General features: G+C 41.1%; 1 protein-coding gene across 3 annotated transcripts; it reads right to left on the bottom strand.

Moving 5' to 3' along the window:
- Nucleotides 1-45,338: 45,338 nt before the first annotated feature.
- Nucleotides 45,339-287,923, bottom strand: LOC126259264 (protein FAM193A-like). 3 transcript variants are annotated; one of them, XM_049955899.1, is made up of 20 exons: nucleotides 287,469-287,923; nucleotides 277,861-277,958; nucleotides 268,219-268,377; nucleotides 266,600-266,742; nucleotides 266,334-266,521; nucleotides 266,114-266,244; nucleotides 253,111-253,221; nucleotides 237,135-237,338; nucleotides 206,096-206,291; nucleotides 183,601-183,790; nucleotides 174,146-174,255; nucleotides 172,686-173,151; nucleotides 161,116-161,277; nucleotides 148,329-148,474; nucleotides 138,659-139,366; nucleotides 125,316-125,697; nucleotides 100,232-101,125; nucleotides 90,955-91,938; nucleotides 70,907-71,029; nucleotides 46,324-46,462 (listed from the first exon to the last, which is right to left on the bottom strand). In XM_049955899.1, the coding sequence occupies exons 1-19, from the start codon at nucleotides 287,694-287,696 to the stop codon at nucleotides 70,947-70,949; spliced, it is 5,583 nt and encodes a 1,860-aa protein (XP_049811856.1). In that variant the 5' UTR covers nucleotides 287,697-287,923; the 3' UTR covers nucleotides 46,324-46,462; nucleotides 70,907-70,946. The 3 variants fall into 3 exon arrangements, with proteins under 3 accessions (XP_049811854.1, XP_049811855.1, XP_049811856.1); XM_049955897.1 differs by lacking the exon at nucleotides 70,907-71,029 and having other exon boundaries at nucleotides 45,339-46,462; nucleotides 287,469-287,919; XM_049955898.1 differs by lacking the exon at nucleotides 70,907-71,029 and having other exon boundaries at nucleotides 45,339-46,462; nucleotides 125,325-125,697; nucleotides 287,469-287,919.
- Nucleotides 287,924-288,358: the final 435 nt, after the last annotated feature.

Here is a 288,358-nt window from a genome sequence, read left to right as displayed (position 1 = left end):
TTTGGTGGATAAATTTAAACATTCCAGCCAGCAGCAGTAAACAAAAAAATGGCTCTGAGCACTATGGGACTTAACATCTGTGGTCATCAGTCCCCTAGAACTTAGAACTACTTAAACCTAACTAACCTAAGGACATCACACACATCCATGCCCGAGGCAGGATTCGAACCTGCGACCGTAGCAGTCGCGCGGTTCCGGACTGAGCGCCTAGAACCGCTAGACCACCGCGGCCGGCAGCAGTAAACAAATCTCGGTGCGACAGAAGGGAGATGGAGCTAATAGAACAAAGGTTTTGTAAGCCACTACACCAGAAGAGAGTGGCCTTATTCGACTCATCCTGCTGATTCTCTTATTTTAATGTGTACAAAAATATTGTGTTGTTGGGTATGAAACTAATTCTTGACCTAGAGATTTGTCTGGATCAACGGCATTGCGCTCGTCAATCTCGTGACTGAACTTCAAAGAAACTTCATACCTCTGTTGCGCACTCCCCACTCAATAATGGAAGGATGGGAACAATGTACCGTGCGACACCCTACAATGAAGTTGGCAGGTCTTCATTATTGCTGTGCAGCTGCTTAAAACTGACGGACATTTCCTGCACGCATCTAATTCCAATGCAGGGGGAACGCGGGAATAGTGAGACGATAGGTTTATGTCTCAAAATTTGGCTTCAGCTGCTGGTACCTATCGTGGGTGTGCCAACAAGGATCATTTACCTTCTGGATTTCAATGTTTCGTCCTCTATATTGTTCTTGTGTTTCCTTTGTCAGTATACTGGGAGGAGGACGTAAGAGGAGTTAATTTTTACTATATTTAAGTTGCTAGTTTCCGTGTAGATTTAAAAGACTTTTTCTAGTGCAGACAAAAGTACTATGTTATTACAACACATAAACCGCGTTTGTTGAAATGTTGGCGTAGGCTATAATTACTCGGAGCCATTTTGAAAAAATGTCTGCAATGGAGACATGAATGATAAGTGTACAGTGAGATATTTTGCACTGTTCCCAGTGCTTTTTCTTTGTTTCTGACAATATATACTTGCTTTATAAAACAGTGAATTTAGTATTTTTAGTTTGCAAAATCTGGCTTACACAATGCGCAGGAGAAAGAAGACTTTATACAATGCTCAGGAGAAAGAAGACTAATAAGGAAACAGAGATTTCCAGAATCTTCAATGAAGGAAGCTGTCATGCTGGCCATTGAAATTAAAATGAGCATTGGTAGTGCATCTTATGCTTTCACGCTTTGAATGGAAATATCAAGAAATATTATGAGGATAATGCTTCAAAAATATGTCCAAATAAGTCAGTGAATTGCGTTTTTCGTCCAGAATTAGAACTTAATTTGTGGAAGCATTTAATTGTATGCTGTAATATGTTTCAGGAATTTAGTATGAAAGACTGCAGTACCATAGTTCACGAATTAGGAGTTAAAATGTCATTGTTAACACCAAAACTTGGACTGAAAATCGGAAAGAAAATCCATTGACTGGATGAATAATTTCTGAAGGAGATTTTCCCAATTGTCTATTCAACTACTAGAAGCATGCAGAAGGAGGAGGACTAGGAGATTAGTGTTCAACGTCCCATCAACAACGAGGTCATTAGAGATGGGGCACAAGCTCGGACTATGGAAGGATGGGGAAGGAGAGGGGCTGTTCCCTTTCAAAGGAACCATCCCGGCATTTGCCTTATGCGATATAGGGGAATCACGGAAAACATACATCAGGATGGCTGGATGCAGACTTGAACCATTGTCCTCCAGAACGTGAGTCCAACGTGCTAACCACTGCGCTAGGCAACTCGGTAGAAAAATGCAGCTGTTCTGCAGCTATACAGGTTGTTACAAAAAGGTACGGCCAAACTTTCAGGAAACATTCCTCACCCACAAATAAAGAAAAGATGTTATGTGGACATGTGTCCGGAAACGCTTACTTTCCATGTTAGAGCTCATTTTAGTTTCGTCAGTATGTACTGTACTTCCTCGATTCACCGCCAGTTGGCCCAATTGAAGGAAGGTAATGTTGACTTCGGTGCTTGTGTGGACATGCGACTCGTTGCTCTACAGTACTAGCATCAAGCACATCAGTACGTAGCATCAACAGGTTAGTGTTCATCACGAACGTGGTTTTGCAGTCAGTGCAATGTTTACAAATGCGGAGTTGGCAGATGCCCATTTGATGTATGGATTAGCACGGGGCAATAGCCGTCGCGCGGTACGTTTGTATCGAGATAGATTTCCAGAACGAAGGTGTCCCGACAGGAAGACGCTCGAAGCAACTGATCGGCGTCTTAGGGAGCACGGAACATTCTAGCCTATGACTCGCGACTGGGGAAGACCTAGAACGACGAGGACACCTGCAATGGACGAGGCAATTCTTCGTGCAGTTGACGATAACCCTAACGTAAGCGTCAGAGAAGTTGCTGCTGTACAAGGTAACGTTGACCACATCACTGTATGGAGAGTGCTACGGGAGAACCAGTTGTTTCCGTACCGTGTACAGCGTGTGCAGGCACTATCAGCAGCTGATTAGCCTCCACGGGTACACTTCTGCGAATGGTTCATCCAACAATGTGTCAATCTTCATTTCAGTGCAAATGTTCTCTTTACGGATGAGGCTTCATTCCAACGTGATCAAATTGTAAATTTTCACAATCAACATGTGTGGGCTGACTAGAAACCGCACGCAGTAGTGCAATCGCGTCATCAACACAGATTTTCTCTGAACGTTTGGGCAGGCATTGCTGGGGATGTCTTGATTGGACCCCATGTTCTTCCACCTACGCTCAATGGAGCACGTTATAATGATTTCATACGGGATACTCTACCTGTGCTGCTAGAACATGTGCATTTACAAGTACGACACAACATGTGGTTCATGCACGATGGAGCTCCTGCACATTTCAGTCGAAGTGTTCATACGCTTCTCACCAACAGATTCGGTGACCGACGGATTGGTAGAGACGGACCAATTCCGTGGCCTCCACGCTCTCCTGACCTCAACCCCTTTCATTTATGGGGGCATTTGAAAGCTCTTGTCTACGCAACCCCGGTACCAAATGTAGAGACTCTTCGTCCTCGTATTGTGGACGGCTGTGATACAATACGCCATTCTCCAGGGCTGCATCAGCGCATCAGGGATTCCATGCGATGGAGGGTGGATGCATATATCCTCGCTAACAGAGGACATTTTGAACATTTCCTGTAACAAAGTGTTTGAAGTCACGCTGGTACGTTCTGTTGCTGCGTGTTTCCATTCCATGATTAATGTGATTTGAAGAAAAGTAATAAAAAGAGCTCTAACATGGAAAGTAAGCGTTTCCGGACACATGCCCACATAACATATTTTCTTTCTTTGTGTGTGAAGAATGTTTCCTGAAAGTTTGGCTGTACCTTTTTGTAACACCCTGTATATTGCAATAATGTCACTATACCCATTTTCTTTGATAAGCTAGAAAAAGTTACTGATGGATTATGCATTTTCAATCTAGATGAAAATGGAACAAAGAAAGTCCAAAAGTTGTAGCAGATTTTGGTCTTAAGCGGTGTGTAGTAAGTTAACAAAGCTACCAGCACACAATGTGGAACATTGGTTAAGACATGTGGTATCGCAAATGCTCTTGGTAATGGCTTATCCTCCGTGAGTATATTTTCACATATGAATTTAAAGAGCATATGACAGGTGGCCCTGCTGGCGCATAGGTCTTGCCACTAAAAGAGGATGGCTGAGCTTTCACTATTTTTTAAGGTTATTCAGCATTTCATCAGATTTTCTCCAGTTCAACAGAAAATACAGGGTTATTACAAATGATTGAAGCGATTTCACAGCTCTACAATAACTTTATTATTTGAGATATTTTCACAATGCTTTGCACACACATACAAAAACTCAAAAAGTTTTTTTAGGCATTCACAAATGTTCGATATGTGCCCCTTTAGTGATTCGACAGACATCAAGCCGATAATCAAGTTCCTCCCATACTCAGCGCAGCATGTCCCCATCAATGAGTTCGAAAGCATCGTTGATGCGAGCTCGCAGTTCTGGCACGTTTCTTGGTAGAGGAGGTTTAAACACTGAATCTTTCACATAACCCCACCGAAAGAAATCGCATGGGGTTAAGTTGGGAGAGCGTGGAGGCCATGACATGAATTGCTGATCATGATCTCCACCACGACCGATCCATCGGTTTTCCAATCTCCTGTTTAACAAATGCCGAACATCATGATGGAAGTGCGGTGGAGCACCATCCTGTTGAAAGATGAAGTCGGCGCTGTCGGTCTCCAGTTGTGGCATGAGCCAATTTTCCAGCATGTCCAGATACACGTGTCCTGTAACGTTTTTTTCGCAGAAGAAAAAGCGGCCGTAAACTTTAAACCGTGAGATTGCACAAAACACGTTAACTTTTGGTGAATTGCGAATTTGCTGCACGAATGCGTGAGGATTCTATACTGCCCAGATTCGCACATTGTGTCTGTTCACTTCACCATTAAGAAAAAATGTTGCTTCATCACTGAAAACAAGTTTCGCACTGAACGCATCCTCTTCCATGAGCTGTTACAACCGCGCCGAAACTTCAAAGCGTTTGACTTTGTCATCGGGTGTCAGGGCTTGTAGCAATTGTAAACGGTAAGGCTTCTGCTTTAGCCTTTTCCGTAAGATTTTCCAAACCGTCGGCTGTGGTACGTTTAGCTCTCTGTTTGCTTTATTCGTCGACTTCCGCGGGCTACGCGTGAAACTTGCCCGCACGCGTTCAACAGTTTCTTCGCTCACTGCAGGCCGACCCGTTGATTTCCCCTTACAGAGGCATCCAGAAGCTTTAAACTGCGCATACCATCGCCGAATGGAGTTAGCAGTTGGTGGATCTTTGTTGCACTTGGTCCTGAAGTGTCGTTGCACTGTTATGACTGAGTGATGTGAGGGCATTTCAAGCACGACATACGTTTTGTCGGCTCCTGTCGCCATTTTGTCTCACTGCGCTCTCGAGCGCTCTGGCGGCAGAAACCTGAAGTGCGGCTTGAGCCGAACAGAACTTGCTGAGTTTTTCTACGTATCTGTAGTGTGTCGTGACCATATGTCAATGAATGGAGCTACAGTGAATTTGTGAAATCGCTGCAATCATTTGTAATAGCCCTGTACATTTTTATAACTCATGGATAATCTTGAGGGCCACCTCTCAATAGAGGCCACAGATCAGTGCAAGGAGAACAGGATAATAATTTTGACGACACCACCTCAGTACACCAATAAACTGCAGCCTCCTGACATCGGCGTCGCGAAACAATTTCACTGTTTTACGGCGCTGCAGTAGATATGGGGATGATGTCACATCCTGGTGAAACATTTTCAATTTATAACGTTGCTTGCCGGGCGGTGTGGCCGTGCGGTTCTAGGCGTGTCAGTCTAGAACCGCGTGACCACTACGGTCGCAGGTTCGAATCCTGCCTCGGGCATGGATGTGTGTGATGTCCTTAGGTTAGTTAGGTTTAAGTAGTTCTCAGTTATAGGGGACTGATGACCTCAGAAGTTAAGTCCCATAGCGCTCAGAGCCATTTTATAAAGTTGCTAATTGGGTGGGAACCGTATATCCCTTAGGAATGACTCCAGTAAATATCGTTGGTGGATTTAAGAAGGGAGGCATTTTTCCATTTGATTACTGTGTGTTTAATGAAGTTGGTTTTCTCCCATCCTCGGTTACTGATAGACCTCTATATGAAAGACTGGAAACAGAGAGAAAAACTGACAGTTGAGTGCTAACACACTTCTCTCTCGTTATTCATTGCGTATGTGTGTAATTTCACAAATACTTACGAACTTTCTTCTTTTCAACAGCGCAACAGCCATCCGATGTGGCGGTAGCTGATACGTTGGAGCAGGACATACAACTGTTCGCTGCACCATCGCTCATCGAACTGCAGCAAGCAGATGCTTTACCGGATATTTCAGAGCCGGACACACAACCAATTCCTGCACCACCACTCACTGAGCCACAGGTAAGTGGTCCAAAACGTACTACTATTCACGACTACCATAATTTGACTGCCAGGGATAGAAATGAGCAAATACAGGTATACAAGCAGACAGTGAAATCATATAGTAATGGAAACCGAGAATGCTAAACACAGAGAACAACCCATCTCATACTCCTATCAACATCCATCTCTTTGGCATTACGGTTTCCATCACTGAGATGTACAGACACACAACACCCATTGTAACAAACATCTAGAGACTCCTCCATTTATTTATACACTACTGACCATTAAAATTGCTACACCACGAAGATGATGTGCTACAGACGCGAAATTTAACCGACAGGAAGAAGATGCAGTGATATGCAAATGATTAGATTTTCAGAGCATTCACACAAGGTTGGCGCCGGTGTTGACACCTACAACGTGCTGACATGAGGAAACTTTCCAACCGATTTCTCATACACAAACAGCAGTTGACCGGCGTTGCCTGATGAAACGTTGTTGTGATGCCTCGTGTAAGGAGGAGAAATACGTACCATCACGTTTCCGACTTTGATAAAAGTCGGATTGTAGCCTATCGCGATTGGGGTTTATCGTATCGCGACATTGCTGCTCGCGTTGCACGAGATCCAATGACTGTTAGCAGAACATGCAATTGGTGGATTCAGGAGGGTAATACGGAAGGCCGTGCTGGATCCCAACGGCCTCGTATCACTAGCAGTCGAGATGACAGCCATCTTATCCGCACGGCTGTAACGGATCGTGCAGCCACGTCTCGATCCCTGAGTCAACAGATGGGGACGTTTGCAAGACAACAATCATCTGCACGAACAGTTGGACGACGTTTGCAGCAGCATAGACTATCAGCTCGGAGACCATGGCTGCGGTTACCCTTGACGCTGCATCACAGATAGGAGCGCCCGCGATGCTGTACTCAACGACGAACCTGGGTGCACGAATGGCAAAACGACATTTTTTCGGATGAATCCAGGTTCTGTTTACAGCATCATGATGGTCGCATCCGTGTTTGGCGTCATCGTGGTGAACGCACATTGGAAGCGTGTACTCGTCATCGCCATACCGGCGTATCACCCGGTGTGATGGTATGGGGTGCCATTGGTTACAGGTCTCGGTCACCTCTTGTTCGCATTGAAGGCATTTTGAACAGTGGACGTTACATTTCAGATGTGTTACGATCCGTGGCTCTACCCTTCATTCCATCCCAGCGAAGCCCTACTTTTCGATACGGTAATGCACGACAGCATGTTGCAGGTCCTGTACGTGCCTTTCTAGATAAAGAAAATGTTCAACTGCTGCCTTGGCCAGCACATTCTCCAGATCTCTCACCAACTGAAAACGTCTGGCCAATGGTGGCCGAGCAACTGGCTCGTCACAATACCCCAGTCACTACTCTCGGTGGACTGTGGTATCGTGTTGAAGCTGCATGGGCAGCTGTACCTGTACACGCCATCCAAGTTCTGTTTGACTCAATGCCCAGGCGTATCAAGGCCATTATTATGGCCAGAGGTGATTGTTCTGGGTACTGATTTCTCAGTATCTATGCACCCAAATTGCGTGAATGTGTAATCACATGTCAGTTCTAGTATAATATATTTGTCCAATGAATACCTGTTTATCATCTGCATTTCTTCTTGGTGTAGCAATTTTAATGGCCAGTAGTGTATCATTTGAGTATTATGGCCTCATCAGGGGCACCGCCTTAACGTAGCAGGCGAGGAGGTTTGCGTGCTCTGGATCCGGAGGGCCATGCCGGCGGTAGCGTCGCTACTGGCAGGGCCTCCAGCGCCGTTCAGCAACAGTGGAGGAGCCAGACGAAGTGTGTCCCACAGCGGCCTATCGCTCCCCTTTCCTATCCCAAACCTGTCCTCACCATTTCCTTTTCCTGTCATTCCCTGGTATATGCGCAAAAGGTCAGAAAGACCCCTATAGGCGTGGAGAAGCCAATCTTTCTACGGGAGAAAACAGGTTGGGGGTTGGCGACGGGCTAGGAACCCGTCCTGCAAAAATTAATCACCGGTACTAGCATCACAGAAGAGCCTCGGATAGGACTGATCTCTGTAAAACGGCCTAAGCAAGAACAAGGACTTCGGAAGGAAATACAACTAGGGACCTGGAATGTCACAAGCCTACACCAGCCTGGGGCAGGAAAATGCGTACTAAAGGAAGCAGTTAAGTATCAAATAAATCTACTGGCTCTGCAAGAGACAAGGTGGACAGAAACCGGAGCTACAGAAATGGAAAACTGTCATATTCCATTGAGCCTCAAAAGCAGACCACTCACTAGGAACTGGTTTTGCTGTGAAGAAATCACTCTGTACCACCCTCTTAGGTTTTAAATCAATCAACCCCAGAATCTCACTCCTAACCACAGACACGTATATACTCTACTGGCCATTAAAATTGCTACACCACGAAGATGATGTGCTACAGACGCGAAATTTAACCGACAGGAAGAAGATGCCATATACAAATGATTAGCTTTTCAGAGCATTCACACAAGGTTGGCACCGGTGGCGACACCTACAACGTGCTGACATGAGAAAAGTTTCCAACCGATTTCTCATACACAAACAGCAGCTGACCGGCGTTGCCTGGTGAAACGTTGTTGTGATGCCTCGTGTAAGGAGGAGAAATGCGTACCATCACGTTTCCGACTTTGATAAAGGTCGGATTGTAGCCTATCGCGATTGCGGTTTATCGTATCGCGACACTGCTGCTCGCGTTGGTCGAGATCCAATGACTGTTAGCAGAATATGGAATCTGTGGGTTCGGGAAGTTAATACGGAACGCTGGATCCCAACGGCGTCATATCACTAGCAGTCGGGATGACAGGCGTCTTATCCGCATGGCTGTAACGGATCGTACAGCCACGTCTCGATCCCTGAGTCAACAGATGCGGATGTTTGCAAGACAACAACCATTTTCAGGAGCAGTAGCATGGACTATCAGCTCGAAGACCATGGCTGCGTTTACCCTTGACGCTGCATCACAGACAGGAGCGCATGCGATGCTGTACTCAACGACGAACCTGGGTGCACGAATGGCAAAACGACATTTTTTCGGATGAATCCAGGTTCTGTTTACAGCATCATGATGGTCGCATCCGTGTTTGGCGTCATCGTGGTGAACGCACATTGGAAGCGTGTATTCGTCATCGCCATACCGGCGTATCACCCGGTGTGATGGTATGGGGTCCCATTGGTTACAGGTCTCGGTCACCTCTTGTTCGCATTGAAGGTATTTTGAACAGTGGACGTTACATTTCAGATGTGTTACGATCCGTGGCTCTACCCTTCATTCCATCCCAGCGAAGCCCTACTTTTCGATAGGGTAATGCACGACAGCATGTTGCAGGTCCTGTACGTGCCTTTCTAGATAAAGAAAATGTTCAACTGCTGCCTTGGCCAGCACATTCTCCAGATCTCTCACCAACTAAAAACGTCTGGCCAATGGTGGCCGAGCAACTGGCTCGTCACAATACCCCAGTCACTACTCTCGGTGGACTGTGGTATCGTGTTGAAGCTGCATAGGCAGCTGTACCTGTACACGCCATCCAAGTTCTGTTTGACTCAATGCCCAGGCGTATCAAGGCCGTTATTACGGCCAGAGGTGGTTGTTCTGGGTACTGATTTCTCAGGATGTATGCACTCAAATTGCGTGAAAGTGTAACCACATGTCAGTTCTAGTATAATATATTTGTCCAATGAATACCCGTTTATCATCGGCATTTCTTCTTGGTGTAGCAGTTTTAATGGCCAGTAGTGTAAATTGTCATGCCCCAACCGAAAAAAGCGATGGCATCAAAAAAGATATTTTCTACGAGTAATTAGAAACGGTTGTAGACAATGTACCAAGTGAATATTACAAAATTATCCTTGGAAATTTTAATGCGAAAATAGGGACAGAAGAATCCTTCATGGGGACCATCGGAAAGCACAGTTCACGCGATGTGAGCGGTCATAATGGCTCTAGGCTGGTTAGCTTTGCGACTGCAAAAGAATATATATAAAGGAACCTGGGTGTCTTCGGACGGGAAGACAGTGAACCAAATTGACCACGTAATTCTAGAGACGAGAATAAGGAAGTGGATACAAAATGTCAAAACTGCAAGACGTGTAGAATGTAGATCAGACCACTTCCTTGTCAGGGGAAGGATGAAAACAATATGGAAAGCCAGGAAGTACAAAAGACTGCAAAGAGTCAACCGATATGTCCAGGAGAGTCTGATTAAAGATAATATAAGAAGAGCTTTCAAGATAGCACTGACAAACCGTTTCGAGGCTTTGAATGAAGAGGAAGGAGAAACTGTGGTAGATCAGAACTGGAAGGCGATTGCAGAGACCATTAAAGAAACAGCCCAAGAAGTAATCACAAAGCGAACTAAGGGAAAAAGGGTGTGGTTCGATGAGGAGTGTGAGGAAGCTATCAGGGAGAGACAATGGGCCAAACTACTGCGGATACAAAGTAACAGGCAGGAAGAAGAAAAATCAAAGTTCGAAGAAATACGACGGCAGACACAAGCCACATTGAGGAAAACGAAGATAAAATATGGAGGAAGCTCAACAAGACTTTCGTGGAAATATGTATAAAGAACTTTAAAGAAAAGTGAAAAGTTTGAAAGGAGGGACATACCACCGACATAAATTCATAAAAGATGTCAATGGAAGAACGTTAACAGAAGATCAAAAAATTGGGAGGAGATGGGTGGAGTACGTCACAGAACTACTAAACTCTGATGAACCATCGGAATTGCTCGAGTTTGATGACCCAGGAACAGTTGACCCAGAATAGTCTCCACCCACCATTGAAGAAATAAGGAACCAAATAAAAAACCTTAAGAATGGTAAAAGTCTATGACGGGACGGAATTCCCGCTGAACTTCTCAAGGCTGGAGACGAAATCCTTTGTTTCAAAATCTTCAAACTAATCGAGTAAATTTGGGCAATACATGAAATACCAGAGGAATGGAAGGTAGTTGTGATATGCCCCATATATAAAAAGAAAAGACAAATCAGTATGTGACAAATGTAGGGGCATAGCGCTACTCAACATCCGTTATAAGATTTTCTCCAACTGACTTTTAGAACGAATAAAACCTCTAGCAACAGACATAATTGGAGAATACTAAGGAGGTCTTCAAGCTGGACGCTCAATCACAGACCAGATATTTGTCCTAAAACAGGTCTGTGAAATAATGTACGAATATGGCCGAGAGATACATCTCCTGTTTGTAGACTTCAAGAAGGTTTACGACAGTATACATAGACCCAGCCTGATTTCAACTATGACAGAATTTGGTATACCAAAGAAATTGGCCAAACTGGTAGAGGTATGTCTAAACGACACAAAACTTAAGGTTAAGGTAGGCCATAAAATGACAGAAAGCTTCCCAGTTGTAACAGGATTACGCCAAGGAGATGAGCTATCACATGTCCTCTTCAAGCTGGCACTTGAGAAGGTAATCCAGGATTTCAACAAAGAAAACTTACAGGGCATTCAAATTGACAATGAACACGTTACATAGCTGACCTATGCAGACGACATTGCACTATTAGCATGCACACAAGAAGATCTGAAAAGAAAAATCCCCCGGCGGGGTCAGGGATTTTCTCTGCCTCGTGATGGCTGGGTGTTGTGTGCTGTCCTTAGGTTAGTTAGGTTTAATTAGTTCTAAGTTCTAGGGGACTGATGACCATCGATGTTAAGTCCCATAGTGCTCAGAGCCATTTGAACCATTTTTGAAGAAGAATCCAGACCTTGGAGTTATTGGCAGCTAGGACCAGTCTACAAATTAGCTCTGAAAAGAATATGACCATAGGAAGAAAGATCCAAAACTGTCAAGATCTAATTGTGAACCACACCAGCTATAAAAAGAAAGAGTTCAAATATCTTAGACCAGTTTTTACAGAAGTAACATCAACTGAAGCAGAGATAATAGCACGACTGCAGGCGGCAAACAGATGCTACCACTCTCTAGGCCCTATATTAAAATGTAGAAGCGTCTCTCAACAACTAAAGATACGGTTGCATAAGACATTAATAATGCCAGTAGTACTTAATGGTTCTCAAACCTGGAGCACTCGAAAACAAGACCTTAAACGACTGCTTACATTTGAAAGGAAGGTCATCAGGAAAATATCTGGACGAGTACGAGATCAGACTACTGGAGAATGGAGAAGACGCCATAACACAGAATTGGAAGAGCTGTACAAGGAGCCTAACATCTTGGGAGTGATGAGAAGCAAAAGACTGCAATGGGCTGGACATGTTGTTAGAATGGGGGCAACAAGGTGGCCCAAAATTGCAATGGACTAGATCCCATCAGGCAGCAGACCAGTGAGAAGACCTAGAAAGAGGTGGGTCGATGGAGTGAGAAAGACTTGTTGCAGCTGGCAGTCACGGGAAACTGAAGACAGATAGCAGAAGACAGAGACGGATTGAGAGCTCTAACCTGTGGGCGCGCGCGCTCCACTGGGCCTGACCGCGTGAGTGAATGAAAAATATGAGTGTTATGAACTTGTGTGATCTACGAGTATAGGATGCATTATGGATTTCTACAGACAGGTTGCGTCACAGGCAACTGTGTGTCAAAGCCGAATTCAATGACCTTTTTAGTAAACTATATGTGCAGCCATGTTGTGCATCTGAACGACAGAGCACTGAATACCTTCATGTGTTCACACTGTGTCTAGAGTCAGCTACAGTCGACAGCACAAGCATTAAATCCATACAAAAAGTTACAGGCGGAATAGCCAGGTTTGTTGCTGTTCCCATGTGTTTGACTGTGATACAGAGTGAATTAGAAACATAAACATATAATAAACTGTTATTGGGGAAATACTGCACTGTGATCAGGAGAGAGGGAGGGAGAGAGAGAGAGAGAGAGAGAAAAATAGAATAACATTTTATGACGAGTGTGAATAACAGTATATGATAATACTTTCTTACAAAACTATCTTACTTTTTCCTAATCCCCTTCTGTCATTCAATGTAATTTAAGACTTTGTAAAGATCTACAGCTACTGCAGCTCAGTAAGGCGTTTGATTCTTAAACAGAGGTTTATACAAAAACTAGCTCATCATCTGCTGCTTCGCTCGTGTGGATTGTATGGCCTGCACAGTTCTTTTTTTTTATCAAATTTTTATGTTGCTCGCATATTACAACACCTAAACTTTTCACACTGATTAGACCATATCAGCGTGGTCTTTTCCGACTGTACTTCTGATCATAAAGCAATTCTGGTAGCTGGAGTCCAAGGGTTTCGTTAATAATTCCTTTTGCGTTCTTGCAGAGATGATTCCATAGAAACTTTAAAATCCTGACACAAAGTTCTTTATATCTAACCGAGAAGTGAAATACCAGTTTTCATACATTTAGCTTATTTTTTTTAATACATCGAATTACTTTCTTAAAAATTTCATCCCTTATTGGGTAATTTCCAAGAATGATTCCTATCGAAGTCGAGGGGTCCAAACGATAAATATCGAGCGTGCGATCGTAAATCGATCATGCGAATCTGGTGGCGGGCGTTATGAGTATGTTTATGTTTGTCAATACGTTAACGACAAAAAATAATCGTTACAAAAATACTTGTCACTGCAAAGGAGACGACTTACCTTACTCGTCGTCGGTGTTGTCGCCATGTGAAAGTCAATTACGGTGGTCTGGATGGATAATTTGGATGAGTCGAACCATGTATTCTTCCTGAAACGCGTTCGTTTGCCGCACTGTCCGCAATGAAAGTGTAACGGTATTTCAGCATCGAAACTGTTCTTACGAAGTTTTACACACTTCGCACCACCACCGTCTACACAATCCCTTCTTTCCTTGTCTGGTAGTAGTCCATATCTGCGACAAAAAGTCGAACAATTTTCTACGGTGGATAAACATGGAATTAGAGACTTCCATGTGAGAGAATCCGCCGAAGAAACGTCAAGTACACCAGACATCCAACTCACTAACAAAATTAATCGTCTTGGTTTCCCTAGCAACTCACGAATAATTCGCGGAGGCATGAAATTTAGAACAACTGAGGGAACGATGCAAAACAGATAAAAATTACGATCACAAATAACAGATCAGAACGCCTGCCAGCGGAGTCACATGATCGTTTTACGATCGCACGCTCGGTATGTATCGTTCGGACCCCTCGACTTCGATAGGCAATCATTCTTGGAAATTACCCCTTATTTTACCCATTTAGATTTGAAACTGCTTTCATAATGAAATAATACCATAAATTTTTTCGTTGCCTATTTCACTCCCTCAGGTGATTGAATGTCCAATAGCACGGAAACACGATTGTTTTAGTTTCCAAGTGACAATTCAAATACCAGTTTTTAAAGATATAGCTTTACAAATGCTGTAGTATGTCTTTAATAATGATTTATTTCCAAAAAAAACTTTCACCCACTGTTATACCCTTTTAGTGACTGAATTTCCAAAAATGCTGAAAATTTATTTTTTTATTCCTGATTGAGGTATCAAACGCTATTTTTTGTTGTTCTTGCTTCAAAATTGTCTTCGTAACGACATATTTTCAAAAAGCCATCCATGGAACAGCTGTGGGCACCTGCATGGCATCCCCCTAAAACAATCTGTTTGTGGGCCATCTAGAGGAGACCTTCCCAGTCCCCCAAAACGCCAAACTCCTAATCTGGTTCATGATCTGGATTTATGGCCAAGACATCCTGTTTTCATTCCTTCACAACCTCGGCACCTTCTTTCCCATCCGATTCACCTGATCCTCCTCAACCCAGCATGCCACCTTCCTGGACATTGAGCTCCTCCTCTCTGATGGCTACGTCTGCACCTCTGTCCACGTTAAACCCACCAACCACCAACAATACCTGCATTTCGACAGCTGTCATCCCTTTCACACCAAAGAATCCCTCCCATACAGCCTGGCCACCTGGAGACAGCGTATCTGCACTGAAAAGAACTCCAGTATGTTGAGGATCTCACAAAGGCCTTCACAGAGAGACACTATCCCCCACACCTAGTCTGCAAACTGATCTCCCGTGCCATTTCGCCTCATACCCCCAATCCTCTCACCACCCTCAAGAACCAGCCACAAAGGAGTGCCCCCTTTGTCACCCTATGCCACCCCTGACTGGAACAACTGAACCACATCCTTCATCAGGGCTTTGATTGCCAATCATCGCACCCTGAAATGAGGGACATCCTAACCAACTTCCTACCTATCCCTGACAAAGTTGTGTTCTGTCACCCATCCAACCTCCATAACATCCTAGTCCATTCCTATGCCACTCCAGATCCCAACCACTTGGCACAAGGATCATATCCCTGTGAAAGACCCAGGGCCAAGACCTGACCAATCGATCAACCCAGCACTTCCTACTCCAGTCCTGTCACAGGTTTATCTTACCCTAAAAGTTACCAGGCCACCTGTGAAAGCAGCCATGTCATATACCAGTTCTGTTGCAATTATTACACAGCTTTTTATTTTGGTATGACTACCAACCAGCTGTCCATCAGGATGAACAGCCACTGCAAAACTGTGGCCAAGAGGAAAGTAGACTACCCTCTGGCACAACATGCAGGTTCACTAGCCAAGCCATTTGGATCCTCCATTCCACCACCAGCTTTTCTGAACTGCACAGGTGGGAGTTATCCTTACTACATATTCACCACTCTCGTAGTTATCCCAGCCTCAACCTATGGTAACATTCTGTCTCCACTCCCTCCACCCAGCAGTTTGCACCCCTCTGTCCTGTCACCTCCTTCTCATATTCGTTTCCCACGTTTGCTGACCTTCGGCAACGCTCCCACCCATCTTTCCCTCGTTCTCTCCTTTTTCCCCATCTCCCTGACGCTGCACATGTTGGCAGTCTAGTCATTGCACACTCTGCCAGACAGCGCTCATCTACGCCCCCCCCCCCCCTTCCACCTGTACACTTCTTCCCTGCGGTTCTAGGCGCTTCAGTCCGGAACCGCGAGACTGCTACGGTCGCAGGTTCGGATCCTGCCTCGGGCATGGATGTGTGTGATGTCCTTAGGTTAGTTAGGTTTAAGTAGTTCTCAGTTCTAGGGGACTGATGACCTCAGATGTTAAGTCCCCATTTGAACTTCTTCCCGCCCTTCCCACAGCAGACTGCTACTGCCATTCCACGTCATAGTTGCATCCTGGTCCGAGCTGCCAGACTTGGCGGTCATATATGTGTGAGGTGTGCTTGCTTGTGAGAGTGAATGATGTGTATTTCTCTTTCTTTTTCTGACAAAGGCTGTGGCCCAAAGCTTATGTGTACGTGGCTTTTATTTGTGCCTGTCTGCAGTATAATGTGTCATCTCTATGGTAAGTAGCAATCTATCTTCTCCTAGAGTGTTGATATTGCAACCAGGAGTTTCTGCTGTTTGATTACGAATATTTCAGTCATTTAACTTACTATGGAAAAGGGCAGGAAAAAGTTGACCACGAAACTCGTACTGAATGGCTTTTTAGTCAAATCATTGGTTCCTTTCACAACACCATAAAATACGACCACTTTTAGAGCCGTTCATGTTTTGATTAAAAATATTTTGGAGAAAGGTCTCTTGTACTTATCTTGCGGGTATAAGAAGTATGAGATCATTATAATGACAGTTTTTGAATTAACTGTAATCTCTCTTCTTGGAGAACCATCTCATGCACTATCTTTCCTGCTCGAATGTGATCCATAATGTAAGAAGGATTGCAAGAGCCGTATAGGTATTGAAGAAGATTACGCACTGTTGCACCATGATGAAGTTGAATTACGACCACAAGAAGAGCCTGCACTTTCTTCTATTTCTGTTTTCCCTATCAGTATGCAAGTCGAAGCACGATCTTGTGCCACTTCAAAAGTTGAAGCACTATATTTGGATTTCAAAATTGTTTCAACACTTTTCATATATACACACATCAAAAAAAGTTTTGCATCACCCCGGTTCCCAGAACTCCTCAAGATAGACGTTGACTGTGAATATTTATCACAGACACAAACCCTTCAGCTGTTCAGAGATGTCACTAAACCCGCCCAAAGATGTAAACAACCATACATGATAAGCGCCTATTAGACGGAGAGGGTCCGACAGCCGATCAGTTCCAGTCATTCCACCAGGAAGGAGGCACACGGCTCGTGTTGTCTGTAGTTCAACCATGCCTAGACGATCAATGCCGCGGTTCGATCGCGTTCGCGTTGTTACTTTGTGCCAAGAAGGACTCACAACAAGGCAAGTGTCCAGGCATCTCGGAGTGAACCAAAGCAATGTTGTTCGGACATGGAAGAGATACAGCGAGACAGGAACTGTCGATGACAAGCCCCCCTCAGGCCGCCCAAGGGCTACTACTGCAGTGGATGACCGCTACCTACGGATTATGGCTCGGAGGAACCCTGACAGCAACGCCACCATGTTGAATAATGCTTTTCGTGCAGCCACAGGACGTCGAGTTGCGACTCAAACTGTGCACAATAGGCTGCATGATGCGCAACTTCACTCCCGACGTCCATGGCGAGATCCATCATTGCAACCACGACACCATGCAGTGCGGTACAGATGGGCTCAACAACATGCCGAATGGACCACTCAGGGTTGGCATCAAGTTCTCTTCACCGATGAGTATCGTATGTGCCTTCAACTAGACAATCGTCGGAGACATGTTTGGAGGCAACCCTGCCAGGCTGAACGCCTTAGACACACTGTCCAGCGAGTGCAGCAAGGTGGAGGTTTCCTGCTGTTTTGGGGTGCCATCATGTAGGGCCGACGTACGCCGCTGCTGGTCATGGAAGGTGCCGTAACGGCTGTACGATACGTGAATGCCATCCTCCGACCGATAGTGCAACCACATCGGCTGCATATTCGCGAGGCATTCGTCTTCATGGACGACAGTTCGCGTCCCCATCGTGCACATATTGTGAATGACTTCCTTTAGGATAACGACATCGCTCGACTAGAGTGGCTAGCATGTTCTCCAGACATGAACATACCTGGGATAGATTGAAAAGGCTGTTTATGGACGACGTGGCCCACCAAACACTCTGAGGGATCTACGACGAATCTCCGTTTAGGAGTGGAACAATCTGGACCAACAGTGCCTTGATGAACTTGTGGATAGCATGCCACGACGAATGCAGGTATGCATCAGTGCAAGAGGACGTGCTACTGGGTATTAGAGATACCGATGTGTACAGCAATCTGAACCACCACGTCTCGCCGTATGGTGGTACAACATGCAGTGTGTGATTTTCATGAGCAATAAAAAGGGCGGAAATGATGTTTATGTTGATCTCTGTTCCAAGTTTCTGTACAGGTTCCGTAACTCTCGGAACCGAGGTGATGCAAATTTTTTTTGATGTGTGTTAAACCAAATGAAAATATATAAGGATTCAAGTACAAATTGATCAAATTCCAAAAGTTACAATCTCCTTAAGACAGATTCTTCACAGTGAATATGCCGTCAGCACTCTCATCTAGTTACCAAACTAAAGGTTCTAAATTATCTGGTTCAGATAGATGTCAAGCTCATGGAACACTGCAATAAATATTTTTTTTAAAAATGGAATAAAAGCTGTACATATTTCAGGTTGTGTCCTGAGTATTCCCACAGAGTTCCAGCGCAAAAAGAGACTTCATTGAAGAAAAAGTATGCTTAAAATAAAATGTTAAATTCTTATTACATTTATTTGCGTCGTATGATAAGTAAATAATAGGTTTATAAATTGTATTATTAAAGTTAATGTTGCAATGTGGTATTCATAATTAAGTTGAAATTAAAAAATATTTCGTTAAAAAGCTACTTCTGAGCAATATTTTTTGAGGTAAAAAGTGGATAGCATGCGACGACGAATACAGGCATGGAGAGGCACTGAGCTGAAATCGTGCACAACTATTTTTTGGGCAAAGAAATCAAGCATAGTGGGATACCACAAAGAAAGACCAAACTTGAAAAATAAGAGCCTTCCTGAGTGTCATGTTTTATTTGTGGAAGGAATGCGAAAATCGACAAGATTTATGTAAATGTTCGCTATTACCTAAACTTTCTTCTGCAAACGCAATTTTATCTGTGCTCGGCTGCATTATTTATATCCGTTATTTTAGGAATATTATTGCCTAGTGGTGGGAACAGAGAGGGGAGGTAAATGGAAGTTGCATTTACATCAGACCGATCACACGGTATCGATTGTCTGAGCGTGTTCGTGTGTTTCTTAGGCTTAGCGGAGTCTAGGATGTGTGCTAAGTCACCAAACGTTATGTGTGTGGTGAGTTTAGGACTAAGTCTCAAAGACATCCCATTTCACCAAGTAGAAGAGAAAGTGTGATGACTACCGGCTCGTTAACACAGCATAGGAGAGGTGGCGTGCCCGCAAACTACGAGCAGCACTATCGCTTGAGACCCGACTTGTGAGTTTACCGTATCGGGAAGTGTGTGTTGGCATTTTTTGTGCTTATTTTCCAAGTTTGTTTAAAGTGTTGTGAGTGAACGTTGCAGAGTTGGAGGCTGCGGCGATAAAGTAGTGTTAAGACTTGTAGTTACTCGTTTTTAAAGAAAAAAAAGAACAAAAAATGCCTACGTACTTTGTTCCAGTGTGCAGATCTGGCAACAGAAAAAGGAAGGGTAAACATTTTTCAGAACTCCAAAAAACGAAGCAGAGTTTTCCAAACGGGTGAGAGCAATACTTCGGAAAGACAGAGATCTGACTCTCAGTTGTTTTATGTGTGATTCACATGGCTGCGAGGAAATATGGTAAACAAGTTAAAATTCCAAGACAAAGTTGTCTCTAAAACCAGGAGCCGTTCCTCATTTATTTCCCAATTTACCGAAATCTCTATTGAAAGCATTGCACAACAGAAAGTCGCCAGTAAAATGCCCACAAGAAAGAAGCCGTAGCAAAGGAAATGTTGAACGAGAAGATACGATGTCTCTCCGTGTTCCTTCTATGAAGGAAATTTTGCGGAACAGAATGGTGCCGGACGCAGCAGTAATTTCATTGAAAAGTACAACAAAGTGTAAGAAACTGAAAGTTGTGCGATTACGTAATAAATTAAGCACAGCGAATGGCGAAATGAACCTTCTGCGAAAGCAGCTCTCAGACGAAAAGACGAAAACGGTTCAGTCGCATCTCCTAGATCATTCTAAATTACATAAGAAACAGAAAATCGTGGTAGACACTATGATAACTGGGAAAAGATTGGGAAATGCGCTATGATAACGAGTTTCTTCTGGATAGCGTGCTCTTAAACATAAAGTCGCCCAAAGGACACAGACATTGTTTGAAGCATAGAATGTTGCCACTTGCTTCCGAAACAAATCTACGAAATTGGCGCCCCCTCCCATCCCTCCTCGAGCGTTTGACTTAGGACGTAAAAAATTTTAAAAAATTTATTTTTCAAAAATATGTTCGTTTTGTAACACACATCTTTCTGGAGAGTATGATACATAAAACACATATGTTCGAGGAAATAGGAAATGTAAGACATGTTATTTGGTCTTAAGTGTGCCAAAGTGCAGTGCCACTCCTCGTCTTCTAACGCACGTCACTGTATTTCGCTCTGCCAAATTCGCACGTGTACATTTTGTAATGGAAGCCATCAAACTTGCACTCAGGACAGCGTAAATTAAAATGTCCTGTGGCCTCTCCTGCTCCCAGTCGGACGGTCTGACATCCTGCCACTCTTTAAAAAAAACTCACACTTAATACTGAATAGTATTATTTGTAACAAAGAGAATAAGAACTCTTTAGAAAATTTGCACTCTGTATTAATATTGCCCATTAGCTAATAACTTCCTCTTTTGTGTAACATAAAATTAAATATAGGAAACATAAAACCAGTAAACACAAGAGACAAGAAAGACAGGGCGCATTTCTTTAATCTTTAGGTCCCAGCACTTTTTCCCTCTAATCGTGCTACAGCTTTACACGGCGTGCTTTCCTTTCTGCGAAAGAATCTATTACCTCATTAAAATTCGTCAAACGTTTTGCTACATGAAAACTCAAAATGTCGCTGTCTAAACTGAAAAAGCTGTTAATACGAATAGTACCCAAGGCTGGTGTGGTTTCTCGATTTGATTACGTCTATTTTGTCACTGTCTGCTAGATAAAACGAAATAGGCTTTTCTAATACTGCACAGTTGGAACACACGCCAAATAAACGAGACTGTTTTGGCACAAATGGTCATTTTTATCTACCTTATTTACATAAATGACACGACAGAATATAATACACGAAGGACCAATATCAAATTCCTTTTAGGCCTGTTACAAGCAAAAGGTTTTATGTTGGGAAATAGTTTCACATTTCATTCATACGCTCTGGTTTCTCAAGTATGCGATCGAAAAGCAGTAGTAGGAAATTTTTATGTAAATTTGGAATCGTCATATTCTTCCATATAATTTGCGTGATGTCCCCATTTCTTCTCCGTCCTCGTTCTAACAAACAATCTTGCCATTACCAATTGTGCAACTATTCCTGCCATTGTTCTCCAGTTAGCTTCAGTAACCCTGCCATAATCACCAGTTTAGCTATCCCGCGTTTATTCTCCGGTTAGAGATTATTACGTGTTCATACAACAGGTTTTCCGCGCTGCTTCCAGAATAGAACTTGAGTGGCTGCTAACCTAGAAGTGCACAAGTGGCCTTTAGTAGTGTAGCGATCAGGCAAAAATTTTCTGTCTAGATTTCATTTTCTTGGATACACCCAGAAGATTACTATGTAAACTTTCTTACCTGTTATTCCTGTTAGTCGTTTATTTCCAGTCTGGTAGTCTGAATCTACGGAATTCGCTAATAATTATAACAACACTGATCATTCGCACACTCAGTCAACTACATAAACGAAGAGCGATTGGCATTCACCCGTTTGGGTTTATTCGGCTCAGCTCTCATAGCCCCGTCCCCTTTTGTTTGCAGGAAAGTTTATTTCTAGATGCGACGGGGATTCCCCTGGCAGAGACAACACATACACTATGCAGGCATTCGAAAATGAACTTATGATTCATTCAGAAATCAACTTAGAATTTGTTCAAAAATATTCAAAAACCAACAGGGATGCGGTTCAAAAGCATATAATAATCGATACATCAGCGTGCACTGGATGGTAGGCACTTTTTGAAACAATGTTTTTTTTCTTCAAGGATATGAATTTGGCGCCCCCCCCTGAAATTGTCACCCGGGGCAGATCGCCGGTTTGCCCCCCCCCCCCCCCCCCCCCCCCCACACCAGATCCAGGCAAGATTTCAACAGCAGTTCCTTCAAAGTTGATGGGTTCGTCAATTTGAGGGAAGATACTTCAGAAGACGTAAGAATAAAGTTGCAAATCATGCTTTGGTGTTTGTGCTTGTCTCGCTACGCATAACTGGATCCAGCCTGTTGCTGTGAATGCCAGTCGCAATGCAACTCCTAGTGACGTCGTCTCGCAGATATTGATTGAGGTAATTATCCAACTAGAGCAAGCAGGAACACGGGTTGCTGCATTTACGTCTGATGGCAGTCCACCGAGTAAAGAGGTCTGGAATTGTCTACGAATTAGTAGCATAAAAAATAAAGTTACCAGCTCTGTATCAATTCCAGTTGACGAAGCAAGAACAATTTGGGCACTTATTTACAGGTGCTGTTCATATAATAAAATGCGTAAGGAATAATTTTTGTGATAAATCGGAGGTACTTTTCAACGATGAGATCATCAACTACAATTTTTATCGACGAGTTTATGAACAAGATAATTCCCAGAATTGGCCGGATTAAAAGTTTGCCATAAGATAAATCCCACCCACTTGGATTGGTCGTCATTTCAACGAAAGAATGTAAGATTAGCCCTGCATTTATTCAGTAAGTCAGTAGCCAAAGAAATAAAATTATTCAGGGAAATTGAAGCGGCAGGCTTCGAAGGCAGTGAATCAACGAAATCATTCGATAGATATATGAACAACTTAATGGACGCGCTGAACTCTTCGCTTCCTGAGGATGCTTTGTACAAAAGCTCGGAGGCTCACAAAACATTAATGAAAGGTAAAAGCATTCTCAGCATTCTCGCCGATAGAAGTAACAGTTTTACTTCTGAAAGATCTCTCCAGTCTCTAAAAGTAACTACTGAAAGTACGTTAGGAATATTTGAATACTTACGGAAATGAAGTTTCAGCTACGTCCTGACAGCAAAATTTAATCAGGATCCACTGGAACGTCATTTCGGTATAGTAAAGTCTCTGAGTTGTACTGATCATCCGTCAGTAGTAGACTTCCTCGGCTTGCACATGTTAGAGTGTGTTTACATTCCTGCCAAACTTTCATAACCTTCCGGTGGAAACTGTGAACATAAATGTGAATTTTCTTTGACGCTATACGTAAGCCAGGTGCGGACGTTAGCTAGAGATTTGCAGCAAAAGCACAGAGACAGAGTTCTCGAACTGGAAGACATAATTAAAAATACGCCGTGTGTCTATGGTGACCAGATGCAATTGTTTAAAAAGGAGGACAAAGAGCTTCAAAAAGGAGGACAAAGGAAGAAAAAAAGAGGACACATCAAACGGGCCAACTGCAGATGGGGATACCACCCGTCAGCTTTGGACAAGTCACGTGACTGCCGGGAGGAGGAGGAGGAGATTAGTGTTTAACGTCCCGTCGACAACGAGGTCATTAGAGACGGAGCGCAAGCTCGGGTTAGGGAAGGATGGGGAAGGAAATCGGCCGTGCCCTTTGAAAGGAACCATCCCGGCATTTGCCTGAAAGGATTTAGGGAAATCACGGAAAACCTAAATCAGGATGGTCGGAGACGGGATTGAACCGTCGTCCTCCCGAATGCGAGTCCAGGTGACTGCCGGGAATTACCGGTAAAACCAGTAGTTCATTGTTACTGATGGTCAGGTGGTGGTTAACTGAGCAATATAAAAACAAATTATAAACATTTTGGCGTCAATTGTTTTGTTATGTCAACAACACGGAATTATTTACAAAGCGAAAAACCTAAGACCATTCACCTCCCTTCATTCGACGCACCGCTACCAACATCTACAATTCAAGCAGCAGCTGATGACATGTAAACTGCACTCCGAATATAAATAAATTGAATGACTATGAAACAATAAAATAAAACCATGACAGTTAATCTGTCGAGTTATTTCTTACCTTTATTGACCACTGAGACGTATGTTCCTGCTCCACATATCTTAAATTCCGCTTCAAATTCATTTCTCCCATTCTTAAAGCCGGATATTTGCAGGAAAGGACATCAGAAAGTGTACACTTTCGTTTAGGCATAGACAAACACTTTACGTAATTCACAAATCACACGTGCACTACAAGAAGCCAAGCTAATACAAAGCGAAGATACGAAACGAAAATTTTAAATAATCGATATTTGCATTCGCTTATAGGTAGATCAACGATAACATCGATGATCCTGGTGCCACTTACTAACACCGCCTTCCTGCGTGTTTATCACGAAGGCTGTGCCAATAGTTGAAGTATTTAAGAAAAGAGCAATAGAACGGGACGAATTGTAAATTTAACTGTATTGCGCTCAACTTTGCGAAAAAGCCGGACACTGTAAAAATCCGCCCGGAACCCGGACAAAGAGCTAAAAAGGAGGACATGTCCGGATTAATCCGGACGCCTGGTCACCCTATGTGTGTCTCATGTATCTTGACAGAGGCTCAACACGATCCACATCATATGCCGGAGAGTCTTGAAAGCTCCTCAGCAAAAGAATGTTTAGTTTATCATCTGGAAGAGAATGCGATGTATCGAGCAAGAAGATTCGCAAAATGCCTGAAGTGTGTGTGCCTTCTAAATGGGAATTCGTGTGACATGCCACTCTCTTTACTGGCGTCTTACTGAAGGAGATCAGACGCACTGTGACCAAGCTGTCGTCAGATGTTATCGGACGGCCAATGACGGCGGCATCTGACGATCGTTGTCAGTGGCACCGTGAACGCAGCCTTAAAGGTTATGGCTCTTCTGCTGGAAGGACATTGCTTACGTACCCATCGAAAGGCGTTTTCAATGTTCTTATCCAGATGTCGTGGTAAAACATTGTGAGGATAGTTTTGGGGCGTAACTTTTTATGTCTGTTTAAACAGTTTGGATCACATTAGCGTTGAAATATCGAACGTTGGATGCTGCGAAGATCATGTGATGGGCATTCGCTAAGCTGATTCTTCATTATATGAAATGCCGGTTTCTCACGGGCATGAAGCAAACTCAGAAGGAGCAAGTCTTCAAAAACTTCGAAGATTACTTGGAAGCTGTCTAAACTACCGAACAACTGATGTCTGCTGAGGTAGGTTAACTGTACCTTTCATTTCATTACACCAATTTCTTGGTTCGTGTGCAGCTATTGCCTTACAAAGGAAACTCTCCATCGCACCACCCTCAGATTTATTGGTGAGATGGCCCAGTGGACAGCCCATCAAAATCTGAACACAGATCAAGCACGGAAACAGGACGAAGGTCTACTGAACTGCGAAAAAAGAAGCAAAATAGAAACAGTGAATGGTCCAGCAAAGGGAACTGCAATATACACGTACCTACCTGAACAAGTGGTCGCGGTGCAAAGCGGACAAGTCGCGTCCAAAACTCATTCGTGCCATTTTTTTTATTTATTTTTTTTCAACATTATGAACTATCCGTCCAGTCATTGAAATGTTTGTTCTCTTTCTGTTTCCTTGGCAGCTGTCATACTACACATTGGTTTTAGAATATGAGTCATGTAGTAAGAATACGTTGTTGTTGTAGTCTTCAGTCCAGAGACTGGACTGATGCAGCTCTCCATGCTACTGTATCCTGTGCAAGCTCCTTAATCTTCGAGTAACTGCTGCAACCTACATCCTTCTGAATCTGCTTGGTGTATTCATCTTTTGGTCTCCCTCTACGATTTTTACCCTCCACGCTTCTCCCAAATACTAAATTGCTGTTCCCTTGATGCCTCAGAATGTGTCCTACCAACCGATCCCTTCCTTTACTCAAGTTGTGCCACAGATTCCTTTTCTCCCCAAATCTGTTCAGCACCTCCTCATTAGTTACGTGATCTACCCATCTAATCTTCAACATTCTCCTGTAGCACCGCATTTCAAAAGCTTCTATTCTGTTCTTGTCTAAACTGTTTATCGTCCATGTTTCACTGCCATACGTGGCTACACTCCATACAAATATTTTCACAAAAGGCTTCCTGACACTCAAATCTATACTCTGTAACGCCGGAAATGCATATCCTTCAATTTCCATCTATTGCACTGCAAATTTTTTTCCTTATTTTGTTACCTGAAGATATAACATTTCTGTGTCTTTGTATATTGTAATTGTTTTACTATTTGTATATATATTTATGCATTTATGTCGTTGTATAATTGGTTGTTTTGTAAATATTATTTGTATTTATACGCTGGGTCTGACCTGGGGAAAACTATGCTATCGAACGAATACATCGATAGGTCGTGTGGAGAACAAAAGTGTTTAGGATCTTTGGTAGAGTTCACTCTGTCGCGTGGAGCGCGGGCAGAGCAGAGAGTCTGGAGTTGCCGCGCTTTCGGGGTTTGGCAGCATGTAATTGCGCTCGACTTGCTATGATAGTTTCTGACACGGTGCCACGGACGGGAAGCATTAGCTGGCGCACATCAAGAGCCCGTTTCGCCTGGTGACCGTGTCGAGGAGGCGCGCCAACATCCAGCTTCTGCAACAGCGACGGCCGACAATTAGTGACTGTCGCCACCTCCTCGATCGACGGCTTCAAACCTTCAATCAACCAACAAGGAAGACTGGAAGCACGTAATGCTTTAGAACTGTATGGCAGACCTCAGCTTTTAAAACTGTTCAAATCACAAAATTACAGCAACGTAGCATGAACCTTTGTTGCTCATTGTCCCAATTGCATTACCGAGCAGGGTCCCTTCCCTTTCCGGAATGAACCCGAGTGTCGTTGAAATTCAAACGCCAGCATTAAAGCAATATTATTCTTTTTCACTGCTTTAATTTCAAAGTTCAGTTAAAGTATTCATAGCTGGCTACAATATTTAGATTACACAAGCACAAATTATGAGTGCGAGTTTTGTTACCATATTTTAGCTTACCTGTGACTGCAGCTCAGCTTGGTACGTACTAAATTTTACTATTGTTAATTATTCAGAATCATTTAATTCAAGTTCAAAGTTAAATCTCTTATTTCTAAATTGCGTAGATTCAAGTAGCTTTTGAAATGATTGTTGAGGTAGTCCAAGACTAACCGTATTTTACTGAATTTCGATGTGCTTCAGAAAGAAAGCTCACTATTAACTTCAGTCACTAAATTAACTTTCGATTTTCCGGTTTTATTAATTCTTTTGCTAAATTAAGTCAGAGTGTAGCGAAATTTATTACTTCTGACAAACTTTCAGTTTTCACACTACACATGTCAACGTTCAGTTGCCACGCTTCTAGTGCTAATTATATGTGTAATAACCTTTCTTTTTCAGTTACTATAGTGATTGTCCTTAGGACTGGCGACCGTAATTTCCCCCAAATCTCAAATATCTAATAATCGCTGGTTAATTGTTAACATAACGGCCGCACATTTACTTTCTCTATTAACTTTACCCCTTTTCAAAATTAATTTCCACCAGTTTCATTTGGATTTTTCCTTTCATTTAGATGTAGCGCTTCCCTCCCTCTTTACCGACAGATTAACTTCGGTGACGATTGCTTTTTCCCAAATTTCCATTAGGTACACGCGGTTTAATTTTTCACTGTCATTAAGGTCGATAAGTGAGGGGGAGGTTACAACTCGATGTTAACAAATTTCTCTTCTTCAGAAACGCTTTTCTTGTCATTGCCAGACTACATTTTGTATTCTCTCTACTTCGAACACCATCAGTTATTTTGCTGTCAAAACAGCAAAATACACCTATTATTTTAAGTATCTCATTTCCTAAGCTAATTCCTTCAGCATCACCTAATTTAATTAGACTACATTCCATTATGCTGGTTTTGCTTGTGTTGATGTTCATCCTGTATCATCCTTCCAAGACACTGTCCACTCCGTTCAACTGCTCTTCCAGGTCCTTTGCTGTCTCTGACAGAATTACAATGTCATCAGCAAAGCTCAAAGTTTTTATTTCTTTTCCATGGATTTTAATTCCTACTCCAAATTTATATTTTATTTCCTTTACGGCTTGCTCAACATAAAGATTGAATAACATTGGGGACAGGGTACAACCCTGTTCACTCCTTTTCGTGCCCCTCAACTCTTATGCCATCTGGTTTCAGTACAAATTGTATACGGGGCATTCAAATGAAACCCAGTCACTAGTGTACAGTAACGGTAACGATTTTATTAACTCATAAATGTAGTTACATACAGTACACATACTCAAAAATTGTCGCCAAAACTGTTGGCGCTTTTATCCCATTGCGACACTAGCCGATCGATTCCATCCTTGAAGAAGCTAATAGGCTGCTGTCGAATCCAGCCCTGGTCCCAGTCACGCACTTCGTCGTCCGTTGTGAATCGATGTCCGTGAATAGCTTGTTTAAAGGTCCAAACCCACGAAAGTTACACGGTAAAAGGTCGGGATTGTACGGTGGATGTTCCAGCGTTTTCCACCGAAACTGCTACAATGTCGTCTTCACCGCATTGGCCGTGTGTGGGCAGGCATTATCATGCAGGAGGATAACGCCTTTGGACAACGTGCCTCGGCGTTTCAACTTGATGGCTCGTCTAAGGTTCTGTAAAGTGGCTTGATAACGCTGGGCATTGATGGTGATTGCCCGTTCCAGGAACTCGACAAATAGTGGGCCCTTGTGTGACCTTACCAGAACTGGTGTGCACGGCCTTTGATTTCTTTGGAGGTGGCGAAGTCACATCTTTCCACTGCTTGCTCTGACGCTTGCTTTCCGGTTCACAATGGTGACACCTTGTTTCGTCACCTGTGACAAAAAAACGACAGAAAGCCGTCTTCCTCCTCATAATAACGTTGCAGATGACTCAAGGTCAGCGCCATTCGAGTATCGAGCTGTTCGCCGGTCAATTGGTGGGGAACCCACTGCGCATTGATTTTGCGAAAGTTCAAGTGTTGATGCATTATCGTGTGGGCGGTGCCCATGCTAATACCCAGTAACCGATGGATCTCTTCCACGGTAATTCTGCGGTTGTCCAAAACTAAAGCATTCACTTCCGCAACCATTTCCGGTGTGATGACACGATGAGCCCGTCCAAAACGAGCAGCGTTTTTCAGTGACTCGCGCCCCTCAAGGAATCATTTGCTCCATTCCACAACACTTGAACGTCTCAGACTGTACTCGCCGTACACAGCCTTCATCTGGCGGTACATATCACGGCCTCCAACTCCCTCCGCGGCCAAACACAAATCACTCCTCGTTGCTCCTGCTTACTCGCCTGCATTTTCGGTAGTGGAAGATAAACTTGTGTGACCACCTTCTCTTCGGCTTGTAACCACACTGGCGCTATGCAATATGCGAACGGTGCGCACGTGTCAGTCTCTCTATCGACAGATGGCGCCACCATACGCGCAGTTGCGTGGTGCCACCTTTCGTGTAAGGCAAAGGCAGACACACTGACCAAGTTTCATATGAATGAACTTCACAAATAGCCTTTCGGTCCCTGTATTTTATCCCTGCCAACTTCAGAATTTTAAAGAGAGTATTCCAGTCAACATTGTCAAAAGCTTTTATTTATTTATTTATTTATTTATCTCTCGTTCCGGTGATCCATGCTGTGACAGTATCACAGGATATGGAACGTGTCAATTTTACAAGCTTTTGGCCAGAATTTATGGTAATACATAAAACAAAACAAAAACAGTAAACAGTAACTTAGGTCCCACTACAAAAATACATTTTAGGGAGAGATAAAGATTACAAAATAATAAGTGTTACAGAGAAATAAATATTGCAAAATATATGTTTACAATAAAAATATTCGGTATTACAAATACAAATTTGGGCATACATTTGCAATTTACAATACAAGAGATGTTAAGCACTGTAGTTCAGGAACTCTTCTAATGTATAAAATGATCCTTGCAATAGGAACTGCCTTAAGGTTTTTTTCAACAGGAGATCATCATCTACCAAGCACTTAATTCTTGAAGGGAGGGCATTAAAAATCTTACAGCCACTGAAATGGACTCCTTTCTGCACCATACTTAGATTTGGCTGTTCATAGTGGATATCATGTTTCCTTCTAGTATTGTGACTGTGATATGCATTATTCAGTTTAAAGATGGATTTTTCTTTTCTTATGAAGCACATCAATGAGAATATATATTGCGCAGTGGATGTAAGTATTTCAAGCTTCTTAAAAAGATTCCTGCATATGGCTCTAGGATGGACTCCACACATGATCCTTATGGCTCTTTTTTGTACACACAGTACTTTTTTAGCCAGTGGCTGATTTCCCCAAAATATAATTCCAAATGCCACAATTGCATGAAAGTAACCATAATACGCTGACTTCATGGTTTCCATATTTCTATAAGAAGAAACAATGCGCAATGCATATGTTGCTGAACTTAGTCTTTTGCAAAGATCCACGATGCGGTTGGACCAATTCAGTTTGCTATCAATATGCAAGCCTAGGTATTTTGAGGAATCTACCCTGGTTATTGTCTGCTCACCTACCTTTACAAATATTTCCTCATCTTTGGATGTTTTGTGGAACTGAATGTAGTTTGTTTTACAGTAATTTAAAATAAGACCATTAATGTTGAACCAGTTCACCGTTTCATTTAAAACCTTATTTGCCGTTACCTCAAGCTTATCTTCCGAATTATCAATAAGTAGTGTAGTGTCATCCGCGAAAATGGTGAATCTACAATATTCCGTAGAGAGAGGAAGATCATTTATAAATATAATAAAAAGTAGCGGGCCCAGAACTAAGTCTACAAAGGCCAGAAATGTAGGTTTGTCTTTCCTTACTCTATCTTCTAAGTCGTGGGGCACTAGTATTGCCTCGCGTGTTCCAACATTTCTACGGAATCCAAACTGATCTTACCCGCGTTCGGCTTCAACCATTTTTTCAGTATGCGTTACCGTCGCAAATAAACGTGATAAGTAATGACAGCAGGCGAGATACAACAAAGACGTTTCACAGAAATGAAAATAAATAAACGGTGTGAACTGTATTACAACAAGAGAATAAAAGAGTCAGAACTTCCAAATCGGAACGCAACTTCAAAAACGTTAAAAACATATGTTTTGACAGAGCACAAAGAACAGTGTGATTGTGAAACTTATGTTCATTTGTTGCAACTTATACGAGAAACTATTACGTTTTCATCTTTTCCTTGGGAGTGATCACGTTCAAATTCATACGAATACCTAAATCTGGGAAGGAAGCATATGTCACTCAGTTTACCATGCGTACAAATTGGTGCATCGGTAAGAGATTCCTATCAACATACGACACAAGTGCTGTCACTAATGCCGCGTATGACACACACCAGAGGTGTTTTCCGACGGATTCAGTTGACTTGTCGCCTTGACATCAAACGTTTGCGCTTCCCATTCGAAAACCGTTTCCTTTCGGCTGCTGATTATATATTATAGGTCCCTACCTTACACCTCGCTGTTGCTAACGGCACGGAGACAAATTTGAATACAACGAACAGGGGGGGGGGGGGTTGCCGATTGTCAAAAAGGCATACGAGTTGTAGACGAAGGCAAGCGTTGTGCACCACAGAACTGTTGCTCCCACCGTTTAAGAGGCTTGTTGCATGGAACCCACCAATCTCTGTCATTTGTCGTACCACATTTATGGATGTAATCTGGAGACCACATTGCGGATTGCTACTTTCATTTAACGAAAGTAAACGGAATCTCAAATCAAAACACACAGTTTCTTAACCAAACCTGTAATCTGCAATTCACCCAGTTCCGCATCTCCCAGTTCCAAATCCAATAAACACACGAAAATGAAACAGAAGGAAACCTTCGATACCTGCGGCCCATTCCATTCAGTTTTAAAGGAAACCTGAGAGAACATGAGGCTACTCCTGAAGTATACTGGTTATGCGAATCACCACAGATTTTCCATTTGTGATCTCAAAACTCTGGGACTAATACTGTGAATGCACACTGGTTACACGAAGTATTGCTCTTCCTTGTGTCATTGGGATAATAGGGCAAGGAAAGTCAAAGAGTGGCCTTTGAGAGAAATTTTAAATCCTGGTGAAAAATGCATGTAGGTATAAGAAGGGGAGATGCCATGACGTCACAAACTTGAAGCCGACAGAAACCGAGCTCCGCCATTGCAGTTTGGTCAGAAGACTCGTTTCCGATTGTGCTACTGTCTAGAGCTGCTGAAGGTTTTTTCATTTTAAAATGCCGGTTTGCGTTGTTTACGGGTGTACTAACCGTTGGAATAGTGCTACCAAGTTGAAAGGAATCACGTTCCATGCGTAAGTGGCCCCGTTCGTAAAATATTGTCGTTTATATTCGTGAGATGTGCGGCCTTGTTTACGTTTTGTGAAACTGTTTTCTTCTTATTTTATTTCAGATTTCCGATCAATGAAGCTCGTAGGGCTATGTGGGTTCATATGCTTATTTTTCTTGACAAAGCACAAACGATGTTTGTATTTACAAATGAAATTTGGTATAAGTGTGTAAACGAGTAAGAAATATCATCCGGTATGTAAACTAGCATAGCTTTCGGGTTCTGCTTTCAGTTTACATCGACACAAATACAGTAAAAGGTGATTTGAGTTTGAAAAGAGCTTTGTACACTGTTATTTTTCATAATTCGAAGTTCGTATCCAAAAGAAACACTTAAGTTAACGAGACCAAATCAGTTGTATTGTTGGGGCAAAAACGCATTAAAAACAAAACGAAAACACCTGAAAAAGCTATTCTGACGTTGTGTTATGCATGTAAACATTGTAACACTCATCATCTGAAATTATTTCGCAGACATAACGTTAAATATGAAGAACACGCAATTCTAACAAGAGCTCTGTCACTGTTTTGACCAATCAAACATGGCGGCCCACCGGCTTCAAACAGACGTACAGCAGACGGCCATAGTGCCATCTCCCCTCCTTATACCTCCATGGAAAAATGTGTTGCATGAACCTCTTGTTGACAAAGATAGTGTGCTGTTACCACTACTCCATCTGAAATTGGGCTGCATAAAGAATTTTGTGGAAGCAATGGACACTCATGGCCAGAGTATTCAATTTTTACTATCTAAATTTGCTGTGATTAGTAATGCAAAAATTAAAGAAGGGATTTTCATTGGGCCTCAGATCTGTGACTTGATGAAAGGTTTTACTTTTGAACATTTGCTGACAAGATACTGAGAAGTCAGCTTGGCCTGCTTTTAAAGATGTATGCTACAGCTTCTTGGAAAATGTAATGTCTGAGAAGTACAGAGAACTGCTAGAACATATGCTGAACCATTACAAGGCCATGGAGTGCAACATGCGTCTGAAACTACATTTCCTTCATTCCCATTTGGATTTCTTCCCACCTAACCTTAGAGATGTGAGTGATGAACACGGTGCCATTACTGCGGGACACTTCTACAAGAAGTTTTACCACCCACTCATAAACGGAATGTTGCCAGGAAACTTTTCTAACTTGTATGTTTCAAGCTTTATTCAGCTTTCTTGTACTATTTTCATTTTATTTTATGTTTTGTAATACAAACAATTTGTTTTGTAATATGATCTGTATATTAATCATCTGCAGATTCCTGCTGTATTGCTACTGAACCATTTCAAAGTTTCTCAAAAGTGGTGTATATAGCGCAGCTTTTCTAGAAAAATTGGTATGCGATTGAAAGTTTCTGATTTCATTTTCGTAATCAGCATATGTGATTTAGTAAAGAACACATACCTTCATCTTGTGGCAAGGCGCAAAGCTAAAATTTGTTGCACTATGTAATTATTAAAATTTATCTTAAAAGCTAGACCTTAAATACAGCAGATGAAACCTAATCTACAAATAAAACAATTCCTATTTATTTAATTGATCAAACAAAACAAAAAACAACTTTTCTTGTGCAAAGAGATAAGCGGAAATCTATTCCTGTTGCCTGAAATTTTTTTATGTATTATACGTAACTTAATTTTTGTATGAATATAAAAAAGTTGAACTGAAACAAGTGACTCCACAGATATAAATGAAACCGGCTGGGTGAGACTGAGGCAGGAACGAGGAACAGAGGAACTTGAACAACCAAAGTGAACTGTGAACAACTGTTCTGAGAATGAAACCGACCACAACCGAAGTGAATGATAAAGAGCTGACTGCAACTCTCTCTCTGTGTGTGTGTGTGAGATTGTGTGTGTTTTTAGTACTATATACATGTTCAAGTTCGATTTTAGAGGTAAGTCACACAAGTGCCTCAGAATGTACTGTTTCCCACAGGTTAAACCACAGAAAAATTACATTCATCAATGACCTAAAGGAAGAACAATGACTGCGGCACATAACAGAAAGGAACGAACTACAAATTAAATGACAACCAAAAGCATTAAGAGACCTACACCAAAATAAGTATTATTTCTAGATGATGATAGTGATTCTGATGAAAGTGAATTAATTATGCGAGATTCTTCTCAGAACGCGAACTGATTTGTCACAGCTGTTTACAGTGCCACAACTTTGAAGATTTAGAGCACTCCTCCAACTCAGATGTAGTGTTTCAGTAAAGTTCGAGACAAAAATGGAAATACATTTTGTAGGAAAAATCCTTATAGTGGTAAAACGGTCAGCAGAGTATGAAGTGACATTTCTCAGGAGAAGTTTGAAAGTAAACTAATTTGTGACACCTCTACTTCACAATATTTCGTACACTGACAAAGAATATGTACAAAAGTTACTACCAAACCTTACCACAAAACATGGCAAGACAAAACTGCAACAATATGCTCTTTCATTTGAGATAAATTTTGATTCTTATTTTCTATACAATTTAAGGCACTCTCAGTCTCACTGTTTCCACCAATAAAATTCATGGGTACATTGAGACATTTTGACTTTTTTTAATGAAAGAAGATGCTATAAAAAATAACTGTACCACTTCACTTCACACGTCATGCATTGTTAGCGTAACATGACAATTTTTTATTTGATTCTTTTTTTGTGTTTCACATTGAGTACTACATCAATTGCAATTGCTCTCGCTCAGTTTCTGCGAGCCTCTGACAGGCACTGCACATCTTTGATGAAATATTTAGTACTCATTTCCATTCTTAAAGCAAGTGCTAGTCACAGTTCCTAAGCAAGCTGACGGTCAGCTAAGACTCCTATAAACTAAATCATGTTTGGAAATCATTTGCTATTGCCATATGTGCCTGATGCCTTTTTTTCCATGTTAAATGATGTTCTTATCTGTAACTGAGATCAGTGTTAATTCAGTACTATTCTTGCACACAGCTTGGTTACATTTCAGCACAGAAATGAACATTCTAATTTTTTTTTCAGAAACGTATGCTACTGTTTTGAAAAGCTCAAAAATTTGTGATCTGTGGCTCCTAAAACATGATATCGTCTGAGAGTAAAGTTCAAAAAGTGGAGTTCATTGAGAATTTTAAAGTACCATCCCGAACTTGCAATGTACTTGTGATTAATACTATGGTGTCAGGCGCACTTGAAGGCCCTGGTGCTAGCATCGATTTCAGAATAATCTACCTGTATGGAGATGAGTTTGTTAGCGACTACAGCAAGCCGAGGTTTTTGACCTTTGCTTAATGATTTTGTTTCATTTTCAGCTTTCGTATTTTATACTACCAGATTCACTGACAGTGGCAACTGATGCCAGATACTTTCAGCAGGCCACACGTTCATGATTTTTTTTCCAGGTTTTGATACACATTTTTTGTTCCCAAAAACATTAACACTCCATATTACAAAAAGAAACAATATTATGTACATGCAAAACCAACTGATAACAAAAGCAAGTCAACTCGTAAACAAATCCACACTAAATGTAACTAAACAGCAGTTGCAACCAAAAATATTAACAATCAGCCCTTTGACTAAATTAAACATTGGAACAAGTGCTACACGCCTGCCTGGCCTACCCTGGAGAGGACATGGAGGGTCTTTGAACAGGTTTTCAAGGTAGTAGGTAGTGGACACAGTAAATCAGACTACGGGTCTGATCCGCCTCTCACAGGTTGCCTAGCCATTGGTGTGACCGAGTGCTGACACTTATCGCAGGCTGGATTAGAAATGTTGTCTTACCACGACACGGAGCTAACCTACTCTCCATTCTGTCCATGTCCACATCATTACAGCTTAATGAGTAGCAACACCCTTCCTGGTATCCAGGATGTTTCCTGTCAGGCATATGCTAATACAAAGTGCACAAAATAAAACTGGCTCAAGTAGAGCATTTTATCAGATGAAAATACACTCATCAGTACAATGGTGGGTTCTTTACATTGTTGTCAGGAGACCAAGTAGCTACTATAACACATAAAATATCAGTTCATTTTACTATAAATAGATATGAAGAAATATTTATATTTCTACTATCCATTTCCACAGGCCAACTGTCTGTGACATTAACATATCACTTTATCACTTTCTTTTTTTTGGTACATAAAAAAAAAGAAAGAAAGTGGTATGTACCCCCCCCCCCCCCAAGAACCATGGACCTTGCCATGCCTCAACGATACAGATACCCGTACCGTAGGTGCAACCACAACGGAGGGGTATCTGCTGAGAGGCCAGACAAACATGAAGTTCCTGAAGAGGGGCAGCAGCCTTTTCAGTAGTTGCAGGGGCAACAGTCTGGATGATTGACTGATCTGGCCTTGTAACACTAACCAAAACAGCCTTTCTGTGCTGGTACTGCGAACGGCTGAAAGCAAGGGGAAACTACGGCCGTAATTTCTCCCGAGGGCATGCAGCTTTAGTGTATGATTAAATGATGATGGCGTCCTCTTGGGTAAAATATTCCAGAGCTAAAATAGTCCCCATTCGGATCTCTGGGCGGGGACTACTCACGAGGACGTCGTTATCAGAAGAAAGAAAACTGACGTTCTACGGATCGGAGCGTGGAATGTCAGATCCCTTAATCGGGCAGGTAGGTTAGAAAATTTAAAAAGGGAAATGGATAGGTTAAAGTTATATATAGTTGGAATTAGTGAAGTTCAGTGGCAGGAGGAACAAGACTTCTGGTCAGGTGACAACAGAGTTATAAACACAAAATCAAATAGGGTTAATGCAGGAGTAGGTTTAATAATGAATAAAAAAATAGGAGTGTGGGTAAGCTACTACAAACAGCATAGTGAACGCATTATTGTGGCCAAGATAGATACGAAGCCCACGCCTTCTACAGTAGTACAAGTTTATATGCCAACTAGCTCAGCAGATGGCGAAGAAATTGAAGAAATGTATGATGAAATAAAAGAAATTATTCAGATAGTGAAGGGAGACGAAAATTTAATAGTCATGGGTGACTGGAATTCGTCAGTAGGAAAAGGGAGAGAAGGAAACATAGTAGGTGAATACGGATTGGGGCTAAGAAATGAAAGAAGAAGCTGCCTGAAAGAATTTTGCACAGAGCACAACTTAATCACAGCTAACACCTGGTTCAAGAATCGTAAAAGAAGGTTGTATACATGGAAGAAGCCTGGAGATGCTGACAGGTTTCAGATATATTACATAATGGTAAGACAGATTTAGGAACCGCGTTTTAAATTGTAAGACATTTTCAGGGGCAGATGTGGACTCTGATCACAATCTATTGGTTATGAACTGTAGTTTAAAACTGAAGAAACTGCAAAAAGGTGGGAATTTAAGGAGATGGGACCTGGATACACTGACTAAACCAGAGGTTGTACAGAGTTTCAGGGAGAGCATAAGGGAACAATTGACAGGAATGGAGGAAAGAAATACAGTAGAAGAAGAATGGGTAGCTTTGAGAGATGAAGTAGTGAAGGCAGCAGAGGATCAAGTAGGTAAAAAGACGAGGGCTAGTAGAAATCTTTGAGTAACAGAAGAAACACTGAATTTAATTGATGAAAGGAGAAAATACAAAAATGCTGTAAGTGAAACAGGCAAAAAGGAATACAAACGTCTCAAAAACGAGATCGACAGGAAGTGCAAAATGGCTAATCAGGGATGGCTAGAGGACAAATGTAAGGATGTAGAGGGTTATCTCACTAGGGATAGGATAGATACTGCCTACAGGAAAATTAATGAGACCTTTGGAGAAAAGAGAACCACTTGTATGAATATCAAGAGCTCAGATGGAAACCCAGTCCTAACCAAAGCAGGGAAAGCAGAAAGGTGGAAGGAGTATATAGAGGGTCTATACAGGAGCGATGTACTTGAGGACAATATTATGGAAATGGAAGCTGTGTAGATGAAGATGAAATGGGAGATACTATAATGCGTGAAGAGTTTGACAGAGCACGGAAAGACCTGAGTCGAAACAAGGCCCCGGGAGTAGGCAACATTCCATTGGAACTACTGACGGCCTTAGGAGAGGCAGTCCTGACAAAACTCTACCATATGGTGAGCAAGATGTATGAGACAGGCGAAATACCCTCAGACTTCAAGAAGAATATAATAATTCCGATCCCAAAGAAAGCAGATGCTGACAGATGTGAAAATTACCGAACAATGAGTTTAATAAGTCACGGATGCAAAATACTAACGCGTGTTCTCTACAGACAAATGGAAAAACTGGTAGAAGCTGACCTCGGGGAAGATCAGTTTGGATTCCGTAGAAATATTGGAACACGTGAGGCAATACTGACCCTACGACTTATCTTAGAAGCTAGATTAAGGAAAGGCAAACCTACGTTTCTAGCATTTGTAGACTTAGAGAAAGCTTTTGACAATGTTGACTGGAATACTCTCTTTCAAATTCTGAAGGTGGCAGGGGTAAAATGCAGGGAGCGAAAGGCTATTTACAATTTGTACAGAAACCAGATGGCAGTTCTAAGAGTCGAGGGGCACGAAAGGGAAGCAGTGGTTGGGAAGGGAGTGAGACAGGGTTGTAGCCTCTCCCCGATGTTATTCAAACTGTATATTGAGCAAGCAGTGAAGGAAACAAAAGAAAAATTCGGAGCAGGTATTAAAATCCATGGAGAAGAAATAAAAACTTTGAGGTTCGCCGATGACATTGTAATTCTGTCAGAGACAGCAAAGGAGTTGGAAGAGCAGTTGAACGGAATGGACAGTGTCATGAAAGGAGGGTGTAAGATGAACATCAACAAAAGCAAAACGAGGATAATGGAATGTAGTCGAATTCAGTCGGGTGATGCTGAGGGAATTAGATTAGGAAATGAGACACTTAAAGTAGTAAAAGAGTTTTGCTATTTGGGGAGCAAAATAGCTGAGGATGGTCGGAGTAGAGGAGATATAAAATGTAGACTGGCAATGGCAAGGAAAGTGTTTCTGAAGAAGAGAAATTTGTTAAAATCGAGTATTGATTTAAGTTTCAGGAAGTCGATACATTGGTCACACAGCCAGCCCACTAGAAGACAATGCTGTCATCTTAGTTGATGACTGCGGACTGGACTAAGCAGTGCTGTGTTCGGCCTTAAGTAGAAAAGCGGTTGCAGAGGTATAGTGAAACATTTCTGGGTGTGGCTACGCCGGTGTCACTCATTCATCAATGCGGCTTACAGTGACAATCTTCGTTTTCAGCATGTTATGACAAGGCAATATAAACACCGTATAGATCAGTAGAAAAGTATCCAAAATCAGTTCACAGCTCAAGTCAAATGGGGCCTGCAGAAAAGACCTATAAAAGGTAATTATCTTTGTATCTCTACTGGCTGTGCAAGCGGGAATTAAAAGATCGTCATGTTCAGTGTTACATATTCTACGGACACATGGGAAGCACTGCTTACCTGGCATAAACTGGAAACAATGGCGAAACTAAAGCAAACGTAACAGTTTAAAAGCTTTCCTTGGGTTGATAAGTGCAATAATATACAATATTTGTGGATTAGAACTGTGACTTTTCTTGATTCTCACCAAAATTCATAAGCCTGCTTGACTGTGAGTTATAATTCAGACAGAGACTGAACTGGCTGCTGCTGGAGCTCCGAGACGTTACATGTCACCCCAACCATAAGGTCCCACAGTAAACTGGCTGTGGACCTAGGTGTGTGGTTATAACAAGTAAAAGTTGTAATTTCTTTGCAGGTGCTATGGAAATCATACCCAGGGTTTGGCAAATGACTAAGTACATATGAGGTATACAATTTTATGTTATGTTTGTAACACAAGAGCTCTAAGGCTCTATTAATTTATTTTGCCTTTTTGTTTTATTTAACATTCTGTAGTTTAACTGTTGTATTGACTGTTTTGGCTGTATTAATACTGTAAGAGTGGTTTTTTTTTCCTTTGTCAAAACTTTGATGTCATGGTTTGATCCTATGTAAAGTAGTATCTCTTTCAGTTAAAAGTCTTTGCCTCATTTGGAGGGGGACAAAAAAACTTACTGTATGTAATTGTAATTTTTGTGTGAATAATTTTTTGTAGAAATGTCAAAATGTGTAATTGATGTGTTTTGTTGAAAATGTCTTGTTGCTACTTTGTATATACTGATCCTCACTTAGGGTTCTTAGTTCTTTATATGGATGGAAGGTGTTGTGGCTCCCCTCGGGAACAGAATCATGCAGCATGCGCAAAATGTGGTCGGCATGAAGAAAGACGTGAGGCAACGAGTTAGTCGGAGACGAGCTACCGAACCACCAACAGCTTATGTTCTAAGTGAGTTGTGCTGGTGCTGAGAGAGGGTTTTTGTGCTGGTTTCCACTGTGCCAAAACCTCAGATAGATGGATAAATAGCTGGCTCTATTCTGGAAATGATACATATTAATCTGAAGATCATCGCTACCAAGAAAGGTCAGAGATCAGTATTACGAAGAAATGTCAGAGCTCAGCATTACCAACTACAAATCCACCTGCCAAGACATACTTGCCACCACAATGCGCAATAACTGCAACAGAATGAAGGAATCGTATAAATGTGCAGTGAAGGATCAGCTTGTGTGGATGTGTTATTTGTTTCCAATAATAAGGTAAATTAAAATCTAATTTTGAAAACTTACCTTGATTATCCCCAGTCACGTAACCACTTAGGGTCCTTCCCATGCTAAATATGCTTACCGAGCGTCCATGTTGTGAAAATAGGAAAGCCCAATTATTAATTTAATAATGCCACTTGAATATAGTAAGAAGAAACTAATCAAAGTTAAAGTTAATGTGGCAAAAGTGTGTGATATAGTAAATGATGTTTACTGAAAATAATTTTGCAATTAAAACAGCTTGTTAAAAATTTGTGGGCTTTCAAAAACCTAATGTGAATAATTGAATTTAAAGTAATAAAGTAGTACAAACAGGCATTAAAACAGTTTGCCGTCAACTTCAAAACTTTAGCTTATAGAGTTTTGTATATTAAATGATCATAGTGTAGCCTGTTGAAAATTGGAGAAAGGTGAGTCATTGTCTTATAACTATGTCAATGTGTCTCACTGCAGTAAAAGTTAAAAACTATCACTGTTGAAAGTTATATACTTATACTTGCTAAATTCTTGATCCTTGTATTTGTTGAAAGTGCATATTACCAGTGCAACAGAGTCCATAGTTTGTCTATTGTGCTCACTGATAGAAAATTATTAACAAAAAGATCATTTTCTATTAAAATAGTAATTTCTATTATTCAGAGGATAGTGATCAATTTTCATGTCAAATAGAAAAGCAACTGTTAAAGTAAGACTAAGCCTATGCCCAAATTTACAATTCAGCAGTGAATATCGACAGTAATGTTATTAAAACTAGTTTGACTAATCCTTGAATACTAAAAGTGTGTCAGTATCTGCTGTGTCTATGCAGATAGGTTTGTTCTGTTATGACTGTCAGTACTTTCTTTAACGTTATCATATGCGTGTGACTGGGTTCATTGCACTCTGCAACGAGAAAGTGTAGGCAGTGCCTTTCCACTGAAGTTACTTATATGTATTTCTTGAACAGGAATGTTAAATATTTCTGTGCCTAATTAGGCTGGCGACTGTTTTTCTTTATTAGTTGAACAGTTTAAATAGGTAAAACATTATCTACTACTTGTTGAATAGGCAACCTCCTTTAGGCACACCACGGTCGAAACAACAAAATTCCTTTCAGGGGGTAACATTGCACTGCTTTTTTATACCATATTTGGTTAACAAAATAATGTCATTGTGTAAATAAGAGACAGCACGGGTGTTATACGTAGTTATGTTTTATGGAACAGTACTGCATGTAAGTTGTGTTGTAAAGAGCAGTAAACGTAAAAAGTTAATGATACCGCATTTGGTAATACATACTGCCTCCAGTCTTTGAAGTTATGCTATAACAATAGCAGTGTTAGTGTTATACATTCACCATAAATGGCCTTAACTGTTTATAACTATTGCGTATGTATGCTGAATTGCCAGGAAAGCAAGCAACCGAGTGTGCTGTGTATCATACCACTAAACGGCTAAACCATCCAATCAGAGCAACGCCATTGCGAAAGTGGGCACCTACTGCACAACTTTGCTGCGCATAGTTTTCAAGAGGGGAAGAACACAATAGAACTGGGCAGACATACAACAAATCATGCATCATAACTAGAAACCTTGCATATGGGGTTCCAGTATGCAACTTTACAACAGCCACGAGTGGCTCGCAGGATGCCCTAAAATGCAAAATCTGAATTTAAAAAATTAAATTCAACTTTTACATCTTCCCAGTGAATATGATGGAAAGCTGAAATATGATTTAGTTTGGAAACACGCTCATGAATCAAATAAAGGAAAAAAATGGATCCATTTTTTTCTGTTGTTCTGGATGAAATAACTGAAGTGTGTCCTCAGTACTTCACTATGTAAAAGCCTTTAGTCAAGTCCTCAAAAGGTTTTGAAAATTCATGCATATGTTCAGAGTTACAATGGAGCTGCTGTTGCTTGGTCATTTGAATGGGCTCAGCCTAGAGAAATAAACATGTTTTCTACTGTCATGTTCATTTCCTATTTTATTCATCCACTGAATTCAGTGCTATAGCTAGCTGTTTTTTCCCCTTCACTTCAAACTGTCTGGCTACTTTTTGCCCCAGGGGAAAAAAACTGCTTAAAGTGTCTGCTACACAGTAGAGTTCTGCGTCTCGTTTGATGAAAACCTTATATTGCAGTCAACTGGTTTAACTTTTCAAAAAGATCCTCATACATGGATTTGAACTCACATTGTAAGGTGTCAGTTTCAGTTTTGTTCCACATGCTTTTGCAGATATTCTCCCCTATCTCGCTGTCTCCTTAGTTAATATATTGCAAACCAGAGCTTATGACATTGGCTAGTGAGTAATAAAAATTAATGAATTTGGAAATATGGTGAAAACCAAATGTGACAGATTTGAAATGATACAGGAAACAAACATCCATGGACAACATACTGATGAACCATTAACTAAATATCCTAGGAGTAATACTTTAGTTATTTGGAAGTAAGCTCTGAAGAATCTACTATAAAATTTTGTACACAGTGATGTGATGGTTACAATATAGATTTAGTAACTTCAACTCTTCTTTTTTGGAACATTTAAATGCATATAATTTTGTTCAACATTAACAATACTGAACTTGAATTACAGTCACTAAAAGATAATAGCTTTTTCCCCTTTTTACTCCACAGTCAGTGGTGCCATATATTTCCGCATAAATCCATCAGAAAAGTGTTTGTTATATTTTGGAATTTTTTATCAAATGTGTTCCAGACTGCATACTGTGAAATTCTAAAACTATTTTACATTATTTTGACTATTTCTGCATCTGAGAGAAGTTTTTCAGCCATAAAAAGACCCTTGTAATTTTCTGTCTGGTCAAAAGGAGGCACCGATTCAAAAAGTTTGCTACAACACCAGTAATGTCTCAGGCAAGATTGAAGGAATCTTCACTTTATAACACTGTCAGAATAAATGAAATTTGCAACTGTCACAATTTCAAATACTACTAACATAAGCAGCCACCATTAACGTTTATGAGTGATTAGATTTACATTACTGCTTCTTGTTACATTTATATACGTTTGCAGTTTTGTTCCCTGGCTACTAATGAGGAGAAATGACTTTATGTATTAGACATTTTATGTTTAGTGCATATATTGTGAGGCCAACATTTCCAAAGTAGTAAACATATGTTATTCTGTAAACCCTCTTTCTATTTTGCCACATATGCATACTTGTAGCTCATATATATGTGAGAAACTCTTCTGCTTCCACATGCAAGTACTGATGACATATTCTAGATGAAGATTTATCCGACATGATTTCATCAGATTATTATGATAGATTTTGGTTTAGAAACATGAGTAGTCATTAAGAATTGAAAGGAACATGTTTAAATCCTTGGGATATAAGTAAGAAGGTAGAAGATGTAAAGTTACTACAAAACCAATGGTACCAATATGGAAATGGAAAGTTGGGTGGAAGGCATATGCAAGGATTTATGCATAGGGTGACACACGCACAAATGATGAACAAATGATCCTGGAAGTAATTACAAAGTTATCTACCAAACTGCTGTTGTGCCTTCTGACGAGCTATCAAAGACTGTCAGCTTCGAAAGGAGCCATCTTTCATAGTCACATGGGTATAGAAAGGAAACAAATTTTGTCAGAAGTGAGGCACACCTGGTTTTAAAAATTGAATGTCAAAATTGCAATCATTGTGATGATATTTGTCTTTGTTGTTGGGGAACAGTACCAGTACCAGTACAATTACTACTACTACTACTACTACTACTACTACTGCAGTTCAGTTAGAATGTTTTGATCAAAAACTTTTATTACTCAAATACTTATTGCCCTACATATCAAGAATTTAAAAAAACTAAATGAATAAATACACAATACAAAAAGAGAGCAAGTCAAACTTTAGCTGGTAAAAAGTTCTTTGAACAACATATGTAAGAGTCTGGTGATTATTTCAGGAACTTACATAGTAACACAGCCAAACCTCAGACTTCTTGTTTGCATATGTACAATGTAACGTGCAGAAAGCTAAAAGAATAAATTTAATTTTCAGACAAGCCGCACAGCCTGTGGTTATTTGGGTTGGTTTCCCATGGGCATTAGGCAAAGGACAGATTGTGCAGGCTAAATTTCATGACAACTGAGATTTTTGTCATTTATAAATATATAGCAATCAATTACTTCAAGGTATTCTGGCTTATTGTGATTATCTGCATTACACTCATAGTTGTCACTTGCACCTTTTCCAGTAGGATACTCTTGCCCTTGGTTTGGCTTCTCACTACATGTGCTACGTAAAAAAATGAGGAAATTTGTTACAAACATATTTTCATATAGCAATAATTGACAAATGGGATAAATGTGGAATAAGGAAATAGTTTTTGGTTTCAGTTCATACTGGGAAGAAAACAAAGAAAAAATGCACTTCACTTCTATATTTCAGTAATTCTTTTCAGGCTTCAAGTTTTAAAGCTCCAATATCATGCATAGCATGATCTTACAGTTCTATATCTCGAAGTTCTTATAAATATTTGCAGTGAATGAACACATCTCTTATTGCATTTCAAGCATTTCATTCTCAGAAAGTCTTTGTCATAGAGTTACAAAATGTTCATCTATATAGTCAAGCATTCGGCATATATCCAAAAATGGACACATAAATACAAGATCATGGCAGTTTTAAAAAATTACAGAATCTTAGTCACTTATAATTCAAAAGTTAACCTATTGGTGTTTTCAGCTCTTCCGTCGACAAATAAGATGTAGGCAGTGGAGAGAGCTACAACACAGCACCTTTTTTTTTTTTTTTATATATATATAAGACTTGTCAGTTTCAAAACTGACAGCATATGTCCATGACTGAAGTGTAACATATCACTAATCAATGTGGCAAATTTGAACTGTGAAAAATGCAAATTAAACTTTTATCATGGAAGCACCACTGTATAGCACAAATTATCTGCTTCTGTTTCACATTACTAAGTTCAAAGTCAGCTATTTGATGGAAAAAAAAACCAAAAACAAAAAATACTTCAACATGTCACAGAGCCAAATGTAGCAATTTTAAGTACACATTGCATGATTAAATGCTGTCTTAAATAGTTACAGATGGCCGTTACTAAGCAAAACTGCTAGACTGAAAATAAATTATTTCTAATAGTTCTAGTTTCATTAAATACTGTTCAAAAATGATCCTACAATACCTCATGGCAGTATATGTATACATTCAGAATTGTTCATGAACACATTACTATCATTAGCAAAATTACTTTTCAAACAAAATTTGGATACCATTTATTGGTGACGTCACAACAAAAAACATTCAATTTTTAGTTTCACTATTTCACAATACGAGACAGTCAACTACAGCCAATAGCTGATGACTTTTTCTTCAAAACTATGTCCTTTATATTTAGATGGACTTTCTCCTTACGCTTTGGTGGAACAGAATTGAAACAGAACCGTTTGAAAGCTTCCAGTTCTCTCTCATCGTCATCAATGTCACCATTTTCAAGGTCAATATCCTTCGGTGCAAAAACACTCTCTGAAACAAATCACAAATTGTCAAATAGGACTTGATTTAGTGTCTTAGATCAGGTCATAAGTTTCACCTATCTGCACTGTTTTTGGTTCTAAATACAAGAATAGGGGCCCAATTAATAAATACCAATTACACAAGTCACTTGCAAGTCATGCTCCACATGAACAACTATAATTGCAATAAAATTTAATTTCACTACATATTTCATTTAGATTACATGACTCACCTGTTTATTTTCAGTATACCTTTACTAGTAATATTCTGAAGATTAGCACACATTTACCCATAGTTTATTTCAAACATCAACAGTAAGAGACAGACTTAATGACATCATGATATGTGGTAGCAAAATAAACATATAATTTCCGTAGTATCTCCATCAAAATATACATTATTTATGACAGTATTATGAGAAGGACAGATTGCTACCACCATACAGAGGAGACATTCACTCCCAGACAGCCACAATAAAAAGACTGCTACACATTTGGGCTTTCGGCCTGAAGTCCTCCTCCTAAAGTAGAAACACACACACAGCGGTAATGTGTGTGCAAGTTGTGCTTGTGTGAATATGTGTGTGCTTTTCTACTTTAGAAGAATGCCTTTGGCCGAAAGCTCCAATATATAACAGTCTCTGTTGCCTGTCTGCGACTCAACGTCTCCTCTATATGGCGAGTAGTAATCTATCCTTTTCATAGGGTTTAGGAGGAGGTCATTATTTCAGTCTGGACTTTTCACTGTTATATATTATGTCTGTCATACACTTGGCCATCCTACATTACAAGCACAGTTCATCTTTCCAATACAGTACTTTGGCAAGCTTATTAATAGACAAGAAGAGACAGTCATATACTTAACATATATACTATATACACTAAAATTGCTACTAAAGTTATAGGGATGACTCAAATATGATAACAGTTACATTTTCTTTTATAATGAAGCAACATGATGACACACTGAAGAATGAAGGTGATGCCTTCACTACCTTCCCATTTATGTATCACCTGAAAAAACCAACTGTTTACATTCAACTAATGTGGCAGACCAAAGTACACTTATACACTCAATTTCACAATGAGTAAGAGTAGCCAAGAGGGGAGTAGTGGGGGGAAAACATAAATACTGTATTACTGAATTGTCTGAAAAGCAATTCAGCAACACAAATTTGTTGAGAATTTTTCTTCTCTTGACCCGTACAATTCTTTACTTGATTAGAGTGAGACATGGATTACAGAATTTGTACTATATTTAAATAGCTATATAACAATGAATAAAGGTGTTTCTACTTGAAGCTACACCACTGCCACATAAGATAATGTGAAATTATATTTCAGATTTAAATCCAACCATTTCAGGGCAGCAACCAAAATGGACATGGGCTGGTCAGAAATAACACTACATTGTGGGGATTTTAACAACAACAACAACAAAAGCAGTAAGAACTGGAAAGGAAAATGGGTGATCATTCAAAGCCACAGCAGTTTCCCAGGTCATAAATATCATTACACTAAATTACTGGGAACCAGATGTACTAAATCTAGCAACCCTTTCCCAGTAATGTGGGGAAGTGGAAACAGGACTGTCATAGAGATACGGAGGGAGAAGTGATAAAGTAGAGAGTGGGAGGGGGAGGAGAGAAAATTCGAGGGGGTCTGAGAAGAGAGGTAGGTACAGGGGGAAGTGGGGGCCAAATAAAGGAACAGATATTTGAGGCAAATACAGGTGGAGAAATTTGAAGTAAATGGGATGAGCAGAAAGGATACTCAGATGGAGGGAGAGAAGTGGAGAAGGGAAAGGTAGATCAGGTGCATGTGTGACAGACATAAATTGAGGAATATGGTATATCGACAGGTAAGATACATCAAGGGGATCAAAGGGCAAGTTACTTACGTCAAGGGGATTGAAGGCAAGTTACTTCAAGGTGGTAGTTTCATTGAGGGTGATCGTAGAAGACCTCAGGGGCAGGAGTTGACCTTGGAGGTAGAGGGGGGAGGATAGACATTGGGTGTAGGGTAGCCCGAGGGGGGGGGGGGCAGAGTGGACTGAATGGAGGACAGACCTAGGAGATGATCTGAATGGGATAGGGTAATATGAGGGGGGGGGGGGGGGATGATCAGATCAAGGGTGTGGAGGGAGGGGTGACAAGTAGACTGCAGGGGGTAGGGTTGACTGAGGGGGGCAGGGGAGACTGATGTCATTGTGGCAATGATGGTTAAGTTAAAAAATCTCTCAAGAAAGCTGAGAGTGTATTTATGATGATAAGCAGTTGTTACCATCCTACATAGACAATGAATGGACATCAGTTTATCCCAATATAATGGATGTGGAGGAATTACAGACAAAAATAGATTGTAAATCACATTCTCGAGAAGCATATTCTGAGAAAGTGCATTAAGGACACTAAAGATTCACTGCAGTTTAATAATAATACTCAGAAAATTCTGAGGAAGCAGCAAGGAATGTTGCACTTTCAATTCAAAAAACAATATGGAAACGTTGACAGGCAAAATTTATTAGAAATTCATGTGTCTATAAAGAGTGATCAACACGCAAGGCAAACAACTTTTACAGTCACACTTTAGTGAAAGATCTTGCTATGAACCGAGAAGATTCTTGTTCTACATAAAATGACTAAACAAGTCAAAGAATTCACTCTAGCTGCTCCTCAACAGGTCTGTCACTGCAATAGAATACAACCTAAGGAAAGCTGAAGTTCTAAATTTTGCATTTAAGAAACTCATGCAGGAGGGTCATACGAATATGCCATCGCACAGACTCCTGTATGGAGGACATAGTTACTGGCATACCTGACAAAGAGACGCAACTGAAAGAGAGTGAAAAACAGCAAGTCGCCAGATCCAGATGGAATCCCAATCTGGTTTTACAGAGCCCTTGGCCCTTTACTTAGCTTGCCTTTACTACAAATCTCTTGCCCAGTGCAATGTCCCAAGCAACTGGAAAAATGTGTAGGCAACTCCTGTATGATAAGAAGGGTAAAAGAATGGATCCACAAAATTACAGATCAATAGCCCGAACATTGGTTTTCTTGAGGATATTCTCAGTTTGAATATACTACACTTCCTTTCACACTAATGCGAAACTCAGCTTGACATTTACACTCACGATATACTGCAAACCATTGATGAAGGGCAACAGGTAGACTCCATATTCCTACATTTCTAGAAAGAGTTTGACATGGAGCTCCACTGTAAACTTAACAAAGGTATGAGCATGCGGAATAAGTTTCTCAATCTGTGGGTGGATTGAAGACATTTTAAGTAATACAATCCAGTACATTGGTCACGATGGCAAGTGGTCGTCAGAGATAAGGGTATTGTCAGGAGTGTCCCTATGACTTTGCAATGTATCAGAAAGTATCACTGACTGACTACAGTAAAATACAGGATGACTTAGACCAAATTTCTGATTGGTGTGATGAATGGCAGCTTGCTCTCAAAGTATAAAAATGTAAGTTAATGCAAATGAGTAGAAAAAACAATCCTGTAGTGTTCACATACAGTATCAGTGGTGTGCAGCTCGACGCAGTCAAATCTATTACGTATCTCCGAGGCGGAATGCCTTGATATGCCCCAAAGTGATACGAAATGTAATGAGCACATAAAAATTGTGGTAGGGAAGGTGAATGGTCAACTTTGGTTTCCTGGAAGAATTTTAGGAAACTGTAGCTCATCTATAAAGGAGACCATATAGAGAACACAAGTGCTACCCATCCTTGAGTATTACTTGAATGTTTGAAATTCCCATCAGGTCAGATTAAAAGAAGGCATTGAAGCAATTCACAGGTGTGCCACTAGATTTGTAAGATAAATATAATCACCAAGGAGTATTATGGAGATACTTCATGAATGCAAAGTAGAATTCCTGGAGGAAAGACGACTGAGCCGTGGCAGCTAGGCTACTTGCATCGCTGATATCGATATTCGGCTGTCTCGCTATCTTTGACTGCTGCCCTCCGACGGTTTTCCGGGTGAACGTGTGACGGGAGACTCTCCGGTTGGCGTTCAACGAGCCAACTTGTGTTGAAAAAAAGGCTGCGTCCCTAACCGTGGTGCACGGGCCTCGCCGTGCTCACTGCCCATGTCTTTTGTCGCGCCGGATGTACTGTGCCGATCATTGGGCGCCTTGACGTGCAAAATTGTGGTGGGTTCGTCACCTCACGCTGAACGGCTTCCCAGCTCGTAATTTGCAAGCATGGGGGGCACCATGAATTTGTAAGTCATTTTCAGCCAGGTATCCAGAAACCTTTGATCACATAGTGTATCTACTGTGCATTTTAAGAGCTAACAAGTCCAGTGGAGTGCTACATGTGTGAATATGCCAATTTTCACATGTTGCTTTTTATCTGTACATGGTTTCTTTCAGGATATCCAATTCCTGCCATAAACGAATGTCAGTTACCAAAATATGGTGAAGAAAAATGGAACCACTAAATGGGAAGAACATCTACAAATCTATCTTTAATTTATCATGTTGCTGAAAATATGCAACTATCAATATGCATTTTCAAATACTCTTTCTTACATTAATATTTCATAGAATAAACTCCCACACAAAACACACTTTTATCCATTCTAGTAACAACAATGTTCCACATCTGAAAAAACTGCGATCAATAAGATAAGTGGAAAATGATACTTCTATTTGATGATCAACTAAGTTCACAAATTTGCCAACATAAACTGTCCTAAGCTCTAAAAGAATATTGCAGAGCTCCTTTTGTAAAAGACATTTTGTATAATTTTTGACAGTGTCCTGGGGTAATTTGATGATATCCTTTATAAAAAGTTAGAGCATGGTCCTAGTTTTTATTAAAGATTACAGTAACATATCTTTTAACAAATAATTACAAGCTCCGGAGCACCTAGCATAAAAGACACTTTATAAAAGATTTGTCAAAGGTGTTTGAGGTGTAATATGGGCCTTACAGCCACACATTTTACCTTTATATTTTAATCTCATTTGTATAATTCACTGTTCCAATTCTTGTGTTTCCAATAACAGACTGCTCTCTCATATTCACAAGGGATTCCACACAAACATCCCTGCCACTGATCTGCTCAATTATAGACTGCAAATTTTGTTAATGTTTTAGATACAGAAGGGCATATAACAACAACAACAACAACAACAACAACAACAACAAAAGAAACTCAAATTTATATGCAGCTCATTATAATATGATGCTTAGGACCCAATCCCTCTATGAGACATTATAATCTTTCTGCACCTACATAAATACTTCGCAAAACATCACGCAAGCCCAAGTTGACACTCGGTACAGTGGCACGCGAACAACCATAAAGGCATTTCCGTTTTACAGTCACTCCCATCAGCCACTGCACTGTTAACTTTATTTGTGCAAACACAACCACTACTGTCATTGCTTTTCCTGGGTGGTTGGTTGGTTGACTGACAGAATGGTTTGGGGGAGGGGACCAAACAGCGAGATCATCAGTCCCATTGGGTTGGGGAAGTATGGGAAGTAAGTCGGTCATGCCCTTTCATCCTGGTATTTGCCTGAAGAGATTCAGGGAAATCATGGAAAACCTAAATCACAATGACCAGATGTGGGTCTGAACCGTTGTCGTCCTGCATGAGAGTCCAGTGTGCTAACCACTGCGCCACCCTGCTCGGAGCTTTTCCTGTTCCACTTGAAAATGGAGCAGCAAACGTATGTTGGGATACTAGTCCCTTTTCGATTTTGAGATAGGCAACACCTAATGAGAGTCTTTTAGCAGCAATGTATTGGTTGGATAGGGCCATTTTCAATTTCGGGCGAGGCAATAACTAACATGAATCTTTCAAGAGCAAAGTATTGCTTAGTGATGTACTGGTTGGTTAGGGCCATTTTCAATTTCGCGTGAGACAACACCTAACATGAGTCTTTCAAGAGCAACATATAGGTTGAAGAAGGCCATAGGTTGAAGAAGGCCAATACCTTGACCTACCCATTTCTCCTAATCTTAACTCTGTGAATTTTTTGCTCTGGGGACACATGAAAATTATAGGGTATGTGGTCTCCATAAATACTGTGGATACACAACACATGTTCAATGACTGTGGTGCAATCCAGCAACAACCAGAAGTGTCACAACGAGTGTGATTCCACGAGACGTAGGGTAGAAGGCTGCATTGCAATGGATGGCGGTCTCATTAAGCACATGTTGTGAAGAGTAATGCAAAGACATGGTGATCATTACAGTAGTTGTAGCAGACTGTAACTCTGAAGATATGGGGTTCACAAGAAATGTTATTTTCTTCCTTTTTGCCTACTACATCCTCTGTAAATAAGGGAACCTTTTTTCCAAACAACCTGTAAGAGTATGGTGCATGCTATCCATGAATGACCATTTTTTTGCCAGAGGAGGAATCTTTCCATCATCAATGGAGTGTGGCAACGATGGCACTTCAGGTAAATTTGGCTTTTTTAAACTCCACCTTACGCAAAAGTCAGTGTTTTTCTTTTTTATTTACCCAGACAAGTTTAGACACATTGTGGCATCTTCTGAGAGTCATGATTTATTTCCATACAATATCACACAAAGTTCATAATAATATTTCTGTTTAAAGCCTAAAAACTGTAGCATGCACATTTAGTTTAATTTGTTCCAACTGATCACCTGGAATTACAATGCTTGAGGAAACTGATTTTTACTGGTCACCTTTTGTGTGACTTATGATTTTGACAGCATGTCATAGACAATTTAGTCATGAAGAAAACTGCTTATTTTTTAATACTTTTTCGTGAGCAGGTATTGTGTATGTCACTGTACTTTCATTTTCTGTCCAGATGTGCATCTCTAGTGGGTTTCTCTTTCTATTACATCTGTGTACACTGTATCCCACATCTTTTATTATATCTTACTCTTACCCTTTTTTCTTCACACATATTTTTCACAAAGGAGTATTTGCTCAAACACATACATCTCCGTATTTATAGACAGGCGCTGTGTGTTGTCATTGCCAACTTGTTCACGTTTATCTTCTGTTCAGTGTGGTGCTAATTTTGATTATTTTAGTGAGAATTGTTGTGGTGTACCTGCTGGGGGAGGACTTATGCGATGTGATGTGGTGTGTGTGTGTGTGTGTGTGTGTGTGTGTGTGTGTGAGAGAGAGAGAGAGAGAGAGAGAGAGAGAGAGAGAGAGAGAGAGAGAGAGAGAGGGGGGGGGGGGGGGTGTCTACCGTATCTTCCTTCGCCGTCGGCACATTTTCATCATCAATACTGACATATTTTACCATTAGATTCATACACAACTGATTTGGAATTACTCGGCCCTTTCTCAGGGTGGCTGTCAAAACATTACCACTGGAATTAAATATACATTCACCTTTCTCTAAATTAATGATTGCACCAGTCTCACATAAAAAATCCAAGCCCCAGATACATGGTACTGTCATTTTAGGAACAACCAGGAATGTACTTTGTATTTGAGCCCCCCGTATTGTAACGTCGACACGTACCTGTTTCACAACTTTTTGCATTTTTGCGCTGAACGCGCCAGACACGGTACATCCTGTGATAGGAAAAGTGGGCATTTTTACCCCTCGGCTTATCTGTTTTAAACAGTCCAGCGTCATGACACTAATAGTTGCTCCAGTATCAATTAATATTTCAACATCAACATTAGTTATACTTGTTGGAATTATTGCCTGTAAAATTTGTCCACATTTATTAGAAACTTCAGGTTTTTCTTCAATTAATTCATTCCTTATATCCTGATCATTATTGTACCTTAATACTCTCAGTTCAAATTGATGCCTGCCTTCCTTCTCCTTTCCAGTCATCCTAGGAAGGCATTTGGTGACTGGTATTAGTTTAATCTATCTCGTTGAGTCATCGGTGGGGGTTCATGAACTTCCACAATCCGTACAGTATGATCCGAGTTATGGTATTCACCCCGTCGCACATTGCAGGCTCCTTCGCCCATTGGTATAACTCCTTGTGCGGGATGAGGACTCGAGGCATTTGTTCCATCCTGCCGATGAACATTATGCTTCGAATTATCTTCCCAAGGTCGAATACAATTGGTTTCATCACTTGGGTCTCTGTTACTCTTATTAATATCACTACTATGCACATTCGCGTCACCATATCGAGGTTTACCTCTAGCACAGTAAGTATCTCTTCTATATTTATTATAATCATTGTTTTTATTGCAACCATAGGATGAAGATTGTCCACGCTCCTGTGATGCGGGTTTGACCAGGTTTTCGGTATTATTATTATCATACATTAACTTATTATTATAATTATTCGTATTACTATGAGTGTGAGTCGACATTTGATTACTACTCATTTGTCTTGGGTCTTCCATAATCATATCTATAGAGTCAATCACCGACAAGAACTGTTCTACATTGTGGTCAGGAACATTTATTAACTTTTCACGTATATTTATGGGCAACCTTCCCTTCAAAATTCTGATCACTTCCTTGTGAGAAATTGGATCACTCCAATAACGTGTCTTATTTATGTACTTTTCAAAATATTGCCTTAAAGTACTCCTTTTACTGTTAAAATACTCAGCTTGGTAAACCTCTTTTCTTAATTTCTCTTGTTTACTCGACGACCAGTATTTAGCCAAAAAAAGCTGTTCAAACTCAGCGCAAGTATGGCAACTTTCACTTACTTCGGCGGCCCATAATGCGGCTTCTCCGGTAATTTTGGATACTATAAATTGAAGTCGGTCGTGTTCTGACCAGCTACGTGGAAATATTCTTTTGAAATTATTGATAAAGATTTTCGGATGCAGGTTGTTCTTTTCAGTGGAGAATGTTGGGAATTGTCTACTTTTAAAAATGCTGTTCTCCACCTTTAAAGAAGACAAATATCCTCGCTGACCAAAAGAATCATCATCATTACCAACCGAATCATCAACTTCCCAATGCAAATTGTCACCACAATTGTACTTCGTATTATCACATGTTTGGTTGTTTTTCGACCTATTCTCCGAACGTTCGTCCTCGGTCAACAAATTTTGTGATGACTTTCGTTCTAACTCCGCCAATTTATGATTGGTTTCCTTTTGCCATTTAGGTAACTCATCAACTATTTTCTCTTTTATTTTCTGAATTTCGCTAGTGAAGAGCTTAAGTAATTCATCATTTCTACTTAGATGCTCATTGATATTTTCATTTGGCTGGGATCCAATAGTAGTCTTAACCTTGTCTACAATTTCATTTCCTTTTATTTCTATCCATTCAGATAGATCTTCATCAAGTCTTTTAGTTTGATCTACTAAATACTTGTCAATCCCCTTACGAGCATCGGACTCAAACTCGACTATTTGTTTCGAAAGCTCTTCTATCTGTGCGCTAGCATTGAAACAGCTGCTTTCACACTTAACCATCCTATTGGACAGGCCATCATAACTCTTCGAAACTACCTCATATTTCTTTTCTACGTCATGAAGTTTTCCCATTAAATTATTATATTGCCTTTCTAAGGTGTTAGAAAACTCTACATCTATTTCTCCAAATTTCGCATTTAATTGAGTCTCCCAGTCCGCCTTTAATTCTTTCTTAGTATTTTCCAGTTTATAATCAAAGGTGTTCAGTTTGCTTTCCAAAGAATCCATTTTAACTTCTAATGAACCAAATTTGGCCTCAAATTTTTCATTTAACTTTTGATTGTCCTCTTTTATTGCTTATTATCTTTTTCTAGTGAACCAAGTCTTCCATTCATTACACCCATTTGAGTATTTATTGATACCAGCATATCAAACATTTTTTGATTAATATTTCCATTTTGAGGATCAACTTGCTGATCTACTTCCGAAACCTCAAGATCTTTATGTTCTCCCACGCTGCTTTTTGCATGTGGTTGTTATCCTCTGTTGTGAGTTTTTGATAGAGACTATCGCTTTCTCTGAGGATCTTGAGATCAGTCTCAGTGTTGTTTGGTAGATGGATTACTTGTAAGAGATGATCTGCAAAAGTGGAGCGTGTACTATATTTTTAGTGTTTATTTTATGCCTGGAACACTATCATCACAGAATTTGAACAAATCACGTGATGTCAATATTTGGTTATCTAAGGGCCTCTGCAGACTAGCACAGGCTGCTAATCTTTTTGCTGTTCCCCCAATGCCATCACAAGGCGATTTACCGTAGCTTGTTCTAAAAAAAAAAACCATTCAGTAGTGATGCCAAAATCCTTTTCGTGCAGACATAACTTGATGAAATTTTTGAAATTCTTATATTGAGAAGCTGACCCATCGCTAAGGTAATAAATGTTCTTAATGTTTTTAATCTTTGTCTTTAAATATGCTATTAACATTATTTGAAAGACATGGACAGCAATGGTATCATGAGAAAGACAGTTGCTGATAATACAAATGCTAATACTTTGACATTCTTTGTCACAAAAATAGACAGCAAATGGATGTAACGTGGCTTGACAAGTCTTACAACGAAATCCTTGCACAGCATCTTGATCAACAACTGAATAACTCTCAGCAAAATCCATCAATATAATTAATTCCTTTTCTGCAAGCTTGCTCTTTAGCTGTTTAAGGTATAAACCTTGGTGTTTTGACACAAAGTGATAGCGTCTTAAGCTGATAATTTTCAAAATCAATGCCTCCATGAAACCTTCAACAGTTCTCCAACATGTCTCCGATGTGTGTCTGTCATTATGGACCCACTGCTTGTATTCCATTGTTTCTTCAGGGTCATTGTCTCTAAAAGCATCTTCCAAAAAAGCATCTAGTTGCATTCTTCTTGGACCTTCCTGACAATGTTGCAGCATGCAATCTTTTGATTCCAAAGTGTATAGAGGTTTTTTCATCAGATCCTTGTTGTCATCTTGGATGGTTGTTGCTGAAGCAAACATATGACATTAATGAATTGCACATACACATAATGAATGTGATCCAGAAGCACCAACTGTAGTACACCATTTCGGGCTGAGCACAAAAATGTTTTGAGAACCTCAGTTGGTCTTCATATTGCTTATAATATGCAATTAACATTCCTTTCAGGTTACAAAGGATCAGGTGTTTATGCTTGAGAATCTTTTCCCCATTTATTCTTACTGCAACACATTCCTTTTCGCTGGGGAATAAACATGAAAACTCATAATCTGCACACAAAAAAAGGGGGTGAGAACATTTTGTTTTATTTCATCATTGAGCTTTTCTCCTTTTTGGTTAGCAGGTGTTGCCAAAATCCAATGTTTATCTTCAGTTTCCTTGCCTTCTTCACCATTTTAGTTGAAACAGCAAACTCTTTACCTGTTTTTTCAATAGTTCAGCTATTTAGGGCAAGCATCAAAATTTGAACTTTACAGCAATTGCTTGAAGTCTGAAGCTTAGTCTTACATTCTTGAATTAAGATGTCCATATCTTTACATTTTTGGTACTCATCCATATTTATTTGAGCAACAGCTACTTGGTAATGAAGTATTAGCAGTAAAGCAAGCATCAACAACATCCGTGTCTTCAGTGGATGGTGATTCTTGGTTATCTGGTGGGATGATTCTTTTTGGACCACTTCATGTTCAAATTTGGTACAAATTTTCTGATCATGTTAAAAACTTCATTGGTTAGTAACTTCAACCTATCAGATGCTGACATGTTTCCTGGCACTAAAGCCTTCTTCGTTAAGTGTTTTTCTTAACTAAATGAGTTGCAGCAAGTTTTCTGAGGAATTGAAATTTTGTCAACAACAAGGCGTTAAAGTATGAACAAATTTGGGCATCAAAATCAAGCCAAGACCTATGTCGCAGAAGCTCACTGTCCATTGGTGACATTTCCTTAACTGATTGCAGCTGACTTTTGCCATAATAGAGTGGTGATGACTTAAGGCAATCAGCTCCATCTGATCCATCAAAGTAACACAATGCAAGGGTCTCTTGGTTCATTTTATACAATAGTTTGTTAACCTATAACAAGCAATTTTGAAAGCTCATGAATATCCTGATTTGAGGCATCAAACAATGGAAAACCCTAGATGAAATGTAACAATATTATGAAAAGGAAAGTTGCTACTCACCATATAGAGGAGATGCTGAGTCACAGATAGGCACAACAAAAAGACTGTCACAAATAAAGCTTTCGGCCAGTAAGGCCTCCATCAAAAATAGACGACAGATAAACACACACGCAAACGCAACTCTCACACACGACTGTAGTCTCAGGCCTCAGCTGCCTGACTACAGTCGTGTGTGTGAGTTGTGTTTGCTTTTGCGCGCGCGCAAAAAATTGGGCGCGTGTGTGTGTGTGATCTATTTTTGACTAAGGCCTTACTGGCCGAAAGCTTTATTTGTTGTGCCTATCTGTGACTCAGCATCTCTGGTTTGAAGCACAGCAGATTCAGCCTCATTTTAGGGCTTGCCTTCAGCTACAACATTGATTAATGAGTATTCAAACACTTAGTACTCAACAGTAAGATCGCACAATGTCAACACCAAGGATTATACAGCACATAAGACTGACACTGTCAAAATTGCCAATAATGAAAGCAACAATTGAGAGTGCTGATTCAGCAATGTATCAATACTGCGAGGATAGAGGCTTAAAAAACTTTTGCTGCTTTATAATGCCAATGGAAACTGAGTGACAATGCATATATGCATCACCATGCATTGTAGGGTTAACACATTCTAAAGCAACATAGCTTTCCATTACGATCGTCTAGATTTTATAATCTTAAGAGCATATTCTGTACTGTAAAATAATGTAAAAACGCTTCTCATTAGCAAAGTTACTTTCCCTAAACCACAGGCAAATCTCATACTATTAAAAGACACTACAATTACACATTTTTTGAATGGGCGCATAATTTCATTGAATATTTTGTTTTCAGTATGGTTGAGAAATAAGTCTGCACATAAGCTTTGTTTTTAAACAGAATTCCTTATGAGTGAAACAGAATACATCAGTATAAGAGCAGAATTCATAGAATAGAACATTATTCACCATGATATTAAAAAGAAATATACAGAAACTTCTAAAAACCCTCAAAATTATCATCACAAAATTTCAATCAAAACATATGACCCAAAAGAATACCTTGCATCCAACCTAAATACTATACCAAAAAAATACACAAACGTAACTGTCCAATTAGACCTGTAAATTAACATAAAAAATACACTATCTTACCACCTAGCTACACACACAGTCTTTGGAATGAAATACATCACTGATTCTGCATATCAGGGTTCCGACAGTTTGCTGATAGGTTTGGCATTAAATGTCTATGCACACGTCATGTAATTCATGTAAGTAGCAGGCCGCTGATTTGTGTACATGGTGATGGCACCTGATATGGAATCCACCTGGGTCACTAAGATTTACGTCATGCAAATGTGGTCACTGAGACATCAATGTGAGTTCACGACAATGCTCCTCTAACCAATGTAGCATGGTTCTTGCTCTGAGTCACAGACAATTATACTGCTGAAAGATGATATCGCCATGGGGGAAGATATCAAGCATGAAGACATGCCAAACGGTTTGCAGTTTGTCTCCCATAGCATAACACTGTTCCCACCAGCCTGCGACTGTGGAACGAAGAACTTTTCGAGCTGCCGTTCACCTCAATGACAGTGTTTGTGGAGACACTATTGACCTAGTGTGTAGCAAAAAATGATTCACCCAAAGAGCCGACATATTTCCACTGATCGATGGTTAAATCCTGATAGTTCCATGCCCACTGCAATCACAACTGACAATGTTGTTGGGCCAACATATGAATACATAGGGGTGGTCTGCTGCGGTGCTCCATGTTCAATGGTGTAGGATGATTGGCATACTCTGAAACACTTGAAGATGCACCAGCATAGTGTTCTTTTGGCACAGATGCCACAAATCACCATCTATCTTACTTTACAGAGTAGACAAGCCTCCGAACCCTGCGTTCTGTGAAGATTTGTGGACATTCAACCATTTAGCATCTAGTGGTAGTTTCACTGTTGTTCTACCTCTTTTCTGTAGATGCTCACGACAGCAGCACATGAATGTTCAAACAATGCTGTCGTTTTCAAGATACTTGTTCACAGGGTTCTACATAATAATAATCTGTCCTTTGTCAAAGTCATGTATCTCAACGGATTTCCCCATTTTCAGCCCATATCTTTGCTAATATGTTACCCCATCCATGTCTGCTCTGCTTACATACTTTAGTAACCATGTCAAGTGCAAGCAAAGCCACCAGACAGCATCCAACATCGCAGTGGCAGTGGTCATAACATTTTGTTATCATTGTATAGATTACTACAGAACTGTACACTTTCAGATAATACAAATCTATAAAACACCAATGAACTGATAGGAAATATAAGGGTGTAAATATACCATCAACATCAAATTTTATATCTTATGAAATCACACTGGTGTAAATAAATATGCCCACAGGAAAAAAAAAAAATAGCATTAAAGAACATCTGCAGAAACAAAGGAAAACAACGAATGCACACACAGATGAAATTCAAGCCACCTTATAGATTACAACACAACAGAACAACTGCACTTTCCACAAGGAGTTATATTTACAAAAAGAAGGTCTACCAATGTGCTCAACCAACAATGGTCAGTGTGCAAACCTATCTGTGAGCCACAATGAAAACAAAAATATTCAATGAAATTATACATCCAAAACAATAGAAGATTATACATTGATAACATCATGTGGACATCGTTTATTTGACAAATGAAACAGATACCTGGATAAAACAACTATACAGTGACAAACATGGTTTAACCTAAAATAAAATTCACCAATGAGACTGTAGTAGACATGAAACTTAAATTTTCTAGACATCACCATACTCAGTCAATGACGAACATAATTTTGGAATATGCATGGAACCAGCACCCCCACATACAATCATTCCAATTACCGGTGGTGGTGGATATGGTGTTATGGGCGCTCAACAGTGTAGTCTTTAGCGCCCGAACGGAAACAACAACGGGTGAGAGTCACTAAAATGCAGCAAGTGCAAAAATAGGATTAAAATTATAGGTGAAAGTCTACAGAGGCAGTTTGCACGTCAACAGTAGCAAAGAGGAAAGCAGCACATAAAGAGGAGAACTGCAAGAGAACGGAGGGGAAGGGGTTAAAATGAAACACACAGCACATGGTTGGAACTGGCCTATTACAAGAATAAAAAGGAGTGGTAAGCCACTCGGCAACACACTAAAAATTCCAACCTAAAATTTTTGGCTGAAGCCCAGAAACATCACAGTACCTTAAAACTTTCTTGACACTCGCCTCGTCATTGGCTAAAATCGAGGGCAGATCCCCACTAATATTAACTTCCGCCCTGACAAAACGATATAAATCACACTCGACTAAAATGTGGCGTACAGTGATTCGTACGCTACAGGCATCACACAGAGGGGGTTCCTCTCGCCGTAGTAAGAAGGCATGCGTAAGAGGACAGTGCCCTATGCGAAGACGTGTAAGGGTCACTTCGTCACGCCTAGGTGACCGGCAGGAGGAACACCACGGCTGGATGGTGGGTTTCACCAACCACAGCTTATTTTCCCTCACCGCCAGCCATTCCTCCTCCCACAATTGCATATACTTCCGTCGCAGCACAGAAACGACACCTTGCAAAGGAATAGAACATTGTGTCACCTCCGGTAACCTGCAGGCGTCCTTGGCAGCTCTGTCAGCCTGTTCATTTCCCCGTATGCCCACATGCCCTGGCACCCAGCAAAAGGACACTCGCTTGCCCTGTCGTTGGAGGATGTACAGTTGGTCGTAAATCAGCTGTTCCAACTTCTCCGCTGGGTACAGGTTCTGCAGTGACTGTAATGCGCTCAGTGAGTCAGAGCAAATTAGGAAGTGTTTGCCCCGAGTAAACCATATCTGCTCCAATGCCTTCAGGATTGCGTGAAGTTCTGCGGAAAAAAACAGTGTATTCCTGGGGAAGGCGAATCCTGATGACACGGTCGGGGAACACGACTGAGCAGCCAAGAAAATCCCCCTGTTGGGATCCATCAGTGTAGACTACTGTAAAATCATGATGCCTGTCTAAAATGTTAAAAAACAAAGATTTGAAAGTAAAATCTGATGTACTGTCTTTCTTAAAATTTGCCAAATCTAAAATCAGTGTGGGTCTCTGGAGGAGCCAAGGTGGATATCTGCTCCAACCTCGACGTGAAACATTAAAACCGGCCACACCCATCTCTAAAATGCAATCCTTTGCACGAATCCCATAGGGCCTTGTTGCTCGTTGCCGGTTGCGAAAAAGCCTTTCCAGTGGAGGCCGAGCAACAGTGTGGATAATGTTTGATAGGCCTGGTGCACCATTAGTAGACGCCGCCGGAGGTGAAGTGGCGGTTCACCTGCCTCTGCACAGAGGCTCGGTATGGGGCTGGTTCTGAACGCCCCAGTGGCCAACCGAATCCCTTCATGGTGCACCACATCCAACAGCTTCAAATAAGTGGGTCTTGCAGACCCATACACCGTGCATCCATAATCAAGCCGGGACCACACGAAGGCTCTGTAAAACCAGAGCAGACAAGTCCTGTCTGCTCCCCATGTGTGGTGACTAAGACATTTTAAAATAGACAGCGCCTTAAGAGACCGTTTTTTCAGTTCCTTAATGTGTGGCAGCCACGTAAGCTTAGAATCAAAAGTGAGGCCCAGAAACTTCACCATGTCTTTAAAATTCAGAACGGTGTCCCTCATCCTCAACTCAGGCAAGTCAAAAATGGAACGAGAACGGTTAAAAAGAACACACACCGACTTATCAGTTGAAAACTTAAAACCACTCTTCTGTGCCCATTCATCCAAACGTCGCAGAGTGAGTTGCAACTGACGAGTCGTCGTTGCAAGGCTCGAAGAAGAGCAAGATACAGAGAAATCGTCCACAAACAAGGAACACTGCATAGGACTTTTCACACCAGATGTAATACTGTTAATAGCAATAGCAAAGACCGTCACACTTAAAACACTACCTTGAGGGACACCGTTCTCTTGTTCAAAGCGACTAGACAGTACGTCTCCGACTCGGTACCGAAAATAACGTGGCGACAGGAAGGACCGAATAAAATTGGGAAGACATCCATGAAAACCCCATTCGTGGAGCTGCCTAATGATAAGATGCCTCCAAGTAGTGTCGTATGCCTTTTCAATGTCCAATTACCCACAAAGTTTCTAAAATTTAGATGAACACTACATAGGCTTAACTGAACTCCTTGGGACAAACTCAGTTATACATAGGAACTAAACACAGTACACTACGTAGCTGGAGAAAATGGGTACAGCACACAAATAATATACACAAACCAAACAACAAATTTAAAAAAAAGCAAATTAAAAAAAACTATGAATATATTACCAACCAGGAATACTAGTGCATGAGAAACACAGGGAACAAGAAACACCTTAAAAAACAGAACTTGGCACATATTAACATACAGAAACAAAAATGTCCAGTCAGAAACATTCTGGAGAAGCAAGCATCACAAATATCATTCTGCACAAACAACACAGGGTAGAAAATTTTTAATGTTAAGATCATCTCCACAGACAACTCTCCCAAAGCTGGAACATATCAGTCAACCTCTAGTTCATACCAACCTCTGGTTCATACCAATACAGATCAAATGGGAGGAAATTTTAAAACTAGATATTATGAAAATCTCAAAACCTTAAAATGTGATAGTACAACGCTACACATTTGCAGATCATCTCTTACAAGAAATCCACCTTCCAGATCATCTCTTACAAGAAATCCACCTTCCAAACAAGATTGAGACTGATCTCAAGATCCTCAGAGAAAGCAATAGTTCTATCAAAAATTCACAACTGAGGATAACTACCATATGCAAAAAGCAGTGATAGAAGGAAAGAAAGTCTCGAATAACAACACATCACTGCGAAACAAAACACTGTTTGCAGCATTCAATAAATTATACACAGACATTTCCCCATATAAAACATAATAATCAAGCACCCTCAAGTATCCAAAAACATTCATTCCTCAATCCCTCCCCTCTCTCTCTCTCTCCCTCCCCCCCTCCACACACACACACACACACACACACACACACACACACACACACACACACACACACACACATATACCACGTAAGTTCTCACCAAAACAATCACAATTAGCATCACACTGCACAGAAGATAACAATAACAGAGAGCTACTCTATGAGTATGGAGACATAAGTGTTCGCTCAAATACTCTTTGTGAAAAATACATGTGAAGAAAAAAGGGAAAGAGTTAAACATAAGAAAAGATGTGGGATTCAAGGCATACACTAACAAAAGAAAGAGAAATCTGCCAGAGATGCACAACTGGACAGAAAATGTCAGTGCAGTGATGTACACAACACCTACTCACGAAAAAGTATTAAAAAATAAACAAATTTCTACATGACTATGATGCCGATGACATGCTGTCACAATGAAAAAAATGTCACAAAGAAGCTGGCCTATAAAAATCAATTTACTGAATCGCTGTAATTCCAGGTGAGCAATTGAAACAAATTAAACGCAATTCACATGTTACATATTTCAGGCTTTAAATAGAAATATAGTGATGAACTTTGTATGATATTTTAGAGAAATAAATCGTGGCTCTGTGTTTCATATAAGGTAAAAAAAAAAAAAATAGTTTGCAAAAACAACAAAATGTCAACAGCAGCTTCCAACTTCAACTTCATCAAGATAATTCACTTCAGAAAAGTTATGTATTTGTGTCATACGTGGATGGAAGAAGTTTACACACCTCTGAAGGCTACAGATGAGTGAACTTACTGTCTGTTACAGCTAAATGCTGAGAGATGGCACATTATGCCTGTTTGTGCCCCATAGACTCATTCATTACATCATCAGCTACCATGTTCCCCTTGGTTCCTACATGGACAGTACCTAACAGAATGCACAATTTCCTTACTACAGTAACTGTTAAGGATTCCCTGATGTCTTGACCAATTACGTTGCCTGACAGCAGTGGTACGCCCTAATTAAACATGTTTGTATGCATATCTTTAAAATCGGTGCTTGTTTAAAATCTAAAAATCTCGGAACTATCAGTAGACTAGAGATCTACTACAATCCCAAGATTGATCTTAATGTCCACTTCCACCAAATTCAAAATGCTCTCATGGACTATGTCTCCTGTGCATGCATCCACAAGCAGATTTGCCACTGACTTAGAAAGGTGACTGCAAAAAGGATTGTTATTTGTATCCTTGTCGCAGCCCAAGTCACTGCTATCGTCTTCTGGTGTGAAAATGGTACACACTCATAAATTCTGAGATCATTACCCAAGATGCAAATTAACAAATCTTTAGTAATATTGCAGTAAGCTTGTTTATTTGGTTTTGGTTTTAACATTCTCTGGCTGTCTATTCTAAGAAATGAGAATTTTGAAAGGTTTAACACTGGGTTTTATGTAGTTCCCACACACAGTATGGGATATGAAAGTTGATTCAGGGTTAGCTCAGCAAATCTGAGCCAGTCTGATACAGAAGGTCTGCTTTAAGGGACCCCAGAGGTTGCCTGCTAACTCCTGTTTTGCCATAACAGCTATCCAGTGGCAGTTAAAACATGACCAGAACTTATGGTAATAGCTGAAAGGCAGCACTGATCAGCCCCAAACACAGTAGAAACCATATTCACCAAACCCGAACATGGCAAACATCACCATCTGTACAATCCAGTCACATTAGTGTTACCACCACTATGTCCGACACAAACATGCAATGACCACTCACAGGCAACAGGTGGAAGCACTAGCAGCAGAAGATATATAAAGTGTGTTGAAGGGTATGCAGAAAACAATGCAGTCCTCTTCAGAAAGCAGAAACGAAGCTACTTACCTGATCCAAAAGGGCACAATCAGTGGCTTTCAGGCCAAGCAGGGAAGCATTTCCAAAACAGCTAAGTCTGTAAACTGCTCACATGCTGCTGTGGTTATAGTATACTGCAAATGGCAAAATGGTCTATCCAAAACTGATGCTGAGGCAACTGTTGTGCACCACAGACCACAGATGACAGGGGTGAAAAATGGCTGCAGAGATACGTACAGGCGAAACAACTGATCATTGAGATGAATGAATGGGCTACCAACAGTGCCTCCTCAACACCCATCCAGCAAACATTGTTACGTATGGGTTCTGCAGCAGATACCTGGTTCACGCACCAAAGCTGACTGCCGTTCATTGGCAACAGAGGCTGGAATTTGCATGGCAATACTGCAACTGGACGTCCAATGAGCAGCAAGAGGTGGCCTTTTCAGATGAATCACGTTTTACACTCCATCGGACAGACGGCCTTTCTCGTGTACAACCTTGTAATGATTGTTGGAAGGGTCCATGCTGAAGGAGGAAGCACTACGATATAGGGAATGCTTTTGTGGCATTCCTTGTGTGGATCCTTTCTGGGAGGCACACGGATCAACACAAGAATGCTTCTGCAGTACTCAGTACGATGGCATCTACCAGCAGTACAATGCAACGTGTCACACAGCTCACAGTGTACGTGCATGGTTCAAAAAGAATCAGGATGCATTTACCATATCCCTGGCCACCAAACCCACTTTATTTAAACCCAATTGAGAATCTGTGGGGGTATCTCTATCACCCTGTTCGTCCCATGGATCTTCCACAGTGAAACTTAGTGCTGTCGGCTACAGCACTGGAGTTGGCATGACTCCACATCTCTCACAGTATCATCCACAACTTCACTGACACTCTTCCTGCACACCCACCCCATGAAAGGTGGTTATTCAGTTCTGACAGGAGGTCATATTAATGTGACTGGACCGTGTCATTATTTCAGCTTACCACCTATGCACTACCATTGTAAGAAATGCTACAGTCACAAGAAGCAGAAAAGGTGGGGTAACAAGTAAGAATGAAATTAAATTAAAATTCACTTATATGGAGCTTTAGCTCAAATTACCCAAGGATAAGGATGGGACTGACAGTGAACTTGTTGAAGGTATAAAACAAACATTTACTTGGAATGGAAGAATAAAATTCTGCCAATTCTCAAATCATTTCAATTCACTGTGCATTACACACATTCCATGAAATATAAAGGGTGTTTCACAATTCATGTTACATGCTTCTTGAGGTTGGAGGGGGGACTTAGTAGATCAAATTTTTAATAGGAAACCATGGCTGGAAACATCATCCAAAGAGCTACAGAAGGGCAAAGTGCCTGTAAATATATGGATATATGTCATGATTTTGTGACGATGTTACAAACTAAGGATAAATGTATTAACCTGAGGTAATGGTCCCTGGTTCAGAAATGAACGAGTCTTAAGTTATAAGCAATTACCATTCTGATAGCCTTGACATGCTTGTCTTCACCCATAATTCCACCTCTGAAAGTGGTCTATCCTACAATCTTAGCAACAACAGTACCAGTATGTGTATTCCACTGTCAGAGGTATCAGAATGGTTTTCGATTGTAACTTTTGACTCTGTTTCTGAACTGGGGATCCTGACCTCAAACTGAGACATTTATCCGTCTCCACCATCCTTGAAAGTTTGTCACATCATCACAGAACCACCGTATATATACATACATTTACAGATGCCAGCACCTATAACTCCGACACTCAGTAGCATCACTGGATGACGTTTCTGGACATGAGATCTTATGTAAAACTTTAGACTAAGTCCCCTCTGCAACCTCTAGAAGTGTGTAACATGAATTGTGAAACACCCTGTAGTTTCCTGCTTTACCACATGGCAAAGCCCCCAACTTCTGTGACACATCTAGCTAAACGCATCAGCAGTGTTTCTGTCTGCAACTATCAGTTAGCAAAATGACAGATCAGAGGTACAGGAGCAACTCTCTCTCTTCTGCTTCTGGCAAACAGACATAAAATAGACCCAGTGAAAAGTGGGAAGATGGGGACATAGCTGGTAGCATTGTTTTAGGACTTGACGTAAATATGAGGACAAGTGATGTCTTTGTTTACTGAAGATCCTAGTGTGAGATGATATGAATATTATTGCACCATTCTGCACATATCATTAAAACTCTTAAAATTATTTGAAGATGGTACACTTTGTGTGAGGGGAATTAATGCAAGATGACTGCTGGCACTGCAGTGGGTTCTCCAATTTCACCATCCATCAAAAACTTCTTTATGGGAAATTTCAAGGAGCAAGCTTCAAATCCTATATTCATTTAAAACTATTTTAAATATGAGAAAGAGAAAGGAGAAAAAACAGGGATCTATTCCCTTTTCTGTCACTCAACAATCTCCATGGTAGTACAAGTATTAAAGAAAGCAGGAAACCCTGGGTTCAAATCCCGGTCCGGCATAAAATCCTTCTGCAGAAAGTCCTGAAGCAATTGACATCAACAGTCCCTTCCCTTCATGTTCTCCCGCCTCCACCTTCAATACACACAATATTGAAGAAAAAGTATCAAAGCAGTTGATCACAACAATAATCAAACTGCTATGAACTACAAAATAATTTAGGCATACCTTGTTTTCATGGAACAAGCTATGTATGCCAAATGATATTACACAGCCCTAATGATATGAACAGCTGCTGTATCACAAATTTTTTGCTTGTGAGATGACCACATATGTTATGTGAAATGTCCATGATTAAAACATCTGCTACAGTCGTGCAGTCATTCATTGGATGAAGTCTTTATGGCAAGTCTTTACACAGACAGGGTTTAGGGACTCTGCCCCATCTTCAGGTGTATCTCTGAGTTAAAATAAAACAATATCCCTAAACTGCAAGATCAAAACAGAGGTAGTGATACACCTGAAGATGAGATAGAGTTCCTGAAACCTGGTAGTGTAAAGAGTTCAATCAGTTAGTAACTGTAGAACTGTAGTGGATGTTTTAATCATGAACAGCTGCTGTATGTTTTACTGAATGCTCCTACCACATAAAATAAAAGAAAATAAAGAGTCTATGTCCAAAGACCACAGTTTCATCAATAACCAAAATCTGTATGTGTGGAAGAGCTCGAAAAATTCATTTACATATATATTAGGACTGCCGTAATCAAGAAATCTGTTGAAATATCAATGTGTCCTAAAACTTTTGAAATATGAATGTGTCCTAAAAATATCCATGATGGAAATAGTTTTGTGCTGGAAAATCCCTCCAAGGTCCAAATAATCAGATGCACGCTAGTGAGAACAGCTAACAGATAGGGACTGTGATACCATAAGCAACCCCTCCTGCCCGGTACATTGGCCTAGAACAGGACAGGTCTTGGCTTGAGGAATCACCAATCAATTACTTTGGTCCTAGAGGGAAGAACTGGAATTTAGACTTGAGGAGGTGAAACAGCATGGCTCAGAGTAAGTGGGTAAGTGCTAGCCTATAAATCTAAAGATTCCGGATTCATTCTTAGTTGAGGATTCTTTCTGTCACTTATCAGTTCTTCCACCTCTGGCAATGGAAAGCTGCATCATGGCTTTAGTCCAGGTTAAACTTTAGGCCTCCTATACTGGTTGCATAAGAAGATTTGTTGGGGGATAGCAAAGGCGTACAACTTTCAACAGAACCTGCCTAGTAAAACACTGCAATGTTACAAATGACATTTCAGTTGAACATAACTTTATCTTACCTTCGGATAGAACAGCAACTACAAATGGTAGTAATGCTAATACAAGGTTATTAAGATGTGTCATAGCAGTTATAAGATTTTGCACATGTGTCATCAGGGACAGGTAAAGCTCCCGTTAAGATCAAGATTTTACAGTGAATTGTTCAGACTGAAAACATCATCATTCACTAACAATTCATGTGACCTGACACAAAAAGACAGTAAATCAAAATCAATATAGATGGATGAAGATATGGACTGTTCTCTTCGTTAATGTGAGTCCCCTACATTGACCATCATACTACCCCTCATTTGGTAAGTACAACTTATGGGTGTATGTTGTAATTCCTCCTACATAAACGTGAAAATGCTACATACTCTAGACAAATCTCTGGGATAAATATGTCATGTGTCTCAGAGTATGGGCTCCATCGTAAGGTATAAACAATTATGTAAGTAAAAATTCTGAAACTGATTTGCTGAAGTTCAATTATCACAAATGACATGTCACAACAATGATGAAAGAAAAATAAAAGCATGGACAGGGGCACGTAGAAAATAATTTTTCAGGTGTGTATTTTAACCAAAAATAAGAAAATGAGCACAGAAACAAACTACTCTGTTTTGCATTTATATATGTAAACCAATTAAAAATGTAAAATGTGAATGTGCCAGTTTGCATGAATCAAGAGATGTATAATATCTAAACGTGATCTATTGATCCATGTCTTTAAAGTATACAAAAGCATGCATACCGACACACCACTGAATTAGCCACAATGTCCACATTTGATTGACACAAAAATTTCAAATCATGAATCAGAACAATGAATGTAAAGAACATTGTTATTCTGATTTCAAACTGTACTTTAAGAGAAGAGCACTATTTATCCTTCCATTACTCACTTTCAGCTACAAGCTCTGCAGTCCTGCAATTACATTAACTCTAGCACTCCATGACTGTCAATCCGGTGTACCGGAGAGGATCCACAGCATCTTCGCACCATCCTTTCCATTCCAGACAATTCCCTAATAGCATAAGGGAAGATGTGAAGGGGCTGGTCCAAAACATGATTCTATTTACTTTATGCAGGTAGTCATTGAGACTTAAAATTGTAAATAGACAAGAAATTCTTTTTTGCCACTATATAATTTCTTGCCCAACACTTCTAACATTTACTTTATCTTTCGGTTTTTAATTTCATACCTTCTTTATCATTTACATTAGTATCTTTCATGGATTTTTACGGCTTTTTATGGCCAACATTGAATTTATTGGTATGTATACTATAGCTTTAAGTATCAACAGTACTAATAAAACTATCATGTGATGGCACTGATTGACCGGAACAGATTTCACATTAGGTAACTTAAGTGACAGAAATATCTGCATTTCTAACTGTTTCTTTATGCAAGTTTGCAACATTGGAAAAAGGAATGTTTCATAATTCCTCTTCAAGTAATTATCAAGAATAATAGCACCGACTTTATGTAGAACTATAGAATACATTTTGAGCTTGAAATGATAACATTTCCAAGCGGTAAACAACAAATGTTTTCAAATTAGCTTTTATGTAACTTGCTGTATTTGAGAATGACATTTACGAAGCTGAATATACCTTATGTCGGCTCCAAGATTTACCAAGAAAATTTGGACTTTGAATATTTCTTGATAAGAGCATGGCCAAGAACTCCATTGATTTTTTTTAAAAAGAGGATAGCTCCAGCATGCTTGCAAAACCCACAAAACCCACTGAGACTTTTGCATGATGAGGCACAGCTATAATCTCTTACAGAAATAAAAGAAGAACAAACACTCGTACCAAGTGAAAGACTGAATTCTGGATTCCAGCTTCCACTCAAGTACAACTTTTTTGTCTGATAGACTGAAGCTATGACACATGCCTAAGTGTGCTTAGATGGCTCAATGGCAGAGCTCCCTGCAAAAGGTGGATATTTTAGCTAGAGATAACACACATTACTAGTTTTAATCTGTCAGGATACACACATTACACTGCAGACTGGAGGTTTGATCCAGAATGGAATCTTATGTTTAGTATAAAGCATTCTCCAGATCTCATTCTCTTAGCAGTGTCTATTCCATAGCACCATGAGAGATGAGAGCCTAGCTGTATTTTGAACTGGATGAGAGAAGAATTGATAGATGGGAGCTCTAAAATATTCTAGAATTGCTCAGTAGACCACCACATTAGGAAACTTAAGACCTGTGCAATTGTAGCACAGTCAACAAGATCAACATCTGCAAAGTATTAGTTCCATGAGTGGAAATCTGAACACAGAATTCAGCACATGTCTTTGGTAGCTCAATAACATCATTGTGGTTAACACTACAGTTTGTAAAATGATGTTATCCCAGAACAATAACAAGTAGGAAGACTTGCAGAAAAAATCATTAGAGCTCACTCTAAAGGTTTAATTAAATCTGTTAATGGAAAATTCTTGATGAAATATGTGTGGTGTCACCGCCAGACACCACACTTGCTAGGTGGTAGCTTTAAATTGGCCGCGGTCCATTAGTACATGTCGGACCCGTGTGGCGCCACTGACAGTGATCGCAGACCAAGCGCCACCACACGGCAGGTCTCGAGAGACTTACTAGCACTCGCCCCAGTTGTACGGACGACGTAGCTAGCGATGCACACTGACGAAGCCTCGCTCATTTGCAGAGCAGATAGTTAGAATAGCCTTCATCTAAGTCAATGGCTACGACCTAGCAAGGCGCCATTAGCATTACATAGCTTGTATCTAAAGAGTCTCACTTGTCTCATCAAGAGCGATGTACCACAAGGATGGATTAAAGTTAAGCATTCCAGCAGCTACGTACTTTTCTTTATAGCATTCATAACGTATCCTGTTTCAGACCTATCTCTAGCCTGCGTGAGTTAACGCGTGCCTTTCGGCTACTTCCAAGTGGCGTGGTTGTCTTACTACGCCACAACAATATGAATAACTGAAGGAGTGGAATAGGTGAAGCAATAAGACAAGGCTACTGTGCACAATGACAGGAATCCTTGAGAAACTGGGGGAGGGAGGGGGGGAAGATCTGTAAAGGAGAGAAGCGGGGAATGGGAACGACTAGTGTGTGCATTGGCAGACAGCAGAGCACAAAGAAGCTGACTGGATGTGAAGTGGGAAAAGATGGTAGGACAGTGGGGGGGGGGGGGGGGGGGGGGGCAGAAACTGTTGGGTGGAGGGTGTCAGGATAGTAGGTTACCATAGGTTGGGGTCAGGATGATTATGGGAGCAGAGAATATGTTGTACAGATAACACCCATCTGCGCAGTTCAGAAAAGTTGGTAGTGGAGGAGAGGATCCAGATGGTCCATGCTATGAAGCAGCCACTGAAATCAAACATGTTATATTCAGCTGCACATTGTGCCACAGTGATTCACTTCACTCTTGTCTACAGTTTAGCAGTGGCTGCTCTTCCTTGTTGACACCTGGCTGGTAGTCATAACAATATAAAAAAAGTCCTGCAATGGTTGCAGGACAGCTGGTATATCACATGGCTGCTTTCACAGGTGGCCCGGCCTCTAATCGGGTAGGATAAGCATGTCATAGGACTGGAATAGGAAGTACTGTGATGTGGGTTCATTTGTTCCAATCCAGGGCAGTAATAAGTGTCGAAAGGGGTGCTCCTTAGTAGCTGGTTCTTTGGGACGGTGGGAGGACTGGGTGTGTTTGGATAAAGCACGAGAAATCTGTTGGCAGACTAGGTCCAGGAGATAGTACCTGCCTGTGAAGGCTTTTGTGAGACCTTCAGTATACTGGGCAAGGGAGTTCTTGTCAATGCAGACACACTGTCCCTGGATGGCCAGGTTGTACACGAGGGATTTTTTTATGTGGAAGGGATAGCAGTTTTCAAAATGCAGATACTGTTGGTGGTTGATGGGTTTAACGTGGACAGAAACGCAGATGGAGCCATAAGAGAGGAGAAGGTCAACATCCAGGAGAGTGTCACATTGGGTTCAGGAGGACCAGGTAAAGCAGATGGGAGAGAATGTGTGAAGGTGTTGAGGTTATGAAGTAATGAGGATAGGGTGTCTTGGCCCTGAAGTCCAGATCACGAAGATGTCATCAATGAACCTGAACCAGACCAGGGATTTGGGTTTCGGGGAGGCTGGAGGTTTCCTTTAGGTGGCCTATAAATGGGTTGGCACTGAAGGGGGGCCATTCTGGGGTCCTTGGCTGCACCATGGATTTTATATACACCTCCCCTTCAAAGGAGAAGGATGTGTGTGTTAGGATAATGTTAGCACAGTGTATGAGGAAAGAGACAGTGGGTTTGTAGTCTGAAGGATGTTGGGAGAGGTAGTGTTCGACAGCAGCACGACCACGGGAATGAGGGATGCTGGTGCTTGAGGAAGTGGTGTCGACAGTGACAAGTATGTGGGAAACTGGTTAGAGGTGTCTGTCAATGAGGGCCAGTGGGGGTAAAATAACCAGCTACAATGGAGCATCCAGGATTGTTGGATTTGTAGATTTTGGGGAGAATGTAGAATGGTGGTATGTGGGGTGTCATAGAGGTGAGGAGGGAAATGAATTCAAGGGTGAGTTTCTGGGAAAGGTCTAAGGCTTTAAGGAAGAATTGTAGGTTATCTTGGACTTGTGGGATGGGCTCACTACGGCAGAGTCTATAGGTGAAGGAGTCAGACAATTGGCAGGGGCCTTCCAAAATGCAGTCACTGCAATACAAAATGACAGTGTTGGAACATTCATTTGCAGATGGGATAATTAGGTTAGGATCTGTTTTGAGGCTGTGTATGATTGTCCTTTCTTCTGCTGAAAGGTTGGTGTTCTTAGGAAGTGACACTGAAAAGGATAGTAGGCCAAGTTGGGGGTAAGAAACTCCTGTGAGGTGACCAGGGTTTTTTTTATGTGGGATCGGGGAGGGGGTGGGAGTATCATGGTTGGCTGGTGGCATGAACTGGCAAAGGCAGAATTCAATGGTGGAATTAGGTTGCCTTTGTTTGGGCAGATTGGTGGTGAAGAACCGTGTCTCCATTGCAGGGATTGGGAGAAGGAGTGTAGATCTTAACAAGTAGCAACATGATTAAATTTGGATGTAGGGCTCAAGGTGAGACCTAAGGATACTACTGAAACTTCACTGGGCCCGAGGAATTTGGTAGAGAGGTTAACAACAGTGTTATGGGATTATTTCAGCTCTGGATTTGGTGGAGTGTTTGCAGGGAGGATTGGGGGGGTTGTGGCAAGTGGAAGAGGCAGGACCATCAGGTCTACTACACCCAAATTTAACCATGTTGAACTTACCAAAGAGCTACTCTCTTTCTCCTGATCCCTGCAATGGATCCAATCAAAGCCAACTAATCCAAACATTCAACCCTGCTTCTACCAGGTCATGCCACCATACCAATGCGATCTTCCCCCTCCCACCTATACAGCCCCCGGTCACCTTCCAGGGATTACTTACCACCACCATGACCTCACCATCTTTCCCTGGACCCTTCCTAAGAATACCAACCTTTCAGCAGAAGGACAGCTGTATATAGTCTCAAAACAGACACTGACCTAATCATCTTACCTGCAGACAAATATTCCACCACACTCACTATGAACCACAGTGACAACTTGGTGGAAGGCCTCTGCCAATTGCCTTGACTCCTTCACCTATGAAATCTGCAATAGTCACCCCATTCTACCTCCAATTCTCACTTAAATACTTACGCCCTTTCCAGAACCTTTCCGCCTCACCCCTATGACATTCCCTTTCTCCCACCTTCTACACACTCCTCAAAATTAAGGAGTCCAACAATCCTGGGCACCACATAGTAGCTGTTTACTGTGCTTCCTTTGAAAGTATTTCAGCCCTCAGTGACCTGCACCTCCAACCAGCCTCCCAAAATCTAGCCTCCCAGGTCAAAGTTACCAACCACTTCTTTCATCAACTCTGCGCCATACCCATTCCTTTACCTCCTGGGTCTCTTATCATCACTGTCGACGCCACTTGTCTATACACAAACATCTCTCATGCCCATGGACTTGCTGCTATTGAGCACTATCTCTCACAACATCCTTCAGACTGCAAACCCACTACTTATTTCCTCATACACTACGATCTTTATCCTACCACACAAATACTTCTTCTTTGAAGGAAAGGTATACATAAAATTTGTAGCTCAGCCATGGTCACCCGTATGGCATTCTGCCCTGCCAACCTGTTTATGGGCCATTCAGAGGAAACTTTCCTAGTCTCCAAAAACCCAGACCTTTGGTCTTGTTCAGGTTCACAGATGATATCTTCATGATCTGGACTCAGGGCCAAGGCACTCATTTCTCCACAACCTCAACACCTCTCCCATCTACTTCACCTGGTCCTCCTCATCTTCCTGGATATAGGCCGCCAACCTGTCTGATGGCTCCATCCACACATCTGTCTACATTAAATCCACTACCCACCACCTGAATTTTGACAGCTGCAATTACTTCCACGCCTAAAAATCGCTCCCTTGCATCCTTGCCGTGCAGGGATAGAAGTCCTTTGCCCAGTATGTTGATGGTCTCAGAAAAGATCTTCACATTCCACAAACAGACTTTCCTTGCCTTATCCCCATACCCACCCCAACCCACCTACCACACCCAAGAATCAGCTACAAAGTAACACCTTGTTCATCATCATTACCACCCCCAGACTGGAAGAACTGGACTATGTTCTTCATCAGCGCTTCGACTATCTATCATCATAGCCCGATAAGAGAGACATCCTACCCAAGATCATTCTCACTTCTCCTAAAGTGGCATTCAATCGCCCACCCAACCTCCACCACATCTTAATCCATTCCTATGCCAGTTCTAACCCCTTGGAAACACAGATCATATAACTGTGGAAGAGACAAGTGCAGAACCTGCCCAAGCCACCCACCCAGCATTTCCTATTCCAGTCCCGTCAAAGGCTTATGCTACCCACCAGAGGCTGCAACCACTGTTGCAATAATTGCACAGCTTTTTTATAATGGTATGACTACCAATCAGTTGTCCACTGTGATGAATGGCCACCACCGAACTACGGCCAAGAGTAATGTGAACCACTCAGTGACACAACATGCAGCTGAATATAACATGTCTGATTTCAATGGCTGTTTCTCAACATGGAATATCTCTGTGCATGTTTTCTTTTCTAAAGAAGGCTTTGGCTGAAATCTCAATGTGTACCAGTCTTTTTACTGTGCCTGTTTGCAATTCAACTTGTCAAGAAATAGATCGATAGGAAACATTCAGAGGCATCAAGGAGTGAGTAGCAATCCATCCTTTTCAAAATATTTTTGATGTTCCAACCTGGACTTTCCATTGTTTTGAAATTGTCCTCCTCCAGGGTTAATGAACACACAACTGCACATACACAACTACATTCTCCAGTCCATCAGGCTGCAGTGCTGAGACAATGTAGCTGCACACGTGTATGGTGTGTTTTTATAAAGCCATTCAGCTCTGAGGAAGAATATTTTCCGACAGCTTAGAAACGATTTCTGTCTAGTTCATGGGTCCATCATCTACTCAGTACCTCAATTATACAAAGATGGATGAATTTCTGCTTGTTTATGGACCTGCCACCTGCTCAACACCTGAATTATACAGCGATTGTTACCTTTACTCCTTCCATTACCTGTAATTACAGTATCCTGTGCACACTCAACTGAAATGTGTCTGAACTTACTTATCGATTCTTTTCAAAAAAAATTAGTCTCGGTAACTGTTGAGATGTGGACACTATGATATATGAGACTGAAACATAAGGCAAAGAAACAACCCTCAAATCCAGTCACACATGCACACTTTCATCCACAGTAAAACAATGAAAGGGTGATGTGGGGAGTGGGAGTGGCACAGGAGCGGTGGTGGGGCTCCAAAAACTCAAATTGTGAGAATTAACACTTTGTCGCAGCCCACACAGAAACCAACAACCCTACACATTGTATCATAAGAAATAGTTACTATTGATCCACTGCTTGAAGTGTACTGTCTTTACCTTCACCAGAAAACAGAGTTGGTGGTGATCATACAATAGTTCCTTTGGTATGGAATGATTTTAGTGTAACAGTATAAATATTATCAATACTGATTATCCAAACTAAATGTCGTATCCAGAAAGAAAAAGGAGAATTAGATAAATACTGTCCATGTGATGCAAGCTGAGAGTCATTCTTCCATTATTAATTATTTTAAATATGTAACATGAGTAAGTAAAAGCAGAGCAGTCGTGTAACTGTTTAACGCACCACCTCCAATCACTGTCAAGCTGCATTCCCTTTCCTCATGAATTCACAACTACATCTACATCTACATCTACATTTATACTCCGCAAGCCACCCAACGGTGTGTGGCGGAGGGCACTTTACGTGCCACTGTCATTACCTCCCTTTTCTGTTTCAGTCGCGTATGGCTCGCGGGAAGAACGACTGTCTGAAAGCCTCCGTGCGCGCTCGAATCTCTCTAATTTTACATTCGTTATCTCCTCGGGAGGTATAAGTAGGGGGAAGCAATATATTCGATACCTCATCCAGAAACGCACCCTCTCAAATCCTGGCGAGCAAGCTACACCGCGATGCAGAGCGCCTCTCTTGCAGAGTCTGCCACTTGAGTTTGCTAAACATCTCCGTAACGCTATCACGGTTACCAAATAACCCTGTGACAAAACGCGCCACTCTTCTTTGGATCTTCTCTATCTCCTCCGTCAACCCGATCTGGTACGGATCCCACACTGATGAGCAATACTCAAGTATAGGTCGAACGAGTGTTTTGTAAGCCACCTCCTTTGTTGATGGACTACATTTTCTAAGGACTCTCCCAATGAATCTCAACCTGGTACCCGCCTTACCAACAATTAATTTTATATGATCATTCCACTTCAAATCGTTCCGCACGCATACTCCCAGACATTTTACAGAAGCAACTGCTACCAGTGTTTGTTCCGCTATCATATAATCATACAATACAGGATTCTTCTTTCTATGTATTCGCAATACATTACATTTGTCTATGTTAAGGGTCAGTTGCCACTCCCTGCACCAAGTGCCTATCCGCTGCAGATCTTCCTGCATTTCGCTACAATTTTCTAATGCTGCAATTTCTCTGTATACTACAGCATCATCCGCGAAAAGCCGCACGGAACTTCCGACACTATCTACTAGGTCATTTATATATATTGTGAAAAGCAATGGTCCCATAACACTCCCCTGTGGCACGCCAGAGGTTACTTTAACGTCTGTAGACGCCTCTCCATTGATAACAACATGCTGTGTTCTGTTTGCTAAAAACTGTTCAATCCAGCCACACAGCTGGACTGATATTCCGTAGGCTCTTACTTTGTTCATCAGGCGACAGTGTGGAACTGTATCGAACGCCTTTCGGAAGTCAAGGAAAATAGCATCTACCTGGGAGCCTGTATCTAATATTTTCTGGGTCTCATGAACAAATAAAGCGAGTTGGGTCTCACACGATCGCTGTTTCTGGAATCCATGTTGATTCCTACAGAGTAGATTCTGGGTTTCCAAAAACGACATGATACTCGAGCAAAAAACATGTTCTAAAATTCTACAACAGATCGACATCAGAAATATAGGTCTATAGTTTTGCGCATCTGTTCGACGACCCTTCTTGAAGACTGGGACTACCTGTGCTCTTTTCCAATCATTTGGAACCTTCCGTTCCTCTAGAGACTTGCGGTACACGGCTGTCAGAAGGGGATATAAATTTTAGGAATGTGCCTGGAAGGGAGGAAAATAATCCGTATACACATCCTATTTTTTTACAGTGTGCTAATGAATACTGTATTTATAAACAAATTGCTGCAGGAAATGCAGTGCACAACATTTCTGAAAGTTCTTGTCTCAGGAATACAATTTAATATGGGTGTAGGTTTACAATTTATTATGGGTGTAGTTCTGTCTGCAGGCTAAAGGATTTATGCTGAAGTGTTTCAATTTACAAGGAGGTAAAATAGGTGGCCAATATATCGTCAGAAACTAAAATTTCAAGTACCTGCTGATAAAAACATAAAACAGAAAAAAATTTATCCAGGTTTTAGTAATTTCATGTTTCTTCCTCAGGAAGGAAAGAGAAATAGGTTAGAAAGGTTGGAAAAAAAGAACAGGTCACTCAGACTCCAAGTCAAAAGGGACCCATCTGTCGTGAGGACAATAGCAGACAAAGATGATGGGAAAGCAGACCAAAAAGTAGGTCACAAATATTAATGTAAAAATTCATGTTTCCAGACTAACATGTTCATACACTATACCGGCTTCAGTCAAGAGCACTAGTTAAAAAGAGTGATAACGTTTTATATATATACAGGGTGTTACAAAACGGTACGGCCAAACTTTCAGGAAATATTCCTCACACACAAAGAAAGAAAATATGTTATGTGGACATGTGTCCGGAAACGCTTACTCTCTATGTTAGAGCTCATTTTATTACTTCTCTTCAAATCACATTAATCATGGAATGGAAAGACACAGCAACAGAACGTACCAGCGTGACTTCAAACACTTTGTTACAAGAAATGTTCAAAATGTCCTCCGTTAGTGAAGATACATGCATCCACCCGCCGTCGCATGGAATCCCTGATGCACTGATGCAGTCCTGGAGAATGGCGTATTGTATCACAGCCGTCCACAATACGAGCACGAAGAGTCTCTACATTTGGTACCGGGGTTGCGTAGACAAGAGCTTTCAAATGCCCCCATAAATGAAAGTCAAGAGGGTTGAGGTCAGGAGAGCATGGAGGCCATGGAATTGGTACGCCTCTACCAATCCATCGGTCACCGAATCTGTTGTTGAGAAGCGTACGAACACTTCGACTGAAATGTGCAGGAGCTCCATCGTGCATGAACCACATGTTGTGTCGTACTTGTAAATGCACATGTTCTAGCAGCACAGGTAGAGTATCCCGTATGAAATCATGATAACGTGCTCCATTGAGCGTAGGTGGAAGAGCATGGGGCCCAATCAAGACATCACCAACAATGCCTGCCCAAACGTTCACAGAAAATCTGTGTTGATGACGTGATTGCACAATTGCGTGCGGATTCTCGTCAGCCGACACATCTTGATTGTGAGAATTCACAATTTGGTCACGTTGGAATGAAGCCTCATCCGTAAAGAGAACATTTGCACTGAAATGAGGATTGACACGTTGTTGGATGAACCATTCGCAGAAGTGTACCCGTGGAGGCCAATCAGTTGCTGATAGTGCCTGCACACGCTGTACATGGCACGGAAACAACTGGTTCTCCCGTAGCACTCTTCATACAGTGACGTGGTCAACGTTACCTTGTACAGCAGCAACTTCTCTGATGCTAACATTAGGGTTATTGTCAACTGCACGAAGAATTGCCTTGTCCATTGCAGGTGTCCTCGTCGTTCTAGGTCTTCCCCAGTTGCGAGTCATAGGCTGGAATGTTCCATGCTCCCTAAGACGCCGATCAATTGCTTCGAACGTCTTCCTGTCAGGACACCTTCGTTCTGGAAATCTGTCTCGATACAAACGTACCACGCCACGGCTATTGCCCCGTGCTAATCCATACATCAAATGGGCATCTGCCAACTCCGCATTTGTAAACATTGCACTGACTGCAAAACCACGTTCGTGATGAACACTAACCTGTTGATGCTACGTACTGATGTGCTTGATGCTAGTACTGTAGAGCAATGAGTCACATGTCAACACAAGCACCGAAGTCAACATTACATTCCTTCAACTGGGCCAACTGGCGGTGAATCGAGGAAGTACAATACATACTGACGAAACTAAAATGAGCTCTAACATGGAAATTAAGTGTTTCCGGACACATGTACACATAACATATTTTCTTTATTTGTGTGTGAGGAATGTTTCCTGGGATATATACATATTAAAAAACGATGCTGTGACTTACCAAACGGGAAAGTGCTGGTAGATAGACACAATAAAAAACACACAAACACACACACAAATATCAAGCATTTGCAACCCATGGTTGCTTCACCACGAAAGAGGGAAGGAGAGGGAAAGACGAAAGGATGTGGGTTTTAAGGGAGAGGGTAAGGAGTCATTCCAATCCCGGGAGCGGAAAGACTTACCTTAGGGGGAAAAAGGACAGGTATACACTCGCGTGCGTGCACACACACACACACACACACACACACACACACACACACACACACCCATCCGCACATATACAGACACAAGCAGACATATGTAAATGCAAAGAGGTTGGGCAGAGATGTCAGTCGAGGCGGAAGTACAGAGGAAAAGATGTTGTTGAATGACAGGTGAGGAACGAGGGGCGGCAACTTGAAATTAGCAGAGGTTGAGGCCTGGTGGGTAACGGGAAGAGAGAATATATTGAAGGGCAAGTTCCCATCTCCGGAGTTCTGATAGGTTGGTGTCAGTGGGAAGTATCCAGATAACCCAGACAGTGTAACACTGTGCCAAGATGTGCTGGCCGTGCACCAAGGCATGTTTAGCCACAGGGTGATCCTCATTACCAACAAACATGCCTTGGTGCACGGCCAGCACATCTTGGCACAGTGTTACACTGTCCGGGTTATCTGGATACTTCCCACTGACACCAACCTGTCAGAACTCCGGAGATGGGAACTTGCCCTTCAATATATTCTCTCTTCCCGTTACCCAACAGGCCTCAACCTCTGCTAATTTCAAGTTGCCGCGCCTCATACCTCACCTGTCATTCAACAACATCTTTTCCTCTGTACTTCCACCTCGACTGACATCTCTGCCCAACCTCTTTGCATTTACATATGTCTGCCTGTGTCTGTATATGTGCGGATGGAGGTGTGTGTGTGTGTGTGTGTGTGTGTGTGTGTGTGTGTGTGTGCGCGCGCGCGCGTGTATACCTGTCCTTTTTTCTCCCCTAAAGTAAGTCTTTCCGCTCCCGGAATTGGAATGACTCCTTACCCTCTCCCTTAAAGCCCACATCCTTTCATCTTTCCCTCTCCTTCCCTCTTTCCTGGTGAAGCAACCATGGGTTGCGAAAGCTTGAAAATTTGTGTGTGTGTTTTTTAATCTCTCAACATACCAGCACTTTCTTGTTTGGTAAGTTGAAGCATCTTTGTTTTTGGATATATTTTTCCCACGTGGAATGTTTAACATTCCACGCAGGAAAAATACATCTAAAAACAAAGATGATGTGACTTACCATACGAAAGCGCTGGCAGGTCGATAGACACACAAACAAACACAATCATACACACAAAATTCAAGCTTTCGCAACCAACGGTTGCTTCTTCAGGAAAGAGGGAAGGAGAGGGAAAGATGAAAGGATGTGGGCGACCCCATTAAGTTTTATTTACATTCCCTCCGCAAACATGCCTTCGCCCTAGCCAGATTATGCTCCCGTATTTTATTTTCTCAGGCTTGTCTGACATTTGGCATTACCCCCAAAGGCCTCACACTTAAAGTTCCCATCTCTGGCTGCAACCCTTCTTTCCATCAGTCCATATACCAGTTCCAAACTGAACAGTCCATTGCCCTCACCCACCTAATCCTTCACCTACACATCAACTCAGCCAATGAACACACCCGTCAACTCCTATCCTTAATAAAAGTCCTCAATCTTTCCTCTCCCACATCCACACTGGCTGTTCAGAACATCCTCCTACAGACCAAGCGCATATTAGAACAGCATGCCACCCTCCACTTCAAAAAACTATCCAATCTCCTGGTTTCCCACCTCTGGAAAGGCAACTCACTCACCCTTCACAACCTTTCCAGCAAACCTCAACCTCCTCTCATTGCACACAAACCCAGTCTCTCCCATCTACTCAATCTCCCACTTCCAGCTCCACTCCCTCCAAAACCTCAAAATTCCAATCAACACAATCTGGAACCACAACACCCTAATTCAGTAGTTAACCTTTCCACCAAACCTCTCTCCCAATCTGAAACCTCTGTCCTATCCAAAGGCCTCACCTTCAGCCCCACTCCCAGATTCAACCAAACAGCCCTCGTACTCTCTGCTGGAAATATCACTTTGCCACGAAGAAAAATGATCCTAATCCTACTCCTAATGATCCAACTCCCCAAGACACTATCCAAATTGAACCCTGCCTGGAACAGTTCCGTCCTCCGTCACAGCGGGACCCACCTCCTCTTCCTCAAAATCAACCTCTCCAAACCTTCCAGGAATTTCTGACTTCCAGCCTTGCTTCTCAATCCTTCTTAAAAAACCTTAATCCTATTCCCAACATCACCATTGCTGAAGCCCAAGCTATCCGTGATCTGAAGGCTGACCGATCCATCGTCATTCTTCCGGCGGACAAGGGTTCCACGAACGTGGTACATGATCGTCGGGAGTATGTGGCTGAGGGACTGCGTCGGCTTTCAGACAACACCACATACAAAGTTTGCCAAGGTAATCCCATTCCTGATCTCCAGGCGGAGCTTCAAGGAATCCTCAGAACCTTAGGCCCCCTACAAAACCTTTCACCTGACTCCATCAACCTCCTGACCCCACCGACACCCCGCACCCCTACCTTTTACCTTCTTCCTAAAATTCAAAAACCCAATCATCCCAGCCGCCCCATTGTAGCTGGTTACCAAACCCCCACAGAACGTATCTCTGCCTACATAGATCAACACCTTCAACCTATTACATGCAGTCTCCCATCCTTCATCAAAGACACCAACCACTTTCTCGAAAGCCTGGAATCCTTACCCAATCTGTTACCCCTGGACACCATCCTTGTAACCATTGATGCCACTTCCTTATACACAAATATTCCGCACGTCCAACGCCTCGCTGCGATAGAGCACTTCCTTTCACGCCGATCACCTGCCACCCTACCTAAAACCTCTTTCCTCATTACCTTAGCCAGCGTCATCCTGACCCACAACTTCTTCACTTTTGAAGGCCAGACATACCAACAATTAAAGGGAACAGCCATGGGTACCAGGATGGCCCACTCGTACACCAACCTATTCATGGGTCGCTTAGAGGAAGCCTTCTTGGTTACCCAGGCCTGCCAACCCAAAGTTTGGTACAGATTTATTGATGACATCTTCATGATATGGACTCACAGTGAAGAAGAACTCCAGAATTTCCTCTCCAACCTCAACTCCTTTGGTTCCATCAGATTCACCTGGTCCTACTCCAAATCCCATGCCACTTTCCTTGACGTTGACCTCCATCTGTCCAATGGCCAGCTTCACACGTTCGTCCACATCAAACCCACCAACAAGCAACAGTACCTCCATTATGACAGGTGCCACCCATTCCACATCAAACAGTCCCTTCCCTACAGCCAAGGTCTTCATGGCAAACGAATCTGCTCCAGTCCGGAATCCCTGAACCATTACACCAACAACTTGAAAACAGCTTTCGCATCCCGCAACTACCCTCCCGACCTGGTACAGAAGCAAATAACCAGAGCCACTTCCTCATCCCCTCAAACCCAGAACATCCCACAGAAGAACCACAAAAGTGCCCCCCTTGTGACAGGATACTTTCCGGGACTGGATCAGACACTGAATGTGGCTCTCCAGCAGGGATACGACTTCCTCAAATCCTGCCCTGAAATGAGATCCATCCTTCATGAAATCCTCCCCACTCCACCAAGAGTGTCGTAACCTCTTAGTTCATCCCTACGAAATCCCCAAACCACCTTCCCTACCCTCTGGCTCCTACCCTTGTAACCGCCCCCGGTGTAAAACCTGTCCCATGCATCCTCCCACCACCACCTACTCCAGTCCTGTAACCCGGAATGTGTACACGATCAAAGGCAGAGCCACGTGTGAAAGCACCCACGTGATTTACCAACTGACCTGTCTACACTGTGAAGCCTTCTATGTGGGAATGACCAGCAACAAACTGTCCATTCGCATGAATGGACATAGGCAGACAGTGTTTGTTGGTAATGAGGATCACCCTGTGACTAAACATGCCTTGGTGCACGGACAGCACATCTTGGCACAGTGTTACACCGTCCGGGTTATCTGGACACTTCCCACTAACACCAACCTGTGAGAACTCTGTCTATGGGAACCTGCCCTTCAGTATATCCTCTCTTCTCGTTATCCGCCAGGCCTCAACTTCTGCTAAATTTCAAGTTGCCGCCGCTCGTGCCTCACCTGTCTTTCAACAGCATCTTTGCCTCTGTACTTCTGCCTCGACTGGCATCTCTGCCGAATCTCTTTGCCTTTGCAAGTGTCTGCTTGTGTCTGTGTATGTGTGGTTGGATGTGGGTGTGTGTGCGGGTGTATACCTGTCCTTTTTTCCCCTTAAGGTGGGTCTTTCTGATGGACAAGTGGACCAAATATCAGCCATGGCTTTGCTGAATCGTTTTAACATTGATTTTTGAGAGAAACAGTAACATAAAGCAACAGTGAAATTCAGATTATATGTCCAGAAGACAAAATGAACTAGCCAGATATAAATCCAGTTTTCAACAGTGTACAAAATTATATTGCATACAAATTCTAGATTAAACAGGTATGCAAATTGCTGACGAAATTCTATTGAGGAGGTTGAAATTTGAACCAGTTGGTGGGTTGACTACAAACTGACAAATCTGACTGCTAGTAGAGTGATGAATGTCTTCCTGGACTTGTGTTAACAGCATGATACAACTTGTGACCTAAAAATTTCAAAACTTCCTAAGGTAACTCAGAGAACTTATTAAATTCTGATGTCTACTTCATCATCAAAGTAGTCCCCTAGATGATGTTCACAATGATAGTACAAATTTCCTTTAATGCATGAACTACCAGAAATCCACTCTCTGCAATGTGTTCATTAACCAAAAAAATTCCACTCAAGTCTCGGAATAAAAACACTGCCTTTTCACTAGGATTTCATTTTTGGTTAGAGAGACTGTAACAGTCTCGATAAGGCCAATAGTGGTGATAGGTTCAAAGCAATACCCGTGTTGTCTGGAAGAAGTTTCCCAACATTCCTCAGAGCTTCTACTCCAATTACGCACTCTGAAAGCCATAAAAACATAGCACTGAGACAATTATATGACTTGGAATAAATCCCTTGTGGACAAACATCAAAGGTCTTTTAGAGTTAGCTGTAAGCCTTAAGATGGAACGCATTTTGGTACCGACTTCTCTCTTACCATCTGGGAAATCTCCCCTGACCCGTGGTTCTGGGTGACTTTTCCGAACTCTCCCCATTTCCTAACCTCAGCAGTCCTTTTCCTTCAACCCTCTTCCTGCCCCTTCAACCCTTCTGCCAGGAGGAGGAGCCACTGGCTCCAAAAGCTTGAACATTTACTTAACCTTTACATGTGTTTTCTCCTGCTGCCACTTGGTGAGCAGATTTTTTATCCATCCAATTAAATTACAGGTGAAACAGAATGACTTTTCAAAAAGAAAGTTCTTTTCATAGCTTTTCAGCATTGCTAAAGCTGTAAGCTATTGCTTGTAAGGCCCCTAGAATAGCCAGGTTTTGTGCTGAATGGAGGTGTTGGTATTGATCTACGTACTTACCAATAAAACAAAAGCTGTATAGTAACAGCTCCAAAGACTTCAAACTGAATGAACATGTCGATTAGGAACATCACACTACAATCTCACCTCCAGCTCTTCTCTCTTATGTATTCATATGTGAAAGAGTCATTTACTTTATGACACCATTATGAAGGTTTACAGGAACGTCAATTAAGGGTCTTTTGCTTACAGTCTTCCATAAAAATATTCATAGCCAGAGGTGAGAGAAGTGAGCGCATAGAGAAAGCATCTATTTATTCATAAGTCTCCACACCTCCTCCCACGATACGAAATAACTGCACTGCACACAGCAGATAATGCAAATAATCTCTCTCTCAATACTACTCTCCACTTTCTACAAATCTGAATTTTCCCACTAGTACTTCACTCCTTGTTTGCCACAGATAATATCTTGGATGAAGAATAATTTTAAAGATCAATATTAGTTTGTGGTCTTTTCCTGATGACTTTTAAGCCCTCTCATTCTCTTACACCCCCTTTCCTATTTCTTTCTGCTGCAAATGTCTTTAACTGTTGTCTACTTATAAATCTTTTGGCACTAATATTCTGTCAGATGATCTACATCTTCACTACCTTTTACATTATAGTACAATGACCTCTAAAGCTAAGCTGTTAAGTGAATATGTTGTGACCTCTGTAGGAAATACAATGTTGTATACGTAAGAAAAATGTGATATGCAGAAGACAATCCTTTAAGTAGGACTGTTATTTCATGAAGTATATACACTGATCAGCCAGAACATTACGATCACCGACCTACTATCGATATAAACCAGTCCATCCATTGCAGCATCACCTGGCAAGGAATGACTGCTTGCCACACACACACACGGTGTGTGCAGTGTTAGTGAGTGTGCTGTCTGTCTGTAAAATGTGAAAGGCCCGTGATCTATCAGAGTTTGACAGAGGTCAGATTGTGATGGCCCAGAGGCTCGGCACGAGCATTTCAGGAACTCCACAGCTTGTCGCGTGTTCGAAGAGTGCTGTGGTGAGTGTCTTCAACACGTGGTGAAACCAAGGTGAAACCACGCCCAGACATCGTGGGGTTGGGCGACCCCCTCATTACAGATGTCGGATGTCATAGGCTGGGCAAACTGGTAAAACAGGACACGTCTCGAACTGTGGCAGAACTAACATCAGACTCCAATGTTGGGCAGAACAAAAGTGTGTCTGAACAGACAGTGCACTGAACACTCCTAATTAGGGGCCTCCACAGCCGATGAACCACGCACGTGTTAATGTTAATGTCATGACATCGGCAACTACGACTGAAATGGGCACGTGACCATCAGCACTGGACGTTGGTGTAGTGGTAGAGCATTGCATAGTCTGACAAATCGCAATACCTTCATCATCATGGTGATCGCAGGGGGGCAAATGTGTTGCTTTCCAGGGGAACAGCTCCTTGACACCTGTACTGCAGGATAGAGACAAGCTGGCAGTGGCTATATTATGTCTGGGGCACATTCACGTTGGCACCCATGGGTCCAATGGAGCTCATGCAAGGCACCATGATGGCAAAGGAGTACCATATACCAGTTGCACACCATGTAACGCATTTGTGACAATCATGTTTCCCAAAGGCAATGGCATTTTTCAACAAGATAATACACCATGTCACAAGGCCAGGAGTCCGAGGGCGCAGTTCGAGGAACAGAGCGGCGAGTTATATAATTGATGGGCTGGCCCCACAATTCACCCAATCTGACCGCGACTGAACACATTGGGATGTGACTGAATGTGGCATCGGAGCTCATCGCCGCCCCTCCCCAGAATTAGGTGACGTGTGTGTGTGTGTGTGTGTGTGTGTGTGTGTGTGTGTGTGTGTGTGTGTGTGGGCGCGCGCGCTCAGACAAAGGCTCCACCATTGGCGTAATGAATCACCGTGACTATCTCACTGAAGGCTTCAGTCAACTGTCTGCCTCCTCCATTAACATCCCACCCCATTAGTCCAATGTAATCTCCTACTCATATTCTTAGTCCCATTCCAGAACCTCTCCCCTGAATTCATCTCCCTTCTCATGCCAGTGACCCCACGAACACCTCTCGCATCCACTTCACCTCATTCTCCTTCTTGGATACTGAGCTCCACCACTCTGATGGATCCATCCACACTTCTATCCACGTTAAATCCACTAGCCACTAACAGTAGCTGCTGATACTGAATTTAGGTTGTTCATTAAATTACTGCAAAGCCTAAACCACACCAAATATAAAACAAACAAAAAACTGTTTGCATAATGGCATTATGGTTACCGTGAAACAGAACACCCACTAAGATTTACAAATTTCAACAGGATTAAGTTGCTGGTGACCATAATAATTCAAATAATCCCACATCCTTTATACAGTGACCAGCCAAAACATTATGGCTACCAACCTACTATTGGTACAAACCTGTCCAGCTGATAGCAATGTCACCTGGTGAGGAATGACTGCTAATCAGACACACGCACAGTGCTTGTGGTATCAGTGAACATGCTGTCTGTCTGTCTGTCTGTCTGTCGATTGGGGAAGGTGTGCAATCAATCTGAGTTTGACCGAGGGCAGAATGTGATGGCCCGGAAGTTAGGCAAAAGCATTTCAGAAACTGCACGATTTGTCGGGTGTTTTAGGAGTGCGGTGGTGAGTGTCCTCAATAAATGGCAAAACCAAGATGAAACCAGTCCAGATGTCGTGAGGTTGGGTGGTCACCCCTCATAACAGATGTCTGATGTCATAGGCTGGGCAGACTGGTAAAACGGGACAGGCAGCAAAGTGTGGCGAAACTAAAATCAGAGTTTAATGCTAGGCAGAATGCAAGTGAGTCTAAACACACAGTGCACCAAACACTTCTAATGTTGGATTTGCTTCCATGCCACGATGTGCCACCACTGTTAATCCCTGCCAAAGGTGGACATACCGGCTATTACGTAGGTGGTCGTGATGTTTTGGCTGATCAGTGTCATTAGTTTTATGAAAGACAGCCACTGACAAATAAGTGGAATATCCTCTCCTCCTTCCTACAACAAATCTTCATTCAAAAAAAGGAAAGTTGCAAGCTACCTCCATTGATTATGTCTACATTTCTCACTGCCTTAATGTGCTGTAGTAGTTCCTTCTTCATGAAGAGTTTAATACTCATTGTTCATCTTAGTGTCACACAGTCTTCAACACTCCCTCCCCACACACAAAACATAATAGACTGAAGCTGACTGCAGTAAAACTGTGCCTTTTATGGTAGGCATTCCAGTGTTTTGTGTCATATCATTGAAAGGTCGTCACCAGTGACACAGGCACATTGTAGTAATTGTAATACATTACTTAGTCTTTTGTACGGCAAGAGTACAGCATAAACCACATAGAAGTACCAAAGCTGTAGACAACAGTGTAGTAATGAAGTACATGCTGTAAATGAATTAGTACTGCATAATAAACATAAAGAGACAACTTCATGTGCAACACATATGTTACACGAGTGAACTCACCGACTAGATTCCAATCATCAGCTTGTCCTTGACCTAATGTCCCTTTCTTCTTCTTCTTTTTTCTCTTTGGATCATTTGATATACTTGTTGCTGGTGAGTCCTGGAATCCTGATATTACAGGGGATACTTGCTGGAGAAAATGTTCTTGCTGTCCATTTGCAAGAGATATCTGAGGCACTCCTTTTCCCGACTGGTCGGTTAACCCCGATAACACAGACGATTTCATCTGTGCCTGCTGCTGCTTAGGTGGTGGTGGTGGTGGTTGCTGCTGTTGCTGCTGCTGCTGCTGCGGCCGTGGCTTGAAACTCGATGCACTAGTTCCTACTCCTACAGCACTTTCCTGGAGTCCATTTTGCTGCACAACATGTCGATTATTTGAATCATTTCGGATGGCTATTCGATGCTGGGGAATGCTGTCACAATTTATTGCTCTGCATGATGCTGGCACATTTTCTTTCCCTCTTAATATGCCTCCAATTTGTCCATTGGCAACTGGCCCAGATGCCTTCTTACCACTAACATGCTTCACAATTCCATTTTTCGAGGTTACATCCACACCAATGTTGTCAGGAAGGTATTCTTGATGATTAGTTTGTGGCACAGGTTGTGGAAATCTGTTTCCTGCTGCAATAGCTTGCTGGAGGGCAGGACTTCTAATTGTAACTGTTGACCCACTTACTTTGATAATTGCTGACTGAGATGTACGACTTGATGATGCCATATCAGGCTGAACAGTTGCAGATTGTTGCTGCTGCTGCAGGCGTAGCAATTTCTGACCACTTGTCGTAACCTGAGTTTGATTCCTTGTAACTGTGGTCAACTGTTGAGACAATGTTGAATTACATGTCTGTACTAACTTGTCTCTATTCTCACTGTTACTCAGATTGGAAAAACCATTGATTACATTAAGACTGCCATCTTGATTGCCATTCTTGTTCTTTTTCTTATTTTTCTTCTTCCCTTCCGTAATAACTCCAATATTTTCTGAAAATAAACAGAACAACAACAATAATAATCCCATGGAAAAATAAAATCATTAAATTTTAATATCTTGTGGTTGAAACTGAAGTAAAGTTTTTGAAATACTGAATGATACATCAAACAATGGCAGTGTCTTAAGCCAGAAATCGTTACTGCAAAAATATTTTATGTCAGAAAGCTTTTTTGTTGAATATTGCAGTCGACAATGTAGTGCATCTGAATTATTTAACTGATGTGACCTACTAGGAAACAACAGAAGACACTTTGATGAAGAACCAGTAGATGCTACACACTGAGATATGACTCTTTCCACACTTTACAAAAACAAGGAAAAATTTTTTGGACCACAACAAATGCAAAGTTTGAGCAAAAGTAACTGCAACATACACACCCCCTCCCCCCCCCCCCCCCACAGGCATCAGCCCTGCTGAAAAATGCAGCATATACAGATGGAAAGACGAGTTGGGAACTATAAGTGTGGACACTGAAAAACAAGCGAACATTGTGCCTCACATATTTATTACGGCAGTGTACAGGGGAATATTGCGTTTCAGGGTGCAATATGATTACAGAACAGCACACAAACAGTTGACATAACAGAAATGTATCTAAAGGGCCTCAAAGAAATCCCCTGCAACATTCACACACGCTACCAACAATGTGGGAGCACTGAATACCACCTGCATCACCATTTGCCACACCATGTCTGAATAGGGTCACCTGTTGCCACACAGCATTAGTAATAACATCTCATGTCGCACACTGCCTACCATGTAGTGGTTCCTTTAGCTTTTGTATGAGATTATAGTCACAGAGGGTAAGGTCAGGAGAGTACAGCAGGTGCTCCAATTCCCCCATCCCCAGGGTCGTAGTTGCCACTGTGTATACACTGCTTTATGGGGTTTTGAATTGTCATGCAGTATGATTCCACTGTCCACAAGATCTGGATGTTTCTCCCAAACACCATGTTGTTCCCATTGCATCAGGGAGCCCTCTAGTACTCAGTGCTCACAGTTCTGCCACATGGAACGAAGTGGCACAAAGTGATACCCCTGAAGTCACATGTGAAGATTACTGCCAGTTTCTCAGGGGAAAGATTCTGATGGAACTTCTGCTGCCTTGGTGATCCGGCACATCACCACTTTGCAGACTGACATTTAGAATTTATTGATGGCGATTATTTGTGACAGGATATGGTCACTGTCCTGCTGTTAGCATGCTAGGTGGTGAGAATATTTTGCATATCACATCCACCATTGAACTTCCGTCAGTACATGCGGTACCCACAGTGATGATATTTTGTGCAGTTGCTGCTCTGTCCACAATATCCCATGGGTGGAGGGTTTCTAGATACCAATTGCCCTCTCCAACCCCTGTAGCAAACCATCATCTGCCTTCCTCCAGTAGCTGCCTGATGAGGGCACGTGCCATGTCAGTCCGCATACTGACAGGTCTTCCCGAGCTTTGCTGACCACTGGTAGCCAGAAGCCCTTGCTGAAACTTCCCTATTCACACTGTGACATTCTCTCACATTTCTCCCTTGGAGAACGGCTATTTTGACTAACTGCAATAAAATATAAAATACACATACAAAACTGAATGTTCGCGCGTGCCCCCCCCCCCCCCCCCCCACACACACACACACATCCTATATCCAACGGAAATGGCAAACGAATCTGCTCAAGTCCTGAATCCCTGAACCATTACACCAACAACCTGAAAACAGCTTTCGCATACCGCAACTACCCTCCCGACCTGGTACAGAAGCAAATAACCGGAGCCACTTCCTCATCCTCTCAAACCCAGAACCTCCCACAGAAGAACCACAGAAGAACCCCAAAAGTGCCCCACTTGTGACAGGATAATTTCCGAGACTGGATCAGACACTGAATGTGGCTCTCCAGCAGGGATACGACTTCCTCAAATCCTGCCCTGAAATGAGATCCATCCTTCATGAAATCCTCCCCACTCCACCAAGAGTGTCTTTCCGCCGTCCACCTAACCTTCGTAACCTCTTGGTTCATCCCTATGAAATCCCCAAACCACCTACCCTACCCTCTGGCTCCTACCCTTGTACCTGCCCCCGGTGTAAAACCTGTCCCATGCACCCTCCCAAAACCACCTACTCCAGTCCTGTAACCCAGAAGGTGTACACGATCAAAGGCAGAGCCACGTGTGAAAGCACCCACGTGATTTACCAACTGACCTGCCTACACTGTGAAGCTTTCTATGTGGGAATGACCAGCAACAAACTGTCCATTCGCATGAATGGACACAGGTAGACAGTGTTTGTTGGTAATGAGGATCACCCTGTGGCTAAACATGCCTTGGTGCACGGCCAGCACATCTTGGCACAGTGTTACACCGTCCAGGTTATCTGGATACTTCCCACTAACACCAAACTATCAGAACTCCGGAGATGGGGACTTGCCCTTCAATACATCCTCTCTTCCCGTTACCCACCAGGCCTCAACCTCCGCTAATTTCAAGTTGCCGCCGTTCATACCTCACCTGTCATTCAACAACATCTCTGCCTCTGTACTTCCGCCTCGACTGACATCTCTGCCCAAACTCTTTGCCTTTACATATGTCTGCTTGTGTCTGTATATGTGCATATGGATGTGTGTGTGTGCGCGCGAGTGTATACCTGTCCTTTTTTTCCCCTAAGGTAAGTCTTTCCACTACCGGGATTGGAATGACCCCTTACCCTCTCCCTTAAAACCCACATCCTTTCGTCTTTCCCTCTCCTTCCCTCTTTCCTGATGAAGCAACCGTGGGTTGCGAAAGCTTGAATTTTGTGTGTGTGTTTGTTTTTGTGTCTATCAACATACCAACACTTACGTTTGGTAAGTTACATAATCTTTGTTTTTAGATATATTTTTCCCATGTGGAATGTTTCCCTCTATTATATATATGAAATAGGTATCCCATGTCCATCCAAATGTACATTACAGTATCGTGTAAACATCTGAATTAAAACGGTCAAGAGCTTTTCAAGATTCTTGCTAACAAACTTTTTTCCCCCTTTGTGTATCATAATATTAAAAAACATGTAGCATACGTCATCTAAGCATTTACTATACCTCACTTGTTCACTAACTCACAAAAACTTACCCAGAAATTGCAATAATCTTCTTTTGTTTTTTTTTATTACGTCTAACTCTTTTCATTTCACTAAAAAAGGTTTCTTAGGAACATTGTTGGACCAAGTGCATTAATCTACAAGGAGACTACATTTAAAAATAAAAAAAGTTTTAATGATGTAAGTACTTTTTTTCTATTCTGTTCCGATAACTTTTCATAGCACCCTCGTGCTTCAACTTTGGAGTACTTTTCCAGTTGGCACCCCATTTCACTGTGATTCAACTGTTATCTGTTCCGAGGCAAAACTGTCTCTGCAAGAAACACAGAACTTGTACACTCTTCTAACATTTTGACAATGTCCTACTCTTGTAGTGCAATGCTCTTAGAGTAGGACAACGCATGCAAGTTATTCCATTAAAGGGAGGGCCACGGGTGAAAGCAAGCCATATCATACATCAATTTTGCAGTAACCACTTCATAACTGCAATCTGTGTGTAACCAACAGCAAGACATACATTTACTGAAAGGCCACTGCCAAACTATGGAAGAAGGCAACTTTGAATAGATGTCTGAATTTCAGTAGCTGCTTCACAGTTGTAGCCCTCTTGATATTTCTGATCAACCATGGCTTCTCTGTATCATATGGTCCCACAATCCTTGTGACCTTGCTAACAGTCCTATCCTCAATCTACTTCTTAACTCCTTGGCCCCCTATTCCTGTTCCAACTACGGACAGGTCACAGGTATGTGCTCCCTATTTCAAATTATTTTCTGATGTTACATTACATTATATTATACTACATTACTTTATTACATTATACATTATATTACATATTACTTAATATTGTCAAAAATTGATTGTTTTCTCTGTTAAACTATATTGTGAGTGGGCTGCTGCTACCGTTTTAACGTCCTATCCTCACCCCAACCCTTGCCTGCATGTAATCCTGTAAGTAAATGTCAGCATATTTTGTCCCATATGAGCAACCAATATTTGTCAAGTGTTCCCACTGTCTCCCCCCCCCCCCCCCCACTCCATATCATATCACCTGTGTCTTGCCCATCAATTGATCATTTTACACGCTCTTGCGGTAAGTGATTATCTTTTCCAATACCACTGTTTCTGCTTCACTAATGCATTTCTATCCTAGTATGCTTTAGAACACAAAAAGCAGACAAACAGTATAGATAAAAGAATTTCACATTTTATTTCAAGTCAAAGCATTTCTTTTTACTGAGTTAAATGTTCTTACAAGGGGAGGTCACAATATGTTGTCGAGCGAATTATATTCTTGCGTAGCTCAGTTAACAGAGCAGCAAAATATATGTACACCATAAAAATTATAGCTGGTATGGACTAATAAAACAGAAGGCATCAGTCAAAGTTATGATGAAGATAATGTAAGTGCAAATGAGTTATTATACAATGGTTTATTTGAGATAAATAGTCAATAATGTGATATGAAACACACTCTTACAGAGTTTATTTACTTGAGTACATCATTAAAGACAAAAAATACACTAGTCAACAATAACAGCATGGTCAGTACATAGACAGTTCTCGCCGTGTGCACATTTGGTGAGAGCGTGTTGGTCGCAGTTCTCATGGAAACACTCTTTCGTTACTCCTTCTTCAAAGGAGTACTCCAAGGGTGTTTGAAATACACCTGGAAAGTATTTGGTGTAGCGCATCGAAAAAATGCAAATTTGATTAAGTTGCAGAATCGTGCTACCGAAAACTGGAAATACACAAATGACTGAAGGCATAAGGAGTGTTCTCTATGTCACATGTTAATGTCATTGTCAAAATATACCATAATTGTATCTGGGATAAATTTCGCAAAATTTTTGTATGCACAGAAGAAGAAAACATCAGCAGGAGGTACAGTGCCTGTGCACTTTGCTAGAATGAATTTCTTGATGAGTTCAATGACTTTAGGAACTGTAGAGTTGTATAGTTCATCATCTCTACTGGCTGTCCAGGAGTCAACTACGAGAAAGGCTTCAGTTTTTCCTTTTATATCTGGCCACATTACTTGTTCTAGAAAAACTTTTAAAATCCATCTTCATCTTATTAGCGTATTCAGTACATTTATATTTGCAGGAAAATGGCCAGTCAACTCCGATACAAGGACATACAATTGAGATAGCAGCACCCCATCCATCACAATCCCAGGTATTATCATATAAGTGTGTTTGCCGCTATGGATCCAACTGCAACACAGACATGCTTACTTCCGTTCACTGCGAGAGTCCATCCAGATTGTAACTCTTCATCAAATATCCATTGGTAAGCATTAATTACTTGAGCTGGTCACAGACTTTTTCCTTAATGAGAGACTTGATTTCTCTCCAAACTGATAAGCTTTTTGTTGAATATCTGTACGCCTTCAACCAACCGATTGTAACTTTGTGGGTTGTTTTGTGACAGATAATTTTATTCCTACATTTAAATTTATTTACCCCTGAGTTGGTAGCTTTGAACTGCAGTGAATTGGGAGGGTCACTTCCTGTCTTTATTTTCAGTATGCACAGTCCCACTGTGTGGTCATGTATTATTGTGTCTTCCTGTCTCTATGCTATAAAATGATCATAAATCACAATATATCACATCCTGGAGAATTTTTGGGTTTGACGAATGATGTTTCAGTCTGTTTTCAAAGTTTTGTAACACAGTTTTGCTCTTTATTTTCCTTTTCTGTGCCAACACTGTTGTAATTTTCAGCACAGTGTCACATCATGCTAATCCAAGATGACACATATGGGTAGGATCAACATTTCCAGCTTTTCCTTTGGTTGTTTTGTCCATATCTTGTATGCATCAGCCAGATATCCTTCTGGAAACTTGATTCATTTCCTCATTCCTTGGAAATCCACAGGTGACCCTGGAAATCCACCACTGGTGACATTGCTTTGTCCCTCACTGCCATGACACTTAATTTTCTTCATCTGCTGTCTCTTCCATCTCGTACCACTTCATGTGAAAATGTAGTAACCTCTGCTGTTAGAGCATCCTCTTCTGTCAATTGTTGCTTTATTTGTTCATAAATAACATGCTCTTTTCCTGCAAGTATATCAGCTACAATACCTAAGTACTCCACCAACAGTTTCACGGCAACTACCTGCCTCATTGTTCGGGATGAAACACTTGCTAACTCTGCAACACACTTCCACACCACAAAAATAATCTGATCTACTCTAAAAGTAAACACAAATCCATACGACCTATTGTGACCACTGCACTGTTCACAGAGTGAGACGTACACGAAGGGCTTTAGTAGACGGGGGTACCGTATTTACTCGAATCTAAGCCGCACTCGAATTTAAGCCGCACCTGAAAAATGAGACTCGAAATCAAGGAAAAAAAATTTTCCCGAATCTGAGCCGCACCTGAAATTTGAGACTCGAAATTCAAGGGGAGAAAAAGTTTTAGGTTGCACCTCCAAATCGAAACAAAGTTCGTCTAATTGTAACATGAGACACAATTTAGGTCGAATGAATGACGATACAGCTGCAGTAGTTTGGTTCGAGTCGTAAGCTTAGCAGTTACGGTTTACCAGGTAGCCATTGCTACGCGTCACGCGCTCCATCCGTATTTATACGGATATCCTTCCTTTTTAACGTGCTTCGTCTGGTTTGAATTGATTGCTTATTTTTCTTTGATCTGATAAGTGCCGTTCTCTTTGTTATAGGTGTTTACGTCACTCTAAGCTGAAAATGCATTACTGTACTGTGTCATGCATTGTTTGTCGCATTCTGATAGTGCGTGTTTACGGCCTGTCGCCGCTCGCGGCGTGGCTTGCTTTTGTGCGCGCTACCGCCGCTTACAAATAAAAAATAGAGAGGAATCGTTTCATTAGCGAAACATTTGTTGTTACTTACACTACTGCTTTCTTTGATAATGATCAACAAGAACCAAATAATAGACTGTGTATGATAGATGATGTTCTGAACGAAATTTTAGCGAAAATTTTTCTCCGTTTGAAAATCTTTGCAGGTGCCTCTTTAGTTCATTACATTCTGCACAGAAATTAGTCATCTTAGATTTACAAATCTAGTCAGTTGCCGTGCTTCATTTCTGACTGTATCACTATCAGGCATAAGAATAATACGAATATAAACATGACATGATATGTATATTCTTCCGCGTTTGCTGTTGTCTCACTCTAGTTTCGTAGTTTATTAGGCAGACAGGATTTAAATGAGATAGTAGCAAACACGAAACAATACATGGCAAAATGTTTATATTCGTATTAATCTTATGGCGAAGAGAATACTACATGTGATTCACAATTCATAAAAGCTCCTATTAGCAACCATCTCTTCTCACAGGTAGGAAAAAATTCAGAACGTAGAGTTGGCCATATGGACAAACTTCCCAAACAGTCTTGCCAGTCGGATTTTCGTAGTACATTGAAATGCTGCTACATTCGAAGATCAACAATACAGAATTTGTATTTACTTCGTTGGATAATGTACCAAAATGCCGTGGTCAAAACTCTGGGCGGAGGAAAAAGGCTCGTCTTCCACTTTTTTTTTTTTTTTAATTTATTTACTGACGCAGAGATTTTGGTGCCAGTATTTATCTTTGTGCCTACAAAGCATGCCTGTGTGGCGCTACATATATTCGACGGCAGAAGTTAGTTGTGGCGGCACCCACCAACATTTTTCAGAACTCCCGCTTGCTTTGCACTCGATTCTAAGCCGCAGGCGGTTTTTTGGATTACAAAAACCGGAAAAAAAGTGCGGCTTAGATTCGAGTAAATACGGTAACCTATTCCCACCCACTCATTCCTCCCTCTCCTGTCAACACTGTTGCAGCATAGCTTTACAGAGTTTTTCTTTCTAGTCAATAACAAAACAAAAATAGTTTTGTTCTATTCTTTGCCACAACTACTGTGACCTATTGTTAGTTTTAACTATTTCTTGCAGATATAAATTAAGAAAAATTTCCTCAATTAATATCACACAAGCAGTCCAACATTACTGGGAGCCAGCAATTTATATAACAACAGTGTCTTTTGACTTCCCCAATCTTTTTTCATTCACAGTGGGACCCACAAAAAAATACCTGAAAGTTCAGTTAGTTAGTGAAAGTGAAAACAAAGAGCACAGTATCTGTTTACATTTGACCGCAGTCTTAAATTATAGCAGAAGTGATTACATATAAAGTATTGGCTGCAACTAGACTTAAAATGTTTGTGGTTCATACCTTTTGATGATGTGCTGCCAACAATGGTGGTGCTGACTTCCATATCATCTTTCATACGGCCTGTATCAACAACAATAACATTGGAGCCTGTGACTCCTTGACCGTAAGTGCCGAGACGGTTATGGCCGACAGCTCCATTTCCTGATAATGGAGCTGCAACTATTGTAGAGGTCGCTGGTGGTGAATGTCCAGCCACAGAGTTGGGAACATTTTCACTCATCTTCTGGCCAGTCTTTCGTTGAACAGCAATAACTGGTCCATCGACCTTAGTGATAGTAATGCCAGGTGGCAGCTTAAGGTTTTCAAGACTGAAGGACTGTGATCCATTGTCACCGTTAGTTGCTGAATTTGAAACAGTCTGGTCTGACCTCACAGTCTTACTTGCAGTGCGAGAAATGTTCACAGTTGGTGAAGTATCCACAGAACAATTATCCCAAGAAAATCTATCAGAACAACTATTATCACCAGCAATAAGTGCGACAGAAGATGCAATATTTTTAGATGTGTTTTTACATGTGTTTTCAGATGAACTTCCAGATGTTTTGTCTGGAACATTTTTAGAAACTGTATCTGCACCCCGATTACTAGAAGTGTTGTTTCGACTTGTGCCATTCGAGTTACCGTTTCCTTTGTTTTTCTTCTTCTTTCCACTTGAGCTAGTACTGTTGCTGTTACTGTTGCCACTGTTACTGCTCATTTTGCTATTGCTGTTCTGGCCTGTGCTATTTTTACTGTTCAAGCTGTTGTTTGCTGAATTTTTATTAACATTATTGTTAGTACCACCTGTTTTATTGTTACTGGAAGTAGCCTTGCCATTAACATTGGACTTATTTTTAGAGCTCTGTGCAAGATTTTCTTGGTTTGTCTGCCGTGTAGTCTCCTGCGACTGGCAAACTGAAACACACAAAAAACATTTAATTAGATACTCAAAAAAAGATGACACCTCACACACTTTTTATGTCATATATCAGCTTTTAATATGAAATCTGGTAGAGATGTGAAAACTGAATGGACATTACAAATCTGGCATTCACTGCCACATCTGTACACCCAAGTTAAACATGAATATTTCAGAGCTCACCGTGGCTCACTTAGCTACTATCTCTCCTACACTTTTGGGAAGACTGGTGGTCCCCAGCCTGCCACCTAAACAGTGGACAACTTGCACAGAAAGTATGAATAATTCTGAGCCACAATGTTCTTAGGTCTCAAACTGGACAAAAATTTTAACCAGAATCAAAGACAACTGAGCAAAAAATATTTGTAGCCTAACTTTGCAACAGAAACATCAAACAAAGCTAGAGTGACATTAAATCAATTGCCAAGTGTAAAATATTTTGAGCAAATATAAGAGATACGTGAAGAGAAGTGGTTAACCTCACGAAGTTTCATGTTATTCACTGTTTAGAAATTTACAGCACAATATTATACAGGTCTGAAAATCTGATTTTATCACACAATCGAACTGAGAATCCCTAAATTCCCGGCACAAGCAAAATTTTATAGTTTCCTCCTTTTTAATCATTTATGCCCAGACAGTGTAGTATTAATCCTAAATTAGAAAAAAAAACAAGTGAATAAACATAGAACTCAATTCTGTAATGATGCCTCTTTGGTGGAAAAGTGTAATCAGTGTGTGCAATATGTAGCAAACAACAATGACAATGCTTGCAGGAGATAGCTTTGCATTTAATTACTGATTGTATTTGCTATTAACATACTGCACTGGTTATAGGTCAATGTTTACAAAATATTTGTATTTCAATGTGAGTTATTAATTTAAGAATTTTATCTTACTAAGCAATTAGTCATGTTGCATATCATCAGATTTGTGAATCAGCCCCCGACCCCTAAAAAAGGATCAACAAACTGATTTATACAATGGTGTAATAGAATGTATTAAGAGAAAACAAAACAATATCTAACAGAGGATGTAAAAGTAGGAGGATGAGGATAGGAGGAGGACACGAAAAAAGAAGTATTATTACAGTAAAGATTACATAAGTTTCCACAGATTTTTGCAGAGTAAATGACTATCTGTTCTATTATTTGCTAGCCAATATTAGTCTCTTATAACACAATATTAGTCTCTTATAACCCATGAACCACGGACCTTGCCGTTGGTGGGGAGGCTTGCGTACCTCAACGATACAGATAGCCGTACCGTAGGTGCAACCACAACGGAGGGGTATCTGTTGAGAGGCCAGACAAACATGTGGTTCCTGAAGAGGGGCAGCAGCTTTTTCAGTAGTTGCAGGGGCAACAGTCTGGATGATTGACTGATCTGGCCTTGTAACATTAACCAAAACGGCCTTGCTGTTGTGGTACTGCGAACGGCTGAAAGCAAGGGGAAACTACAGCCGTAATTTTTTCCCAAGGGCATGCAGCTTTACTGTATGGTTAAATGATGATGGCGTCCTCTTGAGTAAAATATTCCGGAGGTAAAATAGTCCCCCATTTGGATCTCCGGGCGGGACCACTCAAGAGGACGTCGTTATCAGGAGAAAGAAAACTGGCATTCTACGGATCGGAGCGTGGAACGTCAGATCCCTTAATCGGGCAGGTAGGTTAGAAAATTTAAATAGGGGAATGGATAGGTTAAAGTTAGATATAGTCGGAATTACTTAAGTTCAGTGGCAGGAGGAACAAGACTTCTGGTCAGGTGAATACAGGGTTATAAATACAAAATCAAATAGGGGTAATGCAGGAGTAGGTTTAATAATGAATAAAAAAATAGGAGTACGGGTAAGCTACTACAAACAGCATAGTGAACGTATTATAGTGGCCAAAATAGACACGAAGCCCATGCCTACTACAGTAGTACAAGTTTATATGCCAACTAGCTCTGCAGATGATGAAGAAATTGATGAAATGTATGATGAGATAAAAGAAATTATTCAGATAGTGAAGGGAGATGAAAATTTAAGTCACGGGTGACTGCAATTCGACACTGGGGAAAGGGAGAGAAGGAAACATAGTAGGTGAATATGGATTGGGGCAAGAAATGAAAGAGGAAGCTGTCTGTTAGAATTTTGCACAGAGCATAAGTTAATCATAGCTAACATCTGGTTCAAGAATCATAAAAGAAGATTGTATACATGGAAGAATCCTGGAGATACTAAAAGGTATCAGATAAATTATATAATGGTAAGACAGAGATTTAGGAACCAGGTTTTAAATTGTAAGACATTTCCAGATTATATAATGGCAAGACAGAGATTTAGGAACCAGGTTTTAAATTGTAAGACATTTCCAGGGGCAGATGTGGACTATGACCACAATCTATTGGTTATGAACTGTCGATTAAAACTGAAGAAATTGCAAAAAGGTGGGAATTTAAGGAGATGGGACCTGGATAAACTGACTAAACCAGAGGTTGTACAGAGTTTCAGGGACAGCATAAGGGAACAGTTGACAGGAATGGGGGAAAGAAATACAGTAGAAGACTAATGGGTAGATCTGAGGGATGGATTAGTGAAGGCAGCAGAGGATCAAGTAGGTAAAAAGACGAGGGCTAGTAGAAATCCTTGGGTAAAAGAAGAAATATTGAATTTAATTGATGAAAGGAGAAAATATAAAAATGCAGTAAATGAAGCAGGCAAAAAGGAATACAAACGTCTCAAAAATGAGATCGACAGGAAGTGCAAAATGGCTAAGCAGGGATGGCTAGAGGACAAATGTAAGGATGTAGAGGCTTATCTCACTAGGGGTAAGATAGATACTGCCTACAGGAAAATTAAAGAGACCTTTGGAGAAAAGAGAACCACTTGTATCAATATCAAAGGCTCAGATGGAAACCCAGTTCTAAGCAAAGAGGGGAAAGCAGAAAGATGGAAGGAGTATATAGAGGGTCTACACAAGGGCGATGTACTTGAGGAGAATAGTATGGAAATGGAAGAGGATGTAGATGAAGATGAAATGGGAGATACGATACTGTGTGAAGAGTTTGACAGAGCACGGAAAGACCTGAGTCGAAACAAGGCCCCGGGAGTAGACAACATTCCATTAGAACTACTTACGGCCTTGGGAGAGCCAGTCCTGACAAAACTCTACCATCTGGTGAGCAAGATGTACGAGACAGGCGAAATACCCTCAGACTTCAAGAAGAATATAATAATTCCAATCCCAAAGAAAGCAGGTGTTGACAGATGTGAAAATTACCGAACTATCAGTTTAATAAGTCACAGCTGCAAAATACTAACACGAATTATTTACAGACGAATGGAAAAACTGGTAGAAGCAGACTTCGGGGAAGATCAGTTTGGATTCCGTAGAAATGTTGGAACATGTGAGGCAATACTGACCTTACGCCTTATCTTAGAAGAAAGATTAAGGAAAGGCAAACCTACGTTTCTAGCATCTGTAGACTTAGAGAAAGCTTTTGACAATGTTGATTGGAATACTCTCTTTAAAATACTAAAGGTGGCAGGGGTAAAATACAGGGAGCGAAAGGCTATTTACAATTTGTATAGAAACCAGATGGCAGTTATAAGAGTCGAGGGACATGAAAGGGAAGCAGCGGTTGGGAAGGGAGTGAGACAGGGTTGTAGCCTCTCCCCGATGTTATTCAATCTGTATATTGAGCAAGCAGTGAAGGAAACAAAAGAAAAATTCAGAGTAGTAATTAAAATCCATGGAGAAGAAATAAAAACTTTGAGGTTCGCCAATGACATTGTAATTCTGTCAGAGACAGCAAAGGAGTTGGAAGAGCAGTTGAACGGAATTGACAGTGTCATGAAAGGAGGATATAAGACAAACACCAACAAAAGCAAAATGAGGATAATGGAATGTAGTCGAATTAAGTCGGGTGATGCTGAGGGAATTAGATTAGGAAATGAGACACTTAAAGTAGTAAAGGAGTTTTGCTATTTGGGCAGCAAAATAACTGATGACGGTCGAAGTAGAGAGGATATAAAATGTAGACTGGCAATGGCAAGGAAAGCATTTCTGAAGAAGAGAAATTTGATAACATCGAGAATTGATTTAAGTGTCAGGAAGTCGTTTCTGAAAGTATTTGTATAGAGTGTAGCCTTGTATGGAAGTGAAACATGGACGATAAATAGTTTGGACAAGAAGAGAATAGAAGCTTTCGAAATGTGGTGCTACAGAAGAATGTTGAAGATTAGGTGGGTAGATCACATAACTAATGAGGAGGTATTGAATAGGATTGGGGAGAAGTGAAGTCTGTGGCACAACTTGACTAGAAGAAGGGATCGGTTGGTAGGACATGTCCTGAGGCATCAAGGGATCACAAATTTAGTATTGGAGGGCAGCATGGAGGGTAAAAATCGTAGAGGGAGACCAAGAGATGAATACATTAAGCAGATTCAGAAGGATGTAGGTTGCAGTAGGTACTGGGAGATGAAGGAGCTTGCACAGGATAGATTAGCATGGAGAGCTGCATCAAACCAGTCTCAGGACTGAAGACCACAACAACAACAACAACAACAACAACATAACACAGCCCTTGTGCAACCAACATGGTTTATCTTAACTCGCAAACAAAAGTCAGTTGCCTTGTTCTAAGAACATGAACAAAACACAGGAAGAAACAGGATAAGAGAAGAATGAAAGAGGAGGAGAAGACAAAAGACGGGGAGGAGGAGGAGGAGGAGGAGGAGGAGGAAAAGCTGGGGGTGGGGTGAGAAGGGAACATATGGCAAAAGGAAGCAGCTGAGGGTAGGTATTGCAAGACAAAGGGCAAGGGTAATGGTAAGGAGGAGAAGAAGCACAAATTGGGTAGGGTAGTGTAATATATATTCGGAAGGCTAGGGAGGAGAAAATGTGGTGGTCATGAGTTATGATTTTAACATCACATCAAAAGTTTAAAATTGCAAACAGTGGAAAAGGCTGAAACATTAATAACACACTAAATGATCACTAACTAGAAATTTAAAAAAAAAGAGATGTATAATGGTGAAGACAATGAATTAACAAAATGTGAAAGATTAATTTGACATAATGGCATACAAAGTTAATGGAAGTTTAATGACTACATAAACAATAGCAGGGACTGTGAAACATAAAAGCCACAATTATCCCTAAACTATTAATAAAAATACTTCAGTAAATCACTAATAGTCTAAAACAAGGCAGCAAACAGGTCCAAATACATAATACTTCTAATAACTACACTGAAAACAATCAGCAAGCAGAGGAAAAGATGTATATAAATGTTTAAAGAAGTATTTTGTATTCAAGGTGCTTTGTGGCCTTCATATGATTGTTAAATGACATTTTTATTTGTCTATATAGACAAGGCTGCTTGTTTTAAAGTTATGGATACACAGACAGACATTCATCCATGCAGCCTCCAAACATCAACATTAAAATTTTAATTAATTTTAAACTGGCTCCAGTACAGTGTAATAAAACTTGTGTAACTAGTGTCAACCAGCACATACCTTTAAGCAGTAAAATGAAATATTGTTGTGGTCTTCAGTCTGAAGAGTGGTTTGAGGCAGCTCTCTATGCTCATCTATCCAGTGCAAGCCTCTTCATCTCTGCATAACTACTGCAACCCACATTTGTTTGAACCCACTTCCTGTATTCAAGCCTCAGTCTCCCTCTGCAATTTTTGCTCACCACACTTCCCACCTATACCAAAACAACAATACCTTGATGCCTCAGAAGGTTTCCTATCAATCTATCCCTTCTTAAAGAGGGCACATTGAGTTGCGGGCAGATGCAGATACAATAAAAAAGACTGTTCCACATAGGGTTTTTGGCCAAAACAAAAAACACACACACATATATATTCACACAAGTAGGCATACCTCACATACACATGACCACTATCTCTGGCCACTGCACCCAGAATGCAACTCTTGCATTGAACAAAAGCAGCAAACCAGAGTGGAGCGGTGAAGGGGGAGAGATAGCAGGGTACAGGTGGGGAGAGAGAAGAGTGCTGTATAGCGGAGTGGGTAGGGACCAGACGGCAGCAAGACAAGACAGCCACACACAATGTATGGAGGCTGTGGGAGAGGGGGAAGTAGAGGAACAAGAAAGGGGAAAATATCAGTGAGTCTGCTGGGAGGGAGTGACACACAATGAGGGTGAGGGACACAAACAAATTGGGAGGAGGTGATAGGACAGAGGAGCAGAAACTATTGGGTGAAGGGTGTGGGGACAATAGGTCATTGTAGGTTGAAGCCAGGATAATTTTGGGAGCAGAGAATGTCTTATAAGGGTGATTCCTATCTGCACAGTTAAGAAAAGCTGGGAAATCAAGCATATTATGTTCAGCTGCAAATTGTGCCACGGGTGGTCCATTTGCTCTTGGCCACAGTTTGGCAATGGCCTTTCTTCCTCGTGGACAACTGGTTGGTAGTCATACCAATATAAGTAGTTGTACAATTATTGCAGCAGAGCTCATGTATGACATGGCTGCTTTCACATATTCACTGGCGTCTGATGGGGTAGGATACACTTGTGACAGGCTAGCTGCGAAAGAATAGATCACCCCAAATTTCATTGTATACCAAAGCAAACAAACATGCATTTTTGAGAACTTTCGTAAGTTACCACTGTCCTGTGCATATGTGATTTGTAGTAAACTGGTGTTTATGATTTAGTTACTGTAGCAGATATTGTAATTAACATACTGTGTTACATCTAACTTACCCTTAAAGAGGAGTATACCCTACACTCATCATAAATTAACTCTATTTTCAAGTTTCCTAACAACTATAATTAACCCCAAAAAGTTTTAGGGAACTAGTAATTTTCAGCACAAGTTTCTTTGTTGCCTTAACAGAAATCTTATTTTGTGTATTTACTTCAATTCCTATACAGAATTAGTAATTTTTAACTCAACAGATTAAATGATAATCAGTAGGTTTAGTTTAAATGATTTGTTCACTGTTCTGTAATACACTGCACCAGCCAAAATGCAGCCCCACTGTGAATGCTGTTCGGAATCAGCTATGAATCGCCGTGAGTACTGTCATACGATTTGCAGCTGCTGTGAGTCGGTGTGTTGGAAGAGCTCTCAAGAGCCTTGTACCTGTGATACCTGTACCAAAGGTACCTCAAGTACTAACTCCTCCTGTGGATCCTGTCTCCTATGCAAGAAGTACAGGATCTGTCATTACTCATCCACTTGACTGCGAGTGGCGTATCAATGGTAGATGCAGACATCCTGTACAGGATGGATAGGGATTAGGGAGGACTCAGGATGTGCTGTCTTTCAGGGGGTGCTGTCTTTCAGGGGGTGCTGTCTTTCAGGGGGTGCTGTCTTCCACTGAAACTGAGCCAGTGGGACTCACTTCACCTGTTTTGGGGAAACCTGTTTTGTCTGGTGTCAGGACGACACAAATGCGAAAGGGCAGTGGTCCATTAATCATCGGCAGTTCAAACATATGGCAAATGATGGTAACACATAGAGAAATGGCAGCTGGGGACATGAAAGGACACCAGGTACACTCATTGTGTATGTCTGGGGCTTCATTCAACATGTTGAAGATGCTATTCCAGCAGCTACTGAGGGAACAACAACCAACTGCAGATCGCGGCGCATGTCAGAACAAATTGTGCCTGTCGTCTGCGCTCCGATGTCATTCTTGGGTCATTTCAGCGACTTGCAAGAAGGTTGAGAAAACCAGCCTTGAGCATGGAGTTTCCACAAAGTACACAATCTGCAGCATTGTTCCCAACACTGATCGTGGCCCTTTGGTTCCGAGTCAAGCTGAGGAACTGAACCAGAGACTTCGAAAGTTCTGTCACAAGCTGGGCAGTAACTTCCTCGACTTGCGCCATAGGGCTAAGAAGTGTACACGTATCTGACTGTGTGGGGTGCACACACTTTTTTTTTTTTAGATTATGTGACTCTCCATCCAGTCCAGATAATGATAGCTGTAAGAAACCCAGAAGTATCAGTGTAAGATAGAAAGAAATGCCTTCCACAGGTGAAAAGATTAAAATTCTAGTGGTTATCTGCTAAAGCATTCACAACAAAGTGCCAGAGTTTGAAGTGCTCTTGAAAAGCACTGAAGCTCACAAAATACCATGTACAGAAAGCTCAATGAAACCTGAAATTGATAGCATTGAGATTTTGGGGGAAAATTTAATAGTACATAGGAAAATTGGAAATGAAGAAGGTGTATTTGTCACAGTTGACAAGAAAATAAAATCCACTGAGAGATAAATTGAAGTTGCATGTGAGACTGCTTGGGAAAGACTCAGTAACAGTAGTGGTCATAAAATGGTGACTGTGTCCTTCCATCATCCACCAAACTTATCTCCTAATATAACCAGAAACTGCAGAGAAAACCTCAGTTCACTCAGTTCCATAATCATATTGTAATCATTGGTGGAGACTTTAATAATCCAACAATTAATTGGGAGAACTGCAGTGTTGTTAGTGGTAGGCATGGTAAGCATCTGTGAAACATTACTAAATGTCTTCTCTGAAAACTACCTAGAATAGATGGTTAGGAACCCCACTCATGATGGAAATCTATTGAATCTAATGGCAACAAACAGACCTGACCTCTGTGAGGATGTCCACATCGAAACTGGTCTCAGTGATGATGATGCTGTGCAAATAATGATTACCAAAGTACAAACAACAACTAAAGCAAGCAGAAAGTTCAGTAAAGTAAATCAAAAATTAGCAGTGCGGTATCTCAATCAGGAACATGACTAGTAAGTGGTACAATGGCATATATCCTCCGCAGCTCATTTCAGAGTGGTTTGCAAGGACTAGATGTAGATGTGCAGGGCATCATAGGGGTGAGGAGGAAATTGATTCAGGGGACAGGTTCTGGGAAGTATCTAAGGCTTTAAGCAAGAATTGGAGGGTGTATTGCTGTTCTGGGATCAGATCACTAAGGCAGAGTTTATAGGTGGAGTCAGACAATCGCAGAGGCTTTTGTCAGGTAGTCACTTTGATTCATAATGACAGTGGTGGAACCTTTGTCTGCAGGTAAGACAATTTGGTCAGGACCTGTTTTGAGGCTGTGTATGGCTGTCCTTTCTTCTGCTGAAAGGAAGGTGTTCTTAGGAAGGGAGCTGTGGAAAGGACAGTGAGAGCGAGTTGGAAGTAAGGAATTCCCCATCCCCACAACCTCCCAATGCTGTGCCTGGCAGCCTTCTCCTGCTACCATCTACTTCTCACACTACCAGAAAATGCTCTTCTCTCCTCCAACCTGTACCCTGCTATCCTTTGCCCTTCCACCGTACCATTTCTTTTGAGACTGCTGCTTATATTCAGAGATAGCCATCGTGTGTGTGTGTGTGTGTGTGTGTGTGTGTGTGTGTCTGCAACTCAATTTGTCATCTTTACAGCAAGTAGCAATCTATGCTTTTCATAATATTGCTAATATTCCAACCTGAGCTTTCGGTTAGTTAATCTATGCCTTTTTTTAGTCCATTGCCATGGCATGTGGGCCATAAATTTCTTTTCTCCCCAATTTGTTTCAGTAGGTCCTCAGTGGTTATGGAACCTACTGATCTCATCTAATCTACAGTGTTTTTCTACAGTACACTTTTCAAAAGCTTCTATTCTCTTCTTGTCTGAACTGCTTATTGCCCACATTTCACTTCCATGTACAATTACGCTGTAAATGAATGTGTACTTTCTACAGATGAAGAAAATTATGAAATCAACAATTTTATTATTAGGAAACAGAGCTCTGCCATTAATAATTCTTTTACAATCCCATTAAAGTACTGTAGTTACAGGTAATACACTTAGATACTACTACAAAAAGTTAGCTGTGATGCATGGTTGCCAGGAAAAAGAGTATCAGTCTTACAACTTAGTTGATAGGGCATAAGAGCAGTACTTCTTGCTAGACTTTTTACATCTGGGAGAAAAAAAAGAAAGAGCGCAATTGTGTTACATTAAGTCCGGACATGTATGTGCAAGAAATTAACAAATGAAGCATGCAAGCTGCACAAAATATAAAATCTGTTAATGAGGATTACCAGACTCCAGTCCTCACCAAATTTGGAAGACCTACCAACATTCACTTTCCTATATGTAGCTCTTCTTCATGGTGGAGCTGAACACTTGGAGTTTTTTTTTCTGTTAGAAGTTGGCTTTCATTTTCCTGGAATAATCCCTAACCATTCTCAGTAAACTACAAATTTGGTATAATTTATGAACAATGAAGCTTCTCACAGCTAGGTTTGTTAAGTGTTCGCTGCTGGATCTATGGTACTCAAAAAGTTGTCACTAAATTAATGCAAAATAAATGTGATTAAAATGAGAAACTGAAAACTATGCAGAACAATCTTAAGCTACAACCTGAATCATTCCCCCTCATATTTACTCACATTCACTCACACAATCATAGCTATTATAAATAAAGTAAAACCACAAAATAGTCTGTTGTAAAACCTTGACAGAAATACAAAGAGAAAAAAATCTCGGCAAAGTGTGGCTGGCTAACCAGTTACAAAAAGCTTGCATATGCCTGCTATTCTGACAACACACAAAAGTCTATTGACATATAATTTCAGAAACAGTTTTCACGTTTCACACAATCTTAAGGGTTGTGCCGCATTTGTTTAATCATCTGTAAAAACTGGAGCTGGTTAGATAGTAAATTAAACCTCTAACCTGCTGCTTGAATGTAAAATAGCATCTGTTAAAGTGCAATGTGATGAAATGTGTCGCAATGCAAGCACAGCCAGCTGACGGAGCCTGTTGCTGAACCCAGAAGCCAAATATCTCTACTGAGTGCCCTGTATATGCTCAAGAGAGAATGACTCCATTTTCCCTGAATGAACCTGACCTGTCCAAGTAGTTGCCATTACCTGATGCACCTTTTGATACTTCATTCACAGTCACTTTTGTTTCTACTGATACAATCATGACCACTGTACTACAACAGTGCTGTGATAGCATGTTCGCAGAAAGCAAATAGAACTGTGGAATTTTTTGAACACTTTCCTGGTGACTGCACATGTCAACATGCCTACTATCAAGGGCCCACATTCATGTTTCTTACACGAGATGGCAGCAAGCAGCACTACAGCCACATTACACGCAGTAAACCAGTTGAGCATTAATAAATTAATATTATCGATTCATGCCAATAACTGAGTACTATACTAAGAAATGCCCTAAAATGTTATATTTCTCACTTGGCAGCAAGTATTTATGGTTCTTGCCACTAAAGATAACCTTATTGTACCCATGTTCTATACAATTGATAGAAGGAGGGTATCTAGTCTTGTATCATTATTTATGGCATTTGAAAATGAATCTTAATAGAAAGGTTGGGACTGAATTTAACACCTCGGACAGTGACCAAGACTGTGATATTACATTATCGGATAGCAAAACTGACTACAGTTCATGAGACGATTGTCATGTACTACCTAGTTGAATGAAATAGAAACATCTACTCTACTACCAACAGCTCCTCCCAGATTTCCATTCTCAGCACAACAGGAAAACACCATAACAAAAATGTAACATCTATCAAATGAGCATGTATGCATATGCACCACTGGGAATGCTTTCTAAACAAATCAAGACACAGTACCATTAAAATTCATCTTTAAATAAATTTTAAGAACACACATGTAAATGGTCAAATGAGTATCTACATTACCAAGAGACTATGCCGGAACCCGGTACCAGATGCAGTTGCCTATCTAATGGCTTCCAGAGGCAACAAAAATTTGATTTTCAATATTTAAAAGCTGTCATAATCTACTCATTAAGAGGTATAACCTTATGCTAAAAGTTTAATGCAACAAGACAACTACATGATTAGGAACTGTGTGTTTGTCTTGACTCAGCATATCTAACAGTGCACAAACACCTAGACTTTATTCGTACATTATTTGAGAATGAGAGCACTTTGCAATCGCCAACAAACTTTACACATTTCAAACAATTATTTTTTCAAGCTGCCCCCAAACTCCTTCCCACACCCCAAAACACAAAATGATGAAAGGAAAAAAGTTTATCACTTACTATATTTTTGCTGTACATACAGTCACATTTCAGCATCACAGATGATGTTTTAATTTATTACTTCTTTACTATTCACTCTATTCGCAACACAGTTTACAGACAGTATCCACATATACCAGTGAATGTGCTTGCAAAATGACATTATTGTACAACACAGTTCACGAGGTATGACATCATAGACAACTGTACGCATGAAACACTAGCTTCTGCTTGAAAAAGGTGTGCATTGAAACTTCAACATCAGGCATGACATTTTAATTTACTACTTCACTATTACTAACTCTACTCACAACACACTTTGCACACAGTATCTACACATATCACTGAATGAACCTACAAAATTATGTCATTGTACAACACACAGCAACAACGCAGGGACAGTATGTGGGACTGGGATCTGGCTAGGGATAAGGATATTTTTCTGTACTGACGCAGATCGAAGGAGCAAGGATCCATGGTGGTGCAAAAATGCGAAAAAATACATAAAAAAGTAGAATTACATCCGAATAATTACGCAAAAATACAATCAAATACGTGCGAAAAGTACAAAATGGATGCACAAGGGAAAAAAGAAATGAAACCTGAGGAAGATGACAATAGTGGAAGGCCAAAACTCACTAAAATTGGCGAGAAGTCACAAAGGTCAAAGTAGAGAATAACTAATCAATAATAAATATATGTATATTACTGTGGGTACCAGGTTTGAGGGCGGATAAGCGTAGAGAAGGGGGACGGCAGATGTGACTGGATGAGGTGAATTTAGTGGGTGCGAACAGGGATAGAACGGAGGAAGTGTGGGGAGTGAGGAGGGGTTCGTAGTTAGAGATGTAAGATCGTGTGGCACCGGAAAAGTGCGGGAGATAACACGCAAAAATATGCGAACTGATACAGGGAGTTTTATCAGTTTGAAGGTACAGGCTTAATTATATCGGCAGGAGTAATGTGGGACATAAGATGCTGCACCAACGATCAGCATTGCCTTGAGGCCATCTGTTGCGCGCGGCCGAGCCCGCTGATACAGAGTGGCTCGTAAGTAGAGTGTGCACTGCGGTTCGTAAGGCAACAAGAGAAACACAGGAAAGAAAAGAAAGAAGGATGGACATTGAGTATAGGGATGCAAAAGAAAGTAGTTACAAAGGAAAACAGCACAGGGTTAGGATCGAAGAAAAGCTGTCAGGCAAATATCAAACAATAGAAAATCCAGGACGGAATGTAACAAGACGAGAGAAGGAAAGTTGCTACTCACCATATAGTGGAAATGCTGAGTCGCGATAGGCACAATAAAAAGATTCACATGATCATAGCTTTCAGCCATTAAGGCCTTTGTCAGCAGTAGACACACACACACACACACACACACACACACACACACACACGCGCGCGCGCGCGCGCGCGCTCAAGTGCAACTTGCACACACATCTGCAGTCTCAGGGAGCTGAAACTACACTGCAAGCAGCAGCACCTGTGCATGATGGGAGTGGCGAGTGGGTGCTGGTAAGGAGAAGGCTGGGGCGGGGAGGGGGAGGGATAGTATGGTGGGAGTGGTGAACAGTGGGAGTGGGGGGAGGGGATAAGTAGCGGAAAGGAGAGAATTCTCTACTTTGACCTTTGTGACTTCTCGCCAATTTTAGTGAGTTTTCGTCTTCCACTATCGTCGCCTTCCTCAGATTTCATTTCTTTTTCCCCCTTGTGCATCCATTTCGTACTCTTCACATGTATTTGGGTGTATCTCTGCGTAATTATTTGGACGTAATTCTACTTTCTTATGTATTTTTTCTCATTTTTGCACCTCCATGGATCCTTACTCCTTCCATCTTCGTCAATACAGAAAAGTTTCCTTATCCCTAGCCAGATTCCAGTCCCACATACTGTCCCTGCGTTGTTGCTTGGCTCATGAAATCCCCCCTAATGGATTACCATCAAATTACCCATCTCTGGTAGCCACCCCTCCGTCCACAATGACCTCCACCTGTTCAGATTCTGCCAATCCTTAGCCCTGACCAAAATAGACCTGCAAAACCAACCAAGCCCAATCCTCCTTGCAGTACCTTCTCTCCATCTGCAAAATTCTCCTGCTATGTAATCCCAAATTCCTGGAACCCATAACACACACTGAAACTCTTGCCCTGCAGGAACTTAAGCAACATGCACAGCGTCACCTCAAAAACCTCTCCATCCTGCTCACACCCTACTCCCGCCTCTGAGTACCACTTTCCACCACTTCTACAACCTCCAAACCTCCCCCATGCCCCCTCATAGCTGACAAACCCTGTCTCGCAGACCTACTACACTTACCCCACCCTCCGAAACTCACTCCCACCACCACACAGAACTCAAAACCTAAACAGACCCGCAACACAGTCATGAACCTTTCCTCCAGAAGCCTTAGTCCCACAGAAATATCAGTCCTTTCCAAAGGCCTCACCTTTTGCCCCACTCCCAAATTCAACCATGCAGGACTAGTTAAAGACCTTCTCTCCTTCTACCGGTCCCTACAGTGGAAACACTTTTTTACCACCAACCCGACCAATCAGACTCAACCGAAGACCCATATAGAACCTTGCCTAACTTAGTTCACTCCTCCATTCAACTGTGATCCACCCCCCAATGCCTCCAAACCACCCCCTGTTAACTTTCCAGAATTTCTTATCCTCGAACATTGCCTCACCATCATTCCCCAAATCCCTCAACATGCATACTAACCTTACATTCGTAGAAAGAACCGCAGTTCGCCATCTAAAAACTAATCCCGATCTTACAATCCTACCTGCAGACGAAGGCTCCACCACCGTAGTTTTGAACCGCAAGGATTACGTGGCAGAAGGACTCTGTCAGCTGTCAGATACTTCCACCTACAAACCATGCCACAGTGATCCCATTCCAGCAATCCAGCAGGATCTCCAGTCACTACTCAAATCCTTAGGTCCATCCCAGAACTTCTCCCCAGAGTCCATCTCTTTACTTACCCCTACCACTCCCCACATTCCCACCTTCTACATGCTTCCTAAATTCCATAAACCCAACCACCTAGGACGCCCCATTGTGGCCAGTTACTGTGCCCCCACTGAGAGAATCTCTGCTCTTGTAGACCAACACCTTCAAACTATTACCTGGAACCTATCCTCCTATATAAAAAATACCAACCATTTCCTCGACCAACTCCACAGTTCCTTTTCCTTTACCACACGATGCCCTGCTCGTCACTATTGATGCCACCTCCCTGTACACTAACATTCCTAATGCCCATGGCCTTACTGCTATTGAACACTACCTTTCCAGACGCCCTATGGATTCCAAACCAACAACCTCCTTCCTAGTCTCCATGAACAACTATATCCTCACCCACAATTACTTCCCCTTTGAAGGCATTACCTACAAACAAATCCGCAGTACGGCTCTGGGCACCAGCATGGCACCATCCTATGCTAACCTATTCATGGGCCATCTAGAGGAATCCTTCCTTAAAACCCTGAATCCTAAACCCCTCAACCGGTTCGGATTCATTGATGAAATCTTTGCTATCTGGATTGAAGGTGAGGACACCTTATTCACATGCCTCCAGAACCTCAACAACTTCTCCCCCATTTGCTTCACCTGGTCATACTCAACCCAACAAGCCACCTTCCTAGACGTTGACCTCCACCTCAGAGATGGCTACATTAGTACCTCCGTCCATATCAAACCTACTAACCACCAGCAATACCTCCACTTCGACAGCTGCCACCCATTTCATACCAAGAAGTCCCTTCTGTACAGCCTAGCCATCCGTGATCATCGCATCTGCAGTGACGAGCAGTCCTTCTCTAAATACACCAAGGGTCTCACTGAAGCCTTCACTGAACATAATTATCCTCCCATCCTTGTACAAAAACAATGTGCCTTATCTTTCCAATCTCCCACCACCTCCCAAAGTCCCACAGTCTGGCCACAGAGGAGCACTCTCCTCGTAACTCAATACCATCTGGGACTGGAGCAACTGAATTACATTCTCCGCCAGGGTTTCGATTATCTCTCTTCGTGCCCTCAAATGAGAACTGTCCTACCCACTATCCTTCCCACCCCTCCTACCATGGTATTCCACCGTCCACCGAACCTACACAATATACTCATCCATCCTTACACAACCCCTACTCCCGATCCCTTACCTCATGGCTCATACCCCTGTAATAGACCTAGATGCAAGACCTGTCCCATACATCCTCCTACCACCACCTACTCCAGTTCAGTTACTAACATCATCTATCCCATCAAAGGCAGGGCTATCTGTGAAACCAGTGATGTGATTTACAATCTAAGCTGCAACCACTGTGCTGCATTCTATGTAGGCATGACAACCAACAAGCTGTCTGTCCGCATGAACTGCCACCGACAAACTGTGGCCAAAAAACAAGTGGACCACCCCCTGTAGTTGAACACTCTGCCAAACATGATACCCCTCATCTAATGACCGCTTCACAGTCTGTGTCATATGGATCCTTCCCACCAACACCATCTTTTCTGAATTGCACAGGTGGGAACTTTCCCTGCAAAACATCCTATGTTCCTGTGACCTTCCTGGCCTCAACCTTCATTAGTTACTGTCCTCATCCATCCAATCCCCTCCCTGTTCCCATTCCAGCACTACACAGCCGTCATTTCACCGCCACACCCAGTCTTTTAATTTCTTTTTATTTTTATTTCTCTCCTTTCCGCTACTTACCACACCCCCCCCCCCCCCCCCGCCCCCTCCGCACGTTCTCTCTTACCCTCCATTTAAACTGAAAGACTTCACTGTCTGTCACTCCCACCATACTATCCCTCCCCCTCCCTGTCCCAGCCTCCTCCTTACCCCCACCCAGTCGCCACTCCCATCATGCACTGGTGCTGCTGCTTGCAGCGTAGTTTCAGCTCTCTCAGACTGCAGACGTGTGTGCAAGTTGCACTCGCATGAGTGTATGTGTGTGCGCGTGTGTGTCTACTGCTGACAAAGGCCTTAATGGCCAAAAGCTATGATTGTGTGAATTTTTTTATTGTGCCCATCGCGACTCAGCATCTCCACTATATGGTAAGAAGCAACTTTCCTTCTCTTGTATTGTTACATTCCAGCCTGGATTTTCCATTGTTTGAGTGTTATAAATATTGAAATGTGTGAGAAACCTGCTATTGCTTAGAATGACGTGCACTCAGAATATATTAATCCAATGTTTCACAATGAGAGCACTTAGCAACTTCTGACAAATTTTAAGCATTATTTCAAACCTTTTCTACACCATTTCTCATGCACAAGCTTAAAGTCAAATATTTAACACGTCAGTTAATTTTTAAAGTAATCAGATGTCTCAAGCTGCCTTATTCAAGGGAGTTTGATTCATTAAAGGATCAGGGATTTACTGGTAGTCTCAGACTGGAGAAAGACAAAAGCACAACACTTGCAACAGAAGACACTCTGGTGTTCAAATAAACCTCAGTGAAATGGTTGCTACTCTTACTTTCTGACAACTCCACACAATGCTGCTAGCAGAACAATCTAGATTGGAAAAAGAGAAAAGGAATTTTTAGGAAACCAAACTGCAAAAACAGGGAAAGAAATTAACTTCCCGATAAGTTAAAACTTTGTGCCAGATCAAATTCCTATCTGAACCCTTGCCTTTCATGAACTATTATTTTACCAGCTAAGCTATCCAGACAAAATTAACAGCTTATGTTTGCCTGAACCTCTCTTCTGCATTCCAAATCTTACATGTCTCCTTCACACCTTGCTGGAATATCAGTCTTGGAAGAGAGGATATCACAGAGAAATTTCTAACTATAGCAGTTTCCAGAATTAACGGTTTTGTCAGGTAGTTCCACAAAAGTGCACACACTGCTCCACAGGGAGAGATTTATTCTAGAGACCTTCACTTGGCTGTTGCTAAGTGATTTATTTATGATACTCTGTCTTCCAGGAGTAATAGTCTAACAAAATACAGTGAACTACTTCAGATGCTATGGTCGACAGTACACTTAACTAAAAATAGTGTCCAGAGAAATAAGAACCATTGTGTAGTAAACATACTATGTATGATAGTTATAGCATTACTTCTGTTGACTACACATAAAAACATCTTTGTAACTGTCTGTTAACTCTGTATAAAGGTCAACAGTCAATTAAAAATTGCATGTGATTTAAGTAACATAACAAAGATGACAGAACCAAGCAGAACTTCATACATCAAAACTTTGACACGCAGGATACCACGCAGAAAACAAACCTGAAAATGGAAATCTTTCCCCAAAATGTGCTGCATAATGCAAAAATTTTACCTGTTAGCAGAAAAGTAATTTCATAAATAAACTCACAACATGTTCCCTAAACAGCTTTCTACACAGAGTTGACCACTACCAAACTGCCTGAGCACATGAAAGGAAACAGAAGAGCTATTCGTCTTGGGGATACCCACTATCCAACTGTTAAGAATGCCCCAGAGTATGATGCAAGGGACCCGAGTGCCTGCTACACCATGTGGCTGCTTGAATTCTCCTATCTAGCATTAATTTCCCTGAGCTCTAAAGGTGCTGGCTCTCAATCAGATCTCTGCATCCCAGCAGCCCTCCTGCCCCATCCCTTTCCTTTTCCCTCATTTTTTCACATATCAATATTATGAGACGGATAGTGGCTACTCACCATATAGCTGAGATGCTGAGTCACAGAAAGGCACAACAAAAAGACTGTCGCACAGTTAGCTTTTGGCCAATAAGGCCTTTGTCAAAAACACACACACACACACACACACACACACACACACACACACACACACACACACACAAACAACCTCTGGCAGCTGGAGCTGAAGCTGGAGCAGCAGCGCATTGTAGGAGAGGCAACTGTGTGGGGTAAGTAGGAGGCTGAGATGGGGAGAGAGAGGGATAGTAGGGTACAGGTGGGGGATGACAGTAAAGTGCTGCTGGGAGTGTGCAAGGATGAGATGGAGAGTAGGGCAGCTAGGTGCAGTCGGGAGGTTAACGGAGGATGGGGGAGACGGGGGTAGCAGAAAAGGACAGAAGTAAAAAGACTGCGTGCGTTGGTGGAATAGAGGGCTGTGTAGTCCTGCAATGGGAACAGGAAGCGGCCAGATGGATAAGGAAATGACAAACAAAAGTTGAGGCCAGGAAGGTTACGGGAACATAGGATATATTGCAGGGAGAGTTACCACCTGCGCAGTTCAGGAAAGCTGGTGTTGGTGGTGTAATGGATCTTGGAGATGTGTTATTTTCTACCAGATTTGTTGATACCAAATCTAATGAGAGAAGTTGTAAATGTTTTCTTATATTTTTGTCAGAATAATTTTTTGTGAATTGTAATTTACCTTATTTTGCGCTAATTTATTTATATTTTTGAGAGTGGCAGCATAGTGATTAATATTAGTAGATGTGATGAAGAATATCAAAGAGACTGCTTACAAGTGGAAGCTCGTGTGTTGTGTGAAATGTCTTTAAAGCAGGAGTCGTCTTTGACCGTAGTCAGTCGGCAGAGAACTCTCAGTGTGTGTGACGGTGGAACAATGTGCAGGTCGCCGTTATAATAATTTGCTAGTGAACAGGAAAATTAATTATGTTATTACTTTTTTTATATAAAAATGAAGAAGGACCCACATTCGAGAAATGGTATTTGAAGCACCAAAAATGAGGCAAACACATAGAACCAGGTCATTTCTGCAGCCAACGAAACTGCGTTGTGGAATCATACTTTCACTAGACGACTGAAGCCAACACAAAAAGACAAATATCATCTTGTAAATATTTCAAGAAAAGTGAGTACTGTCACGAAATATGCTAAATTCAAGTATATAAAAATAGTGGGCATATTTCAGTGGGAAGGATCCAAATGGCACAGGTTGAGAAACCATCATTGAAATGAAGAGCATCATAGAATGCAGCACAGTGGTTGCAGCTTAGTTTGTAAATAGCATGACTGGTTTCACAGGTAGCCCTGCCTTTAATGGGACAGGTGATGTTTGTGATTGGACTGGAGTAGGTGGTGGTGGTGGTGGGAGGATGTATGGGAAAGGTCTTTCACCTATGTCTTTTATAGGGATATGGGCCACGAGGCAAGGGGTTCGGAGCAGGGGTTGTGTAGAGATGGAAAAGGATGTAGTGCAGATTTGGTGGGTGACAGAATACCACTGTGGCGGGGTGGGAGGGATAGTGGATACAACATTTCTCATTTCTGGGCATGATGAGATGTAGTCGAAACCCTGGTGGGGAATTTTTCAGTTGCTCCACCCTGGACAGTACTGAGTCACGAGAGGAACGCTCCTCTGTAGCTGGAGGGTGGGACTTTAAGGCTGAGAGAGTAATTACAAGCTGTAAAGGTCTCAGAGAGAGCCTCGGTATATTTCAAGAGGGACCGATCATAACTACGATGTGACAGCCATGGGCAGCTAGGCTGTATGGAAGGGACTTCTTAGCATGGAATGGGTGGCAGTTGAAGGGGAGGTATTGCTAGTGGTTGGTAGGTTCGACATGGATGGAGATACTGATGGAGCAATCTTTGAGATGGAGGTCAACATCAACAAAGGTGGCTTGTTGGGTTAAGAAGGACCAGGTTAAGCACACAGTGGAGAAGGTGTAGAGGTTCTGGAGGAATGTGGATATGGGAGCCCCACCCTCGATTCAGGTCACGAAGATCTCATCAATGAATCTGAACCAGATGAGGGGTTTGGGATTCTGGGTGTTCAGAATGGGTTCCTCTTGATGGCCAATGAATAGATTGGCACAGGATGGTGCCATGCGAGTGCCCATAGCCATACTGCGGATTTGGTTATAGATAATGCCCTCAAAGAAGAAGTTAACTCTGGGTGAGGATATAGTTGGTCATGGCGACTAGGAAGGAGGTGGTTGGTTTGGAATCTGTAGGGTATTGGGAAAGGTAGTGTTCAATAGCGGTAAGACGATGGTCATTAGGAATGTTAGTGTACTGGGAGGTGGCATCAATAGTGATGAGCAGGGCACCATATGGTAAAGGAACAGGAACTGTGGAAGAACTGGCTGGTATCTTTTATATAGGAGGGTAGGTTGCGGGTAATAGGCTGAAGGTGTTTCTCTATGAGAGTAGAGATTTTTTCAGTGGGGACACAGTAACTGGTCACAATGGGGTCTCCTGGGTGGTTGGGTTTATGGGCTTTAGGAAGCACGTAGAATGTATAAGTGCGGGGGTGAGGAGAGAGAAGGACTCTGGAGGAGGTTCTGGGATGGGTCTAAGGATTTAAAGAGAGACTAAGATCCTGCTGGATTTCTGGAATGGGGTCAAAGTGGCAGTGTTTGTAGGTGGATGAATCTGACAGCTGTGACAGTCCTTCTGACAGCTGGTGGAGTCCTTCTGCCAGGTAATCATTGCGGTTCAAAACAACAGAGGTGGAGTCTTTGTCAATAGGTAGGATTATAAGGTCAGAATCAGTTTTTATGTGATGGACTGTGGATCTATCAGTGGATGTATGGTGAGTTTGCATGTTGAGGGATTTGGGGAATGATGGGGAGGTAAGGTTCAGTGTTAAGAAATTCTGTAAAGTTAACAGGGGGCGATGTGGGGGCAGTGGGGGTGGATCATGGTTGGATGGAGGAGTAAACTGAGTCAAGCAGAGGTGGGTCTTTAGTTGAATCGGATTGGTAGGATTGGTGGAAAAGAAGTGCATCCACTGCAGGGACTGGGAGCAGGAGAGGTCTTCAAGAAGTCCTGCAAGATTTAATTTGGGAGTGGGGCAAAAGGTGAGGCCTTTGAAAGGTCTGATACTTCTGCGAGGCTAAGAGTTTTTCGGTTATGTTTAGGTTTTGGATTCTATATAGTGGTGGGAGCTAGTTTTGGAGCGTGGGATAAATGTAGTAGGTCTGTGAGACAGGGTTTTTCAGCTATTGGGGGTGGGGTTAGAGATTGTTATAGAGGTGGTAGTCCAAGGCGGAAGTAGGTGTGTTATGGCCAGAGACTGTGGTCATGTGTGTGCGAGTTGCATTTTGCGCGTGCGCGTCGTTATATGATGAGTAGCAAACTATCCTTTTCATGGATTTTCCATTGTTTGATTTTTTTCATTTGTACATAACTTCATAATTTAGTCAATGACTAACTATTACTTTTCCCTCTTCTTGTCCCCCTCTCTATGTAGGATTTTTTAATGTCTGTTTTACTCACTCCCAATTTCTCAATTGCACTATTCATTCCACTTACTACCTGTCATCCTTTAATCCATCTTTACTTGTAAATGTGCTTCCATGATCTATGAATTGGGATGCCACAGTGCTTACCAATAATGTTTCAATACCCTACTTTCTCTCACGTATCCCGTGTCCTCACAACTGATAGACAGAGTAGACTGGGGGACAGAGTGACTGCTCCTCCTTTCCAAATTCCCGAACATACCTCTCTCACCTCTCTGAAAAAGGAACTTACATTTCCAAAAATTATGTACTGTTTTTCCTACTTTTAAATGCACCTATTAGTATACACGGATCAGGACAACAAATCGACCAACTACTAGTTGTTTTTAAGACAGCAACCACGGCAACACCCATTCAGAGAATAAGCTCGGTCACACCACCTAGCCTTCACTGTTGTCGTACAGCTCTGCTACCTCAGCTGCTAGCTGTCACAGTCATTTGCAGATGGCATTTGTTATCAGTAAGATGACAAATGTGATTCATTATCACTGTTCACATTGTTTCTCTTTGTGACGTGTTTATTTCACATGACAAAATGTCCTGAACTAGTTATAAAAGTGTACAGGAAAATGACAAGACTATTACCACTCTGCTAAGCAAACCCAACACTGCATGTGAATGCTTCTAGAACAGAAAAGGTCAGTTATTGCTGCCACGGCCATATTGTGTGCACAGATAAATGAACAAACAGCATCTCCCTCTCCCATGCTCAACTGCCAAACACTCTGTTGATCGAAGTGAGTTCATGGAATTTCGCCACCTGAAGGTACATATTGGTCAGCTATTCACATCCTTATATTTCTGCACAGGGCTTACTGCAGAGGATAAACATATATCTGCATATAAACATATAACTGCATTACTGTACTCATATTAGTGAGACAGTATAAAAATTCGTAATTATGGACTGCAACAGCATACACAACATCTCAAGAGGAACACTTCTGCAACAAATTGGTTCTTGGGTATTGGGCACAGATCATCAATATTTTGAGAAGAATGACACCTAAACCAAAGTCAAAGTAAATCCATAAATAGGAAAGTAATATGGATAACAAATTGACTTAACTACCACATATGATAATAATGTACTTTTATAACAGAAGAATAATTAACTTGAAAAACTATAAAACTATAAGAAGATACAATTGTGTGGCCGTATTTACCATCAGGAAGCAAAATTCTAAGCACAGCTGACAAAACCAAATAAAAGTACAAAAAACAATCCTAGCTTTTCGAACTGTTAGGTTCCTCAAGAGCAGAAAAATGGATACGCTGTGGAAAAATAAATAGGGAGAGGGGGGGGGGGGGGGATGTCAACATGCGACAGGACAAGAGGGACCCAACTATTGTGAGGATGAGGGGAGATACAGTGTTTTTTTTTTTTCCTTTTTTTACAGGAACTGTTGAATATGAGCCCTCATTATGAAAGCCTTATTCATGCAGGTTCACATGAAGACATATTTATGATTTGCAAGGGACACTATCGTAGCATTCCATTATCCATCCAATTTCACACACAAAGACGAATTCTGTAGAGTATTTCAAGTGATGAAAATATTCTACATAACAATTTACTTTTTCCTAACATAGTAGCCTTTCAGGCACAAAAAATGTCTGACCCCCCCCCCCCCCCACCAAATTGTTTCGAACTAGTTTGTGAAACGAAGACGAATGCCATTAACTTTTTATCTTTCAACTGTCATAATTAACCATTCCTACGCAAAAAATGTTTTTATCTCAACAAAAATTTCACTGTAAGTGGTGCAAAATTCTATTTAAAACTGTTAAGATTCTAACAGTTAGTTTCTGATAGGAAGGGTTAAGAAATGCCTCCATGTAAGGCATGATTGTATTTTAGCATTCCACAATGACCAAACATTTTGCATACTTTATATGTTTTACGTTTTTAACATATCTGAAAGCAAAGTAATGTAATTTCCTTACACTAATATGCTTTAAATAAGAAACTTAACGTACGGTAGTCACCTTGTCCATTGACCAAGGTAAAAAGTACTTTGTCTTTATCAGGTGTCGCCCCTTTTAACGTGATTGTCACAGTAGGCTCCGCACCATTAGGTTCCATGACTCTCTTGATAGTAACCATCTGTGGTCCTTGTTGCGTTGCTGTGACAGCTGTCATACCATCCGACTTATTCTGAGAAGCAGAAGAAGCAGCCACATCCGCCTTCTTAGAATTTTTTTTTGCTTTCAAAGATGAAGAATCTGTTGCATCTGAAGAGGCATTCGTACTACCAGGTGTATTCACAACAGTGATAGTCACTTCTGGAGTTTTGTTCTGAATTTCTTCAAGTTTAAGCCTCTGGGCCTCTTCTTGGTCCTTTCTTTCCTTTTCTTCAAGCTGTAAAATATGAAGATGTTACTACACATATATTTGGAATATTATTTTACCTTCAAAACAAATCTTCAAAGAACATGCAAAATATCACCTAACCTAAAAAACAATTCACAAATTTTGGATTTATGATGTATCAGTGCCATAAATATATAAATTCTTAACTTTCATAATTAACAAACAATTAATCTTTGGTCTGAAATAAAATTTGCTCACTCAAAAAAAAAAAAAAATGTTCCATGAGACTAAAGACGACATAGAGAGTTTTGCATTAAACTGACCATGGTTGTTAAATCTGATACGATTGTCTGGTCATCTCACGCCATATGGTATAAACTGGAGGTACTTAAGTTTTGTTGTACAAAGTTATACTGACTCACAATTTCAAGAAAGAGGTATCTGCTCTAGCTCTAGAAAAATATATAAGAGACAACTGCATATGCAATTACGCACACTTCTACATAGTCAATTACATATACTTCTAAATAATCAGTCCAATAAAACTAAAGATGGCTGTTAAGAACAGGAAATCCTTAGTCACATCTTAGAGAAGATTACAAGAACCATCACAGTAGATATAGACAGAGTAACACAATAATTCATTTTTTATAAGCTGTACATGATCATAGGGAGTGATCTGTCATTGGTGGACAGGAAAATCTTTTGCACTCAAGATCATTTAATACTTTTATTTTATTTCATAATGACTGGTTTTGACCGAATCACTCTGTTATCATCAGATCTACAATGTACAAAAAGTAAATCCGTTACCAAGAATTTATCTCTGTACAAACCTGCACATCAAGTACATAAGCATTAGTGTACATATCTTTGCAACATTCTTACTATCATGCATATATGTCGCCACTACAATGAGAACACTTTCCGTTCACAGGAAAATACACCACATTGGCTGGCCCAACTCATAAAAAAGAAAGTCTAAAATATACATTGCACCAAATGCGTGCCCAGCAATGGAGGTGGACAAACAGAAAGTGTAGTCATGGTCCAAGTAAATCACTGGCAAAACTGAGCAAGCAAGTAGCCTTGCTCCAGTCATGGTCTGTGCGGCTGGTCCCGGCGGAGGTTCGAGTCCTCCCTCGGGCATGGGTGTGTGTGTGTGTGTGTGTGTGTGTGTGTGTGTGTGTGTGTGTGTGTGTGTGTGTGTGTCCTTAGGATAATTTAGGTTAAGTAGTGTGTAAGCTTAGGGACTGACGACCTTATCAGTTAAGTCCCATAAGATTTCACACACATTTGAATATTTTTGAAGCAAACAGTCACATGAATAATCAACATGTGGCATGTGTGTGCACAAATCGATATGTGACATTCTTACAGAAATACTCTGGAGAATCACTGACAATGCTACAAGAACTACACTGAAGAACCATTATCCAAAATATACCTCTGATCAGCGAGCATTTGACATCCACATAGATACTAACTTAATGCAAATAATGCCAGCTCTAGTGTGAGTATGCAGAACACACATTGTATGCTAGTAAAGTAAAAAGTGATTCACACACCACAGCATGTATGAAATAAACAAAGTATGGCCTCACAGACCAGAAATCCACATGTACATCAAGACTCTTCCTTTCAGGCAAAACAAGCAGCTTACCATAGAACATTCTGCCACATGACAACCAGCATACTGGACACATAAGTATACACCCATACACATCACCAAATTCATCAAAATTTACAATTACACAAAAATTATAAAAACACATTTTAGTACAGCCACAAGAGTATTTTTACAACTTTTACAAAGTTTTTTGGACTATTTAAGACTTTTCCAAAAACCATTAAAAATTTGAAAAATTTAAGGCAAACTTATTTGGAAATATAATGTAACAAACCTTAAACAGACAGGTTGAGTCTGTACTATACATCATCCAGCCATAGACACCCACAACTACCAAGTATGAGAATGTGACACATGTAAATAGTCCCAAGTTTCCATGTTGTAATAACATGTAACCAATGAGATGGAAATGACAGACAAGAACCACTACATTTATAAATGTGCCCCCTTATCTCCTCTACAAATGGGTTGTTACACATTAATGCAAATGTCTAAATATCCTGGTCTGTTGGTACACCACGTTGTTGTCAGACATCAGGAGCTGCTGCTAACAGATGTATTTATAAATGCAGTTTCTTTGTGTGCCTGCATGACCCAATTTTCCAAATAAGTATGTTTTAAATGTTTTGAATTTTTAAAAATTCTTGGAAAAGCCTGAAACTGTTTAGAAAAAAGTTTGTAAAAATTGTAAAAAACTTTCATAATTGTGCTAAAAAGGGTTTTTTATGGTTTTGTGTAATTGTAAATTTTGACGAACGTGATGTGTATGGGCATGTACTTACGTATCCAGCACACAGGTTGTTATGAGCCAAACTACTATCTGGTGATCAGGCTGTTTCACATGAAAGGGAGAGTCTTGTTATATGTGTGGATTTCCAGTCTGTGATGTCATACTTTGTTTATATCATCCACGGCATGATGTGCAAATGATGGTGTACTGTACTAGCATACAATGTGCGTTCTACTACTTCCACTACAGCTCTGGCAGTATTTGCCTTAACCTGGTACCTATGTGGATGTCATATGCTCAGTGATCATATGGCTCACTCTGCCATGGGTTACTTGCCAGCTCAGTTTTTCCTGCAATGAAATGGACCACGACTGCACTTTCGATCTGTCTACCTCCATTCCTGAGAACACAGTTGGTGCAATGGATATTTTATTCTTTCTTTTTTTTTTTTTGTATTTGACAAGTCAAAGTGGTGTCATTTCCTATGGGTGGAAAATGTTCTCACTGCAGTGGTGGTATGTATGTATTTTAATGACAATTTTACTAAGGTATGTAAACTAATTCTTATGTACTTTTTACTACTGATATATGGGTTTGTACACAATGATAAATTCTCTTTGTAATGGTGTTACTTTCAGTGTAGTGTAGAGATGACGACAGCAAGATTCTGTCAAAACCAGTCACTGTGAAATAAAATAAAAACATCAAGTGATCTTGACTACAAAAGATTTTCCAGTTCATCAATTCACTTTGCAAGGAAAACAAGTGAGTCATGAATTTATAAAATGACCTGAGATCACATAGTTAAATTTTCAAAAACAACAAAAAAGTGTTTATCATCTTACTTAGCAAATATTGCATAAAATTATTTTATGATATGAGGCACACAAGTAAATTACATACAACTGTCATTAAAAAAATTGGTCATGGGCGAGTAGGACTCACACACAGACAGGTTTGTACAAACTTAAATTATGCATGCAGACAGTTCACCCATTCCGGGAACTGATAATCTTGATAAGTTTTGCCTGTTACCAACATTGAAAATGTTATAATTATAAGTTTGAAGTCGGACAACAAATGACAAAAGAAATATTTTTTGTGTGATATAATTACATACTAACAATGTTCCAATTTCTTCCTTTACTTGTACTGTGTAACCCTGCTTCTTGCCAAATTCCATAATTCCACATCAATGGGAAGTACCCTATAGGTTTTAATGAGAGTTTGAGAGTACCAAAATCGGTGACATAAACGGCTGTATCTTTTGATTACAAAGACTTAGAAGCTTAGCTTTTTTACACCACCAACGGGCCACTGACCTCAGTATCTGACAATTTCAACATGATACACCTACCCATTACTGAAAAAAAGGAGTCGTTAGACAGTTGGATAACAAATAACAATTTTTTTCCATGTGATGTAATTACAAATTAAAAGTGTCAGTTTTTTCCCTCTCCTTTACTGTAAAACCTTTCTTTTTGACAAATTTCATGATTCTAGAGCAACAGGAAGTACTCTATAGGTTTTGATGAGTGACCCAACAAGTATCAAAACAGTGACATAAATGGGCGTATCTTTTCACTGCATTGCCTTAGAAGCTATTGTTTATTATACCACCAAAGACCATAGACCTTCGTATGTGACAAAATTTCAACTCGATATGTCTACCCTTTCCTGCGAAAATGGGCTTTCGGCAGTCAGATAGACAATCAGAAAGACAACAAAGTGATCTTGTAAGGGTTCCGTTTTTAACGGCTCAGGTACGGAACCCTAAAAACATGACCTAGTACCCTCTTCGTGTTTAAATTTTGATTTAAAAAAGAAAAACTTCAAAACACACAATATGTAATATGTTTATTGAAAAAAAACATTAAGTATGCACAGAACAGTCAATTGCCAGGAAAGTAAACATACAGAAAACACTTTTCAAAATGAAATTGCAATTTTATTCATGCATCTTTGATTTGCAACCTGCAATTTTTTGATAAAACACTTTAGGTTCATCACTGTCAGGAATGAAGTTGGGCATTTTGTGTATATCTTTAATTTTATTTTCACTAATTGGACACACACCACTTGGTTAAGCATGATTGGTAGTTCTGGGATATGTGGCTATGTTGGCCCAAGTATGGAAGTATATTGAATTATTCCTCCTATGAATGTCTTTTCCACAACTATTCCAATCTGTTCTGAAGAAAAGCAAAATTCTATTAAATTTAAAACGGTGAATGATATCTTTTTACGTCTAGCATCGTCATTAACAGAAGCCTCTTAAGAATTGGCCCTTCTTTTGTAATAATGTGGCCATCCAGCTGCTGAAACCATGAATATTTTCACTTTCAATGGTAGTAATGGTAAAATTTCGTTTCGTGCTAGAGCTGACCATACAGGGAACAGATACAAGTGCAGACATTTGTATTGATGACTATGGACAGCATACTGAACAACACTACATCTGTATTTACCTAATGGGCAGCAGGTCAGGTATTGAAATGTGGACACAAAATGGACATACTATACTGACAGAGGGACAGAGTTAGTGTTACTTGCTTACTCACTGGTAATTAAACATTCAATAATGATAACTTCTGATGAAGGTCATCCTTGGTTACGCGGTGGTGTTAAGTTTTATGGTGTGAGCGCTGACTTTCTGCATATGCCCCAAATCCTGAGTTTATAGTATCCTTTCACAGTGATCTCCTGTTGCAGTTATGCCTCAAAAATTATGAGGTGTGCACCTTTTCAAACACTGGAGGTTGTTGAACACTTCAATCAGCTCCATTCCCGTAGGTTTCTTAAACATTTTATATGCAAGGAAAACTCAAGTTTCACAGTGTCACAGGACTGACTGACTGCTAAATGATGATAATGACAAGAACTCAGGACCCTTCTGGCACATGGCCAGCAAGCAGAATGGTGATGTTAATCATAAACTCTGGGCTTATGTAGCACTCAGGTTTAGGCTGAGGCTGCTAAATCCAGTACCCTGCAGAAGTTTGGCACTGTTCACTTGTCTCATCAAACTCTGGGGACTATTAGGCTACCATGGGTATGGTTGCTGGCGGATCTACAGCTACATGCACATCTTTTGTCAGTATTCTGGCACAGGCAAAAGAATACTGGGAGTTGTGAAATGAGGGAGTACAGCTAATGGCTTCAGGCTTTGAGGTACATCCAGCTGCTAGACCAGCATCTTGCTCAATGACGTTTGGCTTAGTAAACAACATTATGGGCCTTAGAATGTCTACTACTCCTACTATTTGTGGACCATAAACTGCCCAACTTGAGGTTCTGAAGATAATTTAGTGGAATTAGATAGGGAAATTAATATAAAGTGGGACATATGAGTTTCATATGTGATGCAGAAAAAAAAAAAAAAAAAATGATCACGTCATTTGCTATACAACTGTGAAATAGACCATGGAGGAAAATCAGGCATAGGCTTCACTGCACACAAGAAGATATTGAAGAAACCACACAAGCAACAGCAAGACTTGTTTCAGAAAGTTTCTGATTCAATTTCAACTAAATCTGTAGCAGTGATTCTACAGAGACGATGAATTGATAAAATGTGAGTGTAATGAAGAATATACTGAGGTGAAAAAAAATCATGGACACCTCCCTATATCGTGTAAGACCATCTTTTGCCCAGCACAGTGTAGCAACTCGAGGTGGCATGGGCTCAGCAAGTCTTTGGAAGTCTCCTGGATACATACCAAGCCATGCTGCTTCTACAGCTGTCCATAATTGCCGAACTGTTGCAAGTGCAGGATTTTGTGTACAAAGTAATCTCTCATAAATGTTCAATAGGATTCAATTCAGGCAATCTAGGTGGCCAAATCATTCACTTGAAATGTACAAAATGTTCCCTGAACCAATCGCAACTAACTGTGGCCGGTGACATGGTGCACTGTCATCCATCAAAATTCCATCATTCTTTGAGAATATAAAGTCCACGAACGGCTGCAAATGGTCTCCGAGTAGACAAAGATTCCCATTTCCAGTCAATGATCTATTCAGTGCCACGTAAACATGGCCCATTCCATTACGGAGCCACCACCAGCTTGCACAGTCCCTTGTTGACAATTTGGGTCCAATGCATCGTGGGGTCTGCGCCACATTCAAAGCCCATCATCAGCTCTTACCAACTGGAATCAGGACTCGTCTGACCAGGCCACAATTTTCCAGTTATCTAGAGTCCAACTGAAATGGTCATGAGCCCAGGAGAGGCACTGCAGGTTATGTCATGCTGCTAGCAAAGGCACTTGCGTCAGTCATCTGCTAACATAGCCCATTAACACCAAATTTCACCACACTGTCCTAACGGATACATTCATCGTACATCCGACATTGATTTCTGGGTTATTTCAGGCAATGCTTCTTGTCTGTTAGCACTAATAACTTTACGCAAATGCTGCTATTCCTGGCAGTTACTAATGATTTCCAAAATGTAATGTCCCACGCATCTAACTCCAACTATCATTTTGCATTCAAAGTCTCTTAAGTCCCCTCATGCAGCCATAATTGTGTTGGAAACCTTTTCATATGAATAACTTGAGTACAAATGACAGCTCAGCCAATACACTGCCCTTACATAAAACAACAACCATCTGTGTATGTGCCTATCACTATCCCATTACTTTTGTCACCTTAGTGTACATACATCATCAATTAAATTTCCATTATATTTTATCAGGATAAGAAGCAATTAAGAACTGAAAGAGAAGTCAAATACTAAGATGCCACATATTAACACTATTTCATCAGGTATCAAGGAAGTTTCCAGAAACATGTATTAAAAAAACATATCAAAACCACTTTCTTGCTGTCGATGATACTGTATTATTTTGTCTCTAGTGCATATAAACTTCAACAACGAATAGAAAAACCCAACAGAAGAACCTAACACAACATATTGAAAAACAATCAAACAAACATGCATCACAAAGGAATTACCTGGGGCAGAAATCAGTATATACAATGTACATGTACAGAATAACTATCATCTACAATTTCAGAAAAATGGGATATTTATTCAGGAGGAAGAGCTTCACATATAGAGCAAATCAGTAATGTGTTGGTCCACCTCCGGCCCTTGTGCGAGCAGTCACTGAGCTTGGCATTGTTTGATAGAGTTGTTAATGTCCTCCTGAGGGATATCGTGGCAAATTCTGTCAAATGGGCATGCAGGATCATCAAAATCTCGAGATGTTTGGAGCACCTTGCCCATAATGCTCCAAACATTCTCAATTACGTAGAGATTTGGTGACATTGCCAACAAAGTAGGCTTTGGCAAGCACTAATATGAGCAGTAGAAACTCTTTCCACGTGCAGGCTGGCATTATCTTGCCAAAATGTAAGCCCAGGGTGGTTTGCCAAGAAGGGCAAAAGAATATTATCAACATACCGCTGTGATGTAAGGGTTTTGCAGATGACACCCAAAGGAGTCCTGCTATGTAAAGAAATGGCATCCCCAACCATCCCCCCTGGCTGTCAGGCCATATGGTAGGCGGCAGGTTGGCACCACCACTGTTCAGGATATTTCAAAACACATCTTCAGCCTGGAATCTCTTTGATTGGAGCAGAATTGTCTTCAGTGTAAGTCTCAATTCGAACTGAGTGAAGACTTATCTGGAGACACCCTGTACAGTGGTGGCATAATGCCCAACAACCAAGAGTACTGTAGATGCCATTTCTTTTCATAGCATGACCTCTCTGGTTGTCATCTGCAGCACCCTTACAGCACAGTGGTACGTTCATCATATTCTATCTATGCCCCTTTTTTTGCTCTTCATCACAAGCCATCCCGGGCTTACAGTTCAGCAAGATAATGCCCTCCCGCACTTGGTAAGAGTTTCCACTGCTTGTCTTCATGCTTGCCAAACCCTACTTTGGCAAGCAAGATCACAGGATCTCAACCCAACTGAGAACGTTTGCAGCACTAAGGTCAAAGCCCTCCAACCAGCCTGTGATTTTTGAAGATCTAAAGCACCCGTTGGGCAGAATTTGGCAATATACTCCCAGGAGGACATCCGACAACTCATATCAACCAGTTCCAAATCAAATAACTGCTTGCATAAGAGCCAGAGGTGAACCAACACATTATTGACTTGCTCAATTTGTGTAGCTCTTTCTCTTGAATAAATCGTCCAATTTTTCTGAAATTATAATCATTTGTTTGCCTGTACAAGCACATCACATGTACAGAATTGCACCTCATTTGGATACTTACTTCATGGTGCATCTTTTTTTTTCTTTTTTGTCTTAAAATGTAATAAATAGAATGGGAACTTAAGAATTCTTAGCTGTCCATATTGCTGAGGATTTATAATGAAAAAAAAAAAACATTTTGAAACTCCTAAAACAACCTAGTTCAGTCACAATTGCACTTTGAATCACTGAAAAACTTGGAGAGAAATCAACAAGTTGCACAGTTTCATTCAATAATGTCGTATGGAATAATGTTCTGAGGTAACTCATCTTCAGGACAGAAAGTCTTCCTTGCTCAAAAGTGTGCTGTAAGAATTATATGTAGTGCTCACCCATAATCATCTTGCAGACATCTGTTTAATGAGTTGGGCATTCTGACTACTGCTTCATAGTATTTCAAGATTTTAAACATGGCTGCAACAGCATATATAGTATATTTATTCCCTCATGAGGTTTCTTGTAAATAATCCACTACTGTTCAAAATGAAAAATGATGTACATGATTACAACACCAGAAGGAAAATGACATTCATTACTCCACATTTAGGCTGTCATTGACACAAAAATATACGCAACAACCAGTGATAGCAAATGTCCAAGAGAAAGAAAAGCAACATTTGAAAACAAACAAACAGTTTCTCCTTAACAATTCCTTCTATTCCATAGAAAAATTTATATTATAGTAGTATGTAAAATGTTTGGGTAGGAATTACTATAGTGGCCAGCACCAAAGTAGAGTCCTCAAGGTCACAGCTGCTGCCTGCCACCAGCAAGGATTGCATGCTGTGATTCGCCTGCCTCTCGGCTTTGTTGCCATGTGGGTACCATTAGTGGTGTGGAAGGTCAGAGCAGATGAAAGCTCAGTGTTACCATGCTATATCGAGTGTTCACATCTGATCTTAGAGTCTTACTGTCTTCAGACAGGTGCTTTGACGTGTGTTCGATGGTGGACAACAATGCACGAGAAAGGGCCTACTTGTAGTACTCCACTGGTCGGCATATGTAAAGGGCGGAAAGATATTAGTAAACAATTGGAAATTATCAATCGAAGGTACTAGAGTTTTTTATTGATCTAACCGACAATGAAGAAGTGAGGAATAGCTTAAATTTTGCGCAAATTCATAAACTTACTGCTAACGTGTGTGGTGTCTCCAAGTCAACTGTAGGCCGTATTAGTAAATCTGTGTTATTGGCAGAAGCTCCAGACACGAATGAGTGTTTCGATTCTCCAAGAAAGGGATACGAACGTGAATGGAAATCAACTGACTTTGACGATTTTAACAAAGAGCTCGTGCGTACAAGTGCACTTGGATATTACGACAGAGGAGAGTATCCAACGGCTACAAAATACAGGCTCACTTCCATGAAAAAAATTAATTACTCAGGCTCAGAGACCTCCGTTCTTCATCTTCTCCGCTCCATTGGTTTCAGAGACATTGCAGCAGCAAGAGCAAAGTTTTTGCGTACAGTGCACTTCTTGTGTGCTGAAGACACCAGGCCTGTAGTGTACTTGTATGAAACTTGGGTTTCACAAAACCACACCAATAAATATATATGGCATAACTCCAAAGAAAATGGTGGTTTGAAAGTGCCTACTGATAGAGGTGGCTGATTAATCATTGCCCACGCTGGTTCATTAACCACAGGCTTCATACCAGAGGCCAAACTTGTTTTACGTGGTGGGAAAAGTTCTTGCCAATCTGATTACCATTCGGAAATTAATGGAGAAGTTTTTAAGAATTGGTTTATTCGACTCTTGTCTGTGCTGGAAGAAGGGTCAATTATCATGATGGATAACTTCAGATTACACTCCAATCCGACAGAAAAGCTGCCACATTCAAATTGGCACAACACAGATATTATTGGGTGGTTAAAGAGAAAGAATGTTTCATTTTCAGTCAATAAAAAGAAGGCTGGACTCCTGTCTCAGGAAGAAATCGTAGGTGCCAAAAAGACTTCTGAATTAGACCAACTGGCAAACGAAACGGGACACGTCTACCACCGTGTCACTGCCAGTATAATCCCACTGAATTGATATGGGCCCAAGTAAAGCAAGAAGTAGCGAAAAGAAATACTACTTGCAAACCTGCTGATGTTGAGAAGCCAACACGTGAAGCTCTTGAGAATGTTACTCAGAAGGACTGGGAGAGGAGCGTAAAACACATAGAAGCATTGCAAGAAACTGGTTTCTTGGGTTTAAGAGACACCATAGCGGAATTTGGAACCTGGCTGAAACGAGCAACAGTGAATCTGAAGACATGGAGCCAGAAGATCCTTCAGTTTAGGTAAGTGCCGTCTATGTAAAAAGCTGACTTGATTTAAATGTTTGTCTATTCATTTCAATAATAGGGGATATACTGCGAATGTTTCTCCCTTACAGTAGAAGTCTGATAAATTTATCACAAGCGGTAGCGATTAGTTTACTCGACAGTAACTGTCAATTAAAATAAGATTGTCAATTCTGCATTTATTAACAACAGTTTTTCCTAAAAACCTGTACTGACTGTCTTTACATTCAGATATAATCTTACTGCATTTGGTTTACTTGTACATTCGAAATTTAACTCCTTTTTTCAGAGAAGGATTTACTGGCTGTTTTGTAGTAAGGGTAACGCAGTTCATAAAATGACAAAATGTTGCGGTGCTTCTGTATTGACTGTATATATAAATAGTGCAGTAACACTAGAACAGTCCCAGCACCTACTCTGATTCTCCGACAAGAGCATAGAAGTCTACGATATCTGACGACTTTTACAGAAAGCTAGAATGCAGAATTGTATTACTTTAGTATGACAGAGGATAGTATCCAATGGCTAGAGAAATACAGGGTAATGTCCGTGATAAAACTGATTATTCTGACCAGTCCACTTCAATGCACTGTCTTCTCCACCCACTTGGTTTTTAATTCAGACACTGTAATGATGGAAGAAATTTGTAACACAAGATAGGGACATGCAGTAGTAATAACGAGGTTTTTCTGTACCAAGCACATATTGCATGCTGAGAATAATAGGCTTACAGCAAATTTAGATAAAACTTATGTTTCACTAAACCTTTTGAACAAATATTTTGCTTGACTTCAGTGAAAATACTGGCTTCAAAATTACTACAATTACTTTTGCGTAGCGTATATTGGCTTTCTGAGTGACAGGTGCAATGACGAAAGATATGTATTAGCAGCCAGTAAAATATTTTCGGGGAGTAGGGAATATTCTCAGTCATATTAAAGCGAGCCGTCCAAACAAAACTATTGGCGACGGCCCACAACGACTCGCATGCTGCTGCGCACGGAATATTGCGGAAGTAATTTGACTCTGTATGTTATACGATACGATAATGATACCTGAAATGTTGCCAAAAATAATTTTGTAGTTTTCTTAACAACTTTCTCGTGGGAAGTTTCTTCGGAGTTGGCACAGTATCACACCTCTTACAATATTTCATTTTTTATCTCAGAATACGTTTAAGTTTCCAAAATAAAAGACGCAGCGTATGCATCTGTAAACTTTGAGGATCTTTTTCCGGCAGCAGTGATGTCGGAGATCTGATGTTTTAATAGATTCCTGATACTCGTGATACACTCGTGAAATAGTCGTGCAGGAAAGTCCCCACTTCATCGCTACCTCAGATGCTGTGTCCCATCGCTCTTGCATCAACTATAACACCATGTTCAAACTCACTTAAATCTTCACAACCTGCCATTTTAGCAGCAGTAACTGCTCTAACAACTGCACCAGACACTTGTTGTCTTATATATGCATTGCTGACCACAGTGCCGTATTCTGCCTGTTTACGTATCTCTGTATTTGAATACGCATGCCTATAGCAGTTTCTTTGGCACTTCAGTGTAACCCAACCCTAAAGTATCACATACACTGGCTATCTCTCCTAAGAGTTAACAGGTGCAGTTTCTCTGACATCTTGGTTGATATTAACAATCTCAATTTTACAGTTTGTAGATAACATCATTCCAAATGAAATTTGTTCTTAAGTATTTCATTGGATACCAAGTGTCAATGGAGGATGTCACAGACACAATCTTTTTTAAATGAAATTTTATATACGCATTCAGTGCAGTGTATTCCAAAATATTCTACTGTAATATTTGGTTTAACAATAGCTATTAAAAAAAACACAGTGAAACACAGGGATTAAGCGGTACCCCAGCAGCAATTGAGTAGTACTGATACGTTGAGTAGCAAACAGAGTTGTGAGAACAGCACACCTGGAAAAAAAGGATCTTGGGCAATGAAGACATGCCAACAAGTGTTAACCAATCTCTCAGTGTCTGCTGTGGTTATCGACTGCATCAGGGAGCCTCAGGAGTATGCCATGTAGGAAAAGTATCAATCCATAATAAAAACAAGAGGGAAACAATACAACGTGTGAAAGAATGCTCATAAATCTGCTCTAGTGAGGAATACAATGCAACATACCTTTCTTTGTTTTTGCCTGGCTTTTTTAGCAGCTTTCTTGGCATCTTTACAACGTCCCTCAATGAAATCGAGAAGAGCTTCAAGATCACGCGGATCTTTCACGTCTTGTTGCTGACGCTGCTGCTGCTGTTGTTGCTGCTGCTGCTGTTGTTGATGATGATGGTGGTGGTGATGGTGGTGGTGGTGATGCTGTGGGTGATGGTGGTGATGGTGGTGAAATTGTTCCGGTTGCTGCGGTTGATGGTGCTGACGCTGTTGCTGTACATTCTGCTGAGTGTGTGGTGACTCCTGCTGCTGTTGCTGTTGTTGCTGCTGCTGCTGCTGCGGCTGTTGTTGTTGTTGTTGTTGCTGTTGTTGTTGCTGCTGCTGCTGTTGCTGCTGCTGATGTAACTGTTGCTGTTGATGTACTTGTTGCTGTTGCTGCTGTGACGACTGCTGCTGCTGCTGCTGCTGCTGCTGAGCTGGTTTCTGATGTTGCTGGTGGGGTGTCTTGGAGGAAGTTGGGGCATTGGAAGCAGGTGCACCTACACTTGTTGAACTTACACTCTGTGATTTTTCAGACCGTACACTTGGTGTTACTGAGCTTGCGGCTGCTGTTGTTGGAGGTCCAGCTGCACCAGCTTTGCGTTTTGCCTTCTTTTTTGTTAACAGCAAACGCAATCGCTCCCTCATTTCCTGATAGTTTCGGCTTACTGGTGCAACTGAAGGCTGCAATAAAGAGTTCAATTTTTCAGAATATTTTCTTACTGTATGTCACAAAAAACTTATGTTGAAAACAGTAATATACAAAAAAATAATAATAAAGATTGGGTAACCAACAAAAGGATTATGTTATATGAGTTGGGGCGTGGATTGTCAAAAGTTCGAATGTGGTAGGGAAGATAGAAAATCTGAAAAGGGAAATCAAAGGCTCAATCTAGATATATTAGGGGTCAGTTAAGTGAAACGGAAAGAAGATATGGATTTCTGGTAAGATGAGTATAGGGAAACAGCAGCAGAAAATGGCATAATGGGAGTGGGATTAGTTATGAATAGGAAGGTCGAGAAAAGAGCATATTACTGTGAGCAGCTCATGACAGGGTTGTTCTTATCAGAATCCACAGCAAAGCAACACTGACAACAACAGTTCAGGTATACATGCCAACGTCACAAGCTGAAGAAAAAGAGTGAGAGAATGTATATGAGGATATTGAAAGGGTAATACAGTATGTTAGGGGGATGAAAATCTACTAGTCGTGGGGGACTGGAATGCAGTTGTAGGGGAATGAGCAAAAGAAAAGGTTACAGGAGAATATGGGCTTGGGACAAGGAATGAGAGAGGAGAAAGACTAATTGAGTTCTGTAATAAATTTCAGCAAATAATAGCAAACACTCTGTTCAAGAATCACAAGAGGAGGAGGTATATTTGGTAAAGGCTGTGTGATTAGGGAAGATTTCAGTTAAGTTACACCATGGTCAGGCTGAGATTCCGAAATCCAGATACTGGATTGCAAGACATACCCAAGACCAGGTATAGATTCAGATCACAATGTAGTAATGATGAAGAGTTGAAGAGATACGCTTTTCAGTCCTTTAGGCTATAGGGATAGCAATGAGGGATAGTTCAGTAGGCAGTACAATTGGGGAGGAATGGACATCTCTAAAAATGGCAATCATAAAAGTTGGAAAGGAAAACATAGGGACAAAGAAGGTAACTGTGAAGAAACTGTGGGTAACAGAAAAAATACTTCAGTTGATCAGTGAAAGAAGGAAGTACGTAAATGTTCAGGGAAATTCAGGAATACAGAAATACAAGTCACTGAGGAATGAAATAAATAGGAAGCACAGGGAAGCTAAGACGAAATAGCTGTATGAAAAATGAGAAGAAATCGAAAAAGAAATGACTGCCGGAAGGATTGACTCAGCATATAGGACAGGAATTCCACTGTTAAATGCAGATGAGAGAAAAGATAAGTAGAATGAGTACACTGAACACCTCTATGAGGGAGAAGATTTGTGTAACGTGATAGGAGAAGAAACATGAGTCGATTTAGAAGAGCTGGGGGATGCAGTATTAGAATCAGAATTTAAGAGAGCTTTTGAGGATTTAAGATCAAATAAGGCAGAAGGAACAGATAACATTCCACCAGAATTCCTAAAATCATTGCAGGAAGGGGCAATAAAACGACTATTCACGTTGGTGTATAGATTGTGTTAGTGCGTCGTCAGACTATCTGGCGAGGAGGCTCTGTGCCAGACTATCAGGCGACACTTTTCCAAAAGTCAGGTAGTGTATCATCCACCCAATTACTAAGACTGCAAGAACTGACAAATGTGAGAATCGTAGCACAATCAGATTAATAGCTCATCCAAGTTGCTGACAAGAATAATATACAGAAGAATGGAAAAGAAAACAGAGGATGTATTAGATGATGGTCAGTTTGGCTTTAAGAAAGGTAAAGGTAACAAAGAAGCAAGTCTAAGGTTCTGGTTGATAATGGAAGCAAGACTGAAGAAAAATGAATACACGTTCACAGGATCTGTCAACCTGGATAAAGTGTTTGACAATGTAAAATGGTGCGAGATATTCAAAATTCTGAGAAAAATAGGGGTAAGCTATACAGAGAAATGGGTTATATGCAATATGTACAAGAGCCAAGAGGAAATAATAAGAGTGGATGACCAAGAACGAAGTCCTCGGATTAAAAAGGTTTTAAGACAGTGACATATTCTTTCACCCCTACTATTCAATCTGTATATTGAAAAAGCAGTGACGGAAATAAAAGAAAGGTTCAGGAGTGGAATTAAAATTCAAGGTAAAAGGATATCAATGATACGATTTGCTGATGACGTTGCCATCTTGAGCGAAAGTGAAAAAGAATTACAGGATCTGCTGAATGGAATTAACAGTCTAATGACTACAGAATACCAACCGAGAGTAAATCAAAGAAAAGCGAAAGAAATGAAAAGTAGCAGAAATGAGAACAGTGAGAAACTTAACATCAGGACTGATGGTCACGAAGTAGATGAAGTTAAGGAATTCTGCTATCTAGGCAGCAAAATAACCAACGATGGACAGAGCACAGAGGACATCAAAAGCATAATAGCACTGGCAAAAAGGGCACTTCTGGCCAAGAGAAGTCTACTAGTACCAAACACAGGCCATGATCTGAGGAAGAAATTTCCGAGAATATACATTTGGAGAACAGCATTGTATGGATGTGAAACACGAACTGTGGGAAAACCAGAACAGAAGAGAATCAAAACATTTGAGATGTGGTGCTACAGGCGAACGTCGAAAATTAGGTGGACTGGTAAGGTAAGGAATGAGGAGGCTCTGCGCCGAATCAGAGATGAAAGCGATATGTGGAAAACACTGACAAGGACAAGGAACAGAATGACAGGACATCGGTTACGACATCAGGGTATAACTTCCTTGGTACTAAAGGGTGCTGCAGAGGGCAAGAATTGTAGAGGAAGACAGAGACTGGAATACATCCAGCAAGTATTTGAGGACATACGTTGCAAGTGTTACTCTGAGAAATTTGTGGCAGGCCACATCAAACCAGCCACAAGACTGATTACCCCAAAAAAAGTAAAGTAGTAGCTTTTCTAGTATCTGGAAATATATGACTCATCGTCGAAAATAAGCCACGTCATGTCAACTGCCTCCCACCACTAAGTAATGCAATCCAAATAAGAAGTTTCAGCCATACTGTTGATGTATGCTCTTTGAAAACTTATGTTTCTCTCAAAAACTACATGAAGGATGAAATTTTAACCCCCATCTGAATTTTTCGCACTGAGCAGTGTATGCACTAATATGAAACTTCTGGACAAATTAAAACTGTGTGCTGGACCAGTACTCCCAACTCGGGATCTTTGGTTCTCGCAGTCATGCACTCCACTGACTGAGTTACCTAGGCAGAGCTCATGACCGATGCTCACAGCTTTACTTCCACCAGTACATTATTTTCTACATTCTGAATTTCATACAAATTCCCCTGTAAAATGTTGAAGTAGAAAGTGTGAAAGGTGGCATGAGGGGGGATTGAGTAAAGATGAGGCCAGAGAAGTGGGCAGGGGGTGGGGGGCTAGAGGCCAAGTGGGGGGAGGAGGGGCGAAAGGGGGTATGTGGGGACGGGTGAAAGGGGGTAGGAGGGGATGGGTGAAAGTGGCTCTGAGGGGATGGGCAACTGGGGTCAGGGATCAGAGGAAATGAGCAGGGGGAGGGGTACAGAGTGGTGAGGGAAAGGAGTTCAATGATGCAGGACAAGGTAGTAAGAGGTTGTGGGAGGAAGGAGATCAGTGGTGGTTGGGGAACTGTGTACACAGGGATAAGAGGCAGTGGGAGAAAGGGGGTCGGAGGTGGTGGGAGAAACTGGGTACAAGGGAGTCAGGGGTGTGGGAGTAACTTGAGTACAAGGAGTTGGAGGAATTGGGTACAAGTTGATGGGGAAAAGACAGTATGAAGGAGATCCAAAAACATTCAAAGTTGGCATTTGTATTCAACATGCTGTACGTTATTGTTTTTTTTCTCTGAGGGATGTTCTGGTGACAGAATGTTCATTCAAGTGAGGTATTCAAACGAAGTTTCCTGAATGCTTATCTCAATGAGCTTTACCAGCATATGAAACAAAACTGTAAACAAGACATAAATTGAACATTCAATCAAAATGCTTGGTACATCATGATATAAAAATAATTTTTTAACAAGAATATGCAAAATACTGGAACACTGTTGTCAACGTTGGGTGTTGACCGATTTTATAAGGTGGCTGAACCAAAGGGAGCATTGTGTTCTAGAAATGTGTTACGGCATAAACTTGCAGTTAAATTTTAGCTGTGCTGCCAGCCCGAACTAACAAATATCTCAAAAATAAGGACGTATTTCAAAAGAAGCATTAGAAGTTGTACATATTAATTACATGGGCGCTATCTGCCCGCAATCTCAAATAAAAAGTAAGGCATCATATGTCAATGTCTCTTCCAGATTATTATTATTATTATTATTATTATTTAAATGAAGTAACATCCCACCCAACAATTCGCATGTAGTTCAGATATATTCCACTAGTGGCACCACCACTGCGACAGTTCAAAATTAGTTTGTAATTATTCATATATTATATGGAAAAGCTGTAACCATAGTGCATGTATAGCATAGGGAACTTTCCACTTGATCTGGAGTTTAGCTCTACACAACACTGTACATAAGCAGTACCGTGAAATGTCTTAAAAGCTACATACAATATAGTAGTTGTCAGGGTCGCAGTGTTAGGAGACAAAGTGCCAGTAGCACACACTGCTCCAATTTGTAGTGACATACATCGATTCATAACTAAGAAGTCTAGGACTGACCAAACTTACACATAATGCTTGTAATGACTATTTGAAAGCCAATGCCTTTCCAGTGTCATTCTATGTCAGTTATATAATTATATCTTTTTCAGCTCCACAAATATTGTTTCACTGAGTGTAAATAGTGAGGAGTTTGTAACTATGACAATGTAACTGTAGGTGGAAATTAACATTACGAACATAGAAAATTTGAAGAAACCAATAAAATATGTCCAATAGTTGCCAAACATTAATCCTGGGAACATAAAAGTTGGGCTATACTGTAGGCCAAACTGCTCCTTCCCCAACACTTTGAATATGCAACATATCAATAATAGCTGAGTTTTTTTTTTTTTTTTTTTTTGTTGTTGTTTTCAACAAGATGTTTTAGTTTCCTGGTATTGGGCAGAAAATCCCGTGTTAGGGCTTATATTCAAAGGCTTTGTAAAACATGAACACAAATTACTTGTGAAACAATGGATACAGGATTCTTATGTCAGACTGAGAATAACTTCGATGATTGAAGTACAGTCATTTCTCTAAAAAAGTTTGATTTATCACATGCCTAATCAAAAGGAGAATACCAAAGGCAAATACCCAACAAGAATCTAACACCTGTAAAAACTGACACCTGTCTCAAAAGAAAAAACGCTATACATAACATCCCAATTCCGGAATCCTAATGGCTAAATTACCTGGTGATAGCATTATTACTGTTCTTAATATAATCCTCCAAATAAATTAGCTATAAAAGTTGGGCAAAACAATTTGCTCTTGCACATGCAAAAACATTATCAAGTCCCCAAGAGTGCAACAACTGCAAAAACATTCATGAACTTTTTGTAATTTATTACTTATGTCCACTTTGTCACTCAAATCGCATAACAGATCACTATGAGATTAGTCTACATACCTTTCATCTTTAACCCACTAACACCTCACATTGCCATATGGCAATGGTGCACATGATTCTACTAAATATTTTCCTATGTATTCAAAAATTCAAACTAGAGTGGTGGGGAGCATTTCCTCAAATGCAAAAAAGAATGCAGAACTCAGAACTCAAGAAGATGGTCACTGCTGGTTTCCATCTATCTGTTGTTGTGCTATTATCAAAGTCACAAGACTGCTGACAGAGACTGCAAGAAACACGAGTGCACACTTTGAGTAAGTTTATTATTAAGAAGATAATTATTACTGGTTTTTTTTCCAAACTTATTATGTAGTGGTGTTACAGATACACTGCTGGACATCATGATATAACATTTAGTGAAGTGAGTAAACAATGATCAGCATACCTTAGTTTGAACATTGCTGTTGTCATATTGCAACACTAAGCATTTGCACTACCTATTTTACTTCTTGAGTTCCTTTCACAAGAATCTTTTAGGCCAGGCTTTTCACTTGCCAAAGTCTTAGACATATTACTAGACGAGGATATGACTGGAGACATTTTCACGGAGCATACAGAAGTCAATACAGAAACAGTTGAGGATTCAGGAGATGAGAACAATTGTGGCTAAATATGTTATTTCCCATACAATTCACAATTTTGCAACTAACATTTTGTGTACCATTCACCAATATTGAATATGTCATTACAGGCTCTTGATAATTTATCATCTCGGCAGTTAAGGGCTAATGCAGAAGTCAGAATTGCCAATAATGCAAGAATGGTATTGATTATGACACTGGCACTTCATTAGCAGGATCTTCACCTTTGGCTGGTCCAGCTTTACATTTTATTCTACCTTCAGCCAATGTTGGTACAATACAAACCCCTTCATTGTCAAAGACAGTGACATGGAGAAATCCATCACAGTAGATAAACAAAGCAGATTTTAACACTTAATCCTATACTTCAATTCCCGAAGCTGATTATTCTAAATATAAAAGTATGTCTGCTTTGGAGATTTTTGAAAGATTTATAGACAACGAGATAGCTTAGCATTTAGTTGATGAAACAAAATGTTATGCATTATTTGTTAACTGTCCAGATCCAAAATCACGTATGCTGAGATTAAATGATTCATTGGGATTTTGTTTGTTAGTGGGTAAAATATACTGCCATCTAAAAATAAATTACTGGGATAGTAATGAAGACATTACTGGAATAGTAATAATGACATGAAGAACCCAGCTGTATGTAACCCATGAGACAGGATAGATTTCTGTTGATTTTTGCGCTCTGCCAATAACATTAAAATTGACCTTAATGACTTGGAAAATTTGTCCAATTATGAAAATGGTAAAGAAGTGATGCATAGATAATTTTGTACTTGATGAGCATTTGCAATATGACAAAAGCATAGTTAAATATTTTGGCCACTGTGGTTGAAACCAATTTATTAGGGGTAAACCAATATGATTTGGGTACAAAACTTGGAGCCTTGATGCTAAGAATCGCTAATCAGTCAATATGGAAGTATTTGCCAAGGCAGCGAGTTCCTTACTGGCATTACTTGATGAAATTCCAACAGAGAAGAGGGAGTTACATTATACATTTTTCTGGTTCTGCACTTTTCTCATTTTTAAAATTCTATACGAGAAAATAGAATTCCAAAAAACTGACCACTTCAAAGTAAAGACTATTCTTCCATGAAAAATCGTGGGTGCTACAAAACAGTAACTGAGAGAAATGATGGACTGCTGTATGTCCATCAAATGGACAATGTGGTAGCCATAATAAGCCACTCCTCATGTGGTAGCCAACATGTTGGTACAGTTAAGAGATTTTCTCAGAAAACAAAGGGGGATGTGAAAATCCTGAGGTCTCAAGTAACTGTAAAGTTTAACTTGTACATGGGAGGAATAGACCAAATGGTCCAAATTCTGGGATGCTACCAAACAGAAATTCATAGCAAGAAATGGTATTGGCCCCTGTTGACATGGATGCCCGAGGTAGCTATGCAGAACATATGGATTCTGTATAATAAATCAGCCATACCAAAAACTTGTCAACCATAACTCACAAGCTGGGAGAATACCTGCATCAAAGCCTTCAACAGACAACTGTATATCCTATTTCAAAAGGTTTGACTGGACTGCTCATTTTATTCAACACACAGAAGAGAAGGACAAGAAAAGGTGTGCTGGAAGTAACGGTACGTTGTTTGTAAGAACAATATGTTCAATATGCAAAGAAAGATCATGCACTGAGTGTTTCATTCTGTTTCATTCCCAGTAGAAGTATGATAAACTGTCCATCTAATAATTCACTGCTGTGTACATATGTGATTACCTTTGTTATATGACGCATGAAAGGCAAGGATGTGGGTGTAAATCTTGGTCTGGCACACATTTAATTGGTTATATAGTGTAACCATCAGCACCAGAATTATTTTTCTTTTCAATTTTTATGTGTTTTTTATGTATTATGTATTAAGGCTAACTGAATAAATTACATGCTGCGCAAGAATAGTTATCAATTTTTATTTTTTTTATTTTCTAAATAAATGCCATTGTCCTGGCAACCCTAGGCACTTACAGAACCAATATTCTGTGTTCACATAAGCACTCAATATAGGTACGGTATGGTCAAAATCAGATACATAATTAATTCTATGTCTATAGTATTTTATGAATGGTGCACTCTAAAGGACGAATTATACAACTGAATATGATCATACCCAATCTACATCAAGTGCAGTTCTTATGTCAACGCGGAATATTAGCTCCTGTAAGCACCTGGTGTCGCCATATGGCAACGGCACGTATTTTCAAAATTAAAAATTTCATATTTACTCTCATACAGAATTTCTGTTTATTCAATTAGCCTTGGAACTTAATAAATTAAAATAACACACGAAAAATTGAAAAAAAAAATTGACGCTAATGGTTACACTCTATAACAGATTAAAGATGTGTGCCAGACCAAGATTTACATCCACATCCTTCCCTTTCATGGATAATGTACTTAGCAGCTGAGCTATCCATGTACGACTCACAATCCACCCCACCTATTCCAACAAATTGTACCTTTTTTTAACCCTCTTAACACTGCAGAAGTTCTGGTAACTTAGCTGGTGACCACTTGTGGTAGAGAACATATTTTGAAGGACTGAAACAAACCCTATTCTGTGGCCCAGGCAGAGTTTCACAATACAACTGAGACTTAGCAGTTGTGAAACTTATCAACATATTAAATATGTGTGCCAGACCAACACTAAAACCAAATAACTTCCACGTTTTAATCTCTCAGGGAGTTTCAGACCACCATACACTAGATTGAAATTGTCATTCTGGACAACTTTCATCTTAATTAACACATTTCTGGGCTCTTTTTGTGGCGTTAACACACAAATGTAACAATGAAGGGTGTAGAATTTACTGAGTACAAATGATGTGTTACCATTCCATGGCCAAACACTTCACAGTAGCAACAGTCACAGTGCCTGGAATCTCTCTGAGTTGATGTTGTTGTAGAACTGGAGCGCTCTGAACATGTATCATCCTGGCTAGAAGAATCTTCCACATCCGGGACATCACCATCAGTATCTATAAAAGACAAACAATATTTGTACTTATAAATATACACTGAACAATGGTGGTCAAAAGAGGGGTGGGGAACACGGAGGGAAGGGTTTGATGACGTAGGAGGAGAGTGCGTGAATGAAGAAGAAGGGAAAGTACAATACATACACATGGTAGAACATAAATGCATTGTAATTCCTAAGGGACCACACTTAATAAAACAATGACAGGTGACTTTGCAATCCCAAAGTGATGGAAGTGATGATGTAGAAAAGCAAGCTGGGGCCCATTTCCATTTTGTTTTGTTATTTGCATCACTAATGTTAGTGAGAGATGTGCCATAAGATAAAGCTGTCATTCTGTAATTCTGAGGATAAGACCAGTTCCAACTTTGCTAAATTACATTAGTCAGAATAATTTCCTAATTAATTTGAACAATTTCAAGTAAGCAGTTATGCTGAAGTTCAGTTCAGTTCAGTTCAATTAATTAACAGTAATTATTTCATATTCCAGTCACACTGTTGACATGTAAACAGATGTAATTACTATGTTACTGATAAAGTTAGGAAAATAACTCACAGAAATCCTTTAAGTATAAATGTAGCTAACTTCCAAAATATGGTAGGAAAATCAGCACTTACTTAGTTTCTGGCATTGTTTATTTATGTATGGCCTTGTTTATTTAGCTTTCTCTGCCGTTTCATCATCAGGAATGCTTATTTCAGTCAAAACTCTTCACACCAAAACCAATTCTCTTACACGATTCAGTTAATTTGAGATGCAAAAATTCTAACTGTAAATTATCGAAATTACATATTTAACAATGTGGAACTTTGGCAGTCATTTTTACAAAGCTATACAAGCACTGGGCCTGAAGCCATTTTAGGTCAGTCTGTTCCGAGACTTCGAGTGTGGAACCCGTGTCGGTCAAAACAGCAATAGTGTAATGGTGCAATGATGTATGTCGTGAACAGGAAGACGAACAGTGAAGAAGGAGAGTCACTGCCGATTGACTTTTATATTAAAGTGCCACATGTATCATTCATCTGATTGAGACCTCTGTAGGTTGGTTAGGTTATATTGCACAGGGACTATTATCGTATAAATGGAAGGTGCAGTATGTGCATACCTGGTAGATGAGACTTAACTATGTAATTAAAATATGGACTGGCCATAATGGTGAGCTCAATGAGCTGCCCATAGGGGCAGACAGAACATGACAATCCCATTTGGGGTAGACAGGAATCAAGCCAACTGATGGCAGTGGGGATTTGGAAGGAGCTAGTGAAGGCAGCACTTAGGTATCCAAACACACAAGTAAGACCCTTCCTTGGTTTGAGGAGTAGTAGTAAACCCTCACCCCTTCATGAACTAAGTGTCCTACATTCCAATTTAGGTCAAATAGTTTGAGGGATGGTTTCTTTAGTTTTCACAGTGAGGTGCTGCATATTTGTGCAACTGATTTTGTCATGAGCAAGTGTTGTTTTCACAGCGAAATTTTCAGTCTGCAGAGGAGTGTGCACTGATATGAAACATCCCAGTGCATTAAAATGGTGTGCTGGAACGAGTATTGATCTCGGGATCTTTGGCTTTTGTGGGAAAGTGCTCTACTGCCTGAGCTAACCCAAGCATGACTCCCAACCATCCTCACAGCTTTACTTCCACCAGCACCTCACCTCCTTTCCTCAAAGTTCGAGCCTCAGTCTGTCACACAGTTTTAATCTGCCAGGAAGTTTCAGCAAGTGTTGAGTTACCAGGCATAGACAAAATGAAATCCGTCTCTCAGATGGCAGACATATAATGTATAATGCTGAATTCATCACAACTGAAAGTTCCAATGTCACCCCTCAGTGAGTCCTCTGGAATGACAGGAGACTGTATCTCTGTTTCTTGGCTGAATATGGCAGCCACCTGTGTGAAGTGTTTTGCTACTGTCTGGGCCATTTCCCTCTAGCTCATCGGGAGTCTTGTTATTTCTCATTGTACCAGTTACTGGACACCTTCTCACAACACTCAGAAATCTCACTGATTGTATCCCATACTACAGTAGTTTTTGTGGAACAATTCATGGAGAGAAATTCACGTAACAATCTCTCTTTACTCTCTTTTGTAATTCGGCATCATTTAGTCCTCGGCATCAAACAGCCTATGGGGTATTTGGCAGCACACTGGTATTGAATTGTCAAATCATAAAACAGCCTCTGACAGCAGAGTGACTCTGTTCAATCTGCTAGTGAACAGGCGGTCTTTGTAGAAGCAGGGCCTGAAGAATTTGGAATGGTTGCATCAGTAACTTGGTAGACCATGTTTGGAAAGTGTTCATTAGGCAGTCTCAATACTCAAATACTGACTGTTGAATCTGCTATCAGTATCCAGGTCCACAAGTGGTCACTTTATCAATGAAAATCCACTGAACAGTCACAGTCAGGTATGGAAATTTTATTTACAGCCCAATGTTAAAGAATGGCAGTGCTGAAGAGCATGTTGTATCTACATTCAAAAGACAACTATTTTCCCTGTGTGAAGCTCACAGGGCCATTACACTGGTGACTTGTGGAGATTTTAATGCACTTAGAATACTTTCGCCGAGAAGTGGGCAGGGGAGCTGTACAATTAGGCTGTTGACAGCCTTAATGTCAAACTTTAATTTGAGAAAGGCATAGGGAGCATAAAGTATGGTTACTCTACACAGCACTTCTGCTACTGCAGCAATTGCTTGTAAGCCTCAGTTCTTCCGTATGATCCCTTTCACTATTCACATCAACTGCACTATGGGAGTCACTTAATGGATGCAATGGCTCTTTCTATGCCTTTCTCTTTGCATCAATGAAAGGTGCATGCGGCAAAAAATAGTTTAGCTTTGAGCTAGATAATTCTGTCTGATCTAGTTCAATGTCCATGTTTTCAGAAACTAGCTTCACATGGTCTGCGAGTTTTGGACCCATTTTTATTAGTTTTTAACTTCTTCCATAATTCTTTGTCTGCAGAGATGGTGGTGCCGGTACAGCCATAATTCAGTGACCTTAGTACTTTTGTCCCCTGAACACCAGTGTTTTGTCACTTATTTTTCTTCTTCTTTGTCTTAGTGGGTTGGGCAGTGGCGATTTTTGTAGTCTTAATTGCACATGAACTTACGAGTTGAGTCATGAATATTCTTGATGTTTATATGTCTTCCTGGTGTCAGCATAGAATATGCACCTTGTAATCTTCATTCAGTTTTACTGATTAACACTCAGCAGTCGTTGATCTAGATTTTGAAGTTGACACACATTTATTTATCCTCACATTGTCTGCCGTTTGCATCCAGATGCAGCAAGGCCCAAAATTTCTGATGTTATAGCACCACAATGAAACTGGCATGTAAGGTATGTTATCACGGCAAATGAAACCAGTCTTGATACGCTCTAGTCGCTTAGACAAATTTAACTTGAAAATGAAGGACGAGTTGTCTGTAGATCATTTCCTCCTTTTATAATTTTGGCACAACTGTCAGTTCTCTACTTTTTTTCATTATTTCTGCAATTCATATACTTCTAAATGCATTAAGGTACAGAATGATACCACACCAGCCAGCTATGCAGTTTAGTTGCTACAAAACACTCATGATAACACTTTCAAGTCATTATGGCAGTTGTCTGAGACGATGCTGATATCTCTCACATAAATGTTCTGTAGTAAAAGCATGTGACTGGATTTTGAAGAAAACTTGTTCCAGGGTGTTTTGAATGTAAATCTTAAGGGATTTTCATATTTTTAAATCTATATATTTCAAAATCTATGGATCAGTCATACTGGGCCTGACAATGCTGTGTTATGATCTTGGCCACCTACATCCCATGCATTTCTTTTGTGGAGTTACTTGAAAGATCTTGTGTTTGTGCCTCCTTTGATGAAAACAATTCCATAACTCAAAATGGACAATTCTAATGTGTTCAATAGATGATTCCACATATGTTTCATATGATGTGATTGAATTATCACTTGTGACCAATAGCAGTTACATAGAACACCTACAAAGTATGTTTTTTAAAAAAGCATGCTCTTTCAGGGCATTATTTTGAGTACTCACCAATGGTCCATCATATTCACTGAGAATGTTTGCGAAAGGATTAGGTGGCATTTTGATCCCATAAACTGCTAGGGAAAGAAACACAGATGGAAACAGTCCCACAAATCAGGCTAAAACTAATACAACTGTGGTGAATCAAATGTCCCAGAGATTCTCCGCAAAATGATTGATTCACCTCAAAACAGCCATCCACCCTTCCATTTTCTAGCAGACGTGGATGCTGATTATTTTAGAGATTTTGTCACTCCTTGTGAAATAGGCAATTAAGCCAAGATCCCAATTTATGGAACAACAGTCTTTTTTCCTGTTTGAGCTTCTACGGAAAGAAGGGAACACAAGGACTGGAGAAAGAATAACACAGCCTACAGACAAGAGAGGTCAAGAGGGGGGAAACGTTTACTTGTTTCTCAGTCAGCACAAGCGACCCATAGATCTGCTCATCTCTTACTGATCAGCAGCTATGGTATAAATAACACATGGAAGTAACAAGCACTCGTGAAAGTGGATTATATGGACATTCATGTTTAAACATGACTCTTTGCATTATTTATTTCTCAACTGACTCACATAACACATTTCGAAAGAGCCAGTACTGATAGATTGCTGAAGTTGCCAGCAAGCAAAAATAGAGGACAGTCAACACAAAATGTTCCGATTAGTGTAGTCTTATTTCCATAAACGCACTTACTACCACTGTTCAGCATTCAGGTGTCTCTTCACTTGCTTCTACAGAAAATAAATTTTTACGAAGCATTCTCACACTGCAAATGAAGATTGAAAACTACACAAAGCAAGAAGACAAGTACATAAGTGCTTATTTGAAGAAGTAGAAAGAACAACATTCTTGTTTAAAGCCTACAGCCTACACCATTAACCAAGCTTACTGTGTCCTATGTAAGTGTGACTTCAGCATCACTCCCAGGGGTAACACCGACTGCATTCTAGTAACGAAAGAGAAGTGAAGGTCTCCTCCAATTTACTCAAATCTTTTGGTAATGTCACCAATGACAAAAATGCTCATGTGACCTAGCAATAGTTTCATACTGTTAAACATAGTATCAGTTACAGAAGTACAAATTATGGAAATAAAGTATCAAAGAACTTTTCTGTTACTCTAATTTGGTGAAGATGATGATGTCCTGTAGCTGAACTAAGGCAGAAGCAATTGCAAAAAAATTTTTTTGCTCCAAGAAGAGTTTGATACTTGATATCTTCTATAGTGCTACCGATGCCTCCAATCACAAAAACAGAAAGATGTTCATTCTGGTTGTAATGTATCTTGATCTTGAAAAGGGAATAAGAACTAGGCTTCTGGGTATCACTGAACAACCTGATAAGACAGGTAATGCTGTTCAAACTCTCATCACTGAATTTACATAATTTAGATACAAAAGGACATAACTGTAAATTGTGCAGATATTGCAAATGTAAATTACGGTTGCTGGCATGACTCAAAGATACAGGTTGTTGTACCTTAGATGCAACCACAATGGAAGGGTATCTGTTGAGAGGCCAGGCAAATGTGTGGTTGAGAGAGAGAGAGAGAGAGAGAGGGGGGGAGAGAGAGAGAGAGAGAGAGAGAGAGAGAGAGAGAGAGAGAGAGAGAGAGAGAGAGAGGGGGGGGGGGGGGGCAAACTTTTCTGCAGTTGCAGGGGCAACGGTCTAGATGATTGAGCTCACCTCGAAACAGCGTGGAATACTGGGCTCCTTAATCAGGAAAGTAGTTTTGAAAATTTTAAAGGGAGGCAGATAGTGAAGTTTGGTAGCAGAAGGAAGTCAGGTGAGTACAGGATTATAAACATAAAATCAAATAGGGGTAAAGCAGAAGTAGGTTAATAATTAATAATAGGAATACATGTAAGCTGAAAAGCATCCCCAATGTGTTATTGTAGCCAAGACAGATAGGAAGCTCACATACACATGATGAAGTAAAAGAAATTATTTGGATAGTTAATGGAGAGGAAAATTGAATTGTGGTGGGGACTGGAATTCAATATTAAAAAAACGAAGATATAGAAAAACAGGAGGAGGATATTACGGACTGGGGAAACAAATTAAAGAGGATGCTGCACGGTAGAATTTTGCACAAGGCATAATTTAGTCACCACTAACAATTTATGAATCATGAGAGAAGATTGTATATGTGGGGAGTAGCTTGGAGACACCAGAGGGTATCAGACTATTTAATAGTAAGACATTTTTTGGAACCAGATTTTAAACTGTAAGACATTTCTAGTGTCAAATGTGGACTGACCACAATTTACTGGTTGTGTATTGTAGATTAAAACTGAAAGACTTTGCAAAAAAAGTAGGAAATTAAGGTGATGGGACCCGAATACACTGAAAGAACCACAGGTTAGGCAATAATTAACAAACGGGGAAAGAGATACAGTAGAAGATGAATGGGTAGCTCTGAGAGATGAAATAGTGACTCCAGCAGAGGATCAATTAGGTAAAAAAAAATAAGGCCTAGTACAAATTCTTGGATAATGCAGAAGATATTGAATTTAATTGATGAAAGGAGAAAATATAACAATGCAGCAATGAAGCAGGCAAAAGGTAATACAAAAGTCTACAAAATGAGACTGACAGGAAGTGCAAACTGGATAAGCTGAAATGGCTAGAGGACAAATGTAAAGAGTTAAAAGTATATATGACTAGGGGAAAGACAGATACTGCCTACAGGAAACTGAAGAGGCCTGGAGAAAAGAGAAGCAACTGTATGGACTGAGATAAACGATTTCAAGTCTTTACGTACACTGTTATTGTTCCTAGAATTGATATTGTGCACTGAGATATTGGTTGGGAAAAAGAGGCATATTACTTACAACAAACTTTGCTAAGGAGAAGATATACTGAGAAGCAGTAGTTAGTATACACAGTTCTTTGAACAGGTTACAGCGTGACGTCCTTGAATTTACACCACAAATATGTCTTATTCCATGCTTTTGCACTCTCCAAATTCTCTCTCAGTTTGTGGAGTTACTCCAAAATTGTATAGCACAATAATAGAAATAAGCAGAGTACGTTAGCTGTGTTGTTGTTGTTGTTGTGGTCTTCAGTCCTGAGACTGGTTTGATGCAGCTCTCCATGCTACTCTATCCTGTGCAAGCTTCTTCATCTCCCAGTACCTACTGCAACCTACATCCTTCTGGATCTGCTTAGTGTATTCATCTCTTGGTCTCCCTCTACGATTTTTACCCTTCACGCTGCCCTCCAATGCTAAATTTGTGATCCCTTGATGCCTCAAAACATGTCCTACCAACCGATCCCTTCTTCTAGTCAAGTTGTGCCACAAACTTCTCTTCTCCCCAATCCTATTCAATACCTCCTCATTAGTTACGTGATCTACCCACCTTATCTTCAGCATTCTTCTGTAGCACCACATTTCAAAAGCTTCTATTCTCTTCTTGCCCAAACTGGTTATCGTCCATGTTTCACTTCCATACATGGCTACACTCCATACAAATACTTTCAGAAATGACTTCCTGACACTTAAATCTATACTCGATGTTAACAAATTTCTCTTCTTCAGAAACGATTTCCTTGCCATTGGCAGTCTACATTTTATATCCTCTCTACTTCGGCCATCATCAGTTATTTTGCTCCCTAAATAGCAAAACTCCTTTACTACTTTAAGTGTCTCATTTCCTAATCTAATCCCCTCAGCATCACCCGATTTAATTTGACTACATTCCATTATCCTCGTTTTGCTTTTGTTGATGTTCATCTTATATCCTCCTTTCAAGACACTGTCCATTCCGTTCAACTGCTCTTCCAAGTCCTTTGCTGTCTCTGACAGAATTACAATGTCATCGGCGAACCTCAAAGTTTTTACTTCTTCTCCATGAATTTTAATACCTACTCCGAATTTTTCTTTTGTTTCCTTTACTGCTTGCTCAATATACAGATTGAATAACATCGGGGAGAGATTACAACCCTGTCTCACTCCTTTCCCAACCACTGCTCCCCTTTCATGTCCCTCGACTCTTATAACTGCCATCTGGTTTCTGTACAAATTGTAAATAGCCTTTCGCTCCTTGTATTTTACCCATGCCACCTTCAGAATTTGAAAGAGAGTATTCCAGTTAACGTTGTCAAAAGCTTTCTCTAAGTCTACAAATGCTAGAAACATAGGTTTGCCTTTACTTAATCTTTCTTCTAAGATAAGTCGTAAGGTTAGTATTGCCCCACGTGTTCCAACATTTCTACAGAATCCAAACTGATCTTCCCCGAGATCCGCTTCTGCCAGTTTTTCCATTCGTCTGTAAAGAATTCGCGTTAGTATTTTGCAGCTGTGACTTATTAAACTGATAGTTCGGTAATATTCACATCTGTCAACACCTGCTTTCTTTGGGATTGGAATTATTATATTCTTCTCCAGATGGTAGAGTTTTGTCATGACTGGCTCTCCCAAGGCCATCAGTAGTTCTAATGGAATGTTGTCTACTCCCGGGGCCTTGTTTCGACTCAGGTCTTTCAGTGCTCTGTCAAACTCTTCACGCAGTATCTTATCTCCCATTTCATCTTCATCTACATTCTCTTCCATTTCCATAATATTGTCCTCAAGGACATCGCCCTTGTATAAACCGTCTATATACTCCTACACCTTTCTGCCTTCCCTTTTTTGCTTAGAACTGGGTTGCCATCTGAGCTCTTGATATTCATACAAGTGGTTCTCTTCTCTCCAAAGGTCTCTTTAATTTTCCTGTAGGCAGTATCTATCTTACCCCTAGTGAGACAAGCCTCTACATCCTTAAATTTGTCCTCTAGCCATCCCTGCTTAGCTATTTTGCACTTCCTGTCGATCTCATTTTTGAGACGTTTGTATTCCTTTTTGCCTGCTTCATTTACTGCATTTTTATATTTTCTCCTTTCATCAATTAAATTCAATATTTCTTCTGTTACCCAAGGATTTCGATTAGCCCTCGTCTTTTTACCTACTTGATCCTCTGCTGCCTTCACTACTTCATCCCTCAGAGCTACCCATTCTTCTTCTACTGTATTTCTTTCCCCCATTCCTGTCAATTGTTCCCTTATGCTCTCCCTGAAACTCTCTACAACCTCTGGTTCTTTCAGTTTATCCAGGTCCCATCTCCTTAAATTCCCACCTTTTTGCAGTCTCTTCAGTTTCAATCTGCAGTTCATAACCAATAGATTGTGGTCAGAATCCACATCTGCCCCTGGAAATGTCTTACAATTTAAAACCTGGTTCCTAAATCTCAGTCTTACCATTATATAATCTATCTGATACCTTTTAGTATCTCCAGGATTCTTCCAGGTGTACAACCTTCTTTTATGATTCTTGAACCAAGTGTTAGCTATGATTAAGTTATGCTCTGTGCAAAATTCTACAAGGCGGCTTCCTCTTTCATTTCTTCCCCCCAATCCATATTCACCTACTATGTTTCCTTCTCTCCCTTTTCCTACTGACGAATTCCAGTCACCCATGACTATTAAATTTTCGTCTCCATTCACTACCTGAATAATTTCTTTTATCTCGTCATACATTTCATCAATTTCTTCATCATCTGCAGAGCTAGTTGGCATATAAACTTGTACTACTGTAGTAGGCATGGGCTTTGTGTCTATCTTGGCCACAATAATGCGTTCACTATGCTGTTTGTAGTAGCTAACCCGCACTCCTATTTTTTTTATTCATTATTAAACCTACTCCTGCATTACCCCTATTTGATTTTGTATTTATAACCCTGTAATCACCTGACCAAAAGTATTGTTCCTCCTGCCACCGAACTTCACTAATTCCCACTATATCTAACTTTAACCTATCCATTTCCCTTTTTAAATTTTCTAACCTACCTGCCCGATTAAGGGATCTGACATTCCACGCTCCGATCCGTAGAATGCCAGTTTTCTTTATCCTGATAATGACGTCCTCTTGAGTAGTCCCCGCCCGGAGATCCGAATGGGGGACTATTTTACCTCTGGAATATTTTACCCAAGAGGATGCCATCATCATTTAATCATACAGTAAAGCTGCATGTCCTCAGGAAAAATTACGGCTGTAGTTTCCCCTTGCTTTCAGCCGTTCGCAGTACCAGCACAGCAAGGCCGTTCTGGTTAATGTTACAAGGCCAGATCAGTCAATCATCCAGACTGTTGCCCCTGCAACTACTGAAAAGGCTGCTGCCCCTCTTCAGGAACCACATGTTTGTCTGGCCTCTCAACAGATACCCCTCCGTTGTGGTTGCACCTACGGTACGGCCATCTGTATCGCTGAGGCACGCAAGCCTCCCCACCAACGGCAAGGTCCATGGTTCATGGGGGGGGATGTCAGCTGTATTCGAAGAAAATGTGATGTAGTTGTGCAATTTAAATTTACTGACTGAATCTCTCTTAAAACCATGGTCAGATGTTGGTTACCTCGCTTAAAACCATGATTAAAAGCTGGTCGCCATACACAGGGGGTCCCATTTATCTTGACCACCCTTAATAACTGTTTGTCCAGATGCAAATTACAAAATGTTTGAAACAGATATTCTTTAGCTGTCAGGAGGACATCAATCAGCATGATTGCCTTCATTGTAGCTTTGCTTTTTACAAAGATATGAACAGCGGTATGGCTTTTTTTAAATGGCACCCTGTGTTTTTTATCCGGTAATTCATTTCCTCTCCTAAAAACCTATTCAAAAATGTATCACAGTGTAACATTCACTGAAATACAATGTTTTTAATTACATAACGCAACACTGATGTTGATGCTCCCAGCGCTTAGTGCAGGTACTCGGGGTAATGGAACACATCCACGTACTGACGCTGACAGAGTACAAATGTAAACATAAGTAGAATGCACACAGGTCATTCTGTCAACCATCATCAGTTAAAGAGTTGTGCAAGTAGAATGAACACCGACGAAAAGAAGGTAGAAATGCTACTCATCTATGGGGAATGTAACTTAACAGAACAGTAATTGAAATACTGTTTTCTTTACATGGTACATTTTGTATAGTAGTTTAGTCCTTTTAAATACTGTTGTTTAGAGTAAGCATACAGTAAAGGCTGTCCTTCCTACAAATTGCATCGACATAATATTTCTGTTGTTGTTGTTGAAGGTAGGTGAAATGCTATGCAGGCAGTGGAACTGTACAGAGATCAGTATCCTGACAAGAACGCACCTTCCCGACGGAAGTTTTCTTGTCTTGTTGCGACACTTCAGGAAACGGGAAGTATCAACCCATGACAACGCAGTCGTCTTAGCACTCGCACAGACGAAGCTGCCAAAGTTACTGTTCACACTCCCATTGCTATGAATCCATATGTGAGCACACGGCAGCTTGAAAACGAGATTGGCATTCCTAAAACCAGCGTACATCGTATTCTTACACGTCACCAGTTCTTCCTTACCATGTACACCTACACCAAGAATTGCATGGGAATGATTTCCAGAATCATACAGTTCTGTCAGTGGGCACAGCAGCAAATCCTCGCCAATCCGAACTTCTTCTCCAATGTTCTATTTACCTATGAATGTTCCTTCTCAAACAAAATACAGGTAAATACAAGGAACATGCATAACTGGTCCAGCGACAACCCACGATGGCTTAGACAGGTGGAACATCAGCGTACATGGAGAATTAACACCTGGTGTGGGATGCTTGGTACTACAACTATTGGTCCTTATTTCACCAATGGTAGTCTAAACAGCACAGCGTATGCCAACTTCCTCAGACGAAATCTTCCTCCCCTTCTGGATGAAGTGCCACTATGAACCAGAATGCTTATGTGGACTCAACACGATGGATGTCCAGCACATAGTGCTTTGGGTGCAGGTCGTGTTCTGAACCGAAGGTATCCTGCCAGATGGATTGGTCGAGGAGGAACAGTTACTTGGCCTGCTAGGTCTGCTGATTTAAATCCTCTGTAGTTTTTTAAGTAGATGTGCTACGTGGCAGACAAGCAAGTAATAAAGACTGAACTCTTAACTAAGATTTTTATTTATTTATTTATTTAATTTACACATCTAGTTGTGTACGAGTAAACTGAGGAGCAAATCTACATGGTCATGGAAGGAGTCATTACATGAATATCACATTAGAATAGATAATAATAAATCGAATAAAATTTACATGAATCCTTTGCAGATGATAAGCTTCTGAATATGTATTTGCATAATCATCAATATAACACAGGAATTTGCTTAATTTTTTCCAGAAGCTCCTGAACAGAATAGGAGTGAACCACGGGAAAATTCTTCAGTTTAGTCTCGAAAGTGCAAGAATTACTGATGAGACACTAATTCTTGTGGTGGCTTACTAAAATGGATGCAGCAAAATACCGTTTGCCTTTCTGCACAATTTCCCTTCTTAGAACTGGGTAGTTTATCTCTCATCCATTTCTGTCCATCTCTACACTTTCCTCAAAGTAGTAGTAGTAGTAGTAGTAGTAGTAGTAGTAGTATATGTGTGTGTGTGTGTGTGTGTGTGTGTGTGTGTGTTAGCTCCGAAGGACATTGAATTCTGTTTGTATTTTGCCCATAACTAACCAGTATCATATTAATAGTAATGCTCTGCACATACAAAATACTAAAATTGTTAGTTTTCCATTCTCATATTTATAAAATGCAAAATATACTCACATTCTGCACATGCTACTCTTTTTATGGATTCAACATTCCCAACATTTTTTGCAGTTTTATGACAGGCATGTGGCACTAGTTTTGAATTGGTTGAACTACGATGAGTAGACGTGGTAACAGCAGCTGACTTAACGACGTCAGGTAGAGATTGATGACCATGACCTAACATAGAGGAAAAATGATAAATTAGCCCCTCGTAGAAAGTTGCACAAGACATACAATTACAAACTGCTCATAATTATGCATGGAGCTAGTAAAAGAAATCAACATATCTTGGACAACAGCTGATACAAGTTAATGTTTTGTTTCTAAACAAAATTTTTAAATTGTGCAAAGTATTCCTAATAGCCAACAATATGAAAACAAAAAATGTTTGTGAATCTTTATATCACAAATATATAAGAAAGTTAGAAAAATTCCAGTAACTAATGTAACCAAAATTAGGATTTGCAACAGTACTGATTCAAAAGGCATGGGAAGAAACAACATACGACTGGAACTGTTTACAAACTATCTTCTATAAAACCAACATGTCAAGTAATTGAAAAATATGGAAGGCACATTTCTCCCTGAATCTTCATGACACTGAAGCATATTAGGTTCCAAGCAAGATGGCAATAATGGATGAGGAATAAACTGAATCTATATCCTGATATCAGTGTGCTTTCAGTTTATTTTTTGACCTTACTATCAATATTCCTAGGTAAACTGTGAAAGATACTACAGTAAGAAATTAAAATTAAGCAACTGAAGTGGACTGTATCCAAGTGAAAACTTTAAAACAAAATTATTACCTAAACTAGATAATTCCAGCCAGCTCCATCTAAAAATGTGAAGATACCATCAATCTACTGGCAGTAATCACTGGAAGATAAAGGAAACAAGAGGCAATGGAACAGGTTAACTAGCTTAATACTATAGCGAAAATTGCAGTATGTACCATACGGTTATAAACACAATTCTTTGTCAAAGCCTTTACCAATGTTCAGCTAATATTAATCATTTGGTGCAGCCTTTCCACTGTGTGTCAAGTATCTTCCTGTCAAAAAGTAGATAATGGAATTCAATGGCTAAACACTTAAATGCTATCTTTCATGGACCACAAACCCAAGAGGCTCTTTTCATCAAGGTGACTTACAACTGATAACATCCCATACAATAACAAATACTCCTACGTTTTCCAAATCTTGTCCACAAGACAAAGAGAGCATGCTAATTAAAAATCACAAAGTGCTACTGGTAATTTATTCATTTTGTAATTCTTTATTTAGAGTAATGAACAAACTGGGTGGCCACAGACATTTCTACACAATGTGGCAGTTGGTAGGAAGGTAGTGAACTTAATCTACTCAGTCCAGCCATGTTAATGTGACCACTGCCTATTTTCAATGTCAGCATGCAATAACCACATAGACAGCAGGTGGCAGCACTAGCAGTGGAGGGGTACATGGAAAATAGTGCAGTCGTTGTTGAATGTGGAAATAGACTGAGTTATCTGACATTCAAAAGGACATGATCATTGGCTTTTGGGCCAAGGATGAAAGGATTTCCGAAACTGCTAAGTTTGTACACTGTTTGGGTGCTGCCCGTTTAATATACAGAGTACATGCAAAATGCAGCTATCCAAAACCAGCACTGAGGCAACCACAGTACACTGAGGACCATAGATAACAGGGATGAATGACAACTGTGGAGATGTGTACAGATGAGTAGACATACAACTGTTGAGCAGCTGAACACCCAGATGAACCAAGGGGCTACCATCAGCATCTCGTCAGTGACAGTTCAGCAAATGGTGCTTTGTATGGGCCTCCACAGCAGGCACCACATTCACGCACCCATGCTGGCTGCTGTTCATCGACGACAAAGACTCGAATTTGTACGCAATTATCACAAATGGATGTCTACTGAGCAATAACAGGAGGCTTTTTCAGATGAGACTGATTGCCATTGGAGTGCATGGGATGATACATCTAAAAACAAAAACCACACAATCAGGAGGGAGCATTATGGTCTGGAGAATGTTTTTGTGACATTCCCAGGGTGATCTCATCATTCTGAAGGCACAATGGATCAACACAAGTATCCATCTACCCTTGATGACCATGTCCACACCTACATGTAGTTCAATGTAATTAGATGGATTAAAGGTTTACTCAGAGCAGTGGCAGGAGAATACATATATACAGGTATTTAAGTTTGCAAGTTTTCGGAACCAGTGACTCCTCCTCCTGGTAGAAGGGCTGAAGGGGAAAGATAATGGGAATGGACTGGCGGGGTCTGGGCAAAGGAATACAGTTTGGAAAAGCCACCCACAACCCTGGCTCAGGGGAGACATAGGACAGGATGAGAAGAAACGATGTATTAGTCTTCCCTTCTCATCCCATCCAGTAAGTCTCCCCTGACCTGGGGTCCTGGGCAACTTTTCTGTACTCTACCCTTTTTCCTAGACCTCACAGTCCTTTTACTTCACCCCTCTTCCTTCCTCTTCTATCCTTATGCCAGAAAAAGGAGTCATTTGCTCCAAGAGCTTGTAAACTTAAATATCTGTATGCGTGTTGTCCTGCCGCTGTTTGGTGAGTAGATTTATCATCTATTCAGTTACATTAAATTTCAAGAATTGATTGTTTTTGTTGATATATTAGTCTACTTGAAGTTTATTTTTCCTTGACACAATGGCATCAACTAGCAGGACAACACAACGTCCTTAGTTGGGGTGTAACGTAGCAAGTTATTACCAGATAACCTTCTGTACAGTATAGCACGCAGCTGTGTACTGGTGGCTGCAGGATTTGCTCTCTGCTATGACTCACAGCACAGCTGACGCTATCGGCTGTGAGAACGGTCTCCAGTTAACATCTAGTAGTAACATAAATTCATACCCCCTACAAATCTAAATAAACTATAGTAATTATCATCCGATTTTGCTCAAACTTGGTATACCATCTTTTGTTATTAAGTAGAATAGCCTGTTAAAATTTCAGCTTTTTATCTCTTATAGTTCAGGAAATTGAGAAACTTGCTTAAATGTCCAAAAACCGACACTCATGTTTCAAAACTCAGTTAGGAACAATAGCAGTTTGTGTATTATCATCTAAAGTCATAACAGAGTTTTCAATTCATAAAACTCACTTAATTGGAATTTTTTTCAAAACTTTAATTACTCTGCAATTTCGTAGTGTAAAAATCATTCAAAATTATTATCTGCTTATTACATTGTTGTGTATATACGTGGGAACAAATTAGAGCGTGTCTGTGGGACGTAAGTTAAAATTTAATATTGTTTTTTGTAAAGCCTGATAAAATTGAATCGTGGGAAAATTGTGGTGCAACCACGACGCTGATGACGTATGTCGAATTGTGCTTGCTTATGTAAGAGAGCAGCCAGAATAGAAGTCGGAATTGGAATAAGTTTCAAAATTAATTTAAAGATTATTTTGCATTTCCGTCTATTTTATTAAACATGCTATTAGAAATTGGAAGTGTAATCACGTAAATGATTTTCTGAGTAATTTGATTGGCTCAGGCTAGTTTTGCTGCGAGAATGATCTAGAAGGATCATTAGGTCAATTAGACCCATCAGCCAATCAGAATTAAGCTGTTCCCATGCACAGATAGATAGATATGCAGAGGGGAGAGGATGACAGAGGAGAGTTGCTCGCTAGCTGTCGTACGTGTAAGACCACATTAGATTTCACTGTTCAAATTGAATGTAAAATTAAGAACTATTGAGGTCATTACATTTAGAACAAGTGGTACCTAAGGAGGTTTGAATTAGGAACATTTTGAGGAAAGTTTGATGTTTCTGAATTAGTTAATTGACGTGTTATTAGCGTGTGATATATTGGGGCTTAGTGAAATTCCACCTGGCAGATTCTGTATTCTTTATGGAATGTTTAGGCGAGCACTTCACATCAGACATTGAAGACCACTGATTTGACCAGAAGTTTCAAAACGCTATAGTAGTGGGCCAGTGACTGTCAGATCAATTGTTAATTGGGTCGGACTGGTAGATATTCTGGCTGCTTTTTTCGTGTGAGAACATTTTGCACAGACTGTGAGCTGGGAATATAGGAGCAGTTAAAACAGTAAATTCGTACCTGATAGCAAATTTATGTGCTTCCTTAAGAATAAAAACCAGTTTACCAGAATTTCTGGAGGCTTACTGCAAGTAAACTGCATTTTCCCACCATCTGAAATTTGTTAAAATGAACTTATAGGAACTGATTCGCAACCTGAGTTACGCAGCCTCTGTGGTAGGTATTAGGTCGTGGTTTCATCAACACTGCTTTACACGGCCTAGTAAGTATCTACTACTGCAGAGTGAAGGGACATCATAAGGAAGCTGTACTGAGGTAGGTGAACAATTGAGGTGAGACAGTACGAACGTGCGCAACAAACCCCACCCTGCCGCAGTGTCACTCAGCTTGCAGTGTACATGCACGGTTTGAATAGCACCCAGATGAGTTAACCATACTCCCAAGCCCACTGAACTGTCCAGATTTAAACCCAACGGAGAATCTGTGGGACCACCTCGATGAGGCTGTTAACACCACATATAGTCAAGCGAGAAACCTAATGCCGCTGGCCAAAGCACTGGAATTGGCATGGCTCCACATCCCTTTCAGTACCTTCCACAACTTCACTTTCTTCCTGTACATCTTGGACTGCAAAAGTTGGTTATTCATGCTTTTGGCATGTGGTCACATCAATGTGGCTTGACTGTGTAATACGTATAATTGGGAGGTTTGAATACTAAGGACAAATGAATTTAGTGGAAATTTAGAATCACACCAACATGAAAAGTACCTAAGTAGATAAGTTCAAATAAAGAACAGAAGAGAAATAATGAGCATAAAACTTCAACTTCAATAAGATAACCCAAAATACAATTCACTCACAGGCCAGTAAACATGTGCATATTTGTCTCAAGATGATGACAGATATAAGTACAACAATTGATGATTAAGCTGTCACTCATTTGGATATTAGTGTAATTTATGAAACAAAAAGAAAACACAGACTAAAAATTTTGCCAAGTTGTACATCTCAATCATCTAGCAATAGCAGAAGAAAAAAATCACTGGCAAATTGCAGAAGGGGGGAGTATACATAAGAAAGATGAAAGAAAACGAAGTGACATAACAGTCATAAAGGTACAAACAATGATAAACTTCTTGTAAAACAAACTAATGTGGGAAAGGTTAACACTGCCCTGGATGAAATACAAAACACGAATACAGAAACATGTCAAAATTCTCAAGATTTTCTGGAATAAAATTAAGAAATAATGTATATAAAAACGAATTGGGGCTTACTATCCTGTCACTACTAGCCCATAATGGCCCAAGGTTAGTAAAAAACAGTGCTTAATGAAATAAATCACTTGTGACTGAATGCTGTAAATGAGAAGATATTGTATGTACAACATACTACCCCCTTTTTCTTTGTCTATTTAAGCAGGAGATACCAGAACACTAGACAAAATGTGTAGTGCTCTATCACAAAAGATTGACAAAAATTGTAAAACAATATTTTTCTCACATTAGAATTGCTGGACATTACACTTCATGTGTTGCACAATGTTTTGAATATTTTGAGTGAAGACCGTTTCTATTTGATCACACATACCACTTATGATTTTTATGGAGAAGCAGTTTCAACTACAATTACAACGAGCATTTAAATATTCTGCTTGTCAACCGACTCTGTAAATAACTGTTTGAAGCAATACATGAAGGTGGGGGATGTATTCTTTCTCACTGTCAGCCCAATTGTTCTGTACACAGCTTGTCTCCTTCATACCCTAGCTCATCCCTCTGAAAATAGCAAAGAAAGGAGAAATCCAGATTCAATAACAATATGGAACATTAAAGAAAACAACAATGCTGTATGCAAGAAGAGATAATCAAAATGGTAAGGATAAACTGATGCACAAAATACAATACCATTAACAACAATGTAGGAAAAGATAGATTGTAACCTTTTATAAAGATGACACATTAAGTTACAGAAAGGCACAGATAGAAGACACTGACACACAACCAATCAACCAAAGGCCTTCATTATAAAAAGATAAACACACACCAATCATTCACATCTCATGCATACATGACCACCAATTCTAGCAGCTTGGATCATTCTAGCATTTGCACATTCTGGCCCAATATACCAGAGTTGGCAGTCGTGTGCAGGAGGTCTGCGTGCTTGTGGGAATGAATGGTGTGCATTTCTCTTTCCTCTTTCTCTGATGAAGGCTGTGGCAGAAAGCTTATGTGTAATTGTCTTACATGTGCCTGTCTGTAACTTAACGTGTCATCTTTGCTGTAAGTAGCAATCTATCTTTTCCTAAACTGTTGATATTCCTACCTGGAGTTACCTTTCCCTCAATACCATTAACAGTCACAGAAGTAAGAAGACAGAAAAACTGGTGACAAAGCAACAAGTGTGTTTAAAAATATACATACAAAAATATAAGTTCAGAGAGAGAGAGAGAGAGAGCAGCAGCACAACAGCAACTGGGTAACAATTTCTCATCTCCTGCCAAACTGTCATAGTACTTGCAGTGGATCCTGATGCAGTTTGGAATTCCTTTGTGATGGTCTGGATGTCTGCCTACTACACATCACGACCCTCTTCAAATGTCGGCAGTGTCTGTCAGTCAACAGACAAGGTCGGCCTGTACGCTTTTGTGCTGTACATGTACCTTCACATTTCCACTTCACTATCACATTGGAAACAGTGGGCCTAGGGATGTTTAGGAGAGTGGAAATCTCGCGTACAGACACATGACAAGTGACACCCAATCACCTGACCACATTCGAAGTCCGTGTGTTCCGTGGAGTGCCTCATTCTTCTCTCTCATGATGTCTAATGTCTACTGAGGTCACTGATATGGAGTACCTGGCAGCAGGTGGCAACACAATGCACCTAATGTGAAAAACTTATGTTTTTGGGGGTTTCCGGGTACTTTTGATCACATAGTGTATCAGATAGGAACATAACATTTATGTATACAACGTTGTTTGTATCTCGATGACCACAAACAAAAATCACAACATGTGTACAACTGTTGTACTATTCCTTTGCTTCCTCAACCGTACCCATGGTATTAGACCTTATCTACAAAGAACTGGATGTCATTTATTGGGTGTATTGAAATTAATGAGCAGTAGTGTATGTCACAGTAATGACCCACTCGGGGCATTAAACAGCACAGTTGCACCATATTCCTGCCAATGGCTCATTCCATTACTTATTATCTCATGGACAACTTTCTCATTGTGGAACTGTGCTCCAATATCAGACTCTGGGTCATTTTCTTGAACCAATCATAAATTTTTTCTCACCTAGCTTGCTGTTTATTTTATGTTACTGCTGCTCACGCAGATGTATCCCAACATTGAGGTAGCTGAAGTTAACTATGAAGCAATAAGTACAGGGTCACAATTATGAAACAACAATAAAATGGTACAAGACAATGTTATTTGCAGTTGGCGCACTTTATACACAGGTGCATCTACTTAGGGTTAAGGACTATGAGTACTTGTAAGTAGAAGAGATAGTGTTCACAATAGTTTTACTCTCCCTGTCTCTGTCAATACATATTGATAAAACAAATACTGTACTAGTCTAATTTGGGACTGCTCTATCAAATAAGCATATAAAATGCTTCTTTAATATCATTTTGTTTGTAACAGGAAACAAACCAATTCTTTCCATCAACAGCAGGCATCACATGAAACACATGATGAGCAGTATTTGTTTGGGCTGACAACAACTACGTTTGCAGAAACGAAATTGCAGACATCTGCCAAAACACCAGATGAAATGCATCTGACAACTCTTTTTGTGTGTGTGTGTGTGTGTGTGTGTGTGTGTGTGTGTGTATACACAAGTGATTTGATAAGTCCTGTAAAAAAGCAAGAAAAAATCCTTGTTTTACAAACAAAGCACCTTATTCCTCAACAGTTTCCTTTGAGGGATATACACTTGGTCCAATGATACTCCAGCTTTTTCATCCCATCAGAAAAATAAGTTCTGTCAAACTCTGCAAAATACTCACTGACTGCAACTATCACTTCCTCATCTCACAAAAATTTTTTCCCAGTAAGATGAAGTTTCAAGTCAGGGAACAGGAAGAAGTCACTTGGGGGCTCAGACTGGTGAACAGGGAGAATGAGGAACCAGTTCAAACCAAATTCGTGTACTTCTGCCACTGTTATCGCTGATGTGTGAAATGGTGCATTATCCTGGTGAAAGAGCACTTTTTTGCATGCCAACTTCATTCTTTTTTCAGCCAATGCAAATTTCAAACGATCTAGGCAATGAAGAAAAAGGGGCCCAGTTATGGTTCTGCCCCAGTTATGGTTCTGCCATTTTCCAAGTAATCTATGAGGATTATTCCTAGGGAATCCCAGGAAACAGTGCCCATCACCTTACCAGCTGACAAAATGGTCTCTGCCTTCTTTGGTGTACTTTCACCAGCCTTTGCCCAGTGTTTTGACTGCCGTTTCAAAGTCTTGCAGAATGTGATGAAACGTCACCAGGCACTACGTTGAAATTTTGTGCTTGATGCACTTCTGGTTGACTGTGAGCAATCACAGAACACTGCTCACAAACAGTGTTTATAACCAATTCTCTGTGCATGATATTGTGCACTCATTCAGTTGAATTGCCTACAGTCTCAGCAATCTCATGAACTTTTATTTGGCAGTCTTGCATTATCATATCATGGATTTTGTCTATGGTTTCTTTGCGCTGACCTCAACTGGATGGCTGCAGCATGCATTGTCTTCGGTGCTTGTCTGGTCACATTTAAACTCCTTAACCCAACTGTAAATGGTCTTCAACAATGGTGCAGAGTCCACGTGAACTTCATCCAATTCTGTTTTGATTTGTGCGGCAGTCCAACCCTTCAAATGAAAATGTTTAATTACAGGATGAAACTCTATTTTCTCCATTTTCAACCACAGTCGACACATTGACCAATTCAGATGTATGTTAACAATAAACTGTATGCTGTACAGTGTTGAGGTTCTTTGTATGTCCTAGCATTAATCATGCTTATCAGCCATAACCATAAAAGACGTTCCATTTTTTCCATGGAAATTTACCAGTTTTATTAAACCAGTCTTGTTATATTGCACCATTTCTGAGTTAATTAGCACTGAAGACAGCCAATTAGGCCATTGTGCTTGCAAATTGAAGTGCCTGGCCAGGTACAATTAGTGTCAGTTGTTCTCATAGTGTAGATGACAGTGCACGAGACTGCTCGATCTGGTGGTTTTAGGAAACCTAACAAGGAACACGTTTGCTAACACAATCTCTGGTGGGGCCATTGAATTTGCACACACAACAGCCTGATTGGTTAACTTCAAGGCTAATGACTCTGAAATGGCACAACAAACATTCTGTTTCAGACCACACTGTATATACGGAGTGATTCAGAGTTTCTATTACACAGTTTTAGGTGTTGTAGAGGGGACTCAAGACAGTAGACACTGGATCCAGCTTATTTTGCGTAATGTGACAATTACTGTGCATGGTTCCTGTGCCACTGTGCCAACGTTACAGACTTATCTCAGATAATTATTTTCACATATAACAGCCATATTTGGGATGAAGAAAACCCTCATGCCACAAGCCCCATGGATTTCAACATCATTTCAGTAATAATGCATGGGCTGCTACTATCTATGGTCGTCCAATTGGCCCACGTATTCTAGTAACCCGTCCAATACGTCTCAACCACTTGACCTTCCTGGAAGACGTACTGATGCAGCATTTGGAGGATATGCCATCGCATATTCGCTGGATGATGTGATTCCAGTACGATGGTGTGCCAACCCAATTTCCATGTGATGTCCGGTCACCACCAGACACTTGGGGACAGGTGGATGGATACATTGGCCAGCACAGTCGCCCAATATAAAACCTCTGGACTTTTTCCTGAGGGGTTACATGAAGACTATTGTTTAGGAGAGTCCTGTAGAGTTTCAGGACGATCTCCTTGCCCATGTAATGGCTGCAGTGGAGATCACTCAGGACACTCTCCAGAACTTTTGGGTCATGTGTATGTACTTTGTGCAACAACTTGTTGTCACCATTTCAAGCATATGTTGCAGTTCATGCACATAGATACGTGTAATTTCCACATACTCCCTCCTCCCTCTCTCTGTCCATCTCCTCCGCCTTCTCTCTCTGACCGTAGCTTCCTCCCTCTCCCTCTGCCCATATCTTCCTCTCCTCCCTCAATCCCATCTCTGCTCAGCCATGCCCGTCTGCACATGTAGGCCCTCCAAGGCATGCCTTACTTCCACACAACACACTTGTGCAGGGCAGCCAACATGTATGACGCTCAAAAACAGTTTGTTGTTCGTATCTTTCCTCCTGTGACAGCCAAAGGGTTCTAACCACACACTGCTGATTCTCTTTTAGCACGTAGTATGCATACCAAATTTGACTGAAATCGATCGAGTTGTTTAGGTACATGCTGGACATACACACATACACACATGCTATTTTATATACCCTGGAAATTTGTTTTAACTTGGAACAACTAAATATCTCAAAAAATGGACTTTGTATGAAAAAAATTATCCAAATGGAAAGTTAATATTTTCAAAGGGGACATACAGCTGTGGTAAAACAGGCCCACCAACCCCTGCTTATTTGGGGATCAATCTTTTTATTTTAAAATGGGAACCCTCGTTTTTATTGCTGATTCAGATTGTATGCCAAGTAATACCCAGACTTTACCCAAGACAATTTTTTCCGTTTGTTGATAGGTGGAGCTGAAATCAGAGTGTGAGTTACGGCAGTTGTGGGAACTCAATGAGATCAACCTTGAAGGGAAACAGAGAACTACGTTATGTTAGATGTACCTTATTTGCCAGACTTCTGATTGCCTAAATGTTGAAGTTTTACTGCACAATCAACTTTGCAAAATTACATTAAACTTTAACTATAATATCAACTGTTTGGAACAAAAAAGTTTACATTTTTATCAAAAATGTTAAGTAGAATCATATTACTTGGTTCTTAACAATGAAACTTGAAAATTTGAATTTAGTCGATTATAGGCCAGGTAGCACGAATGGATAAAAAATAGGAGATGCTTCAGTTAAACCCTAGTTACCATTTGGTGTAAAATCCAAATCTGCAATAAAAATGGGGGGAGGGGGGGGGGCTTTCCCATTTGGAAATAAAAAGGTGTGATGGGTTTGGGGGGTAGCTAGTTTTAGAACAGACAGAAGACTCCCATGAAAATATTAGCTTTCCAATTGGAACATTTTTTTCATACAATTGGTATTTTTTTGAAATATTTAGGTGTTCCAAATTAAAACAAACACTCTGTGTAGATACATCACATCAGAAATAAGCTCTCCTCCCTACCTTTCACAAAAATTTATGAAAAATGTGTGTGGCAGTGACAATATAAATATCGTGAAAATACAGATCTTAACTTCATGCACCCAATTGTTGCACTTCACAACAATTTCACATGATCTCAAATATGTTGGGCACAGTAACAAGACATAACTTTACACTATGAAATGTTTAATTACCTTGACACAACTTGGCACTATGAGGCCCATTTCTTGTTGGAGGACTAGCAGTCTGTGTTGTGCTGTGCCGAACAGTGGCAGCATTTCCTGCTGGCCGCAAGCGCAACTGTCGTCCAGTTGTCTTCTTATTTGTAACTGGTGTAGATGCTGGCAACTGCGACTGCTGTGGTGGCATTGCAGGAGGAGTAACAACAGGCTTCAAACGTTGAGAAGTGGGGATGGAAGGTCGAAGTTCTGCACTTCCAGCGTTAGTGGATGGTAACGGTTCATGTTTATGATGTGTTCTTGCAGTAACTGGAGTACTCCGAGAAGATGAAGCAGTGTCTGTATGAATGATTTCTGCAGTTCCACTAGTTTCCTCCCCTCCATCAGCCACAGGAGGAGACGTCTCAAGTGTAAGTGCACGAGGTATGAGATCTGCCAGAGACTGAGCTGTGGGTGAGCCCACCTTTCCATCTGATGACAGCTGTAGCATGTGAAGAGGAAGGTATAAAGTGATTGTGCTGCACTCAGCTCATTCATACAACAAGAAGACTTTAACCATTTAACCAAAATATTCATACAAAATTTTAATCACAACATTTATCTATAGTTCGTAATTTGAGAAGTTTGTGTAGGGTAGTGGGGGTGAAAACATCCACTTGCATGCACTTACACAAGCAACATCATTATAATGAACAGGAATGGCTTCTTGCTCAAGCATAATTCTTCTTCTTCTTACTCATTTGCATTTTGTAAAAAGAAATGGAGTTAAGCAATATGGCTGCATGCATTTACTATAACAATGCAACTAAATGGTGTTCACGTCTGTCAATGACAGATCAATTAAAACTCCGTATGGCCCACATCACTGTACCATACAACATGCAGTTACCAGAAGTACCCTTGAGATAAGTTGTTGGTACTGTGATTTCTGAATGATACAGCTACTAACACAATCAGCATTTAAGCTGTCAATGATTTTCTGTGTTTTATGTTGGCTGTTACAATTCAAGTTAACTGACATCTACTCCTGTCCACCATATGTTGTTGAGATGACAGTTAACTCTGAAAAGTAGTTGCCTTATTCAAATGAAGATGCTCATAGTAAATCACTGACACTATGGACTCTGAAAAGGCTATTCTCTCCAAGCTTATGTACATGGACTGCACAACAATCAACAGTAGAAGTAGCAAGAAGTTCTGCAATGGTGGTTATTTAACAATTAAATGTGCTACTATTCAGGAGCACTCAATGATATCAACACACTTCAATTGCTCCAAAATGCAATTTCCTCATACTGTTTCTGTGACATTATAAGAGCTGCATAAATTTCCATGGTATCATACAGAGACATGCATTAAATCGCACAACCCACTGACTGCTGATCAAAGACACAACAGATAAGATCAAGTCCACATAGAATTTGCATTAATGCTGCTAACTCACAATCCAGATTTAGCTTAAGTATTTCACCTACCTGAGTCTGGTCTTGCAAATGTAAACCAAGACGAGAGTGTTTGGTACCAAGCTGAGACAACAGTGAAGGATGTATATTGTACAAGTGGGGATAAAGACTACCACCATCACCTAAAAAGAAATTAAAAACATTTTATTTGCAAAGGGAATGTATCAATTGGAACACGTTACATCACTTTCGAGAAGTTTGGTTTTCTTAGTTTTTTATAACCTAAGAAAGTAGCTGAGGTAGGTACAGGAATTTTTCTTTACTTACACATGAAATGATTTGGAGTGAAAATTCCCTCAAATTGTAATGGTCTAGTGGATCAAACTCTGAGAAAGGTTTCTCATTCACATTTAGGTAGGCAACAAGATTCTTAAAAATCTATACCAAAACTACTTCTCAAAGAAGGATTCAAATGACTGCTAATTATGATACAGGGAAAACATCTAATATCAACAGAACCAGCTACAACCTGATGTAATGTGCAGTATGCACATTGTACAAATAAGTCATATAATTTCCAATTTTTGCTCCTTGCACCTCTACTCAATGCTTACTTTCTTTACCCTTCACCACCACCCCTTATCACAGCTGTAATTTCTCTCTCCACCCTCCAATTTAATCAAGCTGCACTGGTGGAACACCTCATTTACAACATTTCTACCCACATTGAAGTTACTCAATAATGGGTAGTTCCCTCCTTCCACGAATCTCAGCACATATATTCCTGAATATTCCCACACCCTCCCCAACCCCAACACATGAGCGAAAGATGAAAAAAGACCCAGAAACTGTTAGCTTGGGAAATATACATAAAATTGCTGAGAAATTATGTCTTTGTCTGCCTTCTTTTTCTTTGTTAAAAATAATATCTACAGTGTTCTGATGATGGCTTAATAACACATGCACATCGAAGTGATGGATGGGAACCCTCTTGTAGCGAAAGGTATACAGGACAACATATACTGCATCAATAATGCAAGCAGCCTTCTTTCTTTTCTCTTTATTTATTTCATAATCCAACAGTAAATGAAAAACACACATCTGGAAATGACAGCTCACTTCATTTTTCAGGTACAGAACAGTGTTAAAGAACATGTGAGATTTTGACTGCTGATTGTTGGTCTCTTCAGATGGTAATTAGAAGAGAGCAACAAAAGAATGAAATACGTTACAATCATAAAAGAGAACTCGATACATTCTGGGGTGCACAAATGGCAACTTGTTCATTGTTTTAATCTCAATAAATACCAAGATCTTTTTACATCTGACCGCAATGCACTGAAGTACGCAGAATATAATAGTCCATGGGTTTCAACAGACCTCAAAACTTAAGACGTTAATTATGAAGCAAAAATTCCACATAAATGGAAGTTAAGCAACAATCATTTTTTTAACCACTCATTTTTAATATTAAAAAAAGAAAAAGAATACTGTAGCTTCAGAGGAAAAAGCATTCACATCCAAACCAGACAGAGTGAAGATCTGCCTTATTTTCACATGTCAAATCTGTTTCACAATGGAAACGTATTTTGCAGACTAAGTGAAAATACAAACACTCCTGATTATATGACAAGAAGTTCATAAATCCTTACAAATTTTTGTATTTCTCAATGTAAAATTTTTAACTTAAATCATCTAACAGGTTGAGGGATACCATTACCTTACTTGAGGTTTACAGTTCTTGCTTTAAAGTGAAGCAGTTGCTGCTGATTCTTAATACACGATGTGTTCATTTTAGAGTAGGGTAGTTCAAACCCATGTCATTATTTCGTTAAATAATATCAAGTGAATGCCAAGGTAGTACCTTCAACAAGATTGTTTCAATCCCCAACGCTGTCCAACTGAAAAATAGCACTGATATCACTGGAGCATGATATAAGCAACAAAGTGGCATGACTTTAGAATAATGCCCATACTTCACAAATAAATTTTTAATGTTGCAGAGAGGAAAAAACTTTCTTAATCTGAGACTGTTTTGAATAAATTTATTTTTAACTGGCTTTAATAACAAAAACTATAGTAAAATCAAACGATGAAAATGCCAGGATGGAATAATGACGATGCCATTCTGGCTCGAGTCATGTGCATGAGGTGTGCTGGTTTTTGTGGATGAATTGTGTGTGTTCCTCTTTTGCTGATGAAGACTGTGGCCAAAAGCTTTGTGTAAATGTCTTACTTGTGCCTTTCTGCAACTTAATGTGTCATATTTATGGTAAGTAGCAATCTGTCTTTTCCTACATTGTTAATATTATGAAAAGGATAGTTTGCTACTCCCCATACAGTGCAGATGTTGAATCGCAAACAAGCACAACAAAAAAGACTGCTAAACAAGTAAGCTTTCGGCCAAAAGGCCTCCTAACGCAAACACAACACACACACACACACACACACACACACTGTGTCTGGCTGCCTAGGCCAGACTGTGAGCAACTGTGCATGATGGGAGAAGCAATCTGGATGGCAGGGGTAAGGATGTGGCTGGGGTGGGGGATAGGGGGGGGGGGGGAGGGAGATAGCAAGGTAGGGTAAGGGGACAGTAATGTGCTGTGCATATGGGGATATTGTCTAATGAAGGTGGAGACCAGGAGGTTACAGGAACAGAGGAGATACTGCAGGGATATAGTGCAGGTAGGTTTCACATCTGCGGAATTCAGAAAAGCTGGTGTATGTTGTTGTTAGTTCCAATAGGCACAAGCTGTGCTTTGTTGGTGCTGTATCTGTACATTTTAGCAATTCTGAGAGAGACAAACTCATAATGCAGTGTTCTTTTTCGGCATGCCAGTGTACAAGTGTGCATAGAATCAGCTAAGTGCAACATCTGTGCAATATGCACATTCATTTATATATATAAGCTGACTTAGGAAGTTTCCTTTGTGTGAGGCCACTTGTAGAAGACAGTGTGCTGATTTAAAGTTATAAATTCGCATATTTTAATGTTCACATCATTTCTGCATAATCTTTAATTGATTGTATCAGTACCTGTTTGTACTGTGATATACCGTATTTACTCGAATATAAGCCGCACTCGAATCTAAGCCGCACCTGAAAAATGAGACTCGAAATCAAGGAAAAAAAATTTCCCGAATCTAAGCCGCACCTGAAATTTGAGACTCGAAATTCAAGGGGAGAGAAGAGGTTTAGGGCGCACCTCCAAATCGAAACAAAGTTGGTCCATTGTAATATGAGACACAATTTAGGTCGAATGAATGACGATACAGCTACAGTAGTTTGGTTCGAGTCGTAAGCTTAGCAGTAAGCTTTACCAAGTAGCCATTGCTATGCGTCAGGCGCTCCGTCCATATTTATACGGGTACTCTTCCTTTTTCACGTGCTTCGTCTGGTTTGAATCTATTGCTTATTTTGCTTCGATCTGATAAGTGCCGTTTTCTTTGTTATAGGTGTTTATGTCACTCTAAGCTGAAAATACATTACTGTACTGTGTCATGCATTGTTTGTCGCATTCTGATAGTGCGTGTTTACGGACTGTCGCCGCTCGCGGCATGGCTTGCTTTTGTGCGCGCTGCTGCCGCTAACAATTAAAAAATGAGAGAGAGAGAGAGAGAGAGGAATCGTCTCATTAGCGAAACAATGGCAAGAGACTGCTATTTGTTGTTACTTACACTGCTGTTTCTTTGATAATGATTAACAAGAACCAAATAATAGACTGCGTATGATAGGACATGTTCTGAACGAGAGTTTAGCGAAAATTTTTCTCCGTTTGAAAATTTTTGCGGCCGCTTCTTTAGTACATCAAATTCTGCACAGAAATTAGAGTCATCTTAGATTTGAAAATTTAGTCAGTTGTCGTGCTTCATTTCTGACTGTATCACTTAATACGAATATAAACATGACACGATACATACATTCTTCCGCGTTTGCTGTTGTCTCACTCTAGTTTCGTAGTTTATTAGGCAGGCAAGATTTAAATGAGATAGCAGCAAACACAAAAGAAAACATGGCAAAATGTTTATATTCGTATTATTCTTATGGTGAAGAGAATACTGCATGTGATTCACAATTCATAAAAGTTCCTATTAGCAGCCATCTCTTGTCACAGATAGGAAAAATTTCAGAACGTAGAGTTGGCCATATTGACAAACATCCCAAACAGTCTTGCCAGTCGGATTTTCGTAGTACATTGAAATTCTGCCGAAGATGAACAATACGGAGTTTGTATTTACTTCGTTGGATAATGTATGAAAATGCAGCGGTCGAAACTCGGGGCGGAGAAAATAAGCTCGTCTTCCACTTTTTTAAAAAAAAAAAATTTATTTACTGACGCAGAGGTTTTGGCGCCAGTACTTATCTTTGTGCCTACAAACCATGCCTGTGTAGCGCTACATATATTCGACAGCAGAAGTTCGTTGTGGCGGCACCTACCAACATTTTTCAGAACTCCCGTTTGCTTTGCACTCGATTCTAAGCTGCAGGCGGTTTTTTGGATTACAAAAACCGGAAAAAAAGTGCGGCTTAGATTCGAGTAAATACGGTATTATGGTTTTTCAAACATACACAAATGCCACAATTAACTCATTCTATTATCATCAATTGCTGGCTTAAACTTAATTGTGCTCTTTTACAAATTTTGAGAACAGGAGGCCTATCCTTGTTCAAAACAATCATTCTCTAATTTCACTGTACAATTACATGAGAAATAGGTTATTTTGAGAATTTTCGGACACTACCATTGACCGCTGCATAATCTACGAGCAGTTTATAGCAAATCGGTGTTTGTGATTTAGTACTGCAGCAGATTTCTAACATATTGTGTTACATCTAGTTTCCCTTGAAGAAGAGCAGCCCTATATATTATCTTCAGTTATTGTAAATTAATTCTATGTTCAAGTTTGTTAACAACTATAATTAACCTCAACATGTTTTAGGAAACTAGTAGTTTTCACCACAGGAACTTCTGTTGCCTCAACAGAAATCCCATTTTGAGTATTTGCTTCAATTCTTATAGAGAATTAGCAACTTTTCAGCTCAATAGATTAAAAGATAATCAGCAGCCTTGATTTAAAGGTATTTGTTCAATGCCTTGTAAGACAATGCACCAGCCAAAGTGAAGAGGATTACTTACAAATCGCTTGTGTGACCAGTTCTACAATATTACTCAAGTGTGTGGGACCCCTACCAGATAGGACTAACAGAGGATACTGAATGTATACAGATAAGTGCAGCACAAATGGTCACAGGTTTGTTTAATCCATGGGAGTGTGTCACAGAGATACTGAAGGAACTGAACTGGTAGACTCTTGAAGATAGACATAAACTATCCCAAGGAAGTCTATTAACAAAGTTTCAAGAACTGGCTTTAAATGATTACTGTAGTAATATACTACAACCCCCTATGTTTCACTCACACGCGGATTGTGAGAATAAAATTATAATAATTACTGAACGCACAGAGAATTCAAACAATAATTCTTCCTAAGCTCTATACACGAATGGAACAGTAAGAAACCCTAATAACTGATATAACGGGACATACTCCCTGTTATGCACCTCACAGTGGTTTGCGGAGTATAGATGTAGATGTAGAAAGGATTCAGATCGATACAGGCTACGAAGCAGTCATCAAAATTAAGACCGCTGTGTTGGGCTGGTTGCTTAGTAACTAGGTGGCACAGCTGTTTTCGGCCATCGTTTGTCAGTGGCCATTCATGAGGATAGACAGCTTGTTGGTTGTCATATCCATGCAGAATATGGCACAGCGGTTACGACTTAGGTTGTAGACCAAATGGCTTGTTTCACAGGTCGCCCTGCCCTTGGTGGGATAGGTGATGCTTGACCAGTCTGGGGAGGAAAGTTGTCTCACTGAGTCCTCCCAAACTTGTACAGGAAAAGATATCCCATGCCTTATCTCTCCAGTTACCCACCACCTCCAGAGGTCCACTGTTCGGCCACAGATGAGCATTCCCCTCACAACTCAGTACCACCCAGGACTATAGCAACTGAATCACATGTTCCGCCAGGCTTTGACTACCTTTCATCGTGCCCTGAAATAAAGAATGTCCTACCCACTGCCCTTCCTACCATTCCCACAGCGATATCCTGCCGCCAACCGAATGTACATAATACCCTTGTCCATCCCCACACAGCCCCTGCTCCCATCCCCTTGCCTCATGTCTCATATCCCTGAATTAGATCTACACGCAAGATCTCTGCCCATATATCATCCCACCACCATCTACTCTAGTCCAGTCACAAGCATCACCTATCACATCAAAGGCAGGGCTTCCTGTCAAACCAGACATGTGATCTACAAGCTAAGCTGCAACCACTGACCTGTGTTAAATGTGGAAATGACAACCAACAAGCTGTCTGTCCGCATGAATGGCCAGCGACAAACTGTGTCCAAGAAACAGCTGGACCAACCAAATACTGAGCACACAGACCAACAACAAATCATTCTTCATTTTAATGACTGCTTCACAGTCTGTGCCATCTGGATACTTCCTACCAACACCAGCTTTTCTGAAATGCGCCATGGAAACTCTCCATGCAATATATAGGGTGTTTATAAATGAATATCGGGGTTTTAACACTTTATAATATTTATTACATATGACTTATAGTTATAAAAGATATTTCAAATGAAAGAGCAACTCAAACAATTGTACCAAGAACCTTATAAACGTTCAATGTGAGTACCATTTGTCACACGTCACCCATCTAGTCTATAGCCGAGTTCTTCCCAAATGTTGATACGTGTGTCTTCAGTGATTGCAGCAACAGCTGTTTCAATCCGGTTTCTTAATTCAGGGAGGTCTGCTGATAGCGGAGGCACGTACACACAACCCTTGATGAAGCCCCAAAGGAAAAGATCACATGGTGTTAGGTCGGGTGAACGTGGAGGCCATGCAAAACAAGCCCTGTCACTGGGCCCCTTGCAGCCTCTCCAGCACTTGGGTACAGTAACTGGCACTTCTTACCTTGACACAATAGAGCAATGGCTCTTCCCTCAGTCAGAAGAAGAAGAGCCAGAGAACTTCATTTACCAGCAAGATGGTGCACCACCTCACTGGCATAGCGACATACACGACTGGTTGAACTTCACTGTACCCAAGTGCTGGATAGGCCACAAGGGGCCCAATGACAGTCCCTGAATTAAAAAACCGGATTGAAGCAGCTGTTGCTACAATCACTGAAGGCACACTTATCAATGTTTGGGAAGAACTCGGCTATAGACTTTATGTGTGCCGTGTGACAAATGGTGCTCACATTGAACATTTATAAGGTTCTTGGTAAAACTGTTTGAGTTGCTCTTTCATTTGACACAGCATTTTTAACTGTAAGTTTGATATAATAAATATTATGAAACGTTAAAACCCCGATATTCATTTATAAACACCTGTATCGTAACTTCCCATAACCGTCCTAGGTTCAACGTTTGTTAGTCACTGAACTTCACCCACCTATTCCCTTACCTGTTCCCACTCCACCACTGCACAACCTTCTATTCTATTAACACACCCAGAGTCCTTTTACTTGTCTCTTTTTCGACTCCCCCCCCCCCACCCCCCACCCTTCACCTGCCACCACCCTCTGTCTAACATCCCAACTGCACCCAGTTGCCCTACCCTCCCCTCTACCTCATCCCTGTATGTTCCTACAAGCAAGACTTTACTGTCTCCCACACACCTACCTTGCCACCCCCCCCCCCCCCTCCCCACCCCAACCTTCACCTTACCTCATCTGCCAGATTCCTTCTTACATCATCCTTGGTTGCTCTCAGTCTGCCGTCTCAGCCAGAAACAGTGGTCATGTGTGTGTGAGTTGCATTTGCATGAATGTATATACTGTCTAATTCAGAAGAAAGCCTTTTGCTTGAAAGCTTACTTATTTAGTAGTCTTTTTATTGTGCCTGTCTGCAACTCAACATCTGCACCGTATGGTGAGTATCAGTCTATCCTTTTCACAATACTGTCAAAAACTACTGTAAAATTTATGTTGATTTGTTAAGAAACTATTACAAAATCAGGAATTTAATTTTTTTCAGGTTTTACTGTTTTCATTACACTTTGGCGACCAAGTAGATTTCAAATAAAAGTTCTCAGAATTAATCTTGCACTTTTCAGCAAAGTAAGTATTACTGTGAAATTTCCTGACAGGCTAGGACCCTGTACTGGAGCAAGATTTCAGCTCAGCCACTTACCTTTTACAGCCAATGTTCTTTTGGAATGTAAGAGAGAGGGCATGGCAGGGCCGAAGTTGTGAAAAAGCCCTACTGAATGGATCTGGAGGGAGGTATCAGTCAATAGTCAAACACAGTTGTCAGATCTAACTTTCTTTGAATTTTTCTTACAGAGCTTTTGCATCTCTCTTTTATGATAATTGGACTTCGGAGGTGAAAGTGCCTGCTGACATCAAATTTCTATGGTAATTTATCAATCTTTCACTTTTTCTTACAGTGAAACTTAAAATTTTAAACAGGGTATCATTGACTTACTCAGCTGTTGCATGTGGGGGTATTAGTTATACCCTTCACAGTCTTTATTGTCTCATTGACATAGATAAATACAACAATTGCAAGAAAAGTAATAAATACTAGTTTTATATTATCAAGTTGTTCTATAGGGGCCCAAATAAAACAGCCAAATTAAACTCCAATTTAAAAAAAATTTACTTGGTGGGTCCCTACAAATGACAGAATTTCACACAAAATGCTACCCACTGTCAAAGGTTGAAAATTGAAGATGATGTACTTGGTGTGCCCACTTAAGTGAAAGTTGTTTCTTAGGGGAACCAACTCTTTTCTATATATCCACACATTCTGTTTGACCATGACGTGTCACCCATCTCCACCTTTTAACTTTTTCCTTTAATAGATTTCCACTCTTGCTTTCTATAAGAAATCTTTTGTTGTTTCTAGGACAAACATTGCACACTAAGCTAAATACCCATTACTTTTTTACAATCCATTTCAATGTCTTTCACAACCCTTTTCACAACCGAATGTAGATGGATAGGACATTCTGCTCACTATCAAGCCACTTTGCAGACTGAATGATTCTCCATAAAACTGAATCAAACAATGGAAAGTTGAGCCATAGTGGCAGCAGACAGTGGCGCTCCTTTTCAAACTATCTCCATAAGAGACATGTTTTTAATCTCTCAAAGTAGAGTGACTGATCTAAAAATGGATTACAGATATGGAAATAGCATGGAACACTGCCACAAGGAAACACGACAATGCAAAACCATGAATATCACAGTACATAGACTCAGAGATAACAACACGTTTGATCACATAAAAATTATCAAATTAATGTAAGTTACGCCAAAAAATTGCAGTTACAAGTGATCGATCTCTACAGGCAGTGAAATGAGTGAGAAACACAGAACATTTCCATAATATCCTGTCAATTCTGATATATCTCTTTAAACTTTCAAACAATGGAATCTTTCACGTTTCCAATAATAAACATTTACAGAATAAAAGTCGATATGGCTAAGATACTTACCACTAGCAGCAGTGCCATGAATATGTGGATACAGATGAAAGGTTGTTGTTGAATGGAGGCCCATACCATTTGATGCAGATACACCAGCAGTCACAGACACTTGCCCTGTACCAGAAACTTGACCAGTTGATGGCCCAGTGCGCCCCTGCTGGAGGCATGTATGGCACTCATAACTCTCCATCAACTCCATCTGCAGAAAATAAAATGATTATCAGATACACGTGACTCAGTAAGAACACAATTTTTCTTAGCTTCCTGAAAGGAAATCACTCATCTGTGTGTATCTGCACAGGCAAATGTGCACACACATGCGGAGTGAAAAGGAAGAAGCTAGGATGGTGGAAGATATGCAGAGAGCCTGGCGGGTCTTAACTCTGAGCACCAAGTTTAAGCATATAGATGTGCCACACTTCAGGTATCACAGATGTTATTTACTCTTCGCGCTATGAAGAAGCAAAGAACAATAAGATTTATTTGAAAACCTACTGCATATTGTTTTCAATCAATTGACTAACTGACATTCACGGGGTTGCAACAGTACGGTCAGAGTGCTTGTTTTTGTAAAGGTTGTTTCATGAAGTCATGAAAGTGACAGAATAACATGATAGTAAAACTCAGTTTTCTGTTACGACAATTAAAAGTGGAAACGGCAGATGGATTAAACTAATGTGAAATGGGAAAGAGCAGGTGGGGAGGATGAGATGGGTGGGGAGGATGGGATGGTTGGGGAGGGGGAGGGCAATTGTACTACAAGCAGCTTTCCCTACCTGTTGTTGTTGTTGTGGTCTTCAGTCCTGAGACTGGTTTGATGCAGCTCTCCATGCTACTCTATCCTGTGCAAGCTTCTTCATCTCCCAGTACCTACTGCAACCTACATCCTTCTGAATCTGCTTAGTGTATTCATCTCTTCGTCTCCCTCTACGATTTTTACCCTCCACGCTGCCCTCCAATGCTAAATTTGTGATCCCTTGATGCCTCAAAACATGTCCTACCAACCGATCCCTTCTTCTAGTCAAGTTGTGCCACAAACTTCTCTTCTCCCCAATCCTATTCAATACCTCCTCATTAGTTACGTGATCTACCCACCTTATCTTCAGCATTCTTCTGTAGCACCACATTTCGAAAGCTTCTATTCTCTTCTTGTCCAAACTGGTTATCATCCATGTTTCACTTCCATACACGGCTACACTCCATACAAATACTTTCAGAAATGACTTCCTGACACTTAAATCTATACTCGATGTTAACAAATTTCTCTTCTTCAGAAACGATTTCCTTGCCATTGCCAGTCTACATTTTATATCCTCTCTACTTCGACCATCATCAGTTGTTTTGCTCCCTAAATAGCAAAACTCCTTTACTACTTTAAGTGTCTCATTGCCTAAGCTAATTCCCTCAGCATCACCCGATTTAATTTGACTACATTCCATTATCCTCGTTTTGCTTTTGTTGATGTTCATCTAATATCCTCCTTTCAAGACACTGTCCATTCCGTTCAACTGCTCTTCCAAGTCCTTTGCTGTCTCTGACAGAATTACAATGTCATCGGCGAACCTCAAAGTTTTTATTTCTTCTCCATGAATTTTAATTCCTACTCCGAATTTTCTTTTGTTTCCTTTACTGCTTGCTCAATATACAGATTGAATAACATCGGGGAGAGGCTACAACCCTGTCTCACTCCTTTCCCAACCACTGCTTCCCTTTCATGTCCCTCGACTCTTATAACTGCCATCTGGTTTCTGTACAAATTGTAAATAGCCTTTCGCTCCTTGTATTTTACCCCTGCCACCTTCAGAATTTGAAAGAAAGTATTCCAGTTAACGTTGTCAAAAGCTTTCTCTAAGTCTACAAATGCTAGAAACGTAGGTTTGCCTTTTCTTAATCTTTCTTCTAAGATAAGTCGTAAGGTTAGTATTGCCTCACGTGTTCCAACATTTCTACGGAATCCAAACTGATCTTCCCCGAGGTCCGCTTCTACCAGTTTTTCCATTCGTCTGTAAAGAATTCGCGTTAGTATTTTGCAGCTGTGACTTATTAAACTGATAGTTCGGTAATATTCACATCTGTCAACACCTGCTTTCTTTGGGATTGGAATTATTATATTCTTCTTGAAGTCTGTGGGTATTTCACCTGTCTCATACATCTTGCTCACCAGATGGTAGAGTTTTGTCATGACTGGCTCTCCCAGGGCCATCAGTAGTTCTAATGGAATGTTGTCTACTCCCGGGGCCTTGTTTCGACTCAGGTCTTTCAGTGCTCTGTCAAACTCTTCACGCAGTATCTTATCTCCCATTTCATCTTCATCTACATCCTCTTCCATTTCCATAATATTGTCCTCAAGTACATCGCCCTTGTATAAACCCTCTATATACTCCTTCCACCTTTCTGCCTTCCCTTCTTTGCTTAGAACTGGGTTGCCATCTGAGCTCTTGATATTCATACAAGTGGTTCTCTTCTCTCCAAAGGTATCTTTAATTTTCCTGTAGGCAGTATCTATCTTACCCCTAGTGAGACAAGCCTCTACATCCTTACATTTATCCTCTAGCCATCCCTGCTTAGCCATTTTGCACTTCCTGTCGATCTCATTTTTGAGACGTTTGTATTCCTTTTTGCCTGCTTCATTTACTGCATTTTTATATTTTCTCCTTTCATCAATTAAATTCAATATTTCTTCTGTTACCCAAGGATTTCTATTAGCCCTCGTCTTTTTACCCACTTGATCCTCTGCTGCCTTCACTACTTCATCCCTCAGAGCTACCCATTCTTCTTCTACTGTATTTCTTTCTCCCATTCCTGTCAATTGTTCCCTTATGCTCTCCCTGAAACTCTCTACAATCTCTGGTTCTTTCAGTTTATCCAGGTCCCATCTCCTTAAATTCCCACCTTTTTGCAGTTTCTTCAGTTTCAATCTGCAGTTCATAACCAATAGATTGTGGTCAGAATCCACATCTGCCCCTGGAAATGTCTTACAATTTAAAACCTGGTTCCTAAATCTCTCGTCTTACCATTATATAATCTATCTGATACCTTTTAGTATCTCCAGGATTCTTCCAGGTATACAACCTTCTTTTATGATTCTTGAACCAAGTGTTAGCTATGATTAAGTTATGCTCTGTGCAAAATTCTACAAGGCGGCTTCCTCTTTCATTTCTTCCCCCCAATCCATATTCACCTACTATGTTTCCTTCTCTCCCTTTTCCTACTGACGAATTCCAGTCACCCATGACTATTAAATTTTCGTCTCCCTTCACTACCTGAATACCAAGGTAAATATATATGTGTTCTGGGGTTGCCATGGATATTTGTTCATCCTTCAGTGAATTGCTTGCACCATCATCTGACCATACAGTCATGTTTGTTAGCTCTTAAGAGGAAACAACATTCCAAAATCCGTGCTACAAGTCCCACACAATGTAGTGCAGTTTCAATCCTGGGACAGCAGTGTAACCACTGCAGTTGTCCAATTTTTGCACACTCAAAAGGACTCTCCAGCAGAGATCCAGCATCCGTTGTTCTATGTGTAATGATATGACATAATGAGGTACAGTATGGTCAGATGATGGTGCAAGCAATTCGTTGAAGGATGAATCAATATTCATGACAAAAATCATAGTGGCTGACCATACCTAGTGATACCAGAACAGATGGAAAGTGTGTGGCAAGTAATTCTGCAGGACTGGTGCTTCAAAATGTCAGACCTCTCTTATCAATTCTCACAGATGTCCCACTCGCTGCTGCACAAAATTGTCTCCCAGTGGCTTGGTTTTCATAAAATGTGGTGCAAGATGGATGCCAAAGCAACTGACAGATGACCACAAAACCAAACATCGGGCCACAGCAATGACATTCCTACAACGGCACACAGAGAAACATGACGAGTTAGTCGATCATGTTGTCAACGGGGATGAAACTTGGGCGTCACATACCACACCCAAAACCAAACAACAATGCATGCACTGGTGGCATAGTGGTTCACCTGTCAAGACCAAATACAAGCAGACAGTCACTGTCAAAAAAACCGTGTGCACTGTCTTCTGGGATCGACACGGTGTCGTCCTGTGCGAATTTTTGCCCTGAGGGGAGACCGTAAATACTGACTGGTATTGTCTGACATTGAAAAATCTGAGAAGGGATATTCAGAACAAGAAACAGATGTTGACAAGAGGCATTACGCTTGTGCATGACAATGCAATACCCGATGCAGCCAATGCCACATGAAATGCTTTCAATCAGTTTGGATGGGAGATTTCGACCATGAAATTGGCAGCAGAACGCTATGATATGAGCATACAACTGATGCTCCACTGTTACAATAAACGCTTCAACAATGGCGTTATTATTCACACAAGTAGCCTGTGAATATATGTAAATATTCCAATAAATATTTATTACTTAGTGATGTTTTTGTTTTCTTTATTAGTCATTGGAATTTACTTTGTGGATGCACCTCATATATTTACTGTTTTTATTGTTTATATTCTGGACATGACTTTCCAAAATTACATTCCATATTCGTTTGCAGTACATATAACCTCTCGCATCATAAAAACTTTCTTCTTTCCGACCCATCTCTGGGTTAAGAAACAGAAATGCCATATCAGGCAAAATTTAGGAAATGGAATGCTGGAATACTATTTCAAACCACAGGTTCTGTAGATTCACCATCATAGAAGCCAATATGAACACAGTTGCATTATCCCAGTGCAAGAGCACTTCCTGTACAATAATCTTTGTTATTCCCCTCTGACACAACATGCAAAGTGTGAAATAACAGAACTAGCAAGCACAAATTGCACTTTCCATTTCCAAAATGATGATATCCTGTGAGCGCAAAAAAATCACCCCTCCACCATTATCACAGTACCATAGTAGCTAAACAGACCAGAGTACAGCTAATTAGAAGATCCAGTCAACTGGCACGTACATCAGAGCTTCCAACTAGACTATCAGTTTATTTACAGTGCTATCATATGAGGTGGCGATGAAATGGATGAGGCGGTCATTTGACAGAAGACAGTGGACACACATTCACACTGTGTGCGCTTATTTTGTGTGTCACACAGAAGCATGCACAGAAAAGTGTACATATTTGTGCACTTTCTTGTTTTGTATTGGGTCAAATTTCACCTGGAATTTTATGCACGTCACCAATAAAGTAATCTGGCAAGATAGAAACTTTAAGATCTTCTTCCAAGAAGGTAAAAATTATATTTATGACTTTAAACATGGCACATCCTACATATTAATTTTTCTTTTGTAAGTTAGGTCTCACATGAAATTTGAAGGTACTTTGCAATGTACTTTGCAATGTACAACATAAAGATCTCTGCTGATGAAACTGCTGACTGTGCGGGTTGATATATTAAAAATTAAGTGAGGAGGAATTAGCACAATCTTACCAAGTGTGCTAAAAAAAAAAAAAAAAAAAAAAAAAAAAAAAAAAAAAAAAAAAAAAAAAAAAAAACCCACTCTGCTATCGCAAATTTCTTTCATGAAAGAATGCTTACGTAGCAATAAACACAAAAACATTTGTATGGTCTGTGAACGTTTCAGTAAGGCCAGGTGCCATCATTTCAGTTGGCAGAAGTTGGTGGATTTCTAACAGTATTTGTAAGTGTTCCCACAAGCTTAAGTTGATTTCATATTCATTACACTGAGGCAAAAAGTCATGGTATATCTCCCAGTATCATATCGGACCTCCTTTTTCCCGGCATAGTACAGCAGCTTGAGGAGGTATGGACTTGACAAATCACTGGAATCCCCCACCCCCTACAGAAATATTGAGCCATGCTGCCTCTATAGCTGCCAAAGTGTGCTGGTGCCGGATTTTGTGAACAAACTGACATTTCGATTACCTACCAGGGGCAGATGTGGACTCTGATCACAATCTATTGGTTATGAACTGTAGATTAAAGCTGAAGAAACTGTAAAAAAAGTGGGAATTTTAGGAGATGGGACCTGGATAAACGGACTAAACCAGAGGTTGTACAGAGTTTCAGGGAGAGCATAAGGGAACAATTGACAGGGATGGGGGAAGAAATACAGTAGAAGAAGAATGGGTAGCTCTGAGGGATGAAGTTGTGAGGGCAGCAGAGGATCAAGTAGGTAAAAAGACGAGGGCTAGTGGAAATCCTTGGGTAACAGAAGAAATATTGAATTTAATTGATGAAAGGAGAAAATATAAAAATGCAGTAAATGAAGCAGGCAAAAAGGAATACAAACGTCTCAAAAATGAGATCGACAGGAAGTGCAAAATGGCTAAGCAGAGATGGCTAGAGGACCAATGTAAGGATGTAGAGGCTTATCTCACTAGGGGTAAGATAGATACTGCCTACAGGAAAATTAAAGAGACCTTTGGAGAGAAGAGAACCACTTGTATGAATATCAAGAGCTCAGATGGCAACCCAGTTCTAAGCAAAGAAGGGAAGGCAGAAAGGTGGAAGGAGTATATAGAGGGTTTATACAAGGGCGATGTACTTGAGGACAATATTATGGAAATGGAAGAGGATGTAGATGAAGATGAAATGGGAGATAAGATACTGCGTGAAGAGTTTGACAGAGCACTGAAAGACCTGAGTCGAAACAAGGCCCCGGGAGTAGACAAAATTCCATTGGAACTACTGACGGTCTTGGAAGAGCCAGTCCTGACAAAACTCTACCATCTGGTGAGCAAGATGTATGAGATAGGTGAAATACCCTCAGACTTCAAGAAGAATATAATAATTCCAATCCCAAAGAAAGCAGGTGTTGACAGATGTGAAAATTACCAAACAATCAGTTTAGTAAGTCACAGCTGCAAAATACTAACGCGAATTCTTTACAGACGAATGGAAAAACTGGTAGAAGCTGACCTCGGGGAAGATCAGTTTGGATTCCGTAGAAATGTTGGAACACGTGAGGCAATACTTACCTTACGACTTATCATAAAAGATAGATTAAGGAAAGGCAAACCTACGTTTCTAGCATTTGTATACTTAGAGAAAGGTTTTGACAATGTTGACTGGAATACTATCTTTCAGATTCTAAAGGTGGCAGGGGTAAAATACTGGGAGCAACAGGCTATTTACAATTTGTACAGAAACCAGATGGCAGTTATAAGAGTGGAGGGGCATGAAAGGGAAGCAGTGGTTGGGAAGGGAGTGAGACAGGGTTGTAGCCTCTCCCCGATGTTATTCAATCTGTATATTGAGCAAGCAGTGAAGGAAACAAAAGAAAAATTCAGAGTAGGTATTAATATCCATGGAGAAGAAATAAAAACTTTGAGGTTCGTCGATGACATTGTAATTCTGTCAGAGACAGCAAAGGACTTGGAAGAGCAGTTGAACGGAATGGACAGTGTCTTGAAAGGAGGATATAAGATGAACATCAACAAAAGCAAAACAAGGATAATGGAATGTAGTCGAATTAAGTCGGGTGATGCTGAGGGAATAAGATTAGGAAATGAGACACTTAAAGTAGTAAAGGAGTTTTGCTATTTGGGGAGAAAAATAACTGATGATGGTCGAAGTAGAGAGGATATAAAATGTAGACTGGTAATGGCAAGGAAAGCATTTCTGAAGAAGAGAAATTTGATAACATCAAGTATAGATTTAAGTGTCACGAAATCGTTTCTCAAAGTATTTATATGGAGTGTAGCCATGTATGGAAGTGAAACATGGACGATAAATAGTTTGGACAAGAAGAGAATAGAAGCTTTCGAAATGTGGTGCTACAGAAGAATGCTGAAGATTAGATGGGTAGATCACATAACTAATGAGGAAGTATTGAATAGGGTTGGGGAGAAGAGAAGTTTGTGGCACAACTTGACCAGAAGAAGGGATCGGTTGGTAGGACATGTTCTGAGGCATCAAGGGATCACAAATTTAGCATTGGAGGGCAGCGTGGAGGATAAAAATTGTAGAGGGAGACCAAGAGATGAATACACTAAAGCCCGTCTCACACGGAGCAAGGTTCGCCGCAAGTTTGCGAGATGGCGTGCATGCCTGCCGGCTTGCAGGGAAAGGAGCCGGCTATCTTCCATGCCGAAGCTCTCCTACAGTGCAAGATCGTCAGCTAGTTGTGTTGTGATCGGCTGCATGTTGTATCGAACGAAGATGGCTGCTTCAGGTACAGATGTTCAGAGCAAACAGGCGTTATTAGCTGTTTTGGTGCTAAACGATGCAGAAATGCATGCTAATGAGAGAAGAAAGAATGGACGAAAAACTGGATTAAGAAGAGAAACACTGGAAAAGGTGTGCTCTCCATGCTTCATAAAGAGTTGAGGTTAATTCGCATAACACCTACTTTTGTTTGAAAAGTATCACCATTTCATTACTGTTTGATTTTATAAATATACCAATAATGACTGTTATATACGACTTTATTTTATAGGATAGAAGATCGTAAATCCTTTGCAAATTTTATACAAATGGATGTATTGGTATTTCCAAAATGAGTGCCTCTGCACGCAAGTGTTTATTATAATAGTTTGCGCTTTTCACGACGTACAGACACTGTTCTTCCCTGTAAGTACATATGAATGCTTCAATCGCTTCCTTGGACCACTGCGGTGCCATTATTTAATAATTATAAGAACTTCCTACAGCACCTCACAACAGCAGAAAAGCGACTATCAACAAAGGCTTCCCGCCCAAGCTTTCCGCGTCTGAAGTCAGAAACGAAACGCCTCATGATTGGCCAACGCAGGTAGCACACAGGGAACCTTGCAAGAAAGGTTCCCAGCAAGGTAGCCCGCTAGCAGACGATGGAGCCTGCAAGGTAGCCGCCGCGCGAGCCAGCAAGGAAACTTACAGCGAATCTTGCTCCGTGCGAGACGGGCTTAAGCAGATTCAGAAGGATGTAGGTTGCAGTAAGTACTGGGAGATGAAGAAGCTTGCACAGGATAGAGTAGCATGGAGAGCTGCATCAAACCAGTCTCAGAACTGAAGACCACAACAACAACAACAACCACCATAAAAGTTCAATGGGATTCATGCCAGGCAATCTGGGTGGCTAGATATTCAGTCGAATATCGCATACAACTGTGGTCCAGTGATAATTACATTATTGCTGGGGAACATTAAGGGGCAGCAAATGGTCTCTAAGTAGTCGAACATAACCATTTCCTGTCAATGATCAGGTCAGCTGGACCAAAGGACCCAGTCCATTCCACATAAACACAGCCCACGCAATTATGGAGCCACCACCATCTTGTACAGAGCCTTGTTGAGAGCTTGTGTCTGCTCCACACTTTAACCCTACCATCAGTTCTTACAATATGAAAACATAATTCGTCTACTAGGCCCCCATTTTCCAGTCTAGGGTCCAACCGATGTGATCATCTGTTTTTGTTTTGTTTTGCTTTAGGGGGCAAAAAACAATTGGGGTCATACGTGCCCAAGTCAAAACTATAGAACACGAATACAGAGAGGAGTTAAACAACTATACCTCAGTCCCAATGGACAGAATAGAAGACAGCTAAAAACAAGCATGTGGAAAAAGGGCTAAACCGACATGCAGAAATGGAGTTCCAAAACTAAAAATTAAATGGCCTTCACCATATTGCTTCGGCAGATAAAAAGTAAAACGCAGTCGACAGCCAGCAAGTCATTCACTAAAACAGTTGATAAAACAAACGGCAAACCCAAGCTGCAATGTAAATTGTTAAAAAAAGGGCATTCCAGCAGGACGTGGCGGAGGGTTGAAATTTGGGCGCAATGCGTATAAAGTGGTGGGGGCAGTGCCACTGAGCAAATGACGATGGCTAAAAAGGCAGCACCAAATACGCAGCAGAGTTAAAATAATCTCCTCCCAGCAGGAGGGCTGACAGGAGGTCGTCCAAAGAGCTGGGAGAGTCTTAATGAGCCGAAGCTTATTCCCATGAAGGGAAGACCACTGGCAATGCTAAAGGGACACCACCTACTGACAGATGGCAGCACAGAGATCATCAGAGGGAATATAGTTACTCGCGGGCTGAGGTACGAAGACTGCAGCGTTGGCAGCTGTGTCAGCAGCCTCGTTTCCTGGCAGACTGACATGCCCAGGGACCCACAGAAACGTGACACTGCCTCCACCAAGAGTGAGCAGTTGACAGTTTCCTGGACCCGCTGCACTAAGGGATGGGCAGTGTACAGCGCACATAGAAATTGGAGGGCACTGAGTGAGTCTGAGCAGAGGACACAATTGGAAAAGCTGTGTCTCCCGATGTACTCCGTGGCCTGATACAAGGTGAAGAGCTCAGCTGTAAATACCGGGAAGTGTGCCGGAAGCTGATATCGAAAGACACCCAACCCCCTGGTCAGTCAGAGAGCCATCAGTGTAGACAAAGGTACTATCGCAAAATTCCATGTGAAGGTTGTGAAACTGGAGGCAATAGACCGAGGCTGGAGTTGTGTCCTTAGGAAGTGAATAAAGGCCAAGGTTAACATGGGCCGCTTCACGAAGCCAAGGTGGTCAAGGGTTCACACCCACCAGATAAGTTGCAGGTAGTGCGAAGTTAAGCCGCCGTAGCAAGTGGCGAAAGCGGATCCCAGAAGGTAACAGAGAATAGGGACGAGCCCCATACTGCCGAGCAAAGGGATCATCAAAGGAGGAGGCAGAGGAGGGGTGGCCACGCTTGGCAGACAAATGGCATGCATACCTGCTGAGGAGAAAGTCACGGCAGTAGGAAAGTAGGAGTTCAGCAGCTTCAGCATACAGACTCTCAACAGGACTGGTGTAAAAGGTGGCCGTGGCCAAACGGATCCTATGAGACGGGGTAAGAGGGATGGACGTACAGACGCATAAACAAAGCATCCATAGTCGAGTTTCGAATGGACAAATGCAGGAAGGTGATTTGATCGGCACCCCAGGAAGTACCATTGAGGACACACAGGAGATTGAGCGACCGCATACAGTGGGCTGCCAGATAAGACACATTGGAGGACCAAGAGAGTTTCCTATCGAGCACGAGTCCCAGAAATTTTGTAGTTTCTATGGATTGGAGGGCAACAGGCCCAAGATGCAGAGATAGTGGGAGAAACTATTTGCACCGCCAGAAATTCATACAGATGGTTTTGTCAGGGGAAACACGAAAGCAATTGTTGATGCTCCAAGAGTAAAGATTATCAAGACAGCACTGAAGATGTTGCTCAGTGAGACAGGTCAATGGAGAACTGCAATAGATGGCAAAATTGTCTACAAAAAAAAGAGCCAGAGATGCCCGGCAGGAGACAGGTCATTATATGGTTAATGGCAATAGCAAAGAGGACGATGCTCAGGACAGAACCCTGAGGCACACCATTTTCCTGGATAAAGGTGTCCAACAAGGCAGAACCCAACACACTTTGAAAACTCAGTCTTGTAAAAATGCCCAAAGAAAATAGGGCAGGCGCCCATGGAAAACCCACGTGTAAAGAGTATGGAGGATACCAGTTCTCCAGCTGGTGTCGTAGACCTTCTCCAAATCGAGAAACACAGACACAGTCTGAGATTTCCACAGAAAACCATTCACGACATGGGTGGACTAAGTAACGAGATGGTCAACTGCAGAATGCAACACTCAAAATCCACACTTTGCATTCGTTAGTAAATGTCGAGACTCTAGCCACCACACCAGCTGGGCATGCATCATCATACATTCCATTAGCTTGCAAATGCGGCTGGTAAGAGAGATGGGGTGGTAGCTAGAAGGAAAGATTTTGGTCCTTGCCACGCTTAGGTACAGGTACGATGGTTGCTTCATGGCACCATGCGGGAAATGTGCCCTCTGGCCAGATGCAGTTGTACATGTTTAGCAGAAAGTGCTTGCCTGCAAGAGAAAGGTGCTGCAACATCTTCATGTGGATGGTGTCCGGCCCTGGAACGGAGGATCAGGATGAATTGAGAACATGCTTGAGCTCCCTCATAGTGAAGGCGGCATTGTAGCACTCACGATTCGGAGAAGAGAAAGGTATTGCCCGAGCCTCCTCCGATCGTTTCCGATGGAGGAAGGCAGGGTGATAGTGCGAAGAGCTCAAAACTTCTGCAAAATAGTGGCCCAAGGTGTTGAAGATAGCAACAAGGTCCACAATAACATCATGAGCTACTGTCAGGCCGGAAATTGGGGAATGGATCCTGGTCCCAGAGAGCCGTCGGAGGTTGGCCCACATGACAGAGGAAGAGGTGGAACTGTTAAAAGAACTAGTGAATGAGAGCCAGCTAGCTCATTTGCTATCCCGAAGGACGCAACGACACTTTGCACGCGTCTGTTTATAATGAATGCAGTTTGCCATCGTACAATGACGGTTAAAAAGGCTCAGAGCATGTCTCCGTGCTGCTTCGCAGCACACCTCAGTCCACCAAGGGACTGGAAATCAGTGTGGTAAAGAGGAAGTGCGAGGAATGGAATATTCTGAAGCAGTACGAATAATGTTGGTGGTAATGGTCCACCTGGTCATCACAAATGGGGAAATCTTGTTCTTCGAAGGTCGCAAGGGAGGAGTAAAGCTGCCATTTAGGCGTGCATGCGGATGGGGTAGGAGTCAGCAAACGGAGAGCACACGGGAAATGGTCGTTCGAGTAGGTGTCAGAAAGAATGGACCACTCAAGACAATGGGCAAGCTAGGCAGTGGAATACGATAGGTCCAAATGGGAATAGGTGTGCGAGGAGTCGGAAAGGAAAGTGTGTGCTCCCGTATTAAGGCAGAAGAGGTTGAGTTCGTTAAGAAGGTCAGCCAAGAGGGCACATCTCTGACAGGTCCTGGGAGAACCCCAGAGGGGATGATGCACATTAAAGTCACCGAGTAGCAAAATCAGGGGAGGTAGCTGCCCAATAAGCTGAAGGAAGTCTACCCTGGTGACATCGAAGGATGGAGGTACATAAATGGTACAGAGGGACAAAGTCTGGCGGAGAAAGAAGAGGCGAACTGCAACAGCTTGAAGACGGGTAGTTAGGGAGATTGGTTTACTATGGAGGTCATCCCGTATGAGCAACGTGACGCCCCCATGAGATCGAATGCCAACCTCAGGCGGAAGGTCAAAACAAATCGGTAAGTAACATGAACACTCAAATTGGTTGTGAGGGCGCAATTTCATTTCCCGAAGGCAGAGTACAAGGGGATGCTGCGATGCTCAAAGCAGCCATAAATCTTCCTTGTGGGACCAAAGGTCACGAACATTCCATTGGAGGACACTAATGAGGAGGAAGAGATGGAGGTGTGTCAACTCAACAGCCACCAAGTGACAGCCAGTATAGAGTTGCTCCTACAGGGCGCAGGAGCAGGAGCAGGAGGATCCTGCTCCATAGGGTCCACAGAAGCATCAGCTTGCTTGTGTGGTCGGTCCGTGGAGTCCAATGCTGATAAACAGTTGGTGGTGCACACTTGCGAGACAGTGGCCGGCCAGGCTAAGGTAGCACGTGGTAACACCACCAAACAGGATCTTCAAGTTGGCAAAGGAGGAGACCGTTAGCCTTTAGCGGACTTCTTCAAGCCTTTCCAGTTAGGGGAAGACTCAGGTGTTGTTTGGCTGGAGGTGACGGAGGAAGTCTTCAAGAGAGTACTCCTTCTGTCCTTTCCTGCCTACTAATTGTGTAGTTGGTGGCTTCACCCCTTGAGGCGAGAGTTTGACAGTTTATTGCACAGCGGGACAGGGGGATGGCAATGCTACCTTGACACTGGGCGATTTCACAACCTCCGAGCCGAATTTGAGGTCGCATGTCTGCGTGGCCATGTCCTTCGTGGAGCGAGGGGTAACAAGAACAGAACTATGGGTGCCAGAAGGGAGAACACAGGGTTTGTGACCAGCCAGTAACTTGCAAGCTACTAGGTAATGCACATTTTCCTTTACCCACATCTCTTGGACAGCCCGCTCATCTAGATACACGGGACAATCCCGAGAGGAGGGGGCATGGCCACCATTGCAGTTGATACAGCAGAGAGAAGGTGGACAATCGCCCTCGTGTGCATCCCCGCCACAGATTACACACTTGGCTGGGTGTCAACAAGATGTTCTAATGTGGTTAAAACAATGACACTGATACCACCACATTGGGTTTGGAATGTACGGCCGGACTGTGGTAATTTCAGAGCCTGCTTCGGGCTTGGACAGCAGCACCACCCTACCAAAAGTGAGGAAAAGAGTGCGAGTGGGCACTACCTTTTTCATTACACAATGAATGGCAATGTCACACTTATCAGAGAGGTAATATTGTATTTCGGCCTCAGTTAGACCGTCAAGCAGCCTGGTGTAAATTACACCACGGGAAGAATTCTGTGGGCCTGGACATGGAGAGGGTAGCCATGGAGAAGCAAGGTAGCAAGCAGGTGTTGTGACAGAGAATCAGAAGCCGTCTCCAAAACCAAAGTGACATTCCGTAAATAAGAGCAGGATTTCACAGGGCCGGAAATTGCGTAAACACCTTTCTGAATAATAAACGGATTGACTGTGGTAAAGGAGACCGTCTTCAGTACATGAGACCACAAGGAACCGTGGTGCAGCAGGAAGGGTCTTCGAATAAATAGCCTCATTACGATTACAGTTTGCAGACGTCGATGGAAGATGAGTGACTCATTGCGAGAAAATCCCCCATGATGCCAGCACCTCCGATGCACGCTCCTTCCAACTGTGGGCTCCCTTCACAAGGGGGGCACACCCACCTTAGGTGACTGTTCACACCTCCCGAACATCTGACAGAGGGACCAATCAGCAATTTGGGAAGGTTGCATCTCAGGCAATCACCCCTTCCTGGGCCTGGCCTGTACCAGGGGGTACATGCGAACTGTACCTGTCGACCCAGGGCTGGGAATTACGCATTACCCAGTCACATGTTACGCGTCAGACGCGTGGGCCGGCCTTCAGGATTGCACAGGGAGGAAGAAGAAAATGGAGGAGCCTCAAATGCCGTAGCAGATGAAGGGGAGAAGAAGGTGAACGAAGAAAGGAAAAAGGAGTGAAAAACAGTGGTGAGACTGTTCTTATGTCAGCTACGGATAATGGGGAACATTCCCAAAAACACCCAGACATGTTCCCCAAGGGAGGGGAAAAAGAATAGCAAGAGGATACGCATGTAGCACATTAGGGAAAATTTCTGTAAAGGCTGGGTTCCTGTGGTAGCCAAGCACGAACCTGCCAAAGAGTGGTGAGCCCTCTGGGGGTGGGGGTATCTTTTGGTATTTCACGCAGAGTTGCTTGTCTGTTAACACTGACAACTCTGTGCAAATGTCACTGCTCTCAGTCGTTAAGTGAAGACCATCAGCCATTGCATTGTCCGTAGTGAGAGGTAATACCTGAAATGTGGTATTCTCGGTGTGCTCTTCACACTGTGCATTTCAAAATATTGAATCCCCTAAAAATTTACAAAATGGAAGGTCCAATGCTTCAAGCTCCAATTATCATTCCACATTCAAAGTCTGTTAATTCCCATCATGCAGCTACAGTCACATCGGAAACCATTTCACATGAATAACCTGAGTACGAATGGCAGCACTGTCCTTTAACACATGGTGAAAGTGATATTACTGCCATTTGTATATGTGCATATCACTATCCAATAACTTTTGTCACCTCAGTATATTCAAAAGAGTAGAATACCTGAGAATGAGCTGCTTTAATGTGCACTTCCATGTCACTTTATTACTTCCAAGTTCCATGTGATATTTCCACTATTGCAGATTATTGGCCCACAGAATAAGTTGTCAGCACAGCATAAAGTAATGGAAACTGACTCTACCCGTACCAACAACCTTCACCTGTCAAAAGTCTGTGTGCTTCTTCCCTTATACCTGCAAATAAAGGCAGCTCGATTTCCTAAAATGTTTTTACACGCTGTATGTCACGTATTAAAAAGTAGCAGTAAGCTAATATTTTCTAGAATTTTGTGGCCAATAAATTTAAGTAAAAAAGAACCAAATTGTTGTTAATCACAGCTGCCAACCTTGAGAAGAGGCCGTCAGTAATCACAAGCAAATATGGCAGATGATCAACCCACATGGGCAAAAGTGAACACTAGCACTGCATGGCAGCATTTAGTGGTAGAAGATCACGAACAAATGTTCCTTCGATCTTTACTGACACAGTCGTGGAACAATGATTATGTGTTACCAAGATGTTGATAACATGTTGATAACACGTTAAAAACATCGGTACTCCAGTACTATAGGCACACAATGGTGGAGAACATTGTAAATGCACCTTGATGATGAAATCACTCAGACAGGTTTACTGCATACTCAGGAAGGAAATCATTACAATGTATGAAACATTTTAGTAGTCTATAGTAAGCGTAATGTGCCTTTAAAAAAATCAAATTGTTGTTGTTGTTGTTGTTGTGGTCTTCACTCCTGAGACTGGTTTGATGCAGCTCTCCATGCTACTCTTCCTGTGCAAGCTTCTTCATCTCCCAGTACCTACTGCAACCTACATCCTTCTGAATCTGCTTAGTGTATTCATCTCTTCGTCTCCCTCTACGATTTTTACCCTCCACGCTGCCCTCCAATACTAAATTGGTGATCCCTTGATGCCTCAGAACATGTCCTACCAACCAATCCCTTCTTCTGGTCAAGTTGTGCCACAAACTTCTCTTCTCCCCAACCCTATTCAATACATCCTCATTAGTTATGCGATCTACCCATTTAATCTTCAGCATTCTTCTGTAGCACCACATTTCAAAAGCTTCTATTCTCTTCTTGTCCAAACTATTTATCGTCCATGTTTCACTTCCTTCCTACAGTCCATACAAATACTTTCAGAAATGACTTCCTGACACTTAAACCTATACTCGATGTTAACAAATTTCTCTTCTTCAGAAACGCTTTCCTTGCCATTGCCGGTCTACATTTTATATCCTCTCTACTTCAACCATCATCAGTTATTTTGCTCCCTAAATAGCAAAACTCCTTTACTACTTTAAGTGTCTCATTTCCTAATCTAATTACCTCAGCATCACCCGACTTAATTCGACTACATTCCAGTATCCTCGTTTTGCTTTTGTTGATGTTCATCTTATATCCTCCTTTCAAGACACTGTCCATTCCGTTCAACTGCTCTTCCAAGTCCTTTGCTGTCTCTGACAATTACAATGTCATCGGCGAACCTCAAAGATTTTATTTCTTCTCCGTGGATTTTAATACCTACTCCGAATTTTTCTTTTGTTTCCGTTACTGCTTGCTCAATATACAGATTGAATAACATCGGGGAGAGGCTACAACCCTGTCTTACTCCCTTCCCAACCACTGCTTCCCTTTCGTGTCCCTCGACTCTTAGAACTGCCATCTGGTTTCTGTACAAATTGTAAATAGCCTTTCCCTCCCTGTATTTTACCCCTGCCACCTTTAGAATTTGAAAGAGAGTGTTCCAGTCAACATTGTCAAAAGCTTTCTCTAAGTCTACAAATGCTACAAACGTAGGTTTGCCTTTCCTTAATCTTTCTTCTAAGATAAGTCGTAAGGTTAGTATTGCCTCACGTGTTCCAACATTTCTACAGAATCCAAACTGATCTTCCCCGAGGTCAGCTTCTACCAGTTTTTCCATTCGTCTGTAAAGAATTCGCGTTAGTATTTTGCAGCTGTGACTTATTAAACTGATAGTTCGGTAATATTCACATCTGTCAACACCTGCTTTCTTTGGGATTGGAATTATTATATTCTTCTTGAAGTCTGTGGGTATTTCGCCTGTCTCATACATCTTGCTCACCAGATGGTAGAGTTTTGTCAGGACTGGCTCTCCCAAGGCCGTCAGTAGTTCCAATGGAATGTTGTCTACTCCGGGGGCCTTGTTTCAACTCTGGTCTTTCAGTACTCTGTCAAACTCTTCACGCAGTATCGTATCTCCCATTTCATCTTCATCTACATTCTCTTCCATTTCCATAATATTGTCCTCAAGTACATCGCCCTTGTATAGACCCTCGATATACTCCTTCCACCTTTCTGCTTTCCCTTCTTTGCTTAGAACTGGGTTTCCATCTGAGCTCTTGATGTTCATACAAGTGGTTCTCTTATTTCCAAAGGTCTCTTTAATTTTCCTGTAGGCAGTATCTATCTTACCCCTAGTGAGACAAGCCTCTACATCCTTACATTTGTCCTCTAGCCATCCCTGCTTAGCCATTTTGCACTTCCTGTCGATCTCATTTTTGAGACGTTTGTATTCCTTTTTACCTGCTTCATTTACTGCATTTTTGTATTTTCTTCTTTCATCAATTAAATTCAATATTTCTTCTGTTACCCAAAGATTTCTACTAGCCCTCTTCTTTTTACCTACTTGATCCTCTGCTGCCTTCACTACTTCATCCCTCAAAGCTACCCATTCCTCTTCTACTGTATTTCTTTCCGCCATTCCTGTCAATTGTTCCCTTATGCTCTCCCTGAAACTCTCTACAACCTCTGGTTCTTTCAGTTTATCCAGGTCCCATCTCCTTAAATTCCCACCTTGTTGCAGTTTCTTCAGTTTTAATCTACAGTTCATAACCAATAGATTGTGGTCAGAGTCCACATCTGGCCCTGGAAATGTCTTACAATTTTAAACCTGGTTCCTAAATCTCTGTCTTACCATTATATAATCTATCTGATACCTTTTAGTATCTCCAGGGTTCTTCCATGTATACAACCTTCTTTCATGATTCTTAAACCAAGTGTTAGCTATGATTAAGTTGTGCTCTGTGCAAAATTCTACCAGGCGGCTTCCTCTTTCATTTCTTAGCCCCAATCCATATTCACCTACTACGTTTCCTTCTCTCCCTTTTCCTACTACCGAATTCCAGTCACCCATGACTATTAAATTTTCGTCACCCTTCACTATCTGAATAATTTCTTTTATTTCATCATACATTTCTTCAATTGCTTCGTCATCTGCAGAGCTAGTTGGCATATAAACTTGTACTACTGTAGTAGTTGTGGGCTTCGTATCTATCTTGGCCACAATAATGCGTTCACTATGCTGTTTGTGGTAGCTTACCCGCATTCCTATTTTCCTATTCATTATTAAACCTACTCCTGTATTACCCCTAACTGATTTTGTGTTTATAACCCTGTAGTCACCTCACCAAAAGTCTTGTTCCTCCTGCCACCGAACTACACTAATTCCCACTGTATCTAACTTTAACCTATCCATTTCCCTTTTTAAATTTTCTAACCTACCCGCTCGATTAAGGGATCTGACATTCCACGCTCCGATCCGTAGAATGCCAGTTTTCTTTCTCCTGATAACGACGTCCTCTTGAGTAGTCCCCGCCCGGAGATCCGAATGGGGGACTATTTTACCTCTGGAATATTTTACCCAAGAGGACACCATCATCATTTAATCATACAGAAAAGCTGCATGCCCTCGGGAAAAATTACGGCCGTAGTTTCCCCTTGCTTTCAGCTGTTCGCAGTACCAGCATAGCAAGGCCGTTTTGGTTATTGTTACAAGGCCAGATCAGTCAATCATCCAGACTGTTGCCCTTGCAACTACTGAAAAGGCTGCTGCCCCTCTTCAGGAACCACACGTTTGTCTGGCCTCTCAACAGACACCCCTCCGTTGTGGTTGCATTTACGGTACGGCTATCCGTATCGCTGAGGCACGCAAGCCTCCCCACCAACGGCAAGGTCCATGGTTCATGGGGGGAGGAATCAAATTGTAAAACATCTATTTAGACAATTTTTGTAGCTCCCTAATTAAGATGATAAATCCATAACAATTATGGAGAAGTTGCAACAGTTGGTAGCCATGGTTAAGTGATGATACAATGTATATGATGAAGACAAGGAAGTAATTAAAATATTTAATCCTAACGTAAAGCTCCTTACATGTTTAGCCCACATGCTATATGGCATAGCCGAACCAGTACATTTAAAATATCACTATGTGAATACACTTATATCGACACAAAATACAAAGGTTTGTTAATTCTGACAGCATTAATTAAATCAATGCCAGTTTTTTTTTTCCTTCTGTTGAAGGTACTCTTGAAAGCACCTGTAAATGTGAAGTATCTGGATAAATGCGTCATGTTTTACTGTAGTAATTTTGATGAAGTGAAACTGCTCACAAGGACAGGTCCCCAGCTGTGTGGTCTACTATTTGAAACCAAATATGTGGTGATGTAGGTTAAGATCCCAGGTAGCGCACCCAGCAACAATTCACCTGGTGAGCCCCTGTTTGCAAGTAACTCACAAAAAAAATTGGAATTTTGCATGACACTCAATAGTATTAAAAAAGTTTACATAGGCTGGATGCATGGTGTAATAGATAGGGTAAGGGCTTCAGATGCAGGCAGTTGTGGGTTCAAATCTCGTTATCTGCATTTTTTTTTTTTTTTTTTTTTGCTTTTCATTTTTAAATCTTTATCGAAATGACTTTATTACTTTTATTCAATTAACTGGTTTAAATGTATTATTTATTTTTATTCCTTTGTCACATCATTTTCATCAGTATATGAACTTTTCATTTGTTTCATTTTTTCTTTATATCATTTTTTGCACTCTAAATTTTTTTGAATGTTAATTTAATTATATTCATTTATTATAATAGTCAGTTATTTGAAAATTCCTATCTATAGGTTAAAAAAGCAGAAGACAAAATAATCTATTTATATTTACTGTGCAATGGTGTGAAAATGTATCTTTTGTTACAAGATGTGCAATTTTTTTGCATGATAACTGTCATACAAACATTTACAATATAGCATAAATTCCTGTTGCACTATGGACAAAATAACACAGATGAAGATTTAAATGAAAGAAGGGTTTATAAGTAAAATGAAATTCAAGCAAAACGAGGAATAGATATGATGAATGCAATAACCTGGGCAAAATAATAGGATGATAAAAGAAATTAAATTGAAATTAATACCTAAAATTAATTAAAACACATAAATGAAGATTCAAGTGGAAAAAGAATGATAGAAAGAAAAATGGCAGCAAATGAAGAAGTTGGTATTGTGATTAAAAAGATGTGGCAAAGGAATGGAAATAAAAAATTACATTTAAAATCAATCAAATGAACAAAAATGATGATCAATGTCATTTCAGTAAAGATCTGAATATAACCTCCTGCATGTAAGCCCTTACCCTACCCATTACACCACACAGCCAATCTATGTAATACAACTTTAACACCACCTTTTATGAGGTCCCACCAGGGTGAATGGCTGCAGTGAGATATATCTTAGATCGTTACTGACATAACCATATAGACAGTTTCAGACAGTCAATCCCACCGCTGGGGATCTCTCCTTGTTAGGGGCCATAAATCCCTGTAAATTTATTTAAGTTAACACCTGTTTGCTTCATCCATTCAGAGGTCTAAATGATTTTTTTAAAGGTTGCAGACAGTTTTGAAGCCACTGATGCAGCTTGGATTAAGGATGCGCAATTGGTATTCAAAACATCAGATTTGAAGCTATTCTTGATTTATATCAAATCAAATCTAGCACATTTGTATGTAGCAACAACGAAGTTGGAAGCCACATATGGTGAAATCTTTGACAATTACTGATGAGGTTGACAATTTATTCATATAAGTATGCACCTGTCACTTTTTGTGATGTAGGAAAGATCATTTTCTATGCACAAAAATGTTCTCTCAAATGCTTGAGCATGAGTGAAGAAAATTTGGAGAAACTGTTGTTGTGTACTATTTCACAAGTAAACAAATAAAAATAGAACAGAATTTTGGTACACCAATTTTTATTGCTTTGCTGTCTCGTAGTGCATGTTTAGTGATATTATATTGCATGAATATCTGCACATTTTACAATTTGATAGTGCACAAAAATCTGGGCACTAGTAGTTAGAAACGTAATGAAAATTAAATGGAAATGGGTAGGACATGCAGCCAGGTGATAGACTATTCGGGATTCCAAGATGTAAGAAAAGACCAAGACTCTGACATGGTGGCAAGTAGGCAGACACTTGAAAAGGTGCAAGACCAATGTAGATGCCTACATGACTGTAACGCATGTAAAAGTCTAGAGAGGTCTCTCTACTGCAGTGGCTGTCAAATGACTGATGATTATTGATGATGGTGATGACTTTATATAAGTCGTATTTTTGTCCAGACTGTCAAATAACAAAAAACTTTCCAAAAATTAAAAACACACATTTCTCATCAAGTTTCATCCAACCAATGAAAATTTGCTCTGTACAAATTTGTTTTGTTAATGTATCTGTAGTAAACTTGCACCAATCCTATAATTAATACTGCCAATGCGTATCCAGGTACAGTTATCTTAAGAATCAGTGCAACTGTCATCATCTTTACTTGCACCTACACTTATGCTAAGCTAAAGTACACAACAATTAAACACTTATTAAATGTAATTGTTTCATCTGTATTTATCAACAAAAACAATTAAAGAATTTCTGTTTGACAAATAGTGGAGATACTTTCACAAAAAACCCATAGGTCTGAAGAAGTTAACCTCTGTTTCTTAAACCTCAACCATTCATTCAGATTCTACTGACAAAGTCAATAATTCTTAATTTAATAATGCCTGCATTAACAGTGCTATGAAATGTATCAACAAAAAATTCTCACATATATTTGTCTTCCAACCAATAAACGGCAACAGATGTGTACTCACCGCCGACATGAGCGGTGCAGTGCAAACGTGGCACTCACAACTCTGTTGCTGGGATGGAGAAAGAGATGACGTTTGTGGAGCTAACTCCCCATCACCAAAGTTATTCCCACCACTGACTGCACTGCCACTGTCCTGTGGTTGCTCACTACCTTCACACTCTGCCCTGTACTCATGGGCTGGGTCTGGCTTGTGATGGCTGATAAAAACACCATTATTATTGTTAAATATAAATTGTACTTTATATTTTAATACAAAGGTGCACATTCCACAAATAATTTTGCTACATTTATTATAATTTTGATTTAATACAGCTATGCTGTGTAGATCTGTTTATAATGAACGTAGCTTGCCATCATAGGATGACAGTTAAAAACACAGAGAAGACGTCCCCATACATGAATTGTGTCGTGGCATGCCTAAGTCCACCAAGGGACCAGGACAAGGTGTTGTAAAGAGAAAGTGCAAGGAATGGAATGTTCTGCTGCAGTAAGGATAATGTTTGTAAGATATTCCACCTGGTCATCATAACACGGGAAATCTTGTCCGTCGAAGGTCACTGGGGAGGAGTAAAGCCTCCAGTTGGCCTTAATTAGCTGCCATCTGGATATGCACGGAGGTGGGGTAGGAGTCAGCAAATGGATAGCACACAGGAAATGGTCACTCGTGTATGAGTCAGAGAGAAAGACCACTCGAGACAATTGGCAAGCTGGGCAGTGCAGAAGGATGGGTCCAAATGGGAAAAGGTGTGCATGGAGTCTGAAAGGAATACGGGTGCTCCTGTGTTAAGGCAGACGAGATTAAGTTGATTGAGAATGTCAGCCAAGAGGGCTCCTATCGAACAGGTTCTGGGAGAACCCCAAAGGGGATGGTGTGCATTAAAGCAACTGAGAGGTGAAAAGGGGTGAGTAGCTGACCAATAAGCTGGAGGAAGTCTGCCCTAATGACATCAAATGACAGAGGCATGTTAACAGTAGAAGGGATAAAGGTCAAGTGAGGCAGCAAAAGGTGAACAGCAACAGCTTGAAGACTGGTAGTCAGGGAGATGGGTTGATTATGATCATCATCCCGTATGAGTAGCATGACACGTATGTGAAAAACGGCATCCCATTTGAGTCAATTGATGTTTCAAAGTATTGCACTGAATAGGTGTTTGAATGTTGTGCAGGTGTGGTTAAATTTAATGGAGCTAAACTTCTAACTGTTGTTATTTATAGATCCCCAAACTCCGATTTCACAACATTTTTGCTAAAGCTAGAGGAGGTTCTTGGTTCACTTTATAGGAAATACAAAAATTTAGTTATATGTGGTGACTTCAATATTAATTGTATAAGTGATTGTGCAAGGAAGAGGGTGCTGGTAGACCACCTTAGTTCATATAATCTTATGCAAACCGTATTCTTTCCAACGAGAGTGCAAGGGAACAGTAGAACAACCATAGACAACATTTTTGTTCATTCCTCATTACTAGAAGGGCATTCTGTTAGCAAAAAGGTGAATGGCCTTTCAGATCATGATGCACAAATTTTAACTCTAAAAGATTTTTGTGCTGCAACACGTGTTAAATATAGTCATCAGCTGTTTAGGAAAGCTGATCCAGTTGCTGTAGAGACCTTTGTAAACCTTATCAAGGAACAAGAGTGGCAAGATGTTTATAGCGCTGATACAGTAGACGATAAATATAATGCTTTTCTCAAGACTTTTCTCGTGCTCTTTGAAAGTTGCTTTCCGTTAGAGTGTTCAAAACAGGGTACTAGCACAAACAGGCAGCCTGGGTGGCTGACTAGAGGGATAAGAATATCTTGTAGAACAAAGTGGCAATTATATCAAAACATTAGAAACAGTAAAAATCTAAATGCGGCAGCCCATTACAAACAGTATTGTAAGGTGCTTAAAAATGTTATTAGGAAGGCAAAAAGTATGTGGTATGCAGATAGAATAGCTAAGTCTCAGGATAAAATTAAAACCATATGGTCAGTCGTAAAGGAAGTGGCTGGTCTGCAGAGACAGGTCGCGGATATAGAATCAGTGCGTAGTGGGAATGTCCGTGTTACTGATAAGTCGCATATATGTACAGTATTTAATAATCACTTTCTGAATATAGCAGGTGAACTAAATAGAAACCTAGTCCAAACAGGGAATCAATAGCGCTCGTGGAAAAAAGTGTTCCGAGACTGTTACCTGAAATGCTCCTCCATGATACTGACAAGAGGGAGATTGAGTTAATAATTAAATCACTAAAGACCAAGAACTCTCATGGATATGACGGGGTATCTAGCAGAATACTGAAGTATTGTTCTATGTACGTTAGCCCAGTACTTAGCCATATCTGTAACTTTTCCTTTAGGAGTGGTCGGTTTCCTGACCGATTAAAGTACTCTGTAGTGAAGCCACTTTATAAAACGGGAGACATTGATAATGTTGACAATTTTAGACCTATTTCTATGCCATCGGTGTTTGCTAAAGTTATCGAGAAGGTTGTATATACAAGGTTACTGGAGCATTTAAATTCACATAATTTGCTGTCAAATGTTCAGTCTGATTTTAGAAATGGTTTAACAACTGAAAATGCTATATTCTCTTTTCTCTGTGAGGTTTTGGATGGATTAAATAAAAAGTTGCGAACGTTAGGTGTTTTCTTTGATTTAACGAAGGCTTTTGACTGTGTTGACCACAAAATATTAGTGCAGAAGTTGGACCATTATGGAGTAAGGGGAGAAGCTTACAATTGGTTCGCCTCTTACTTTAAGAACAGAAAGCAGAAGGTAATTCTCCGCAATATTGAGAGTGGTAGTGATGTTCAGTCCCAATGGGGCACTGTTAAGTGGGGCATTCCCCAAGGGTCGGTGCTGGGGCCACTGCTGTTTCTTATTTATATAAATGATATGCCTTCTAGTATTACAGGTGATTCAAAAATATTTCTGTTTGCTGATGACACCAGTTTGATAGTGAAGGATCTTGTGTGTAATATTGAAACAGTATCAAGTAATGTAGTTCATGAAATAAGTTCGTGGCTTGTGGAAAATAATTTGATGCTAAATCACAGTAAGACTCAGTTTTTACAGTTTCTAACTCACAATTCAACAAGAACTGATATTTTGATCAGACAGAATGGGCATATTATAAGCGAGACGGAACAGTTCAAGTTCCTAGGCGTTTACAGTTTAGCTGTTGTGGAAAGCCCATGTCCAGGATCTTGTTCAGAAACTAAATGCTACTTTATTTACCATTAGAACAGTATCTGAAATAAGTGACACTTCAACACGAAAAGTAGTCTACTTCGCATATTTTCATACGCTTATGTCGTATGGTATTATTTTTTGGGGTAATTCTTCTGATATATGTGGTGTAAGTTTGAGAACCTCTTGTCGACCCCTATTCAATAGTCTGGGAATTCTGACATTGCCCTCACAGTATATATTTTCTTTAATGTCGTTTGTTGTTAGCAATATTAGCTTGTTCCCAAGAGTTAGAAGCTTTCACTCAGTTAATACTAGGCAGAAATCAAATCTGCATGTGGAATGCACTTCCTTGACTCTTGTGCAGAAAGGAGTGCACTATTCTACTGCATCCATTTTAAATAAGCTACCACAATAACTCAAAAATCGTAGCCCAAACGCTTTTAAGTCTAAACTGAAGAGTTTCCTCATGGCTCACTCCTTCTATTCTGTCGAGGAGCTCCTGGAAGAGCTAAAGAATTAAGCAAATTCCAGTGTTACATTGTTGATTTTCTTTACTTAAACTTACGACTTGTCACCTGAATATGTTTTTTATATTTCATTTTATCTGTTTCTAATATCGTGTTATAATTTTATGTATTGACTCGTTCCATGACCATGGAGACTTCTCCTTAATTTGGTCCCACAGAACAATAAATAAATAAATAAATAAATAAATAAATAAACTCCCCCATGAGATGGAATGCTGGCCTCGAGGGGAAGGTCAAAATGGAACAGGAAGAAATGCGAAAACTCAAGGTGGTCATGAGGACGCAATTTTGTTTTGTCAAGGCAGAGAAGAAGTGGACTCTGTGATTCTTAAAGCAGCCATAAATCCTCTTTGTGGGATCGAAAAACGCTGTGAACGTTCCATTGGAGGAAAGTCATGCTGAGGAAAAAATGAAGGTGTGTCATCTCAGCGGCTGCCAAGTGCCAGCCAGCAAAGACTCACTGCTACAGCGCACAGAGGCAGGAGGATCCTGCTCCATGACGTCCACAGAAGTGTCAGCTTTGTTCTGCTGTCAGCCTGCGGAGCCCAACACAGAAAAACATTTAGTGGTGCCTACCGGTGATACAGGGGCTGGTTGGGCGAGGGTCTCACATGGTGACACTGTCGAAGAGGATCTTCGAGTCAGCGAAGGTGAAGACCATTTGCCTTTGTTTGACTTCTTTGAGCCTTTCTGGATAGCAGAGGAAGACTCAGGAGTTGGTTGGCTGGAGGGACATAGGAAGTCTTCAGAGGAGCATTCCTTCTGTCCTTTCCTGCCTGCTGGTTGTGTAGCTGGTGACTTTGCCCCGTGAGGTGAGAGTTTGATAGTTTGTTGCACAGCTGGATGCAGACAAGGCGATACTACCATGACACTGTGTGATTTCACAACCTCAGAGCTAAATCTGAGGTCGCATGTCTGCGTGGCCAAATCGTTTATGGAGTGAGGTGTAGCAAGAACAGTACTGTAAGTGCCAATAACTTGCGAGCGACCAGGTAAGGTACTTTTTCCTTTACCTGGATTGCCTGGACAGCTTGTTCATCTGGATACACAGGACAATCTCAAGAGGCAGCGGCACAGTCGCCATTGCAGTTGATACAGTGGGGAGGAGGAGGTGAACAATCGCCATCATGCACACCCCTACCACAGGTTACACATTTGGCTGGGTGTCGACAATACATTCGAGGGTGGTTGAAATGATGACACTGGCAGCAGCGCACTGGGTTCCGAATGTGATAACTTTATAGCTTGCTTTGATCTTGGAAGGAAGCACCACTCTACCAAGGGTGAGAAAAGAGTACTTGTGGGCACTAAGGAAGTATCTACCTTTTTCATCACCCAATGGATGGCAATGACACCCCGATCAGAGAGGTATGTTTGGATTTCAGCCTCGGTCAGACCGTCGAGCAACATAGTGTAAATAATACCAAGGGAAGAATTCAGAGTTCTATGGGCCTTGACACAAACAGGATAGCCATGGAGAAACAAAGTGGCAAGCAGAAGTTGTGCTTGAGAATCAGAAGTAGTCTCCAAAAGCAAAGTTCCATTGGGTAAACGACAGCAGGATCTCACAGAGCCGCCAACTGAATCACCCACCTTTCTGAATAAAAAACAGATTTACCATTGAAAAGGACTGCCCATCTTCAGTACGTGAAACCACAAGGAACCAAGGTGCAGCTGGATAGGTCTTTGAATTGGGACCTTCATTCCATTAACATTTGGTGGTCTTTGACTGCAGAGATGATCATTGGCTCATTGTGAGAAAATCCCCCACGATTGCCAGCGTCTCCAACACAGCATACCCCTTCCAACTGGGAGCCCCCTTCAGAAGGGTGCGCACCAGCCTTAGGTGATTGTTCACACCTCAGGTCACACCTCCCGAACACCTGACAGAGGGACCAATTGGCAATTTGGGAAGGTAGCAAGCAGCTCAGGCAATCACCCCTCCCTGGACCGGTCCTGTACCAGGGGTATGTGTGAACCAGGGCTGGGAATTACACATTACCCAGTCACCTGTTACATGTCAAGACACATGGGCCAGCCTTCAGGAGCGCACAGGGAGGAAGAAGAAAATGGAGGAGCCTCAAATGCCGAAGCGGAGAAGAAGGTGAACGAAGAAAGGAAAAAGGAGCGAAAAACAGTGGTGAGACTATTCTTATGTCAGCTATGGATAATGCAGAACATTCCCAAAAACACCCAGACATGTTCCCCAAGGGGGGAGGAAAAGAACAGCAAGAGGATAGACATGCAGCATGGAAGGGAAGAGATGCTGCAAAGTCTGGGGCCCTTTAGCAGCCAAGCAAGAACCCACCAAAGACCAAGGAGCCCCCTGGGAGCATCAAGGGGTATGGTGAATCAAGTGAAGTGAAGTTTTAGAAATGTTAATATTGTTTTAGTGAATCTGCTACATCTACACCTCCATCTATACTCAGCAAACCACCATGAGATGCATGCCAGAAGGTATGTCCCACTGTACCAGTTATTAAACAACTAGTACAATGGGATCAGGGTTTCTTCCTGTTCTGTTCACTTATGGTGCATTACAAGAATGATTATCTGAATGCCTCTGTCTGTGCAGTAATTATTCTAATCTTATCGTCATGATCCCTATGTGAGCAATACGTAGGGGGTTCAGGTATATTGCTAGAGTAATCATTTAAAGCCAGTTCTTGAAACTTTGTTGACAGACTTCCTCAGGACAGTGTATTCTAGTTCAGTTCCTTCAGTATCTCTGTGACACTCTCCAAGAGATTAAACAAATCTGTGACCATTTTTGCTGCCACTCTCTGTACATGCTCAATATCCCCTGTTAGGCCATTCTAGTACGGGTCTGGTCCCATGAGTGATTTGTAAGCAACAGCCTTCGTAGACAGACTGAACTTCCGCAATATTCTACCGATAAACTGAAGTCTACCACCTGGTCTACCACCTGCTTTACCCACAACTGAACCTGTGTGATCCATTCAATTTCATATCCCTATGAAGCGTTACACCCAGGTGCTTGTATGAGTGGGCCGATCCCAACAGTGACACATTGATATTATAGTCATAGAATACAATTTTTTTATTTTGTGAAGTGGACAATTTTACAGTTCTGAATATTTATAGCAAGTTGCCAATCTCTGTACCACTTTGAAATCTTATCAAGATCTGACAGAATACTCATGCTGCTTCTTTCAGATAGTACTTCATTATAGATAAGGCACACCCAAAGTTACTTTTACATCTGACAATGGCGGTACATCCAAGATAACACAGTGTGTTCTCCCTATCAAAATGTCTTCAATACAGTCACAAACTTCACTTGATACCACGTATGATCATACATTTGACAATACGTGCAGGTGTGGTACTAAGTTAAATGCTTCTCGAAAATCAAGAAATAGAGCACCTACCTGTTTATCTAGATCCAGAGCTTTCACTGTGTCATGTAATGTATGTATACCACAGAAATTCCCTCCCATTACCAACTGTTCTATTGGGCTCATATCTATCCGTTGCACGGTCAACTATTCTTTTAAACTAGAGCCATAGCTCCTCTACATGCTCCTGCCCTGTACCGAAAGGCATTGTTAGCTACAACAGGCCGAAGATATGCTTTATTTGTGCTGCACATTTTAGCAATTTTGACTCAGATAAACTCATGTTGCAGTGTTCTTCCTCGGCACTCCAGCGTACGAGGGTGCATAGAATTAGCTAAGCGAAAAATCAGTGCAATATAAAAACAAAGATGATGTGACTTACCAAACGAAAGCGCTGGCAGGTCGATAGACACACAAACAAACACAAACACACACATAAAATTCAAGCTTTCGCAACAAACTGTTGCCTCATCAGGAAAGAGGGGAAGGAGAGGGAAAGACGAAAGGATGTGGGTTTTAAGGGAGAGGGTAAGGAGTCATTCCAATCCCGGGAGCGGAAAGACTTACCTTAGGGGGAAAAAAGGACAGGTATACACTCGCACACACGCACATATTCATCCACACATATACAGACACAAGCAGACATATTTAAAGACAAAGGGTTTGGGCAGAGATGTCAGCCGAGGCGGAAGTGAAGAAGCAAAGATGATGTTGAATGACAGGTGAGGTATGAGTGGCGGCAACTTGAAATTAGTGGAGATTGAGGCCTGGTGGGTAACGGGAAGAGAGGATATATTGAAGAGCAAGTTCCCATCTCCGGAGTTCTGATAGGTTGGTGTTGGTGGGAAGTATCCAGATAACCCGGACGGTGTAACACTGTGCCAAGATGTGCTGGCCGTGCACCAAGGCATGTTTAGCCACAGGGTGATCCTCATTACCAACAAACACTGTCTGCCTGTGTCCATTCATGCGAATGGACAGTTTGTTGCTGGTCATTCCCACATAGAATGCATCACAGTGTAGGCAGGTCAGTTGGTAAATCACGTGGGTGCTTTCACATGTGGCTCTGCCTTTGATCGTGTACACCTTCCGGGTTACAGGACTGGAGTAGGTGGTGGTGGGAGGGTGCATGGGACAGGTTTTACACCGGGGGCGATTACAAGGATAGGAGCCAGAGGGTAGGGAAGGTGGTTTGGGGATTTCATAGGGATGAACTAACAGGTTACGAAGGTTAGGTGGACGGTGGAAAGACACTCTTGGTGGAGTGGGGAGGATTTCATGAAGGATGGATCTCATTTCAGGGCAGGATTTGAGGAAGTCGTATCCCTGCTGGAGAGCCACATTCAGAGTCTGGTCCAGTCCCGGAAAGTATCCTGTCACAAGTGGGGCACTTTTGTGGTTCTTCTGTGGGGGATTCTGGGTTCGAGGGGATGAGGAAGTGGCTCTGGTTATTTGCTTCTGTACCAGGTCGGGAGGGTAGTTGCGAGATGCGAAAGCTGTTGTCAGGTTGTTGGTGTAATGGTTCAGGGATTCCGGACTGGAGCAGATTCGTTTGCCACGAAGACCTAGGCTGTAGGGAAGGGACCGTTTGATATGGAATGGGTGGCAGCTGTCATAACGCAGGTACTGTTGCTTGTTGGTGGGTTTGATGTGGACGGACGTGTGAAGCTGGCCATTGGACAGGTGGAGGTCAACGTCAAGGAAAGTGGCATGGGATTTGGAGTAGGACCAGGTGAATCTGATGGAACCAAAGGAATTGAGGTTAGAGAGGAAATTCTGAAGTTCTTCTTCACTGTGAGTCCAGATCATGAAGATGTCATCAATAAATCTGTACCAAACTTTGGGTTGGCAGGCCTGGGTAACCAAGAAGGCTTCCTCTAAGTGACCCATGAATAGGTTGGCATACGAGGGGGCCATCCTGGTACCCATGGCTGTTCCCTTTAATTGTTGGTATGTCTGGCCTTCAAAAGTGAAGAAGTTGTGGGTCAAGATGAAGCTGGCTAAGGTGATGAGGAAAGAGGTTTTAGGTAGGGTGGCAGGTGATCGGCGTGAAAGGAAGTGCTCCATCGCAGCGAGGCCCTGGACGTGCGGAATATTTGTGTATAAGGAAGTGGCATCAATGGTTACAAGGATGGTTTCCGGGGGTAACAGATTGGGTAAGGATTCCAGGCATTCGAGAAAGTGGTTGGTGTCTTTGATGAAGGATGGAAGACTGCATGTAATGGGTTGAAGGTGTTGATCTATGTAGGCAGAGATACGTTCTGTGGGGGCTTGGTAACCAGCTACAATGGGGCGGCCGGGATGATTGGGTTTGTGGATTTTAGGAAGAAGGTAGAAGGTAGGGGTGCGGGGTGTCGGTGGGGTCAGGAGGTTGATGGAGTCAGGTGAAAGGTTTTGCAGGGGGCCTAAGGTTCTGAGGATTCCTTGAAGCTCCGCCTGGACATCGGGAATGGGGTTACCTTGGCAAACTTTGTATGTGGTGTTGTCTGAAAGCTGACGCAGTCCCTCAGCCACATACTCCCGACGATCAAGTACCACGGTCGTGGAACCCTTGTCCGCCGGAAGAATGACGATGGATCGGTCAGCCTTCAGATCACGGATAGCCTGGGCTTCAGCAGTGGTGATGTTGGGAGTAGGATTAAGGTTTCTTAAGAAGGATTGAGATGCAAGGCTGGAAGTCAGAAATTCCTGGAAGGTTTGGAGAGGGTGATTTTGAGGAAGAGGAGGTGGGTCCCGCTGCGACGGAGGATGGAACTGTTCCAGGCAGGGTTCAATTTGGATGGTGTTTTGGGGAGTTGGGTCATTAGGAGTAGGATTAGGATCATTTTTCTTCGTGGCAAAGTGATATTTCCAGCAGAGAGTACGGGTGTAGGACAATAAATCTTTGACGAGGGCTGTTTGGTTGAATCTGGGAGTGGGGCTGAAGGTGAGGCCTTTGGATAGGACAGAGGTTTCGGATTGGGAGAGAGGTTTGGAGGAAAGGTTAACTACTGAATTGGGGTGTTGTGGTTCCAGGTTGTGTTGATTGGAATTTTGAGGTTTTGGAGGGAGTGGAGCTGGAAGTGGGAGATTGAGTAGATGGGAGAGACTGGGTTGGTGTGCAATGAGAGGAGGTTGAGGTTTGCTGGAAAGGTTGTGAAGGGTGAGTGAGTTGCCTTTCCGGAGGTGGGAAACCAGGAGATTGGATAGTTTTTTGAGGTGGAGGGTGGCATGCTGTTCTAATTTCCGGTTGGCCTGTAGAAGGATGCTCTGAACAGCCGGTGTGGATGTGGGAGAGGAAAGATTAAGGACTTTTATTAAGGATAGGAGTTGACGGGTGTGTTCATTGGCTGAGTTGATGTGAAGGTGAAGGATTAGGTGGGTGAGGGCAATGGATTGTTCAGTTTGGAACTGGTATAGGGACTGATGGAAAGAAGGGTTGCAGCCAGAGATGGGAACTTTAAGTGTAAGGCCTTTGGGGGTAATGCCAAATGTCAGACAAGCCTGAGAAAATAGAATATGGGAGCGTAATCTGGATAGGGCGAAGGCATGTTTGCGGAGGGAATGTAAATAAAACTTAATGGGGTCGTTGTAGGGGTGTTGTGAGGGTGACATGGTATTAGAAGGTGGAAAGTGTAACATGAGGCTGAAATGAAAATGAAAATAAAAATATATGGGAAGAGATAAAGGTGGACTGAAAGTAACTGGAGATCTGGTGTGAAAAAAGGTGAGAAGGTGTTGGTTACAGCTGGGCTATGTTGGACTTGGGTTGGTAGACAGCGATGTGCACAAAGGTTAGGTGGTTGTGTTGCCACCAAAACACGTTAAAGGACGGAGAAATTCGGGAAAATTTCGAAAAAACTGCGTGTAATATATTAAAAGGAGTGGTTTTGTGGTGGCAGATTATGAAAATGAGGCTAACAATTGTCTGACGAGGAAATAATGACATTAAAACCTGTGGGAAGCGGATAAAAATTATCAGTGATGTGGGAAAAACGGAAATGGAAATAAAGCGAAAGTTATTAGAATTAGCCGAAATGGTTGTTTAAAAGGTGAAAGGAACTGTTTGTGAACTAGAAATGGTGGATTTTATAGCGGCGGTAGTGTTGAAAGCGGTAAAAAAATTTTTTGGTTATGGTTTGGAAGTGGGTTACGTATTATTAAGTATATATAGGCGGGATAAAATTGTATAGCAGATTACGGTAAAAAGGAGAAGGTGAATACAAAGTGAAACTACTGGCAAAAACAGAAAGAGAAAATAAGACGACAGAAAAGATTTCGAAATGCAACAGTGACAATAACAAATGTAATTGTTGGGTTCAAATTACTGATATCAATATAATAGAGGGAAACATTCCACGTGGGAAAAATATATGTAAAAACAAAGATGATGTGACTTACCGAACGAAAGCGCTGGCAGGTCAATAGACACACAAACAAACACAAACACACACACAAAATTCAAGCTTTCGCAACAAACTGTTGCCTCATCAGGAAAGAGGGGAAGGAGAGGGAAAGACGAAAGGATGTGGGTTTTAAGGGAGAGGGTAAGGAGTCATTCCAATCCCGGGAGCGGAAAGACTTACCTTAGGGGGAAAAAAGGACAGGTATACACTCGCACACACGCACATATTCATCCACACATATACAGACACAAGCAGACATATTTAAAGACAAAGGGTTTGGGCAGAGATGTCAGTCGAGGCAGAAGTGAAGAGGCAAAGATGATGTTGAATGACAGGTGAGGTATGAGTGGCGTCAACTTGAAATTAGCGGAGATTGAGGCCTGGTGGGTAACGGGAAGAGAGGATATATTGAAGAGCAAGTTCCCATGTCCGGAGTTCTGATAGGTTGGTGTTGGTGGGAAGTATCCAGATAACCCGGATGGTGTAACACTGCGCCAAGATGTGCTGGCCGTGCACCAAGGCATGTTTAGCCACAGGGTGATCCTCATTACCAACAAACACTGTCTGCCTGTGTCCATTCATGCAAATGGACAGTTTGTTGCTGGTCATTCCCACATAGAATGCATCACTGTGTAGGCAGGTCAGTTGGTAAATCACGTGGGTGCTTTCACATGTGGCTCTGCCTTTGATCGTGTACTCTCTGCCTACGTAGATCAACACCTTCAACCCATTACATGCAGTCTCCCATCCTTCATCAAAGACACCAACCACTTTCTCGAATGCCTGGAATCCTTACCCAATCTGTTACCCCCGGAAACCATCCTTGTAACCATTGATGCCACTTCCTTATACACACATATTCCGCACGTCCAGGGCCTCGCTGCGATGGAGCACTTCCTTTCACGCCGATCACCTGGACTCACAGTGAAGAAGAACTTCAGAATTTCCTCTCCAACCTCAATTCCTTTGGTTCTATCAGATTCACCTGGTCCTACTCCAAATCCCATGCCACTTTCCTTGACGTTGACCTCCACCTGTCCAATGGCCAGCTTCACACGTCCGTCCACATCAAACCCACCAACAAGCAACAGTACCTGCATTATGACAGCTGCCACCCATTCCACATCAAACGGTCCCTTCCCTACAGCCTAGGTCTTCGTGGCAAACGAATCTGCTCCAGTCCGGAATCCCTGAACCATTACACCAACAACCTGACAACAGCTTTCGCATCTCGCAACTACCCTCCCGACCTGGTACAGAAGCAAATAACCAGAGCCACTTCCTCATCCCCTCGAACCCAGAATCCCCCACAGAAGAACCACAAAAGTGCCCCACTTGTGACAGGATACTTTCCGGGACTGGACCAGACTCTGAATGTGGCTCTCCAGCAGGGATACGACTTCCTCAAATCCTGCCCTGAAATGAGATCCATCCTTCATGAAATCCTCCCCACTCCACCAAGAGTGTCTTTCCACCGTCCACCTAACCTTCGTAACCTGTTAGTTCATCCCTATGAAATCCCCAAACCACCTTCCCTACCCTCTGGCTCCTATCCTTGTAACCGCCCCCGGTGTAAAACCTGTCCCATGCACCCTCCCACCACCACATACTCCAGTCCTGTAACCCGGAAGGTGTACACGATCAAAGGCAGAGCCACATGTGAAAGCACCCACGGAGTTAATTTACAATATATATATATATATATATATATATATATATATATATATATATATTGTAAATTAACTCCATTTTCAAGTTTGCTAACAAATATAATTAACTTCAAAACATTTTAGGAAACTAGTAGTTTTCACCACAGGATTTTGTGTATTTGCTTCAATTCTAAAAGGGAATTAGCAACTTTTCAGCTCAATATATTAAAAGATCATCAGCAGGCTTAATTTAAAGTTATTTGTTCAATGCCTTGTAATACAATGAACCAGCCAAAATGCAGCCCCACTGTGAATGCTGTTCTAAAATACAGGTCGAGTTGGTTGACATTCGGAAGCAGCTGGAAATCACCCTGACTACTGTCAAACGATTGGCAGCTGCTGCGAATCAGTATGTTGGAAGAGCTCCTGAGAGCCGTGTACCTGTGATACCTGTACCAAAGGTACCTCCAGTACTATCCCCTCCTGTGGACCCTATCTCCTCTGCACGAAGTACAGGATCTGTCATTACTAACCCATTTGACTGTGAGTGAGGTGTTAATGGTATAGCTAAGTGTCCTGTGCGGTGTTGATGGGGACTAGGGAGGACTCAAGACTGTTGTACTGACCACCTAACCAACAAGTTTGAGGTGCTGTCTTTCACTGAAACTGAGCCAGTGGGACTCATTTCACCTGTTTTGGGGAAACGTGTTCTGTCCGATGTTAGGAGGAGGCAAATGCAAAAGGGTAGGAGTCTATTAATCGTCAGCAGTTCAAATGTATGGCGAATGATGGAACCCCATAGGGAAATGGCAGCAAGCACTGGAAAGGACTTAAGGTGTACTCAGTGCATATGCCTGGGGGCTTCATTCATCATGTGCTATTCCGACAGCTAATGAGGGAACACGGTTCAAAGAACTACAGATTGTGGCACATGCTAGAACAAATGATGACCGTTGTCTGCACTCCGAGGACATTCTTGGGTCATTCCACCAACTGGCAGAGAAGGTCGAGAAGACCAGAACTGCGCAAGGAGTTTCAACAAAGCTAACAATTTGCAGCATTGTCCCCAGAACAGATTGTGGCCCTTTGGTTCTGAGTCAAGTGGAAGTATTGAACCAGAGACTTCTTAAGTTGTGCAACAATCTATGCGGTCACTTCCTGGACTTGCGCCATAGGGTGTGAGAGCTGTAGTGTCCCCCTAAATGTGTGAGGTGTGCATTACACACCTGAGGCTGCTACTCAGGCAGCTGATAGTGTAGGGTGCACAGAAGAGTTTTTTATATTAGGTCATTCTCCATCCAATCCAGATAATGATAGCTGTAGAAAACCCAGAAGCATTGGTATACAACCAACAGAAATGCCTCCCACAGGTGAGAGTATTAAATCCTAATGGTAAACTGCCAAAGCTTTTGCAACAAAATGCCAGAGCTCATAAAACACAGTGAAGCTCACATAATACTAGGTGCAGAAAGTTGGCTGAAACCTAAAAATTGATAGCGGTGAGATTTTTTGGGAAAATTTAATTGTATATCGAAAGGATAGGCAAATAGGGAATGGAGGTGGTGTATTTGCCTTCCATCGGTTAGCAGACTCATCCCCTGATGTAACCGAAAACTTTAGAGAAAACTTCAGTTCGCTCAGCTCCCTAATCACACTGTAATCATTGGTGGAGACTATAATCATCCAACAATTAATTGGGAAAATTAGTTTTGTTAGCGATAGATGTGGCAAGCATCCTGTGAAACATTACAGAATGCCTTCTCTGAAAACTACCTAGAACAGATAGTTAAGAACCCCACTGATGATGGAAATCTATTGGATCTAATGCCAGCAAACAGTCTTGACGTCTTTGAGGATGTCCACATCAAAAATGGCATCAGTGACCATGACTCGGATGTGGCAACAATGATTACCAAAACACAAAGGACAACTATAACAAGCAGAAAGATATATATTTTCAATAAACTAGATAATAAATCAGTAGTGTCATATCTCAAAGAGGAACTTGAAACTTTCAGCACAGGACAAGAGCATGATGAGGAACTCTGGCTCAAGTTTAAAAGACTAGTTGACTATCCACTGGACAGACATGTGCCCAGTAGAATAGTTCACAATGGGAGGGAACCTCCATGGTATAGAGTCACTGTAGAGAGACTTCAAAAAGAAACAGAGATTACTGCAAAATAGGTGTAAAACAAAGCATAGAGCTGTAGATAGACAGTTACTGAAAGAAACATGTTCGGCTGTCAAGAGAGCAATGCGTGATGCCTTCAATGACTACCACAGCAGAAAATTGTCAATTGATCTTTTACAGAACCCAAAGAAATTGCGGTCATACGTAAAGGCTGTTAGTAGCACCAGAGTTAGTGTCCTGTCCCTAGTGAATGAGAAAGGAAGTGAAACTCAGAGTACCAAATGCTGAAATGCTTAACTCCATTTGCAAATGTTCCTTTACAAAGGAAAACCAGGAGAATTGCCCCAATTTAATTCTAGTACCACTGAAAAGATGAGTGAAATAAGTAGTAGTGTTCATGGTGTCGATAAACAGCTGTACAGCTGTTACCGTTATAATTGAACACAGCGCCAGGACCCAGTGTAATCCCTTTGAGACTCTATACCAAATTTGCAGCTGGGTTAGCCTCTCTTCTAACTATAATCTGTCATAGATCCCTCAAACAAAAACCCAGGGCCAGGTCTTGGAATAAGGAACATGTCACAACAGCTGTCTAAAATAATGGTGGTAGAAGTGATCCAGAAAACTAATGTCCAATATCCTTGAAGTTGATTTGTTGTAGAATCTTAGAACATATCCTGAGCTCAAACATAAAGAGGTATCTTGAACAGAATGATCTCCTCAATGTCAGCCAGCATGTATTTTGAAAATATTGAGAACTATTCGAGTAAAACAAGGATTTATTTGCACTAAAAGAATCCTGAAGTCACCAATGACTGGCATATTGATCTGTTCATACCATGTTTTTTCCCTGACATTTTGGGTATGGAACATGTGACAACCAAATGTACTCCAGAGCTGCTGAATTTCAAGCTAATACAGCTGAGAATGCAAGTTGCTCAGGAGCCCTATATGACATCAACGACATTACAGAACTACTGATGTGTGTCATAAAGAAGACGAAATATAGGTTCACTGATATGACGTTGGAACTGTGATTCGGTCATCCCATAGGAAGCATTCTGGATCACCAAGGCCAAAATAAGATCGACAAGTGCAGTGAAATGTGGGCTTTATGCTCATTATGTTCTTCAATTTTAATGGCATAGTTTTGGCCATGAGATCGAACAATCAATAAGGAGAACTACTTAAAAGTTCAATGCCGTTTGCATGAAGCAATCAAAGAGTCCACATGTGTGGCAAAACAATTCGTAACTCTTGCACCTGCACACACTTCATTCCTTGTTCATGTAATTTTGGATTTTTGGCTGAAAATAGTACTGTAATGATCCCCATGCCTCCATATTCAGCAGACATGGTCGTATGGGACATTTTTATGTTCCCAAAAATAAAGAAAACTTTAAATGGCTATTGCTTTATAAGCATAGGCAAGATTAAAAATGCATTGTTAGGAGAGCTTAAAGTTATCCCGAAGATAAAGTTCCAGAAGTATTTCATGGATTGGAAAAAAGTGCTTGCAAAAGCAATAATGTGGACTATTTTGAAGGGGTAACACTGATGTACATAAAAAAATTAAAGTTATTTCCAAACAACAAAAACTACAGTTATTTTTTGAATGTACTGCATATGTTAAACAATATAAATGCTTCTGCAAAAAATATTTTGCGTGTCTTGATTCCCGTGACACCCCCACTCCTGGATCCACACCTGTTACGTATAACTCGATCTACAAAAAAGTCTCAGGTTACTATTAATATTGACTTCCAGATCATTGGTATACAACACAAACTTCAATGATCCCAATACCCATCACTGGGACACACCTGAAGTTGCTTCAAGTTCGGTCAATGGCTCACTATTCGAGATTACATGCTGTATTTCCTCCTATCAAGAAATCTTCAATGCAAATCACAAGTTTGTTTGATCATACCTTTGTTAAGGAAAGTTCATGTGGTATAAAGATAAACGCTCTTCAGAAATTTTAAGAAGTGTTAAATCTACCAGACTGCCTTGATCCACCAGCTTTCAGGATGTCATGTCAGAGAAGCGCAAACTCATGCAGAATTTCTTCCTCTTGCAAGCAGACATGCAGTGGAAAAATTCCCTACCTAACAATCCTCTGCAATAGCATTTGAATTTTAGTCACAAAATAATCATTTCATAGTTCCAGTATTTTCATGGTGATGAAGAATTTTGTCTGCATCTACATCTACATGGTTACTCTGCAATTCGCACTTAAGTGCCTGGCAGAGGGTTCATTGAACCATTTTCATACTACTTCTCTACCATTCCACTCTCGAGTGGCACGTGGCAAAAAGGAACACCTAAATCTATCCATTCAAGTTCTGATTTCTCTTATTTTATTATGATGATCATTTCTCCCTATGTAGGTGGGTGTCAACAAAATATTTTCGCATTCGGAAGAAAGTTGGTGATTGAAATTTCGTAAATAGATCTCGACGCAAAGAAAACCGCCTTTGTTTCAGTGACTGCCACCCCAACTCGCACATCAATCAGTGACACTCTCACCCCTATTGCATGATAACACGAAACGAGCTGCCCTTCTTTGCACTTTTTCAATGTCCTCCGTCAATCCTACCTGGTAAGGATCCCAAACCGCGCAGCAATATTCCAGCAGAGGACAAACAAGTGTAATGTAGGCTATCTCCTTAGTGGGTTTGTCGCATCTTCTAAGTGTTCTGCCAACAAAGCGCAGTCTTTGTTTCGCCTTCCCACAATATTATCTATGTGGTCTTTCCAATTACACACTCGACACCCAGGTCTCTAGTGCCATACTAAAATATTACAATATAGTGTGGTTAGAACATCATTTTTCATCAAGAACAGAAGTGATGCAAGTCATCATCATCACCATCATCTTCATAAATGGCACAACGGCCCTCTGTAGAAGATTATTCCATTTTTCTCTGTTTAGTGCCAAAATCCTCCAATTTAGAATTCCAATTTTCCTTCGTGTCCTCTCGGACACCTTCCTCCCACCTTAGCTTCGGTCTTCCAACTCTCCTGGTTTCTTCAGGCATGACACTGAATATCTTCTCAATCATTCTGTCGTTTGCTCTCAGTACATGTCCGGCCCATTCCAGCCTTTTAATCTTAATGTAGCTGACAATGTCTGGTTCATTATATAGATTATATAATTCATAGTTGAATCTCCTCCTCCGGACATCATTTTCTTCCACTGGCCCCAGAATTTTTGCCCAGTTGCTTTTGATCAAATTTTGTGTGCTGGTGCCAGCACACCAGACGGCAAAGAGGTTGTGAGAAGATCAATAGAGGCCAACGACACTTGCAGGAAACGCATTGCCAATACCCTCTTGGCCGCCAGTATTTAGATTGCCACCGCAGACCAGATTACCAGTCTGTTGCACTGAGTGACTTCCAGTCTGTTATCCAGTGAGTCACCAAGTCGGAGCTGCAGTCACCACCTCTAGCTCAGAATCAGGCAGCACACAGCGACCAGAATAGTGTACATAGCGGACTCGTACTTCACCAGCAGTGAGACTAAAGTGGATTAGAACGAAAGAACTTTTAACACAATGACTATCTAGAGTTAAGTAACTTTCTATTCTTATGAATAAGGAAACCAGTTAATATATGCATGCAGTTTGTGTTGCAGAAAGAGGAAACGGACCACTAAACAACATCCTCTCTTTGTTCCCTCGGTGCAAGCCTACAAGAGAGAACATAAAATTTTGTTTACCTCCATGTTTCAGCACCATATGTTAGCACCGGGTTTATTAAACTTTGTACAACGTAACTTTAGTTCTCTGAACAGGAATTTAGAGTTCTGATGTTTTCTGAGGTCATGGTAGCACTTGTTGGCAGACAATATTCATTTTTGGACTGACACTATTCTTAAAACTTATTTCTGATCCTAAGTAGGTGAAACTACACATGACATCAAACTTATATGAACCAATTTCTATGGTTCGGGGCTCATTTGGATAAGCTTTCTTAGTTACAGGCATATACTTAGTTTTTGCCTGCATTTATCTGTAGGTTCACCTTTCTAGCAGCTCTTCAAGAATAGTAAAGTCTACTTTCATTGCTCTAAGTGGTCTCACAATTATATCAATATCATCTCCATATGCCAGCACATGTACTGATTTGTACAGAATAGTCTCTCTTGTACTGATGCCTGTACGTTCTATAACCTTTTCCATGGCTATATTAAACAGAATGTCTTACTTCATTTTTTGTGATAACAGCACTTGATAACATATCCCGTATTTCAATCGGACTCCAGCTGCTTTCCATAGATTTCACCCATTTTGAAACCATCAAACTTTCCCAAATTTTACAACTCTGATAACATTTGCATCACTGAGAGTTAAAAAAGTTTGCCTCTGCTTGATGCAAGTGAGTAACACTGAGATGGAGTTACCACAACTGTCTGAAATCAATCCATACTTGCTGCCCAGACTGCTGATGGCATTGAGAGCTGCAAGTGACTGCCACAAGACAAGTGCAAGAAAGAAGTCACACCCTCAAAGCGATCGTTGCATCACTTGGTGGGATACCATGGCCGACCTGCCTAATATTAATGGGTACTCCACCACGAATGACAGTTCTCGTTGGTGCTCAGTATAATCCTCACATTACGCCGGGTGCCTCATGATGACAACTATCACATTTGACCAGACTGCTCTCGGACTTTGTAATTCTTCACTTCTTTTCACCATTTGTGTGTCCCGTGAATAGACAAGGAAGAGTGTTAGTATTTTCGGACCCGCCACGCTTAGATTCCTCTGCCATCGTGTAACCAGCATTGCTGCAGTAGTGGCTGGCATCACAATAGGAACGGCATCTATTGAATAGACAGTTAATGGAGCAACAATGCCAGCACTCGGTTTTACTACAACAGCTGTCAGCATCGTTTGTCAGAGGTGACTTGCCCCTGGCTATTCCTCTGTTTCATTCCTTTGGAGACGGCAATGACCACTGGGATACATATTTCCAGCACCTAAACCATCATTTTGCAGCATACAACCTAATCGACAGCAACTGGAAGTGATCATTTTTTGTCTGTCGTGGTCCTCTCGAGGTGTGCTGCTTTGCTCCAGAAGTTGTCTCCTACAGTGAATGCCAAAACTTTATCATTTCCTGATATTTGTGCTTTGTTGTTTGTCTGCAGAAGTCAGTCTCAGGTGGCATGTGCTAGGTTGGAATTCTATTGGTGACGGAAGTTGCTGTCAGAATCGTGTAAGGTTTGGATCGACGAGTTTCGTGGTCTCAGTCGTCATTGCGCTTTCATTTGCTTGGCCGGTTCTTGTCAAAAATTGTATGCTGATTCTACGATTAGGGATTTGCTTCTTCGTATGCAATAGAGAAGTGCGTGCACAAACTTTATGCCATGCAGATCCTTCCTTTGATGAAATTCTTTAAATCACTACAGCTTTTGAACTCACGTGGGATTGCGACTGTAGAGAGGCGTTTTGTTTTGCCATAATGGCTGGACATACAGTACACACACTGGAAGCACACGCTCCAGTATTCTCAGTAAACAACTTGTTCTCCACAGTCATTCCGAGTTGGACAGCAATGCACTGAGTGCTCCCAATCGTAGTTCCTTCTTGGAGGTTTTATCTCCTTTCCTCTCTAGGAAGCACACTGGGCAGTGCTATCTTTGCTCATGACCTCAGTGTTTCTCTCAGCATTTGCGACGTAGCTTCTGTGTGCTACATCGTGCCTGTATATCAGCATAAGATATCGTGGCCATGCACAAGGAGATATTTTTTCGGGCTGACACTGTGTTTCACTCGGCATCAGGGTAACGTGTCAAGCTGCTCCTCACGCTGCACATGGTGGGTCCACAGAATCTTTCTAGGTAGATACTGGCACCCCTTCTGCACACGATGGGTCAGCAGTACCTTTCCAGGCAGATATCAGTGCCGCTTCTTCTCTAATCGATAATTCTAACTATTCGGTGGCGGGCTCTCCTCCACGCACCATTTCAGAAGTAGGTCACAGCCTACGGTGGTCGCAAAATTATGGTGCAGTGTGTGTTTTAGACAGAAATGTGTCCCGCATATTTTTGTTCTTCACGATTTCTTCCAACACAGTGGAAAACATCTTAGGGTTAGATGCTATCAAGAAATTTGGGTTTTACATTTCTGAGATCGTGTGCTCGGTCTCCCTGGATATTCCGTTTCACAGCACTGAAGATTTGGCAACCTCCTTTTCAGAACTGTTTGCCCCTCGTACGGGTCAGGTGGCATCCGTCGATTTATACCTTAACTGGAAGCCAGGTTGACCGTGCCCTATATGCGGATGTGCCCGATCGCTCTCATTCTCCGGGATGTGGCTAAAGCAGAACTGGACAAGTTGGTTGCGGTACAGTGTAGTTCGAATAGTTCAAATGGCTCAAAGCACTATGGGCCTTAACATATGAGGTCATCAGTCCCCTAGACTTAGAACTACTTAAACCTAACTAACCTAAGGACATCACACACATCCATGCCCCAGGCAGGATTGAAGCCTGCCACAGCAGCCGGCTCTCACTGTAGTAATCCCATTTTTTTTTTTCGAGATGCTCACTCGGGCTGTGCAGAAATTTTAAGGCTCTGAATGACCAGTTGATTGTAGATTTTTTCTCAATTCCACAACCATAGGAGAGTTGAAGTTACATCCCGATTCCTGCAATCTGCTAGTGCTTAACACACCCTTGACTTGTACAGCTATAACTAGATTCCATTTGGAATCGCTAGTGCCCCAGCTGTTGTTCAGCACTTTTTGCTCGTGTGGCGATTATTTAGACGACATCATCGTGACGAGGGCATCTATGGCCGAGCAATTCCAGACTTTGCTCTCCTTATTTCCTTTATTATTGACAGGGGGCCTGAAATGTAACCTCAGTAAGTGTAAGTTTTCTGATGCTCGATGGAACACTTTCGTTTCCTCCTCTGTACACAGGACATCTGTCCGACCAGATACCACATACAGGCCATCTACCACACGCCCTATCCCCAAACTCTGAAAGAACTAATCCTTTCTGGAAAATATTAGGTATTATGGATGGATTACAGTCGTTATATCCCCCAGGCTGCCTAGCTCACACCCCCTCCCCAATGCACTGCATGAGAAAGGGCTCACTTCGTGTGGTCACCTGGGTGTGAGGTGGCACTTCTCATCTAAAGCAGGCTATGCAATAGGTATCTAATCTCGTCCCATACTCGCCAGCAAATCACCTTTCCCTTGCCAGTGGTGCTTCACAGCATGGGGTCAGCGCAGTGCTCCCCAACGGGACTCCAATGGCTCTGAACTCTAAACCAAGCTCAGTGCAATGACTCGCCGAGAAAGAAAGAGCTGTTAGTTACTGTCTACACAGTGAAAAAGTTGCATACCTATCTGTACAGCATGAAATTTCAGTTAATCAAGGATCCTTGGTCCAGACTCTTGGACAAAACAACGGAGGCTTCAGCATTGAGTGTTCGTCTCTCCACATATACATACGACATCATCTATAGACCTTCTGGTTGCCACACAAATGCCAAATCTCTGTCTCATATGCCTGTTGGCCCAGATCTCAAGGTCAAAACTCAGGAAGTCGTCAGTTTGAACTAGACACTGACTCGTCGGTGGCTCTTCAAAAGTTCTCCTCGATGTGTTAGCAGCTGCGGCTCAGACATGGGTAGATCCCACACTCCATTCAGTTGTCCAGTGGTTATGGTATGGTTGGCCTCACAGTCCACAGACACCCACAGTCACCTGCGACATACTTTGCCTTGTCCCCGACTCTCCCTCCGTGACTGGGTTCTCCTCCTCCCGACGGAACAAGAGTGGCCTCTGGTCATTATTCTGCCAGCTCTGCGCTGCAAGTCCTCGACCTCCTACACACCAGTCACTGGGGTGTTTCATGTATGAAGTAGCTGGCCCATCAGCGTGCCTACTGGCCTGCTATCAATAGTGATATCTAGTTGCCGGCTCATTTCTGTACCATGCAAATTCCTGTACCATGCAACTTCCCCCAAAAGTTTTTTAACCCTGGCCCCAGGAATGGTCTTCACATTGACTTTGCCAGCCCTCTTTTTTCAGCAGATGTGGCTCATTGTGGTCAACCCGTTCTCCATGTTTAGTTATATCCACTCACTCCCCTCTAATACAAGGTAAAATGTCATTCTGGCCTCATCTCACATCTTTGCTATCAAGGGTCTCCCATCAGCTCACCGCCCCACCCCACCCACAATCCAACGGGGAGACAGAATGGATTGTGTGGACTTCCAAGGAGATGATATCAGCTGTGGTACAGTGTGGTGCCACAGATGAGGCCCCCAAGCTGGGTTTGGCCATTATCGGGCCACCCCCATCACCAGGAAGAGCCCTACTGAGTTACTGCATGGTCTGTTCAAAAAATTCCCGAACTTTGTCCACAAAATTTTCTACGCTTACCTTTTACTTACTGTGCATGGTCTCCTTCGAAATACTCTTCTCCATGATTGATACATCACACCCAATAGACATTTCCACTTCCGGAGGCAGTCATGGTACGCCTCCTACTGGATCGCACAAAGTGCCATCTGCGAATTTCCTCCTGCTGGATCGCACGAAGTGCCATCAGCAAGTTTACTTTTATCTTGTGTATCAATGCAAATCTTCATCCGTTCAACGGGGTTTTCAACTTGGAAAGCTCTGGGGATTACGGACGATGAGGACGTTTTTTGTGCAATAGTTCACACATGAATGTGTAGGTGCATTATTGTGATGCAAAAGCCATGAACTGTTTCGTCACATTTCAGGCCATTGTTTCCTTCTTACATTTTCTTGCAGGCATCACAACACATATCAGTAGTACCATCGATTAACAGTTTGGCTCTGTGTCATGAATTCATGATGAATTAATCCTTCACAGTCAAAGAAAACTATCAGCACGGTTTTGACATTTGACCACACCTGACGAGCTTTTCTTGGTCTTGGAGAACCTTTCCCGACCCATTGTGAAGATCAAACCTTAGTCTCAACATCATAACCGTAGACCCACGTCTCATCACCAGTTATGATTCCCTTAAGGAATATCTCATTCTCATTTGCGCAATTAAAAAGCTCTCTACATACTGCAAGGTGAAGGTCTTTCTGGTCTTGGAGCATGAGCTGTGCGACAAACTTGGGGGCAACACAATGCATTTCAAGAAACTGTGTCAGGGTTTCAATACATGATCCAACTGGAACGTTACATTTTTCTGCAATCTCTCGGACAGTCAGTCTTCAATTGGCATGCACTATTTTGCTGACGTTCCTGACATCAGCGTCATCGGTAGACGTCGTATAGTGTCCTGAACGAGGGTCATCTTTAACTTCCGTCAGGCCATTGTGTGAACCATTTGTAACAACAAGTATGGCTTAAGAACACATCACCATAGGCTTCCCGCATCATTTGGTGTGTCTCTATAAAGGCTTCCTTGAGGTTCACACAAAATTTAATGCAGACACATTGCTTCTCGAATTCTACCACCTCGAAATTCGCAAACTATGTTCCACTCAATATGGCACTGTACAATAAATAAATAAATAAATAAATAAATAAATAAATGACATACAACAATGAAACCTCCGGCAGTTCCACATTAAACATAGGTGTGTGAGAGATGCAAACCGCATTTCACTACAACACACCATTGGCGCAAAATTACAAGTGTTCCAGAATTTTTTGAACACATGGGCAGCCACCACAGACACTCCTTCTACTGCTATCTCCACCAGGATCCCCCACCCCCCTCCCTTGGGTCCGTCCCCGGTTCCAGCTTGATGCCCTGACGTGAGCGCGATTATTTGGTGTCACCTTCCTTCCTGGATCCATGATACAGTCCACAGCTCTCATGGTTGCCAGATACATGATGTCTCTGCTGGGGACCATCTCTGGCGTCACCACCAAAACCAGGTATGCTCCAAATTGCAGCAGTCAGTGCTCCTGGTCCTGGATGCCTCGCCACATCCTACTTCTGCAGCCACCAGCTCCACTTCGCCGCAGCCAGGTCCTTGGTCCCCTGGAGTCACGGAATAGACCCCAGCACTCCCGTCTCATCTCTGCTCCGTTTCCAGCAGAGGTGGCCCCATCTCCAGTGGCCGCTCTGTGAACATCAGTGCCTCCTCTGGACAGTCCTGGGATTGTTGACATAAGAGATGTAGCCTGTCTCAGCCTTGGACCCACAAGGGGGCCTCTTGGCCTCCATGCCAACTGCTACTACACCCTGTCCCTACGTGCAGTCGTCAGGGGGGAGAGGCCGATGCCGTTGGGCAGGTGATGGGTAGGAGGGATTGATGTGATCGATTGACAGTGAGACGAAGATATCACCACTGTAGAAAATATATCCATTTTTGCTACCTGCACCCCCAATGGTACTGCGAGCCCCATGAGTGGCTGCCACAAGACGAACATCAGGTAGAAACCACGCCCTCGAAGCGATCACCATGCCACCAGCAGGATACCATGGCCAACCTGCCGGAGGATATAAGAGGCCATTCCTCTAGGAATGGCAGCTCTTGTTGGTGCTCCATGTGACCTGCACAATACACCAGCTGCCTTGAGGTAAGTTATCGTCTTGGACTAGGACTACTCTGTGTGATTCTGGGCTTTTTTTTCACAGTTTTTATATCCAGCCAATATGGATAAAGGTATTAGTATGTGCAATCCTCAACACCATTCTCTCATTAAAACATACAATACACTTCGCCAAAATGTAATATATAGCATTGTGTATGTTGCACGTCTAAAAAGAAGCTAAGTTCTTTTGCCAAAATAAAACAGCAGGGACAAATCAGTGCTATTGAGACCTGTCACTGTGACAAACGAGGTACTTTCAGCTAAAATGTTGGTTCCATTAATCACAGCTTACTATATGTCACTTCCTTTCTCTCCTCTACCAAAAGCGCACAATGCTGACTGAATAGTAATGTACAGAAATATAATTTATCGAGAAATGGGGAGGGAGAGAGGGAGGGGGGGCAGGTCAGCACATTGATCAAGCAGGAACCCACAAGCAGTGCTGGTTGCTGACTTTACTTATTTTCCTGGATCCCAGTACATCACATAACCCAATAGTATGCTACAGCATTATTCTGTGTTTGTGACAAGGAAATGAAATGAAAAATAATCATATGACTTTATTGGCCAGCTTGCAGGAGTTGCTCGGCCAGATGCATGTCTTTGCGACAAAAATAAGATGAAATGATTAGGACAACACATCTAGTCTGCCAGCGAATAATATCTCCAACCTGGCTAGGAATCAAACCCAGGACAATACAATCTAGAGGCAGCCACAGTACCCACTAGACAGTTAACTGTGAACCTATTAGGAGGAGAATGTGGCGGAGCATTTTACTCTGCGTGGTACAGCTTACAAAGTAACTTAAGAAATTTAAAAGTGGTGTTCCTCATGTCAATTTCTGGAGGGTCAGAAACATCTATTAACAATTACAAAATATGCACACTATTTTCTCAGCAGAAAATTTAAAAACAGTATTTTAATCCTAATTCCCAAATATCTTAACTGCTAGCTGCAAACTAATGTGCAGATGGAAGATTTAAAATCATTCGCAAATATCAATCAATCAATGGAGATCTTCACATTGGGCATACCTTTTAACAGTATCAAAAATTGGACTAGTAACGGACTTCCCACATCACTCTGTATCATCCCACACCATTGGTCAGAGATCAGCAGCAGCCGCCTTGGTAATTACCACGCCCTGCGTACGCTGTCATTAACACCTGCATCTGGAGTGGTTCTGAGCCCAGGAACCACAGACTGCTGATGAATGGTGTCACATTGTGTTGTTTGGCACGTATCAAAGAAGTGCAGCCTGACATATTTAGTCTGTCCACAAAGTCACAGGTAACCTCTTAGAATTAATTAATGAACCCCCACTAACCTGGACTACTAAGGTGGAACCTCTAGCTGTCAACACAACAAGTTTTGTAAGTGTTGGACAAAAGACTATAGAAGGAGTCGAGGATAAACTAAAGCAGTATTTGTTCTATGCTGCAGGAAACACATTATATTCCAAATATGTTGTTATATCATCCAATATCTTTGAACGAGGGTATATTTCATTTACCTAATATATTTCTTAATATTTTAACCACAAATGGCTTTCTGCAATAAATTTTGCAGAAAATACTTGAACTTGTGATACCGGGCATCATCTTTGACCTATAGCACCATCAAAATGGCAGAGACAGGCACAAGCTTCTCATTAATATACAATATGGTACTGATCAATTCACTCTTCATCCGTACCAAATAAACAATTTCCATAATACAAAATATATTCAAAATAATTAAAAAATGCTTCTTTAGTTAAGGGACACATGCAGGAATTTGGAGGGCTTTTGGTGCTACAAATACAACAAATGACGCCTCCTCCCCTCATATATGAACCAAAACCAAAAATAAACAAACCCCATATCATAAAAATCCAAAAAAAGGTACACAAAGTTAGTATAGTCATCTTCAATTGTCCCACATAGCTCAAATGAATTGCACAATACAAACAAACAATAAAACAACTTTGATGAAAAATGCCACATTTGATATTGAAAAAAATCTTTTGACTTGCATAGCTACACCAAACTCTACAATACCCACCAATCTTGAGTAAACAACATTAACTAAGAAACAAAGCAATACATATTCATATTCATAAATGTTATCTTTAATTTCAGTTATCCAATACAACTAAAATAAAGTGCATAATATGCACAGAACACATGATAACATTCATCATAAAAATTAAAACATTAACACATTTTAATATTGTCCAAATCATCCATAACTCTACACAAACATCCCCACCTAACAAGAGTCTTTCTCCCACTAATCCAGAAATATAACCCAACAACAAAAACAAACTAATGTAAAACTAACTGAAAATAATATATGAATCCTCAACTATAAACAAATCAAAACAAACAAAATACACACAAAAATAATATAGTATTATCATGCACTTCCAAAAACTACACTAACACCTTAATCCTAACGTAAACTTACAAATCCTACACCTATTACACACCCACCATGTATCCCCCCCTCCCCCCCACCTCAAATTTAACTAACAACCTTAGACCTAGGCATTTTTTCCAATTAACTTCAGCAAACACTGAAAAGGACAATTATCACGCAACACTTCTGTCAGCATAATTATCTAAATGAGACCTCAAGGCAGATGAGCACCTTTTCCCCCCAACTCAAAACATATTTCGTGACCTGCCACCATCCCTCTACTGTCCCCAGAATGAGATTTTCACTCTGCAGCAGAGTGTGCGCTGGTATGAAACTTCCTGACAGATTAAAACTGTGTGCTGGACTGAGACTCCAACTCGGGACCTTTACCTTTCACGGGCAAGTGCTCTACCATCTGAGCTATCCAAGCACGACTCAAGCCCCATCCTCACAGCTTTACTTCTGCCAGTACCTCGTCTCCTACCTTCCAAACTTTACAGGAGCTCTCCTGCGAACCTGGCAAGAGTAGCACTAATGAAAGAATATTGCAGAGACATGGCTTAGCCACAGCCTGTGAGGGCAGGGTGTGAGTCGTGCTTTGGTAGCTCAGATGGTAGAGCACTTGCCCACGAATGGCAAAGGTCCCGAGTTCGAGTCTCGGTCCAGCACACACTTTTAATCTGCCAGGAAGTTTCATCCCTCTACTGTGTTCGTAGATGGCCCACGCCCATAATTCTTGAACCCTTATTTGTTATTTACTGTTAAATTATGATACTTTACATTCCTTATATTCTTATATGATGAAAACTAATTCAAAATCATGATGGAAAGCTTCTCAACAAACTCCCAATCAAATCCGCAAGAATCTTTTTTGTCCTTTCTGTAATTTCCTTAAAAATCTTAAGAGAGGATCGCCCCCCCCTCCCCTCTAAACAACAGCATCCCAAACCCAAATCATAACGTCGACTCACCCATCTCAATTGTAAGTCCCAGCTCCTCTATACTTTACAAAATCCCGAGAAACTCTCTGTACAAAACTACAGAACTACCAGTGATGCACATCTTGTAGCCACAAAATCTTATGGAAGACTGTTGATAAAAAATACAGTCCCAATTTCTTGAAAGCAAGAGCCTCTATGAATAGGCAACTGAAAGTTGCCATCCTGGCATATGGAAGGGAAGTTGAAACTTTTGTCAAATTTGTGAGATTCCCACAGTGATGGCACTTGACATGTTCACTCACCTACAAAAAGGCAATCAGTAGTATTCTCTCATCACTTGCAGTCTTATACCTTCTCATTCTACTGGAACATATTTTGAAGGTCACTGGTGAAGTTCTGTGCATCACACATGGCTGTTTTTTTGGAAATACTTCATGACTTATTGTTTTTGTAGATGTTCATAGCACGTTCAACCATCAAAAAATCACAAAATAAAAATAATTCTTCCATGGATTCAGTCTGAAATGTAACTGAATGTCCTTGGGCAGAACCAGCAAGCAAGATAGTCTCATTTCCAGAGAGGGAGTCATGCGAGTCGTAAGATACGAAATAAAAAATAAGCAATCAAGTCAAAGCTACTGTCATCTCCTTTTCTTTCAGTATTTCACACAGAAGTTTACAAAAATAAAACAAAGAAATGAAGAAAACTGATTTAAAGAATTACTTCAGTCAGTAAAAGCCTCAAACAAATACACTGAGATGACAAAAGTCATGGGATAGTGATATGCACATATACAGATAGCAGTAGTATTGAGTACACAAGACATAAAAGGGCAGTGCATTGGCAGAGCTGTCATTTGTTCTCAGGTGAGACATGTGAATAGGCTTCTGTGGTGATTATGGACGCACGACGAGAATTAACATACTTTTAAACACGGAATGGTAATTGGAACTAGATGTATGGGACATTCCATTGCGAGAATCATTAGGGAATTCAATATTTCGAGATCCGCAGTATCAAAACAGTGCCAAGAATACCGCATTTCAGGCATTACTTCTCACCATGGGCAATGCTATGACTGATGGCCTTCACTTAATAACCAAGAGCAGTGCAGTTTGCAAAGAGCAGCGCTAAAAGACAAGCAACTCTGTATGAATTAACCACAGAAATAAATACGGGACGTACAACAAATATATCTGTTAGAGCACTGCAGCGAAATTTGACCTCAATAGGATATGCCAGCAGACAACTGACACGAGTGCCTCTGCAAACAGCATGACATCGCCTACAGTGCCTCTCCTGTGCTCGTGACCACATCGGTTGGACCCTATACTGGAAAACCAGGGTCTCGTCAGATGAGTCCCGATACCAGTTGGTAAAAGCTGATGTTAAGGTTCGTTATGGTGCAGACCCCACAAAGCCATGGACCCAAGCTGTCAACAAGGCACTGTGCAAGATAGTGGTGGCTCCATAACGCTAAGGACTGTGTTCACATGGAATGCAGCAATTAGTGGACTTTATGTTCCCAAACAATGATGGAATTGTTACCAGGCCACAATTGTTCATGACTGGTTTGAAAGACCATACTGGACAATTCGGGCGAGTGGTCTGACCACGTGGGTAGCCCGACATGAATCAATCAAACATTTATGGTAGATAACCGAGAGATCAGTTCATGCACAACATCCTGCACCGGCAACACTTCTGCAATTATGGACAGCTATAGAGGCAGTGTGGCTCAATATTTCTCCAGGGGACTTCCAATGATTTGTCAAGTCTACGTCACGACGAGTTGCTGCACTGCGCCAGCCAAAAGGAGGTCAGACTGATATTAAAAGGTATCTCATGATTTTTGTCACCTCAGTGTAAGCACTATTGTTATTAGAAAACAATATCCCAACTTACCTATAAAAAGGTATAGGAGAGGCTGGTGGTGAAACAAAATGACTACAGTTTAGCAAGTGGGCTACGGCACAATCATCACATGTGCAACCACGTCTTGCACTACAGCCTGGGCACAATAACGTGCTGCCACCATCATCAACTCCACTATCGCTGCAACCCACTCCAGTCAAACTCAATAAATGCTCATCAAATTCGCGTAGCTCACTGTAGGAAAAAATTTCCCATTCTGATTATAAAATAATAAACATCAAAATGGGAGAAAACAGGTTGAAAGTTTAGCCATGTTAACTAGATAAACACAGGAAATAAAAATTTCACACTTACTTGTGCACTGAGAACCTAAAATTGTATCATCTTTCTCTAGGATCTGGAGTGATATTAAAACAGTTTGCAGAAGTGGTTAATACAACAAATGACAGGGTGAGTATCATAAGACTACGGAATTAACAGTGTGTGGACAAGAAACAAAGAAACAGGGTGTATATCAAGAACAGGAAAGTGTCAGAATACAAATACACAGGGCGTATATCAAGAACAGGAGAGTGTCAGAATACAAATACAATCAAGAAGCATGGGGAAGATGATTACTTTTCTAGCATCAGTGGGCAATTGCTACAACAGACTTTATCTGTTCCTGAATCAAATCAATGTGTGAGAAGAGACCCCCCCCCCCAACACACACACACACACACACACACACACACACACACACACACACACACACACACTAACTACCTGTGTCAGTTGAGAAAAGTATCCCCATCTTCAGCTAAAACCCAGTCCCATATCGTATTCCTTAAACGATGTTTAAGCCATGGTACCCCTACAATGGCGGAACCATAAAATTTCCCCTCTGGGTGCCATTCCTTTTTTCACAATGACCTTAAAATCTTCAAACTGTGCCAATCCACACCCCTCACAAACTTTATATTACACAAACAAATCTCCATGGCACAGGCATCCTTGAACGACCTTTGCTCCCTCCGCAAGACACTGCTAATGTGCACTCCCAACATACCGCATCTCCCAAATTGAAATTCTTTCTGTCCAACATGTGGAACAGCATTCTGAAGTTATTGACATCCAACTCTCAACTCTCACTATTCAGCACCCCTCCCCGTCAACATCTAGACAATCCCCAGTGAACACCCTCACCAACTCCTCATAGCATTCAGACCTGCCAAGCTGACCTCTTCCATGTCCACATTCTAAAATGCTCTCCCAAAATCCAACCAAACCTGCCACTTAAACAAACCCAAAACCCTGTTGCCAACATATCCGCAAAAAATGCCCATCCTACAAAAGTTTCAGTCCTATCCAGAGGCCTTACCTTGAGCCCATACCTACATCAAATCATGCTGGAGTCATCAAAAACCCTTCTCCTTCTCTCAAACCCTACAATGGAAATACTTTTTAGCTACTAATCCATCTCACCAAAGCCAATTTAATTTCAACATTGATACTTGTCTTACCCAATTCATACCACTATTCAAATTGTCACCCACTGACCCTCCCACCACCCCCTCAGTTACCTTTCAGGGATTCCTAACCTCCAACTTGAGCTCAGCCTCCTTTCTCAGATTGCTTCCAAGGAACACAAACTTCTCAACAGAAGAAAGAATGGCTATTTGCAACCTCAAGACAAACAATGACTTAATCATCCTCCCTGTAGGCAAAGGCTCCACCACTGTTGTGATGAGTCACTGTGACTGATAAAGTTTCCACCAGCTGTCTGACTCCTCTACCTAAAAGCTCTGTCAAAGTGCCCCCATGACCAAAGCCAACTGTAGCTTTCAATGCCCAGTTAAGTCCTTAGGTCCACTGTTCTGAATCTATCTCCCTCCTCACCCCAACGACCACCCACAAACCCATCTTGAATGTGCTTCCCAAGACCCATTAACCCAAGAATCCTATATATGGTTACTGTGCTTCCACCAAAAGAATCTCCGGTATTAGGATACAAACCACTTCCTTCGCTGTCTCAACCACACCCACCTGAAAACCACCTGAATCACTACTCATCACTTCTGATGCCAATTTTCCATACACCAACATCCCCTTGCAGCTAAAACTACCAATCCCAACATGCTTGTCCATCTCCAAACCCACCATCTCATTCCTTATAAATCTCACTAATTACATCCTCACATACAACTACTCCACCGTTGAGGTACACATTTGCAACACAGCCGTGGGCATCCACATAGCACTACCCTGTGCCAAACTCTTGATGATACGATCTGGACCTAGAGCCGAGGCATTCTATTCTCATTCCTCCACAGTCTCAACACTTTCTCTCCAGTTTCCTTCACCAGAACCACCTCAGCCCACTATGCCACCTTCCTAGATGTGACCTCCATCTCTCTGATGGATCCATCCATACCCTTGCCCGTATCAAGCCCTGTATTGGCAATAATTGTATCTTCTTAGTTGTCATCCCTTCCACATCAAAAACTAACTCCCATGTAGTACAGCCACCTATTCAGTGATCAAAATTCCTTCGCCCAGAGTATGGCAGATCCAAAAAAGGGCTTCACAAATGTTCCTGTGCCCTCTGTGTGGAAGTTCTAATGGCCTTCACAAATGGGCACTATCCTCAAAACCTAATCCACAGGTAATCCTCGGCCACATCCTCATCACAAAGCCTGTCACCATCACCACCCCGAGAACTAGCTGCCAAAGTGCAGCCCCTCCATTTATCACCACCCAATATTACCCCAGAATAGAACAACTGAACCATATCCTGCTTCCCAAAGAGGTATTCCACCACCCACACAACCTACACAATATCTTCGCCCATTTTGATGCCACACCCACTCCCAGCCCCTTGCTACATCCACCATATCCCCGCGTAAGACTCAGGTGTAAGACCTGTCTGATACACCTAACTAGCACATCCTATTCTCCCCCCCCCCCCCGCCCCCACCACCACCACCACCACCACCACCACCACCACCACCACCACCACAACCACCACCAAACACCAGCATTTCTTAATTACATTGATGGTAACCACCCTTGCGACCCATTCTTTGTTCCCACAGTTGTCCTCGCCTCAATATCCACTGAATCTAGTGATGTAGAAGTTACAAGGAACCAATTCTGTTTAGCACCTGTCAAGTCTTTCCTTGCTTGGAGTAAAACCACATTGGTTTCCAGTTATTGTTAATAGTTAGAGGACATGAATAATTCAATGAATAAAAGTAAGAAGTGATCAAATTGTTGTGGTGCAGAATCATCAGTGGGCATGTAAACTAGACAGAGAACTTTGCTAACTTTCAGACAAATTCTCCTTCAAAGCTATGGTGTGCGGATGACAAATGGGGGGGGGGGGGGGACATAAAGAAGGGAGGGAGGGACATAAACAAGGAAGGGAGGGACAGACAGAAGGTAAGGTGCTGGCTGACAGCTAGGAGGATGATGCAGCAAGGTAACAGTATAGAAACGTGACACCAGTAAACCTGCATTAATTAGGTAAGGAAAATTTTCTGTGCACATGGAGTGGATCAGGGAAGGGTGGGTAAGGAAAAACAATGGGGGAGCTAAACTGAACACAGTAAGCATGGGGACCATCAGATTAGATTATATTAGCTATACTTTTCATTCCACAGATTCACAGTGTGAAGATCCTAAAGGATGTACAACATGTTGCAAAAACAGAAATACATGCTTAAAAAAAAAAAGAAAAAGAGAGAGAGAGAGAGAGAGAGAGAGAGAGAGAGACTGTTCCTCACTCAGATCCTTAGTAAAACAGTCGTCACAGATATGGTATACGTCAAAAAAGTGAAACATGTTTTTACTTAACCAGTAACATGTAACTTGTCATAAATGTGTAAATGGATATATCAGTATCCTGAAGTGGCGTTCTGTTTGTTAATGATTCTGAGCTCACCAGAATCTAAATATAGCTAGGGTTTCTGTGTACCAGAGATCCATTCACAGAGGTTAATACAGACGTTGGGTTATCAAAGTAACAGTCACACTGACTATCTACAACACTAAGGATTACATAAAAATCTATCAAGCAATCAAATCAACTACTCAGAACACGGTTCAGAACAAGGTCTGTAAAAAATTATATACATTTTTCTCTAAACTTGCAAATTTCCATGCATTGTCCACATTATTAAAATGCATGCAGATTCCACTCTCCACTCATGAACTGAACCTCTGAAAGTAGTTATCTGTGAACTTCTTCCCAATATGTCAACACAATTAATTCACAACTATCTGACTTCTCTGACTTACTATTGGAAAGGGTGGCTTAAATGTCAAAACTACCAAAGATAGCAATGGAAAAGACCCTGTACCACTCTTCATGATACTATTAGAGAACAACAACACAATGAAGCAACACGTGCATTCGTCTTCTGCTCGAAGTGAAGGTAGGATCATTAAATGAATAGATCGTGGATATAGAGTAAGTCATAATTAATGTGAAATATGTTTTCATTTAAGAACTAATACAGAACTTACCACAAGCACGTAAATGTATACACACTGAAGGGCATGATATAATTCTTATGTTATTGTAGCCATGCGTCATCAAGCAAAAAACAATTTATAACACTTCTTTCCATTAACAACATTATTGCACTGAAGATAAGCATGAGACAAATTTTATATAACATTTAAATTATTTGATATCATTAATGAAATTTCTGTCAATCGGTTCCACAAAGAAATTTGTTGATGGAGTAGGAGTTGGTCACTAATAAACTGTTTATAACAATAATAATTTTGAGTAGCTCAATGGCCTGATCCTCATAAACTAAACTTCATCAGCAGCTAAACTTTAATGGCTGCTTGCAAGTTAGTCAATATATGACACCTTTCTGTGCCAAGGTATGTGACATTGTTCATGAATTTTATTCTTATTTCTAGTATTGACTCCATTAACTGAGCCATTGGTTTCAAAAAGATATATTTATGACAAATTTCATCACAGACTTAATATAAGGCATAGCAGCAGTTGGACAAACCTCTGCAGAACATCATGTCACAACTGCTTCATATTATATACTTTTGCACCTTGAAAACTTTAGCTTGGCTTGAAGAGTTACACCAAATAAATGATCGCATAAGCCATTGTGGTATGAAAGAAGCAAAGAATGTTCTATCGTACTTTTAACAATATAATGAAAAGGATAGTTGCTGCTCACCATATAACAGAGATGCTGAGTCACAGAAAGGCATAACACAAAGACTGTCGGAAAACTACCTTTCGGCCAAAAAGGCCTTTGCCAAAAACAGACAACACACACCCGCACACAAACGCAGCTCACACACAAATGACCACAGTTTCTGGCAGCTGGAGCCAGACTGCAAGCAGCAGAGCATTATGAGAGAGGCAACTAGATCGTCGTAACAAGTAGGCTGGGGCAGGGAGGGAGAGGGGTAGCAGAGTAGGTGTGAGGGACAACAAAGTGCTGCTGGGAGTGTGCAGCAATGAGGTGGAGAGTAGGGAAGTTAGGTGCACTTAGAATGTTAGCCGAAGGGCAGGGGGTAGCGGAAAACGAGAGAAGTAAAAAGACTGGGCACGGTGGTGGAATAGAGGGCTGTGCAGTGCTGGAATGGGAACAGGGAAGGGGCTGGATGGGTGACGACAATGACTAACGAAGGTTGAGGTGAGGAGGGTTATGGGAATATGGATATATTGCAGGGAGTATTCCCACCTGCGCAGCTCAGAAAAGCTGGTGTTGATGGGAAGGATCCAGATGGCACAGGCTGTGAAGCAGTCATTGAGATGAAGGACGTCTTGTTGGGCGGCATGATCAGCAAAAGGATGGTCCAACTGTTTCTTGGCCACAGTTTGTTGTTGGCCATTCATGCAGATAGGCAGCTTGCTGGTTGTCATACCCATGTAGAATGCAGCACAGTGGTTGCAGCTTAACTTGTAGATCACATGACTGGTTTCACAGGTAGCCCTGCCTTTGGTGGTTTAGATTATATTTGTGACCGGACTGGAGTAGGTGGTGGTGGTGGTGGTGGTGGTGGTGGTGGTGGTGGTGGGATCTACTACAAGATATAGGCAAATCTAGATGCAATATGTGTCCCATACATCCTCACACCACCACCTACTCCAGTATGGTCACAAACATCACTTATCCCACCAAAGGCAAGGCTACCTGTGAAACCAGTCATGTGATCTACAAGCTAAGCTGCAACTATTGTGCTGCATTCTACGTAGGCATGGCAACCAACAAGTTGATTATCTGCATAAATGGCCACCAACAAACTGTGGCTGCGAAACAACTAGATCACCCTGCTGCTGAGCACGCTACCCAACACAATGTCCTTTATTTCAATGACTGCTTCACAGCCTGTGCCATCTGGACCCTTCCTACCAGCATCAGCTTTTCTGAATTGCACAGGTTGGAACTCTCCCTGCAATATATCTATATTCCCATAACCCTGCTAGCCTAAACCTTCGTTAGTCATTGTCCTTACCCATCTAACCTCTTCCTTGTTCCACTTCCAGCACTACACAGTCCTCTATTCCACCAACACACCCAGTCTTTTTACTTGTCTCTTCTGCAACCCCCTCCCTTGCTCTCTCACCCACCCTCCACCTAACCTCCCAACTGCACCTAGCTGTCCTACTATCCACTTCATCCCTGAATGCTTCACCATCCCCCCATCCCTACCCTTCTTCCCTCCCCCTCCCCGCCCTAACTACTCCTTACCCCCACCTGGTTGCCTCTCCCATAACGCATTGCTGATCGCAGTATGACTCCAACTGACAGAGACTGGTCGCGCGCGCGTGTGTGTGTGTGTGTGTGTGTGTGTGTGTGTGTGTGTGTGTTTTTGTCTATTTTTGACAAAGACCTTGTTGGCCGGTAGCTAACTTTCTGACAGTCTTCTTGTTGTGCCTTTCTGCAGCTCAGTATCTCCGCTATATGGTGAGTAGCAATTATCCTTTTCATTATACTGCTACATTCCATCCTGAATTTTCCATGGTTTCTACTCTACTTTTTATATTACCTAGGTCTAATGGTACCTGCATTACAGATAATAATTCACTGTATTTACCCGACTATAAGACGAGGGTTTTCCCCAGATCAGCTATTCAAAAAATACAGGGTAGTCTTGTATTTGCAGATTGTGCAACGTTGCTGAGGTCAATGTTTTTTCATTGTTTAATAGATTAATATAGAGATCATCTTATATTTATAGATGTGGCTTTTCTACTGAGGTTTCACAAAAATTTATTTAGGGCATAGGGTATAGGAAACAGTGCTCACATTCAAAAAGGCTCAAGATTTCCCGATATGCCGAAGCGCTCGATACAGTATTGACCTCGCTTGACATTTCACTTGCGGTGCTAATGCAAGGGATATGTGAGAAACTATGTACTAGTGACTACAACATTCTAATGCACTACTAAAAAATTGTCAATTCTGTGGAACACCAGAGGAAACAACACAAACTGTTGTTGTATTTGAACAGGTTTTTATTAAAAAGTTCTCATGCTTATGCATACCGTATACACAGATTTATGCTGTTCTTTTAAGTAAAGGTAACATTCAAAGGCAAAAATCTTCCCTTTCAAGAACCATTACTTGGATGTGAACCCAAGACAGTATTTTATTTGTTTATGAGAAACTGTAAAGATTTGCCACTTGGGTTGCAAATGAGATATTCAGTTGCTTTCACATATCAGAATACAGTGAAAAAACATTACCAGTTTTTTAATCAGCTTTGGAGCAAGCCAATGACATTCAGATGAAACGAGAAAGAAAATTTATCCAGAATGCATATAGTTTCTCTTTCGAATACCTACTGAGAAAGAAATGTCTACAAACTTTTTATTAATATCCATGAAAATTTCTTAACCATTCTTTCTAAACCTATACTTAATTTGTTATTTATCACAATATATGATCATAATATGCAAATAAAAGAAACTCAGAATCTGTTAATGTTATTGACTACTACTACTACTACTACTTCTCACTGATTATCTACAGCCAGTGCCACTTCTCTGCACCCAGTTGCATCTCCTTCTGTCTCGACTATCTTCAACATTCATATTACTGGTTCACACCTGGGTCCTCCACATCATTTCGCCAGTTGCACTGAAGGCAAACCATTTTCTTCCGCCGGGATAGTATTTATCGTACTATTCTATCTACATTCATCCTATTTACAAGGCCAAACCACATCAGCTATTCCTGTTGAATGTTGTCACAGATATCCTTACCCACTTTCATCCTTTGACTGGTTACCCCATTTCTTGTCCTATGCACCCTAGTACAGCTTGAGCTTCATCTTAAAGTAATCCAACTCAGTGGCAGGCAGTTTATTCTTATTTCATATGCTAATGTTCCAGTCTTCTGCACCATACAAAACTACACTTTGGATTATAGTCTTATACATTCTCTTCTTCGTTGTTCTTCTCATCTTTGTTCCACACAACGTCTTTATTACAGCTTGTCCTTTATTAATCCTCATAGTGATTTCATCATTGCTTGTGCCCTGTTTATTAAATAATACCTCGAGGTATTTTGCCTTTTCCACATCTAAAGTTACTTCTCCATCTACTTTCAAATTATTTATTTTTTCTGTTCCAACAGACATGTACTCACACTTCTTCTAAGGCCAAACTTACAGCATTCCTCTTTAAGCTTTCTTATAATATAGCTTAGATCATTTTCAATTTCTGCTAGAATAATCTGGTCATCTGCAAAATACAGGATAAATATCTTGGTGTCATCTACTGTCACTCCCAAAACCTGGCATTTTCTACACCGAGTCTTCAGGATTTCTCCTGGGTGTAGCTTAAAGAGCGTCTGTGACAGTCCACATCCCTGTCGTAGACCCTTATTCACCTCGACTTCTGCTCTCCAGCTATTCCTAATACTTCTCTCATTGTGTTATTTTCATATAATTTCATAACAGCCTTTAGCAATCTTTGATATAACTCTCTCTCTTTCACAGGGTGTATATAGGAACAAGAAAAAAAATTCCCAGATTTTTCCCAGATTTCCCGGTTAAAAACACACTTTCTCCCGGGTCAAAACATGCTTTTTCCGTGTTAATTGACAGTATATTTTCCCTTATCAATCCTTTGAATGGTTATTGTTTTATGCAGGGGCGTAGAATTTCCCGGCACTTTAGAAAACGAAACTCAGGGAAAAAGACAAGTTTTGGAAATATCTTTGATGAGCAGCAACCTGTACACTGCTTGTTTTCGTATTACGAAAGTATAAATTGGAATTCCGCCAAACACCGCATGTTATTTTCCGAATCATTGAAATCAAGACTGCGGTGCGCTTTTGTAAGCCAGTCATAGCTGATGTCACGTGATCTCACCAGCCGATGACAGCGGATATTCAGAGCACAGGACATGTGATGTAGTGAGCCAACAGCAACATCACTTAAGTACCACGAACACACAAACAGGGAAAGTTAATAGTTTAAATTAATATACATAGTATTGCTACAAAAAAGCAAAGCTTTCACATATAATATTGGTCTCTAAGGTTAATAAGCTGCAAGAGAAGCTAAGCTTTCACATATATTGACCTTTTTTGCACATGTTACACTTGCACAGCTATCATGGCGTAAGAAGCCCGTATGTACGTAGTGTAAAACATAGAAAGATCATACATTATGTCATAAAAGAAACAAGACATCAGAGGATACCCCAAGAGCATTGGAATTTCGTGAACCATACTAAAATGTGCATACTTTAAGTGCACATTCGTATGTCCAGATTCCCAATGAAGGAGACCTCGACCTGATATAAAGATTTTCAGTGTGGTTTTCGGGATGTAAATTTTCTTGGAGCACCAGTACTGTATTATATCATGTTTGGTTCTTCATTATGGCATAATTCCATATGTACTAGAAGATGAAAACATGCACTTGAAATGCAGATAACAGTTGACACTAGCCAGTACTGTGGAATTAAACATTTCGTTTCAAATACATTGACTGCCTCTGCAGAAAAAGTTAATAAAAGTCAAATTTCTTTAGCAAACAGACAAAAATAACATCACTGTTCTGCAAGGCGATTAATGCGTGACTGTCAGACAGGTTAAAATAAAATAAAATCTGAAGCTAATGACATTTTAGCCTTCTGTAATTATGTGAATGTATTTTAATTCACTTGATAGCTCCCAGCCACAGATATCCATTTTGTTTTCATTTGATGTGAGAGTAAACGAAGGGGAAACAGCGAAATCACTAAATGTAAACACAGGTCATGTGGAGACTGCCCACTATAACTCAGACTGCTCTGCGCATGAGCCCCGGATCTACGATATTTGCGAACCCGGTCAATACTGAAACAACACAAATTTTCAAAAATATGCTCATCTTGTAGCGTACATCTTTCTGAAAAGTCTGAAACATAAAACATATGTGTTCAAGGAAATGTAAGGCATGTTATTTAGTCTTAAGTGTGCCGAAGTGCAGTGCCACGCCTCTTCACACAGCATTCTTCCATCGCATGTCACTGTATTTCGCTCTGTGAAATTGAAATGTGTATATTTTGTAATGGATGCAATCAAACTATATTCAGGACAGTGGGAATTGAAATGTCCTGTGGTGCCTCTCCTGCTCCCAGTTGGCTGGTCTGACGGCCTGCTCCCTCTTAAAAAACAATCTCACAATTAATAGCGGATGGGATTATTTGTAATCGGGAGAACAAGAACTCTTCAGAAAATTTGCACTCTTTATTGCCTATTAGCTAATAACTTGCTGTTTTGTGAGACATAAAATTAAATATAGAATACATAAAACCAATAAAGACAATCCTTAGCTCCTAGCATTTTTTTCTCTCTCTAATCTTGCTACAGCTTTATATGGTGTGCTTTCCTTTCTGCGAAAGAATCTATTACCTCCTCAAAGTTCGTCAAACGTTTTGCTACATGAAAAATGGAAATGTCGTTACCTAATACTGAAAAAGCTGTAAACACAAATAATACCCCAGACTGGTGTGGTTTCTCAATCTGATTATGTCTATTTGGTCACTGTCCGCTAGATAAAACAAAATAGGCCTTTCTAATATTGCAGCAATTTTGTAACACACACCAAATAAACGAGACTGTTTTGGCACAAATGCTCATTTTTATAACACAACATAATATAATTCACGAAGTACCAATATCAAATGCCTATTAGGCCTACTACAAGCAAAAAGCTTTATGTTAGGAAATAGTTTCACATTTCATTCATACGCACCAGTTTCTCAAGCATTCGATCGAAAAGTAGTATTACAAAATTTTTATATAAATTTGGGATTGTCTTATTCTTCCATAATTTGTGTGATGTCCCCGTTTCTTCTCCTTCCTCGTTCTAACAAACAATCTCGTCGTCACCAATTCTGTAGCTATTCCTGCTGTCAAAATTTGTTCACCGATTAACTTCACTACCCCTGCCAGAATCACGGGTTTAGTTGTCCCGCGATTATTTTCCAGGTAGGCATTATTACGTGTCCATACAACACATTTTCTGCGTTACTTCCAGAATAGAACTTAAGCAGCTGCTAGCCGGGCACTGTACAACTGGTCCCTACTAGTATAGCGATCTGGTCAAAAAATTGTGAAAATTTCATTTTCTTGGATACACCGAGAAGACAGCACATAATCTTTCTCACCTGTTATTCCTTTCAGTCGTTTATTTCCATTCTGGTAGTCTGAATCTATGGATTTCACTAGTAATCATAACAACGTTGATCATTCGCAAACCCAATCAACCACATAATCAGACAGCGATTGGCATTCATCTGTTCGGCTTTACTCCGCTCAGCTCGTATGGCCCCGTCCCCTTTTCTCTGCGGAAAGTTTATTTCTAGATGCGACGAAAATTCTCCTGACAGAGACATCACGTACACTATGCACGCATTCAAAAATCAACTTATGATTCATTCAGAAATCAACTTAAAATGCATTCAAAAATGTTCAAAACCAACAGGAAAGAGTTTCAAAATCATATAAATAATCTATAGACAAACATGTGCTGGATGCTAGGTACTTTGTGAAACAAGTTTTTTTCCTCAAGAATATGAATTTGGCGCCGTCTTTTCCCAGTAGCATCTAGCTGCTTGCCGCGACTGCTTGCTCAGCCAACAGCCACATTCCTGTATCCAGAAGCAGGAGAATCTACTACTAAAACACAACTCAACTGCGCATGCGCATGAGCCTGCTCGTAACTACTAAAATGAATCTAATGTAAACAATTAAGACTTCATGTTCAACGGAGGCCATTTGTTATTATGAAGGATTTAATTGTCTTCCTAAAGCCTTTGACACATTTTGCTGTTGGACAGACGCTTGCACGAGCACTGCGTGTCACCGTTGTATATGGCGCATTTCCTTTGCAATTTAAGTTATTTTCTCTTTTTCTCTCGTTTATGTTTTATTGTTGAAGTATTATTCTGCAGTTGCAGGATACAGTAATATCCTTTGTTTGAGCATCGGTTCTTACCAATAAAAATTTAACTGAAAACGCCTCAATGAAAAATTCCCAGAATTCTAAAAAATTCCTGTGTTTTTCCAGGTTTTCTCCCGGATCAAAAAATTCCAGTGTTTTTCCCAGATCTCCCAGGTCATATACACCCTGCTTTCAACATTTCCCACAGTTTGTTGGTGAGTACATTGTCAAATGCTTTTTCTGCGTCAATAAAGGCAGCCCAATCTTTGTGTGTTTTTCACATTTTAGTTTCATTGTGAAGATATTGTCATTACCTACCTTCCAGCTCAAAATCATGTTTGCCCATCTTGCTGCCTGTGACTTGTCTCTCTCTCTCTCTCTCTCTCTCTCTCTACCAGATCTTTCAGTACCTTGGAGACACCCTATAATTACTTGGATCATTATATGTGACCCTTTCTTATGCACCAGCCCTATTTAACATTTTCCATTCCAATGTATCCTCGTCTCCATTTAATATTCTTTCAAACAGCTTCCTTACCATCTCCAACAATTTTGGTGGACCAAACTTCACCACTTCTGGGTATATTGATACACATCCTGGTGCTTTCTTCATCTAACAGTTCCTGACAGTCTGCTGAAAAATTTTATATCCAAACAGCACAATTCTTCCTGTTTCATCCTCACCTCACATTTATATGAAAATTCAGGCTGATTTTCCTGAAATAAATCCTTAAAATATTTTGTCCATCGACCATCACTAACATTATCATTGACTTCCCTTTTCTCCTTGTCTCATCACTGTAAGTCCCACCAATCATTTTATTGACATATTCACCTCTTTCTTACCACACCCTGTTTTTCCTTTTTTAACCCTTCTCTTTTTACTTCTCCATTTAGTGTCCTATACCTATCTCGACTTTCACTGTCATTCACATTCAGGACGTACACAAGAAAAAGGAAGGGTGATAATAAGTTAGAACCTGGTGGTACACCACATGTAGCTACAAGTAGATATCAGATGGATAATGGTTGACAGTTTAATACAGGCTCTCTTTCCTGTAGACATTTTTTGTTTCCTATTAGAGAAACACAATCCAAACCATTTTGTGACACTTCACATGACATCATAATATTCTAATTTACCTAAAAGTACAGTGTGTTTTACACAGTCAAAAGTGCTTGAAACTTAACATACTATACTAGCAACCTGTAGTTTATTCTCTAACAAAGTATATGTAAATAGCCTCGTTACCAGAACTGTGACTCTTAACATATTATTTGTAGTCACATGGCCAAGGAGATGCTTGTACATCATCTTTTTTACAATTTTCAAGAATGTTGGCAAAAGTGAAATCAGATGGAAGTTTGATGGTAATTTTTAACCTTCTTTCTTATACAGAGCCTTAACTTTGGTGTATAGGGTGTCCCACTCCAACCTCCCTGATTTGAATGCTCCAGTCCGGAATCCCTGAATCATTACACCAACAACCTAAAAACAGTTTTCACATCCCGCAACTACCCTCTCGACCTGGTACAGAAGCAAATTACCAGAGCCACTTCATCCCCTCAAACCCAGAACCTCCCACAGAAGAACCCCAAAGTGCCCCACTTGTGACAGGATACTTTCCAGGACTGGATCAGACTCTGAATGTGGCTCTCCAGCAGGGATACGACTTCCTCAAATCCTGCCCTGAAATGAGATCCATCCTTCATGAAATCCTCCCCACTCCACCAAGAGTGTCTTTCCGCCGTCCACCTAACCATCGTAACCTCTTGGTTCATCCCTATGAAATCCCAAAACCACCTTCCCTACCCTCTGGCTCCTACCCTCGTAACCGCCCCCGGTGTAAAACCTGTCCCATGCACCCTACCACCACCACCTACTCCAGTCCTGTAACCCGGAAGGTGTACACGATCAAGGGCAGAGCCACGTGTGAAAGCACCCATGTGATTTACCAACTGACCTGCCTACACTGTGAAGCTTTCTATGTGGGAATGACCAGCAACAAACTGTCCATTCGCATGAATGGACACAGGCAGACAGTGTTTGTTGGTAATGAGGATCACCCTGTGGCTAAACATGCCTTGGTGCACGGCCAGCACATCTTGGCACAGTGTTACACCGTCCGGGTTATCTGGATATTTCCCACTGACACCAACCTATCAGAACTCCGGAGATGGGAACTTGCCCTTCAATATAGCCTCTCTTCCCGTTACCCACCAGGCCTCAACCTCCGCTAATTTCAAGTTGCCACCGCTCATACCTCACCTGTCATTCAACAACATCTTTGCCTCTGTACTTCCGCCTCGACTGACATCTCTGCCCAAACTCTTTGCCTTTACAAATGTCTGCTTGTGTCTGTATATGTGCATACGGATGTGTGTGTGTGCGCGCGAGTGTATACCTGTCCTTTTTTCCCCCTAAGGTAAGTCTTTCCGCTCCCGGGATTGGAATGACTCCTTATCCTCTCCCTTAAAACCCACATCCTTTCGTCTTTCCCTCTCCTTCCCCTCTTTCCTGATGAGGCAACAGTTTGTTGCGAAAGCTTGAATTTTGTGTGTATATTTGTGTTTGTTTGTGTGTCTATCGACCTGCCAGCGCTTTTGTTTGGTAAGTCTCATCATCTTTCTTTATATATATATATATATATATATTTGAATTACAAAAAACTAATTAAAAAAAAAATTGCATGGCGCGAGATTCGATCCGGCGACCTTCGGATTACGAACCTGAGCCCTTACCGCTGCACCACGACGCTGTGGAAAATTATTAATCGTAGAGAGTATTTCACCGCAACGGTTTCTTTTAACTGTCGATTTTCTCGACAACGGCTGAGAAGTGCTTCTTGGTGCTTTGCCACATTACACCTCTGGCCATGAGCTTTTATTATGCGCAGTATGAATCGAATCTGAATTTCAGAATTGGCGGCCTCCCCTTGTCAAACAAAATGTTTTGTTCAATACTGAGCACTCCCTAACCTTAGTTTCTTTCACACCTTCCTGTAGTAAAAACAGATGCTGCTCTGACGAACAACGACCATCTGTGTACCTACTAGATAACAAGGTGACACTGATACTACCTTCCTATTGAGGAGTCAACTGATACATTAAGGCATAACACAGCCAATAGATGGCAAATGACTTTAGTTGTTGAATACATTGAAAGTGAAGATCTCAGGCTATGCAGTAAGACCACAGGTACCACCTCAATGAAAACAGACATAATATACCCGACATTGATACATGTGTTCCCATAATTATTCTGAGCAATGCAGTTAAATATTCTAGTAATTACACAAAAACATATGATTTGGGACTAGATTCGACTGTATTACTCAAACATCACTGAAAACTAACAATCTTTATGACATTTCTTAGATGAATATCACACTCGGGCTTCACTATTTCAAGAAACCCTTAACATTTTACAATAAATTGAGATTTTGTGTTTAATTCATGGGATAGCAATGAAAAAGAATCAACAGTGGTCAAAATAATTTACTACAGCTAACAACAACTGCGTATATAAACACATTTTAGGTTGATATGGAGACTACCATAGGCACTAATAGCTTGAAACAAAATTGTTTAATACCTTGCTGTTTTGTTCCACATTTTCTGCTGAATAAGCTTTCTTTGTGCTTTAAAGAGTTCCCAGTCTTCCCGCAGCATCCTCTGCTTTGCCTTCAATGTTGCCTGCTCTTGGCTGGATAGGAAACAGATCAGCATAGCCATTAAATTTAAACTTAAATTGTAAAGTTATCCACAAATACAGTGCACACTTACGGTAAGTAATATTTACTTATCAATGGGCACACTTCACATTAAGTAATACTATAATTCTGTTAAATTAACAATGCGTAATAAATGTTAATGGCATCAACAATATCCTCATATACAGACAGCAAGAACAGATGGGGAGGACATAGTGGATGTGAAAGAGAGCGGAGAGAGGGTGAGTCAGAACGGGGTTGGGAAGAGTAGTCAGAAAGAGTGTGAGTGAGTCAGAGCAGGGAAGAGATAACGGCGACGAGTAGGCACAGTGAGGGGATGGAGGTAGAAGGGCACAAGATGGTTAGATGGCGCGAGAGGGGATGGTGCAAGTGAGGAGACAGAGTGCTACGATGTGTGTGCAGGGCGCCAGGAGAGAGGATGCAAGGTGGCAGGAACAAATTGCAGTGGGAGATGGTGGCTTGCAGGGAGCCATTAGAGTGTGCAGGGCACCACGTGGATATGCGTGCGTCTGGAACTCAGCAGAGATGGAGCACAGAGGAGTGTGTGGGGGGTAGGAAGGGCATGAGGAGAGTGTGCATGGGGAGTTGTGGGGCGAGATCGTGTGATGGGGGATAAGGTGGGTCTGCCTGAAGCGGCAGAGTGGGGGTATGCCCGAAGCAGGATTCCTGTGGCATGAGAGGTAGCGGATGGGGGACAACCCCACATGGTGTGAAGCAAGTGGTCCAGAGGGCCGCACATGTTGCAGTGAGGGGGCTGTGGTGCTGGGAAGGGGCTCTACTATACTTGGAGGTGAAAAGAGGGGAGCTGCAAGGGGTGAGAGGTGAGCAGCAAGGTATGAGAGGGTTGTGGTGGGGGGGGGGGGGGGGCGGCTGAGTCGCTCCGGTAGGGGAGGACCGCGCGAGGCCTGTGCGTTGCGCAGGAGATGGGGGCAGTACCCATGTGATGTGCAGGGGAGGCTGAGTGTGATGCAGGAGAGGCTGAGCATGGTGCACGGAAGGGACAATATGGCGCAGGGGCCTTGAGGTGTGTGTGTAGGGGGCACCATAGTGGGATGGGTCGGATCAGATCACATGGCGGAGGAGAGGAGGAGGCGGTCGGCGAGGGGTGGGGGACGGAGAGTATGATGGAGAGGAGAGAGGGGCTGGGTGAAAGGGAACTAGAGTTTGGGAGATGGTAAATATAGAGGGGCAAGGGGACAGTGATTGGGTGTTTGGTGGAGGGTAAATGTAGAGGGGCAGGGGGATGGAGAAGGGAAGAGACGGGCCAGAGAAGGGGAGAGGTGGCGAGCAGAGGGGCTGAGGGAGAGGCATAAAAAAGGGAGCGGCTACAAGAAGGGGGAGGTGGATAAGGGAAAGGGCGAGTGTGAATAAGAGGGGGAAGGTGGACAAGTGGGGGAGAGGTAGTTTACACAAGTCGAGGAGAGGTGACTGACAAGCAGAGGGAGAGGTAGATAACAGAAGGAGAGGGGTGCAAGAGGGCGTAAGGGGGAACAATGGGAGATGAGAGTGAAGGGGGGGAGAGGGGCAAAATGGAAGGAGGGGAGGTGGTGAGAGGGAGGAGGCTGAGAGGCTGAATGAGAGGCAGATGGAAAAAGATGGGCAGATCAATAGAGGGGGCCATACAGAACGGAAGGAAGGGACATCAAAATAGAGGGTATACATTGGAAGAAGGGTGATACATGGGAAAGGAGAGGGCATCATAGGAAGGAACAGAGGGGTCCTCAAAAGAGAGAGTACACTCTGGAAGAGAGGTGATACATGGGAAGGGAGAAGGGGACATCAAGAGAGAAGGTATATATTGGAAGAGGTAGGGGGCTTGGAAAGGCACTGATGAGGCAGCAGTTAGATCCCTCAGTTAAGCAGTAGACTTCATAAACGTAGCAAGGTACACTGTTTCACTTGTGAATTGACACAGATTCTCATAAGAAGCAACTTACTTTAAATTTCCTCTGTGCTCTTTAGTTTAAACTCCTATATTTTATGCATGTTATATGCATTTATCAGGCATAGTCCTGCATTTTATTAACAGTCTAGGGCACATTTTTGCCATATTTGGTATGGATAGGAAGTGCCATCAATGTATTCAGAAGCGGGATGAGATGGTGACTCTTTGCTCACAGCTCCAGAAGGCACTGGCTTCGATCATGGAGCTGGAGGCTGTTGCCAATGGGCATCACTGTGGGGCAGCAGGCTGAACATGGAGATCCCAGTGAGATCCAGCACATACCACACGTCCCCCAATCAGTCTACTACTGTGGGCTCCCCAGGTACTGCCTGCACTATGATTGACCACACACCCACAGTCGAGTAGGAGGTAATTCTGAGGTGTAGAGACAGCAGAAGATTTTCCAGGGGCCGATTGGAGGGCTTCCCCAGTTTGTCTGCGGAAAAGGTTTCACATGCTATCTATGTCTGACCAAGATCCTGAGCTAGATGCAGTTGCTCGCACTATTGCTGTGGAATTCTCTCGGCCCAGATGGTCTGAGCATTCATTCACAATTCACAGGTGAGATTACTGGTAGCTGGAAGCTCCAAGGTTAGGCATGTAATGGGGCCCTCAAAGATATGGGTGCCTAAACAGGGAAGGAATCCCATGTGCACACATACAGGGTGGAGTCATTCTAGATGTGGAACAGGTACTTCCAGAATAGCACAGTATGCAGCCAACAGCATGTGATGTCCCATGTCAGTACTAACGATTTGTCCCACTTTGGGCTGCAAGAGACTGTCTTTGGTTTTGGGTGGCTAGATGGAGTGGTAAAGACTGCCAGTATTGCTTGCAAGATGAAGGTGGAGCCCACCATCTGTAGCATCATCATCGATAGAATTGACTGTGGTCCTTTGGTGGAGAGCCAATTGGAAGTTCTGAATCAGAGGCTCAGACAGTTCTGCGACTTATACGCTGCAACTCAGAGCTCCACTTAATGTAGGTCAGGGGCCGACTACACACAGGATATGGCTACAAGAGAAGCGAGGGCTGTGTGGTGGGGATTGGACAGTTTTTTAAGTTAGAGAGTCTTGGAAAACTACAGAAATCGTGTCAGGCTAAAAGGATGGAGGGTACACACAGGCCATGGGTGGACCTAGCAACAATCGGTATTGTGTTTATAAATTTTCGTATCTGTGATGAGAAAAAATCATGGCTTCAAGTGCTAATAGAAATCAATGGAGCTCAAATCATTATAGGTATTGAAAGACTGCCAGAGCCGGAGATAAGTTCAGCTAAAACTTTTAAAAAGGACCTAAACATGTACAGAATGGGCAGATTAAATACAGTTGGTGGTGGAGTGTTCATTACTGTCAGAAGAAATTTACCTTGTAACAAAATTAAAGTACACAGCTCCTGTGAGTTGCTATGATAAGAGATTACACTGGACAACTGTAATAAATTAATAATTGGTTCCTTTCACAAGACCCCCCCGCCCAACTCACATGATGCAGATCAAAGAGAACTTGAATTTAATTTCAAATAGGTACCTCACTCGTACAATTTTAGTTGGTGGAGTCTTCAATCTACCCTCAATATTTTGGCAAAAATATGTGTTTGAAGCAGGTGGCAGGCATAAAACATGATACAAAATCATACTGAATGATTTCTCAGAAAATTCTTTTGAACAATTAGTTCAGAAGCACAGGCAAGGTGCAAATGGTTGTAAAACATACTTGATCTTGAAGCAACAAAATACTTCTACATGAAAAGGAAGCATCATACTGGGTGCAGGGATTAGTGACTATGAGGTCACTGTAACAAGAGTGAATACTGAAACATCCACACTCACCTAAAATAAATGCAAAACATATCCATATAATAAAGTGAATAAAAGTTCACTTGATGCCTTCCTAAGTTGCAGTTTCCACTGCTTCCAAACTAACAGACTGATGGCATTTGGTATATGCAAGGTGTTTCAGAAGTGATGGTCAATATTCACAGATATGACAGGACTGATCATTCAAAACAAAAAAAGTCAGGTAACATGGGCTCTAAAACGCACACCTTACGAGTTATGAACAATTCTGGATCTTCGATAATGTGAAACAAATCTCTTCCACTGTAAGCTCTTTGTTTTCCATATTTTAGGAAGTGTTAGTATGGACCAAAATAAGAGAATAGTGTCCAATAAACATGTGCTCTAAAATCCATACCTTACAAGCTACGAGTACTTTTTCATCTCCACTACTCTCAAACACAACTCTTCTAATAAACACGTGCTCATACCTTTTAATGTGTGGATTTTAGAGCACATTTACTGGACATTTTTCTCTTGTTTTGGTCCATACTACCACTGTCCAATATATGGAAAGCAAAGAGCGTGCAGTAGAAGAGATTTGCTTCACAGTATCGAAGATCAAGAATTGCTCATAGCTCTTATGGTATGCGTTTTAGAGCCCACGTTTACTTGACTTTTTTGTTTCAAATGATCATCCCTGTCATATCCCTGAATATTGAACATCACTTCTGAAACACCTTCTATTTACCAAATAAATTAATAAGAGATGGCACTTATCACCCAAGATACACAAAACAGATCAGAGCACTGTTGCAGCATCAACAAAAAAAGCATGCCAAATTTAAAAGAAGGGAAATTCCTGTGGTTTGGCAAAGTTTTTCAGAAGCTTGAAATTTAATGTGATCTTTAGTGTGAGGTGCTTTTAATAACTTGGACAATGAAACTCTGTCTTAAAATCTGGCTGTATGTAAAGTACACTAGTGCCAAACACAATCAATACCGTCTCCAGTGGTGGGATTGACTTTTTGATACAATCTATACGGCGGTGTAGGTTACAGTACAACGATTCACACCCTAAAGCCAATCACTTTGGTGGGCCCTCATTTGCCAGCAACTGGGGGGGGGGGGGGGGGGGGGGGGGGGGAAGTGCGTGATGCTACATGGCTCTAAAAATGTAACAATTTACATACTGATTCCATAGCATGATGGTTAAGGGACTAACTTCATGTGCAAAAGATTGTTGGTTCAAATCTCATTGGACACGTAGATTTGTTTCTTATTTTTAAATCTTTATCTAAATAACTTTGAGGATTATTTTTATTCAGTTAATTGGTTTAAATGTACTTTTTTCTATTCATTTGTCATGCCATATCTGTCATGGTGTGAAATACACCATTTGCTATCATTTTTCTTCCCATCAGTCATGTTCATGTGATTTTGATTACTGTTATATTTTAGCTTTGATTTAATTACTTCCATTTTGTCATCTGACATTTTAATTCATCCATGTCACTGCATTCAATATTTCCATTTCTCATTTTGCTTGAATTTTCTTTTACTGATAGTCTCTTCATTCGTTTAGTTCGTAATCCATGTTATTTTGTCCATAGCGCAACAAAAATTGATGTTTTAAATGTTTGCATAAGGATTGCCACCCAAAAAGATGTACATCTTGTAATGAAAAATACATTCCTGACACTACTGCACAGTCAATATAAACAGATTATTTCATCTATTGACTTCTGACCAATAGATCGGCAATTTAAAATGTTTAAATATTATCATAGATAAACAAAAGTAATTAAATTCACATGCACAAAGTTTCCAAGCGGAAAAAAGAATGATAGTAAGAAAAAAAATAAGAGCAACTGAAGAAGTTAAAATGTTGATTAAAATAATGTGACAAAGAAATACAAATAAATGAAATAGCATGTACACCAACTAATTGAATAAAAGTAATTATCAAAGTCATTCCCATAAATATTTAAAATCAAAAAGCATTGTTGTACCTGATGTGATTTTAATAGACAATCCTTTGAATGTGTAGTTAGTATCTTAGCCATCAAGCTATGGAAGCAGTCTGTAAACCGTTGTTACTTTTTAAGCTACAGAGCACCACGGAGGAAAATAATAATAATAATAATAATAATAATAATAATAATAATAATTTCCATTAATTACTCACATTCAAGTGTCAATCAGTGTGAATGGTTGCAAGGTGTAATTCCTTGTTCCTTAACCTACGTCAATATATTGATAGATTCAGAAAGTCAATCCCACCGTTGGGGGACACCTTCTTACAAGGGAACCTCCCCATCGCACCCCCCTCAGATTTAGTTATAAATTGACGCAGTGGATAGGCCTTGAAAAACTGAACACAGATCAATCGAGAAAACAGGATGAAGTTGTGTGAAACTATGAAAAAATAAGCAAATTATACAAACTGAGTAGTCCATGTGCAAGATAAGCAACATCAAGGACAATATGAGCTAAAGAGTGCCGTGGTATCGTGGTTAGAGAGAGCAAATGCGGAACGAGAGGTCCTTGGTTCGAGTCCTCACTTGAGTGAAAATTTTACTTTCTTTATTTTCGCAAAGTTACAATCCGTCCGTTCATTCATTGACGTCTCTGTTCACTGTAATGAGTTTAGTGTCTGTGTTTTGCGACCGCATCGCAAAACCGTGCGATTAGTAGACGAAAGGACGTGCCTCTCCAATAGGAACCGAAAACATTTGATCGCAAGGTCATAGGTCAACCGATTCCTCCACAGGAAAACACGTCTGACATATTCTATACGACACTGGTGACGGCATGTGCGTCACATGAGAGGCATATGTTGTCGACCCACCTAACTTGCACACTTGGCGAATGGGTAAAAAGATTCTTCTACCTTGCCCGATTTAGGTTTTCTTGTGGATGTGATAATCACTCCCAAAATTGTGATGAAAACATAAGAGTTTGTCACATAAACTGCAACAAATGAATGCAACAGTTTCACAGCCGCACAGTTTTCCCTGTGCTCCATCAAAACATATGTTTTTTACGTTTTCAAATGTTTCCGTGTGTAGACCGTCAAATCCTGCATATGTCCAAGCAAATCTAAACATGTCCTGGAATTTTGGAGAGCGAAGTTGATTATGTGTGAGTGCCTGAACTTTAATAATTATCTGAAAATAAAAAATTAAACTTTTTACTCAGGAGAAGATTTGAACCAAAGACCTCTCGTTTCGCACCTGCTCACGCTAACCACGGGACCACGACGCTCCTGAACTCACACTCTCCTTGATGTTGCCTATCTTGCGCATGGACTACTCAGTTTGTATATTTTGCTTATTTTTTCATAGTTCCACACAACTTCTTCCTGTTTTCTCGATTGATCTGTGTTCAGTTTTTCAAGGCCTATCCCTGTGCCAACTTATAACTAAATCTGAAAGGGGTGCGATGGGGAGGTTCCCTTGTTAGAAGTAAAGAGTGCTATTGACAAGGGATGTCAAATGGATTCCATATTTTTAGATTTCCAGAAAGCTTTCACACTGTTCTGCACAAGTGACAACTAATGAAATTGTGTGCCTACAGAGTATCCAGAGTATTGCATCAGTTGTGCAACTGGATTTGTGATTTCCTGTTAGAAAGGTTAACAGTTCACAGCAACTGATGAAAAGTCATTGAGTAAGACAGAAGTAATATCTGCACCTCCCCAAGGAAGTGTTATAGCCCCTTTGGTGCTCCTGATCTATACGAGGTGCATTTCAAGTTCTAAGAACTCCGATTTTTTTTCTGATTAACTACTCACCCGAAATTGATGAAACTGGCGTTACTTCTCGACGTAATCGCCCTGCAGATGTACACATTTTTCACAACGCTGACGCCATGATTCCATGGCAGCAGCGAAGGCTTCTTTAGGAGTCTGTTTTGACCACTCGAAAATCGTTGTGGCAATAGCAGCACGGCTGGTGAATATGCGGCCACGGAGAGTGTCTTTCATTGTTGGAAAAATCCAAAAGTCACTAGGAGCAGGTCAGGTGAATAGGGAGCATGAGGAATCACTTCAAAGTTGTTATCACGAAGAAACTGTTGCGTAACGTTAGCTCGATGTGCGGGTGCGTTTTCTTGGTGAAACAGCACACGCGCAGCCCTTCCCGGACGTTTTTGTTGCAGTGCAGGAAGGAATTTGTTCTTCAAAACATTTTCGTAGGATGCACCTGTTAGCGTAGTGCCCTTTGGAACGCAATAGGTAACGACTACGCCCTTGCTGTCCCAGAACATGGACACCCATCATTTTTTCAGCACTGGCGGTTACCCGAAATTTTTTTGGTGGCGGTGAACCTATGTGCTTCCATTGAGCTGACTGGCGCTTAGTTTCTGGATTGAAAAATGGCATCCACGTCTCATCCATTGTCACAACCGATGAAAAGAAAGTCCCATTCATGCTGTCGTTGCGCGTCAACATTGCTTGGCAACATGCCACACGGGCAGCCATGTGGTCGTCCGTCAGCATTCGTGGTACCCACCTGGATGACACTTTTCGCATTTTCAGGTCATCATGCAGGATTGTGTGCACAGAACCCACAGAAATGCCAACTCTGGAGGCGATCTGTTCAACAGTCATTCGGCGATCCCCCAAAACAATTCTCTCCACTTTCTCGATCATGTCGTCAAAGGGCTTGTGCATGCCTGAGGTGGTTTAGGTTTGTTGTCACACGATGTTCTGCCTTCATTAAACTGTCGCACCCACGAACGCACTTTCGACACATCCATAACTCCATCACCACGTCTCCTTCAACTGTCGATGAATTTCAATTGGTTTCACACCACGCAAATTCAGAAAACGAATGATTGCACGCTGTTCAAGTAAGGAAAACGTCGCCATTTTAAGTATTTAAAACAGTTCTCATTCTCGCCGCTGGCGGTAAAATTCCATCTGCCGTACGGTGCTGCCATCTCTGGGACATATTGACAATGAACGCGGCCTCATTTTAAAACAATGCGCATGTTTCTATCTCTTTCCAGTCCAGAGAAAAAAATCTGAGGCCTTAGAACTTGAATGCACCTCGTACAAACGATTTAGGATATAGGATACAAGCTGAGCAGTCATCTTAGATTGACTGCAGTTGATGCTGTCATTCTCTCTCTCTCTCTCTCTCTCTCTCTCTCTCTCTCTCTCTCTCTCTCAGCTTGTAAAGTCATTGGATGATCATAAGCCCTCTGCTGTTCCTGACCTATATAAACAATTTAGGAGACAATTTGAGCAGTCCTCTTACATTGTCTGCAGTTGATGCTGTCATTTGCCTTCTCTTTCTTTAAAGCTTGTACAGTCGCAGATGATTAAAATCAATTGCAAAATTATTTATACAAGATATCTGTATGGTGCAATAAGTGGTAACTGACTAAATACTGAAAAGTGCAAAGTCATTCACATGAGTACTCAAAGAAATCCACTAAATTTTGGTTACATGATAAAACACACAAATCTAAAGTCTGTAAATTCCACTAAATCCTTGGGGATTACAACAGTGAATACCTTAACTTGGAACAATCACATACATAATGTTATGGGTTCACCAAACCAAAGATTATGATCTACTGGCAGAAAACTTACAAAACACAAGAGAGACTGCCTACACTACACTTAGCTATCCTCTTCTGGAGTAAGAGGTCTGTTTAAAAATATCCCGGAACATTCATAATTTCACGCCAATAGTGTGGTGGAGCGAAATGAGATTGGCATCACTGCATCAAGTAGAACGTTGTATCGCACAGTTTGCGAATTTCGAGATGGCAGTGTTAGAGGAGCAATGCATCTACATTAAATTTTGCGTGAAACTCCAGAAAACCTTTACAGACACACACCAAATGATGCAGGAAGCCTACAGTGGTGAGCACTTAATCCACACTCATTGTTACAAATGGTTCACACAGTTTAAAAATGACCAGACTGAAGTTAAAGATGAACCTTGTTCAGCACACCCTTCGACATCTACCAATAGCGCTCATGTCAGGAATGCCAACGAAATTGAGCCTGACAATTGAAGATTGATTGTCGAAGACATTGCAGAAGACTGTAACATTCCAGTTGGATCATATCATGAAATCCTGACAAAGCTTCTTGGACTGCATTGTGTTGCTGCCAAACTCACCCCGTGGTTCATGAGTCAAGACCAGAAAGATCTTCGCCTTGCAATATATGAAGTGCTTTTGGACCGTGCAAATGAGAACGAAATGTTCCTTAAGGGAATCGTAACTGATGACAAGACGTGTGTCTACAATTATGGTGTTTAGACCAATGTTCAATCTTCACAATGGGTTGGCAAAGGTTCTCCAAGATCAATAAAAGCTCATCAGGTCAGGTCAAATGTCAAAGCCATGTTAATAATCTTCTCTGACTTTGAAGGATTAGTTCATCATGAATTCATGCCACAGGGACAAACTGTTACTCGAAGATACTATCAGGACATGTTGCGACACCTGCAAGAAAATGTGAGAAGGAAACGATGGCCTGAAATTTGGTGAGACAATTCATGTCTCTTGCATCATGACAACGCAGTCGCACATTCATCCCTGTACTGCCTCATACTCCGTACTCTCCAGACCTGGAACCTGTGTACTTTTTTATCCCCAAAGTTGAAAAACCATTTGAAAAGATGAGGATTTGCAGCAACAGACGAGATGAAAGAAAATTCGCAGATGGCACTTCGCACAATCCAGCAAGAAGCCTACCAAGACTGCTTCTGGAGTGGAAACTGTTTTTGAAGCAGTGTATCAGTTGTGCAGGACAGTGATCCAAAAGAGACCACATGCACAATCAGTAAAAGGTAAGCATAGAAAAATTTTGTGAATGAAGTTCCGGAATTTTCTGAACAGAGCTCATATTGCAGCATGGTATGAGATCAATGGATATGTTTGACGAAGGACTAGGATGAAGTTCAAAGAAAGGCAGGCAGTTTCATATTATTGTGTAATAGGGGGGAGAGTGCCACATATGCAATACATAGGTTGGATTGGCATTCAATAAATATAAACTTTTTTTTTGCAGAAAGATGATCTCACAAAATTTCGATCACCAACTTTCACCTCTGGGTCAGAAAATATGTTTGTGGTGCCTACCTATACAGGAAGAAATGATCATAATAATAAAATAGACACTAGAGCTCACACGGTAAGATAAGTGTCAGCTTTTTTCCTCGCATGTTGTTTGAGACTGGAACGGTTGAAAAATAGCTTGCAGGTGGAACGCTAACTCCTCTGTCAGGAACATAATTGGAAACTACAGAGTAATCATGTAGATGTCGATGGGAACAGAGTGGGGAAGTGGAAAAGGCAGAGGGAGGGGCGAGGCGGCGTGGAGGGGTGGAGGTGGAGGGCAGGGGAGGAGGCAGAGGGGAGAGGGGGAGGCGGTGTGGAGGGGCGGGGGTGGAGGGCAGGGCAGGGGAGGATGCCAGGGGAGAGGGGGAGGTGGAGGAGAGAGGGAGATATAGATGTGGTGAGGGGGCGTGGGGTTGGGGGGGAGAGGTTGGGGGGGAGAGGTTGGGGGGGGGAGAGGTTGGGGGGGAGAGGTTGGGGGGGAGAGGTTGGGTGGTGGAGATGGAGAGAGTTGGGGGTGGAGATGGAGAGAGTTGCGGGGAGAGAGGCGTTGCGGGGAGAGAGGCGTTGCGGGGAGAGAGGCGTTGCGGGGAGAGAGGCGTTGCGGGGAGAGAGGCGTTGCGGGGAGAGAGGCGTTGCGGGGAGAGAGGCGTTGCGGGGAGAGAGGCGTTGCGGGGAGAGAGGCGTTGCGGGGAGAGAGGCGTTGCGGGGAGAGAGGCGTTGCGGGGAGAGAGGCGTTGCGGGGAGAGAGGCGTTGCGGGGAGAGAGGCGTTGCGGGGAGAGAGGCGTTGCGGGGAGAGAGGCGTTGCGGGGAGAGAGGCGTTGCGGGGAGAGAGGCGTTGCGGGGAGAGAGGCGTTGCGGGGAGAGAGGCGTTGCGGGGAGAGAGGCGTTGCGGGGAGAGAGGCGTTGCGGGGAGAGAGGCGTTGCGGGGAGAGAGGCGTTGCGGGGAGAGAGGCGTTGCGGGGAGAGAGGCGTTGCGGGGAGAGAGGCGTTGCGGGGAGAGAGGCGTTGCGGGGAGAGAGGCGTTGCGGGGAGAGAGGCGTTGCGGGGAGAGAGGCGTTGCGGGGAGAGAGGCGTTGCGGGGGAGAGGTGTGGGGGGGGGAGAGGTGTGGGGGGGTGAGGTGTGGGGGGGGAGAGGTGTGGGGGGAGTGGTGTGGGGGGAGAGGTGTGGGGGGAGAGGTGTGGGGGGAGAGGTGTGGGGGGAGAGGTGTGGGGGGAGAAGTGTGGGGGGAGAAGTGTGTGGGGGAGCTGTATGGGGTGGTGGTGTGGGGGGGAGGTGTGGGGGGAGGTGTGGGGTGGAGGTGTGGGGAGGGAGGTGTGGGGGGAGGTGTGGGGTGGAGGTGTGGGGAGGGAGGTGTGGGGTGGAGGTGTGGGGAGGGAGGTGTGGGGGGAGAGGTGGGGTGGGAGAGGTGGGGTGGGAGAGGTGGGGTGGAGGAGGAGGAGGAGATTAGTGTTTAACGTCCCGTCGACAACGAGGTCATTAGAGACGGAGCGCAAGCTCGGGTTAGAGAAGGATGGGGAAGGAAATCGGCCGTGCCCTTTGAAAGGAACCATCCCGGCATTTGCCTGAAAGGATTTAGGGAAATCACGGAAAACCTAAATCAGGATGGCCGGAGACGGGATTGAACCGTCGTCCTCCCGAATGCGAGTCCAGTGTGCTAACCACTGCGCCACCTCGCTCGGTTAGGTGGGGTGGGAGAGGTGGGGTGGGAGAGGTGAGGGGGACAGGTGAGGGGGACAGGTGAGGGGGACAGGTGAGGGGGAAGTGGGGGAGATGGGGGCAAGATGGGGAAGGGGCGGGAGAGGTGGGGAAGGGGCGGGGTAAACAATGGAACACGGAGGAGATGGTAAGGGAAGGAAACTTGTGAGAGACGGACATGGTGAGTCTGTGGAAAAAAGGGGGAGGGCGAGAGCAAGAGGGGGAGAGTACAAGAGCGAGGAATATAAATTTTTATTTTTGTATTACAAATATTACCCAAATTCCTTTTCATATATGTAAAATCTTTGTCACATCTAGTGCATTTAACACAGGAAATTTTGGCAGTTGCTACTTACTTGTAAGCTTCAACCAATGTTTCTGTGTCCCTCCACATAGCTCCTATGAGGGTCATTTCATCATCAAAAGCAAGATAATGATGCACTAGATCTGAATACGCTTCGTTTTTTCCAGGTAACATGTTACGCAACTGTATAGCAAAAATAATAATGTCACTGAATCAATTTGCAAAATACTGCTGCTTCAGTCACAACACCATGGAATACATTAATTCCTCACCTGACCAATGTAAATAGGTAAATTGTCCTGGACAACAGGGTCTGTATAAACTAGGCTCTGGTAGAGGTGCTTGTTTAGAACTTCCCAAGTCAAGCTGAATTTCTGCAAGTGTTCCTTTTCCAACTGTTGCAATATTGGACCCAATTGTTTGGCAGCATCACACAGTTTATCATACCCTTCCAACAGACCTGAAAAGTTGAAGGTTATGAAATGCATTTAAAAATTACAAACAGTATTTCAAGAGCTAAAGAAAGAACAATAAGTACCTGTAATGAATATTTCTGCTAACTCTGGGGTTTGCTGTTCCCTATGAAGCAGTTCCAATTGCCTTACTTTGGCTTCTATAACAAATTCCTGCACCTGTGCTTCCAGTCTTTGGAACAACTGATGAGCATCACGTGTACACAACCTAAAAGGAATCTGAAGGTAATAATCTTGCATTGGAACTCAGTTTCACAGAAAGTCAGCACTGTACATTACCATCTTCACTTTAAGGAAACACTTTCTTTGTGAATAAATCTGCATTGAACACATTTTGAAACTAAAGACAGCAGGGAGCAAGGACTCCTAAAATCTGAGGTGGAAAGACTTTAGTGTAACAGTGTAATGATACATTTAGAAACCTGTCAGGACCTTACCAAGAATGTAGTTGGTTCATTGGTTAGTTAGTTTGCTACATCAATCATCATATTTGTGGCATCTGTGATGCAAAATTTGTAAACTGTTTTACAAATATCACATTTTCCACAAATATATGACCATATAGTCATTATTTAAGTACCTTTTATGCAATTAGTAAGTATTGGCAATTACTGGAAACTTAATTATGACATCAGCTCATTTCATAATTTCTTTGTCCCTGACCATGTGGCATGCTGCACAAGATTTTGACGGTAAGAAAGAACTATGTCTAACAACTCCTAATACAGAACTCCGAAAGACTGGCCAGAATGCATTGGTTGCTATTTTAACACACAGCATGTGGGCTGGCGGCCCGCGGGCTTGATCTGGCCTGTGATAGGTTTCAATACAGCCCGTGGGAAAAGAAACTGGGAGAGACAGGGATGTGCTCACATCGTATTTTACAGAAACAACCAGTGCCTATGCAATCAGCCATCTTAAGTATTTTTCAACATATACATAAAAAATGCTTGCTTACAGTGTTTGCTGATATTAACTCATGAAATTTCAAATATTCGACTGAACTGCCTGTAACCAAAAATCGCTATGTTACTTCTATCTGTTTGTTGACAGGAACTGCCTATTTCATTGACATATTTTATTGTTCTATCCTTTCTTGATTAACATTAATAAATAATTATTGTCCATTGTGGTCGTATTAAAACACAGCAACACGTAAATTGAATACATTTTCTAAAAAGCGTAACTGAGGCACAATCTGTTGGCGAAGGGTGACGGAAAAGGGGTGCTACTCATATCAGTCACAGAAGCTATAGTTTTCAGTTTATGAGCTAGGAGTGCCGATTTCACATCATGTGACATGACGAAGCAGCCCACAAACTTCAGAAAGCATGTGAGCAGACCCACATGTTATCAAAGGTTGTCCATTCTTGCTCTAGACAGTTTGTACTTCCTCTCTGAACAAGCAGATTGCTGGAATGCATTAACAAAATAGTTGCTTCCCTACTTTACCTCAATCCAAGCCATCTGAAGGCAGTTTAGTTTATTATTGGCTTCAGTAAACTAGCTACTCTTTTGTATTTTGAACTGAATGTGTGTCATACTTCTCGTGAAGTTTTCAGCGTAACATCAACATCGTCATTGCAGCAACAATAACACCAAAACTTATGAAAATAATACTTTCAAAAGTAATAAATAATAAAATCAGAGAACTCCTATGCTACGTATTACAAAATTAACTTACTTGTGAACTAAGGCTTTCATTTTAGCTTCAGTTTCTGATGATGTCTGTGTCACGTTTCCCTCCATAACCATGCGATACACCATTCGAATATGCTGACGCAACTCCAACCAATGGGATTGCAGGCGCCGCATGTCTTCCAACTGATCTGCTGCTTGTTCTCTGCAAAAGTAGTACATATTTATGTAGATATAACAACGAGTTTGGTATAATTTTTTTGTCACAATCCTCCAACATTTTTTTATGGTTTTGTTCTTTTTATGGCAAACTTACATAAGATGATATGAAGCAGGCTGTTTTAAAATATGGCAGTGAGGAAGACCTTATTACTACTTGTGGGGAAAAAACATAGACTTTGAAACTGATAACTTTGAAAGGGTCAAAGATCTATTTATATAAATAAAATGAGATTGCCAAAATTTTCCCACCACATGTTCATTTTGAACCATGTCATCAAGATGGTGGATATCCCTACTTAAAGCTTACACAGTATGGTGACCACGATGTCACACACTACACGAACAAACATGTAAAAACTATTTAATTGCAGAAATAATAAGAAACTAATGAGACAAGAACAGAGATTATGGTTCTTGGGTAGGGAAAATACTAGTACCGAGGACACAAGAAAACAAAAACAAACACTAACACAAAAATCAAACCAGCAATCTACAAAAGCATCATAACAAAAGACCCTGGAGTGAGAAGAGGGGGGGGGGGGGGGAGGAGGAGGAGAATAGCATCTGAATTTTCAATTCGCCACCAAAATAACAACACACTTCACGATACCCACCATTATCAACAATTAAACATTAATTTCAACTACCAGCTCAAACCACGAAGTCATACACAACTACTACAACACAAATTTTTATGCACACACACACACACACACACACACACACACACAACAAAACCAAAACAACCCTTACAAACACCCATCTCCCTCCAACACTACTCCCCTGAGGAACACCAACCCCCAACACCAATCCCCAACACAATACCCAAAATCAAAATATAAATAAATAATTTTTAACCTCTGCTGTATGGTTTACCATTAAATGTCGATAACCCCTGGTACCTAAATCACTGTATGAAGTAAATGAATCAGAAATGATAGTGGAACCTAACCTTCTGCATTGTATTCCTCAATTTAAGTAACCAAAGCCCGTTTTGTACTCCTCCTCACCACCCTAAAAATCACATCAGAATTCTCACCCCCAGAAACAACAGTCCCTCCACACCCTCAGAATGATCACCTCTCCCATACTTAGCCTTCCCAAACACAGATTTGTCAATTTTTACAACTATCCCTGACCCCTGCACCCCCACCCCCACAGCCAAGTCAACTGAAACTCCGGGGAGGGGGAAGGGGATACACTAACACACTAATCATTGAAATTCATCTCATGAAAACAAAAACAAATAGACAAACAAGCACACAAATACCAATAATAAGTTATATATACAAAGACAGTAACTTGTTCTCGAAAGAACCGTTATTGTTGATGACCGTGCAGCTTTTCTCTGAAATAAATGATGACTAACTGACAACCTCAGCTGCTGATAGGTGTTGTTGTTATACCTCGATGTGGACAGCTGAAAATGTGTGCCCCGACCGGGACTCGAACCCGGGATCTCCTGCTTACATGGCAGACGCTCTATCCATCTGAGCCACCGAGGACACAGATGAATAGCGCGACTGCAGGGACTTATCCCTTGCACGCTTCCCGTGAGACTCACATTCCCAACTGTCCACAATTCTACATATGTATTGTACCTTTATAGACATTTGCCCACCCACTCATTACTCGCGCACGCGCTGGCGATTCCGGTAAGAGTTAGGGCAACCTGTGCGCATTCGCACAGACAAAGGTCAATGGCTGGGTAGCCTTTAACTATATATACAAAGACAGTAACTTGTTCTCGAAAGAACAGTTATTGTTGATGACCGTGCAGCTTTTCTCTGAAATAAATGATGACTAACTGACAACCTCAGCTGCTGATAGGTGTTGTTGTTATACCTCGATGTGGACAGCTGAAAATGTGTGCCCCGACCGGGACTCGAACCCGGGATCTCCTGCTTACATGGCAGACGCTCTATCCATCTGAGCCACCGAGGACACAGATGAATAGCGCGACTGCAGGGACTTATCCCTTGCACGCTTCCCGTGAGACTCACATTCCCAACTGTCCACAATTCTACATACACCTATCAGCAGCTGAGGTTGTCAGTTAGTCATCATTTATTTCAGAGAAAAGCTGCACGGTCATCAACAATAACTGTTCTTTCGAGAACAAGTTACTGTCTTTGTATATATAGTTAAAGGCTACCCAGCCATTGACCTTTGTCTGTGCGAATGCGCACAGGTTGCCCTAACTCTTACGGGAATCGCCAGCGCGTGCGCGAGTAATGAGTGGGTGGGCAAATGTCTATAAAGGTACAATACATATGTAGAATTGTGGACAGTTGGGAATGTGAGTCTCACGGGAAGCGTGCAAGGGATAAGTCCCTGCAGTCGCGCTATTCATCTGTGTCCTCGGTGGCTCAGATGGATAGAGCGTCTGCCATGTAAGCAGGAGATCCCGGGTTCGAGTCCCGGTCGGGGCACACATTTTCAGCTGTCCACATCGAGGTATAACAACAACACCTATCAGCAGCTGAGGTTGTCAGTTAGGCATCATTTATTTCAATAATAAGTTGACAAAACAATATCCCATATGGTCATCCTAGAATTCTTGGAACAGGACCCCCTCCTAATAGACCACCAAATATTGTCACGATGGCCCTGCCATATGTACTCGTTTCTGTTTCAAGCAGCAACAACTATGGTCAACTTCAGCAAGTCACTGCACTGCTGACACCTCACCTGCTCCCCCACCAGGCCATACAACTGACGAAATTTAATTGTCACAGCCATATCTTTGCTCACAACACCAACTAACAAATGACTGGCAAATTCAATCACAATATCCATACCTAGCAACATATGACAAAGAAGCAAAGTTAAATTTCAAATCAAGAATGAACAAATTTTAAACGACAAACTAACAGCTCCAAAACCAAAAACAAATCAGTAGCTGATAACTAACAACATTTAAATAACACACAAAAGCAAACTCTGAAAACACTGAGTAACACACAGCACTAAGTACAATGCCACACTAACATCACTCAAACAATTTGGAAACACAAACATTCTTCACTAGTGTGTCATTGCTTATTACAACATTCACTCTGCAAACCCGAGTCATTCAAATACGCCGCACCACAATGATGTCACGCAAAACAACATAGTTATGTCAAGGATCAAGGCTGACAACATCTGGTACTCCAACTTTCTGCTGACCCAAAAAAATTATGCTGAGACTATCACACCAAAACAGTAAATAAACCTGTTAAAAAAGGAGGACAAATACTTTGCAAGGCAGCCTCTTAAACAGAGCTTTGTAAGATCAAAACATCATGGTAGATGGTCCTCTTTCACACACAAAAACTTATTTTATGTCATGCAAGAGCATTACTTAGAAGAGTACCTTTTATTATCTTCTCAGTAAAATGTGTTTCCTAACAGTTATTATTCCAAGTCTTCATAGTGTCAATAAATTCTTAATGGCATATTTTAGTAGTATTATTAATTTATTATTACTTATTTCATTTGTCAGTCATCTAACGAACATGATAGCTTATAACAATTCTGACAGTTATTATTTTATCTTTTTTCTAAGCCAGATGTTTTTCCTAAATGCACCATGTCTAGCAGGGCGTTAGTCTAACTATATGGCTGAAGTTTTTTTCCTTGCACTGGAAAGACCCAAATGTCACCAGAGTTGGTGGAAGATGTCTTGGTTTTGCACTTCTTAAAACTGTATACCCATTCCACCTAGATTTATTTGTTTTTCTTTCTTTCAATATTCCACTACAGGATTCTTGTTCTCAGTAATCAAGGGTGTAGAATAATCAGTTTCTCCACGTATCAATTCTGCAACTATTTGTTTGATTTTAGTCAGAAATAGCCTGAAAATCTTTTAGTATTGTAGGGTATGTTGCGCTGAGCAATAATTGTTAAGAAAAACATTCTGTATCATTTGCGCACAAATTCAAACAGCTAACCAGAGATGGTGCCACCATATGTTTCCTTTGTTGGTTACCTGAACAAGAGAGCAATACCAAAATTGCACACAGAATAGTAGTAAGGATCGAACCCAGGCTTAAGGCTGAACAGTCATGTATGCTATCATCTACACAATGAGAACTGAGATTAATTGTATATTGGGGACGGAAGGCGAGTGTCACTTGAATTCATGCACACAACAGACTGGTTGGCTAACTTTAATGTTAATTAACTCTGAAACAATGCAACGTATTGAATTTTTCTCATAACAATTACTTCTCAGCATGACCTGTCCCACATCATGAGACTGTTTCAGACTGCCCTGTATGTATTATTTGTAAAAGGCGTTGAAGATATATTTTGTTCATGTGGAATCCTCCATTATTCTTATGTGGTCAATGAAGCGAATTCTACTTTTGTGAACTGCTCCTGTAATTTTCCTATTTTAGAATATATTAACTGTTTCTACTTTTTATATGATCCCATTTTGTGTAAGATCTTTCTCTCTGTTCCAATTCTGCTAGTTCACATCTAACTCGCAGAGTGTAAGACACTCAGATGCGTATACAGACGTATTGGTAATATGACAAACTTTTAATGGTGACTTTCAGTATAAATGGGTCTTGATCATGACAGGCTCTCTCTCTCTCTCTCTCTATCTCTCTTACCCGCACATTTTTTTTTCGTCTCTTTTGATGCTCCCTCACTGTTACACAGTTCAAGTGAATCAGTTTCTTCCTCTTCTGCACTCTGAATTACTATACCCTACCACCTTCTTACCTGAACATTAAATTATTATTTCATGGGAATGAGCCAATGTCGGATAGCGCAAATACTTAGTAACACTGGTTGGGCATCCTCTGTGTCCATATTTCTTTCATTATTTTACCACGAGTTCATTCCCTCACTTCATACAAACTTGCCACAGTCCATTTTATGGATTCTGTCTTTACTTTCCAGCTGGTATCACAGAATTTAACTACCTGTCTTGAGAATTTACATGGTTTCATTCTCCTGACATGGCTGTAAAATCCTTTTTTCATCCCATTTCAATAACTTTCTCTTCCATTCCATTTTCTTGGACATCTCACCCATCTACAATTTTTTTTTTACTGTCTTGATTTTTGACACATTTTGTTTCAACATGTTTTGTTGCTTCCCCCATGAACCATGGACCTTGCCGTTGGTGGGGAGGCTTGCGTGCCTCAGCGATACAGATGGCCGTACCGAAGGTGCAACCACAACGGAGGGGTATCTGTTGAGAGACCAGATAAACATGTGGTTCCTGAAGAGGGGCAGCAGCCTTTTCAGTAGTTGCAGGGGCAACAGTCTGGATGGTTGACTGATCTGGCCTTGTAACATTAACCAAAACAGCCTTGCTGTGCTGGTACTGCGAACGGCTGAAAGCAAGGGGAAACTACAGCCGTAATTTATCCCGAGGACATGCAGCTTTACTGTATGATTAAATGATGATGGCGTCCTCTTGGGTAAAATATTCCGGAGGTAAAATAGTCCCCCATTCGGATCTCCGGGCGGGGACTACTCAAGAGGACGTCGTTATCAGGAGAAAGAAACTGGCATTCTACGGATCAGAGCGTGGAATGTCAGATCCCTTAATCGGGCAGGTAGGTTAGAAAATTTAAAAAGGGAAATGGATAGGTTAAAGTTAGATATAGTGGGAATTAGTGTTCGGTGGCAGGAGGAACAAGACTTTGGTCAGGTGATTACAGGGTTATAAATACAAAATCAAATAGAGGTAATGCAGGAGTAGGTTTAATAATGAATAAAAAGATAGGAGTGCGGGTAAGCTACTACAAACAGCATAGTGAACGCATTATTGTGGCCAAGATAGACACAAAGCCCATGCCTACTACAGTAGTACAAGTTTATATGCCAACTAGCTCTGCAGATAATGAAGAAATTGATGAAATGTATGATGAGATAAAAGAAATTATTCAGATAGTGAAGGGAGACGAAAATTTAATAGTCATGGGTGACTGGAATTCATCAGTAGGAAAAGGGAGAGAAGGAAATATAGTAGGTGAATATGGATCGGGGGGAAGAAATGAAAGAGGAAGCCGCCTTGTAGAATTTTGCACAGAGTATAACTTAAGCATAGCTAACACTTGGTTCAAGAATCATAAAAGAAGGTTGTATACCTGGAAGAATCCTGGAGATACTAAAAGGAATCAGATAGATTATATAATGGTAAGACAGAGATTTAGGAACCAGGTTTTAAATTGTAAGACATTTCCAGGGGCAGATGTGTATTCTGACCACAATTTATTGGTTATGAACTGCAGATTGAAACAACAATTCTGACCACAATCTATTGGTTATGAACTGCAGACTGAAACTGAAGAAACTGCAAAAGGGTGGGAATTTAAGGAGATAGGACCTGGATAAACTGAAAGAACCAGAGGTTGTAGAGAGTTTCAGGGAGAGCATAAGGGAACAATTGACAGGAATGGGGGAAAGAAATACAGTAGAAGAAGAATGGGTAGCTCTGAGGGATGAAGTAGTGAAGGCAGCAGAGGATCAAGTAGGTAAATAGATGAGGGCTAATAGAAATCCTTGGGTAACAGAAGAAATATTGAATTTAATTGATGAAAGGAGAAAATATAAAAATGCAGTAAATGAAGCAGGCAAAAGGGAATACAAACGTCTCAAAAATGAGATCGACAGGAAGTGCAAAATGGCTAAGCAGGGATGGCTAGAGGACAAATGTAAGGATGTAGAGGCTTGTCTCACTATGGGTAAGATAGATACTGCCTACAGGAAAATTAAAGAGAGCTTTGGAGAGAAGAGAACCACTTGTATGAATATCAAGAGCTCAGATGGCAACCCAGTTTTAAGCAAAGAAGGGAAGGCAGAAAGGTGGAAGGAGTATATAGAGGGTTTATACAAGGGCGATGTACTTGAGGACAATATTATGGAAATGGAAGAGGATGTAGATGAAGATGAAATGGGAGATAAGATACTGCGTGAAGAGTTTGACAGAGCACTGAAAGACCTGAGTCGAAACAAGGCCCCGGGAGTAGACAACATTCCATTAGAACTACTGATGGCCTTGGGAGAGCCAGTCATGACAAAACTCTACCATCTGGTGAGCAAGATGTATGAGACAGGCGAAATACCCACAGACTTCAAGAAGAATATAATAATTCCAATCCCAAAGAAAGCAGGTGTTGACAGATGTGAAAATTACCGAACTATCAGTTTAATAAGTCACAGCTGCAAAGTACTAACGCGAATCTTTACAGACGAATGGAAAAACTGGTAGAAGCAGACCTCGGGGAAGATCAGTTTGGATTCCGTAGAAATGTTGGAACACATGAGGCAATACTAACCTTACGACTTACCTTAGAAGAAAGATTAAGAAAAGGCAAACCTACGTTTCTAGCATTTGTAGACTTAGAGAAAGCTATTGACAACGTTAACTGGAATACTCTCTTTCAAATTCTGAAGGTGGCAGGGGTAAAATACAGGGAGCGAAAGGCTATATACAATTTGTACAGAAACCAGATGGCAGTTATAAGAGTCGAGGGGCGTGAAAGGGAAGCAGTGGTTGGGAAAGGAGTGAGACAGGGTTGTAGCCTCTCCCCGATGTTATTCAATCTGTATATTGAGCAAGCAGTAAAGGAAACAAAAGAAAAATTCGGAGTAGGTATTAAAATTCATGGAGGAGAAGTAAAAACTTTGAGGTTCGCCGATGACATTGTAATTCTGTCAGAGACAGCAAAGGACTTGGAAGAGCAGTTGAACGGAATGGACAGTGTCTTGAAAGGAGGATATAATATGAACATCAACAAAAGCAAAACGAGGATGATGGAATGTAGTCAAATTAAATCGGGTGATGCTGAGGGGATTAGCTTAGGAAATGAGACACTTAAAGTAGTAAAGGAGTTTTGCTATTTAGGGAGTAAAATAACTGATGATGGTCGAAGTAGAGAGGATATAAAATGTAGACTGGCAATGGCAAGGAAATCGTTTCTGAAGAAGAGAAATTTGTTAACATCGAGTATAGATTTAAGTGTCAGGATGTCGTTTCTGAAAGTATTTGTATGGAGTGTAGCCATGTATGGAAGTGAAACATGGACGATAACCAGTCTGGACAAGAAGAGAATAGAAGCTTTCGAAATGTGGTGCTACAGAAGAATGCTGAAGATAAGGTGGGTAGATCACGTAACTAATGAGGAGGTATTGAATAGGATTGGGGAGAAGAGAAGTTTGTGGCACAACTTGACTAGAAGAAGGGATCGGTTGGTAGGACATGTTTTGAGGCATCAAGGGATCACAAATTTAGCATTGGAGGGCAGCGTGGAGGGTAAAAATCGTAGAGGGAGACCAAGAGATGAATACACTAAGCAGATTCAGAAGGATGTAGGTTGCAGTAGGTACTGGGAGATGAAGAAGCTTGCACAGGATAGAGTAGCATGGAGAGCTGCATCAAACCGGTCTCGGGACTGAGGACCACAACAACAACAACAACAACAACAACAACATGTTTTGTTGCTTGTTTATTGGAAGTAATATACTGTCTTCTAAAATGAAATCTGCAAGTCTCCTTTTTGTGCAATTTCTTTTAAGAGTTTGGCCACTTTCTGAGGTGGCCTGATGTCACAAATCAAGGGTACAAGATCATTTACAAATGCAAGACAATTTAATTTTCTTCTACCTAATGTGATCGGGTGGATAAAATTAAAAATATATTTTTTCTTGCGCCACTCTGTTATTACTTGATCAGGTACACAGTTGAATAGTAATTGAAGTATGTGTCTTATGTTAGTTTCGAAGGTGAAAGATTCCAAAATTTCTAATTTAGATTTTGGGATTTTGTTTTTGTTTATCAGGGTATTGTGGTTTCAGCACTATTCACTCCAACTTTGGAACAATGAGTCACGATAAAATAAAATGCAAGTGTTTGAAGTCGACAAATATGAATACTTAGCTTTGTTTTCTTGACAGATCCTTTGATGCTCCATGTTTACTTTCAGCTATTTGTGTAGCCCCAAGTTCAATCGTGTTTATGGGCCAGCATTTTAGTGGTTGTATTTCTTTTAGCGTTTTCCAATAACATATTGATGCCGTCATGTGTATCCCTTCAATCCTGCCACTTTGTGCTATCCATCCACTGTTACTATCTTTAACTACCTCTGTTTTCTCTCACTACGTCTTTCCATTTACTATCCTACTTTTTCCTTCTCAGCGGAAGCTTAGATCTAGCTCAGTCTTATTTGTGTGTGTGTGTGTGTGTGTGTGTGTGTGTGTGTGTACAGATCAATGCCTCATGTATAATGAGAGTAGTCACTTTACTTTTTACAGTTGTTTCCTCTGAGTCTTTCACGGTGGCATGCATGTGTGAATAAAAATTTCGCAGCCATCAAGCCATGTCACTTTGAATAAAACAAAACGGTTTCATTCCACTTGATTCATCTTGAAAACTGAGAAGATATTCCTTCCACTTTGATGATGTGACATGGAATATATCAAAAGTCTAAGCAAATACATCACCAGCACAAATGCTTACCTCCGATCTTTGCATGTTTCACAAGTGCATTGCTTCTCCTCCTTTTGAAATTCAGTTTTTTGAAGAGAATGTGATGGATTCTCAAGCACAGGACCATTCTGAAAACAAAACAATACAGCCAGTCAATTCTTTCTTCTCAATTAAGATAAAAATACTTTTGGATTAAAGGAGACCCCCCCCCCCCAAAACACACACACACACACACACACACACACACACACACACACACACTTCTGCTTTTGGTGAGTGGTCTCCTTTAATTCAAAGGTATTACATTTCACCAGAGCTTTCCTAAAAACATGGTTAAATAAAAGAATTCTGAAAGCTTCTAGCATTAATCCAAGTTCAAAACCTTTTCTTCTGATCACACTATCTGCTGAAAGTAAGGAACTAAAATAACTACTTTCAGCTAAGTCCACATTCACAAAATATTTACCGGTATTTCGTGATCACACTAGACGATAGTCACTTGATCATGTTCTCATGATTACATGTCATTCTTGTACAAAATGATAACAAAATAATACCTTGGGAGGGTCAAATATATAATCACAAACTTATTGTCTAGTCACAGACTTATTGTATTACACTATCTCCAAGAAAAACACTTACTGATAATCTTTGTCATACAGTATTTTCAGCTTAACAATTACAAGAGGTAGCACTTACTGATGATCTTTGTCATACAGTATTTTCAGCTTAACAATTACAAGAGGTAGTCAAAGTATTAATCATCGCCTTGAAAAAATGTAGACCATAATTAATATATTGTTTGTGATGTCTAAAACTTTCGTGATGGGCTAGTTGTAGAAATGGTTCTCATGCAAAACCTTTGATGATGATATGAAACCCCACAATATTCCACTTGTGCAACTGACCAACATCTTCAGTTACAAGGAAAAAACTGCTGAGCTACAACTGCAGCCTTCTATTTATACCAGTCAAGGTGAGAAACGTGTACACTTGAAGGCACTAAATTCAGTGGCTAATAACAAGCATTCCTGATCGGTAGAATGGAGGACAGCCATGGCACCTATCAGATGAAGCAAAGTCATCAGCACACGTGCAAGGACCGTCATTTCCTCCCTCGCACTGCTGGCAGGCCACACTACCAGTCTCTGCTGGAAGCCAAAAGCCAGAATATGCATTAGTGCTGATGCAGTGCCCATCCACGCCACTGTTGTCCAAATATTTCAGTCGCCACCAATGCGTTATCCCTTGAGTGACTAGTAGTTTCCCTTTGCAGTTTCTGTAACATGAACACTGCCAGCACTCAATACCATGCTGCGTTAAGTTGGAAACCTGTATCTTTTCGTAAGATTTGTTGAGCTATGAATATTAGACTACATTTTTCATTACACTGTTCCAGTACAAAACTACTGGAGTGAGGAATTTAATCCTTTGGTAGTCCATGCTGCATACCCATGCTCACCCACTGTTTGATGTCTGACTTACCACAGCTACAGGGAATCCAACAAATTCCAAGCATTCTCACACCAAAAGAGCCCACAACAGAGCCTACAAGAGCTCAGAGTTTCATTGGTGGTTGAAAAATGCATAATTTGAATTTATTCTTCTTCAGTGTTAATTTCATTTTTCGAAGATATATCACCAGCATATGGAAAGATGGCCACTCCTCTTTGTTCTTCACTTTCTTCTAGCATCTTGACATTGTCCAACATGCATCGAATGTAAGCCACAGTGGATCTCCAGTTCAGAACATCCATTTTGCAGGAATGTATTACAGAGGTGATGTAACTCGTCAGCTAAGCTGTATGAATCTGATGAAGCTTGTGCCGGTGATGGTTAATGGCCTGAAAGTGCAAGTCTGGGAGTGCAGGTTTACAATACACAGAGCTTGACCTAAGACGCCACCCTCCTTTTTCCAAACCAACATCTCCATTTTTCTAAATCTCTACTGCAAACTTCTAGATTGGCCTAACAGCAACATCATTTCTGCAGCTTCTGAAAATGAAATTACTGAACCTTACTCAACTTTATCAATGGGCTTTGGCATTTTGGTTCCCCTAGTGGTGTGCGACAGTACTGTGGTGCAGGGATCTGAACAGACATCAATCTGCAAACTAACAACGTCAATTAATTAGTAACACAACTTTATTTTTTTGAGGTGATAATTAAATATTTATGATTACTCCTCATAAAGCTTTCTCGTCATCAATTTCTGTGTCACAAGGAAGTGGCACTGTGTCACCTGGAGACTATTACGAACAAAGCACAGTCTAGATTACATATTTTCTTGTAATGAACTGTTTTGGCTGAATTCTGCCATCTTCAGATCTAAATTACAAAGAGGATAACTACTGCCATACTGAACAGTTGTGTGTCAATGTGCACTTGCCAATGCTGGTACAGCTAAAACGTGTCCATATTTAACATCTGAAGACAACTTGCACGTTAAAGACTAGAAATTATGCCATTATTTAAAGAGTAACTGTGTGTGTGTGTGTGTGTGTGTGTGTGTGTGTGTGTGTGTGTGTGTGTGTGTAGAATGATATATCAATGCGTAAAACATACTAAAAAACCACCAAGTTTCAAGATTTATTTTTCATATTTACTTAAGTTTTTTAGCAGATTACAAATTTTAAAGTTATGATAGTTTAAGATTAGTTACTGAACAATGTTTTCCTCTTGAGCTTTCAAAAGTTCTCACTCTCTCAACAAATGTGACATATTTGTAGCAGAATTACGGCAAACTGTGAAACCTAATGAGTACATGCACAAAATTATGTCAATGCAGCCACACGCCAGCTCAGCCATTAGTGACAGCAGCTGTTAAGTTCACTAATGTTTCTTTAAAAATAATTCTATAAATCGATAACAGAAGGCAGCACCTGACAAGGGAGAGGTAGCAAGATCTCGGTAAATTGTTCTCATACAAAATGAGTCCAATTTTAGAACAATAGGTGGCTTGTGCATCAAGAAAATCATGGCCTTGTCATACAAGGGTGTGGTCTTTTGGACACAGTGTCGTGGTCCGAGCTGTAATTGGGTACAGTCTTTTGAACACAGGTTTATGGCCCGAGTTATGCTCAGGCTTGGCCGGCAAAGTATTAATTTGGTCAAAAATGGTCATTAGAATAAATTACTTGATGTAGACTGTGTTTGTTCATGAAAATTTCATTTCCTTACCTCAGATACTGCCCTTTGCTGCAAACACTACCGCATATGAGACAGTGACCATCCTCATTCAGACAAGATCTGAGGGATCTGGACACAAGAAAGACCTATCAAACAAGTGCATTTAATGATATGTTCCATAACATGTGCAAAAACGTCCTGCCCTACACTCTCAACAATCTCAACCTGTTGAGACATTTAGTGTTACAGCCTCAAATGCAATATGAAAACACAAATTTCTTCCCATAACAAATGTTACGATGCATTCACAGTTGATTTGACTATGGCAAATACAAAAACACTCATTTAACTATTAATCCTTAACTGACATTGTTTGTGAATAAACTGTGAATGCTCTGAATTGAGATTGATCAAATTGTTGGGAAAGGAAACTTAATCACTGCTCCTGTCAAATTAACCCCCCCCCCACCCCACACACACACACACACACACACACACACACACACACACACACATACATATACACACTTTCTCAGCCCTTTAACCAACTAGTTTTAGATCAACAGACACAACTGACAACTTCAGACAGCAAGTGTTTTGTTTCTTCTCACAGCCAACCTGAGCATGAAACAATACTGGGTGCAGTAACATAACTGTAGTCAATTTGAACACTGTTTTCAATCTCTCTCCTCTCATATGCAATTATTAACCATTTCAATTGCACATTAAATTCCAGCATCTGTTAGCTGCATATGTCATTTCTTTTTCCACTGGTGCTCCCTACAAGGGACAATTACAGTGTCTTGACTAGTGAAAGAATCTGTGTTTGTTCCCTCTTCACTGCTACAGGAGTAGACTGGCATGTCTAGATACAACAGAGAAAGGGCAGAGTGCAGTAAGTGTGTGTGTGTGTGTGTGTGTGTGTGTGTGTGTGTGTGTGTGTGTGTAAGTGGGGCGGGGGGTGGGGGGGGGGGGCGGCGAGCAGCATAGTAACAGACTGAAATGGGATGGGTGTAGAATTATTGCTAGTGGAGACTGAGGATAGGATGACACATTGGAAGAACAGTTTGCATATAAGTTAATTCAGAGAAGCTGCTATCAGTGCGGGGGAGGGGGCAGATGTTTTGTGCTTACACTCACATAAAAGGCTGCGCTAAAATTACATTATAAGTGGTATATAATGACTCCTTCCGCAAGTGACTATTTATGATAGTACAGAATATGCCCACGACGGAAGTGTAATAGCATGAGACGGGAGGGTGTGTAAACAGGTCTTCTTCCATCTCGGTCTTCAATAGGTGTGTGACTGGTGTGGCATGTGGAGGTAAGTAGGTGCAGCGTAAGGACAGGGCAGGATATTTTGTGAATAGGATGGGTAATACTATACCAATGAGAGCTTGGAAGGATTGTAGGTAGGATATTCTTCATCTCCTGCCTCTATATGAATATAAGTATTTGAAGTCCTAACTATGGATGTGCTTAAGTTGTTCGAATGTGGGAGAATGCTGGATAATAATGGGTGGTGGTGGTGGGGGGGGGGGGGGAGGGTGGTTGCTTCTTTGCAGCTTATTCAAGGGGGTAGTCAGACGATTTACAGGTATATGTGGATGTGAGGCATGATTGGTATGTTTACCGAGTAAGTTTGGAAAGAAATGCATGCCTGTGGAGGCCTTAATGAAATCTTCAGCATTTTGGGCCTCGCACTGCCCCACACTGCAGATGTGCAATCTGTGGGCAAGCAGACTGTACGAGACAAGAGAATTTTTTGCGTGGGAGGGAAGGCACCTATTAAGATATGACAGGTGGGTTAGCTATTGGGAATGGTTTTTATAGAATGATCAGGGAGGGGACATCAATGTCCGGGAAGGTGGTAAGTTGTGCTGAAGAGGACCAGTTGAAGCATGTAGGGAAGAAGGGGTTCAGGCTGCGGAGGAATGAGATTTCCTCTAAGTGGCCCACAAACGGGTCAGTATAAGAGGGTGCCTTCATATGACCACAGCTGCCGTGCAGCAGAAGTAGGGCTCGTGCAAGATAACGCCTTTGTGTGCTGTGCCGTTTGCTTTGACCGTTACGAATGAAACATTCATTGCCTGCTTCGGAGCAACTGGTGGCTAACTTGCTGCTCTGCCAGAATGGAGTGTGTGCACGCCACCTGTTCTGCAATTTCTCTCAATGATTAGAAAGAAATTATTTGGTAAAAACATTGATTCTCTCACATATCACAGCCTCATTGGTCTGTTTCATGATAAACCGCATATCACTTCATTAATGGTGATAATTATTGTGATACTTTTAAGTGACTGCAAGAAATCTGAATAGTTCACAAAAATAAATAGCAGTCACTATGAGTTTGCATTTGGTGCCCATTAGGTCCCCAACACTGTGTACGAAATGTAGCTAACATACTGAATTTTTCTTTAAATTTATAGAGATGGGATCATTATCTGTCTCCAGTCTTGACAAAATAGATTGTATGTAGGGCACTCACTTCCTTTCATGTGTATAAATGATACAATGAAAGTAAAATATTCATAAAATCCCTCATATCTTAAATGGTTTGAGATATCGAAAAGAGTTTTTGGCAGGGGCTCAGTAGTTTTATAAATCCCTTCTACATGTCTACATGCCTGTTGGTTACTCAGATACTCTTCCATTTGATGTGTAATGATTGGTATCTACATCTATATCCATACTGTGCAAACCACTGAAATGTTACGCCCTTCTGGTTTCACAGGTAGCGCAATTTTGAGAGACCAAATCCACTGCAGTTGGCGGCGCACTAAAGAATTCTGCATATGTGGAGGTTATCACAGTCAAAATATCCTAATAAAGAACTGTACTTTGAAGGTCATGAGACTTGTGTGATCAATACTAATTCAGGCAAACTCTTAGTCAGTTCCCAGTAAGTGGTGCCATCCAACACCAAAGCTAAGAAATCAATGAGAATTACTCGCATCAATAAAAAATATAGTCAAGTACCTGTTAGCTGGTTTGAGATTTCATAGACAAATTGCAATCTTTTTACAGTCTGCACATGAGCTCACTGGTTACTAAGGAGTATATACAATATTTGTACTTAATGTTATCCTTATTTACCTGTGTTTTAAATCAAAATCCAGCCACGATTGTGTTCTCCAGAAGAATATTCAGTCATTTCAGTGCCACAATATGTACATGGGAAATATTTTCCAAACACACAACCTCCACAGCAACTTGTACCTCTAATCATTGGTGCTAGATTATACAAGGAAGTAAATTTAAAAAGAGAAGGATGTAAAAGTAAGAAATACGATCCTAACAGGAATGACAAACTTAGTTGACATTACTGAATTGTCACAAACCAGCACTACAACTAATTTCCATTCTGAGTTCTGTCTCCCACTAAAAACAGCAGTAACTGTCAGGCAGGTGATCGCACTCGTTGTACCAAAAAGGAGGCACACTGCCGAGTTGCAGATTCCAGTAGCATGAATGGTTTACCAGACCTGCCTCTCCTAACACAAAGAGTTAATTTTTTTCCGTAAATTTAGTGTAGGCCTTTGCCTAGTTTGAGTTTATTAATCTGTTCATTTCCTGATGCATGATCTCAATTCTACTAAGCAAAGTTTGGATGCCATCTAGCAACTTGTCCAACACCTTAAATATACTCTTACAAATTTCTTTGAATTGTGAGTTGACATTGCAAAGACATCAATCAGGATTTCTTCTGATGTCTAAAAGTGGCAAGTTGTTGCACACAATTCCCTATCATCAGGGGAAACAGGTTGTTGCTAGACATTGCTCGTTAAGTGTGTCTAACGAAACTGCTCAAATGTGCTGTCCTATATTAACTATGTAACAACAAATCATCTAAGGTTACGTATATCATGTACAAGGTTGACACAGTCAACTAAGAAAAATTGAAGACCCAGAGAAAACAGTGTCTTGACAGCAGTGCTGGTGGAGACTTCTATAAATAACAACTCAGATATAGAATGGCTGTGCAGTATCAATGTCACAGGAAAGGTAACATCAATGCTGTATTAGAGATAAACATTTAGTTTGGCACTAACAACACTCCTAAAGCATCCTTCAAGGTCGAGGTTATGTTGAACAGTGACAGTTTTGATGAGGGTTGAAGAAAAACCATCAAATGTGAATACAAAATAAAGGTTATAGAAACACATTGTGCCACATTCACTCCGTGTTTGATGGATTTACATAACAAATAACTAAATTGCAAAGCAAATTCAGAAAAACTGTATTACGTAAGAAACCCATTTCTGCCTAGTAATTTGGTGTATATTACATGCGTATAATGAGTGCCAAATAGGAAACAGAACTTTTCTTACTAGCTCAGCTTCCTCAACTAGAGAATGCTGGACAAAATATTCAGACTAAGCAGTTTCTTACCTTTTGCATCAACAGGGCTGCACTGAGTGTCAAGAAAGTTGGGAAAAGATCATGGAGAAGGGCTAGATGTAGGGAGGTCCCAACTGATAAGAATCAGCAAACTTAACGGCTCTGTGAAGATATAAGACCTTGGAATGAGTAAGATCTTTTTGATTAGACCTACTTAAGAAGTTTGGTGACAAAAAATGAAAATTATGTGTAAAAAATATTAAGGACAATCCCTATGGGTAAATGAGTTTATGGAAAAATAAAAAGATTTTTTCACAACAAAAAAAGTCGATACACCTAAGGAAGACCTTCGCAAAGTGTTTTGTCTAGCACTGAATCATGGACTTTCACAGGCATAAGAGCAAAATATTAGGACAGATATGTAATGTGGTTGTGGAGAAAAATACTTATATTGAACCAGACTGAGATAATGATAAATGAAAATAGGAGAGAAAGGAAATCTAGCAGAAATGGAATGTGCCTGGAACATATCATGAATAACTCCAAGAACAAAAAGTCATAAAAGGAAAGAATGCAGGGAAGACCAGGTGACAAAGCACAAGGCTGGGTATGCAGAAGAAAAAGGCCATATTGTGCTATTTGACAATTCATCAAATAAATAACCTGTGCATAATAAATGCAATTAAATATAAGGAAAGTTTTGTTCTGTAATGTTACAGTTACACCACCTCACGTACCACAGAACACAAAATGACTGGAGTGAAATGCTGGACATCCTGGAAACTTGGCTGCAGTTACGAACTACTCTGTAGCACTGGTCAAAAAATGATAATTTGGTTGCAGGTTGGTGAAGCCAATGAATGTGGATGCCAAATAAAGATCGTGGTAAGCTGGTGACCTGCAGAACAGTTTAATGTTCATGCCTAACAAACTTATAATCATAAAAACTAAAACTGCAAGTAAATTCTGAAAAGTAGCTTAGATTACAGATAATCAACAAGTACTTGATGCATATTACATGTGGTACAAATATCATACATAAAGTATAAAAAATGCATAGGCAACCCACTACATAATGCTGCCTAAAAAGTAGAATTCTAGCAAATTTCTGTAGTGATGTTCCAACTGGTACAGTACCTACAATACGGTTTACAGAACATTCACAACAGCAGTTAGGCAGTGTAATGTGGAACCTAACAATTATTGCTCTCCATAAAACTCATTCACACAGTTCCATCCTAAACTAGTGTGCAACATATTGAGGCAAAATACAAAAGGATGAGGGATAGGTTACAAGTTGCAAGGGTAGTAAAAAATTATTGTTTAGAAGGTGGTAATACTGATGCAAAATAGTTTTTCATTGAAGCTACCAACAAGAACAAAACATATGAATAGGCTACTTAATATCTGGAACTCCTAAACCTGAGAATATAAATATTTTTTCTTTAGTTCCTTATTCAAATCACTTCAGCTACAAAAGAAAATTTTAATATAAAATTAAGAGCTGTTATAATTGTACAGGACAACTACAATAACTAACCTAATTATTTATTTACACATATCACAAAGTCAATTGCTATATCAATGCACAGCCTATATAAAAAAAGGTGTACAATATATATCAAATATTTATGTGCGCTTACAAACTGCAATAAAAGAAACACAATTCACTGTGAGATAGTAATAAGTATTTAATTCTTACGCCTACATAACACACAGATACACTGATTCACAACTTCTACATTGCAGTCCTACTGCTTCACATTAGACAACACTGAAAAGCAGTGGCATCAAGACCCATCCATAGTTGGAAAGTTACTTAAGCACTATCACTAAACATTTCCAGATCACTGAATACAGAAAATTACATCAGATTTATTATACTTAAAAGATACCATGCTGGTCCATGGTAATGATAACTCTTATTATCTATAAGACCTACCCACTAGTAAGTTACAGATACATGTCAAAATAGCGTATCAAGGGCAGCTCACACACGAAATGCAAATGTCAAGTATCAAGCTTTAAAATTATGTCAACGACGGCTCTAAATAAACATTTTTCAATAAAATCTTACAACTTACTTGGCGTTAAGTAAACCAGTACGCTCTGCATTGACAGCTACAAGCTTAACAATTACGTTTCATATCAGCAGCACAATAACTTACCTTCGGTTCGGGGATGCGTTTAGTCGCTTCAACATTATTTCTCTGTCCCGTAGAACTATCGTCCACACTTGGTGCTCCGTCCGCTTCCTCTCTGACATTTCCCGGCTGATCATTTTGCTTAAGTTCCTCCTTTCCACTTTGTCCACATTCTTTACCAAGAACGTCACCCATGTTTCCACTTTTAATGCTCTTTCTTTTTTTCGATTTCTTAGAGTCCGAGCAGCTCATTCTCTTACTCTTTGAACCAAATTTAAACAGTCTAAATCACACAAATCAATACGTTGAGCAAAACAATTTTGCGCTCATGTGAGACACAAAACCTAAACTTCACGCAAAACATTCGCTCAATATGGCGTTGTTCAAGTTACATACTTGTGTCGATAGATGGCGTTCCGATAAACGTAAAATAGTTTCGTAGCTTTCAATTAACAGCGGCAATAACATTAATATAACGTCACTTTCTATTCCAAGTGCAACATTACTTCCCGTCTTCTCGATTATCTCTAGCTGCCCAACGACGAAAACTATGACATGCCCCTTAAGTGTAATGAACCTACTTGTTTCATCGAACACAAGTCATCTCACAACAATGCAACAAATCATTTTCGTTAATTTGCTTACCTATAACTTTTTTCATGCTGCATAATAGGGAGAGAGAGAGACAGGGAGAGCGGAATAGAGAGAGAAGATGGAATAGTTTCCAAATATCACCTGTTTCTCCTGACTGCTATAGATAGTTTTTGCGTAATCAGCATGTCTGGAATGAGAAACTTGAAATTGACGAATTGATGAATACGTTTATATGAAGAATTTATATTTGCACAAAATAGGAGGACCGATTGCAAGTACTTTTAGTTGAACATACTGATACTGAGAGGAAGAGAGTTCGT

This window comes from Schistocerca nitens, chromosome 5 (assembly GCF_023898315.1).
Source record: "Schistocerca nitens isolate TAMUIC-IGC-003100 chromosome 5, iqSchNite1.1, whole genome shotgun sequence".
Classification (NCBI taxonomy): Eukaryota; Metazoa; Arthropoda; class Insecta; order Orthoptera; family Acrididae; genus Schistocerca; species Schistocerca nitens.
This window is presented reverse-complemented; position numbering and strand designations above follow the sequence as displayed.

Excerpts from the sequence above, each read along its gene's own strand:
- LOC126259264 (XM_049955897.1), bottom strand. The coding sequence starts at position 287,696 with ATGAGCTGCTCGGACTCTAAGAAATCGAAAAAAAGAAAGAGCATTAAA. Across the intron at positions 266,245-266,333 it reads TACCTATTTACATTGGTCAG|TTGCGTAACATGTTACCTGG; the intron begins GTGAGGAATTAA and ends TTTGCTATACAG. Across the intron at positions 237,339-253,110 it reads ATGTGGAACAAAACAGCAAG|TGAGCTACGCGAATTTGATG; the intron begins GTATTAAACAAT and ends TTTTTCCTACAG.